General features: G+C 35.8%; 17 protein-coding genes, 6 long non-coding RNA genes, 2 other non-coding genes and 3 pseudogenes across 27 annotated transcripts; 15 read left to right on the plus strand and 13 right to left on the minus strand.

Moving 5' to 3' along the window:
• The first annotated feature begins 855 nt into the window (after window positions 1-855).
• LOC137576815 (uncharacterized) lies at window positions 856-1243 on the plus strand. The gene is made up of 2 exons (XR_011032321.1): window positions 856-981; window positions 1043-1243. It is a non-coding gene; the product is annotated as an uncharacterized lncRNA (long non-coding RNA).
• On the minus strand, window positions 1010-1696 carry LOC137576814 (DNA-directed RNA polymerases I, II, and III subunit RPABC4-like). The gene is made up of 3 exons (XM_068290121.1): window positions 1522-1696; window positions 1290-1382; window positions 1010-1210 (listed from the first exon to the last, which is right to left on the minus strand). Exons 1-3 carry the CDS (start codon window positions 1577-1579, stop codon window positions 1188-1190), a joined length of 174 nt encoding a protein of 57 aa, XP_068146222.1. The 5' UTR covers window positions 1580-1696; the 3' UTR covers window positions 1010-1187.
• A 140-nt stretch (window positions 1697-1836) lies between these two features.
• Window positions 1837-3609, plus strand: LOC137576812 (U6 small nuclear RNA (adenine-(43)-N(6))-methyltransferase-like). The gene is given in 5 exon segments (XM_068290120.1): window positions 1837-2054; window positions 2116-2179; window positions 2182-2349; window positions 2352-2739; window positions 2804-3609. Coding segments are annotated over 5 exon segments (885 nt in total). The 5' UTR covers window positions 1837-1943; the 3' UTR covers window positions 2958-3609.
• A 9220-nt stretch (window positions 3610-12829) lies between these two features.
• Window positions 12830-62028, plus strand: LOC137576813 (uncharacterized; annotated as a pseudogene).
• On the minus strand, window positions 30747-31134 carry LOC137578248 (uncharacterized). Its single transcript, XR_011032565.1, has 2 exons — window positions 30996-31134; window positions 30747-30905 (listed from the first exon to the last, which is right to left on the minus strand). It is a non-coding gene; the product is annotated as an uncharacterized lncRNA (long non-coding RNA).
• On the minus strand, window positions 50690-50761 carry TRNAR-CCU (transfer RNA arginine (anticodon CCU)). The gene has a single exon. It is a non-coding gene; the product is annotated as a tRNA-Arg (tRNA).
• Window positions 62029-72068: 10040 nt separating the features above from the next.
• LOC137578314 (uncharacterized) lies at window positions 72069-72399 on the plus strand. The gene is made up of 2 exons (XR_011032575.1): window positions 72069-72210; window positions 72265-72399. It is a non-coding gene; the product is annotated as an uncharacterized lncRNA (long non-coding RNA).
• Window positions 72400-76003: 3604 nt separating this feature from the next.
• Window positions 76004-77982, minus strand: LOC137576501 (Golgi pH regulator-like). Its single transcript, XM_068289651.1, has 7 exons — window positions 77842-77982; window positions 77512-77785; window positions 77227-77452; window positions 76988-77172; window positions 76753-76934; window positions 76513-76698; window positions 76004-76457 (listed from the first exon to the last, which is right to left on the minus strand). Exons 1-7 carry the CDS (start codon window positions 77881-77883, stop codon window positions 76182-76184), a joined length of 1371 nt encoding a protein of 456 aa, XP_068145752.1. The 5' UTR covers window positions 77884-77982; the 3' UTR covers window positions 76004-76181.
• On the plus strand, window positions 77973-80650 carry LOC137576500 (nischarin-like; annotated as a pseudogene).
• LOC137576197 (ankyrin repeat and LEM domain-containing protein 1-like) lies at window positions 78800-79531 on the plus strand (annotated as a pseudogene).
• A 3436-nt stretch (window positions 80651-84086) lies between the features above and the next one.
• LOC137577818 (PH domain-containing protein DDB_G0275795-like) lies at window positions 84087-84725 on the minus strand. Its single transcript, XM_068291373.1, has one exon. The coding sequence runs from the start codon at window positions 84723-84725 to the stop codon at window positions 84087-84089; it is 639 nt and encodes a 212-aa protein (XP_068147474.1).
• Window positions 84726-89344: 4619 nt separating this feature from the next.
• Window positions 89345-95392, minus strand: Start1 (Steroidogenic acute regulatory protein-like). Its single transcript, XM_068291779.1, is given in 19 exon segments — window positions 89345-89904; window positions 89968-90092; window positions 90161-90619; window positions 91198-91245; window positions 91309-91432; window positions 91501-91959; window positions 92343-92585; window positions 92649-92772; window positions 92840-93378; window positions 93457-93561; window positions 93625-93651; window positions 93653-93778; window positions 93996-94135; window positions 94209-94341; window positions 94403-94456; window positions 94510-94668; window positions 94740-94888; window positions 94963-95087; window positions 95376-95392. Coding segments are annotated over 12 exon segments (1755 nt in total). The 5' UTR covers window positions 95066-95087; window positions 95376-95392; the 3' UTR covers window positions 89345-89904; window positions 89968-90092; window positions 90161-90619; window positions 91198-91245; window positions 91309-91432; window positions 91501-91959; window positions 92343-92489.
• A 137-nt stretch (window positions 95393-95529) lies between these two features.
• Fcp1 (RNA polymerase II subunit A C-terminal domain phosphatase Fcp1) lies at window positions 95530-98962 on the plus strand. Its single transcript, XM_068291778.1, has 8 exons — window positions 95530-95666; window positions 95735-96157; window positions 96216-96309; window positions 96373-96809; window positions 96870-97051; window positions 97116-98177; window positions 98244-98462; window positions 98521-98962. The coding sequence occupies exons 2-8, from the start codon at window positions 95802-95804 to the stop codon at window positions 98652-98654; spliced, it is 2484 nt and encodes an 827-aa protein (XP_068147879.1). The 5' UTR covers window positions 95530-95666; window positions 95735-95801; the 3' UTR covers window positions 98655-98962.
• Window positions 98959-102540, minus strand: LOC137578129 (E3 ubiquitin-protein ligase ZNF598). The gene is given in 6 exon segments (XM_068291777.1): window positions 98959-99690; window positions 99748-99945; window positions 99998-100774; window positions 100776-101217; window positions 101277-101986; window positions 102045-102540. Coding segments are annotated over 6 exon segments (2610 nt in total). The 5' UTR covers window positions 102324-102540; the 3' UTR covers window positions 98959-99486.
• A 787-nt stretch (window positions 102541-103327) lies between these two features.
• On the plus strand, window positions 103328-105451 carry LOC137577155 (ryncolin-4). Its single transcript, XM_068290550.1, has 3 exons — window positions 103328-103344; window positions 104112-105210; window positions 105278-105451. Exons 2-3 carry the CDS (start codon window positions 104156-104158, stop codon window positions 105417-105419), a joined length of 1197 nt encoding a protein of 398 aa, XP_068146651.1. The 5' UTR covers window positions 103328-103344; window positions 104112-104155; the 3' UTR covers window positions 105420-105451.
• A 597-nt stretch (window positions 105452-106048) lies between these two features.
• rgr (regular) lies at window positions 106049-119915 on the minus strand. Its single transcript, XM_068290549.1, has 5 exons — window positions 118799-119915; window positions 108300-108479; window positions 107892-108236; window positions 107434-107826; window positions 106049-107368 (listed from the first exon to the last, which is right to left on the minus strand). The coding sequence occupies exons 1-5, from the start codon at window positions 119561-119563 to the stop codon at window positions 106370-106372; spliced, it is 2682 nt and encodes an 893-aa protein (XP_068146650.1). The 5' UTR covers window positions 119564-119915; the 3' UTR covers window positions 106049-106369.
• Window positions 119916-121049: 1134 nt separating this feature from the next.
• mRpL41 (mitochondrial ribosomal protein L41) lies at window positions 121050-121713 on the plus strand. Its single transcript, XM_068292081.1, has 2 exons — window positions 121050-121091; window positions 121158-121713. Exon 2 carries the CDS (start codon window positions 121165-121167, stop codon window positions 121660-121662), a length of 498 nt encoding a protein of 165 aa, XP_068148182.1. The 5' UTR covers window positions 121050-121091; window positions 121158-121164; the 3' UTR covers window positions 121663-121713.
• Window positions 121617-122535, minus strand: LOC137578332 (serine/threonine-protein kinase fray2). The gene is made up of 2 exons (XM_068292080.1): window positions 121874-122535; window positions 121617-121797 (listed from the first exon to the last, which is right to left on the minus strand). The coding sequence occupies exons 1-2, from the start codon at window positions 122441-122443 to the stop codon at window positions 121717-121719; spliced, it is 651 nt and encodes a 216-aa protein (XP_068148181.1). The 5' UTR covers window positions 122444-122535; the 3' UTR covers window positions 121617-121716.
• Window positions 122536-123580: 1045 nt separating this feature from the next.
• Window positions 123581-125021, plus strand: LOC137578331 (lipase 3). The gene is made up of 2 exons (XM_068292079.1): window positions 123581-123714; window positions 123779-125021. Exons 1-2 carry the CDS (start codon window positions 123616-123618, stop codon window positions 124880-124882), a joined length of 1203 nt encoding a protein of 400 aa, XP_068148180.1. The 5' UTR covers window positions 123581-123615; the 3' UTR covers window positions 124883-125021.
• A 306-nt stretch (window positions 125022-125327) lies between these two features.
• row (relative of woc) lies at window positions 125328-131077 on the plus strand. The gene is made up of 7 exons (XM_068292078.1): window positions 125328-126372; window positions 126431-126735; window positions 126800-127324; window positions 127390-127480; window positions 127935-128821; window positions 128880-129247; window positions 129936-131077. The coding sequence occupies exons 1-7, from the start codon at window positions 125454-125456 to the stop codon at window positions 130819-130821; spliced, it is 3981 nt and encodes a 1326-aa protein (XP_068148179.1). The 5' UTR covers window positions 125328-125453; the 3' UTR covers window positions 130822-131077.
• Window positions 131078-133920: 2843 nt separating this feature from the next.
• On the minus strand, window positions 133921-136846 carry LOC137577253 (nischarin). Its single transcript, XM_068290675.1, has 3 exons — window positions 136488-136846; window positions 136181-136414; window positions 133921-135272 (listed from the first exon to the last, which is right to left on the minus strand). Exons 1-3 carry the CDS (start codon window positions 136698-136700, stop codon window positions 134259-134261), a joined length of 1461 nt encoding a protein of 486 aa, XP_068146776.1. The 5' UTR covers window positions 136701-136846; the 3' UTR covers window positions 133921-134258.
• Window positions 135329-136173, minus strand: LOC137577690 (ankyrin repeat and LEM domain-containing protein 1). The gene has a single exon (XM_068291225.1). It carries the CDS (start codon window positions 136106-136108, stop codon window positions 135329-135331), a length of 780 nt encoding a protein of 259 aa, XP_068147326.1. The 5' UTR covers window positions 136109-136173.
• A 77-nt stretch (window positions 136847-136923) lies between the features above and the next one.
• GPHR (golgi pH regulator) lies at window positions 136924-138906 on the plus strand. The gene is made up of 7 exons (XM_068290676.1): window positions 136924-137064; window positions 137121-137391; window positions 137455-137680; window positions 137736-137920; window positions 137976-138157; window positions 138212-138397; window positions 138453-138906. The coding sequence occupies exons 1-7, from the start codon at window positions 137023-137025 to the stop codon at window positions 138726-138728; spliced, it is 1368 nt and encodes a 455-aa protein (XP_068146777.1). The 5' UTR covers window positions 136924-137022; the 3' UTR covers window positions 138729-138906.
• A 3613-nt stretch (window positions 138907-142519) lies between these two features.
• LOC137578234 (uncharacterized) lies at window positions 142520-142850 on the minus strand. Its single transcript, XR_011032559.1, has 2 exons — window positions 142709-142850; window positions 142520-142654 (listed from the first exon to the last, which is right to left on the minus strand). It is a non-coding gene; the product is annotated as an uncharacterized lncRNA (long non-coding RNA).
• Window positions 142851-152891: 10041 nt separating this feature from the next.
• On the minus strand, window positions 152892-201958 carry LOC137575774 (uncharacterized). 2 transcript variants are annotated; one of them, XM_068288467.1, is made up of 3 exons: window positions 201426-201958; window positions 165536-165730; window positions 152892-154481 (listed from the first exon to the last, which is right to left on the minus strand). In XM_068288467.1, the coding sequence occupies exons 1-3, from the start codon at window positions 201742-201744 to the stop codon at window positions 154255-154257; spliced, it is 741 nt and encodes a 246-aa protein (XP_068144568.1). In that variant the 5' UTR covers window positions 201745-201958; the 3' UTR covers window positions 152892-154254. The 2 variants fall into 2 exon arrangements, with proteins under 2 accessions (XP_068144568.1, XP_068144569.1); XM_068288468.1 differs by lacking the exon at window positions 201426-201958 and adding an exon at window positions 187949-188171.
• On the plus strand, window positions 157927-178167 carry LOC137575777 (uncharacterized). Of its 2 annotated transcripts, none has more exons than XR_011032228.1 (3): window positions 157927-158102; window positions 158157-158419; window positions 178052-178167. It is a non-coding gene; the product is annotated as an uncharacterized lncRNA (long non-coding RNA). The 2 variants fall into 2 exon arrangements; XR_011032229.1 differs by lacking the exon at window positions 178052-178167 and adding an exon at window positions 173429-173589 and having other exon boundaries at window positions 158157-158279.
• On the plus strand, window positions 164166-164237 carry TRNAR-CCU (transfer RNA arginine (anticodon CCU)). Its single transcript has one exon. It is a non-coding gene; the product is annotated as a tRNA-Arg (tRNA).
• Window positions 183778-184165, plus strand: LOC137578322 (uncharacterized). Its single transcript, XR_011032576.1, has 2 exons — window positions 183778-183916; window positions 184007-184165. It is a non-coding gene; the product is annotated as an uncharacterized lncRNA (long non-coding RNA).
• Window positions 201959-210961: the final 9003 nt, after the last annotated feature.

Genomic DNA, 210961 nt, shown 5'->3' on the forward strand with positions numbered 1-210961 from the left:
TCCGCTCATTTTCCACAAATAACAAGAATAAGCAACTAGTTCATCATAAGTATTTTTAATAGTTGTTTTTCTACAAACTATGAGTCCTCCGAAGACATTTTGACTTTATTTGCAATTTAACGTGCATCAAAGACCACAACTGCAAGAGAATAGTAAAAGTCACACAACAGTTTGAGAGTGATTGGAGCTCCTCTTTCAAACAATGATTACTTACGACGCTTTCGGTGCGCTTGTACATGATGCGGTAGCCACATTCACGGCAAACGTATGGGATCACGTGCTCTCATCTCATTCGTGATGGGTATCTCTAAATGTAATAGGTAATATTTGTAAAACGTGGGGTACCTAAACACAGATTGCAGTTTTTGTTTTTAAGTTGGTTCCAAAGCCATGTGCAGAACAACTATTCGCCTAAATCTGTGAGTTTTAATGAAGACCAAGCTTACCTCCGCAAATGTAAGTCATGGCGGTTTTCCCATTGTCTTTGGTGCTGGGCTCCGACATATTCAAATGTGTTTATTCACAAAACTGGTTTTGGTTTAAACGTTTTGTACGAAAAATGAGAAAATTTAATTACGTTTTTGTTGTTGAGACGCCAAAACCAGACAATATAAGATCCCACTATAAGGTAAAGAAATCCCAGTATAACGTATAGGAATCCCAGTATAACGTAAAGAAGTCTCGATATACGTATAAAAATCCTTGTATCAAAGGTTGAAGGTGATAACAGCTGTTGCACAAAGCCAACAGCTGTTCAAAAAGTGGCGGACGAGATCACGATTTTTTTATGAAGGAAATGGCTTAAATATATGTAACAAAACCATTTTTAAGGACTTTAAGATAAAACACACTCCCTGAACATCATCAGTAATGGATAGATCTAAGAAAAATCAAATGCACCACCGTAATGTGCTGCGCTCACCACCTGACTATACAAAATTGGCAATAAAATACAATGACTTTCGAAACGTTTGCGCATTGGTATGTGTTTCAAATAAAATACTATTAATTTACCTCCATACTTAATCAATGTTTCTTCAAGGAATTGACGGGAAAGGTAACAGTAAATTTTATGCAGGAACGCACATTACGTGAACTAGCAACTTGTTCATCATAAGTATATTTAATATTAGTTGTTTTTCTACAAACTATGTGTCCTCCGAAGCCATTTTGATTTTATTTGCAATTTAACGTGCATCAAAGACCACAACTGCAAGAGAATAGTAAAGTTTTTGACACAACAGTTTTAGAGTGATTGGAGCTCCCTCTTTCAAACAATGATTACTTACGACGCTTGGTGCGCTTCTTGTACATGATGCGGTAGCCACATTCACGGCAACGTATGGGATCACGTGCTCTCATCTCATTCTCGTGATGGCATTCTAAATGTAATAGGTAATATTTGTAAAACGTGGGGTACCTAAACACAGAGTGCAGTTGTTGTTTTTAAGTTGGTTCCAAAGCCATGTGCAGAACAACTACCCGCCTAAATCTGTGAGTTTTAATGAAGACCAAGCTTACCTCCGCAAATGTAAGTCATGGCGGTTTTCACATTGTCTTTGGTGCTGGGCTCCGACATATTCAAATGTGTTTATTCACAAAACTGGTTTGGTTTAAACGTTTTGTACGAAAAATGAGAAAATTTAATTACGTTTTTGTTGTTGAGACGCCAAAACCAGACAATATAAGATCCCACTATAAGGTAAAAGAAATCCCAGTATAACGTATAGGAATCCCAGTATAACGTAAAGAAGTCTCGATATACGTATAAAAATCCCTGTATCAAAGGTATACGTGATAACAGCTGTTGCACAAAGCCAACAGCTGTTCAAAAGTGGCGGACGAGATCACGATTTCTTTTATGAAGGAAATGTCTTAAATATATGTAACAAAACCATTTTTAAAGACTTTAAGATAAAACACACTCCTGAACATCATCAGTAATGGTTAGATCTAAGAAAAATCAAATGCACCCTCGTAATGTGCTGCGCTCACCACCTGACTATACAAAATTGGCCATAAAATACAAAGACTTTCGAAACGTTTGCGCATTGGTATGTGTTTCAAATAAAATACTATTAATTTACCTCCATACTTAATCAATGTTTCTTCAAGGAATTGACGGGAAAGGTTACAGTAAACTTTCGGCAGGAACGCACATTACGTGAACTAACCAAAGTCCTTTAAAAGAATATTTTCAATTGGATGTGGATTTTGCTCCTGGCAGTTTAGTGCCCACATTGGCTTTACGTTTAAATTATATTTTATGGTTGGAGGATTTGCTAGCGGCACAAAAAGGAAACTCTAAAGTGCGGGGCATTGATATAGGATGTGGTTCATCATGTATATATTCCTGCTGGCAGCCAAGAAGAATCAATGGGAAATGTTAGCCCTGGAATCAAAACCCCAGAATATTGAATATGCTAGAGAAAATGTTAAACGCAATCAATTGGATGACCTTATCGAAGTCTATGCCCAACCGGATAAGACAAATATATTTAAAACTTATTTCGAGACGGCCATGGATGAGCAAGTCTATTGTTTTTGTCTATGTAATCCTCCGTTTTTTGACTCGAACTCGGCTAATCCTATGGGTGGAGCTTCACGTAATCCTGAGAGACGTCCGGCTCCGAATAACGCAAGAACGGGCAGCGCTGAAGAACTAAGTTGTGCCGGTGGCGAAGTGCAGTTTGTGCAACGCATCATAGAAGAGAGTGAAATCTATAAAGAACGCATATCGTAAGCTTTATCATCTTTCTTAACCCTAAATTAAGTTTAATTCATTTAAAACTGTTCTTTGTAGGATATTCACCAGCATGTTGGGAGTCAAAGCCAATGTACCCAAAATATTGGTCATATTGAAAGAGCGAGGCATTGAGCATGTCGCCACAACAGAATTCCATCAAGGACACACCATGCGCTGGGCAATAGCATGGAGCTATCAACAGTTTGCTTAATTTCAGCGTTCACCTTTTATTTTTTTCTACCTTTAAATGAAAATTTGCATGTCCTTGCTCACTTTTTTCGGTTCAAAACGGAAATTATCGTATTCATTTTTTATCATCTGCACAACATAAACACGCACAGCTGGTGAACATGGGCAGGGGCTAGCAGCTTGAAGGCGTGGTCATCGCCGCCCTTTCTTCGTCACGTTGTACTCCCACACACCTTAGGGTTTACAAAATATGAGGACTTTCTTTTATTTTTAATTAGTACTTAGCCATTCGGCTAAGAGTGCATATTTTGTATACTCTTTTTAAAGCATTTTAGATGTTTTTGATTACTATGTAAACTAATCTTTTAAAATTAATATCGCAACTAGGTAATTAAACTGTATTACAGATTATTACAATTTAATTCTGAAATGAAATCGAACTTAGAGCTTATAAAAGGGTTTCACCTAGGAATATCTTAAATGTATCTTTGAATATTCCTATCAACAATACAGTTTTTATCAATATAAATAAGGCAATGTGTATTTTAATGATATGTATAGAGAGAAACGTCACATATTGTATATATGTATCAGTAGGCAATATTTTATGTTGGAATTTTAATTTTTAGTCCTACGATAATTAAAAAGGATTATACCTTTGAATGTACCTAAAAGTTGAAAGACATACTTAAAAATTCATTGATTAATGATTAATGATCTCCGCTTGATTGAATTGAATATGGAATACCAAATTTAGATATTTCGTATGTATAAAATTTTAAAAAAAAATTAAGAAAAAAAAATATAATATAAATAATTGAAATGTTTAAAAATAAGGATTTTCCCTTCTACATTATACATAAAAAGCAATTTCAGTTATTTTTAGAGAACTCATGTGTGTGCCCCTTGCAGATTTTATGCCTGTGGAATTTTGTTCCTCCTTCCTTTCCCTTATTTTATGATTTTTTAGTCGAGCCTTAAATTCCTTTACGCGACTGTAAGTGTATATGGAACTTCGCATTTTCCGCACTCGGTTCGTGTTTGGCTTCTTGTGTTGTCTTTTTATACCATACACCCATAGGGTGAAATGGTATATTAAAGTCGCCAAAATGTATGTAACAGGCAGAAGGAAGCTTCTCCGACCCTATAAAGTATATATATTCTTGATCAGGATCAACAGCCGAGTCGATCTAGCCATGTCCGTCTGTCTGTCCGTCCGTCCGTCCGTCCGTCTGTATGAACACGCAGATCTCGGAGACTATAAGAGCTAGAGCCACTAAATTTGGTATGTATACTCGTGTATTATGCACATGTACAGAGTTAATTGGAATTTCGGCCACGCCCCCTACGCCCCCAGGAATCACATAAAACTGTTTTTCTTAAAAAGTATGACAGCTAGAGACATCAAATTTCGTTTGTATACCCGATTAGTTAGCGCGCTGAAATTAATTGTTCAAACTTTTGCCACGCCCCCTTACGCCCCCGGAATCACACAAAACTGCGTTTCTTAAAAATTATAATAGCTAGAGACATCAAATTTGGTTTATATGCTCGTTTAGTTAACGCGCAGAAACTAATTGTTTAAACTTTTTGCCACGCCCCCTTCCGCCCCCGGAATTTACATAAAAGTGGTTTTCTTCAAAACTATGATAGCTACCGAAATTAAATTTGGTATGTAGACTAGCTTAATAGACGCGCAGATATCGGCTATTTAAACATATTGCCACGCCCACTTCCGCCCCCGCAAATTAAACAGAACTGATTTTATCAAAAACTAACAAAGCTAAAGTCACCAAATTTAGTATGTATACTGGCATAGTATGCGCGGAGAATTTATATATTTTCACATTTTGCCACGCCCACTTCCGCCTCCATAATTTAGAAAAAACCGATTTCCTCCTGTATTTTTTTGACTATCGCATTCAAATTCGGCAGACTAATTATTCTTATCTATTTCTATCAAACTACCAAATTTTATTGAAATCGGACTAGAAACATGCAAAATATGAGTATGAACGTATTTTACTAAGCGGTCCACAAGGCCAGAATTGGCCGTTGGCTAGTGGCGGCGCTAGAGTGCTCGTGTGTTCGTAAATGAGCGAGATAGCACATAGTATAAGACATGTAAAAACAATTTAATAGACAAACATTTGGTTTTCGAAATTTGAAATATTTGTTTCACCTGGTGTATGGTATACCCAAGTCGACGAGTCGACTTACTTGCTTCATTAGGTTTGCGTTTGCTTTTGTTTTTATGGCATTTCCACACGTTAAGGTGTAAAAACAACGTAATTTAAATGCAAGAATTGTGGCTTTAAAGTTCACAAAGCAAATGATTTGAAAAGGCTGTCGTCATATACTACTCTAAGGGAAATTCATTCAGCAGGTGTGGCCAGAAAAATGGTGGATTCATTTCAGGGAATCTCTGCTCTGCCTTACATTCTGATTTTTCAGGCTATTGCCTCAATTTGGCAGGCATGTACACATGCTGCTTTATCCTGTTTCTGTTTGTTTATTCGTTTAATTGTCTGCGCTTGGCTTGTATGTAAGTGCTAATTACTAAACACGGTCAGGATCACGTAGGGTACTTATTGTTTATACCGAACTACCATGAAAATGAGAATGAATAACGGTCAAATTGAATTGGTTCGCTTTCATCGTTGCCCTCGTGATCTTTGTAGGTGAGTTAATTTCAATTTTGATTTTACCATTACACTCGACTTGTCTATGGTTTGTTTGTTTGGTTGCCTTTTTTATGGTCAAATCGTAAAAAAAATTTAGAGCAGCGCAGAAAAATTATGTTTGTAATACATTTTTAATGGCATTCAACCAACTAGGCAGGGCAAGGCGAGGAAAATCGGTTCGTAGCCAGGTGTTTGCTCTAAGTAATTGGTTACGAATTGGGGCGTTGGTCTCGTGTCTTTTTTTTTTTTTTTTTTTTGGCTATTCATAATTAACTAAGCGAACAACAATAAAATAGACTGATGGAGGGCACTTGGAATAAAGGGATGAAGGATTTTAGTAAAGATTTTTAAAGTCACCTTAGGTTGATCCAATGCATCGAAAGGAAATCAATTTTCAATAATGAAAAACCAAAATAAACATTAATACCTTTAATTTTTGTAATATTCGTAATTAACTGTTCCAAAACGGAGAGAAAAAGTCATTGGGGCTGAAATTAAAAGTTCTAGAATGGGAAATTGGTTGTATATTTCGAAAGATTTCATTTCCTCATTGCCCACAGACATCAATCACATTTTTTTAGCCTAAGCAAAAATAATAATCATCATCATTCTAATTCGCATCATCATCATCAATCAGGATCATGGTTGAATGCTATTTTCTAAGAGGGTCAATGGCCTACGACAAACTCAAATGGCAATGCGTGGAGAGGGAACGGGAAAATGTCACCCTTGTCTATGACTAGGCATTAATGCTTATGCCTTTGCTTGTCACATGGCCAAATTGAAAAAATCCATTTTAATGCAAGAGTTAAAGTTGTGGCAGACAGAAAATTCACTCCGTCTTGTTTGTCGCTTGTCAATTCGTGCGCCTAACTCTTTATGTGGCTATAGGCATGCCACAGTCACATCACATCACATCAGAATCACGGTAGATACAACATACACGTAATGCAAAACGCAAAAACCAAATTGTTGGGTAGGAAATGCAAATAGTATCCTTCTCTCTAGGAATATTCAGCTTTTCCTGTGGCGTGTCTCCCTCTGTCCGTGTCATTCATGTAACCTTTCAATAAGCGCATGTGTTCGTGTTGTTCCTTTACATGTGTGTACGAGTGAGTGTGCGTGGGAGAGGAAGGCAGGCAGGCAGGCAGGAATGGCATTGTGTTCGTCGGGCTACTCTTGAATCCGATTTTAAAGTCATCATTGAGCAGTTTTGACATACGAACTGTCATTTTTTGGTTTCGACCAACTCTCCTTCTCCCTATTGGCTGGTTAATATTGATAGCTTGGCAGATAGCCAACCAGTCAGCCAGACAGACAGCTAGCTAACGAGCTAGGGAGGCAGCTCGGCAGGCGGATGAACAGGATATAAATGCAGACAGCCATGCAATATGCGCAACACTTGATCGCTTTAAAAAAAAATGTTCTTTGCTTTTTATTAAAGCCAAAGAGCATTTCAGGTTAAAAGGTTTAGTTTCATTAGAACGCAAAATTTAAGTGTTTCATCTCAAATTAATTCCATAAATATTAAAATGGCATAAGATATTGAATTTAATTTATAATTTTTGTAAACTATAATTGTTATGGTTAATGCAAGCGAGAAACCTTAACCATAACCTCGCGACAAATAAACCAAGGTATATACATAATAAATATGTATAAGAAGAATTTAAATTCAAGGAATGTTGACTTAAATTTGATCACTAAAAGAAAAACTTTTATTTGTTTTACTTGAAGCCAACTGGGCGTATGATTAATTGTATTAATTCAAAACACATTAGGAAAAAACCAGAGGGCCGGGGCTAACTTCGACCGCGTCAAAGTTTGTATACCCTTGCAACTTTTTTGGTAACTCTTTCCTTACCTATTAGCCATCAATGTGGAAGAACGTTTTATCTAAAAAGGCTTAAGCTTGAGAAAGAAAGGCCTACAATCATAGGAAATAACGAAGATCTTGATCAAAGTCAATGTTTTCCACCGATCGTTCCTATGGGAGCTATATGATATAGTCACCCGATCTTTATCAAATTCGGCACAGTCATTAACATATAACAGCTATATGATATAGTCATCTGATCTTGATCAAATTTGGCATAGTCGCTTATAGGCGTAGTAAACTCTCTAATATTAAGTTTCACGACAATAGCTCAGAAAATAACGAAGGTATTGAGAAAGTCACTGTTCGTGACTTGGCCGTTTGTATGGGAGCTATATTATATAGTCACCCGATCTTGATCAAATTTGGCATAGTCGCTTATAGGCGTAGTAAACTCTCTAATATTAAGTTACACGACAATAGCTCAGAAAATAACGAAGTTATTGAGAAAGTCACTGTTTGTGACTTGGCCGTTTGTATGGGAGCTATATGATATAGTCGGGCTATGGTATAGCCCGATCTTGATCAAATTTGGCATAGTCGCTTATAGGCGTAGTAAACTCTCTAATATTAAGTTTCACGATAATAGCATAGAAAATAACGAAGTTATTGAGAAAAGTCACTGTTCGTGACTTTGGGGTTTGTATGGGAGCTATATGATATAGTGGTCCGATCCGGCTGAATCCGAGATATACAACGCCTGCAGTATATACAAGCCTACGTGCAAAATTTCAGCTCTGTAGCTCTTACGGTCTAGGAGGAGTTTGCGTTGATCCAGACGGACGGACGGACGGACGGACGGACGGACGGACGGACGGACATGGCTAGTTGTACTCGTCTCGTCGTGCTGATCAAGAATATATATACTTTGTATGGTCGGAGATGCTTCGTTCTATGCGTTGCACACTTCTGACCAAAATTAATATACCCTTTTTGCAAGGGTATAAAAAGAAGACAAGGTATTTCTATATATACAAATATATCTTTTAGCTACCATATATTATGTCAGCGCTTATTCAATTAGTTTATCCGACTTTCGCTGTAGTCCATCCCCTAACAAAAAAAAAAAAAACAGAGACAGACAATAAATGAAGGTGCCACAAAAAGAAATTTGGCAAATTTTTGTCGACGATGATGTTGTTGCTGTTATTTCTTGTTATCGCGTAGCTAAAATGACATCAGATATGGCAGGCGTTACATTCTACAAAAATACATATACATATGTATCTGAACGATGAAGGAAAAATGGAGGAAAAATAAGTAAGTTTTGGCACAGTAAAAAGTGAATAAGATACAACTCAAAGAAAATCCTACGGGAATTGCCGTTGGTAAAAGCAAAAGGTTATACGAAAACTCAACACAAATTTGCCTTTAAAATTTATTATGTTTTATTGTCAATACTTTAAAAATTGTTGCGCTCTACTGGCTCTTAAAAGGACACCAAGCTGAAAAAAAGGACACGAAAACTTTCTTCAGTTCTGGCATTTGTCCCAGGGGTAAAAGTTAGTAGGCGGCAAATGACACAGGGCGAAAGAAGCAAAACGAGCAGCCAAGGGCAGGTCGAAAGTCAAAGAGGAAAGATTCAAGAGCAACGTGCCGTATACGTAATTTTGCGACGTTTTGTTTGCCACACAAAACGAATCGAAGACACAAAGGCTATTTATATTGTTTCCCTTTTTTGACGCTCATTTCCCTTTCTGTCTTGTACCCTATTTTTTCTCGCTCTTCTCTTCTTTGTGTTTGGGTTGATAAAAATAATGACTTTGCATTTGCGCGTTGGCAAATGATGCGAAATGATGGCCAAGTCAGCCTTGAGAGAAACTTGTCAGTCATTTTATCAACCTCAAAAACAAACCCAAACAAAAGCCCAAAATGAACGGGCTTTAACTTTAAGAATTGGTCCATAACGAGGAGGACAAACTTTTCAAATGCTCGCATACTCTTGCCTTCTGACGCTCAAGCATTTTTGGAATTTTACAGAAATTTCCAGTGAGTTTTCACACGCCGTGACAGCCAAAAGGAGGTCCTTGTTGTTGTAGCTGGTGCCACTCTGATGCTGCTGACGCTGACGCTGCTGCTGCTTCTGTTGTTGAATTTCTGGTTTGTACAAATTCGCGCATTACGTTCCCATTCACGCTTGAAAAATTGTCTGCCAGATCATGAACACATCTTCCGACGGGGGGGATTATGGGAGCATTTCCTTTTAAAATAAAGGTCTGATCTTTCTGAATACAATATGGAATAAAATATATCCGCCAACTGATTTTGATATTTAAGATTCAGGTTACAGGTACATATATTGTTAAACTGATTATATTGTATTTTTAGAGTATTTAATAACATTATACTCGGACTTCTATTTCATTCATTTCATATTATGTTTTACATATGCAATAATTGGTCAAATTACTAATTCACTTATTTATTTTCTTGAGGTAACGTATTAAACAAATTTAATTAATATCCGCATCCACTGGTCATGCCATATTTTTCAGTTAGCCTATCATCTGATGCTTGATCCTTTCATTTTATTTTAACCCTTTTTAAACTCTCATTGTTTTATACAAATTTTAAAATTCAGTCAGTAAGTCAGTTGCAGTGCTAACACATCGTTTTTAAAAGTTTATGTAATCTATTGAATCTGTTTTGTGGTGATAAAGTTGTAAGTCAATGAATAATAATGATTCCTTTGAAAAGTCAAATTTTATGTAATTTGCTGTGTCATTTCTTCACTTTTCTCAAGCACCGTTAAGACCTTCTGTAACTCTTCAATTTATATCTTGAGCGTAAATTGAGTCATGCAAATTTTCCATTCAAAATGAAGCGCTTCAGCGATGCTGGCCTTTGTTCGCCCCTCTTCAATGAAATGTGTTATGTCCATGTGTGTTGAAATAATGTGGTTGGCAGCTATGTAGTATAGTAGTTTTTGTGTACTGTGTGTTGGAAGGGTTCCAAAAAAAAAACCCAACAAAAGTGCAGAGAGAGAGCTCTACAGATTTTGGTTTATTTTTTCTCCCTTTAAAGTCAGTTCTAAATCCAATTTAAAGTTATTTTTGTGAAATTATTATTTTATTTCTTTCTGGTATTGCTTTCAAGTTAGCTAAAAGCAATTTTCCACACACAGGGATTAGTCATATTTAATAAACACGCAGGGAAAACCTGCATTTAGTCATGTGCACTTGAAATATACTTTTGAGTAGTAATTGCTAAATATTTGCACAATTTGTCCTATTATACAGGGTGTTGTATTTCATTTAATATTAATCAGGGAATTTGCATAATACGTATATATAATTTTGTTGATTAAAAATTACGCCTTAAAATATGCCACGTTTTTATTGAAGGACAATGATGATGATGGTGTGCCTGAATTAGTATAAACAGCGCACCCTGTGCAGAGCGGGAGAGAGTAAGAGTGAGGGGAGGAAAAGCAGGGACAGCAAGTAAATGAACAAATACAATAAAAGCGTACCAATTTATTTGAGTGTGTGTGTGTGTGTGTGTGTGTATGCTCTTTTATGTGAGTGTATGTAAATGAAATATATAAAAAATGCCAACCAACTCCAAAAAGGCCAACGCCGCAGACAAAGCCAAGAAAAAAAACAAAGAATAAAAATAAAAACACTAGAAAAAATATTAAACCTAAATTAATTTAAGCCGCCACGAAGTTTTAATACTCTTGGAAACCGTTATACTTTAGTTCTCTTCAGGACAAAGGCATTAAAAAAGATTATATCATTAATTTTCAAATATGGATATCGGGGGTTTCTTTAAAGGAGCTCGTTCAAAGGCTGTCAAAAATTAAAAAAAATGTTTTGTATTCATTTTACCAAACCAATAAAAAATGTTGATATTTCGAAGTTGATAAATTGGATATCGATGAGGTAAGGTAATTGGCAATCAGGATAAACAAAATTGCGACAAACAATCACTTATTAAACGCTAAGTTAATATCGAGGATTTACTCCATGCAACTAAAAGTTATAGCTGAAAAATTATGGTTTATCCTTTTCCAAAACCATGTTTACCTCTAAAACATGCAGGTAATAGAAAAAGTTATTATATAATAGTATTTTACTCAAAAGTGTTCAATTGTTAAGTACCCTATCACTAAAAAGAGCATCGAAATGTGAAAAAAACAGCCTGTGGGGCGGATGCGGCGGCTGCGACAAGCCTTTGCTGCTGCGTCAACATTGTGTAGCATACTTATAGGCAACTAGTTTCAAGTCCATAAGAATCGTAGTATCCTCGAAACATACTAAACAAAGATACAAATAAAAACAAAATTTTCATTGATATTTTTTTATGGACAATACTTCCTTTTCTTTCTTCTTTTTTTCTGTATGTGTGTGTGGCTTTTGGTTGTATTATTTTATTTTGTTTCAGCTGTTTACAGCTGGCTACACTTCAGGAGATATGTATGCGAGTGTGTGTATATGAGTGTGTGTATGATGATGATGCCATTGCCTTGGAAAAGTTGTGAGGCTGCTGCCTCTGCTGCTTTGCTGTTGCTCCTTCTGCCAACTGCGGCAGCTTACTCTCTCTCACTAATTGTTCTCTCTTTCTTTTTGCACATTGGTGCGTCAAGTAACAAAAAAGTATAAATTATTTTTCATGCAAAATATACACTATATACTGCCTGTTACAGTTTTATAAACTCTTCTCATTGCAGTTTAGCGCAAATGAATGGTAACATAATTTAAACGTGAGCTAATATTTAATAAACTATTTATGTAACTAATATACATACATACATATGTATACTAGATCTTGTCAGTTCACAATACCCTCCGGTGAAGCCGTAATCGAAAAATGGTAATTTTCATAAGACGCTTTTTTTGTTAACATTTTTGTACAACTTTTGCTCTAGTGTGGCCTCTTTTTTTGCAACCCACGCTTGCTTACTCTCTCTCTCTCTCTCTTCGTGTTAGTTGTGTTGTGTTAAATTCTCTCTCTTTTGCTGCCTTGGTGTGTCGTTGACTGCCGGCGAACGCTGACGCAGACGTTGACGCAGCGCTGCCTCTGACTGTTGTGCTGTGCTTGTGGGTCCTGCAGGATAACAAAGTCAAATCGAGTCAGAGTCAGAGTCACATTCAACTGTGTATTGTCCACTTCGGTTGGGAACCGTTCCGTTTAGTTTAGTTTTCGGTTCCGTTGCGTGTTCAGTGTTGACGCGACTCTGGCTCAAGTCAGTTGTGTGTGTAGTGTGTGAGTGCCTCAGAGAGACAGGGTTTTCTTTGCATTAGGGTAAAACATTAAAGAGTTTTTGTCGGGCTGCCTCCTCTATGAACTGTTTGGTTGTGCGCATCAAATATTTTTTATATATGAATGAAAACATTTTTCTATACTAAATTTAAAATAAACAATAAGAAAAAAAATATTTTTCGAATATTTTTAAGCAACAAATAGAAAAACAACAATAAATTAAAGGTTTCTCCCAAACAACAACAACAACAACCAAAAGGTTCAAAGTTCACGAACAACAAGTGAGAGCTTATACACACGTGTAAGTGATTGCCAGTGAATGCGATATACATATGTATGTATGTATCTGCAATTGTGTGTGTGAGTGATTGTGAGTATAGAATTGATTAAACAACAGTCAAAGCTTTAACTGGTTACCTAGGCCAACAGAAAAAGAAAAGTTCGAGAGAGATAGACACGAAATTAAATTGTACTAAAATGGGTTGCAATACAAGTCAAGAGCTCAAGACCAAGGATGGCTCTGCCTTGGATGCAGTCAGTAATGGCGGTGGAGCCGATGTGGAGCCCAGTGCCCCACAATTGGAGCAAAGCGAACTCAATGAATTGACAAATAAATCATCAGCTACGACAACTGCGAATCATCATCATGCCAAAACGAATTCCCTTATATCGAATGGAGAAGCAGCCAAAACAAAAGGTGTAGGAGTTGGATCAGTAGGAGGAGAAGGAGGTGGAGCAACAAATGGTCTTTGTGATAAGGCTGAGATAACAGAACTCAATGATGAAGAGGATGAAGGTAACTTGCATATAGCAGAACATGATGATTTAGCCTCATTCTCATGTTTTCGCACATTTTGTCAGTATAAGTGTGTGTGTGTGTGTGTGTGTGTTGAAGTGTGAAGGAAGCCTTTTTGTGTATGCCTTTTTCGCACTTTTTCTTCCGTTTTTTTGGATTGTTCAATGGTCTCGCAAATATAAATTGTTTCATCTTCTTTCGCCGCCCCACTGCATACATATATCTCTCTTTGTCTGTTTAGTTATAAGCACATTTTTATTATATGACCATAAGCAAACAGCAAAATTTGTGCAGATTCTTAACATTGTTAAGTAGCTGCCCTAAGGCAAATGGGATAAATGGCAACGGAAATGGCCTTTTCGACTTTAGTCACAAAAAAAAAAAATACTTTGCCTAATGGATATGTGTCCTGTTAAGCCCTACTGCTCGTTCATTCTTTTTTTATGTGATCTAATAAGGCCATGAATATTACTAATACAACACTGACTTTTCTTAGTAACCTGACGATATTCTTTAGCTAAATATGTTTGTCATTAGGGTGGACCATTACAAAAGAATATGACTTAATCTTAGCTCTGTGGTGGGCGTTTAATATTATTCATACGACATGTTTTCTGCAAATAAGGCCACTCAACACACCAACATAACAGGCTGTTTCATTATTCCAAGTTAAACGTATGCTTTAAGAATTCGATAACTTACAAAACATAGTCAATTTCTTTAGTATCAAATCTAGCCATAGATATTACAGAATATAGAATATTGAAGAATATAGAACAATCTTTATTAGATTGTTAGCCAACTAAAATTTGGAAATTCAACATGCTTTAACATTGAACCTACTAAGTAGATGACCCATTTGTCCTCCACTGCTCCAAAATATGACTGATTAACTTTTCCTTTCGTTCTCTTTATTGGACCATTGGATTACAATCTGTTTTAGTTAAATTTTTATAATATTAGTTACATTAACTGTTGTACAAATCACAGTTAAACGTTTTTATCGTGGACTTCTTTTTAAGTACTTACCGAAAAACTGTTTTTGTTAGTGACCAAAATTTGAAAACAAATCATCTCATTGATTGTAAATTATACATAGATATTTTGGTTGTAAAAACATTTATTTCTACCACATGCCGTACAAGTAATATGATCTTCAACTTCTATGAACCACGTGTCGTATGAGTAATAGATTTCTAAAAGTATGAGTTCCAATTTCCAATTTCGGGTAAGATCAAAATATACCCTTATAATGATGATTGATACATACATTTTTTACTCTGGAACCAATTGTTTTTACAATATAATGCAGCACTCTTAAAAATAAACATAATTTGCGTTTTTAGGTTCGAAAAGGTTGTTATAAATGGTTTTTGCTTGAGGTCAGAGTTAAACACGAAACCACGAAATATTTTTTTTTATAATTTCTCTTTGAGACAAACTTTTGCAGTTTGTTTGCCCAGGCAAATAATAGAATTCCAAAAGAAAGGGAAAAAAAGCGACCAAGAAAGAAAAAATGGCGTAGGCAAGGATGGTGAGGTGGCGGAGGAGTGAATGGAAAACTGTGAGCCACATCATGACTCATAAATTAACAAAACGTGTTCTCCCTAAAGGCAGGTGCAGCATTTTCTGTTCCACCAGCTTCCCACACCCTTGATTCATTCCAGGGACGGATCCAGGGTGTCCGAAATTTTTAACTTCAGGACACGGCGTTTTGCAAAACTTTAAAACATGGCCAATTTGGACTTTGTTTAGTACGTTTTCCTCGATAGGACGCTCCCCCCAGAAAGTTTTTCTAGATCCGTCCCTGCCCCATTCCCTTAGCAACTCTCCTCGCGTCAGATGTTCCAACCTAAAAGCGATTCCCCAAGGTATGTGAACTGCGCTGATAAATTGCACAGGCGACACTTTATCAGCAAAATAAAAACGGATGGGAAATAACGGAAGGGGGAGAAAGCGATGCGATGTGTGTGTGTGTGTGTGGGGGGGAGGGAGAGAATAAGTTAATGCCACAAATTATGATTATTGCTAAGCAATTTCTGTTTCATTTTAATGTTAACACATATATGTATAATCAGAATTTATGCAAGACCTCGCTTCGCTTTAGTTGGAAAAATGAAACGACGCAAGTGCCAAATTTTTGGTGGAAAAGTAAAAAAAAAATAAACAAGGGAAAGCGTGTGAGCGAAGGCCAATTAGCACTTGATGAATGCTTTCTTTTTCCGTTTAATTTTAATGATGTGCAGGTGGATAAAAGGAAACCTTTACCTAATTATACCAAACAAGCCAAAAAATATTTATTCTAACGACAAAGAACATTTTCAAACAAACTTTTTTGTGTTCTAAGCTGGTATTAAATTTACGACAACTTGAAAAAATGCTCTGCTCTATCGTGATCTTCAACAAAGTTTGGTACTTTAGAGAAAGTAATGATCTCTTGGCCAGCTGCTTTACAAATTTTTAATAACACCAAAACGATTTTTCTGTTGTAAAATTTTTCATTTTTGGGACTCCAAAGTGGTAGTTTAAGCCAGAGTTGTGCCGTTAAGCATTAGCATTACTTTTTGTAATGAAATCTGCTGTCATTGGCATTGAAAATGAAAAGTAATGAACATTTTTTGTTTGCATTGAATAATGCTAATGAAAACACAATTTCATTATAAAAACACAATTTTATTAATTTTAATTTTAATTTTTTTGAATTTTTTGAATTTTTTTCCAAATTTTTGTAAATTTTTTGGTAATTTGCGTAAATTTTTCGCAGTTTTTTAAATTTTTTTTTAAAATTATTTTTATTTTTGCATATTTTTATTTAATTTTTTTTATTTTTAAAAAACAAATTTTAATTTTTCTTGGTTTGAAAATTTTTAATTTTAATGCTAATGAAATGCATTATAAAAGAAATGCATTAGCTTATTTTTTTCCATAAAAAAAAAAAACATTCAATTACAGATTCAAAATTGTGAATAAAAATTAGACAATTATTTAAAATAATAATGCAATCACTTGATATGCTGTTGCGCAGATTTTTATAACAGTAAAAATTATAATTTACTCACCTGATGACTTTCGACCATTTGACCTCACTGTGCAATGCAGCTCCAACAACTGATGCGCACCCCCTCAATTGCAGATTCTTATATAGGCCTAGCGATTGCAAAGAGCCAGAAAAGTGCTCTCCCACAGAACTGCACTGTCACTCCCACACATAGTTGCTGATCGGGAGAACTGCTCTCGCTCACTTACATTTGCAGTCGCCCTCTCGCTGACGTTAGCTAAGTGTGTGTGCATATGAGCGGGCAAATGGAGAGCGGTGTGCGTGCATATGAGTGGGCATATGAGCGGTGCATATGAGAGGGCAAATGGAGAACGGTGCTACTGTATGTGTGTGTGTCGATCACTTGCTGAGCACCTCTTGTGTTCTGTCATTATCCACGCAATAGACACACACATATCCACTAGCACTGCTTTCCATTTGCCCGGTCTTTTGCATACACACATATGCACGCTCATATGCCCACTCATATGCACGCACACCGCTCTCCATTTGCCCGCTCATTTGCATACACACTCGCACTCCTCCCACGCAATACACAAACACACACACATACACTAGCACCGCTCTCCATTTGCACGCTCATACGCCCACTCATATGAACGCACACTTAGCTAACGTCAGCGAGAGGGCGATTGCATATGTAAGTGAACGAGAGCAGTTCTCCCGATCAGCAACTATGTGTGGGAGTGACAGTGCAGTTCAGTGGGAGAGCACTGTTCTCGCTCTTTCCTATCGCTAGGCCTATATAAGAATCTGCAATTGAGGGGGTGCGCCTCAGTTGATAGCTGCATTGCTCAGTGAGGTCATCAATTGAGTGAATTATAATTTTTAAAAAATTGGAAAAAATTAAGAAAACTTTAAAAAAATTCGAAAAATTAGGAAAAAATCAAAAAAATTTGAAAAAATTATGAATAATTAAAAAAAATTAACAAAAGTTAGGAAAGTTTTTAAAAATTAGGAAAATTTTTTTTTAAATTAGGAAAAATTTTAAAAAATAAGCAAAAAATTAACAAAAAGTTAGAAAAACTTTAAAAAATTAGGAAAAAATTAGAATAATTAAAAAAAAATAGCAAAAAATTAACAAAAATTAGCAAAAAATTAACAAAAATTAGAAAAAAAAAATTAGGAATGATTAAAAAATTTACAAAAATTATGAAAAAAATCAAGGAAAAATTTTAAGAAATTAGGAAAAATTAAGAATAATTTTAAAAAATTAACAAAAATTAGGAAAAATGCAAGCTCATATGCACACACACTTAGCTAACGTCAGCGAGAGGGCGACTGCATATGTAAGTGAGCGAGAGCAGTTCTCCCGATCAGCATTTATGTGTGGGAGTGACAGTGCAGTTCAGTGGGAGAGCACTGTTCTCGCTCTTTCCTATCGCTAGGCCTATATAAGAATCTGCAATTGAGGGGGTGCGCATCAGTTGTTGGAGCTGCATTGCACAGTGAGGTCAAATGGTCGAAAGTCATCAGGTGAGTAAATTATAATTTTTACTGTTATAAAAATCTGCGCAACAGCATATCAAGTGATTGCATTATTATTTTAAATAATAGTCTAATTTTCATTCACAATTTTGAATCTGTAATTGAATATTTTTTTTTTTTTTTATTGAAAAATATAAGCTATAAACTTGCAGGGTCTTTCCTAATGCATTGGTCCCACAATTTCATTAGCATGAAAATTAAAAATTTTCAAATCAAGAAAAATTTTAATTTGTTTTTTAAAAAAGAAAATATACAAAAATAAGAATAAATTAGGAAAAGTTCAAAAAATTACGAAAAATTAAAAAAAAAAAATGACAAAAAATAGGAAAAAATTCAAATAAAATAACAAATTGGGAAAAATTAAGGTTATCAAGTTTTAAGGTAATTTTTTGTTAGTTTTTTTTTTTTAAATTTTTCCTAATGTTTTGTTGGTTAGTTAGGAAAATACGTATCAAAGTTGGATATTTTTCATAGCAACATTTGAGTGTGACTTAAATTTATATGGCAAACACGTAGCCACACAGACGTTGGGTGTGTGTGTCACCCTCTGTCTGTGTGGGCCTTTGTGTCTCTCAAAATAAATTGAATATTCTGTGTCTTTTCGTCTGTCTCTTTCAGCTAATTAAGAAATGCTGATGACAACTCATCACATAAACCATAGCCCGAACACAAAGGACACACTCAAACAGAAATATATATGTATGTAAATGATGCATACATACATACATATGTCTTGCGACCACGCCTTGAAATTACCTTGCAAATTAGCCATAAAACTGTCAACTTTATCCGTAATAAATCTAAACAAAAATATGCAAAAAAATCCAAAATAAAGTCCTGAAATAATAAAAAAAAAACAGTCGTAGCTGAAGATGATAAGCAAATAAATAAAACAAGGGAGGTTTGAGGCAAATAAGAAATAGAGATAAGCAATTAAGACTTGAATTAGGGCAGGGAGGTTTTCTCCTGATGCAAATTTCTGCAGTCCGAGCTTGATATTAATTTCTAATTGAATTCATTTCTGTTTGGTTTTATATTTTGAATAAATTGTAATCAATAATTACTTGGATGGGGAAGAATTTACGTTTAGGTGAGGCTTGTTCTCTGTTGCATGTAATTTTATCTTGATTTTTTCGTTCTTGTTGGTCTCGTGTTTCTAGTTAATTGTCCATTGCTAATGTTGTCTTAATTGAGTGCAAATAAGGTGTTTTACTTTGACAGGCATTCGGTTTATTGAACTAATGATTTCCTCCAACTTCACTACCGTATTTTCTGTTATAGGGTTTACCTTGCTTAATTTGCTTTTAAGGTGTGGCAAATCCAGCTAGCCAATCGTCCATTTTGGCTTCTTGTGACTGGTAAAATCGACAAGTTGGTCATGTTTCGCTAGATTTTGTTTACAATGAGGTTAAGTTTGAAAAGGGAAAGGAAACTAAAACTTTCTTATCTCAATGTTCGTTAAATAATTGAGAAACTTAATAAAAAAAATTATATTTAATGTGTTTAATATCATTTAGTATCCACAGAAAGTGCATACAAAGTTATATTTTAACTTTTTAGTTGCTGTTTCCCCATATCGCATAACAAATTCGCATGACAAAATAATTTAAAACTTAAGACAAATTCACAATTTTTGCTGTTAATTTTTCCCCCTTGTTACACTTCCAATCGGATGAAATAACATGCCACCGAGGGGAAATTAATAACTTTAAAAAGAACATACATTTTTTACAAGGAACATTAAAATTCAAATTTGGGAGCACTAGCAAAAGTCGCAGCAGGTCTGCAAAACGTTCACAGCTCATTTGACCGCCGTCTCAATAACACGTATACGCCTTGGTGAACCCTCCCATTCATTTTAATTTTGCTGACTGATGGAACAACCAAATGAAATGAAATGGTCTGGCTTAAAAATACATTTTTGGCCTTGCCCAAAAAAAAAACAAAAAAGAAAAAGAAAAAAAATTATGAAAATAGGCTTGTGCTGGGAAATAGAGATTGAAGAGTTTGAGGTCGTAGGGAGTTGGATGGTTTTTTTTTGGGCTTGGTCAGTTTTTTTTTTTCATTTGGGACTGGACTATTGTGTTTGGCATATTTACACGAAAGAAATGCATAAAAGTTGTACTCATTTTTGTTGTTGTTGCTGTTGTAGCTGTCCGAAATGCGTGCGCAAATGTTATTTGATTATTTAACCAACAACAATTCCGGCCATCCGAAAAGAGAGACTAGCGGCGCCTAAGCGATATATTATGATAAAATTCCACATTTAAATGGCCCACACGAGCATTTTGTCGTTGTCGCACCAAAATGGAAATGATAAATTTTGACAGTTGTTCGCTGGGTTTGAGTCTTGGAGAGTTGGAGTTGGAGGGGAAGGTTCAGTTCAGAATACTCTTTTTAAAAGGTTATATTAACTTTGGTCTGAAGTGTGCATAGAAGGAAGTATGGATCGGACTTCTATGTCATAAATTAATATTTGTATTATTACGATATTTCCAAATTAATTAAAGCTTGGATTTCGAAGTAGGTCAGATTTTCTTCTAATAAGATGTCATTTAGTTTTTTTGCATTCTATTTTCTATTATTAATGCATTCATTTTGGGCAAACACTGCCTACTGATTCTGGAAAGATCTAAGAAAAATTTGTGCAGATGGAAAGATGGAGAAATTTCAAAATATATAAAAAAATTGATATTCCTTTCTATCTCTTCCGTTTCTTGTTTATCTCTCTGTATACACTTTTTCTGCTTCTCACGACGACTTCCTCTTTTCTTTTTTCTCTTGACTAAATTCTTTTCAATAACAAATTTCTTTCACAAATAGGCTTACTCCTCTCTTCTTAGGTTTTGCCTTACTTCTCGCTTTATGAATTTATTATACGATGGCAATTGATATGGGGTACGCCAAAATAATTTATGACGTCTATCAAGCAGAACAATACTAGTCAAACACATACAGACACCCACAAACTTCCTCACACTCACACACATACATACGCTCACTTGGACACATTTGCTGTGTTTTCTTTCGTTTCGCAGTTGTCACTGGTAAAAAATATGCACAATATATTCGCATGATATCTCGTTTTGGGTATTAATCTGAATGGATCCTTTCCTTTTTTTCACCAGATGTGAATAATTGACTGTGATTATTTATTACATTTATAGACATAAAATATTGAAAAGGATATTTACTGGCGTTGAATGAGAAATAGAATTGCTTTAATTTTTAATTTTGGGGCTTAACTGAAAGTCACACAGATTATTAAAAGAACGTGAGGCGGCGCCTTATCTGATTAGTTTTAGACTATGTACTGCACATGTACTTTCTCCCTGCAACCTCTATCTTGTTGTCTAACAAATATAAATAAAAAAATTATGCAAGTAAGTCGTCTTGGCGACTTCGTTATACCATGCACCAAGTAAAGCAAATGTTTTAAATTTATAATGCATTCAATTTAAATGTATGTATCTATCGCTAACTCTTCCAAGCACAGGAGCAGTTTAGGGTAGGTTATTCTATTGGCCCGGAGTATACTTTCTAGGTGACCATCTGCTCAACGTCTTATTTCAATGGGGTATACATAAAATACAAAATTGTGTCCTCGATAAGTCCAATTAAAGTTTCACTTATAACTTAATTATTTTTATACCATACACCCATAGGGTGAAATGGTATATTAAAGTCGCCAAAATGTATGTAACAGGCAGAAGGAAGCTTCTCCGACCCTATAAAGTATATATATTCTTGATCAGGATCAACAGCCGAGTCGATCTAGCCATGTCCGTCTGTCCGTCCGTCCGTCCGTCCGTCCGTCCGTCCGTCCGTCCGTCCGTCCGTCCGTCCGTCCGTCCGTCTGTATGAACACGCAGATCTCGGAGACTATAAGAGCTAGAGCCACCAAATTTGGTATGTATACTCGTGTAGTATGCACATGTTCAGCATTAATTGGAATTTCGGCCACGCCCCCTTACGCCCCCAGGAATCACATAAAACTGTTTTTCTTAAAAAGTATGACAGCTAGAGACATCAAATTTAGTTTGTATACCCGATTAGTTAGTGCGCAGAAATTAACTGTTCAAACTTTTGCCACGCCCCCTTACGCCCCCAGGAATCACACAAAACTGTTTTTCTTAAAAAGTATAATAGCTAGAGACATCAAATTTGGTTTATATGCTCAGTTAGTTAGCGCGCAGAAACTAATTGTTTAAACTTTTTGCCACGCCCCCTTCCGCCCCCGGAATTAACATAAAAGTGATTTCCTTAAAAACTATGATAGCTACCGACATCAAATTTAGTATGTAGACTAGCTTAATAGACGCGCAGATATTGGCTATTTAAACATTTTGCCACGCCCACTTCCGCCCCCGCAAATTAAACAAAACTGATTTTATCAAAAACTAACAAAGCTAAAGTCACCAAATTTAGTATGTATACTGGCATAGTATGCGCGGAGAATTTATATATTTTCACATTTCGCCACGCCCACTTCCGCCTCCATAATTTAAAAAAAACCGATTTCCTCCTGTAGTTTTTTGACTATCGCATTTAAATTTAGCAGACTAATTTATCTTATCTATTTCTACAAAACTACCAAATTTTATTGAAATCGGACTAGAAACATGCAAAATATGCGTATGAACGTATTTTACTAAGCGGTCCACAAGGCCAGAATTGGCCGTTGGCTAGTGGCGGCGCTAGAGTGCTCGTGTGTTTGTAGAGTGAGCGAGATAGCACATACTATGAAACATGTAAAAACAATTTAATAGACATACATTTGGTTTTCGAAATTTGAAATATTTGTTTCACCTGGTGTATGGTATACCCAAGTCGACGAGTCGACTTACTTGCTTCATTTTGTATTCCTGTTTTGTTTTTGGGTAAGTCAACAAACTTTTTGGTTCTACTTGACAAATCGGGTCGAGGCAAATCTATTTTTCCCAAAATAGAATTTCATTTTGACATTAATTTTGTGGCACGACAAAACAGGAAATTTTCTCGATATTCTTCTATCTAGACGTAGCCTACTTTAAGGCGGTTCTAGATATGGGCGGGGGCATCAGCTTTATGTTTCTTGCCCTACACACACAAACACATAATTAGACAAAAGCCGATTGTCCCTGGGGCAAATTGGTATGGAGCCATTGTGTGTCTTATCGCCTTAGAACAAGCTAATAATTATGATCATTTTCGAAAATTTAATTAAAAAATTTTGTGTACTTTGGTAATGTTTGGTTAAGGTCTGAGGAAGGTTGCAGGAATATTAAGTATACGCTATATTAGTAGCTGTTGCTTCCGTTTTATGCCAATAACGAAGAAAAAAATAAAGCATACACCGAAGGAAAACACTTTATGGTGGGGTATCCTCGCCCTCTGTTGGCATTCAACTTTTTCTTGACAACAAACAAAGCGGAAATTGATTGTATTATACCCAGTATTAAGAACAACAAACAGTAACAGCAACAGCGCAGCAGCAGAGCCAACATAAAATACAAAACACCATTCAAGAGCAAGAGAGTGAAACGGAATCAGGACAAAAAAAAAAATGAAGAAAATTGGTAGCATTATGTATTGCGACGCCATGACAATAAACTTGGCGCCACTTCTCGCCTTTATGCATATCCTCATATAAAGATATGGCAATGAATTGGCCATATATGTTTCGCCTAGAACGCAAATTGGTTTCTATACTTAACCATTATAATGGGTAATATTATAGTCTTCGATTGGTTGGTTTTTCACTCGCCTTGTTAGCGTGACGAATACGGAATGGATGTGAAGGCTTCTTTGCCGACACCCTTCTTTCGTTTTCTCCTCTTGCTATATGTGTTTCACTTTGTTTGAGCATAACATTCTTCATGCAATTAACTTGATTATGTTTTTCTGTGTGTGTATCTGTGAGTGTGTGTGTGTCAGGAAATTTGGCAATAATTGTTCCCACCCCAGCTAAACAAAACAAAAAAAAAAGAGAGAACAAAAAAGACGTAACTGATTAAAAAGTTTAGCAAGTCAAGCGAACTGCCGTTGAGGCAGGCAAACCAGCAGACAGGGCACAGTGGGCTAACGAAAACTGTAAGTCTCAGAGACGTCTAACTTTTAGCAGACTTTACTTGTGTGTGTGTGTGTGTTTTTTTCTGTAGTTCACTGCAGGCGCTTTATTGCCTGCCCAACCATAAGAAAGCCCAGAAAATGGAAATTATATATAGATATAACTATATAAGCAGTATAAATGTACGTGTATGTATGTATATATATGTATATATGTATGTATATATACATACATACATATATATGAATATTCCTTGGCTAATTTGGTAATGAAATTCTGAGCTAAAGCTAAGGCTCTTTGTATATGAAGCAACGTTTAGCGGGAGATCGACAGGGAAGAGAAAGGAAAATACACTAATCTTTGTTGAAAGCGCATAAAACTTTTGCACTTTAAGTGGTAAATGTGTTAGGAACTAAGGGCTTTGGTAGAATTTTCATTTCTTTTCTTTCTTTAAGGCATATAGTCAATTGGCTAACGAACAACTTCACCAACTCCCAACTAACTTTAGCAATTCCACTTCACTTTAGTGCTATATAATAAATACTTATAACATCAAGAGAAAACTCCGCACAGCCAGACAAAACAACAAAGGGAGAAACTTATTTTTCTCCAATTGCGAGAGGTGGATGAAAGCTTTTCTACTTGGGCAAAAAAAAAAACTTTGGCAATAGGTATTTTCCCATTAAAAACTTTTTCAAAGTATCAATTTAATATTGAGATCGAAAAATCTACCAATTTTTCACACAAAATCGAAATAAAACACAATTTAATGTAAGTTCATTGACATCTTATTGTAAGAAGAAAAAATGTTTGAGTTTCGTTATTAAGAAACTTAATTAATTCTAAAGCAAAATCTAAAATAAAAACAAAACACTAGAATCAATATTATTTCCATAGAAGTATATTTATTTCGTACATAACTTTCTCATTAAATTCACTTCTTGGAAAACTTTTTGACCGCTCCTCGTTAATGTATGGATTTGTATGATTAAAAAGTTTGCCTTTTGTTTTCGTTTGAAATGTGTGCGCAAATTAGCTGAAAATTTATGTGAGCAAAAAACTTTATATTCACACCACTCATGCACACACACACAGAAGAGTCGCAAGATTATAAGAGGGGAACAAAATGCGGAAAAAGTGTTTGCGTGTTGTGGATAAATTGAATTGTTCTTTTTTTTTGAGTGCTTAATTTTTTTTGGGTGTCCTCATTGCGTGTTTGGGTGAATGTGTATATGAATGTGAATGCCATAACTATCTCGTATATCATTGCTTTCATCACATATTTTTTTTATCCATATATATCGATAACAATAATTGTTGGCCACATATATCAATAGGGTTTTAACTCTTGAATCGAACAAAATTGTATTTATTATTGTGCTTTTTGTTGTTGTTTGTTTCTTTTCCTTTTTATCTTTTGGGTTCTCTCTTATTCTTTGAAAAAAATCTAAAGAGCCGGAAGTGGAGATCCACATACCACATCACCATCACCATCATGGCAGCAAGAAAATTCGACGAAATCCTTTGAAAAATTTGGATCTTGATTTTAAATTTGATGTTAATTCGTTTTAACCAAATCGAAATCAAAATTACAACAACAATTACAACAACTGGTGTGTGTACTCTATGGCCAAAATTTCAGTAATAGTTGATAAAAAACAAATGGCCTAGTTTTCATTTGTGCCTCTACGTGTGTGTACATTAAGTGTTGGTGTTGATGTTGGTGTTAATTTTGTTGTTATACCTTTATATTGCTGCTGCTGTTGTTATTGTTGTTGTTGTTCTACTAATAAACCTTCCTATAATCTAAATAAAATTAAAAGTAGCTTAAACTTTTTACTAGCACGTTCTTGTTTTTTCTCAAGTAGTACTTAACTCAATTGGCATGTTTCTTTCTAAAAACAATTTAAAAAATCTGTAAATAAATGAAATCTCTACCTTTTCTCTCTTACTTAATGGTTAGGAAAATCTCTGTTTCTTATTAACCTAACACAGCTTGCTATAAAAAAGAATATCCTTCTGTATAACTAACACAGCTTGCTATAAAAACGAATATCCTTCTGTATAACTAACACAAATTGCTATAAAAAAGGATAATTCCTCTGTTGAAAACTTTTTTATTGTGTTTCAATGTTTGTTTGAATAAATTTTTGTATCCACAAATTTGAAATTGAATTTTGTTCTTAATTTATTTACAGGTAAATACATTTCATCCATATGTAGATGACTTTTAAACTTTTAGACCTTTGCAAGGATCAAGTGATTTAACTAAACCAAAAGGAAGAACGAGGGTTTGCGTCTTTCATTCAAATTATTTGTAGAAAATCGTTGCTTATTTCTTTCATATCAAGTTCAAACAGAACATAAAATCGTTATACTGGTATTTCAAGCTTAACGTATAGTAATAGGGGGAAATTCCCCAAATTTATGGTTGAAAGCTTTGAAAATCTGAAGCTTATATTTGAGCCTTGCCTTGCCTGGTCTCGTTGTACTCAATGTGTACACTCAACTCATGTTCCGTTCCTCTGGAACAAGAAGACCTACTTTTAATTCACTTCAAATCCCATTACGTTCCAAAGTCAATGTGATAGTTAACAGTGGCCAAAACATCCGTTGGGAAGAGACGGTTTTTAACCTAAACACAACAGAATAAACGAGGCCAGTTTCACAAATCAAGCGAGGTGTATGGTTCGATAGGTTCTTCCTCCATAAGGAAACAAAGCAAAAAAGTATATAAAACGGAACACTAAAAAAAGAAAGTGCGCGTTTAAAGAAAAAATAAAAAAGTGTAGCCTACATTTGTGCTGAGAGTGGCAAAAGGCAACAACACAAAAAAAAACAGAACAAAAAAGACGCGCATCGTACGCCAAAAGGTAATTTCTCAAATATTTGTATTTATTTCCAAATTATTTTTCTAGAAACAGTAATAAATAAATTTATATTCGTTGTGTGGGTGTGTTATATTCCGCCCTTAGTTTTAAGCATAAAAATAACATAAAAATCTCGGCTCTTCTCTTCGATGTGTGGGTGTGAGTGTTTGTATGTAGTTTGATTTTGCTTTTCTGTTACTTTTTTATCACCGTCATTTGCATCTAATCAGCTTAAAAATTGGCATATTTGATTTTATTATTATGTTCTTTCCTACATATCTGTATATATATTGATATACAATGGCAATCAGGAGAACTTTTTTCTCTTCTTTTCTTGTGATGATTGAATTAAAAGGCTACTGAGAGCCCAATTTAATAAAGTGTCATTCGAATAGGCGCCACACTGATGATGAGCATAGGGATTAAAACGAATTATGAATGGGTCCACTCAAAACACGATAAACAATGTGAAGAAGGGTCGTGAGAAAAACAAATTAACGTTTTCAGTTGATAGAAAAATGTTTCGCCTTTTTTGAGTGCAGATTGGGCAGATTTTTTGAGAGAGTTAAAGGAACTTTTTTAAGAAAGCTTAACAAGTTTTAATCCGGGAACTGGAAGGAAAGAATACCCTTCCTTTATAGGTATCCAAGTATATATAAGAGTTAAATTTTGAAATGGAATTATTGAACTTTAATTATTAAACTATGAAGGGAATTGAATTAAATGTCAAGAATTCACTTAAAACATAACATTTCTTTTTCGCGAGTAGAGAAATCACACCTTCCAAATAACCAAAGATGATATTTAGTTTGTTTTTCTTTTTCTTGATGACTTAGGCTAAAAAAGTTGGTTAGTTGGTTTTCCGTTTAGTATTAACAAAGTGAGCAAAGTTGCGAAGCATGACATAAGAAAGCGGCATCATGTTGGGAAACTGATAAAAGATGCAAATTGGAAGGCTGTATAACTAAATATTATTATCATAAATACATAGTGCAAATCGAAAGAGTTTAAAAACTTCTTTAGTCATGAAATGAACATTCACTTCATCAATGACTTCTCTTTCGCATAAACAGACAAGTAACATATCAAATTGTCGACTCATGATGGCTTACCATTAGAATCTCTGAGACTTCTTTAGCACGTTTCCAAAACGAGCAAAAAAAAAATGTATAGAAAAATGTTGTACAGATTATTTGATGGAACAGTGGGATGATTTTGGTAATGTACTTTAATGGATAAACATGCTTGCGTAAACAAACATGGGATTTTAACAACTCACTTTGTTAAACACATCAACTTGAGGAGCAAGCGCACCACGCGTCGAACTATGTAGGTGACTATTAAATAAAGATGACCTTATCTACTTTCCCTCCTCTGTTTTTTCATTCACTCTTTTTTCTGGTTTTTATTTCAAAGAATTGCTGACTTAAGAAAACTATCCGCTTACAATTATCTAATTTCATTTTCCTTTTCCATCCACCCACCCAAACACGGAAAAGCGATTTAAAAGGAGCTTCTCGCTTTTCATGAGCAAATTTTTTCGATTGCGTGTTAAAAATACATTTTTTTGTTTGCCTCCTTCTTATTTATTTTGTGCAAATTATGCGCTAAACGTAGTTGGCAATGATTGATTGGGCAAAGGCAGATGCCTCTTCCCATTCCTGCCCCGCCCCCACAAACACGAGCCATCGTCTTTGGCCTTCTCCAACCTCGTTTGACATGTTTGCAGGGACTTGTAAAAGCAAGTCATAAAAATTTTTCACCAACGATGAAAGTGTGAGAGGAAAAGGAAACAAAATGCTGTAGGTCATGTGTCATTCGTTTCGCTTCGTCAACCATGTTGCATGTTACTTATTTTGTTTGCACTTTGTTTGTGCCAACGAAACAAAGCAAAAAAAAAAAAAAAAACAAAAACACGAAAGTTTAACAAAATTTCATAACAACAACCAAGAACGGGGAGAACAAAAAAAACACCGAAAATATTTTGTGTCGAGGCTTCTGAAATTGAATATCTTTTTTGACATTAATGAAATTCCTGATAAGTTTTTGGCAAGACTGAACAGGGAAAAATGTCGCATGGAGACGAAAATAGGGGGAGTGTCAAATGGACCTTTGGATACCCAGGAAGTAAATGGGTCTGCAATTTTAATCATTCGTTGGAGTAATTTTTCGATTCTTTTTCTTTCTTCCTTCATGTTTCTTTTATCTTAAGGTTGATTAGACACATGTCATTGGCAGATTTCAAAGTTTATGTTCAGTTTTGTCTTATGCTGACATAAAAAAAAAATTGGAACTACAATAAAAATAAAAATTATAATTCGAATAAAAAGAAATAATAGGAAAATTTGGAAAGCAGATATAATTGTAGTTATTATTGTAGTCCTGATTCAAAAGAAATCTGTATACCATATTTTTCTCAAGTCTTCGTCTCAAAGTTTAAATTGCGCAAAGCAAAGTTCAAATCGTTTTTACTGTTCATTTTAACTTTTTAACTCAGTGCCTCAGTTCTGTGACTAACCCTTAACTTGATAAACCCTTAATTGTTACAGGACATGCAAAAAGAGATGCCTTCGAGTTATGCAATGTGTTTAGAAAGTGTTTTGTGTGTGTTGTCGCACATAAAAGGTTTCAGTTTAATAATTAAAATGAAAGCGTTATTGTTTATTTTCACAATGAAAGTATAAAGTGTTCTTCTTATCTTATCTCTTGCCGCCTGACTGCTCAAAAGGCTCAATGACAAACCAAAAAACAAAATATTCCAAAAAAATAGGGAGAAACAGCCCACAGTCGCAAAGGAAGCAAGAATATTCCTTGTGAAATTTGTGAATTTGTTGTCACTGTGACTAGGAAGGCGGCTGACACATCTTTAATTTGTCATAAGTCTGAGGACTGAGCAAAAACAATTTAAACACATGACACTCTTTTACAAACAAACACACATACACACACAGCAGCCACACACAGAGAGTTATCAATTTCAGCAAAAAAAAAAAACAAATCGTTCGGGCGTATAACAAACAAAACCCAAGTACAGCACCAGGACAGGATAATATGAAGAGAGGATATATCCTTTGTTTCCTTCTCGTTTTTAATGTTTATACAAATGTCAAGCGGCAGACAAGAGCCCTTTCGCACACACACTAAGACAGGGAGAATAGTACCCTTCAGTACCGGTCCCCGGGGAATCCCCGGGGACATGTCGCTTGTCCCCTGGGACAAAGCGGCGACACTCCCATTTAAATTGCGGCGACATTTAACATTGCATGTCCTAGCTTTTAAGACTGGAACGACAACCCGGCGACAGTTGTCGCTCCAGTCGCCAAGACAAATGTCGAAATGTCTTGCCGAACGCCGGGACAAACAAGCATTGTGTCGCCGCTTTGTCGCTTTCGTCCCTCTAGTCGCGGTGACAAGAGGGACAATTGTCGCCCAATCGTCCCGTGCACAAGACCATTGAGCGACATTTGTCCCTCCAGTCGCCGCCGACCAGAGCGACTAGTAGACAGCCCGGCGACCAGAGGGACAAATGTCGCTCAATGGTCTTGTGCACGGGACGATTGAGCGACAATTGTCCCTCTAGTCGCCGGTACTGTGAAATTTTTCGCTCTGGTCGCCGGCGACTGGAGAGACAATGTCGCTAGGTTGTCTTAGGGACCACAGGGACAAAATAGATAGATTGTCGTAGGGACGATAGGGACAATATCGATAGTTCGTCCTAGGGACTAGAAGGACAATTTCCATAGTTTGTCCTAGGGACTAGAGGGACATAAATTACATTAAAAAAAAAAATTCAATTAATATTTTTTAATTTATTTTTTATTTAGATAATTTGGCAGTTGCTGCTTCAATTTTCTGCTTTTTGGGTTGTTGTCCTTATTTTTCACTCAGGCCATCGAATTCTAAAGCCGACTCTGGCTGCCCCGAGGAAGTGTTTTAAACTGCTTCTGGAATAGAAAAGTGCAGATATTATTAGAAATGAAATGAATTATAATATAAAAGCTAACGCTTTAGCTCTCAACAATTAATCTACTTACCGAGTAAAACCTTTAGATAGGTTCTAAGGCTCAACTTTTGGTTTTTCGTATCCGGGTTGTGGCTCTTCAGAAGAGAGGGTTATTCGTTATCCACAATCGTTTCCACTATATCCCCGACGGAACTACCTTTCAGTATTGCTTCATCGGGGAGAAAAACTCCACCTATGTCAGGGTTCGAACTCGAGCACAACAGAATTGTAGTTTTAGTAGGTCACCATTGAGCCACCGACTAGGCTATCAGAAGAGAGAGCCATTTGAGCCATTTGAGATGTCTGTAAATATAAAAAAAAGTATTAAAATTTTTTTTGATTTTCATATAACAGTTGAATACTTACATGGCTTTTTTGACTTTCCCGACGTAATGCTGTTCTTCAAGTCAATTATATCCCAATCAGTTGTTAATGGTTTTTTATTTAAAAAAAAAAAAAAATTAAATTATTACAAAATAAAAAAAAAAATATTCTTTTGGCACGGCCCGGGGTCGAACTCGCATTTAATTTTGTTGGCAAAATACTTTGTTTTCCTTTCACTCTATGTTCTCATATGTTTTACTCATTTTCTCGAGTGAGAGTTATTTACTTGCATTCAATTGCACTTTGCCAACAAAATTAATATTCACTATTTGGTATTTTAAACATCATATTAAATAGCACTTACCTTTAATTGTATCTAAAATTAATCAAAAAACACTAATATAATATATTATCACTGCGTGCTTCGAAAAACGCAAATTATAAAACGACTCGAACAGAAATATAAAACAACAACACAGCCTCGAATGAGAAATATTTCTTTTCGGCAGCCGATTGAGTTTCGAAAAACGAAATTATTCCGTTCGGGTGCCCTCGGCTAGCCTCAGTATAAAAACGCCGGCAGAATTTTTTCTGCCGACGTCGGTGGCTCGGACAATGCGTCGACATTGTCGGCGGCGACAATCTGGTACTGAAGGGTAGAGACAGAAGGGACGTATTGCACATACATATATTCTCATCTAACAAATTGGCTACGTGTTTTGATTCCGACTGTAACTTTTGTGTAGTTCTGATTCAATTTTAAAATATATTCCATGCTCTCTCAACTGTCAAAACAACTCAAAGAATTTTCTGGTAAAAATGCATATGTTAAAAAAGTGGCAACGACTTGGGGATACACTCAAGTGGGGGGGCGGAAAAACGCAAAATTTCCCCTATCGCCGCACCTACCAATTCAAATACTTTACACCTAAACTCGGCTATTATTTGATTTAGAAGTCTTATAGTCTTTTATATATGTATAATGAAGAAGGAATTTGTTCACGAACACGGGGCATGATATTAACTTCAAATCAATTCGATTGCTCTACGACCGGCCGGACGAATCACAATAATACATTTTTCTAACAAATGTCTAATAAATACCGAAATTTCAACTGTTAGACTCTTATATATAGACAACTCGAAATTGCTTAAAAAGACAAAATAACCTAATAATTTTTACATACTTTGTGACGAATTTGATGTGTCGCTTTTGTGGCTGTTCGTGCAGCGTACGGCAAATATTTTCCCCTTGATATTTGTGGGCGCATACACACACACACACACTCCCAATCACATACACGCACATAACTAGACAGCCATAATTAAACAGTTATTTTCCTGTTTGTCCGTTCATTTAGTCAATCAGGGTGTAAAATTGTTGCACAACCCTCCATCACTTCTACATCACTTCCTTCTTTACTAAGTTACTCATACGTCCTGTTGTGTCTGTGTATAAAAACTTTTGCCTCGGTGTTGACTTTGCATATCTAATGGTTTAGGGCTCTGGGCCCTCTTGGAAAATATTACTTTGAATAGCTTGTGACATGGCCGCCGCCACACATAGTTTTACAACACGACAGCTTTTGCCTTATGGTTGTGGCGCTATGCAGCAGAAGCAGATGTAGCAGCTAGTTGACTTTTGCTGGTTACACATTTATGTGGGCAACAAACTTTTAGTCATGAGTTGTTATCCCTTCCTCAAGAGAATCAACATCATCACCAAACAGTATATTTTGGTCACAGTAATATCTATAACAGATAACAGAATTCAGGAGACTGTAAAGTAAACTTGCTACCATACAATATATACAAATTTAGACCAAATTAGAGCGAACTTAACTTGAGACTTTAACTTTAATTGAGAACGTTTGAATATAATTTTATAAATTAATTACGGGCTTATTGCAGACCAGCTTTTTTGCACTTTTCGATAAATCATGGGAAACCTTTCCCTGTTTTCCCTTAATTTTTTTTTTTTTTTTTTTGATTTGGGCCACCGCAAACAACAGTATAAATTTCAAATTTAACATTATCTTTTTGCTTTTTGTGGATCTACACGTCGCACAAATTATCTTGCCATCCGTTTTGTTTCACTTTCAATTTCCTGGCTGAATGAATTAATGACGCCCAAAAAGAAAGGAATCTTCCTCTTCGCATCAAAAACTCTCACAAACAAATCCATTTAAGCTCGTCAAGTAATGACCGAAAATCCGTAAGTGAAATAAATCTGATTTTATTGACTGCGAACCAGAAACGGAATGGTTTTGCATTTGCCAGACAATGGATGGAACGGAAATGACTGAAGGGCAAGATGAGGGGAAATTACATTTTCTCGTTTGGCATTGTTAAGACCTTTTGTTATTAAATATTTAGGTAATTTGTAGATCTAAACAACACGATTTGGGCCCTAATGTAACTAGCCATATTTATGGGCCATCTTCTGCCCGCTTCTCTGGCCCTCCATTCCTTCATTAGGGTAACATCTACACCTCCAGTGACCATTGTTGTAATTTATTGGCATCGGGTTTCCATATTTAATTGAATACGGTGTAGCTCCTAGGAATTGACAAATGGCCGAAAATTTTAGTGGCCCACTTTTAACAGAAAAGAGAAAATGCACAGATAAAGAAATACAGGGAATCGTAAATTGAGAAAGTGTCTATATGGCCGAGATGATGGCGTTTCTGTTGTTTATTAATAGCCAGACAGTTTGATTAAGTGCTTTTAGGATAGGAGGGCGACAAAGAGAGTTGGGCAAAAATGACCACCAACCTTGAGAGAGAGTGAGAGCAAAAACTAAATATAGATTTGAACTTTAGCTTCGGTTCATTGAGTATGCTCCTGCTGGTGGCTTCTACTTTCAGGTGTCGTTTCTCTCTGCATTTGTCTTCCTCTGATGGCCAATGACTCGAGCATAAATCTTAGCATAAATTAATGAACAAAATGGTGTTCAAATGTGTCGACGGGGGGCAATAAAATATCGATAAGATGTATTAACATTTAAGTCTTTGCATTGCCATTTCTATAAACACTACAAATCTTTCACCATTTCTCATCAAGAACTAGAATACTAACCAACATCATCTGCTGGAAAGATGGTTGACTTATCTAAATGCTAAATCAATCGATCTAAGAAGATTGGCGGACTTAAGTTTTGGATTCGTGGGGCAAATTAAGCCTAGGAAATCAAAATTTTGGCGGTTCCATATTTTGCATCCGATAAAAAATTTGAATTTGACTGTTTGAGTCACAGGGTGCGCAGCATTTTCGATGTCTCTTTAATTCATCTTTCATTGAATAATCCATAGTTCTTTTTTAAATACTCATGGTAATCCATAATGATTTTTTCAAGTCATCTACCTTACTTTGCTTAATATTGCTTTCTCTGTCACGCACAATAACCGCATGTTGCTATTGGTTGCACAATCACTGTTGATTTATTGTTCGGCAAACGATCGGTTGTATAAAATAAAAAAATTAAAATGTTCTTTGTTTTTCATTCAAGATACGGATAAATATAGCACAAATCTTTTACGTTGTGCTTCTATTTGTAAACTTCTCTCCCATGTCCATTCGCCATAATATACTTGACCCTTAAAAGTCTATACATAAAGAAACTACTTTATACTTGTTTCTCCTCTTTTATAATTTATCAAAATCTGTCTGTCTACCAATCTTCCCTTCATCTCCCTTTCTCTTTCCTGCTTTATTTTATTGCCTATGCCAAAACCAAAGGCACAAGTCAACAGAGAGGACAACAAACAGTATCCTTCTTTTTTCTCATAGTGGCAGCCTTGTCAACGGGAAAAACTTTAATACTTATAATGTATTGGCAAAGTTCAAAGTATGCAAAAAGTCGTCAGAACAGGCAGAACGAAAAGAGAGAAAGTTAAGGGGAAACTGACAGGCAAGGCAGGGTAGGGACAGGGCCACCGCATGAAACTCAGCCACAACCCAACAACTGAGTATAAAGTGCCACCATAAGTATTTCTTAAGGCTTAAAAGGGAGATGGGCATGCACATCTCCTGGTAATGCTTGTATTTGATACACTTACTTTGCTTTTGCCCCTGTCCAAACAGCCTCGGTGGTTGGACCCTTAGTCAGTTTGTTAGTCACTCAGTCAGTGAGGCATTCTGTCAGCCAGTCGAGCATGTATTTCCTTCCTTTTCTGCGCTGCAGCGCAGAATTTCCGTTTCAATGCCCTCTGATTGAAAGACTTACGTGCTGAAGGACCTCCAACCTTGCAATGTTGGCCACCCACACCCACTTAACTGTGTCGCCTGTGCAATTTTAATGTGCAATGACGTCGATATGTGAACGCTGATAATGTACATAGAGCCGAATCAGCGAGGCAGCCTGGCGGCCCAATTTCTATCGATAGGACGGGCGAGAAACTCAATTCAAACAAGTTATAAAAGAAGAAATGTTCAATTTTCTTTCATTGCTCAAGACGAACTAAAGATGTTCTATATACGAAGCTATTAAATAATGTCTCATGGCCAGTGCCAGATATAAGTATAGATTTTTGGGGGATGAAATCGGTTATATTAGAAGAAAGATCGGGATTGGTAAAATATCGTTGTAGGGGGAAAGAATTGCCTTTTTTCCCGACCCAGTGGATGTGCCACTATTTCCAGACTTCTAATCTTATTTAAGTCTTAAAGCCACTGGTTTTTAGCTATTCTTGGTCTACTAAAACTATCTTGCTTCTCTTTCGATATTTCAAAATTTGTCCACTAACAAATGAAGACTACAACTAAAATTTACCTTGTGCTCAAAAATATTATCATCTTATACTTGGAACGTAAGGAAATCTTTCATCACTGTTCGTAAAGGCTTTCAGTTTTTAACAGTTATCCTCTTTGCTTGTATCCTTTACATCAAGAGTATCGCACACTCACACACGAAATATGTGTTATTATCCTTTGCCTGTGGTGTGCATATTACATGCTGCTGCTGCTGACAATGCAATTGTTCAATGGACTAAAGGTTGGTGGTTTGGTCGAACATCTTCGACAAAAAACTCTTCAGTTCATTGACAATGCGACAAAGGCGATTGATTTCCATCTTTGTTAACCGTTTACCCCCACCACTCACCAGCTCACCACTTATCGCTTTCTTAGGTATGTATTTACCCCAAGTATCCTTTTAAATTGGGCGTTCTACTTACTCAACTTAGATGATATCAAGGAAACGATCGAAGAAAACTCAAGGCCACAATTTGCTTTACCTTTAATTGGATTCGCAGAGTGGCGAGTCTTGGGCGTGTTCTATATTTATTTTGCACTTTTATTTTAACGGATTTTTGCTCGCTGGCTCGACACATTTATTTGCTTTACGGCTCTGAGGATAGGGCTTTGTTGGGGTCACGGTTGATGTCTCTCGGTCTCTTTCTCTCTCTGTCTCTCTCTCTCGCTCTCCCTCTGTGTGTTTGTACTCATAACTGTAAATCCGTTTTTATTATCCGCTTTTAAATTGCCACCAGCGCGAGCAAAAAAGAGACGCAGTCCTCAGTACAACTGTAAGTCCGAGTCCGTGTTTCCTGTTTTTTCTTTTTCTCTCTTTGCTCACTTCTTGCTGTGAGAAAATGAGGAGAATACCAAGAGCAAAAGCAAAAAGTATCCATAAGAATTTCAAATATTTTCTGTTTTCGTTGCGAATTGTATGAATTATGACCCTAATTGGCTGATATTTTATACGAATTAGTTTGCTTCCTTCCTTTTATGGTAGAATTTTGTGAAAATTCGGCTGCGGGTTATTTTAAGCTTAAGCATTCCAGGCTTTAAGTTTACGGCAGTTACCTTAAAAATATTTGGCACCTTTATTGTTTATCCGAATTTCAAGAAATGCCTGAACATAACAAGAAACTGCATGTAGGGATTGCAGTACTAAAACTCTAATTAGAATTTAAGTATGCACTTACGAATTCGTAGGACCTTTCTGCCTTATGAAAACCTCGTCCTCGTTTGTAGTATCTTATAAAGTAGTAATTAAAGTAGTTCGCATTCACGGTTCAAAGGCTAATTAGGACAGATATCTCATCGGCAAGGTTGCAGCATTTCGCCCAAATCATGAATTCATATGCTTTGGGGGCTAAACATCATTCGGATTTTTGGGGACATATTTTAATATATTCGTTCACCCTCCTCTAGGGCTATAACAAATGTAAATACATAACGAAAATTTCGATTCACTTATTAAGCTTACAGCTGCCTCAACTCTAATGCTTTACTCACATATTTGTTGTTTGCTTTTTGCATTTATAATTTAATCATTCGGCTCAGTCGTCGCTGCTGCAAGCTGCAATTTCTCATTACACAGAGCGAAATTCCCCACAGAAACAGAATAAAACACGCACAAAAACAAAACGCAACCCAGCCAAAAAGAATAAGACCCCAAAATAAACAGAATCCGTGTTGACTCAGTCAGGATGAGGACGAGGATGAGATGGATGGAGGAGCAGGATGTTAGGTTGGATTGCTGGTTGGTTGACTGGTTGTTTGGATGGATGTATTTGTTGGATGATGTTTCATTTTTGTCACAGGTTGAAAGTTTTTGCTGTATGTATTTTAAGCTCTAGGGCTTTAATTGATTTTAATATTTAATTTGACGACAACAACAACAAGAACATCATGGGGGAATGAGAAATGGGAATGAAAATGTAAATTGCAAAAGGTAAAGAGAGATTTTTGAGCATGAAATCAATTTGATAGAAAATGCAACCAAATGGAATGCACAAAGATTCAGGAAAAGTTTGTGTATGTGTTGTCTGGGGGTTGTCGAGGCGGGAAATTTGAAAATGGAATGAAACATACCACTGGCCAACTGAATACCAGAAAAGTATTACGGCTGTTTATTTCCATAAATAATTACGTATAATTCTTTTACAGTATCATTTTCAATCCTTTTTGTTATATTTTTTTGTTAATAGGATGATTTAAATAACTTTTTTATATTTTGTTCGAGATATCCTGTTTTTGGATTTTTGTCATTTACACTAGGTTTTTCTGTCCGACTAATGAAGTTTTCTGTGAAAAGATATTTTACTTAAAATAAGACCATGATACGCATGGGAGACACGATGTGCCTCCACACTATATGCGGCCAGCTTCAGATTCATACGGAACCCATTTCCGGATACGTCTTGAATAAGTTTTCAATGTTTCATTGTGTCTTTGCATTTATAAATTAAAGGTACAGGAGTATTCTAAATGGCATACTGAAAAGTTTGCAATATGAATGATTCTCCGAGTTACGTTGGGATTAGTAGTAAAATAAGTGATGTTGGAATTCTTGAGGTATTTTAGGGTTACTTATGGATAGAATTCTACCTATTTTGCAATCGAATTTCCATAAGTTAGATTGCAAAATCTAATATTAACTGACACGCACAACAATTTGCAGTGAGTGAAATGCTCAGTTCCTACTCTTGACTCCCACACTCAAATACAAATGTAAACACAACAACTGCGGAATGCTGTTGAGATTAATTCACATTTTGACACATCTGAGCAACTTTATGATCTACAATAAGAGTTTTATGAAACAAAAAATAACAGAAATGTAGTAAGAGATAATAGTTAATCCTATTTAGTCTCTCCATTTTAATGTTCTGCGTGTTTTCCCTTTGATCATTACGGTATCGTAGGACTTTATGCCCGTCTTGGTCTATTGATAAGGCTGACTGGTAGTTAGCCGCTTGTTATTGTTAATCTGTCATTCTCACTTGAGACTTGAAGTTGCCTTCGCCTCATTTGTTTGCATTTGCATGTTTGCTGTACACAACCCAACTAAAATGGTTAAGGAAGAGGGGGAGGCCCAAATGGGGCCACAAGGAAATGGCCATCAGGAACATGAGGAGGAGAAGCAGGACCATATTATGACTCTTTTGGGGCTACCGACCAGTTAATTTAATTCTGTGTTCAGTGTCTTAATTGAGTGAGTGTTGGCAGAGTGCTGTGGTCAAGCGTTTTGACTAAATGGAAAAGAAAAGTTGACCGACTTTTCCTTGTTTATTTTTTTTTTTTTATGGGTCTAATGATACTTATTTTTGGTCAGCATGATATTGGCTTTTTACACCCACATCTTCTAATGGTTATTATAATTTTACTACTATAGTTAAACCTTTCCAATTTGGATATTACTTTTTGTAGGTCATCTTAAAGAGATAACAGATTTGAAACCTTTGAATAATTTTGCAAACTCGAACGTTCAACTAAAGTTCTTACTTTTTATGCACTTTTACATTTGCTTTTAGAAATAAACTTTTATAAACCCTTAATTCTAATATATGCATTAATTTTCTTATTAATTTCTTGAAAATGGTTCCAAATTATACATATTTTTCCATTTTGATACCCTTGCAAAAGGTTTTCTTATTGGCAGTTTCAAGGCAAAGTTGTTCTTATTTTTCTTAAAATTGTCTTCATTAAAAGGACTTAAACAATTATTTATTCTATATTTAGATTGCAATTTATATTCTCACCCTTATTAACAAAAAATTTTCACTTTTAATCACCTGTTTTGTCAGTCATTCCGTACTTATGAGTTGGCTCATTTTACCCGTATCAACAATATACACTCAGCTCCCTACATAACAATAACCTATCTCAAACATTAAGCGCAAACAATAAACAAAGCACAACTATAAATAATAAGCAGAGCAACAAAAGGGGGAACAAAAAACAAACAGCGAAAAACAAAGATTTTTCGAGTAAGCATGACTCTCTTTTTGTTTAGGTTTCCTTGATTTTCATTTTTCTTTCTTTTGTACTCACAATAAGAAAATTAAATTTTCGCATGTCGCCGAGCAATTAATTTGGCGAGTTCATGCGAGACCGAAGGCAATAATGGAAAGAGTTTGCAACTTTCTGAGAATGAGTGAAAATGATTTTTTTTTTTTTGGTGTCAAAATCAATAGAATGAAGTAATCGATAGAAAGGAAAAAAGTGGAAAGTGGCTAAATGATGAATTGTCAGTTGCTCCAAGTAAGTTTCAGATAGTAAGACACGATATTAACTTTAAAAATAAACTCAACCGTTAATAGGGTTTATGAAAAAGTTGGTTTCTTGTATGAAAAAAAAAAACAGGAAATCAATGGACGGTTCAAGTCAGTTGCTACTTTGTTGTTACAAAAGTCGATATTAGCTCAATCTTATAAGATTAATAGAAAAGTTGAATTCTCTGCGGAAATCAGCCTGAAAATGAAATGATTAAGCCATTGGCTGCTCTCTGGTGGAAAAACTATGAAGAAAATATAGTTTTTTTTTTTTTTTTTTTTGGTATAAAAAGAAAAAGAATTCAGTTCATGGCGCCAGTTGCTGCCTGCAAATGAATTAGCCAATTTTCTTCTCCACACATACATTTTTAGAAAAATATGAGTAGGATGCACTCAGGTTATGAAATAATCAATAAAACCCAAAGAAATATAAATGGTCAAATTCTATATATATATAATGGCAACCAGTTTCAATAAACCTATCCACACTCTCCAACGATAAAAAGACAGAAAATTGTTTGACCTTCTGGTCAAAGGCAATGCGTGTGAGGCGGAGAGGTTAAATATTGCATTTCAACCTTCCAAGCTGCCACCTGAACTTTGGCCTTTAGATCCCCTTCCATCCTTTAACCCCGTTCTTCAACTAAACCAAAGTAATGTGAGGCACAAGGAGTCTGTGTTCCATATCTCGTGGATGTTTTATGCAATTGTCATGGTACTTTGCTTTCATGTTTTACTTGCCCCTCTAATATTACAGTCGTCGTTGTTAAATCATCATCATATCTTGTTATGAAATTTCAATTTCAATTGTCCTTAACTGTGTAAATGGGGCAAAGTAGACTCTCACAGTGAATTCTTTATTAATAACCAGTTGCCTTTGCCACATAACTCTCGTCGAGTTTGCCACATAGTTTTCTGCATGCCACACTAAAGTACAAACAGAGAACAAAAAAACATCTAAAAAAAGTTAAACAAAAAATACTATTTTCATTTTTGTTGAATAAACTTTTGTGCTGCGTTGGCTCCTGTTCTCCCCCTCACTTATCCTTCTGCTCCCCTCCACCCTACTATGCTGGTTGCTCGCGGGCTGTTTTAATTTTTTCGTGTTGCCAAAAAAAGGGAAAAAGTTGGAGGCAAGTTTTGAGTAGCATTTTAATAATAAATATAGCAAAAGCGAGCAACTTTCCTTATGGGTAAAATAGAAGCCTGGAAAGAGAGAGAGAGAGAAAGAATATGAGGAAGAGAAAGAGTCCGCCATAAATAGACCGGAAATATGGCAGAAGAAGCGTAACTAAGAGCAAAAGATAAAAACCCCTTAGGTTGTGCTTTAAATAATATTAAAATATTGAACTTTTTTAAGTTGCAAAAACTTTATGAATATTTGCAGAATTGTGGCCTCAGTTAAATAACTTTGAACCTTATCAATTTGCAAAAAAAAAAAAACACATTTTAGAATACACCCAAAAGGCTTGTATTTAAATTAGGTTAAGAAATTAATCGTGCTTGGAATTTTTAATAAAGCAAATATAATCAATAAAGACAAGATTTTCAAAAAATTTTTAGCCCTCTCTCCCTCAATCCGATTTTGTGTGAATACTGGATTGACCAGCGATTCGTAGGATCTTTGTATGTTCTTATCGCCTTTTCAACTTTCAAAACTTTTAAATATTAGGGCAGCTAATAAAAGCGATTTAAGTTTATCTGTCAACGCAGTTTTGTAAAAAATAAATATATATGTCTATCCTAACTCTTTTGATTCGGAATAAGTTTTTAATCTTGTGTTAAACAACTAAATTAAGCGCTGAAAGTTTCTTCTCTCTGCCAACACTACAGCTGCACTTAAGTGTCGCACTTTGCAAATGGTAAAAGATTTTCAAACACTTACTAATATTTAGAAAATGTCTTGCGCTGTTCTCGATACTCTTACTTCAAACCTTTTTGCAAACCTAGTTATTTAGAAACTATATTTGAGATTTTAGCGAATTTGATTGAAACATTTGTGGCATTTTAAAATATGTGAACTTCAACATTGGGCGTAAAAGAAATTTTGGCTGTCCTTAAGTCTTTTAGTCAAAACACGTAAACAAATTGTCAACAAATGGGATTTTTGGGATTTCTTTCTCCTGTTAGCAGTTTGCTACGTGACTAGCAAAAAGAAGGCTCTGAATCCTTGAGGGAATTCCCTTGGCTGCTGCAGTCACATTATTGCTGTAAAGCCTCCACTCATACAAAAACTCTCTACATCATCAACATATTTTCATCTTACATTTGCGGCAATTGAGTTTGAAATACTTATGCAGAGAATATAAACATAAATTCAAAATATATTTTTTGTATTTATTATAGTTTAGACTATTTCGAATGTCAATCAAATCAATCGATCGTGTTTCGACTGTCGAATTAAGTGCTCAATGTGCTAACTAATTGAAATTGATTGTGTGGGCATGTCAATGTATGTATGTGTGTGTCTGCAAAAAAAGCTTATATATTTACAAAATCATGTATGTTTGTTGGTATATCCGGCACTGAGTTGCTATATTTATGCAAATAGAACAAAATTTCCATTTATTGCTGTCAATCAAAGTGCAAACGGGCCTGGGGGAAGAGCAAAAACTTTGTTAAATTGAAAATTTTTTATTGCTGCCTGACAATTGATAAAATTGACAATGATTAAGGCTTAAAGCAGAAGGTCGGGGGCAACTTTAGGCCATGACGAAGTTTTCATGCTCTTGGGTTTTCTTCTACCATGCATCGAAAGAGTAGAAATAATTCTAAAACTTTTGACCATAAAATATACATAAAGAACTAGCCAAATAAAAAGTTTTTTTTTTACCAAAAACTTTATAATAAAACTAAATCTTTGAAGTAAAACCTCGAATGTTTCTAGTTTTGCTGATTTTAGGGCAAACATTTTCAAATCATTTTTTAAAATCTATTCAACCAACCTTCAGGATATTTATGATAAAACTTTGTGAATATCATAATTAATCATAATACTTACACGTCAGTGATTGGTTTTATTTTATTTATTTAGAATATTAGAATTTCATATTAAGTTCAATTATCGTCGTTGGTATTTGTTTATTAACATCCGACCATTACATAGCTTTATTGTGGCAGAGTAGGAGCAGGCAAATGAAGGCATGAAATGGCAGGGAATTAAACAAATTGTGGTTATGTCTGACTTTTATTATGCAAAGCTACATCATTAGGATCTGACCAACGACTGTATCCCTTTGATTGTGTGTGTAGGTTTGTGTAATTTTTGAATATGTTTGACTTTTGGACTGCATTTAATTTGAACGGGGCGTAACAATTAAGAAAAGTCTACTTAAATAAATTACCCAACATAAATTCCATACCATTCCATCCCATTTTCTGTTCTAGCTGGTTCAAGATACATTAATTGAACATCATATTCCTTTGCTACAGATTAATAGAACAAACGTGTAACAAAATTTCACCAAAACAATCATTAAGCCATTTCGTTAGTTGCAACCATTAGCCTATTTGTGTAGGCTAAATATAGTAGATACCTTTTTTTCTTTGGTAAACTTTGCTTTCGCGACTCGCAGCCAAAATGAAGCAAGTAAGTCGACTCGTCGACTTGGGTATACCATACACCTGGTGAAACAAATATTTCAAATTTCGAAGACCAAATGTACATATGTCTATTAAATTGTTTTTACATGTCTTATACTATGTGCTATCTCGCTCACTCTACAAACCCACGAGCACTCTAGCGCCGCTACTAGCCAACGTCCAATTCTGGCCTTGTGGACCGATTTCAATAAAATTTGATAGTTTGGTAGAAATAGATAAGATAAATTAGTCTGCCAAATTTAAATGCGATAGTCAAAAAACTAAAGGAGGAAATCGTTTTTTTCTAAATTATGGAGGCGGAAGTGGGCGTGGCAAAATTTGAAAATATCTAAATTCTCTGCGCATACTATGCCAGTATACATACTAAATTTGGTGACTTAAGCTTTGTTAGTTTATGATAAAATCAGTTTTGTTTAATTTACGGGGGCGGAAGTGGGCGTGGCAAAATGTTTAAATAGCCAATATCTGCGCGTCTATTAAGCTAGTCTACATACTAAATTTGATGTCGGTAGCTATCATAGTTTTTAAGGAAATCACTTTTATGTAAATTCCGGGGGCGGAAGGGGGCGTGGCAAAAAGTTTAAACAATTAGTTTCTGCGCGCTAACTAACCGAGCATATAAACCAAATTTGATGTCTCTAGCTATTATACCTCTTAAGAAAAACAGTTTTGTGTGATTCCTGGGGGCGTGGCAAAAAGTTTGAACAGTTAATTTCTGCGCACTAACTAATCGGGTATACAAACTAAATTTGATGTCTCTAGCTGTCATACTTTTTAAGAAAAACAGTTTTATGTGATTCCTGGGGGCGTAAGGGGGCGTGGCCGAAATTCCAATTAATGCTGAACATGTGCATACTACACGAGTATACATACCAAATTTGGTGGCTCTAGCTCTTATAGTCTCCGAGATCTGCGTGTTCATACAGACGGACGGACGGACGGACGGACGGACGGACAGACGGACATGGCTAGATCGACTCGGCTGTTGATCCTGATCAAGAATATATATACTTTATAGGGTCGGAGAAGCTTCCTTCTGCCTGTTACATACATTTTGCCGACTTTAATATACCATTTCACCCTATGGGTGTATGGTATAAAAACAACAAATCAATATGCAAAAAAAATAACATCCTGACAAACCAATTGATCAATGTTGTTGTTTTTGAATATGCGCACGTGCCAACATTTACACTTCATATTATTTTGTCATTCATTTTGGATAGTTGAATCAGACAACGCACAAACGCACTGTAAACTAGTATATAGCATACATAAACATTTGCGTTTTACAAACTTGATATCGATTGCATTTAGCTACATGCTGACAATGAAGGTCGTTTTGGCTATAAGTATACACATGCATGTATATGTACCTATGTATGTATGTATGTACATACAAACATTTAATACATAGTCATCTAACCTGACACGCATTACGGGCCAAAGTCAGAAACAGCCAAAACACAATCAACGCAACAACTAGGCGACTTTGGGAATACACTACATTATCAAATAGGCTTGGTTTGGTATATTTTTTAAGCAACTTTTCGAACAAGTTTCGTATGTACTGTAAGAAACTACTAACAAAGCAACGGACACAATTTTATTGTTGTCATGATTGTGGAAAAACAGAAGAATAAATAAAAAAAAAAAAAAAAAACCAACAACAAAACGTGTTACAAAATGAATTATTAATATGTCGTCGGCTCGCAAATTATCACAATCATAAATAAATCACTTTGCCAGAGAAATAGAGAGTGAGCAAAACAAGCCAACAACTAACTTGATGGACCCAAGTGGTTAGATAAGTGAAACAAAATGGCCAAAAATTTTTGCCTTTTTCAGTTAACGTGCATAATAATCATAATAACAAGAAAAACCTTATGATTATATGAGCATTAAACAGACCTTTGAGAGATGCAACAATATTCATGCATTCCAAAAATATTTCGTTTGACGAAAAAAGTATGCTATGATAAATGAACTATGGTTTTATAAAAGAAACTCCTTTAGATTAACTCGCCTCAAGGGCACTTTAACTTAAGGTGTAAAGTAAAATTATATAATTAACTACAATTGATTTCAAATAATACATCAATTGCACTCTAAACCGTTGTTGAGAAAACTTGGTTGAGAAACTTTCTCAAAGGCAACCGTTCTCAAGGGAAAAATAATATTATGTACAGCTGTCGGGCAATTGAGTATTGTGGTTTCAAGTAATTATATAGTGTAATGCTGCAATCGTTTGTATGTAATTTACACTATATTGTCCATCTGGCGAATTCAGCAACAGTACAGTACATACATAGATATAGGATCTTTTAAGATTTTGTAGTCAGGCGGACAGACAGACTGACAGAATTTACCTAAAATAAAAAGGAATATGAAGACTTATATTCGGAGATTAAAGATGAAAAAAAGTAATTCAGTCAAATTCATTTTTATTGAGAGTATTATTCTAGTCGTTATATGAATTGAATTTATATTGAATTTAATTTGACACTCTTAATTTCTTGATAAACCACAATAAAACAATTAAAACATAAAAGTAATGCTAACTACATTTTTTAATTTAATTAGGGGAAAAAACAGTAATCTCAAAGTAAATGCAAGTAATGTTTAAGCAATTTCAAACTTTTTTTTGCTGTTTTTTATTTGTGCTTCTTTTAAACTCTTGAAGAAAAACATAGAAATCCTAAGAAAGTATGTGTCCTGGGCATTTCTTACTTATTCAGGACAACGGGGCTACTTTCACTTTTTGCTTGTAGTAGGAACGGAGACTGAGGCGCAGCTGCAGTTTGTTTCTTGGGAAAATTCTCCCCTTGCCATCTTATATTGTTCCTGCTGCACAACGCATTCGTTATAATATTCCTCTGACATTATTGTTGTACATAGCTCTATAGTTGAGGCACCTAACGAACTCAAAAAAAATGAACTAGGCCAGCGCCTTTTGGGTATTAAGAAATTTACCAAACGTGTGAAATACAGTGGAGGAATTTCCGTTTTCATAATTTTTATTTTTTAAGATAAAGAAAATGCTGATCGCATTAGAAGCCAAGTAAATTAAAGGAAGATGTCTGTTTAAGTTCATCGTTCTCCAGCAGTTTGAAAGCTATACAGATCACCATAACATTAAATTGAAGAAACCCGTTCTTGGGAAAACTTTTCTGGTAGTTATACCATTAATAATTTTTGCAAGAGTATATAAACTTCTAAGGTTGAAACGGCTTTCAACTTTTCGGGCCAATTGTGCGGCCTGTTTAATTAACCTAAAAAATGTTTCCTCGGTTAAATGAAGTTTAGTGAAATGGCAAACCAAAAGAAAGCAAAAGTTAGCTTCAGAATTTTAATTAATTATATAGCTTAGCCTGGTCATGTAGACAGGGATAGGAAGAAAAGCGAGTTAAACGAGTTGAAGTCAGGTCCACTAAGAAGCAGCTAAAGGCAGCTAAACGAAGAAAACGAAGGCAAAAGATTGCTTGCCCTGGAAATGGTTTATTATATATATTTAATAAATATATAAAGATGCGTTTTGTTTGTTTTCTTTATTTTCATTCGCCTTGTGCGTTAAGATCCTGTGCTTCTTCCGGCGTTCTACCGCTATTATTTTTGTCTTCTTTTCCGTTGGTTGGTTGGTTGGTATCCTGGCACCGTAATATTCTGTGTGTAATTGAGTGCCAGGCTCCCTGTTCTCAAACTTGTGTTTGCATGTCAATGTGTGCGTGTGTCTTCTGTCTCCTCCTCTAGCTATCGCATTCTGCCTCTCTTTCGCTCCCCCTCGATCTGGCAGCTCCTTGTGGTTATGATTTTATTTGGCACTTGCCATTTTCCTTCAGCTGTCAAATTTAATGAGCCACATGCAAAATTTATTTAATAACTTTGCCACGTTTTTAGTATGCGAGCTGAGACAGGACAGATTCCTGTGAGGGGAACAGAAAATGTTGCTGGCTATCAAGTGCCATCCCATATAAATTTTAATTTGCACTTTAATTTTTTGTTATTTGTCCTGTTGTTGGTTTTGGTTTACAAATTATCAAGTAAGTAATAGCTTGCATAAATGAATATTCATTAATAATGCAGTATATATGAGAATTTAAGTTTTAGTATGTGTGGAGAACTGAAAAAGAAATGGCTCATGACCATGCCGGTTCACCCGCAGGCAATATAAAATTTAATTTACCATAAAATGGGCACACAAAAGGTTTTTTGTATTTTTTTTAAATATTTTTTTACACGAATAAACCAAAAGGAAAACATTTATGTTTATGTCGAGCGATAAAAATTCAGAAAAAAATGAAGAAAAACAAAAAATAAACAAAATGGCAAAAATTTTGCATACATACAACAAGTGTGAAATTTATACTGCAATTCATTATTTTCTGCATATTTCAATTCAATTGGCACAGATGTATGTATGTAAGTACTCTCTGAGTAATACATACCCGTAATGGTTAATAGATATAGTGTTTGTGAACCAAAAACCAGAATATATTTATATATTGACGAGGTATAAAAATTCTTGAAAAATGAGAAATCTTATCTTTAGTAATTAATGTAAAATGCTATAAGATTCATTGAATGCGATTAGTTTTACTTTGAATCCGCATAGCCCTATGTATATAATGATATAGAATTTCTATTAAATGATTAAATGCTGACCGCCAGACACTTGACAGTTGACAGGCCATAGTACGTATGTATATGTACTCTGAGAGTCAGAGTACACAGGCCAAGCCATCAACAAATTTGTGGCCAACCTTGCGACTACTGCCACTGGCGCTGGCACTGGCACACCTGCTACCACCTGAATACCTACCACAACCTTGTGGCAGAAGCCATTTTTCACAGCCACAAAAAGTAAAACTGTTTTTTCTCCCGCCACCCAACAGCGCACAATGCTTCGCTTTTCGGGGTCGCTTTTCTTTTGCGTTCTCCCATCTGTCCCTCTGCTCTTTATGCCTTTTCTGTTTTTTATTGATAGTGGGTCTTTTTTTTTGTTTTTTCCTTTTTTGGGATAGAGAGAAATAATAGCCTTACGTGCCAATTTATTATAACTTCTTTCAAGGCCAGGCGTCTACTCATATCAACCGATAGCAGCGTGAAAAATGCCATAAAATATTGGAAAAGACAAAAAAAGAAACTTTCTGAACTTGACGAGCCCATGTCAATTGATTGAATTCTTTCGCAAACCGAAAAAACCAACGCACTCAGACAGTTTTTAAGCTGATTAAATAAAAATCTCTGTAACTGTTTTCGTTAACTTTCTTACTTGCTTCTGGCTTTTCTACTTTTAATTACAGCAAAAGCCGCAACAAAAATTCAAGCCGTCTTTCGAGGCCACAAAGTGAGAGAGACCATGAAAAAATCGGAAATCAAAACTACAACAACCAATAATGGAAGCAATGGCGCTTCAGCTCCAGAAGCCGAGGCAGCCTCATCCTCTGCAGAGCCAACCAAAGCAGAGCTTGAGGCTGAATTCGATCCCAATGACAAAGGTAAGTATTTTTAGTTAAAAGGCAAAAAATTGTCGAATAAAGTTGGAGTCATGGAATTGAGCTTAATATTTAGATTCAAGGAATCAATTCACTTGTAACGTTTCTGTTACATCTAAAGCCACAACCTGACAAAAAAACGTTTTTTTTTTTTATTTTAAGTAACTACACAGAGAATGTATTCTCATCCTGAGTCTGTCCGCTTCGATTATATTCTCCTCTTTTTCTTTAAAGACCTCGAAATATCAGTATTTATATGCCAAACAATCGACTTTTCATGATGATTCTGAAATTAAGGACGGAAATACTTCCAAATAACTGGTACATACATTTTGGCGGTCCTCAAATATTTATATATTGCGTCATTTATTTGCAGTACAAGAAAACCTAAAAAATTTGCCAAACTGAAAGTTTTGCCTTGGCTTAAAATTGCCTGCTGCAAATGACAAGGGAGTGTCGCAGAGGGCTTTGTAAAACTTTGCAACCAGCAAGCACCAAAACAAGCAGCAGCGGAAATAGAAATGGGTGAACAATCCCCAAATACCCTTGGTTATAGGTGCTTACCATGGGGTATTTAATCGCTCACAATGCTCATAAATAGCTTGCCAGCCCTCACACCCCTCACACTCTTTACCACCTATCGCTTAACCATATTAAGATGTTACAACCACTGACAAATTTTAGCTACAACTTTTACGAAAAAAACGAAATAAGAAAAAGTCAAAAGGAAAAGCAGAGGCAGCAGCTACAGTGGTAGCCTGGCTCATTAAAAACTTAGTCGGGGCTGTCATCCAAAGCATCAGTGTCAACCTTCCACTACTTCTTGTTTCTGTTCTTGTTCTAGGCTTAATTATAGTGCACACGGTGTGCATAAACACACACATACTCAACCACATCTTGAAAGCGGTGTTTCTGTGACAATGTGGGTGGAACGGCTAATTAGACCCGCTTGAGGAGTCAAAGCAAGAACTAGGATAAGCGTACGCAAACTGTTGAGGCAACATACTCAATTAAGGCTTCACAAGTGTTCATGTACATATGTATATGCGAACATATAAATTTATAGAAATTTAGCTAATACAGAATGGGATTAACAAAATGAAACATATGTACAACATACCGTCAATTTACTAGGCTCCAAGAAAAAGGGACTTAACAAGCCTAAGAACACACTTTTTGGATAAAACAGTTAATAATGTACAGATTGATAGATAATAAACTAAAATTTCTTCTTTAAATTTCTTTTAATCTTATTAAAAAATTAAAAAAACGAATCTCTACATTCTAATGTAGTTTTGCTTTACTCCAGATGGGACTCGAACCCACAATCCCCGGCTTAGGAGGCCGGTGCGTTTCCATTACGCCACTGGAGCTTGTTGAATATTAAAACCAAAAGACATTCTTGGTCTAAAGAACACTCTCAATATAACGAAAGACCAAAAGGTAAATCAACCAAAAAATATGTGTGGACCAACATCTGTTTAAATAATAAACAAAACAAATAAAGTTCTGGTTAAAGAATATAAGAAACATTGAAATAATTGTTTATACAATTTATAAGTTGCTTAAGTCGTCTCGCCGACTTTGGTACACCATGCACCATGTGAAGAAATATTTTAAATTTTGAAGATCAAATTTACATCTATTTAATTATTTTCTCACGTCTCCATGTAAAAAAATCATTGAAAAGAACTTATTATTATAAGAATCATTACGAATTTACATCTATTTAATTATTTTCTCACGCCTCCATGTAAAAAATCATTGAAAAGAACTTATTATTATAAGACAAAAATGTTTATGTTAGTGTCATTACGAATGACTTCAAAACCTGCTTTCCTTTGTCTGCACAAATACCTTTTGGTCTCGCGGCTACCACGTGAAATTACGAATCGAGAGACTTCGTTTTCAACCCGTTAAGGATTATAATTCAGCAAACCTTTTACTCCTCCTCCACATTCGAGTTGCCCAATAGAACAAAAACGAAAAGTATAAAAGTTGAGTGGGGGCGTTATCAACGTTTTTGTGGAATAAATTCAAAGGCAGATGGCCTAGTTGAAAATTTTTGTGCGTGTGTGATTGTGTGTATGTGCCACACTTTTTCAACAACAACAAAAAGAATAACAAATTTTGTAACATTTGTAAAGTAACAACGAAAAACAACAAGAGAAAAAGAACGAAGAGGAGAGGAGAAGCCCGCATATGACCAAGCTGCAAAACCAAACAATAGGCCAGAAAAAAAGGTAAATTCCAGTCGCAGCAATTTAAGCCATTTTAAATGCAAATGGTAAAAATCGAAGCCAAAAAGCCATTAAAGGATATTTTCTTGTTGCAAACGTTTTGCGGCTTGGATTTGGCAGGTTTGCTGGTGGTTTATGTTTTTTCTTGTTGTCATTTTGGTATTTGCTTTGTGCATAAAGCACACTAATTTACCCAACACACACACAACCAACAAAGTTTGCACACACGTACATACATACAGAGAGAGGAAAACTGAGAGTCCCGCATTTGGCCTTTAACATCTTTTGGGTCGCCTAGTTGTCTGGCTCTGCCCATGGCAATCCCCTCCAAACATTTGGGCTCCTTGTCTGGCATAATCTTTGCTTACTAATTGTTCCTTATGGAAGACATATGTATACAGTATCATAGAGAAAGAGATAGATATACAAATAGAGATAGAGCAGAACTGTGTTTAAATTACCTTTACAATTATAAACCTAAATAGCAACTCAAATATGGAAACCTCAAGACCAAAAGCCATTAAATGTTCCAACAATTGTTGATGCAGATTTATTGAAATAATTATATTTGTATTTAATAGAGATAGAGAGGGGGAGAGGGAGTGTCAGCCTATTACTATTAAATGCAAATAAAATAACAAAATTTATTTTCAACTTGCAAATTCCAATTAAAAACAAACACAAAATTTGTTTGATGTGTTAATCGATTCGAGCAAAGTTATAACTTATTGAAATTATATAAGTTTACACTGCCAGACATTTGGGGTTAGCTGGAAATATGCCAGTTCTCGATATCTATCTCTGCATGAGACTTGGTTTTACATGAAGAAACAAAATTCTTAACAAACTCTAAAAAATGCGAAAGTTATAAAGTGTTATTTTCAAACGTTACAAAGCGAAAAATGGCAAACAAATTTGGAGAATTTTTTTCATGTAAATTGTTATGACGGTTTAAAGAAAAGGAGAGTTTTGCTTGTTATTAAGGTTATAGAAGGCTTTAAGTGGATTAAAAACTCCTTTATGTTGGTGCTCGGTGCGTGTTTTCCGCTTTTTTCTTTTATTATTTTGTTCTTTTTCGCTGTTGTCCCGCATGTTAACTGCAGAAATAACAAGAACAACAAGAGCAGTGAACAACTGCGATAATACAGGAGAGCCACGCGTTTTCCTAATTGGATTTTTGGTTTTAAGCAAGCTTGTAATTTCATTTACACCACCCCATACAGAGACAGGGAGGGTGCTATAGAGTAGGACGTAGGTTAAACAGAGAGAGAGTGAGAGCGAGCGACAGGGCCAAGCCATTTAAGTACCATGTTAAGTGTTGTTGTCCGCCACAACAAACAAGACGAAAACAAGAACAAAATTTTGCAGCAGGATGAGTAGGGTGAGAAGGAGGAGGAGGCAGAGGGGAAGAACGATGAAGGGGATGAATAGGCCGAGTGGGTGGGGAACAAATACACGCAATAAGCAGCACGAACTAAAAACATTGTATCCGTATTTGTATTGTTGAGGGCGCTGAATTGGCGTTTTTTTTCCTGTGTGACCCGAAGACATAAAAAAATATCAAAGAAGCCATCATTAGCCATGCCGAAGTTTATATACCCTTGCAATCCTTGGCCGTGATATTTTTACATGCTCCTAACCCATCTTCAAAGTATCACTCTGTCCCTCTTTATTTCTTGTGCTCTGCTGCTCTGTTGATTTCGAGCAATGATCTAGTAGGCTGATCGGGTTTTCTCTGTTTATTTATCTGATCTTATTGACATTTTGGGATATGATATTTTTATGCAAAACTATCTGATTAGTACGTTTGTTAAAGACATTCATGGGAAGGAGGGGCCTTCACCGATAGTTCATATGGCATTTAGTGATATAGTGGTCCGATCCGGATGATTTTCGTACTAAATCTCACCTAGGTTATTAATTGTTGAAATGCCAAGCTGACCAAGAACATATATACATATACAGCTTGCAAAAGATTGGTTTGCATCCAAAAAGATCGATGTTATGCCATGGCCACCTCGGTCCCCAGATCTTAATTTGATCGAGGACTTATAGGGAGATGTTCAGCGGGTTGTGGCAACATCAAATCCATCAAAAAAAGCTGAGCTTTGGCAAATAGTTTAGAAAGCAGGGTCGCAAATCCCCTTGAAGCGTTGACAGGACCTCATCGAGTCGATTTTGAATTAAATTAAACTGTTTTTTTTTACTCCTTTGTAGCCACTACTATTATTTTGAACAGGCACTTTTTGGTGTACTTCGCAAAAGACATTAAAATATTATAAAAACCAATGTAAAACAAACGGAATCTAGTCATATTCTCATCTTTATATCCTATTCTTTAAAAAATAAAAAAAAAAAATTTTAATTTTTAATGTTGCGCTACTATATTTTTGAACACAGCTGTATACTCCTTTGCGGTACAAACATCTGACCTATTTCATAACACCCTCTGCAAGGGTATACAAATTGGCCAACCCGAAAGTACATAAAACAGACGACAAAAATGTTGAGCACCTTCTTCGTCTGGCCTTTTTCAGATAGACCTTTAATTTATAATGCATTAGTGTATAAAGAGGAAGATGGAGAGGGGGAAGTGGGTCTTGACAAGAAGAAAGCCTTTAGAAAAGGTGCGCCTCCTGTTTATTTGTTCAGCTTACGGCTTAAACGTTCTTTCTACCCAAGTTTCGTCTTGTACTATTTAATTAGAATGTTAACAAAAGTATATAAGACTTTTGCTAAGTTAATTTAATGACGTTTTTTACCACACCATTTTACATTGAAGTTCTAATGTCGTAGTAAAATAGAATTTAGTACGTCTCTCAGTGGAAAAAAAATTGTCTGAAACAAGGAAAAAAGCAAATTAAAAATGCATTTCGATGCCACTTTCCACCACTCTTTTTCATTGGCGTTCTTTTTACACTAAAAGAGAAAAGAAATAAAAACAAAGTTCTTTTAGTCGGGTTGCTTTATGCTTTATTATACCCATGCAGAGGGTATAATAAAATTTGTCAGATGTTTGTGGCGCAAAGAAAGAGATGTTTCAGAGTCCATAAAATATATAAGTTCTTTATCAGCGTGAGAAGCTCAGTTCCCACTCTTTATCAAAATGTTTCTTAAATAGAGAATATTTAAATGAATTTTAATCAATGTAAAAACTTCCAAGACAAGTTAGCTTCATTTCAAGAATAGAGGATGCCACAAAGTCGTCTTTGTAAGTGTTAGCTTAAATATTTCAAAGCTTTAGCACCTTTTTTTGCCATGTTGGCAACATGTGGCCACGAAAATATATTTGCATAAATATTTAATTACAATTTGAATTCATAATTTTTGCTGTCCTCGAATGGCTTTAAATAAGATATTCGTGTGTCAAAGCAAAAAATTGAAAGCCAAATTCACGTGTAAAGCCTTTAACTATGAACTGTAGTTAATTATGCATAATGTATAGAAGGATTTGCTGAAAGCCTCACTGACTTTTAATAACGTAGCTTCAGTTCCGGGAAATGCCACCTAACAATTCCCCACCCAAGCTCCCAAATGCCATAATCTGGCTTTATATTAATGAAAGTTTTCTGTGTGTTTTGTCTGATTTGTAGTTTAATTACAGCCAACATCAATTTCGTTGCTTACTGGTAAAGAAAGAGGTTGAGGCTAAAAAAAAGTTACTATTATCAAAAGGTTCAGTTTGGTCCACTTGCCTCCACTTGAAGACAATTTAAATTGGCTAACCACAAGACTGAGCCAGAGTTCTTGCGTTCCGGAAATTGAAAAATGGCCTCTATGAATGGAGAGCAAAGATCCTTGGCAACCGCATTTTGGGCAAAAATACTTTTGGTTTTCTGAGTCTCTTTTTTTGTGGCCCCTGGCAAGAACTTGGCAAACACATGCCATTTTCTGCTTATTATCGGAGCACATTTTTTAAAACCTACAACCCCATAAAAAGAAAAGAAATGAAATGAAATAACGAGAAAGTGCAAATTAAGTGCCAGCTTGACGGCAATTTTTCGGGTAAATCAAAATAGAATATCTCTCCTACTCCTTCTTTTCTCTCATATAGTGTTGTTGTAAATGGTGTGCATTGTGTGTGGGTAGTTTTTTTTTTTTTTTTTTTTGTGAGTGGAAGAACAGAGAACTCAAGTAATTAAAATGTAGATTTATGGCAAAGACTTAACAACGCAATTATGACAGCCTGACAATGACAAAACGCCAAAATCCGACGGTGAAACACAACTGAAACACGTCACGACACGGCCTCGGCCATGGTGTGAAGGAAAGGAAAGTTGGGAGTGCGTTTGGGAGGCTAGGAGGGGCTTAATGAAAGATTGTGGCCATAAACAAATAATGAACCACCCCATACAGTGATGAAATTTGTCAGAGTTTTAAAACAAAGGTGCCATCAGCTGTCCCGACGGCTGTGTGCGAAATGTAAATTGTAGTGAGAGTTATAAAAGATAATGGAAAAGTCTACGTCCATGTAGTGATACCATTTTGAAAGAAGTTTATGTATTCTGTTTTGAAGCTATTTTCGGTAGATTTTCTTTAAAAAATTGTAGAATAACGATAAGGTAAGAACATATAAGAAAGAAGACATAATATTGCAGAGTAACTGATATGATTTATATTTAGCTACAATTCAAGTTGCTTAAAACCATTTTCAAGTTCCTTAGATTTTTCCTTTTCGATGCTTACAAACGAAAAGAATAACAATATTTTGGGCACTATTTGGACCACCTCAAATGCGAAAAAAGTGCGGGGAAACATTATGTCAATGTCTGATTAAACCCAAGCCCGTTTTAGACTCATTTTCTAAATCTCAAAGGGTATTCTTCTATACTACTTTATGATAATGAAATAATTTTCTTATATTTGTTCACACTCACCATCTCTTGCGCATTCTGCGCGCGTGCTGTGAAGCTTCATCATGTTTTTCTCTGGGTTGTAGTACCAACATTTATGACACAATTACTTAACACATATGTGTATCACAGATTGCACTGTTGCTAATGGCATTCAAACTCACCTACACAGCCCCACCTGAACAGGAGAGGAGGGAGGAGGAAGGAGGAAGTATATGTGTAAACCAAGTGCAGTCGCGTTTATCAGTCGCTCCGCAAAATAAAAGGACACAATTGACGTACAATACCTGGAATATAGAGGGGAAGGATTAGGAAGGGTCGCCAAGAGACTGGCCACTCACCTGGACTGCAATCGGCTGCCCAGCTGGCTGCATCTGTTGTGTTGGAGAAATTATTTATTTCCCATCAGTCTTAGGGGCGTCAGGAGGGGCGGCGGGGGTGTTAACCATATACCGCGCTTTCTCCTGTGGTGGGAAAAGTGCATTTTTTGCACTTTTTTTATCTTTCTTATCGTTTGACTTTTTAGCGCTTTTTACTTTGCCGATTGCAATTAATCAGCTGGTAACTAGTGTTGTGAACCGTCGATCGATAACATAGCCGATAAACCAGCTGACGGCTTAACATAAGCTCACAACATTAGCCTCCATAGTGCTGCGTGCTTTTGGGCGCTCGCTTAGGCGCGATTTTTTAAAAATCCCTTATAGACTGAGTAAGTCTTAAGTTACCGACTAGCAATCTTTTCAGGTTACAAGAAGAGGACCAACAAACCCACAGGGCCTTTGAGACACGAAGAGGAGGTGCACGGATTCTGGAGGCCCCAACAACCGTCATAACCACCACTACTGCACCGGTGGCAAACTTGGCCGATGCAGCGGACATAGCTACAAGCAGCAGCAGCAGCAGCAAAAAGCACGGACTGTGCACAAACGGTGCCAATCCTTTCGCGAAAGGAAGCAAGATCGCCAGGACACCGCCGCAGGCTTTTCACTCGGCCCCGCCAGCCATTCGAAGAGTATTCGTCTTAGCTGGATGCGAAGAAGAGACACCCAAACGGGCAAGGGAAGCAAGCCCTTGCAACACCGAAAGTGGAACCTCACCGAAGAAGTTAAAAGGACCGCCGCAGGCACCGAACATGTTGATGGCCGAACTGGGCAGGATCTTAGACGAGGTCATAGATGGCTCGGTTAATAAAAAGGCTCCCCCGACGCGCAACACAACCCAATGTATCTGACACAGTTACTGACGGGACATGGATGCTTTAAATCCTACTTGCATAGGTTTAAACATGAGACAGATCCCTTTTGCACACACTGTGCGGGTAATATAGAAGACGCAGAACACGTCCCTACGCTGAACGTCAGCGTAACCAAAACTTCAGTTCTAGGTAAACTCTAGACGAGGCATACGTGCCATCTCCCCCTCGTGAAGTAGTACTTCAGCGTTGGTTCCGCGAGAGGGATACGGAGCATAGGGTAGATTTTAGTGCGGTGCGGTGACCACTAACCAAGGTCGATACCAAGTCCCACACTTCGGCTTTCAATGCTTTCCCCCCTATTTATAACAAAAAAAAAAAAAAAACCCCACCTGAACACACACACCTACTTTACCCATTGTCTGCGAATTTTCATTTTAAAATATAAATTTGCATTGTTTGTTTAAGCGTTTTTTTTAGCTTTTTTGCCCGTGTCTGTAACTGTAGATCTGCGAGTGTGCGTGAAGAATGTGGGTCAAGAACATGGATGGTAACACATGCGCCACACCTATTCTCTTCTCTCCCGTTTCGCTCCATCTATCTCACTTGCTCAATACGGCCAATAATACCAAAAAAAGTGCTGAAGTAGGTGAACAACAATTTACTAAAAAAAAATTGGAAATATTTCTAAGGAAATCCAATGATTGATTGCATCTTGTGTGAAATGGAGTTATGGCAAAGGGAAAAATCTAATAAATAAATCAACATTAGCTATTATTGAAACCTGAGTTAAACGAATAAAAACTGTTGGCAGGACGATAACAAAAAAGATAACTATTTTGGCAAATTACCAGCAAAAAATGAGGCTTAGTCAGTGATTAGCTTGGGCGTTAGAACTATTCTCTTTCCTTCTACCTCTAACTTGCTGGCAAGTTTCACATGCAAATCACTTGACACACATCAACTAGGCGCCAATGTCCGTGTGCCTATCCAGCACAGCTGCCACTCCCAAATGTTGAGCCTTCTAACAACTCCAGGCTCCCAGCCTAGGTGCAAAAACTACTGCTGGTGAAGGAAACTCAATTTGTATGCCTGATAAAGGCCAAAAGCAAAGGCTAACATGTACGATGGTGGCAAGCTTGCCGAGCTTCTATCTTGTTTCTTTTTTCTGCTTTTTCGTATGGTCCTGTGACAGGACACGGCTGTGTACGTGAGCAGCTTGTGGCCATGTGTAGAGTGTTACATGACCGTCGAAAGCAAAGTTTTGTTAACTGAGAAGAGAGGGCCAAAAGGGCGGGAGTGTTTGCAGGGTGGGTGCATACATTTCAGTTTGTCAGTGAAATTCCAAATTGTTCCTTTTTTCTTCTTTTTGCCCTATAAATGTCATGGGCCAGGTTCTGGCTTAAGGCTCAGCTATTTGCACGTCTTGTAGTTATTTTAAATATTTTATAAATAAACATGAATGCATTGGTACGTGCTTGGAGCCTGGGTCACGTTGCGTATACTTGATAAAAATGTCCGACCAATTAGTTGTGTGTGTGTGTGTGTGTGTGTGGGCGGAGACATCAGCTTAACGAATTAACACTCAAAAAAATCTGCACCCAAATGCTATGTAAATTCAATCTTCAACAAACTCAACTCGCGCGGCCAATTTACTTTTATTTCAAGCACAAAAAAGTTTGCACTTTCCACTTTTCTTTCTACTTGCGTTCTCTAACCGAAATCCTCATACAAAGTCAATAAAAAAGTAATCACTACAGTGGAGAATTTATATGATAATTTCTTAGCCATTTACTCAAAGCATAATATAAAATAAACAAATCCTCAAGCAATTTTACGCCAGACTAAAACTCGTGTTTCAGCTAAAAAAAGTAAAAATTCATGAATTTCAGTTATTAAAATCAAAATGATCTCTTTCCATGTGTTTTAATGTTTTTATATTTTTGATTTTGTGATCAAACCTTTTCCACTACTTATTGATCATGATGTCGAATATAAAAAATTAGCACCATTATTATGCTGGGACACTAAAAGTATTTCAAATCAAGTATATATAAGTAACTAAACGCCTTTGGCCTTTGGATAAAAACAAACATTACCGATTTTAGAGAGTTGGCATGTGACATTTGATATAAGATATTTATCTGAAATTCATTGGCAGATGGGAAATGTGGGCATAAATTTGATCGTTAAAGTCGTAATCAAATCATTCCCTAACACTCTTCAAAACCCAGCTCAGCTGGCCGTAAGGCTCAAAGGACTTGAGCAGGCTAAGCATATTACGCATACGTAACATTGTGTATGGACCACCATCATTTCTTGCATATTAAATGTGTCACATGCCACTGCCAATTTAAAACAGCAAAAAGAAAAGGAATGGTTTAAGTGAGAGAGAGATAGAGAAAGAGAGAGAGAGAGAGAGAGAGAGAGAGAGAGAGATAGAGATAGAGAGTAAAGAGAAGTAGACAACAAAATTAAGCTTCATTTATAATGCCTCAGTCATGGCAGATGCATGTAGATGTGGTCAAGTCACGCGTCATTGAAACGTGCCTCAATGGCAACTTCATTCAATTGAGAGAGTCAAGAGTACTGTGGCCTTAGAAATGAGAGAGAGAGTTAGATGCGCTTGTGGCATGGCAAGTGCCTTAATGAGCTTTTTGAATTGACGCTCAAATCCAATTAGTTATTAATTGTGTAATCAAGATAAACTAATCGAATTGGTTTATGCAAAAATTAACTTTAAATATTTGTTCTCGTTTTTTAGAGCTTTGTCACGCGGCCTTAAAGATTCAGTCCACATTCCGTGGCCATTTGGCCCGTAAATTGGTCAATAAGGATGCGCCTGAGGATGAGGATATCAAGGGAGATAACCAAAAAAGTTGCCGAAGAACTGGATATTGATCTAACTGATCCAGAATTGAATAAAGCCGCAACTAAAATACAAGCCTCATTCCGTGGCCATAAGACCCGCAGAGAGACTCAACCCGAATAAGTTTTGGCCGAGTTAGACAAAGTTGGAATTATTGTTGGCAGCAGCAACAAAAATGCAATTAAACCAATTAAAAAATAAATTTGGTAAAATGTAAACGACAACACTCACACAATACACACCAAAACCAATTGTAAACTTTTTACTAAAAAAGGGCTAAATTCCCATAATAATTATAAATATTTATAAAAAATTTGGCATGAAACATTCGTTTTGTTTCTCTTTTTTTTTAGTTTTTGTCGAATTCTAATTGTTAATCAAGAGTCCAAGAAAAGCAAATGATATCTTGAACCTTTTCTACTAATTTCAGTTGATTTATTTCTAAACTTAAATGAATAAAGTTAAATTTTTGCAAAGTTATAATGAAACCAAATGGCACGATGTTCCAAATAAATAAAAAAGAATAACAAATTGATTTGTATTTGTAGGACAAAGAAAGGGTATTCTTCTAGAACATTGAGAGAACCAAAAAAAATGCTGAAACATTTTTTGGAAGACATTTTCACGGTTTGTCAAAAAGTTTTGCGAAGGTCAAGAAAAAACTTTATAAAATATATTTAAAAAAGAAAAACACACAGACACACAAAAAACTAAAATTATAAGAAAATTGTACCTACAAAATGGATGAATTGCATTAACTAAACTCAATGTTGTATGGATTTTAAGAAATAACAAAAAATTATATTAAGGGGGTTCACCAGCAGCAGCTACATTAAAAACAAAAACAGAAAAGAAAAAGGAATCGTCAACAAAAAACAAAAAAAAAAAAAAAAGATTTATGAGAAAATAGTTTTCAAAATAAAAACATGAACTAAAAAATAAATAATCTGGTGGCACAATTTTTCTGTTTTTCTACCAAACAAAACAAACCAAATACAAAAAAAAAAAAAAACAAAAATTAAATGAAATATATAAAATATTAACAAATATATTATACCTATACAAAAAAAATTAAAACGAAAAAATATTAAGAGTATTAGAAACAAGCTAAAATGCAAATTGTTACTAACAAAGAAACCTATAAAACTAATGATTAATGTTTAAACAATTCATTAAATTAAACTACCAAACTGGCTACATGAGAAACAAAAAGAAATTAAACTGAAAATTCTATTAGAGAGATTCAAGTAAATACAAAAAAAAAAAAAAAAAATTAAAAAAGGAAAAAAGAAAACAAATTCAACTAAAACGCATATAAAACCCAATTATATATAAACAAAACGAAAGCAAATCCAATTAAAAGCCAGAAAAAGAAAGAAAAGTAAAGTAAAGAAGAGTAAAATTAACAGCAGCAAAATGTCCCAACTAAATTTTAATTGAGTAAATACAAATAAATAAAATCTTCAGAAAAATGCTAAAGAAATAATTGTACTTTCTTTTCTTGGAGATTAGGTAGCTTAAATGGGATTGAGATTTGTATCCATTTGATGAGTGAAAATAAATATAATAAATAGATTTATGTTACGAATGCAGCGAGGCTATGGAAACAGGAGGAAGTCATTCTGCTGCCATCTGAGAAGTCCAATCCATTCCAATTACTAACCTACTGATTGAATGGTGTAGACCACGTCTGAGCACATGAGCTCTCTTTTCTTAAGTCTAAGCCGTTTAGTCAAAAAGAAGCACTTAGTCAGAATTTAATTGCAATACCCAAATAAACTTTCTAAGTCTAGTTCTAAAAAGGCTTGAAACTGAAAATAAAAACACTTCAGCTCCGAGTTGCAAGTTATATTCAAGATAGAAAGAAGTTTTCTTATTAGGTCTGCATTTTTATCGAACGAGTTTTAAAAGTAAATAACTTGTATTTTTGAATCAGTTTGTAAGGAAAAGAAAGTGCTTCCTATTCCAAAGGTATATTTACTTAGAAATCGTATAGAAGCAGCTTTTCTTAAAACCTTTTGTGAATTCAACCAACAAGTCGGATAGTTAAATAAGAGTTGGCGAATATTACTTATATTTGCATTTTTTAAGCATTCTTGACTATTTTCTTTTATTTTTTTGGTTGTGTGTTCCATTTGCTCTCGCTGCCTCAAGCTGATGATGCTACTGTCGCGGCTGACGCTGTCATGCAACTGCCATTGCTGTTTTCCTCAGTTCTCAAGGACTTTGCATTTGACATTTCAACACTTCTTAAAGTATACCTCGCCGAAGATTGTGGTTGAAAAGTCAAAAAGGATAACAAATCTGCTGGAACTCTAAAAACACATCCTGTTGATAACTTACAAAGTTCATTTAATAAGGTTATCAATAAAGTTATCCAAGTTAATTAAAGAAAATATACAAATCCTATATAAACCAGTTCTCTATAGAGCCAAAAAGCTTCCTGTCTATATATACATCCCAAACTTCAGGTAATCAAAATTTTAACAATTGGGAAAGTGCACAAAAACCTCTTTAACCTATATGTATGTACATTTGTTTATAAGTAACTCATCATTTCTCTCAATTTTATATATTTTTGACACATTTTAAGCATACATACATTTGTCTCCTACCATCTGGGAACTGTACGAAGGAGAAAGAACGAGACAGATAGAGAATGACATGAACTTCACTGACAGTTTTAGCACATGAAATTCTCATGACAATGACGGTGTGACTGAGTATGTGTATGATGAGACTGACAATGCTTGACCTACAAAAGCACAGAGCAAAAAAAGAAAAGAATAAAATAAAAATAAGGAAAAGAATAAGAGAAAAATTCTCCTGACTTCAGGTGTTCTGGCCTCGAACACTTGAGACATCAAAGCGAATAAGAATGCTTTCACGGCATTATCCTTTTTAAAGCGGAATGTTGAACCAACAAATATTGGCATTACCAGAGAAATACTCAAGAGGAAACTTGCGCACGAAAAACTTCGCGAATCCCAAACCCACAGTTGCATTGTGAAAATTTAAGAAAGGTGCAAAGGTGCAACTGACAAAATTGCACTCGCCGCAAAAAGAAGAAAAAAAAGAACAGAAAGAGAACTCGAATAAAATCTAGACTGCTAGTGCAATTTGCATACCAATGCCTAGTGGATGTCAATTTGGATTCCCCTATGCAGATGCTGCTTGCAGTCCAAATACATTCAAGGAACGTCTAAAGTGCTACCACGACCGACAGTTAACTTTCATCCATTTTTTTTTTTGTTTTGTTTTGTAGCTCACTTATATTTTTTTTAAAACTCACAAAGATTTCAAGCAGAAAATTTATGCGTTTCCACCTAAAAAGAAAAACATCATCGGTTGACATTTCTCCCTCTCTCTCTCTCTCTCTTTCTCTTTATCTCTCTCTCTCTCTCTCTCTTTGTGCAGAGGTTCGCAACAGGCGTATGCGCAATTTATGAGGCATTCCAAACAAAGCGCTTTTTGAGAAAACTGTATAATGGTAAGTAAAGTGAGCAATGTATAAGTTAAAGAGAGAGAGGATGCAGTGATAGACGCACCCGGAGCTGGAGGTGTTGATGTAGGCAACGAGCAGTGGTTTCAGATTAGAGTGGAGTGTAAAGTCGTGGGAAGAAAAGGTACATATAGGGGTTTGACGGGGCGTCAAGTGGGATAAAAATTTATACTAAAGTGATTGGAGATAAAAATTTGTTTTGTTTTAAAAGGCCATGAAAAGAAGTGGCACAAGTTCTAAAGTTCTATTTAAATGCAGCTTCTCTTTACAAACAGAGAAGCTCAGTTAATGCATGCTTAACGGAGACAATAACTTGCTGTTTTTTAGTGAGTATTTCAAGTATTCAATGTTGTAATCAAAAGCATTCTCGTACACATTTTCCCACATGTACCAAAATGCACATGATAAAATTGTGTACACGTTCATCTTTCCATGTTCTTAAGCATCTTTTCCCAAAGATTTTCTTCCTTTAGAATCTCAAATAATTTGATGTTTGGTATTTTTACACAATCTTGAAGCACACAGTAAAAATTTAAAACAATGATGACTATTTTGTTTTTTGTTTATTCTTTAGGAACCGAAATATCTTTAAAGGCTTTTCAAATAGAAACTGCGACTGTATAAGATTATCCTGCACACTCATTGTGGATTCTGCGAACCATGGAGATAAATTTCACAATGTTTTCCTCCCTTTTAACCCAACTAAGTGATTAACTACTGTAAGTTACAAAACTAACCAAGTCGAAAACAAGTTTAATGACTTATTTGATACGATTTGACGAAGTCATTTCCACTTCAATTCACATTTCATTTTTCCCAATTGGATCTTGGCAATTTCCCTCATTTGGTCGCTATTAACCTTTAGCTCTGGCACTTCAGGCTCATTAAACCACAACATGAATTGGACGTTCGAGTCCAGCTAACTAATTAAGTTCCACCTCCTGGCTTCAGGGCATCATCATCAACATCGACATCCACGTGCTCTGGACTCATTAGCGAAGGTTACACATAATTAGAGAAACTCGCAATGCAAAAAAAAAGAAAGAATCAAAAAAAAATTGTGTAAATGGAAAGCAATCAAAGTGTTTTTTGCAATTATTACATTGATTACTTTCCAGATGAAATCAAAACCATAAATGCCCCAAGGGAAATGAAGGCTTTAAAATATATCCATCTATTAATTTTTGCCAGTCTTTAAAGCAGAGATTGAAAATGAGGGAGAGAAAGAGAGACAGGGCGCATACACAACTTTTCAATGCCGGTTTCCAATCAAATTATTTGCTATATCAAATATTTAAAAGGCTGCTTTTGCTGCAGAATATCAGGGGAATCATTGGCTAGCTAGCTGGTCAATGCCTCAATACAGGGTAATAAAATGGTAGAATGACCACCAATCTAGATATGTATGTATGTATGTATGTACACATGCAACATGGTTACCCTGTATATATCAATATGTGTATGTGATGTGTAGGTGACTTCACCTTTTTTATACAATTCCAGATGGTGCGTCCGTTTCTCTGCAAACTTGGCTCTCTTTTGTTCAGATCAAACCACTTTGGTATAACGTAGAAACTCAACCTAATATATTGCAAATATTAATTTATATATCAAAAAAGAAAAATAAAGGGAATAAAGATAGTTCGAAATAGTCTCCTAAAGTATATATTTGAAAGAGTATAATGAGAACTTCTTCTAGTGGTTCTACTCACTAGAAATGTAAATTTTACATTTCTAAATGTAAATGTAAATTTTAAATGTAAATTTTAAAAGATAAAAACGGTACTTTTATTTACAGAGGATAGGCCACTGTTTTTACTTTTTAATACCCTTGCAAAAAGTCTACATACATATGTATATTAATTTTGGTTAGATAGAAGGAAGCATTCTTGACCATATAAAGTATATATGTATGTACTATGTATATGTAACGTTGATCAGCATGAAGAGACCAGTTCATTTAGCCATATCCATCCATCCTAGAGCTGCCAAATTATCGATGGTGGCTCCATGCGAAATTCTCGATATTTCTTGGAGACTATCGCTGAATTTTAGTTTTAATTTTTGGGAAAGAAATTCAAATACTTTAAGAGCCTACGGTTAATTACCTCAAGGCAAACAAAATATAGTTAAATAAAATAAATAAAAAAAATTATAATTGATTAACATTTTATTCATTCGATTGAACTACAGTGAAAGCTCTAGTCGGGGACACCGCTCGCAGGCGGACGAATTTTACACTTCTAGCATGATTTTAGCGTAAAGAAATCTTTTTTATTTTTATAATTCAGATCCATTAGATTTATATTTAAAGGGCCAATATAATGGACTAAAACTATATATTATGTGCGGTCAGATGTATATACATGCATCGGAGGTCAGGGTATACACACTTTGGCTTAGCTTAAGATAATGTTTTTGTTCAATTTTTTCATTGTGCTGGCCTTGGTATACATATATAAATTTATGTATAAACACTTTCCCAAAAGGCCTCAGCTGTGTCCAATCATTGTTGTTAATAATGTCAGTAGATGGGGATGGAGCATCAGAGGACAAGCCAGGTAAGGCCATAGAATGAGGCTGTAGAGTAAATTGCAAAAGGCATCAGGATCAATATGTAAACTCAATAATTTATCTGACATTTAAGGAGCAATTCAAAAACATGCATGGCCAGCCCAACAGCAACAACAACAAAAGGAAGCAACAAATGAAGGTCAGTCATAATATAGTTAGGCAGGCTTTTAGGCCCTGGTCCAACACAGAACCAACTCCCCATCCCCGTCTCTCTATACCCATCCCCATTCCCTTTAGGCCGACTGTGCCAAGAATATTGCACGATTTTGCGCTTCAATGATTTTTCTCCTCCTGCTGAGAGAGTCTCATAAAAGTGTCATAAATGTTGATAAGACAGATTCCCACCTAACGCCACTCCCCAAACCAGCAACCAGGTGAGTGACTATACACACCTGGCCAACAGGGAAACAAGATTGAGTAGAGCAAAAGAAATGGGCGAGAAAGCTAAATTAAGTTAAAAAGATAGGAGGAGACCGATGGGAAGTAGCTAAAGGCGTCTTAATATCACGCTCTTTGTCTTGGTGATAAATGCACTGGTTGATAATCCAAACAGATTGTTTTATTACCTTCAGACTCAGACACAATCACAATCAGGGCAATCTTAAATGTACAATGTTTGGCTTAAATTTACGATTTCCATAACAATTTGTAAGCATTTAAAACAAATACTGTACACAATCTTGTCTGTCTCTGTACTTCATCAAAATGAACATTGTGGATATTGCACATACATAAGTAAGAAAAATCTGTCTTAAGCCGATTTGTATATTTGCCTATCAAAATCTTACATATGGACTCAACAATTAGTTAGTTCAACTAGGCTTAACCACACCTCTTTTTAATATATTTCGATTTAGTTTGTTTTGTTTATCTTAACAGCGAGTTAATTAGTTTCAATCGGTGTGTTCTTTCAAAGTGATTTCATTGTTTGTAGTTGTTTATGAAGACTTAAAGAGGTTTTTTACATTTTTTAAGGCTTTTCCAGATAACGTAAATAAAATGTTTTATTATTTTTTTAAACAAAATGGCCATAAAGGGCTTAGATTGGGTAAATCAGATCGGCAAAGTTCACCTCATTTGACAGCCCACTCAATATATTTCAATTGCAGTCAGTTGTGATTGTAGGACAGTGAACATTACGATAACATGATTTCTTCGATTTTAAATGGATCGTTAAATGTGTCTCCATGATGAACATTATATATGTCAAGCAGTTGCTTATTAGGGATATACCCTAATTTATCAGATGTGAGCTTTCTAATAACAACTTCTCCTGACTAGAACTATTTCAAAAATTTTTTAATCCTGAAATGCCAATTTGTTGTTAATAATCCCAACAACTGGAATAACCACAATCATTTTCTATAACACACGGCTTTTTCAGTAGCGGAAGAAAAGTCAATTTCATTTGCATAATTTCCGTATTAATGACACTTGATGGCCTCACAAATGCGATGGGGTAAAACGAGGAGCCAGGAAGACCAAATGAAAGAATTGGAGGTTGAGGGTTGTAGGAAGAGAAGGAAGGCTTTACCATTTGCATGGCGCGCACTAACTGTCGGCGATGTCGCTGTTTATGACAGCTCTGATTGAGGCCATCATTGACAGTGTCAGCAGCAAAGGCAAAAGCCCAGAGACCTACAGTGACACTATGGATAGGGGAGGCTGTAACAAGGAGGTGGGGAAGAAGAGATTCATGACCATGGCTAGATACATATGTATACACAGGCCATGTCTGTATAAGCGGACAGTTTGTCCATACAATTGCTTGGCTGGTGGTGGCACCTTGTGATTTTCATTTTGAATGAATGAAGACAATGGCAGTTTGCTGTCTGTCTGGTTGAGGGAATGCTGTCTAATTGATGACTCTCTATCTTGGCCTGAGTTTACTGAGACTTTAAATGCACAAGGTTTTTAAAGTGGAATCATATCTAAAAAAGCTTTCAAAAAAAACTTGCAAGTGTTTTGAAACTGCCTGTTACATACCATTTGACTTCATATATAAATAAACCAAATAAGCTATCCACTGAAAAGCATCAATTAAGAGAATATGTGGTTTTCATCGATATCGTAACGAGGTGGTTGTCCGATCTGTACGATTCCGATCATTGTATTGCGTGCCTTGCAAAGAATTTTAAATACGAAGACAAAAACTTCAGATTCTTAGCTTTTACCCCTTATATTCAGGAACACTGGCTACAGCTTAGAAAGATAGTCTACGATCATTCAAATAAGACGACTGGATTTTATGAGCTAAAAGGACAGCATTGTTAAACTTGTCAAACTTTAACTCATATACTCAGTGATTATTGTTAGAAATACTTTGAGAAATTGTACGCCAAACTTATAGGAAAGGAATTTAATCAAATTATATTTGCTTTAGCCGTTTCAGGGAAAAGTTGCCAATTCCTTGAAAATCCTTTAGTTGATATTCCACTTTTTGGCTACGTAAAACCCTCCCCAATTTAATGGAAATGCCTGGCGAATATAAAAGTCATGTCATCACAGAGTTTTTCATGGTGCTGGTCAAATGCTTGTGGTCGTCTTTATATTTGTGGCTGCTGGTGCATGCAGCTTCAATGTGTCCCAAAATTGATGCGGTTTGGATATCGGAATTTTGGTCTGGCCATTTGAAATACTTGATTTCATACAAAACGCTGCTGGGCAAGGAATGGATCAACGAATTGGGTATTCTGGCCATAGTAATCTCATGTCTATACGGACTCTTTCGCTATTCACGCTGCTCGTTTCATAGTTCTTTTTTAAGAGTTCAATACGACAGCAAATTGAAGATCAATTGGATGACACTGATTTATTTTCTACCCTACTTGTTGACATTTATTTGCTGTTGGTTGAACAGCATGATAGTTATAATAACGGAAATTATAATAATGAACGATTCGGATGCAAATGCAGATCGTCAGAATATATACAGTCAGTTGGCTATATCTGTTTGCTTCAAAATTCTAGTGGCTTGCAATCTATTATCGGTATGTCTACGCATTTGGGCCATTTTGAAGATATTTTCAACTGAACCCGAAGGACATCTAATCAATCTACAGAATTTTGGAGATCATTTGAATATTTTTTTCCGTGTTTAATTGGCCGGAAAAATGCATATATATATGTATATATATATATTTTTTTGTTTTATTTTTCTTCAAAATCAATGAGAAATTGTATGTAATTAATTTTTCGGTGAAAATTTAAATTTTTTACCCGAAACATTGACTAATAAATGTTGTAAAGGTTTATGGGAAATAATAATTTTTTAACTAGTTTTATTTAAAATTCATATTTATCAACTATTAACTATATTTATTCTCATAAAGGTGATAACCAAATTAAATATCTACAAAATATCGGTTGAATACAAATTTGGTTTATAATAACTATTAAATCTAATAATGACTAATTTTTTTGTCGAATAACGTCCACAACAACCAACAAATTTTGTACAAAGCGAAATATCTTTAAAGGAGATGAAAAATTAAATGCCATTTTGTGGTTTTATGTTTCTATGGAGCGAACACACCAAACAAATTGACGAACCGAGATTCGTACACCCTTTCAAGTTAAGCCTAGTGATTGGTTTTTATGGAACCAAACGTACCTCCATTTAAGATATTCAAGTAAAAGCTTTAGAAATAAGTAGCACCCAATATGAACTATGCAGAAAGCATGAAAATAGTTATATAGATTTTTTGGGGAAAAGGGAAATGAAGGTCATTTACTTTTAATTCAGGAGTAGGTACTATGGTTTTTACAATATGTTAATATTATATACAATGTTATACAATATGTATGACACAATTTGTCTGTACCTGATCAAGAATATAAATACAGGTATAGTATTGGAGAGTGTGCGTTGCACACTATTAGTCAAAATTCATCAACCCTGTTTTGGTAAGAAACTAAGTAGGGTAAGCCACAACAAAAAAAGGTTTATTAAAGTTGAAAGTATCGTTCGATAGATTGGGGTGGGACAGACATATTGTAGGTCGGGTGGTATTTTGGGATTGGGGAGTAGCTAACCCAAGCCAAGTGATAAAAAATAAAGTGTTCAATCTGTCCTAAAAATACAAATGGCGTGTTCACTGTCTGGCCTATCTATAGATAAACCCACCTCAATCAGAAAGTTGGGTCACACAATTTGTTTGAGGAATTTTGATTACTGCCACCCATCCCCTGCTTTATTCTTCTGAACAGAACACTCGGATGAAATATTTCAAATTCTATATAAATAAGTGTATGAATTTGTATTTTTTTTTTTTTTTATTTTAGCCAATTGTTTATTGTTTGTCATGAATAATAAATTGAAAAACAACCGCAGGCTGTCAAAATATCTGCAAAATTTTGCAACGCAAAAAGTCGGTTTTTTGGTAGTTTTATTTAAATTATCTGTATAGTTCCGTTTTACGGTGTGCAAATTGAATAATGGAACGGGAAATGGCTTATAAGAGCCCTACCACTCTTCCTTTCACCCTTCATAGAGCGACCACTACCTTGTAGCCCTTCCTTTCCACATGTAAACCGAATAATTCCACCCCCACTCATGACCCCACATGGAAAACATTGCTGGAAGTTGGGAGTAAATGTAATTACAGACAGGTGGATGGAATCCCCTCATATATACATATGTAAGTAATAATAGGTCACCATATATGACAACACAGTGGACAAAGGTGCCTCCACATGATTATTAAATGAAATGACATTCATTTGTGCGGTGGTCGGAGTGGAAAATATATGTGGACAAAAACCTATTATTAGTTAGCGCATTTTGATGGGCTAACACAACAATGTTTGAAGGGCACTGCAAGGGAAAGGGAAATGCAAGGGAAATCTGGGGCACTTAGAGACAGCAACTTTACAAATTGAAGTTGATAAAAAAGGAATCTTTTCTGAAAATATACGATCAAGATCTTTGAATCACTTTAATGAATGGTCACTTAGGGTCCACGAGTTACATTAAAACCATGACTTCCTTTCCGACGTCGGTTTGATTTCAAAACTTAAAATTGCCTATTAGCTACACCAACAGAGAGTATGTAAATTTTCTTACGTACATATATGAAGCGTCAAGAGTAAAAGAGGATCTGGGAATATAAAAAGAGCTGCGTTTAGCCTCTAAAGTGTGCAATAAAAAGAAGACTCAAAGAAGTCGCTTTATGAAATCCAAAAGGATTTTTTTTTCAAATTCCGTACGTCAAATGTTAAAAAAAAAATTTTATTATTTTGAAATCAGTGAGTACTTTGGCAGACTATTGGGAATTTCTTGACCGAATGGCATTACAAACAAAGCAAAGCATATATTTTGTACCATAAAAATTTCAATTTAATTCATAATTATTATTTCCAGTTAGTTGATTTTCTATGGTTATATAATATATATTTTTAGTAGGATAAATTACTTTGGCATTGTTTTGTATTCGTTACAATATACAATGTATTATTACATAATACTATTTTTATTCTTGTTGCTTCTAGACCAAGGCCAGGGGAAAAAAAATCAATGTAGTGTTGGATTCATTTGGCATACAAAGGCTAAGAAGTGCGTTTTTCGAAGTTCACCAGAGAAAAACTGTGGAAGTTAGTTTAACAAAATTCAACAAAGTCGTTGCTCAAAATATTTTAATATTTCAGATTTTTATCAAGGGGATAATAAGCATAATATCAAAAGAAATTCTAACATTTGCCCTCAAAACTATCATTGGATCAAAAAGCATAAAATATGTGCAAAATCGACTACCAATAAAAACAATAAAACAATCACAGACACATCAGCACAATGAAAAGTAATATAATATGTGTATAATTCCTCTGGGATGAATTTTCAATAAATTGATGAATGCACAGATGATGGCACAATAAAGAAAAGACTAAGAAATACATATTCGAGAGTCTATGGGGAATGGGTCGGAAACACTTCTTTTTTTTAGATATAGAAAACTGGGAAAAATTTGAAAACTTGAAAAAATACGCAGGCGAAAGGATATATACAGAAAGTTCTCCAGTTCGTCACCCTGCTCAGTGTAACAGTATTCTCTTCGTGGAAAGATCCTACGTCTCCCTACTATTTACCCGGTGGTGTGAAGCTTTCATTTTTATTGTTGTATTTTTGAATATATTCAAGTCTTGTCTATTAAGATGCTTAGGACCATTACCAAAAATATTTACTGCAGAATTTTACTTGTGAAATAGATAATCAAAGAGAAACAGAGAGTAAAAGGGAAACAGATGTTACAGAAAACGTGTAGTGTATAAAAACCTGATGTATTTATAAAACAGAGCCTTAGGCAAAGTTGTGTCATAATAAAGATACAGAGAAAGAAAAAATAGAGAAAAAGCAATATAGCAAAGTTGTTTGCGACAAAATGTGGGTGGGCAGGGGCGGCATAACAGAGAAGGGCGGAGGCATTGGGTAGTTGGCATTCGGCCAGAAAATTTCAAACACATACACATTGGTCAGACGAAAGGGGACACGCTGTCCATTCAGTTGAAAGACAATTGCTGAACCAACCATCTTAATCCTTCTCTTTCAGGGTTCAAATTGCAATTGTCTATGGCGATTGATTAAAAGAGACACGGAAAAGACAGTAGAAAATAAAAAGGGGTAAAAAGAGAACTAAGAAAAAACCCATGCAATTTTCTATAAAAATGCAATGGAACACTTATTACCCTATTCTATATTCTATAAAAGATTTAACTGTATTCAATCGCATGAAGACATCCCATGTCAATTGAAGGTGGAAGGTCAATTGGTCTTTTAATATCAGAGCACTTGTTTATTGAAGCAATTTCTTTGATAAACTTGAAAACAAAGAAATATTATTACATATTATGACTTAGTTAACAAATTGATTATTATTTTAACCATCAGTATATGGAACATCTTCAACTTTTTCCCTTAGCTCATGGCCAAATAAATTATGTTCACTAAAAAGGATTGTCAATTCCATTTAATAAATGTGAAAGAAACAGTTTAACAATTTTTAAAGGTATTTTCGGTTAAACAAAGTTATAGAATATAGAAGAGTATTGATTTAAAAAAAAAAATACTAATTTATAATGTCAAAAATTATACCGCTGCGCTGAAAAGTAGGCAAAAAAATGAACTTGAATTTGTGAAGTAACAGTTTTTGTTTAACGAAGACAGTTAGTACCTATTTGATGTGTCTAAAAAGGGAATCGTAGAGAAGGTGCAAAAAAATGTGAGAAACCCCCGCAGAATCGTTGGCACATTTTGCGGTTGAAATGCATCCAGGCAACAAAACGCAAAAAAAAGGTGTGAGTCAACATGGTCAGAGTAGCACCAGTTTTACCTACTGTTTGATATGGCGACTCTTTAACTGTCGCCTTTTTGATGGTATAGCTTAGTTGGCACGGATTTCATTTGCCACACTCATACCCTACGCCAAACTCGATTCTCATTCCACAGAAGCGGTTTTTAGAAATTGAAAGTTATGTGTAGTGTAGGCGATGGCAGGCAGCCTGCAAATGTGCGATAAACGTGTGTGTGTGTGTGGAAATGACAGCGGTTTTCCAATTCTGACATTTTAACAGAGAAGGAGAGTGAAAATTGGCCACTTAAAGACAGCTGAAATGTTAATGAGAATGGAGAAAAATTTGAGCATATGTATTTACTTTTACCTAACTTTGAAAATATCTCTGTTTAGCTGTTCATTGGTAACCAGTGAAAGTGCTTTACACTTCCTGTTATTTTGGTCCTCTTTTAGTCTCATTTACTTTATCGATTTAATCGATTACTGGTTGATAATACATATGTTTGGCCTGGTTCTAGCCAGGTTTTTTACCCCAGTGGGTAACTTCATGGTCATTATGTAAATTGGCCAAGCCAATTGATTGGACTTTCTTTGTATGCTGTTTATGCCATACACACACAGACACACAAATAATTAAGGTCTGGTTCCAAGCCACATCACTGCGGGTTAATTAGCATAAATTCAATTAGTTTTACTTGTCGACAGTCTCCTACTACCTTTCTGCTCTTGCTCCGGCAAGCTAGATAAAGGCAAGTCACCTCATCTGATTGACAGAAATTTCAGGTCAAGTCATAGTAAAATTTTGAATGTGGTTGTGTGCCTTCTCACACACATACATATTTAGCATATTTTCCTGCTTTGACATTTAACCTTTTGTTATGCATTCATGGGCAGAACGTGAAGCTGTGCGTCAGATTCGCGCCAAGTCTTAAGGTGACACTTTCAGACATACCACATCATGCGATTTCTTTTTGTTTGTTTTTTTTTTTTACCGAAATCTTTTTTCTGGCCTTGAGGCTAAGACATAGGCATTAGCATAAGTAGAAGGACCCAGATCGCTTTCATTCAGCAAAAATTTGTACAACATGAATTTGAATTGACTTAAAGAGACAAGCAAGATGAGTTTTTCATTTAGAGAGAAAGTGAGTTTTTATTTTTTTTGTCCATGATTAATTTGTCAAGTTTTTTCCTGAAATGCATCATTCTACATTTGGCTAACCTTCAATAATTTTTTTCCTTTTGTTTCATGATTTATTCATCTAGACACTCAAATGCTTTTCCACCCAGTTGGATCTTTGCGGCAGCCGCAACATTTTAATGGCATTTTTGCCCGCACATGGAATAGGGCCATTAAGTTGTTTGGGATCCGTTCAGAATTGCGATTGGTATATATACATGTATAGCAAAAAATGAAAATTGCGAAAATAAAAATATACACATACATATAGCCCATTTTATATCATTTGATTCAATTGACAAATTTATTTTCAGCCCTTAACCTAACTTAAAATACTTAAAGAAGAGACTAAAAAAACACATTGAACAAAAAATATTTCTGTTTTATTACACAAAAATTTAAGTTCATTATATTTCCTAGACATCTTCTTGAGTTATTCAACAATCAGCCTCAAGTAGGGTAATGTTAAGACCAAAGAGTATAAACTTGAATTGCAATCAAACAGAAACTTAAGTAAATGACTCACTCAATTTTTGAGTCCTGTAAAATAAAAGCTACCAAAAAAGCTTCCATAAACTTAAGTAATACTGGGAACTTTATGAAAAAACATTGCAGTTTAAGCTCCCTGAAATTAAAATTGTCATGTCGGTTATAATTTTGAGGTAAAATGGTTAACGTAATATTAAACTAGTTTTTGATTGGGACGTACTTTAAACAAGACTATGGATTGCAATGGAGACCTTTATCCATGGTTGTTAACAATTCTATTGCAGTTTCATTCATCTATTTTACTCCGTTTTAAAGCCCGTAAAAAGGCTTTTTGTATCTCCTAATCAGCAATATCTTCTGTATCATCTATATGCACGTGACCACACCATTCTGATCTCATTTGGAGTTCTTATAACTCTCAAAAATGTTTAAATTTAATTTCAACTTATATGACTTTAATTCGTTTTTGTGCATTTGGTTAAACCCTACTCACATAATAAATACATACATAATACACACACTTTTGGCATATTCATGCATACATACATATATGTATATGTATATAATTAATTCTTAAGTATTTATCTTATAAAAAACATAATTCCTGTTGTTCAGTTCAAATCGGAATCATCTGTGCGTACAGCCTTACGGGATATATACAGGACAATAATTGTGGTCAAGGCACTGACCAGGAATATAACATCGAACCAACGATGATAGAAATTAAAATGTAAATTGCCAAGAACTTCGGTGATAATCACTCGATACTCGGCTGGCATATTCATGCGCATCAATAGCACCGACGAACAGAAATACATGCCCATTATTTGACCCAAAATAAGGACAATAATATTGCTTGATTTACTCGATGAGACGCGATAGAAAAACTGCAAATAAAAAGCATTATAGAGTTAAGCAAATGAATAAATTTAAAGAACAAACCTTGGTGAGTGTCAGCAGAAGACCCCTTATGGAAGTCACCACAATACAACCCACTAGCAGAAAGGAAACATGCTGATTCCAAAATGCCAGATCTATATCAAATCCGCACCAATGTACAGCTATTTCCAGGCCTCGTGTCACCGGATCTTTACGGCCTACACGATCAAATATGATATTAATGCAGCACTACAAAAATTAGTTTTTAATATTAAACAGCAAAGCAATTTGTTATATCTTTACCATAAATATTTTATATACACAATAGACACTAAAAAAATGTCCCAATACATTAAAATATTTGCCTTGCAGGGTTTGTGACCAACGTTGACGTTCTTCCATATTTTTCAAAGAATTTAACTCCAGAAAAACTGAACGTAAAAGCTCCTCTAGACCATAGACTTCCTGTTTTAGCTGATTAATGTCTGGGAAAAAAAATACATGTAATTAAATAGTTGAAACTAAGTATAAGCCTCACCATCCCCATTGTTTGTAGTGCGATGGACTGCAGAGGCCAACATTTCCCATATTCGTGGTTTGGTATGATGCTGCTTATTATAATTATAGGCAGCCATGGCTATACGTCGTTTTTTGGCCGTCAACATGTCCACAGTTAAGGCCAATCTCCTTTCCAAACAGACAACGTCACTACGCGAAACGGGTCTAAAATTTACATCAAATTTAAAAAACTATTTTCTTAAATTCTGTAGATATTACTTAATGAAATATGTCATGCTGGTGTAAGGATAATTAACAGCACCAAAGCCCGAGAGTATAGCCATTACGGTGACACCAATAACACTAATTCTAGAGACGCCCTGCTCTATGGTAAATATGCCATGAGAAGCGCTTAGCAAAGGGAATGGTTCACCTATGCGCCAAAGGCCATAGAGAAATACAAACCAACAGAAGGTGGTAAGTATTTTCACCCATCTATCGGAAACTAATTAGAAAGAAATGAATTAATTTATAATTTATATACGTTTGGAAGCCACAGTGGACTTACAAAAGAAATGCTATGTATCACAGAATAGCATATATAAAGTGGAATCACAGCCGTGACCATAAATAGTAATAATGTCAGACCCAAACGCCAGTGGAAATACCGTGAACTGGACTCCAATACGCCAATAATTTCAAATATAATCAATTCGAACATGGTCACAGATAAGGCAAATGTTGCTGAGAATATTAATTGAACGGATATGTGTCGTATCTCATAGTGTTTGAATAACTGCTTATTGAAGAATAACCAGCCGCCGGCAAAGAACAGCATCTGTTAAATAAATTATATGGTTAATTTAATAAAAATAAATTTATGTTTGCTTTAACCTGTGATAGAAACACAATGCAGCAATCGCCAAGGAATGCCATTCTGATGGACTTTGCTAACGAACAGACTATATTTTATGGTCTTAAACTATTTATAAAAAACTAAACGAAGTTCTCTTGGAATATTGTAAACAAAAAGTGCCATATGATTTGTTATCGATAATTGATTGGGAGTCACAGCGGATTCGATTATCCATTCGATAACAGGCCGTAGGCTCCATTATCGATACTTTCAACAGCTGTTGACCAGCAAATTAGAAATTTTTTTATTTATAGAACCAAGATTTGATAAATAGCGTTCAAATTATGCAAATCTAACTATCTAAATAATTTGTTAAATGCGTTATCAACAACAGCAACAACAATGGCTTGCTATTATCGCCAACACGAGGAATCCGCGGTGACAATACCCAAATATAATGAAACATCCAGCGGGGGCGTTATTTTCTATGCGATTCTTGTGCGTGTAGGAAAAGTGGAATGGATGGTGGAGAGACGCTATAGAGATTTCTCTCAATTTAATGATAAGCTAGTTGAAGAGACATCAATAAGTAAAAACTTTTACCCCCAAAGAAGGTATGAAAGTGATGCGAAAACTATCATTACCAAAACTTAAATTCTCAATTCCATTTTTTTATTTTTATTTTTAGCTAGTGGGCAACCGTCAGCCCGCCTTTCTGGAGCAGCGACGTGAGCAACTGGAGACATATTTGCAGGAGCTTCTTGTCTATTTTCGCAATGAACTACCACGTACCTTGGCCGAATTTTTGGATTTTAATAAATATGATATAATCTATTTGCTGCAGGATCTGGCTCAATTGTTTCACGGACATGGCGATGCCTTGTTGAGTGCCAAAAAAGAATACAATCTATCTGCTCTGGAGAGGTAAACTTCTAATTTTATTTTGTTATTTATTTTATAGTTCATTGCTCATTTAATATTTTGTTAATTTACACAATGTCCAAATCATTAGTCATTCTTCTAGTTCAATCTGAGTGGTTTTTAGTTTCAAAACACGAACTCATTTCCTTCCGCCGTTGCATAAGCCACACCCTGGGTGTACTCCACAAGCCCCGATCTTCCAAACAGTTTTCCCCTGAACTTTGGAGCAGACTTTCATATCCGAAAAGAATTATAACAATATTAAGAAATTTACCAAATATGAGATAAAGCATAGAAATTGGCATGCCGCAAATAATGATAAGAAGCAAACTCCACGAATTTATTTCAATTATTTGATGCTGGATTCACGCATAACCTATAACCTTAAGAAAAGAGCTCTAAGAATGCATCAAATTGATGTATGGTTGACATTCTTACGTTCCGTCTTTTTATGTGGGGAAAGGCAAAGCATTGCGACCTTATGTCCATTTGCAGCATGCCTAGAAATTACTCAAGAGCCGGATCAGCTTAAATTGGTCAAAGATCCCAAATTGGCATTAATTGTCAAAATATGGCACGATAAACGTGGAGTTTTGTTACTTCATGGATTTAGGGGCATCTCTTCGTATGATGCCCATTCCCGGGAGGCCGCCAGTGATAGATGCTCTCGGCTTGAATCATTTAACCAATCGACGAGTTGGTCTTTACTTTGGTGTGAACAAAAATCATTTTACAATAGGTCAGCGCAGATTATTGGGTATTGCTTTGCTTCATAAGTTATTAACTAAGTTTATGGCGGGGAAAGACAGAATTAGCTTCCACAATTATCACACATGGGCACATCCAGGCAGCTCGAATATAATCATATTCTTTTTACACATTTGTTGTTTTTTGTTTTCTTGCCATTTGAGGTCTTTGCCATCAGTGAGCGTCTAAGTTTACCTTGTCCACCCCCTACCGAGCCTGCCCCTTGGGGGCAAATCCATTCTCTCAGTCTCGCGTTTCCCGTTTCCACCACTCGTAGCCTTGGTGGTTACTCCCGTAAAGGATTCGAGCTGCTTTGCCCATGATTATAACACTGTAGATGTGCCCATTGGTCTTAGTAATATCTTCCCAATCGTTTAGTTTCAATTTGAATGCCTTCCGAAATCTCAAAGCGTTAAAATTCTCTGCTCTATCAACGGAGAATATTGTGGACATTGAATTGTTAAAACCAACTCTAAAGACAATTTGTGTCCACAATACGACAATCACTCACATTAATCAAGTGCTGTTGTGTGACAATTTGCATAAGGTTGTGAGTCCAGCATTTTGCCGGAAGCCTTAGCCTCTTCCTCCTTCAAATGGCTGTGGTATGGCGTCTCGCCCAAGACAGATGCCTGGCTGGAACTTCATGAACTTGATTTGACTGGTAATCTACTAACCCAAATCGATGGCAGTGTACGAACTGCTCCAAAATTACGGCACCTAGTACTCGAACAAAATCGCATACGTATGGTGCAGAACCTCGCCGAATTGCCCCATTTGCAATTGCTTTCGCTATCTGGTAATCTTATATCCGATTGCATAGACTGGCATCTGACCATGGGTAATCTGGTGACACTCAATTTAGCTCAGAATAAACTTAAAAATTTGAGTGGCCTACTCAAATTACTTTCGTTGGTTAATTTGGATTTAAGTTCGAACCAAATAGACAATCTAGACGAAGTGGATTATGTTGCCAATTTGCCATTACTTGAAACTCTGCGTCTCACTGGCAATCCACTGGCTAGCAGTGTCGACTACAGACCACGTGTTTTGGCCCGTTTTCATGAGCGCGCCGGGAAATGTTTCTGGACAATGAACGTGGGACTCAACGAGGAATTGGACACAGCTCTGGTTTTGTCTGCTTTGCTGCAATCCCAGCAACAGAAGCAACTGAAATGACATGCAATAAACTTTAAAGTATTCCAGAAAAGCTCACATTTCTAGGGTCAAGGCAGTTGCAGAAGTCTGTTCCCAAAGGTTGATGTTGTAATCGTACTTTAGTTTGTTAGTAATTCCTTCTGCTGAATTCCATCCAAAAGACTTGACCAGATCAAAGTACTCAAAAACTTTCAAATTTTTTATGTCCTGTAATTAAGTCAAATAATTGTAAATTTATTTAATAATTTGTTTGTGTCAGTCCTTATCTTTTGTCGATTGAAAGTGCAATATTTTTAATGCTCACAAAAAATTAAGAAAAAAAACAAATGTTTATATATTGTTTAATAAAGCGAAATCTCAAAATGCAGCTAAAAAGAATGTAGAATTTGTCGAGAAAATTCCAAAATATTCGGCAGGTTTTTCGAGAGGATAGTCATAAATTTGAGTCTTACCATGAAAGTTGCTAAATTAGTTTTCATAGCTTTTTCTTAAGTTGGTTGAAGAAAATATCGTAAAAATTGTATATTAATGCCTCCAAAGTAAACTATACTTATACATATATTGGTCAGATTTAACAGACGAGTCGGACAGAGTGCAGGCAGATCAAGTTCGTTTCGATTTTTTCCCACGCCCTCGTTATTATAGCTCGAGGCTTCAAAATCAACTTTCTTTTTTTTAATTGAATTAAAGATTTTTAAAATAAACTTAAATTTACCAAGCTCACTAAAAATGATACTTAATAATGTCCTCTAAATTTCCAAAGGTGATAAATAAAATTTTGTCACACTGTGTTAATATTTAGATATTAGTGACGTGATAAAAACAAAATTAAATCAATTAGATACCAAGTCCTTTATAAGAAACCTACCTAACTTAAATTTACCAAGCTCACTAAAAATGATACTTAATAATGTCCTCTAAATTTCCAAAGGTGATAAATAAAATTTTGTCACACTGTGTTAATATTTAGATATTAGTGACGTGATAAAAACAAAATTAAATCAATTAGATACCAAGTCCTTTATAAGAAACCTACCTGAGTTAAGGTTAACTTATTCTAGTCATGACTTCGTTCGGGTTTATTTGTCTATTACTATGTTTCTTCGCCACTTGTTTACCCGGTTCTCACTTCTCCACGCATAATATAAGTTTTTTACGAACAATTTTAACAGTCATTGCCGAAGAGACCAATGAGCCATGGACTAATACGCCCATATTTATGGGTCACTATGTCAATACTAAGGACTTATCGCTACTTATACAATGGCTACATCGTGATGTTAAAGTTTCTACATATATTTTCACCACCACTCAAGAGGTTGATGAACGAAATTTATTGGTGAATCAAATGAACAAGAACAATCTACTAACTCTGCTCTTCTGTGATAACTCCGAGGAATTCATTTGGCAACATTTGGATACAAGTTTATGGCATTTACGTCAAAGTCGGCTAATTGTTTCTCTGCCAGCGGAGAGAAGTAATGCCTATGGAGATTTAATGAGAATCTTTGAAAAACTTTGGTATCTACAATTTGTCAATGTTCTGGTGGTGCATAGAGAGAGAATCTATGCTTACTCACCATATCCAGTGATTAATTATTACGAGTTACATCTAAGGGATCATCTATTTCCACCAGTTAAGAGAGATCTTTGCGGTTATATAGTCTCTACACCCATGAAAAATGATTTACCAAGGACATTTTATGTAAAAGATGAGCAGACTGGTCGGCGACTAATTCGAGGATTTGCTTATCGTGTACTGATGGAGTTTCTGCGCCATCACAATGCCACTCTTCATGTGAGTAATGCGGAGGAAGAGATCGCTCTGACAAGTGGTGTGGATATGACGAGGATTATGAAGCTGATTCAACAACATAAAATGGAAATATCATTACATCCGTATCCGGAAATCGACTGGCATGTGGGCGATAGTAGTTATCCATTGCTGATCAATAAGGTTTGCCTAATGACACCGGTGCGAAATGAGATACCACGTTATATGTATCTACTAAGACCCTTTCAATGGAGCAGTTGGCTAGTCTTGCTCGGTGCAGTTATCTACATAACATTTATTCTGTATGGTGCCTGTCCCGTGAATCGGCATAAAAATCTAAGTTATTGTTTTCTGCTTAGTATTAGTCAACTGCTGTTCATCAGTTGTCCATCGAGACTCTATCAACCCTCGGTGCGTTATTTTTCCATTGCCCTGCAATTAGCCATTCTGGGTTTTTTGGTGACCAACTGGTATTGTAATGAATTGAGTAGTTTTTTAACTACTCTTCTGGTGGATAAACAAATGGACAGCATGGAACAATTGATTGAGCAGAGGCAAAAGTTACTTGTACGGACATATGAGTTTAATATGGTCTTAAGGCATGTGAAACCTCATTTAATAGATCAAGTCTCTCGTCTAATGGTTGGTGTGAATGATAGTGAACTTTTCTCAGCTGTTTTGGGTTTCAATCGAAGTTATGCCTATCCCTCGGCAGAAGATCGTTGGGGGTTTCTCTCGTTGCAGCAGCAATATGTTTTAAAGCCGATTTTCCGTTACTCTTCAGCTTGTTTGGGTTCCACTGGCATTGGTTATCCTATGCTAAGGAATTCCCATTTGTCAGGGCATTTAAAATTGTTCATTATGCGTATCCAGGCAGTGGGTTTACTCAAACATTGGCTCGTCTCGGATTTTAATGATGCTTTAAGAGCTGGTTATGTGCGACTCTTTGAAAATGATCTTCCGTTCAAGGCTCTTGATATGGATACCACTCGCTTAGCTTGGTTTATACTCATCTTTGGTTGGCTTCTATCTAGTATTGGTTTTATGGTGGAACTTTTTCTCAGGTAATTGAGGAAACAGCTTAGTCTAGTTTACACTAAATACTTATGTATGGATTTGTGTTTTATTGATTAAAAATGATTTTTAAAAATTACAATTCTGTTTTTTTTTTTGATTAGCATCTTAAAACCTATATATAGTTCGCTTTTTGTTTGTTAATTTTTAATAATATAAACAAAACACAACTAAAACATTTATTTGTGAGTATAGAATTAAAAAAGATTCAAGTAGACGAATCTTTAGTGAGATGGGGACCATATGCGTATCTGGCGAAGAAAAATGAAGGAACTCTGCAAAAGGCAGCAAATGATTTCAAATTTATAAACTTGTTGTATCCCATGCAACATAAAAACTGTCTTTACGGAGTATTGCATTTAAGGATTATACTTTATCGTAGGAAAATATCCTTTTATGTTTTAAAAAGCAAATTCTTAAACCGTTTAGTTCATGTTTTAGGAAATAATGTTACACACCCATTTCACAACCCTAGATCCGCCAATGTATGAGACTCGTACTTAATTAATTAAGTAAAAGCAAATTGCATGAGAAAGAAAGATAGAGAAGTTGGGTTTAATAATTTTGCCAGGGTAAACTGAAATCGCGTGGTTTCAGCTAAGGTCTATATCATTGGGGATGATGTTGCTGCTGTTGCTGGGCATGATAATGTTGCTGTTCGGCAGCGGCAACAGCATCAAACATGGGTGTATGCACTTCCCCCAAGAATTGCGGAGTTGGCGGTGGATTTGGATCGGCAAGTTCACCAATCAATGGCATATCAATGTCCGTTGAGATGCCACTCTGACCATAACCACCCAAGCCATACGTTGCCTGAGGCGGTGGCTGCTGCTGCTGCTGTTGTTGTTGTTGTTGTTGTTGTTGCTGTTGTTGTTGCTGCTGTTGCTGCACCGCCTGCTGTGCATAGTCTGAGGGTCCGCCTTGCACCAGCATAACAGGTGCTGCCTCCAATTCACCAAATTGTATGGGTCCAGTTTGTGGCTCTGGCAAGGCTTGTGGCGATAGATCTGGCACAGAATCACTTTCCATATAATCCTGTTGTAAATCGGTTGGATTTGGTGGCTCTACTAGACCCACTCCATCACCAACTGCGCCTCCAAGCGGTTGTCGTTCCTGGGCATGGGAATGCTCTTGATCTACTTGTTGATCCTCGCCTGATGGCGGCAGCATATCATTATTATCATCCATATCGGCTCCTTCTCCTGATGTTTCACCGTCCCGACGCACTAGACCCAACATATCAAGCATATTCCTCTTTACAGCATTCTCATTAGCCGCCTCCAGACTGGAATAGCGAGTGCTAAGGCCCCAAATAGCCAAATGTTGTGCCCCTTAGTTGTTTACATTTACTCAGTAGGTCGTTTACTCACTCACATTGCTCGATTGCTCGTTTTGTTGCTCAAATTGCTCACATTACTCACTTGCTCGCTCACATTTCTCAGATGTTTACTCGTTTGCTCATTTATATTGCTCAATTGCTCGTTTTCTTGCTCAAATTGCTCACATTACTCACGTGCTCGCTCAAATTTTCTCAGATGTTTACTCGTTTGCTCACTTACGTTGCTCAATTGCTCGTTTACTGACTCACATTTCTCAATAGTTCGTTTTCTCACTGACACTGCTCAATTGCTCACTTACTCGTTTGCTCACTTACGGTACTCAGTGGCTCACTTGCTCAATTACTGTACTAAGTTGCTTACTCGTTTTCTCATTTATATTACTCAGTGGCTCACTTGCTCGCTCAGTTTACTTAGATGCTTACTCGTTTGCTCACCTGCTTTACTCATTGGCTTACTCGCTTCCTCAAATTACTCAGTTGCTTACTCGTTTGCTCACTTGCATTACTCAGTGGCTCACTTGCTCGCTCAAATTGCTCAGATGCTTACTCGTTTGCTCATTTGCGTTACTCAGTGGCTCACTTGCTCGCTCAAATTACTCAATTGCTTACTCGTTTGCTCTTATGCATTGCTCAGTGGCTCACTTGCTTACTCGCATTACTCAGTGGCTCCCTTGCTCATTTGTTCGCTAACTTTGCTCAGTTGCACACGTGGTCATTTGCTCAAGTATATTACTCAGTTACGCGTTTACTCACTCACACTGCTCGATTGCTCGTTTTTTTGCTCAAATTGCTCACATTACTCAGTTGCTCGCTCAGTTTACTTAGATGCTTACTCGTTTGCTCACCTGCTTTACTCATTGGCTTACTCGCTTCCTCAAATTACTCAGTTGCTTACTCGTTTGCTCACTTGCATTACTCAGTGGCTCACTTGCTCGCTCAAATTGCTCAGATGCTTACTCGTTTGCTCATTTGCGTTACTCAGTGGCTCACTTGCTCGCTCAAATTACTCAATTGCTTACTCGTTTGCTCTTATGCATTGCTCAGTGGCTCACTTGCTTACTCGCATTACTCAGTGGCTCCCTTGCTCATTTGTTCGCTAACATTGCTCAGTTGCACACGTGGTCATTTGCTCAAGTATATTACTCAGTTACGCGTTTACTGACTCACATGCTTGTTTGCTCGCTAATGTTGCTCAGTTACACAAACGAATTTGACTTAAAGGGGCGAATTTAATTGTGGCAAATTTATATAACTGCGGCAAATATTACAAAATAGGCAAAGTGAGTCATCTTGCTTGGTTTGCTTACTAAGAATGCTCCTTTCTCACTTACTTATAAGTAACTCAACTACAAATAAGGTTAATTTGTACACGTGGTTGCGTCATTTCGGTAATAACTTTGGTGGCGACAACATGTATTCTCGCATTCACATTAATAAAAATAAGGAAGTAGTCAATCGGAGTGATGCGTGATACAAGGGACAATTTTTCCAATTGGTTTTGCGTAGTAAAATATAGCCTTTTTCCTATATTTCTCTTCGCGTTTAGATTTTTGTATGGGCAAGAAGCTGTCTTTATGAGTGACCACGTGGGTTTGGAGTCACAGGCGAATTTGACATAGAGAGCGAATTTGCTTGTGGCGAATTCCTATAAATCTGGCAAATTAGACAAAGTTGGCGAAATGAGTCAAATCGCCATTAACTCACTGAGTTGCTCATGCACATTACTCCGTTGCTCAATTACGCGTTTACTTACTCACGTGCTGGTTGCGTCATTTCGGTAATAACTTTGGTGGCGACAACATGTATTCTCGCATTCACATTAATAAAAATAAGGAAGTAATCAATCAGAGTGATGCGTGATACAAGGGACAATTTTTCCAATTGGTTTTGCGTAGTAAAATATAGCCTTTTACCTATATTTTTCTTCGCGTTTAGATTTTTGTATGGGCAAGAAGCTGTCTTTATGAATGACCACGTGGGTTTGGAGTCACAGGCGAATTTGACATAGAGAGCGAATTTGCTTGTGGCGAATTCTTATAAGTCTGGCAAATTAGACAAAGTAGGCGAAATGAGTCAAATCGCTATTAACTCACTGAGTTGCTCATTCACATTATTCCGTTGCTTAATTACGCGTTTACTTACTCACGTGCTCGTTGCTCGATCACATTGATCTATTACTCAGGCGAATTTCACAAAAAAGGAACGAATTTTGCATAAGGCGATTTTAAATAAGTGTGGCGAATTTAACAAATAAGGCGAAATAACTCAACTTGCTTTTTTTGCTTATTCAATTGCTCACTAACATTACTCGTTGCTCAATTGTTTACTCACATTACTCAATTGCTCACTCAATAACTCAGGCGAACTTGACATAGAGGGCGAATTTGCTTGTGCCGAAATAGACAAAGTAGGCGAAATGAGTCAAATAGCTCTTTTTTCTCATTTACTTACTGAATTGCTCACTTACATTACTCAGTTGCTCAGTTACGCGTTTACTCACTCACATGCTCGTTGTTTGCTCACATTGCTCAATTACTCGGGCGAATTTGACAGAAAAGGGGCGAATTTTGCATAAGGCGAGTTTGAATAGGTGTGGCGAATTTAACAAATAGGGCGAAATAACTCAATTTGTTCATTTTGCTCATTCAATTGCTCACTCAAATTACTCGTTGCTCAATTGTTTACTCACATTACTCAATTGCTCACTTAATAACTCAGGCGAATTTGACATACAGGGCGAATTTGCTTGTGGCGAATTCTTTTAAAAGTGGCAAATTAAATCAATTGGCTAAGTGAGTCGACTCGCTCATTTTGCTTACTTAGCCTGCTCAGTTGCTGGTTGCTCACTCATCTATGAGCAAACCAACTCAAAATGAGTTCAAGTTGTACACGTGGTAGCGTCATTTCGTTTTTAGTTTTGAAAGCGTCAACATTTTTTTCCGCAATAACATATATCAAAAAAAGAAAAGGATTAAACGGAGTGATGCGGCATAGACAACAAAATTTGATTCAATTGTTTTTGCGCAGCAACAAAGCCTTTTGCTTATTTCTCTCCAGGGTATGTGCTTTTGTATAGGCAACGGTGTGTCATTATCAATGACCATAATGAAAATAAAATTGCAATATGTATTGTTTGGACAAAGTGGACGCTGTGATGACGCACACACTATCGACCAATCACAAGCGTTTAGGTAACCAATAACAGCAGTTTACAAAGTACATTTTGAGTAGCAAATTTGAGCTACACTGGCGAATTTATGTTAAAGTGGCGAATTAACTTTTAGCTGCGAATTCATTTAAACGCGGCAAATTAAATATGTTTTTTTTTTATTTTTATAATAATATCATTTTATTGATAAAATATGTAATATCGAAGTTCGAAAAATTTGCAGATTATATTTGTTATCGATTATTACAATATTATCCGTTTATCGATAAATTAAGTACATTTACTTTTATCGATTATTGCAAAATATCCGTTTATCGATAAATTGGATATTATCGATATATGGATAATTTCAAATTAAATTTGTTATCGATTGTCGCAGTTTATCGGTTTATCGATACATTGGGTTAATCGATATTCGGATAATTTCAGTTTTTGTTATCGATTTTTTATTATCCAGTTATCGATAAGATTTAAAAAAATCGATAGTCGGATAATTTAGAACAACTGTTCAGTATTGACATTAGCTTTGCCTACTTTTAGGCTGGCATAATAATGTATTCAGTCAAAACTTTGCGACTATCGGTATTCGGAAAATTTACTGTCAGTTCAGCAAACTTATATGCTGTGCCTATTTTTAGGCTGTTGCAATAATTTACTATAAATATTATTGCAGTCAAATTAGATAATTGGATTTTTTATAAGAAATTTAGATGTATAGGAACAATTGCTTCAATTTATTAACTCAAGCTTAAACTGGTTTATTATTTCAAACTATAAAACTGATTGGTATGTGTATATGTTGTGATAGACTCAATTCATAGGAATAGAAATAAGCTTTGCTATGATTAATTTAATGACAATTTATTCGCCGATTTTTTTTTATGCAGCAAATTTTATTATAAACGACGAATTTTTATTGTGCAGCGAATTTAATTGTGTGCGGCAATTTTTTAATTGTACAGCAAAAATAATTTTCTGCCGCAAAACCTAAATGACGCAGCAAATTTAATTTTATGCGGCAAATAATCAATTGTTGGGCGAATTAAAAAAAATTGCAGCGAATCTTATGTTAAGCGGCGAATTTTAGCTACAGCAGCGACTTTATTTATTTTAGATCGGCGAATACTTTTTAATGCAGCAAATTTAATTGTGATGGGCGAATTCCGTGCGGAGCAGCAAAACTTGAATGCTTAATATCGATTAATTCAAAATGATATATATCGATAAAACAAAATACTGCAATTATGGATTGTTAACCAAATTTGCTCTTATCGATAATTAAAATTGTTTTTTAATAATGTTAGGCAGCTGTAAATTTATAATAAATAAAAGTAATATTCAGAATAGATAATTTGAAAATATTGTACGTTAACTTGATACGTAATGCAAACTTTATTGTAAAGTCAATTAGATGTTTGGCAAGTTTTACAAAAACGATAGAATCTATATTGACCCAATTTGTTCAAGTTGACACTAAATACCCATTTAATATTCATGTGTGAAACAAAATATAATATTGCAGCATACAAAAATTATGGCCAATCATAGTGATAGCTTTAGCAACAACCAGCAAACGTATTGAGTTGATATATATATTTTCTTTTTAAAAAAAGTTTATAGGTTGAGTACAATAATTGATTTATATAATTTGTATTCTGTGCAACGCAAATGTTTATGCAGTCCAATTTAAATATATACACATTAAATAAAAAAAAATATTCTGTATTGTAATTTTGATTAGCGAATATTTTATCAATATTTTAGAACACACGCTTGAAATACCATTTGATTTCAAAACTTTAATCGAGTTGCTTGATTGCTAGCTACTGCTTTGTAAGTCGACGTTTATGTTTTGTTTTCAATTCACTTACATGTTTTCGCTAGTCTGCAATATAATCAATCATTGAAGACGTTAATGCCTGTTCACAAAAAATAAGAAAATTAGTTAAGACTTCATTTTAGGCAGCAAAAATTTTACTCACGGCATCTAATATGTAGCGGGGGGGTATAGCCCTTCAGGTCTAGACAAAGCATCCATTCCAATATACAATTATTTGATTTTCCAATGATTTCTCAAAAAGCAAAGACGGAAACAATATTATCCTCTCTGTATGAAATTCCAATGTAATAATGCAATTAGCTGTATAATTTTGACAAATTGTTTAAAAATATTACCTTGTCTATTTTGATCTAGGCGGCTCTGAAGCATACTGAACACTTATTGCAGCGCTTACCCATACTTTGTCTTTCGATTTTCCAACGCCGACGGGAAAAGTAGTTTCCGAATTAATTTCTTCATCCTTAGCGTCTTCAAAGTGATGTAGCACATTTTATTTTATGCGGCGAAATATCAATTGCGGGGCGAATTTTAATGAAAGTGGCGAATTTAGAAAATTGCAGCGAATCTAATTTTTAGCGGCGAATTTTTGCTACAGCAGCGAATTTAACTTAGAGCGGCGAATACTTTTTAATGCAGCAAATTTAATTGTGATGGGCGAATTCAGTGCGGAGAAGCGAAACTTGAATGCTTAATATCGATTAATTGAAATTGATATATATCGATAAAATAAAATACTGCAATTATCGATTGTTAACCAACTTTGCGCTTATCGACAATTTAAATATTTTTTTAATCTATGTTGAGCAGGTGTAAGATTGAAATAAATAAAAGAGAGATTTAGATTAGATAATTTAAAAATGTGGCACGTCAATTTAAAACTTAATGCAAAGTTTACTGTAAAATCAATTAGCTGTTTTGGCAAAACTTTCACAAAAATTAAACAATATATATAGCACCAATGGTTCAAGTTGACACTAAATAACAATTAATATACATGTATGCAACAGGATATAATAATGCAGCATAAAAACATTATGGCTAATCATAGTGATAGCTATAGCAACCGATAACAAACGACTTAAGTTGATATATGTATTTTCTTTTTTAAAACAGTTTATAAATGCAGTACAATAATTCATTTATATTAATCGTATTTTGTGCAACGCAAATGTTTATGCAGTCCAATTTAAATATATACACATTAAATAAAAAAAAAATATTCTGTATTGTAATTTTGATTAGCGAATATTTTATCAATATTTTAGAACACACGCTTGAAATACCATTTGATTTCAAAACTTTAATCGAGTTGCTTGATTGCTAGCTACTGCTTTGTAAGTCGACGTTTATGTTTTGTTTTCAATTCACTTACATGTTTTCGCTAGTCTGCAATATAATCAATCATTGAAGACGTTAATGCCTGTTCACAAAAAATAAGAAAATTAGTTAAGACTTCATTTTAGGCAGCAAAAATTTTACTCACGGCATCTAATATGTAGCGGGGGGTATAGCCCTTCAGGTCTAGACAAAGCATCTATTCCAATATACAATTATTTGATTTTCCAATGATTTCTCAAAAAGCAAAGACGGAAACAATATTATCCTCTCTGTATGAAATTCCAATGTAATAATGCAATTAGCTGTATAATTTTGACAAATTGTTTAAAAATATTACCTTGTCTATTTTGATCTAGGCGGCTCTGAAGCATACTGAACACTTATTGCAGCGCTTACCCATACTTTGTCTTTCGATTTTCCAACGCCGACGGGAAAAGTAGTTTCCGAATTAATTTCTTCATCCTTAGCGTCTTCAAAGTGATGTAGCACATTTTATTTTATGCGGCGAAATATCAATTGCGGGGCGAATTTTAATGAAAGTGGCGAATTTAGAAAATTGCAGCGAATCTAATTTTTAGCGGCGAATTTTTGCTACAGCAGCGAATTTAACTTAGAGCGGCGAATACTTTATAATGCAGCAAATTTAATTGTGATGGGCGAATTCAGTGCGGAGAAGCGAAACTTGAATGCTTAATATCGATTAATTGAAATTGATATATATCGATAAAATAAAATACTGCAATTATCGATTGTTAACCAACTTTGCGCTTATCGACAATTTAAATATTTTTTTAATCTATGTTGAGCAGGTGTAAGATTGAAATAAATAAAAGAGAGATTTAGATTAGATAATTTAAAAATGTGGCACGTCAATTTAAAACTTAATGAAAAGTTTACTGTAAAATCAATTAGCTGTTTTGGCAAAACTTTCACAAAAATTAAACAATATATATAGCACCAATGGTTCAAGTTGACACTAAATAACGATTCAATATACATGTATGCAACAGGATATAATAATGCAGCATAAAAACATTATGGCTAATCATAGTGATAGCTATAGCAACCGATAACAAACGACTTAAGTTGATATATGTATTTTCTTTTTTAAAACAGTTTATAAATGCAGTACAATAATTCATTTATATTAATCGTATTTTGTGCAACGCAAATACTTACGCAGTTCATTTTAGATAAATATACATTAAATTACAAAAAATATTCTGTATTGTAATCTTGATTAGCAAATATTTTTACAATATTTTAGAGCACACGCTTGAGATACCATTTGGTTTCAAAACTTAAATCTAGTTGCTTGATTGGTAGCTACTGCTTTGTAGCTCGACGTTTATGTTTCGTTTTTAATTCACTTACATGCTTTCGCAAGTTTGCAATATAATCAATCATTGAAGACGTTAGTGCCTGTTCACAAATTATAAGAAAATTAGTTGAGACTTCATTTTAGGCAGCAAAAATTTGACTTACAGCATCTAATACATAGCGGGGGATATAACCCTTCAGGTCTAGACAAAGCACCCATTCCAATATACAATTATCTGATTTTCCTATTATTTCTCGAAAAGCAAAGCCGGAAACAATATTCTCCCCTCTGTATAAAATTCCAATGTAATATTGCAATTAGCTGTGTAATTTTCACAAATTGTTTAAAATATTACCTTGTGTATTTTGGTCTAGGCGGCTCTGAAGCATACTGAACACTTATTGCAGCGCTTACCCATACTTTGTCTTTCGTTTTTCCAACGCCTTCGGGCAGAGTAGTTTCCGGATTAATTTCTGCATCCTTAGCGTCTTCAAATTCATCAAATGGTGGCGGCTCGACGTCAAACGGTAATCCTGCTCCTAAACTCTTTGCTCCAAGGCTTTTGCTTAGTGTGTCGTATTGTGCAGCAGCATTTGACGAAGATTGACCGCTGGGAAATTTTGCTCGACAGCTGCCTACGCTGCCTTGAACAGGTGTATCTTGAGATTCACCATCAGATATGGTGCTAACACTGCCTTCACAGGAACGATTTAGAGAGCTATCTTGATCGAATTCATTATCATCGCCACTCAACCTAGAATTTTCGTCTTCGCAAATTTTACCATTGTAAAACACGCGCCACGCACGTAAATTAACAAAGTCTCTACTCTTGACCATGCCGCCGCCGCCTCCAATAGAGACTTGATAGGTAATGTCTGTGTACGAGTTTATTTTCTAATAAAAAATAAAAAATCAATAAACAAGATATAAAAGGGTCACAAATATAAAGCAGCAATTGGCATACAAACTTACGCGCACTATTCGACTCTCTAATAGAGCAGGATTCCATTTTGGGCAATCCTCAATCCGATAAAAGAGATCTTCCATTAGCTCCTTTGCAGGATATTTAATACGAGCCTTAAAAAGTAATTAAATACTGTCAAGTTAAATTAAAAATGACTGTTGTTACTAAGCACATACTGTTAATTTATAAACTTTGCCAATTTTTTTCACGTTGAGTGCTGTGTATAGTATCTCCTTTATGGGTGACCTTTTCTACCTTCCAATCGCCGGCTTCGATGAGCTCAAATGCCTTGCGTAGGCAATCTAAACCCATTTGCTGGTACTCGGCGTCCTGAAAAATATTTGATAAGAAACTTACACTTGTAAAATACGTCGACAATAGCTAACGCTTTTTAAAAATACCCGTGACATGAAAAAATTTATAATAATTCCTGATTGGTTCTTTGCATTGCCTTTTATAGGTATCACCAGACGACAATGGAAAAGTGTTTTATGCAAAACATTTCTTTGAATGCGCATATATGTATAAATCAAAATGCTAAACTAACCTGCTCTTCTTCGTCGTCATCTGATTGGTGAGCAGTATCCAAGGGTGAATAAAACATACTTGATGGTGGCTGATGCTCATTCACGCTCAAGATGGCAGGCTGTGTTAAAAAAGAACGATCGCTGGTGTTGGTGTCAAGTGCTGTTTAGAAAATACACGGCAATGATATAAAAGTAATGTTATGAGTAAGGTTTTTAATGCAGTAAATACTTACACCTAAAATAGTGACGGGCGTGGCGCTCTTGAGGTATGACCCTACAATCCAAAAACCAGGCTTCGCCCCATGCCAGAATAAATGAAGTTATAATGAGGATCACATCGAATACTTGTTGTTTTGAATCCACCCACTAAAACATAAATAAATATTTAGTAAATACATTGCAATTTCAATAGAACAATATTTCTTACATCAAACACAAACACTTTTGCAATAAGAAAGAGACACGATCCGCTTGTTGACAGCTGCGACAAAAGAAATTTTAGTAGGAATAATAATTTCAGGGTATATAACTTACTGCTATAATGGACCAATGATTTATATACAACATGGCGTAAAAAAATATTAATACAATAAATCGACAAAGAGCCGTAGCAACGACATCGAAAAGCGACGTGTAGATGGTATACTGCATGACCTGCTTTTGGAATGCCTGGAATATATTGTCGCCATCAATCTGTAAGATAACGATTAAAAAAACATTATTTGGTATCCACCTGAAATTGCATATGTTGTGCGAAACCTTACCACAATACAAATTAACCAAAGCAAAGATACAAATACCAGGTCAAATGTAACAAATAAACAAAAGAACCGTCGCACTACTGACATGCGTCCATCTTGCATATAACCAGCAAGAAAGTCTTCCGTAATTAAATTAATGGAATGAGGTCGCGCTGTAAATGAAATTAAATTTGTTTAAATTTCCTACATTTCAGCAAGCAAAATTTACTACTTATTTTATGCTTACACATATCATGAAACGCAGCGGTAGAACTGTTTCGTGCATTCGACCAGATTAGATGAGCAGCGCTGCGCACTTCATCCGAGTCATTGTGGGCTATGGCGCTCATATTTTGTGCATTTTTCTTTCATCTAGGACAGGACTTCTATTAATAATATTAATAAAACATTAATTTGAACATATTTTTCTTATTTATGTTTAAATTTTATTCCGCTAAGGTCCCCGCCATTGCTCTAGGTAAAATTGGAGTACTAGGTTTCTTTGTTTTGACTGGTACAAAGCATTTTGCTAGCGTGTTTGATAAGTAAAAGACACCCCGCGATTATGATGTGCCAATGGTCCACTTATTACTTTAAAACCCCATAAAGGCACACAGGGTATAGGTTCTTGTATTACGATCTTTAAGAAATTTTATTTACATTTTATTTTATTTGCAAATATGTTGTATAAAATGAATCAGCTGGACTTAGTGACGGTAACAACATTGAAGTTTAATAAATACGCCGATAATATATAGTTATCGATAAACACTGTGGTGAATTCATGTTTCGATTGTTTGTGGAATTTAATTATTTTGTGAAATTTAAAGCATATGTAACTTTATTATTCATGATATTGCCAAAATCTGTATATCTCAAATTCCAAAAAAAGCGAATCGTATAATCAAGAAGTCTTCATAGTAATGCTATTTACCTGTAGTTAATTTGGAGGTGAGTTTAGCAGTCGCCATAGTGTCATCAGCTGTCAATGCAAGGCTAAAAAAAAATATTTTATGCAGTGTCACATTCTCGCAAACGGAGTTAAAAAAAAAAAAAAAAATAAATACAATAATTTAAGTAAGGAAAATGCACAAACCAAGTCAGGAAGAGCATTCACAAACTGGCCAGAGCACTATCAGCTTAGACAGTGATAAAGTTGGTGGAGGGATCATTGCCGGCTCCGAAAGATGTGAGAGCGGCAAGAGCAATAGCGGCATTGTTATTGTTTTGGACACACGGTGTATAAGAATCAATAAGTGGCGCGTCCGTGAGGGTCAACATGTTTCGCCCGCGCAGATTCTATTTCTTTACCAAGAAGTTAACGACGGTGAAATCTGCGAAAAGAACCAAAAAAAGGCAGGTGATATACAAAAATACAAATCAAATCGCGCTGGAGTGGTCAGTAAGCGGCTACGTAAAGAAGGGGATCTTGTACTCAAGGGGTAAGAATACATCATTTATGTTTTGAACAAGGCCTACTAAGGTTTCAACGATTTACAGGGATACTCTACTTGAATTGACCGAATGTATACACACGACTGTTATCAAGGACATGTGCGCGGACTGTGGAGCTGATCTTAGACAAAATGAAAATGTAAGTGTACGGAGGAATATATACAATATTTTATATATATTTTTTTTTTGTAAATCGCTGCAGGGTCAGGCATCAGAAGCTTCGGTACCCATTGTTCACACTATGCCCGACTTAAAGGTTACTCAAAAGTTGGCACAAAAGCTTGGCCATGATGATACAAGACGTCTGCTTGCTGATCGCAAACTTGTTTTGCTTGTTGATCTTGACCAGACCGTCATACATACTACAAACGATTCCGTGCCGGATAATATTAAAGGAATCTATCATTTTCAACTTTATGGCCCACAATCACCGTGGTATCACACACGCCTGCGCCCAGGCACCGCAGAGTTTTTAGATCGCATGTCCCATTTGTATGAGCTACACATCTGTACTTTTGGCGCGCGGAACTATGCACATATGATTGCTCAACTTCTTGATCCAGAGGGAAAGTTTTTTTCCCATCGAATTCTGTCTCGAGATGAGTGCTTTAATGCCACAAGCAAAACAGATAACCTAAAGTAAATTAATTTAAGATGGCGGGTAAAATGATTAAATAACATAAAATTAATTTTTTGTAGGGCTCTTTTTCCAAATGGCGATTCAATGGTTTGCATTATTGATGATCGTGAAGACGTGTGGAATATGGCCTCAAATTTAATCCAAGTGAAGCCTTATCACTTTTTTCAGCATACAGGAGACATAAATGCTCCGCCTGGCTTGTCCAAACATGAACTCGATGGCGAGGGAGTCGACTTCAAAGGTTGGAACAATTAAAAAATATGCGATGGCGGTTGCTCGGTATTCTACAAAATTTTCATTTACAGAAATCGACAAGATCCCAGAAAAAAAGGAAGAGCAGGATACGAATAAAGAAAATGACGATAAACTTATTGATAGTACTGTTTCCAGCACAAGCAAAGACAATGAGGCAGAGAACGAAAACGAATCAGTGGATGTTTTTGAGTTGGATAAACAAAGTGATACAAAGAATTCCACAAAAATTTGTGAAAAATTAAACGGTCAACTTGAAAGCCCAAATGATGATCTTAACGAGGAAAAAACTAAGCAACCTTTAACTAGCGATATTGAAGACATTGTTGTCATTGATGATAAGGAGGAAATGGCTGCGATATCAATAAATGTTAAAAGACCAGTTGAATCTGAAACTGTGGATCCTTCCTGCAGCAGTTCCACTAACAACATCGATGGACAAAAACATCAAATTGAAATTGAGGATCCCGATGACTATTTACTTTATCTGGAGGTCATTTTGCGAAATATTCATAAGCGATTTTACGCAATCTATGATGAGACCAGAGAAATACCTGATTTGAAAATCATCGTGCCGAAAATTCGTTGCGAAGTGCTGCGCGGTCAAAATCTGGTCTTTTCCGGTTTGGTACCAACACAGATGCAACTGGAACAATCGCGGGCGTATTTCATAGCCAAAAGTCTAGGAGCAGAAGTACAATCTAATATTGGAAAGGATATAACACATTTAGTAGCTGTTAATGCTGGCACATACAAAGTAAATGCGGCCAAAAAAGATGAACACATTAAAGTTGTCAATGCCAACTGGTTATGGGCTTGTGCTGAACGCTGGGAGCATGTGGAAGAAAAACTCTTCCCCCTAGATCGCAAAGTACGCAATAAAGGCCGCCAACCTCCTGCCCATTGTCATAGTCCGGAGCATGTAGTTAACTATAGCGAAAGATCAGAGATTTCGCCATCCAGCAGCAAGCAGCAAGAAGAGCAAGGGGTCAATTTTCGTGAAACTCTCAATCCTTTGCTTGTATTCACCAATGCAGACATTGAGAGTATGAATAAGGATTATGAAACCTTTTTCGAGTCTGACTCTTCGAGTGACGAGGGACCTGTAAACTTTGGTAAGATTTAAATTTAACGCGGAACTTTTAATTAAAGCTTAAATCAATTGACATTTACCAAAACAGAAAATCCTCCAATGGACAAAAAGCTGCGTAAGCGAAAACGGGAAGACGACAACTCTAATCGAGCGCATGATTTTTTTACGCGCATCACCGATGATGTTATAATTGGAACAACAAGCAGTAACTTGACAACTGAGTTTGACAAGAGTTCTAACGACGACGACGATGACAATGCAAATGAAGATGATGACGATGACATGCCTAGCGCAAAGTTTCGTCGGGGTAAATTAATGCATCTTTTTGTTATTTATTTTTTTACAACTGTTTTTTTGTTAAGCAGGTGAGAAATTATCTTCTGACTTAGAAATGGGATCCGACTCAAACAGTGAAAACAATCAGGAAGACGAGGACGATGGCGAATGGAATATGATGGGCGCCGCTCTCGAACGTGAATTCCTTGGCTTAGAGGACTAGGATTATTATCTTTGACTGTGTCTTCTAAAATTCATAAAGGTTAACAAAATGAAGCCCTAAATGATGACCTATTTGAAGTTCCATCAAAAAGGAGGAACAGTGGTTGCGCAATCTACGTTCAAAATATCAAAGAGCAGGTATAACATAGAATGCCTAAGAACTACAATGTATGTACTAGTATTTAATTAGTAGTCTTAGTTTAATATTTAAGATCAACCGCACACATTTTTCCTTTTCAATTTATTTTCTACGGTGTAAATTTAATCAAAATGTACATGTCCTACAAGAATAAATTCCGTTAAAATTGTCTCCTTAGCATTTTTTATAGGTATATTTAAACTTTATCGTCGGCACAATAGTTTACTCGTTTATACAAATTAACAAAAACATTATATGTTTTTACCAAAAGACAGCAGGCTATACGCTTGCATTAACCTATATCGTTTTCCGTTTAATTTTCTTGCTCGCTCGTTTGGATTTGACCATTTCAGGTTTTTTTTTTTTAATTTTGTATTTATTTAAAAGAAATCGGGCTTTAAATTTTGAATGCTTTACACTTTTTCTAGTTTGGAAACCTGTATTATCATTGTGCACTCTAAGAATCATGGAGCTGTTTTAAAATCACATCAAAAAAGTTTTTGCTTACCTAACTATCTGAGCATACACAAGCCCAGATATATAACTAGGCAATCTTCACATCTGAGTTCGAATTATATAACACACGGAGCAGCAGGAGAAAAAATATTCACATACATTAAAAAATATAGATGGTTAAAGCTTTTTCATTTTGTTCATCACTGCAATTGCCATCAAATCGCTTGCCATTTCTGTTTTACTCGTGTTGTATATTGGAAAAGGATCCACCTGCGCTCAAGCTGGGAAAATTCTTGGAGAGCTCGTGCACTTCCTGATGGCTTTCTAAGTCCTTGGGTAAGACAATTTGCTTACAAACGCCACAGACTTCAAGGCACGTGAGGGATTTTCGTTGGGACACAGATAGAGAGTTTAATTGTTGCTTATGGACAAGATAAAGCTCCTGGAAGAGAAATTGTAAATTTAAGTTTTAGAAATTATTTGTATACAGTTGCCATACCTGTTGCTTGCTGATATCGGGAAGCATAACCAAAAGTTCCGGAAAAAGATTGGAAAAAGAATCTAATAAAGCACTTTGACAGTGCTCATAATAAGCCTGGCCTGTACAAGAGCCGTCACGGAATTTCAGTGACAGCAATCGAAAATTTTCTAAGTTCTCAGGTGTTTTAAGTATCTTCATAATTTGTGTTACTAATACCTGCGAAAAGTTTTTTTTTATTAGATGGAAAATAACCAAAGACGTTACATACCTGATTTCTGGAATCGGATTCAGGTGGATCGCTATATGTATAGGGACTCGGCACGATGCTATAACTTTCGCCCAAGGAACTGGTGAAGGTCAAATCGTTTTGCAACTTAGCCACTGAATTAACTGATACATTGGATAGAAAACCAGGCGGCGGCTTTACTGCTGAAGCTGTCGCTCCGAGACCAGGCGGAGTACGAATAGTCGAGTGTCCATTGGCTTTAATTAAATTTGGAGTTTCGTTTGACTGGTTTTGTTCGTTGTTGTTCTTTTCCTTTTGTTTTGGCTTGGTAACAATCTCTTCATTATTGTTTGTATTCTTTTTCTTCTCTTTGGTTTTCTTTTCCTTAGTGTTTTTGCCTGGCTGTTGGATTTGGTAGTTATTGTTGTTCATCTTACCGGTTGAAGTAGGCAGCACCGGAGCAGGCGCAACTTTGGCCTTCCGATTTTCTAACTCCCGTTGTCTCTTCTCATTTATGGGCTTGGCCCAATTGTTTTGTGATGATTTGGCAACGGAAACCAGAGGAACAGCTTTGCTTGAGCTGGTGGGACCAAGGGTAGGAAACTCGGCTGCCGTTAACTTGGGAGCGCTTTTTTTCATGGCCTCCTGTCGTGCCTTGGCTTCGGACTCCTCCTTTTGTACCATTTGTATTTTTTGGTACGTGCTGGGGTTGGCAACCGACACATAATCATCGACGAGAGTTCTATGTTTCGCCGAAACGTTTGTTGTAAAAGGTGACGAACCACTGGGCAACATATCCTCCTCCAGATTGCGAGCTGAGGTAACCCTTTTTTTTACTCTTACTTCCAGCTGGCAGCGCAGGAAAATCCATTTCTGTGGCAGCACCCGTTTTTTTGGCGGCTGGTCGATTTGAAACATGTAATAACATAGCATTCGCATTACCACCACCACCTTGTGCAGAACTGCTTGCATTGGACTTCTTAAATACAGCAGAAACAGGCTTTTGCTGAAATTGGTCTACCCTGACGGCGGAAACTATATTAGTTGCGCCACCAAGAGCCGGAAAATTCTCTTTGGTTCGGGCTAATCCCGAAGTGCCGCTTAGATTACGCATAGAAGGGGGCGGCGGCCTTACCAACGAAACGTTGGGTGCAGCTGTAACTCCACCCAAAGTTGGAAATTCCTCCTCGTTGCCTGCATCAATGTTCACTGGCCCGTGATGTGTACTTGTCGAGGGCAAATCGTCAAAGTGTTCATCGTTGCTAAAATTTGTAAGAATTTATATCAAGTATTTGTTGTATTATATATTCTTTTAACTCACCGCGATCTCATGTTGGCTATGCCTTGTTCCATGGGTCCACTACGACCTCGTCGACCCAATGTAATTTCTAGCTGCAAAGTACGCGTTTGTTTGGCTTGCATCTTGTTTAATGACTTGCCATGGATATTTGCCACATGCGCTTTGTACTCGATTTCATTGCGAAACGCTCCAACAAACTGTTCCGTGGCACATTTGCCCTCTTCGCAGAGAAAGTGCTCACTCCGGAAGTGATCAGCCAAGTCAGAATATTTGTTATAAAACTCGTTGCAGCCATCGGCATCACAAAAGTGGCAAAAATAGTGCTCCCGTCTAAGATGCCGGAACAACTCGTCTCTGTCTACATAGCGGCTTTTACAGTACTCGCACATTGGATGTCCACGATGTGACCGGTTATCTGCATCTCCTTTGGTGTTGTGTATATGTAGTTCGGTTTGGGTGTAGCAACGACGCTCGAAAGTAAATATTTTTAGCGTCTCAACGCATAAATCGCAATAGTACAAGTTGTGTTCATTGCGTACATGATTACGTAGCCCCGAGAAAGTTCTGTATGGTGGCACGGCGCACTTTTGACACGGGTGATCAAGTAGTTGAAAAAATTTCTGCTGGATATCGGCACTACAAAATCCGATGCGATACTTTTTGCTATAAAAATCGGATCGGTTTCCTGCTTCTAGTTCGCGATAAGGCAACTTTTCCAATGTAAATAAAACCTGTAGTAAAATAGTAATCGTTAACGTGGCTCACAGCAAAATTGATGATTTGACTAACCTTCGCCAAAACATGACGGCAAATTGGGCATTCGTTTTGCTGGCACAAAACCCGCATACGAGTTGAGCACTCGTAGCAAACCGGATGATCACAATCTCCTATGGAGTATATGTCTACAGTTTTGAAACAGACCACACAGGCATTATCATCAGGGCCTTCGGAACTTGCTGCAGTGGGAGTAGCGTTAGAGCCACCTGTCTCCCTGGAGGGTCTTGTTCCCGGCCGTTGTCGGTGAGGCTGTTGCTTGGCCGAGGCTGGGGCTTTTGTTTTTCCGTTCATTTTTGCAAACGAGAGAAGCGAGAAAAAGGAGCAAAATTGGTACTGTGGTTGCTGATGACTTGCTATTTTGATTGGCCTTTATTTTGTCAAGGTGTTTTCAATGCTGACTGAAATACAATTGCCTTGGAATATCTGTTATTTGGCTAATATGGGCCTAAAATATTTTATCTTTTTTTAACACGAGGCAAACTAGAGCTGGGAGTCCACTAAAAGTGGCTCGACTCGATAAAAGCGATATATTTGCAAGGAATCGATTCTTTTCTATACACAAAAAGTAATCGATTGTTTGCAAAACTATCGCATTTGTCGAGTGACGATATTCGATTCCTTCCAATATATCAAGAGCTATCGGTTGTTAACGAAACTATCGCATTTGTCGATTGGCGAGAATCGATTCCTTATCGGTTGTTGCCGAAACTATCGCATTTATCGAGTGGAGGCGATATAAGTGGACCGCCACCTCTATTGTTTTTATTTTCAAAGAGCGGGTGAGTTTCACGGTTGTCAAATTGTGAGTTACTCTCGATAAAAGCGATATATTTGCAAGTAATCGATTCTTTTCTATACACAAAAAATTATCGATTGTTTGCAAAACTATCACATTTATCGAGTGACGATATTCGATTCCTTCCGATATATCGAAAATCATCGGTTGTTAACAAAACTATCGCATTTATCGAGTGATGGTATTCGATTCCTTCCGATATATCGAAAGTCATCGGTTGTTAACAAAACTATCGCATTTATCGAGTGACGATATTCGATTCCTTCCGATATATCGAAAGTCATCGGTTGTTAACAAAACTATCGCATTTATCGAGTGACGATATTCGATTCCTTCCGATATATCGAAAGTCATCGGTTGTTAACGAAACTATCGCATTTGTCGATTGGCGAAAATCGATTCCTTATCGGTTGTTGCCGAAACTATCGCATTTATCGAGTGGAGGCGATATTAGTGGACTGCCACCTCTATTGTTTTTATATTCAAAGAGCGGGTGAGTTTCGCGGTTGTCAAATTGTGAGTTAACAACAAAAGTGATGGAAAGTTATGAAATTAACGGATAAAAGTTAGAACAGTGAAGTCTGACTATAAACTGTTTGGCCTTTTGTTGAATATAAGCGAAATCTTTTATCATAAAATGATATTGTGAGTTAACAATTTTACTGAATTTTCTCTATTTTGCCCTAATGTAAGCGGTTACAAAAAGAAAAAAAATCAAAATTCTATTTTAGTTCTATATTTTTATGGAGTTTTTGGCAAAAATATGTGAATCAATACTATAAATTATAAGTGATATGATAAAGGTACTGCACTTAGTTTAGGGAGTTTTTAAAATATTCTATTGATTTTGGAATTTAAAATTATAAATTGGTATAGATTAACGCGATTTGATGATTATTCTAGGTCTTGTCTAATTCAAGATTTTCCATATTGCTAATGTGTCAAAAATTGATACTTTTGAAATAAAAACTGAAGTTTTTTTTATAAGATATTTGAGAAATTTGCAAAGTCTTTTATAATTTTCATTATTATACGCTAAAACGTAAATTCTCTTGTTATAAAGATTCTAGAGAAATACACTTAATTGTGTTCTATGCTGAATGGATAAAACTACTTTTTATTGATATTCAAGTTCAAGCTTTATTTCTTATCACCAGACAACTTTGAAATGTAAGCAAGCAAGTTTCCTTTTCCTGAGATAGATTTCATTCGCGTTTTTATTGTGAAAGTGTTCTGATGGAATATGCCTAATTATTTAAATATATTCTTGATTCTATTAATAGTCCCATGGACACATGAGGCTCTAACGAAAGTGAAGCCCAGCAAGATGCCTTTGAAGGATGCTAAAATTAAAACTGACTTAAACTTGGGAAATTCTACCCAATTTGTAAATGGAACAACTACGCCGGTGCCACCTGATGAGAAGTTAACAGAGGTGCATATAGATCAACACAAGACTATACGTATAACCAAGGAGGACTTAAATGAACTCCTAGATGTCTATATGGGTAAAATAGTACAAAATGCAGTGACCATCAAAAATCAGGAGAATGAAATAAATCAACTTCAAAGCAAGGATCAAGGCGAAGACGAACTTTTAAAGAGATTTCAGAATTTAACGGAAGTATGCCGAAATCAAACTGTGATATTTGCAAAAAATTTAACCGATAAGAGTGCAAAAATCACTTCACTCGAATTGAAATTAAAAATCTATGAAGCGAGATTGCGTCGAAAACAACATGCACTCAGTGAACTAAGAAAACAAAATGAATCCCACACGCTATTAATAGAGCATTTACAATTAAAACTTATACACTTGGAACGAAAATTTCGTGAGAAAAAAGATGATTTATTGGCCGATTGGGAATCAACAACGACCACATGTATACCCTATGGAAAAACTTCGGGTATACATTTAATACAGCTCCCAAGTTATTTGCCCTTTCTGGTGCACTGTGAGGGCCTTACTCCGGCTGGTCCTGGCTGGACCGTTATACAAAGGCGTTACGATGGTTCGGTTGATTTCTATCGCAATTGGCAACAATATGCCAAAGGATTTGGTAAACTAAATCGAGAATTCTTTATGGGTCTGGAGAAATTGCATTGGTTAACCAACTCACAGCCACATGAATTATATATAATAATCAAAAGATTCAATGGCGACTGGAGCTATGCACATTATGATAATTTTCTAATTGGCAATGAGACAGAGGGATTTAAGCTACAATTACTGGGTCACTACGAAGGTAATGCCAGTGATGCCCTGAGAACGCATGATAAAATGAAATTCTCTACATTTGATCGAGATAATGATGAATTTATCCACATAAATTGCGCGGTTCATCACCATGGTGCTTGGTGGTACGATTTTTGCTCAAGAAGGTATGACAATAATTATCTAATTTGTAGATTCGCTAGATTTTATTTATAAAATGTTTTCTTTTTCCAGTAATCTGAATGGCAAATATTTTAAAGAGGAAGTGGATAATGCCCAAAGTATCTATTGGGAACCATGGTATAGTTTTAAGTCCCTAAAATCTGTACAAATGCAAATACGGCCCAAAAGTCTAAAGGAATTGGAGATTAAATAACATAAAAACTATAAACCAAAACAAGTAAAACAAGCAAAAAAAAAAAAAAAAAAACCATTCAAACATGTTACGCCTTTTGGTTTTTTTTTTTTAATATAATTGCTTTGTCGTAGTTCATTGCATTTTTTGTTTATATAATATATAGTAAGTTTATATGTATGAATGTATGTAGATCTGTTGCCTTAGACACAAATCATTAGTGCAATTAATTAAAAAAATGTTCAGTTGTTTATGAAAAGAAATTAATGAAATCTAGGGAGGAGTATAAAGAGAAAAGGAAGGAGGAGGGGAGGACAGTAGGCCAACTTGTCACTTGCACTTTCGTAGAGTAGCTGCAGACGGAGAGGGAGTGAGTCATAAGTGAAGGTGCCCGTCAAGTGGAGTCAATAAAACGTATGTACATATTGATAAATTAGCCGAATGACAACGGCGCCGACATAAAATATAAATAAATGGCCAGACAATTTGTAAGACCGGAATAATCTGAGTGATATATATTCGAAGTTTGATCAGGCCTGTTTGTATGTATGTGCGTTGAATCGGTTTGAACCGGTTAGACAAAACTGTTTCTCACAAATTAATTGACAATTATTTATAACATGTTGCTAGTTTTGATCATCTGGCTTAAGTTATTTTTAAATTTGAAAATATTTTAATCATGCTTTAATTAATATTATCAGGTTTTACAGGTAAATGGGTAGGTATTTGTATATGCATAGGTACTTTGTGTTTGGTTTCAATTTCATTGCTCTTTGTGCTAATCATCAGTTGATTAGCTTCTCTAGATTACATTTACAATACACTTAATATGAAAGGTAAAAGCTTAAAAAAAAATAAATAGATTACTTAAATGTTGTCTTAGTATGATATGATAAGAAGGTTCCAGCACTTTTGGGAGTAACATCTTAAAGCTGCCTGGTAAACATGCCATGGCAAACTCAAATGCAATCTTAAGTGGTCTTGTCCTCCTCTTCCTCTTCCTCCTCCTCATGGGCATGGGCACGTTTTTTATGCCACCGTAGACTGGCAAACTGAGCGAATCGTTTGCCACATTCATTGCACTTGTATTTCTTTACAGCCAAATGGAGTTCGGTGTGTTTCTTTAAATTGCCATATGTGGTAAAGGTTTTACCACAAACAGTGCACAAATGTTTCCGGATGGCCCAATGGGAATTCATGTGATCGGTAAAACGATTCTTCTCATAAAAACCCTTCGGACAGATGGGACAATGAAAGGTACTCTGATTGAGATGTCTGCGTCGATGAATATCAAAGAAAGACCAAGTTTTAAAAGATTTGCCACACAAATCACAAATGTAAGGACGCTCGCCCGTATGACTACGCATATGAATGGCCACCTCAGTGGATGTTGCAAATCTTTTATCACATCTTTCGCAGGCATATGGGAAATCCCGACGATGTCTGCGTATATGTACAGTCAGATTGCAAGGCATTTGAAAGCCTTTGCCACATAGTGTACAAATAAATGGCTGCGTATTATCATGACCCGAACGATGAACCTTGAATTGATCACAGGTCTTAATCAGCTCCGAACAAACATCACAACGAAATGGTCCCAGATTCTGTTCCAAAAACTGTGATAGCTTGGCATGTAATAAGGAAATACTACTACAAGCATTTGGTGGTTGCGTTAAGATTTTTCTCTTCTGTGCCGAAAACTGTTTACGCATTTCAAACAGAGTCTTTTCCAATTGCTCGGCAGTGAAGCAGTTTGGCCCATTCAGTGTTGTATTCAATTCATCCAACATTTGACCCAAAGCCTGACTGCGATAGGCATTTGATCGAAAATCTGGATGATCGACATCCCATAGGGCTGGGTAGTTTCTGTAAATATCTGCGAATTGTAGTTGATGTTCGGCTGTGGCAAATTCTATGGCATTGGCATTAATAAATTTTGTTTTTTGGTTTGTTTCAACTACTCCTACTTTCTGCAAAACAAAATTACATGACATTAGTTTTTTCTTGGAGTTCGTAGATATTCATTTTTAGTTACTTTGCTTATTTTATTGAAGATTTGCTCTTGCAGGATATGTTGTAGAAATTCCATTTCATCAAAACACCAAAGTTTTGGTAAATATAAACCTTTATGTTTTATAACCATACGTAATTCTTTGCGATAGCGTGTCCTTAGCTTTTGTATTTCCTTATAACATTCGTCACCGCTCATCTCATAGTTGAGATCCTCATGCAATTGTGAGGATATTTCATGATATAATTCCTGTTTACAGCAGCTAGCAAAATCATAATGTTGGGGATTCCACAAGCATTCTTGACGCTTAAAGGCATCGAGTATATAGCTTAATACCTCACGAAATGTAGTGGATTTTGTTGAGGATTCTGTATCAGTCTCGCAAGCATTTTCACTTTCGACAATTTCAATTGAGATCTGCAAAAAAAAAGAAACCATTCAGTTTCATTGCCTTCTTCCTGCTTTTATTTCAAATCTCTTACCTTAGCTTCCTTTTCGGCTCGTTTGTCCTCGATAACAGTTCTTAGGAAATTCATTTGACTAAAATACCATAATCTGGATTTATATTTGGTACCCAATGCGTTTAATTTACTTAATTCACGTCTATAGCGGCCACGCAGTTCTTTGAGCACGGCAAATATTTCTGCTCCGGTCAATTGCAGATTGAATGCATTCTCTAATGGTGCAGCCAATTCACTATATACACTACGTTTGGCATTATATTTATAGTCTGGATGCTTGGGATTCCATAATTTTTCTAATCGTTCATAGGCCACTAGAAGACAGCTAACAAATTCACGATTTCGTTCTAATTCACGCCGTGAGCTCTAAAAAAGGCACATTTATTCAATAAGAGTTATTTCTTTTGGGTTTTCAAAATGTTTTCTTACCGATTTTAAGTTACTGGTGGGTGTATTTGTTTGATTTCTTGTGGGTGGTGTAGCTGGCGGTGTTAGTTGCAATGCAATATCAACTGAATGCTGTGCATTCTGTTCCTCTTCGTGCTCCAATTGTTCTTGCTGTTGTTGTTGTTGTCGTTCCTCTTGTTGCTGTTGTTTTCGTTGCATGGCCTACAAATGAATAGAAATTTTACATTATTCTCTTAAGTCTTCTCTGTAAGCAAAAGGTCTTATGATCATTCTACTCCAGTCAAGTGTTTATCGCTTGCAGAAAAACAGACAAAAACAATACAGTACAATAGTTCGGGGTCAAAACTGGTTACACTTTGCAAAAAAAGCACTCTTTTTTTCAACCAATTTGTGCCATATTTTATTTAATTAATAAATTTCGTTGTAGCCGAAATTAGCTTCCAAACGATTATCTTATTAACTCGCTTTCTTTCTTAATTTTAAAGGTTTTTAATCAATCACCTCAAATTTTTTGTAATTTCATCACCGTTTACAAATATTGCAAACTTAATTTTTTTACTTGCACAAAACTGTTTAACTATAATGTTTATTATTTGCTAGTTTGCCACTTTCTTTGATCCAAACTTTCAGTCTTTTACACTAGCATAGTCTCTTATGAAATCTCAAGAATTATGAAAGCCACATTAGCTTATCTGACATCGGGACATTCATATATGTAATTGTTATAAATAGTTCTGAAATTTCTCAAATTATATTCGAGTTATTACTGAGCCGATAATAAATTATCTAATAATATCTAGGCTCATCGTAGATAACAAAATACATAGGTATGTATGTAAGTATGTATAAATATATTTTTTATAATTTTATAAAAATTCATTAATGTCAATATATTTTTACTCAAAGCGTTATTGGAATATAAATATATTTTTTTTTTGTAAAGTGTGTAAAAGTGCAAAATGAAAAAAAGGGAAAGTCCCCCCAGCACCCGCAGGCAGACGCGTCACTGTATACAGAGACCTGAATACGTATGGAAGCGGCTATTGGCCTTTTGTTTGTCATCACATTGTTCCTTATCGCAAACTTGCATATGGGGCGACTATATGGAGGGCCTGACATATGCCTGTATGTCAATTTATACATACAAACATGTATTCATCTGTATATATCTATTGGTTTTGATTGTTTTGGTTTGAATTACAGACGGTAGTGGGAAACCCTCTGATACTTATTCAGTACGGGTGTCGTATTTTTTTCTGTTTGAATAAAAAAAAAAAATGTATATGAATAATTCAAGGGCAATGGGATCAGCAAGTAATGTCGCAATGCCCTTTATCAGAGTTTGGCTGGAATGCAAAAGAAAACAAAAGATATTTGTCATGTAGAAGACAAAAGTCGAGATATCAAACAATATATAAATATAGGGGCATTTGCTTTTTAAAGTTATGCTAAAAGTCAGTGGGGTCTCCGGACCCAGAACTTTCTGTAATTCAAATATATTCTTCTAAGGCAGTATTAACCAGTTTCTACTCGTTTTTCTGTATATGAGGCTAAAGCAATATACATACATACATATCTTACTTTACTTTTCCCCTTATTGCTTTCATTTCGATTTGGTAATAATAACTAATTAAAGTTGTCGCCCGATTGTCTCAAATTAAGGCAAACAAATGCTACAACTGTTGTGGCTCATTCTGTTCTTCGATATTTATACTCTATAACCTAAGGCGTTGCAATTAGGGTATGGTGAAATAAAGTAATGTTTACTTAAAAATTAAAGTGAGAGGGGAAAGGTTTATTTAGGTAGACTCCAGAAAAAAGTATTGATATAAAATTAAGATTAGAAGAATATTTAAACCAGAACTACCCCTCATCCCAAGTTTGACAATTCTTAGAGTTTTACTGGTTTGTGCAAAGATCCAAAAACCCTATTAATTTTCCTTCCTTAGTGTAAAAATAAAACCTAACACTGGCACAAGCAATCTATGGCAATAGGATTGTATCTCTGTGCAAAAAACGACCCTTTGTTTTACTGGCACATCTCGTGAAAAGAACTGCTAACGGATAAGCTAATCAAGCCAATCAAAGATCATTAGTTTTAAGAAAAAGTCGTCTAGTTAAAAATATTTAAGAGACTATTCATTTGAATTCGTACTTCAGTTAACCAAGTCTGTTACTAAGAATGCTTTTAAAAGATCAATTTAAAAAGGGTAAACGAATTAATGATCGAAGGTTCTGGTGTTCCAGACAATATGAGCCTTAGAGAGTTGTTGAAAAACTGGCCTAAAAAGATGACGCAACTTGGAAAAGTGTTATGCCCAGTCAAAAACCTTCTAGAGTTTTATTACATTAAGTACGGTCCCCCGTACATAAATCTTTGTAGAAAGTAATTTATTTGACAGTCAGTGTCGAAATCACTTAAGATTCAATTAGTTTTTTTTTATCATGATATCCATCTATTTTTTCAAATTGTTAAAAATGCAAAATAAAATTTTTTTTTAATTTAACTTAAGAGAGCCAACAAAGGGAAGTGAGTTACAAGTTTGTACATACTTAATCCGAAATTAAAAAGGCTTTTGCAAAACCCTAAATATAATTTATTGGCCAACCGGTTAATGTGCTTCACATCGCAAAACCTTGACCTTACCCAAATTACAGAGAAAAGCGCATAAATTATTTACCTTTCGTTTTTTCTTTGTTTTACCCCTTTTTTCCTTTTTGGAAATTGCTAAGCTAATTGAATAACCGAAGCATGTCAAACCTTGGCCCCAATTAAAAGTGCAATTTAAAACGTCATTCGAAGTGCTACTAAAAATAATTTCACTTCAAACTACTACGAAGACTAGAGACCAGCCCAGGCCACAAATAAAAAAAAAAATAAATAAATAAACACACACACAAATTTGAAAAGTAAAACTAAACTAATAAAAAGTGGGAGGCAAACACGCCTTCAAAAACCCAGCAAAATAAACCTAACGGCTATTAGCATTGGGTGGGGTTTTCACCCCTTTACACACACTCCCTACCCCTCCCGGTCCCTTTCAGTTTTTGGGCTTGGACGTAGCCTGACTTGGCAACAGGAAATTGGCTAGAGTTCTAGCCAGAGAGCAAAAAATGACATATGTATGTCAGAATTTGGCTCGACTTATCCTATAATCACGGGGCTTAAAAACAAACTTAACTAGAAGCTTGACTTATGTTGCCTCTATAATCCCGAATAGGAGACTGGTGAGTCTTGTTGATAGCTTCTCAGAGATTCCATCAAAACGAATTTTTGGCAAACATTCGCAGTATCTACACGGTATATGAGCTGCACCACTTATAGGAAATAGTTTGACTAATCTTAGCATTATCTTGAATGCTGATCCCAAAAACTCCGTAATTATTAAAATCTTTGAAATTTTAGACTACAAATATATAGTCAGCATAAAAAGCTGAGTCGATATAGCCGTGTCCGTCGGTGCGTATGAGTTACCCAGCCAACTTTTTTAGCTTTTTATTAATCAAGTACGAAAATCGACCCGTTGTCGATGAATTGAGTTACAGAAGAAGAATTTTGAACATGTACAAATATTATTGCCAAGAGCATTTAAGCTTCGCCATAGCCCAAGTTTCCTTTTTTGATATTTTTCAATGTATTGGTCAATATAAAAGGCAATATTATGGGGTGGGACCCGACAACTACAAATGCAGAGCAATTCGTACTAGAGCCGCCAAAACAAAGGGAATTCGTAAGGCATGGGTGTGGTTATTCTACCATGGACAACGCAAGACGCTCCACCTCACCCTCATACATCTCCGTCTTCTTCTTGTTCCTCCCCCCTTGTCCTTTAATTCCACCGGCAGTGAACTTCTCTCTGCGTCATTTGGCCCAAGCACAACTGAAACTGGGAGGCAGGCGCAACTGTGTTTATCAAACACGCAATTGAAATAATTGATCTAGTTAACAAAATTGCATAAAAATTCAACAAACAAGAACAAAATCAACAGCAAATGAAATGTTTAGTTTACTTGGAGTATATTGAAACCCGATCGCAGACCCATCTCAATTATTGAATTAGTTTTGTTCTGCTTGTCTTTGTTTTTTTTGCTGTTCTATATTTATTTATGCATATATGTTCTTTTTTAATAAAAAGGGGTCGAAACTTGTTAGAACTTTTGGGGGAAGCTATTGACAAACAAGTAAATATGAAAAGAGGGGTGGCTAGCGGGGGAGATTAAATGCATGTTGGAATGCAAAGTCTTAAAAAAATTTAACAAAAATGGAACAGTTTGTATACCATTTTCAATGAAAAGCCTTGTTTCAGCTAATAATTTATAATGATATCCGTCTGTTTGTACACCTAGATCTTAGAGACCATAAGAGACAGACCCACGTAGACTCGTGTACTATGTAAACATATAGAGTTCAATTAAATTTTTGCCACGCCCCTGAAATTTAATAACATAATGTTTTAGCTGCAAACATTTTGGTGTTACCCAAAGCATCTATTAAGACTGAAAACGCAAAACCAATGAAAAGAAGCCTACTTCATTTTTGACTTGAGCTCAATAATTAATTCAATCCATAAGTAGAAATCAAACGAAAATACCAGATGCCCATGTAATTAAGTCAAACTATAAACCTGACCCCCACCACCTACTTTTAATACATTTTCGTTTATAGTGGTGTTTAGTGTGTATTATAGCATTTGCCAGGAAACTTAGTTTTCGCCTTTTGTTTTATGTGTTTATAGCCCACAGCTGAGCTTAGGGCTTAGTTTAAAATTGACTTAGTGTCGGCGCCTGAATGACTTTTTCTGTTAATTAATTTGTATGCCGCTATAGAATTGTATTGTATGGGGAGAAGTAATCATTCATATCGCATTCGTAATGACAAAAAGAATTTGATGGCATGGCCCGCATTTTTGTCTGGGTTGTCGCTTTTTAGTGACAAATGCAATAAACAATCATTCGTCGCCCGTTTTTATTGAGCTAAACGAGTGCAAACCGAACTGACATGAATTGCCCAATTGGATGTTAGCTCTTTGATATACTGCCGCTATGACGTCGCCTTTTCTATTTGGATTGATCACTAATTGACAATTAAAGGAAGATATAACAAGATGGTCCAGAATGTGTCATAAATTATAAGGTTTCAAAACTCGAAATAATTATCTAAAGGAAAGATTTTGAACTTCTCTGAGCTTGTGATTTAACTATATGTACCTACATATATAACACTCAATTATTTGGAAAATAAGCTTTAAGTTATAGAAACATGAATAACTCCAAAAAAAAACTCTTGTTAATAAAATTTAAAAGTTTCCAAATCTGTTTTAATTTTGCAAATCCTGAAAAATTATGATTTCTTAATTTTTGAATTTGTAACTTTGTAGACCATTAGAAATCTTTTAGAAACTCCAAAAAGCTTTGATTGCACAATTGGATTCTAGGCCAACAATAGGATAAAAGCAAACGGACTGAATCCATGTTATACATTTCCACATACACATGTGTGTTTATTATAATAATATGCAATCTTAATGGCGTACTAACTTCCTAATATTCCCAAAAAAATGTACAACACGCCAACCTGAGGTCGCTCGTAAAATGGCTTATACATAAACATTTGTATAGGTCTACCCGTTGATGATGATAATAAACGACATGCTAATCCAAGAACAACACACTCCCTTAAATATTGCGAAAAAAGAGAAACCCAATGTAGCGGACTAATAAATTATGAAAATATATTACAAGACAAAAAAAAAAAAAAAAGGGGAAAAAACACGTAAGCCAACAGAAGCCCCTGAACAATACTTAAACATGGAAACCTTATATAAAGGGTAGGGGCGAAAGCAAAATCCAGAAAGAAAAACAAAGCTCAAAATCAAAGATAGCACCAAAAGGAATCAAATGCAATCAATTCATCGCAACAAAAGCAGAAAAACTTTAAACAAATAATAATTGTTAATGCTAAAGTCAGTCAAGCCAGTCACAAGACGAACTCGAACAAATAAATAATAATTTAATTAGACTGCTTATAAAAAAAACCTCCTCAGCTGATTGATATGTTCTACGTGGGTGAAATCGGACCTTGCTAAACAAATGTTGAATTAAACTTGTTAATTAATTAACAACTGATAAAAATTGAGTCAAATTCAGTCAGCTTGAAAAGCTTGTGGTTTTCCTTAAGCAATCGAAAATCGAAGAAACAAATTATCACCTGTTGTTTAAACAATATAAAAACCGAGTAAGATTAGATTATTAGAAGCATATTTATATAGGCCATTCATATGTAAGACTATAAAACAGACGGGACTTGATTGCGGGGATGATATAAAGAGAGCAAAACTTTGATTTTCGTTTAATTGATGAGTTCGATTTTATGATAAGATTTTAACTTTCGGCTAAACCAGAGACCTTAGTCCAGAATTAGACCATTTCGATAAGATTTAGAAATGATGATTTATGTCTGTAGAGGTGAAAGTTCTGATTTAAGGATGTTGTAAATAGTTGTCAAGATTTCTAGTTATTAATAAGCTGAGATTGAGTTTACTTTTCATTCTACGAAAATAATGATTTGCAAATTTTGCGTCGAGTGAACTTACGAAAAGGCCCAAACTTAACGTACACTTCCAATCAGCACCTAATGTATATTTAATCAAGAATAGTATAACATTATAACGTGGTCTCAATTTATTATTTTATTTTGCGGAGTAAATGTTTTTTGTGTATGTACATATGTACAAATGTGTATATTTTCGGCATTAAGAACCATTCCTTCGGCAATTTATTACACTTTCTTTTTTTCCTTTACTTATCTTTAACAATTGAAAGTCTATTTGTTGCGCAAAAATACTTTTAAAAATGCTTTCATTTTGGAGTACCCACTTTTAAATTTCACCATGATTTTTCCTGTTATAGTGTTGTAAATATTTGTATACATTTATATATTACCTACTGACGTATGAATTTTACTAAAAATTGCATTCCCAACTGGCAGTTTCTTGTCAATTGATAATCCAATTACAGTAATTAGCTTTTTGCTAGTGATAGTGCTTCTCATCCCCGGTTTAAGTAGTCATCAATATGTCAAATAGCCGCATACTCGTAATGCCTCGATTCGGACAATGATTTATAATACATGGCAATTGATTTTATGGCAGGTGCTCTAAAAATTCCAATTTACTGGTGTTTAAATGTACATTATATTTACCTTAGTTAGTGCAATCGGTCTACATTAAGTAATCTCTCTCTCTATGTGCCTCTCTTTCTCCATGCCCCGACTTGCCACTTACTTGCCTTTTAAGCCATTTTCAGCGACTAAAATCTACAAATTATTTTATTACCCACCCAAGACTCTCCAAGTGCTAGCGGCTGATAAAGGAGCCCCCCCAACCGCCAGTAGGTGTTGGAGGTGGAGGGCGATTGACGGCTTTATTTGTGTCTGGGACAATGATAAACGTTCCGATTGATCGATCGTCTGGTGAAAACTGACTTGAAGTGGCGCGTCATTTGTTTAATTTTGGTGTAAATCTAAACCATCAAAATATCTTTTAAATATGCCCTCATGGCGAAGTTGGGGTCGGGGCTGGAGGACAAACTTTAGATATTGATTTTCAACTTTGTTTTCTTGTACAAAAATGTTCATGTCTTTCCTAGTCGCACTGTAATGACTCGTAGAGTCTGGCAAAAAAAAAGGTCTACCTAATCGAAGCTTAGATAATTTTTTCCTGTTTGTTTACACTTTTTTGTGTTCTAGATAATGGCCAGACTGCGTGTTGGTGGGACACAACACATAGAGACCAAAAACTACAAAGAAAAAACGATAATAAAAGTAGGAAACAGAAAAAAAATAAAATTTGACCGATAATTTTATATAGAAAGTTCTAAACATTCTTTACTTACCTTTTATTTTTGGCCATATATTGATAAAAATACAAACCCAAAATAAACCCCATCATTAATGGTATGTGCCTTACGATCTCATAGTATCTACTTGTACATATGTGTATACTATATTTGGTATTTATATTCCATCGTTTATATGTATACATATATGTAAATATGTGCAAATGTATGTTCATACATACATACATATGTACATATGCATTTTCAGGCATATTATTTATTGACATTTACATTGAACGTTTCTAGGAAATATTTTGGCATTCTATTTATAATTTTCTTCCCCTACCATGTTCAAAAACAATTTTAATAGAAAAAGTAATAATTGAGCAAATTCATTTCCTTTTGGGAAGTGTGTGAATTCTGATTTATTTCTAATAATATTATCACTTTTGACAATTTGCGAGACGTCAACGGCACACAAAAGTGAACAGCACAAAAAAGCTGATAAATTTTTTTTGCAAACATCAATGAAATACTAAGATTTTGCTAGTGACGTAGTTTTTGGGAACCTCACAAAACCATCAAGCATTGAAACTATGTCATTAAGTGGTGGAAATTTCGTACAAATTTGCAAGAGTATAAAATTCTCTGGAATTGCTTGAAACTGATAAGGAGTCATACATAAGTACGCCAAAATGTAACTGTGAATTTATGGACTAAACATTGCTTAAAAATTTGATGTCATTTGAAATAACATATAAATGGGAAAACTGGGTAATCGGGTTGTTAAGATTAAACAAAATTTTTGCAATCGTTAAAGTTTTAAAAGAAAAGGTAAATATAATTAAAAAGAAAAGATAATGGTTTTTTTAACACGATTAGCGGGCATTTCAAATTTACTATTCAAAATACAACTAAAATCTTTCTAAAATAAGCATTTCGCAGTATTTTCAAAGCAGTTGTAGTATTCTAAAAAAAGATATAGTATTTCCAAAGTAGTTAAAGTATTTTCAACAAAGTTGATGCATTTACAAAGTAGTTAAAAGCTATAACGTTTTTCCCAGAACATTTTTTTAAAAGACCCTAATTAAATATGTTAAGTATGATTTTATAAATTTATATATATTTTAAATATTTATGTTTTGGATTTTGGTGTCAAATTTTGGGATTTTACGGTACAATTTACAAAAATTTATTTTTGAAAACAAAAGACTAAATAACGAAAGTGAAAAGGCAATTGTCCGATCTGGAATGCTAACAATGTTCATATACAATAAACATATGTATAATTTATTTATATAGAATGATCTGTGCAAAATATTAAACGCTCTCCAAGATGTGAAAATTACTTGTACTATGTACACATATAGACAGACCTACAGAAGGTCATAATACTGACTGCATTTACATATACATACATATAGAAAGTTTGATTTTTATGGTGATCATTAAATGCATATATGTACAGTCGTACATACATATGTACATATCTATAAGATACGTAAATATTTTTTATCCCACAGGCCAAGCTTTATCAGAAAATTCAAAAACTTATTTTTTGGCCACAAATGTGTTTCAAAAACACTTAAAATTTGTTGTGTCCCAAATTTTGTTGCTGTTCTTGTTAGCACATTTAATTGCCCCAAGATGAAATGCACAACGATGACAACAAGACTACTTATTGTTTTTTTTTTCCATTTCCACCACAAAAACGAACCAGGAGAAAAACAAAATTATAAAAATAAATAAATGTACATATTGGAAAAAAAAATCCAAACAAAAAAGTGGAAAAACTGCGTCGCATGGGCTGACAAAAATCATAAAAAAAACGAAACGCGAAAGAAAAATAAAACAAAAATAGCCGAAGCTTTGCTGTACGATATACGGGTGGAAGTCCCTGACAAACTGATGGACTGTCTCGCTCATACGCCCCTAACCAAAACAACAATAACAACAAAGCAAAATAGCAACAAGAAAAAGTGGACTACAACGGGATTAAAAGGGAAACGCACCCACACAGCAAACAACTAACTAAAACAAAAACAAAACAGCGAAGCGACACACTTTTATTTTATGTGTGTATTTATACATGTGTACGTGTATTTATGTATGTTCCGTTATTTTGAAGGTCAAGTGACCAGCTGAAAGCAAGTGAAGCCCTTTTCCGGAACTACCTTATGACTCGGAAGACCAACTTTTTACATTTTTTTTTGCATTAAAAAAGCCAAAAGCAACAAGAACAACAATAACTAAGGCAAAAGCGGGGCAAACCAATTATACAGTAACTACAAATAGAAGAAGAACGTGATGAATAATAAAGAAGACAACAATTGGAAATAACAGAAATTATTGTTTTAAGTTATTTTGAATATTGACTTTTTGATAGACAAACAATATTTCTAAAATTTTGTAACTTTTGTATTGACCTTGTTATCCAAAAAATGTACATATATTTAGCTAACCTATGAATAAAAATAAATATTTCTTACATTCTCGTTCCAAAAACTAATCGTGAAAAAAAAATTGGCTTTAATTACACCAACTAGGCCATTAAAAATTAATTAATTTATAAAACTTTATGAAAAATATGAATATTATAATGTGTTTTTCAAAATTGCAGAACAGTGTGTCGCAGATAGGCGATGTAGACTTTAACAAAAGTGTATCAGCAGCGATTAACTTACCACGCGTCGTGTCTCATATCGTGGCAAAGGAGTTGGCGTCATATCCTCAGCCAAATCATGACTAAGTGTGGGCGTACCACCCATGCCCGCCTGTAATACTTTAAATGGAGCCAAAGGCGGCAACGAACAACTCGGACTTGGACTTGGACTTTGCTGTTGCCGTTGCTGTCCGTCACTGGAAAGAGGCGGTGAGGGTGGCAATGGCAATGGTACTGGATTTGACATGACATAAACCAAATCTATTCCTGCAGCCAATGACGTACCCTGCTGCTGCACTGGTGGGTGGTTCGTTGGGGTCGTTTGGGATATGTTAACCAACTGAAGACCCACACCCAAAGATTGCGTGTCAAACACCTTGGCGGTACTTGTATATTTATTTGCTGGTGTTGTTGTTATTGTAGTCTGATGGTCTAGGTCCGTATAGATATCGGGGCAAGGGTAGGTGCCGTTGGCGCTGATGACGCCGCCGCCGTCCATTTCCATTATCATTAAATCCGTTTGAGTTGTTTGTTCGATTTTCTCATCAGCTCCCCCCTCTTCGTAGCGTTGTTGCACCTCCTGCAGGTGTTCACGTATATGATCCATAAAGACAGTAAATTGCAGACAAATGGCTGGGCAGAAGGCGCAATTAAAGCCAAAGCATTGTACATCCGGTGATGTTGTGATTTCGCCACATTTACGAAAATAAGCATAGTCCTCCAGTTGCCAATTGAATGTTGGAGGATGCACTTGCTCTGGCTGTTGCTGCTGTTGAAGTGGCATCATGGTGGTGGTTTATATTTATTATTTCCTTTTTTTGACAAAATTCGTAGAGCTTCGCTTGTGGTGGGGTGATGTGGGTGAGAGGAATAAACACAGAAAAAAAGCACCCAGAAGTGCAAAACGTTACGGGAAATTTTTAAAACGCGCTATAAACAACCGGCACATGCAGCAACAAGAAACAAAAGTTTTTGTGCCACAAAACAATCAAAATCTCCCGTCGTTTAAGGTAAAAGAAAAAACCTGTCAATTTAAAGAAAAGTTTAGAAAACTTCTTATTTATTTCTTTGAAATCTCCGAGTTTTCAAATTTTCGACAACCCGGCGAAACACACAACAACCGCCCGCGTTAAAAACAAAAACAATACTGCACAACAAAAATAAATTATCACAGCAAGCATTTCGAATGAATGCTAGAGGACATATCGCATATCGATAATAGAATACCCAATAAGCACTTTTTATTTTGAAACTTCTCTAAATTTATTCAAATTATTGATTTAAGCCTAAATCCTTTTATAATATAATAAAAAGAGAGCAACCATATTTGGCGTATCAGTATTTCTTTAGAAATATAGGAGCCCTTTAAGCCTCTGTATATATTCTATTGATAACATCTGAAGAACGACATATAATTGATAGACACAAACTTAAACAGAATAAAAATGCTTTATAACTAACTTGTTTATTCAATTTATCTATTTTTCGTTTAAAAAATATGCCACTCCCTGCTAGGATTTTAAAGGAACGAGCTGAACGTCAAGCTCTTCTGTGGCATTCATACATTTCTCTTCTGTTTTTGTTATTTGACTGTTTTTGGACCGAAGAAAAGCGAGCATTTCAGTCTTATTCAAGCACTCTTGTGGTTGTCGTGCTAATAGACGGTAACTGCGATCACGAGCATCCTGTTTGCGCTTCTTTTCCTTGACATTTTCCTCTTCTTGCTTTTGTCGAAAAGATTCAAACTCCTTTTGCTTTTGATTTTGGATTCGACGCTTTTGTTCAGCTATCCTGGTTCGTTCATTCTGCTTCTGCTCATACTTTTCATTAGCATTCGCGTCTAACCACTCAGCATATTCAGGACCTTTTCGTGCAATTGCGCGGGCTCTTGTATTTCTTTGGCGTTCTCGGACTCTAAATTGTTTATTTTTTCGCCGCTTTGCTTTGGACAGTGCATCTCGTTGACGTTCATGTTCCCTTGCCTCCTGATCGTTTTTGCGTTTATACGCCAAGTTTGTTCTGTTAATTTCTCTAAGCTCGGTTTTATTTCTTTCATAATACTCTGCAGATTTTTTTGCTCTTTCTCGCCGAATTTGATCAGCAGATTTTCTCTTTAACCGAGGCATTTGAAAATTTTTGTAAATGTTTTGTTTGCGTACACCTGATGTATTTAGTGTTGAATAGCTGATGGATTCGAAACCCAGTGTTGGTAATATATTGGTGTTGCCAGAATAACGATAAGCTATTATTCGATAATATTGGCCTTGCCAGAATAACGATAACTTATTATTCGATAAAATTTCCCAACTATCGAGGTGAACAGCTGTTTGCAATTGTTATTTAACAAAAAGTTGAATTTGATTTTTGTATATTTTTCACAGAAAAATCATGCAAAACTGGCTTAAATTAGTGCCCGTGGCTCTAAAATGTCAGCGTGGCATCAGCACTTCACTCCCCTTGAGCGGCAAGCGTAATTTCCGTAAATTCAATGTGTACGGCAAACGAGGTACCCGCGTTGTCAAGGAGGCCCAAAGGACTCAACTAAATCCGCCGGTACCGATACATAAGCGTGGTGTTCGTGACACTGGCATGATAGTCAATGGACAATTTGTCGAAATACCGGAAAAGATACCTGAGATTATTGTGCCGGATCTAACAGGATGCAAACTGAAGCCCTATGTCTCCTACAAGGCGCCCGATGTCGTTCAATCTGAGTTCACCAGCCTGGATTTGTTTAATGCGGTATATTCACGAAAAATTATCGATGATTTCAAAGCGGACAAACTTCAGAGCGATGGCCAGGCACTGGAGCCTTCCGAAAATGAGAGACTGCAGCCAGATGAAGCTTTAATAAATGCCAGAAAAACGGGCAGTGATATATTCTAGATCTACGATTTTGTTTTTATTGTTTAAAATATATTACGAGAAATTGGAAAACGTCTACTCTTCCATATACTTTTGCCGGTAGTTGTAGAGCTTTCGTAGCCATTTCTCTGCCTTGAGATCAGGATTGCTCAGAAACTGCAAAGATTTTTAAGGTACATTTTAATAACATGCAAGGATAAAATTTGTTGGGGTGACCAAATAACCAACTCACATTAGGATGAAATATTACATCTTCATCGCTAGCAGGACCGCCTCCACTGGCCAGCTTGGTAACTAAAACTGTCTCGCTGTTCAGATCTATGAGGACCTTTTCCTTCTCTACAGTCTCTCGGTCTCGAGAACTTAAGAAAGCAGTCGGTTTAAACGCATCTTCTTCGATTGTTTCCAGTGCTTTTTGCACCTTAGCATCAAAGAGATCAATGGCCTTCACATTTCCTGTCGTCGTAGATGTGGATATGGAGGCGCCTGAACGGGAATTGCTCTCAGAACTGGGAGGCCTTGTTGTCCTTTGGGACTTTTGGCTGTAGTCGCGACTTCTGCTTCTTGATCGGCTACGTGAACTGCTACTTCTTGATGAATGGCTACTGCTGCGGCTTCGTTTGTAGTATTTTTTAGATTTCTTTGATTTCTTCTTCCTTGATTTGGAGCTCCTCGAAATTGATTGGGAAGGAGACTTGGAGCGATGATGTCGTCGATCTCGTTCTCTATCGCGGTCTCTATCTCTATCCCGATGTCTATCCCTATCACGTTCTCTGTCGCGTTCTCTTTCTTTATCTCGCATTATGAACAAATGTTTTATTTATTTTAATGTTTTTTTTACCGACCAACTGAAATGGTTCTTTAAGTGAACCAGTTCTGTATTAGAGATGTGAGTTGGCTGTATTTGAAATACGTTTTAGATATCGCTAAAACTAAATAAGATATTTTTTGACATTAGACTTATACTTTTCCCTTTTCCGATTTGCATTCGTCAGAGAAGTTCAAGGAGTAGGGGGAATTCCTTAGCGATGCTGTTCTACTCGATGACATGCAAAATTATATATAGAGGTGGGTCACTGGAATTATAAAATGTATAAAAAAATCTAAGACGAAGTACTTATGTATGTACATGTATATTATATACATACATACATATATGTACATATTTTTAATATTTCAAATACATGTGTAGTAGAGAAAACTGATACAGATACTGATATTTAACTGTAGACCTTAAGCCGGGTAATTCGATCATTTTTATTTTTGGCAAAGTGAAATTAGTATTTTAATAGTTAGCTAGGATGCTGTACATATGTATGTACATACAAATACAAATCTGAACCTAACTTATTGTTAGATATTTTTATAAGGTTTAGTATTGAAGAGAAATGTAATTTTGTTTTTCTTATAGACAAATCACACAGGTACTTAAAATATTAAACCAAGATACTTCCGGACATGTATATTTTTCTGTTATAAAGACAACTTGCAATCTTATCGTCCAATCTTATCAAGGTTCAAGTATCTATAATCGATACATAGTCGACCAAAGTTTGGTCAACACGGATTGGATTTTAATTCTTACAAAATCATTTTTGAATTGCTTGTCTTACAAACCAATTTATTATTTTGGCAATCAGAAAGAAAATATTGTGTTGGACCCCTCATTCATAACCAATTAAAAAAAAATCGGCTTTATCATCATTGTTCGACGATGTTAGGGTAAACCTGCAGTGCAAAGCAGCAGACTGTTATCATTCTAAATCAATTCGTATTAAATTTTCAAAAGTTATAGGTGGCTACTGATTGTGTGTTGTGCAAAAAATAAACCATAATAAATTTTGTCTTGACGGAAAATCTAAACCCTAGTGCTTATCAGTCATAAATATTAGATGATTAAATTTCAACCGCGGGGGGTATAAAAAGCAATGGAATGGCCAAAACGATTGTCAAATTACCTTCAGTTTGCGCAATATGTGGAAGGTAGCCCAGGTTTTTTTCGGACTTTTATGTCTTGGCTATATGGTGCAGTCCCTGCCAGCCGATGCGGGTCGTTCTAGTTCAGTGACCACGGTAATTACTTTGAAAAATGGCAAAACCCACGAAAGAAATTTCTAAATCAACTTTTTTCCAACAGGTATCGATTGTGAAAGGACATGGCTTTGACATCGAGGAGCATGAAGTGCAAACTTCCGATGGTTATATTTTGACTATGCATCGCATACCAAATCACAAAGATCATGAGAAACAACTCAATCGACCGGTGGCCTTTTTAATGCACGGGCTCTTGTGCTCGTCTTCGGATTGGGTCTTGGGTGGTCCAGAAAATGGTCTGGCTTTTCTACTCTCCGCCCAGGGTTATGACGTATGGATGGGCAATGCACGTGGCAATACATACTCCAAGAGGCATGCAACTAAGTCGGTTTATTTGCAACCTTTCTGGAACTTTGAGTGGCATGAGATTGGCATCTATGACTTGCCAGCCATGATGGACTATGTGTTGTATGTTACGGGACAGGAAACTCTTTCTTATGTCGGTCATTCTCAGGGTACTACTTCGTTCTTTGTCCTGAGCACTATGATTCCACGATTCAAGAGTCGCATCCGTTCTGCGCATCTTTTGGCTCCAGTTGTTTGGATGGATCACATGGAGAGTCCTTTGGCCACAGTTGGAGGTCCCCTATTGGGTCAACCTAATGCGTTTGTGGAACTTTTTGGCAGTGCCGAATTTTTGCCAAGCAGCAGGGCCATGGAATTGATGGGTCTTGTTATGTGCCAGGATGCAGCTTTCTCTCAAATCATTTGCACAAATTTCCTATTTCTTTTGGGTGGTTGGGATTCCCCATATTTGAATGAGACAATGATTCCAGACATTATGTCCACCACACCAGCGGGTTGTTCCATCAATCAAATATTCCATTACCTTCAAGAATATAATTCGGGCTATTATCGCCAATTTGATTATGGAAAGACGCGCAATAAGAAAGAGTACGGCAGCAAGACCCCCACAGAATATGACATTGAAAGCGTTGATGTGCCAATCTATCTCTACTATAGTGACAATGATTATTTCGCAAGTATTATTGATGTGGATCGTCTCAGATATACTCTCAATCCAAACACTTTGAAAAAGGCTTACCGTTTGCCGGAAACAAAGTGGAATCATTTGGATTTCCTATGGGGTATAAATATTAGGGAAATACTTTACGATCAGGTCATCGATGATATTAAAAATGCGTAATACACTGACTAATAAAACAACAACAAAAATTAAATACAAATGTACAAATAAGATTGTGATAGGTAAGATTTCGTTTATAGGGAAAACGGTCTACTCAAAAAATACAAAGAAAAACAATAAAAAAAAATACATAATTCCATTTTATTGATCTTTGCGCGTGGGGTTTATATTTTGGTAGCTAATCAGTGAGGTTGTAAATTTAACGTTTTGCATTTGAAATGACATTGAAATTTGCAAAGAGTCGAATTAAGGAAACTTTGGCGGTCAATTTCGTCATGATGATAATCATGTGCTGGACACGTGATAAAAAAGTTTGAAAAAAAGTAATAACTATTTTCATTATAGTGTATTTAAATTTAAAGCTGCAGTTCAATTTTTTTTAGGTGTATCCACTTGAATTATTTATCGACTAGCCGATTACTCGATTTTAATAACGCCCCCCTGGCGATAATCGGTGGAAATGCTATATACAAGTACAGTACAACCGCATTGATTTTGAGTGAAAAATTGGGATACATTTAATTTTAAGACTTTTACTTTGTCCGGTGTGAAAGGAATCGCAGTGTGCGGGATGACTCGCGTTACGAGAAGTGATATATCCCTTGATATGGAGTTCTGGGTGGAAGAACTCTCGCCGGCCCAGTTGGCTTACTATGAGAAAATCACCAGTGAGCACAATGCAGTGAAAAATGCTCTCAAGTCGGCCGTAAATGCAAACGATGGCAAGGAGCTCTTCAATGGTCAGGTGTTTCAGGCATATTCATTTAAGGGCAAAGTGCTGCAAGAGTTGAAAGAGGCTACGCTGCCCAAAAAACCTCCCAAACCGGCAGAGCCACCATCCGCTAATAGTGGAGGCGGCGGCAGTGGGACGCCATCGTCGGGTCCGGGACGTCCCCGTGGTCGACCGCGAGTCGCATCAAATATTGCATACTTGGAGTCGTCCGATGAGGGTGACGATGATGTACCGCTGGCGAAACGTTTGGCTCTGTCAGCGGGCAAAAAGGCGGTAGCAGCTGCGGCAACATCATCACCCTCGCTCGCACCTAAGGCTGGCAAGAAGGGCAGTGCCTCTGGCGGTTCCACAGGCAAGTCATCGCCCCAACTCAAGGGTGGCAAACATGGCTCAAAACTGAAAGATTTCGGCAAAGATACTATTGATCCACCACCCAAAAACTATCGCCCTGCCGAGGTGAATTCTGTTGGTGGTCTTGTTGTGGGCAGCAACGATGATGCTAAAGATGGCAAGGACAGCAATAGCAAGGACGGCAAGGATACCAAAATGCAGGGCAAAACATATCCATCGCTGGTGGTATTGGCCAAACCATTCCTTAAGATTAAGGATATGGCCGCAACACGCAGTAAATTAGACTCTAAAGTTAAATTGGTTTTAATGTTGACCCCTAATAAGTTTTGCGAGTGGCTTCTTCAAGAGGGTCTACTTAGGGCCCAGCAGCACTGCATTAATCATCGCTCCAATGAATTAAAATTGGGTAAGTTCTTACAAAACATTTGAAATTTATTCCATACTAAGGTTTCGTTTCTTTTTAGGTGTCTATTCGGATGTTACCAAATTCCCATATACTGGAGGCTACGTATGGATCAGTGAATGTTGTCCATATCGTTTTGTTTCCGTATTCAATAATTCCATATTTGAAGGTGCCCAACATCCGCCTACATTTCTGCTGAAACTCATTTATCATTGGGCCTGTCAGACCAGTATACAGAATGTGGTGCAATGGGTTAAAGTGGACAGTGTATATATCAAAGGAATTTACACTTGGCTAAGAGCCATCTGCACTTTAGCTGTGCATCAGAAATGCAAGAAACTTGGCGGTCCTGGTAAATTTGTAGAGGTTAGTTGTAAAATTTGACATTGATCTCGACTAGAACTCAACTATTGTTTTTCTTTATGTTTAGGTGGGGGTAATCTCTTTGGGCACTACCTCCCAGGATGGAGCACAAAGACAAGTTAAAGTGGAGGTACTCGGCGTTTATGATTATTCAGATAAATCCATAAGATTGCGAGCCGTTGAACCAATCACAGATGGTGATCGTAACTATAAGAAACGATTCCAGGCCATTCTCGAGCCGCTCTCGCGTTGGGTTCACAAAGACAGCACCATTTGCATTGATCTGACAGTTGATAAGATTACCCTTTTTAGCATGGGCTTTAAGAATATTGTGCAGGCAGCGGCTACAGATAACACCGCCAAGCATAATAACTCCGCTGTTATGGAATATTTAAGAAGAATTGTACCACGAATGTTCCAAAATACGTTATCCTTGCTGTCGCGTCAGATGATTCAACAGTTTCTCGATGAACTGGTGTGGCGAGAATCTTTTGGCACATACGCATTACAGGCATTTAATAACATTATAATACATATAGCCGAGCAGACCAGAGTGACCACCAATGAGACCATTACCCAAAGGCTCTATCAGGTCAGTGACGAGACTTATTTTGTTTTAATTTCGATTTATTAATCTACGTATGCATATTTTTCTAGGTGGCCACCAATCCCTTCAAGGACTGGAGTATTTTACCGTCCACCTACAAGGAGACACCGGCAAATGCTGCACCCAAACGGCTTAAGAAACGTTAGTAATTAGTCAGCCGAGAATCCTTTAACCTCTTAACCCTATATATAATTTTAAGTTTGTGATGAAAATGGCTTATTTTTTTTACCAGCTAATTTGCCTGCGTTTTGTTACTCCAAAAAAAAAAAAAAAAAACAAACGTTTCTGAAATTTCTTTTTCTGAATTTTGATTAGTTTCGTGTAAATATAAAATATCAGCTTGAAATTATCTGTCCTCATTAGTTATCTAATTTTGTTAGTTAACTTGTTTTAAATAGCAACAACAAAAAGAAAACCAAACTAAAAATGATTTACAAAATAAGAAAGATTTAGAAAAATATACATATATTTACGTTATCAAAGAAAAGTTTTGATTTTTTATTTTTTCCCTTTTTTGGAGTGATCAAACGCACAAGGCATGATATTACATATACATAGATGTACAATTATATATTTTTTCTCTTTGTTTTGCTAGCCATTAACGATGCAGATTATACAAATCCTAGCAAAGATACGGCTACCAAGGTCCCCAAAAAGGAAAAAGATCGTGAACGTGAAAAAGATATATTGCCAGCGGGAACAAAACGACGTGGTGTCAATACTCCACCACCAGCAGCACCGGCAGGTCCAGTGCACAAAGGACCCGGTAGACCACCAGGAAGTGTGAATAAAAATTCCAATAAGGCACAAAATCAAGCAAAGGCTTACCCATCAACTGCTGCAGCAGCAGCTACAGCCGCTGCCATACCCACAGTTTCGACAGCTGCTCGTGGACCTGTAAAAAAAATAAAGGAAAAGGAAGAGAAAGTGCCAGTGGTCATTAAAAAGGAGGAAGATGAACTGCGTGGCCTGGAAGAATTGTATTATGGCATTAGTGATGGCACCGAAGAGAATTATGAACACTTTCCATATACCTCACCACGTGCCAATCCGGCTGATATCACAAGATCTGTCGAATGTCCCATCTGTTTGGGCAATGAATCGTCTTTCGATTCAAATGAGAAATTACAAACTCATCTTGTATCACATATATCACCCGAGGGCAAACAACATCAGTTCCAATGTTTGTTTTGCCTGGAGAAACACCCCACAGAATCGGTGCTGGCCAAGCACAATCAAATAATGCATCCCACTGAAACTAAAACAGACGGTTCACCCTCATACTATTGCCTCATCTGTCAACAACGTTATAATTCATTGAACTTGCTCACATCTCATATGCAAAAGGTTCACAGTACATTGGAATTGCCGTATTGGTGTCATACCTGCGGGTATCGTTCGTCTTCCCATCGAGATTTGGTTCGACATTTTTATGATGATCATAAAAATCAAAATTTCCTTCAATGCCCCTATTGTCTGGATGTAAGTAAATTAAATTGTTTCCTAATCCTTAAATAATCAAGTTTATTCAATTTGTTAGATCTTTTATTTTTCGCATCGTGGAAATATCAATCAATTGCGCATTGAGCATTATTTCCTTCATCTGGATGAGCATGTCAATAAACGTGATCCATCGCTACGTTGCTCGAAATGTTCGCTTAGTTTTATTGAGAAGGGCGATTTGAAGCAACATATTGTCCAACATCATGTCAGCATGACCAAGACAAATAAGCCAGTGCGTCTGTTGCTAAATAATTCTTTACTTATTCCACGACCTAAGGTGCGCACTCATCACAGGGAGCAACCGCCATTTTCGACATATAAAAGGCCGGCGTTCTTTGCCTTTCTGGAGGGCAGAACATGCGCCGAATGCAATGCAGATTTTTCCAGCGAGGAAACGCATTATACGTAAGTGCATATCAAGGAAAGACATAAATAAGTATTATTAAAAATTTGTTCAGAAAAGTTTTTGTCTTCGAACTCTGTTCCATTTTCGAATTATTTTACTATTCGAAGCCAAGTTCGAAATATCTATGTTTCAAAAGCTCCTCTTTTTCATGCATACGACATCCCCTACACAAAATTCATTCAGGAATATCATACAAGTGCCTTGAAGTTTTCCTGGGGGTTTTGGATAAGGTTAAATTTTTTTTATTGAAGAATAATTCTTATACAAATATGTATTTGAAAGGTGTAAACTAAGTGTATTATATAAAAAGCTGGCAATTATATATCATTCAACTGACTACTACACAAACGAATTGAGTCCCAGTAAATGGGCTTGGAAACAAAAGCACGATACCGGGTTTCCAATTTGGTTCCAGGTAGACCTAATTTACCCGAACATTTTGATAACAAATGAACAAAAAGTTTTAGGGGAAAGTAATTTTCATCGTTCGTTACGTATAGCTCGAAAATCAAGTTGAAAATCAATCAAAAGCTCACTGTAAACCAGACCAGAGAGTGTTTTATCTTATCTTATTGATACAATTAAATCTAATTGGTTGGTTGTTTAGGTCCTATTAGGATAATCAAAAGGCAAAGGTGATTGTTACAAAATTTGAACACATTTTGTTGTTTTTTTTATTCTTTCTAGTGGCTGGCTGCATTGCGTCAAATGCAATTATCAGACCTGTTGTGAACGTGCGCAGTTTCGTCATGGAGTTCATTGTAATGGCAACTTTGTGGATGCCATGGAAGTGAATATGCCGCAGGAGATGCACTGCATTTGTGGTTTTGCCACCAGTAATGGCAATAAAATGGCACAACATTTGGCTGGTTGTGGTCTTAGCACTTGCTATTCCAGTCTGGAGGCGGCTAATGAGAATGCTGTAAAGAGGAATATGCTTGATATGTTGGGTCTAGTGCGTCGGGACGGTGAAACATCAGGAGAAGGAGCCGATATGGATGATAATAATGATATGCTGCCGCCATCAGGCGAGGATCAACAAGTAGATCAAGAGCATTCCCATGCCCAGGAACGACAACCGCTTGGAGGCGCAGTTGGTGATGGAGTGGGTCTAGTAGAGCCACCAAATCCAACCGATTTACAACAGGATTATATGGAAAGTGATTCTGTGCCAGATCTATCGCCACAAGCCTTGCCAGAGCCACAAACTGGACCCATACAATTTGGTGAATTGGAGGCAGCACCTGTTATGCTGGTGCAAGGCGGACCCTCAGACTATGCACAGCAGGCGGTGCAGCAACAGCAGCAACAACAACAGCAACAACAACAACAACAACAACAACAGCAGCAGCAGCAGCCACCGCCTCAGGCAACGTATGGCTTGGGTGGTTATGGTCAGAGTGGCATCTCAACGGACATTGATATGCCATTGATTGGTGAACTTGCCGATCCAAATCCACCGCCAACTCCGCAATTCTTGGGGGAAGTGCATACACCCATGTTTGATGCTGTTGCCGCTGCCGAACAGCAACATTATCATGCCCAGCAACAGCAGCAACATCATCCCCAATGATATAGACCTTAGCTGAAACCACGCGATTTCAGTTTACCCTGGCAAAATTATTAAACCCAACTTCTCTATCTTTCTTTCTCATGCAATTTGCTTTTACTTAATTAATTAAGTACGAGTCTCATACATTGGCGGATCTAGGGTTGTGAAATGGGTGTGTAACATTATTTCCTAAAACATGAACTAAACGGTTTAAGAATTTGCTTTTTAAAACATAAAAGGATATTTTCCTACGATAAAGTATAATCCTTAAATGCAATACTCCGTAAAGACAGTTTTTATGTTGCATGGGATACAACAAGTTTATAAATTTGAAATCATTTGCTGCCTTTTGCAGAGTTCCTTCATTTTTCTTCGCCAGATACGCATATGGTCCCCATCTCACTAAAGATTCGTCTACTTGAATCTTTTTTAATTCTATACTCACAAATAAATGTTTTAGTTGTGTTTTGTTTATATTATTAAAAATTAACAAACAAAAAGCGAACTATATATAGGTTTTAAGATGCTAATCAAAAAAAAAACAGAATTGTAATTTTTAAAAATCATTTTTAATCAATAAAACACAAATCCATACATAAGTATTTAGTGTAAACTAGACTAAGCTGTTTCCTCAATTACCTGAGAAAAAGTTCCACCATAAAACCAATACTAGATAGAAGCCAACCAAAGATGAGTATAAACCAAGCTAAGCGAGTGGTATCCATATCAAGAGCCTTGAACGGAAGATCATTTTCAAAGAGTCGCACATAACCAGCTCTTAAAGCATCATTAAAATCCGAGACGAGCCAATGTTTGAGTAAACCCACTGCCTGGATACGCATAATGAACAATTTTAAATGCCCTGACAAATGGGAATTCCTTAGCATAGGATAACCAATGCCAGTGGAACCCAAACAAGCTGAAGAGTAACGGAAAATCGGCTTTAAAACATATTGCTGCTGCAACGAGAGAAACCCCCAACGATCTTCTGCCGAGGGATAGGCATAACTTCGATTGAAACCCAAAACAGCTGAGAAAAGTTCACTATCATTCACACCAACCATTAGACGAGAGACTTGATCTATTAAATGAGGTTTCACATGCCTTAAGACCATATTAAACTCATATGTCCGTACAAGTAACTTTTGCCTCTGCTCAATCAATTGTTCCATGCTGTCCATTTGTTTATCCACCAGAAGAGTAGTTAAAAAACTACTCAATTCATTACAATACCAGTTGGTCACCAAAAAACCCAGAATGGCTAATTGCAGGGCAATGGAAAAATAACGCACCGAGGGTTGATAGAGTCTCGATGGACAACTGATGAACAGCAGTTGACTAATACTAAGCAGAAAACAATAACTTAGATTTTTATGCCGATTCACGGGACAGGCACCATACAGAATAAATGTTATGTAGATAACTGCACCGAGCAAGACTAGCCAACTGCTCCATTGAAAGGGTCTTAGTAGATACATATAACGTGGTATCTCATTTCGCACCGGTGTCATTAGGCAAACCTTATTGATCAGCAATGGATAACTACTATCGCCCACATGCCAGTCGATTTCCGGATACGGATGTAATGATATTTCCATTTTATGTTGTTGAATCAGCTTCATAATCCTCGTCATATCCACACCACTTGTCAGAGCGATCTCTTCCTCCGCATTACTCACATGAAGAGTGGCATTGTGATGGCGCAGAAACTCCATCAGTACACGATAAGCAAATCCTCGAATTAGTCGCCGACCAGTCTGCTCATCTTTTACATAAAATGTCCTTGGTAAATCATTTTTCATGGGTGTAGAGACTATATAACCGCAAAGATCTCTCTTAACTGGTGGAAATAGATGATCCCTTAGATGTAACTCGTAATAATTAATCACTGGATATGGTGAGTAAGCATAGATTCTCTCTCTATGCACCACCAGAACATTGACAAATTGTAGATACCAAAGTTTTTCAAAGATTCTCATTAAATCTCCATAGGCATTACTTCTCTCCGCTGGCAGAGAAACAATTAGCCGACTTTGACGTAAATGCCATAAACTTGTATCCAAATGTTGCCAAATGAATTCCTCGGAGTTATCACAGAAGAGCAGAGTTAGTAGATTGTTCTTGTTCATTTGATTCACCAATAAATTTCGTTCATCAACCTCTTGAGTGGTGGTGAAAATATATGTAGAAACTTTAACATCACGATGTAGCCATTGTATAAGTAGCGATAAGTCCTTAGTATTGACATAGTGACCCATAAATATGGGCGTATTAGTCCATGGCTCATTGGTCTCTTCGGCAATGACTGTTAAAATTGTTCGTAAAAAACTTATATTATGCGTGGAGAAGTGAGAACCGGGTAAACAAGTGGCGAAGAAACATAGTAATAGACAAATAAACCCGAACGAAGTCATGACTAGAATAAGTTAACCTTAACTCAGGTAGGTTTCTTATAAAGGACTTGGTATCTAATTGATTTAATTTTGTTTTTATCACGTCACTAATATCTAAATATTAACACAGTGTGACAAAATTTTATTTATCACCTTTGGAAATTTAGAGGACATTATTAAGTATCATTTTTAGTGAGCTTGGTAAATTTAAGTTAGGTAGGTTTCTTATAAAGGACTTGGTATCTAATTGATTTAATTTTGTTTTTATCACGTCACTAATATCTAAATATTAACACAGTGTGACAAAATTTTATTTATCACCTTTGGAAATTTAGAGGACATTATTAAGTATCATTTTTAGTGAGCTTGGTAAATTTAAGTTTATTTTAAAAATCTTTAATTCAATTAAAAAAAAAGAAAGTTGATTTTGAAGCCTCGAGCTATAATAACGAGGGCGTGGGAAAAAATCGAAACGAACTTGATCTGCCTGCACTCTGTCCGACTCGTCTGTTAAATCTGACCAATATATGTATAAGTATAGTTTACTTTGGAGGCATTAATATACAATTTTTACGATATTTTCTTCAACCAACTTAAGAAAAAGCTATGAAAACTAATTTAGCAACTTTCATGGTAAGACTCAAATTTATGACTATCCTCTCGAAAAACCTGCCGAATATTTTGGAATTTTCTGACAAATTCTACATCTGTTTTAGCTGCATTTTGAGATTTCGCTTTATTAAACAATATATAAACATTTGTTTTTTTTCTTAATTTTTTGTGAGCATTAAAAATATTGCACTTTCAATCGACAAAAGATAAGGACTGACACAAACAAATTATTAAATAAATTTACAATTATTTGACTTAATTACAGGACATAAAAAATTTGAAAGTTTTTGAGTACTTTGATCTGGTCAAGTCTTTTGGATGGAATTCAGCAGAAGGAATTACTAACAAACTAAAAGTACGATTACAACATCAACTTTTAGAAACAATCTTCTGCAACTGCCTTGACCCTAGAAATGTGAGCTTTTTCTGGAATACTTTAAAGTTTATTGCATGTCATTTCAGTTGCTTCTGTTGCTGGGATTGCAGCAAAGCAGACAAAACCAGAGCTGTGTCCAATTCCTGTTGAGTCCCACGTTCATTGTCCAGAAACATTTCCCCGGCGCGCTCATGAAAACGGGCCAAAACACGTGGTCTGTAGTCGACACTGCTAGCCAGTGGATTGCCAGTGAGACGCAGAGTTTCAAGTAATGGCAAATTGGCAACATAATCCACTTCGTCTAGATTGTCTATTTGGTTCGAACTTAAATCCAAATTAACCAACGAAAGTAATTTGCGCAGGCCACTCAAATTTTTAAGTTTATTCTGAGCTAAATTGAGTGTCACCAGATTACCCATGGTCAGATGCCAGTCTATGCAATCGGATATAAGATTACCAGATAGCGAAAGCAATTGCAAATGGGGCAATTCGGCGAGGTTCTGCACCATACGTATGCGATTTTGTTCGAGTACTAGGTGCCGTAATTTTGGAGCAGTTCGTACACTGCCATCGATTTGGGTTAGTAGATTACCAGTCAAATCAAGTTCATGAAGTTCCAGCCAGGCATCTGTCTTAAGCAGATTACAATTGCCATTTGAAGAGGAAGAGGCTAAGGCTTCTGGCAAAATGCTGGGGACTTCACAATCCTTATGCAAATTGTCACACAACAGCACTTGATTAATGTGAGTGATTGTCGTATTGTGGACACAAATTGTCTTTAGAGTTGGTTTTAACAATTCAATGTCCACAATATTCTCCGTTGATAGAGCAGAGAATTTTAATGCTTTGAGATTTCGGAAGGCATTCAAATTGAAACTTAAACGATTGGGAATGATATTACTAAGACCAATGGGCACATCTACAGTGTTATAATCATGGGCAAAGCAGCTCGAATCCTTTACGGGAGTAACCACCAAGGCTACGAGTTGTGAACAGAAATCCAAGACATGAGAGAAATCGAATTTGCCCCCAAGTACCAGGCTGGTAGGGGGTGGACAAGGTAAACTTAGACGCTCACTGATGGCAAAGACCTGCAATGGCAAGAAAACATAAAAACAACAAATTTGTAAAAAGAATATGATTATATTTAAGCCGCCTGGATGTGCCCATGTGTCGATAATTGTGGAAGTAATTCATGTTCTTTCCCCGCCATAAACTTAGTTAATAACTTATGAAGCAAAGCAATACCCAATAATCTGCGCTGACCTATTGTAAAATGATTTTTGTTCACACCAAAGTAAAGACCAACTCGTCGATTGGTTAAATGATTCAAGCCGAGAGCATCTATCATGGCGGCCTCCCGGGAATGGGCATCATACGAAGAGATGCCCCTAAATCCATGAAGTAACAAAACTCCACGTTTATCTTGCCATATTTTGACAATTAATGCCAATTTGGGATCTTTGGCCAATTTAAGCTGATCCGGCTCTTGGAGTAATTTCTGGGCATGCTGCAAATGGACATAAGGTCGCAATGCTTTGCCTTTCCCCACATAAAAGACGGAACGTAAGAATGTCAACCATACATCAATTTGATGCATTCTTAGAGCTCTTTTCTTAAGGTTATTGGTTATGCGTGAATCCAGCATCAAATAATTGAAATAAATTCGTGGAGTTTGCTTCTTATCATTATTTGCGGCATGCCAATTTCTATGCTTTATCTCATATTTGGTAAATTTCTTAATATTGTTATAATTCTTTTCGGATATGAAAGTCTGCTCCAGTTCAGGGGAAAACTGTTTGGAAGATCGGGGCTTGTGGAGTACACCCAGGGTGTGGCTTATGCAACGGCGGAAGGAAATGAGTTCGTGTTTTGAAACTAAAAACCACTCAGATTGAACTAGAAGAATGACTAATGATTTGGACATTGTGTAAATTAACAAAATATTAAATGAGCAATGAACTATAAAATAAATAACAAAATAAAATTAGAAGTTTACCTCTAGAGCAGATAGATTGTATTCTTTTTTGGCACTCAACAAGGCATCGCCATGTTCGTGAAACAATTGAGCCAGATCCTGCAGCAAATAGATTATATCATATTTATTAAAATCCAAAAATTCGGCCAAGGTACGTGGTAGTTCATTGCGAAAATAGACAAGAAGCTCCTGCAAATATGTCTCCAGTTGCTCACGTCGCTGCTCCAGAAAGGCGGGCTGACGGTTGCCCACTAGCTAAAAATAAAAATAAAAAAATGGAATTGAAATTTAAGTTTTGGTAATGATAGTTTTCGCATCACTTTCATACCTTCTTTGGGGGTAAAAGTTTTTTACTTATTGATGTCTCTTCAACTAGCTTATCATTAAATTGAGAGAAATCTCTATAGCGTCTCTCCACCATCCATTCCACTTTTCCTACACGCACAAGAATCGCATAGAAAATAACGCCCCCGCTGGATGTTTCATTATATTTGGGTATTGTCACCGCGGATTCCTCGTGTTGGCGATAATAGCAAGCCATTGTTGTTGCTGTTGTTGATAACGCATTTAACAAATTATTTAGATAGTTAGATTTGCATAATTTGAACGCTATTTATCAAATCTTGGTTCTATAAATAAAAAAATTTCTAATTTGCTGGTCAACAGCTGTTGAAAGTATCGATAATGGAGCCTACGGCCTGTTATCGAATGGATAATCGAATCCGCTGTGACTCCCAATCAATTATCGATAACAAATCATATGGCACTTTTTGTTTACAATATTCCAAGAGAACTTCGTTTAGTTTTTTATAAATAGTTTAAGACCATAAAATATAGTCTGTTCGTTAGCAAAGTCCATCAGAATGGCATTCCTTGGCGATTGCTGCATTGTGTTTCTATCACAGGTTAAAGCAAACATAAATTTATTTTTATTAAATTAACCATATAATTTATTTAACAGATGCTGTTCTTTGCCGGCGGCTGGTTATTCTTCAATAAGCAGTTATTCAAACACTATGAGATACGACACATATCCGTTCAATTAATATTCTCAGCAACATTTGCCTTATCTGTGACCATGTTCGAATTGATTATATTTGAAATTATTGGCGTATTGGAGTCCAGTTCACGGTATTTCCACTGGCGTTTGGGTCTGACATTATTACTATTTATGGTCACGGCTGTGATTCCACTTTATATATGCTATTCTGTGATACATAGCATTTCTTTTTGTAAGTCCACTGTGGCTTCCAAACGTATATAAATTATAAATTAATTCATTTCTTTCTAATTAGTTTCCGATAGATGGGTGAAAATACTTACCACCTTCTGTTGGTTTGTATTTCTCTATGGCCTTTGGCGCATAGGTGAACCATTCCCTTTGCTAAGCGCTTCTCATGGCATATTTACCATAGAGCAGGGCGTCTCTAGAATTAGTGTTATTGGTGTCACCGTAATGGCTATACTCTCGGGCTTTGGTGCTGTTAATTATCCTTACACCAGCATGACATATTTCATTAAGTAATATCTACAGAATTTAAGAAAATAGTTTTTTAAATTTGATGTAAATTTTTAGACCCGTTTCGCGTAGTGACGTTGTCTGTTTGGAAAGGAGATTGGCCTTAACTGTGGACATGTTGACGGCCAAAAAACGACGTATAGCCATGGCTGCCTATAATTATAATAAGCAGCATCATACCAAACCACGAATATGGGAAATGTTGGCCTCTGCAGTCCATCGCACTACAAACAATGGGGATGGTGAGGCTTATACTTAGTTTCAACTATTTAATTACATGTATTTTTTTTTTCCCAGACATTAATCAGCTAAAACAGGAAGTCTATGGTCTAGAGGAGCTTTTACGTTCAGTTTTTCTGGAGTTAAATTCTTTGAAAAATATGGAAGAACGTCAACGTTGGTCACAAACCCTGCAAGGCAAATATTTTAATGTATTGGGACATTTTTTTAGTGTCTATTGTGTATATAAAATATTTATGGTAAAGATATAACAAATTGCTTTGCTGTTTAATATTAAAAACTAATTTTTGTAGTGCTGCATTAATATCATATTTGATCGTGTAGGCCGTAAAGATCCGGTGACACGAGGCCTGGAAATAGCTGTACATTGGTGCGGATTTGATATAGATCTGGCATTTTGGAATCAGCATGTTTCCTTTCTGCTAGTGGGTTGTATTGTGGTGACTTCCATAAGGGGTCTTCTGCTGACACTCACCAAGGTTTGTTCTTTAAATTTATTCATTTGCTTAACTCTATAATGCTTTTTATTTGCAGTTTTTCTATCGCGTCTCATCGAGTAAATCAAGCAATATTATTGTCCTTATTTTGGGTCAAATAATGGGCATGTATTTCTGTTCGTCGGTGCTATTGATGCGCATGAATATGCCAGCCGAGTATCGAGTGATTATCACCGAAGTTCTTGGCAATTTACATTTTAATTTCTATCATCGTTGGTTCGATGTTATATTCCTGGTCAGTGCCTTGACCACAATTATTGTCCTGTATATATCCCGTAAGGCTGTACGCACAGATGATTCCGATTTGAACTGAACAACAGGAATTATGTTTTTTATAAGATAAATACTTAAGAATTAATTATATACATATACATATATGTATGTATGCATGAATATGCCAAAAGTGTGTGTATTATGTATGTATTTATTATGTGAGTAGGGTTTAACCAAATGCACAAAAACGAATTAAAGTCATATAAGTTGAAATTAAATTTAAACATTTTTGAGAGTTATAAGAACTCCAAATGAGATCAGAATGGTGTGGTCACGTGCATATAGATGATACAGAAGATATTGCTGATTAGGAGATACAAAAAGCCTTTTTACGGGCTTTAAAACGGAGTAAAATAGATGAATGAAACTGCAATAGAATTGTTAACAACCATGGATAAAGGTCTCCATTGCAATCCATAGTCTTGTTTAAAGTACGTCCCAATCAAAAACTAGTTTAATATTACGTTAACCATTTTACCTCAAAATTATAACCGACATGACAATTTTAATTTCAGGGAGCTTAAACTGCAATGTTTTTTCATAAAGTTCCCAGTATTACTTAAGTTTATGGAAGCTTTTTTGGTAGCTTTTATTTTACAGGACTCAAAAATTGAGTGAGTCATTTACTTAAGTTTCTGTTTGATTGCAATTCAAGTTTATACTCTTTGGTCTTAACATTACCCTACTTGAGGCTGATTGTTGAATAACTCAAGAAGATGTCTAGGAAATATAATGAACTTAAATTTTTTGTGTAATAAAACAGAAATATTTTTTGTTCAATGTGTTTTTTTAGTCTCTTCTTTAAGTATTTTAAGTTAGGTTAAGGGCTGAAAATAAATTTGTCAATTGAATCAAATGATATAAAATGGGCTATATGTATGTGTATATTTTTATTTTCGCAATTTTCATTTTTTGCTATACATGTATATATACCAATCGCAATTCTGAACGGATCCCAAACAACTTAATGGCCCTATTCCATGTGCGGGCAAAAATGCCATTAAAATGTTGCGGCTGCCGCAAAGATCCAACTGGGTGGAAAAGCATTTGAGTGTCTAGATGAATAAATCATGAAACAAAAGGAAAAAAAAATTATTGAAGGTTAGCCAAATGTAGAATGATGCATTTCAGGAAAAAACTTGACAAATTAATCATGGACAAAAAAAAATAAAAACTCACTTTCTCTCTAAATGAAAAACTCATCTTGCTTGTCTCTTTAAGTCAATTCAAATTCATGTTGTACAAATTTTTGCTGAATGAAAGCGATCTGGGTCCTTCTACTTATGCTAATGCCTATGTCTTAGCCTCAAGGCCAGAAAAAAGATTTCGGTAAAAAAAAAAACAAACAAAAAAGAAATCGCATGATGTGGTATGTCTGAAAGTGTCACCTTAAGACTTGGCGCGAATCTGACGCACAGCTTCACGTTCTGCCCATGAATGCATAACAAAAGGTTAAATGTCAAAGCAGGAAAATATGCTAAATATGTATGTGTGTGAGAAGGCACACAACCACATTCAAAATTTTACTATGACTTGACCTGAAATTTCTGTCAATCAGATGAGGTGACTTGCCTTTATCTAGCTTGCCGGAGCAAGAGCAGAAAGGTAGTAGGAGACTGTCGACAAGTAAAACTAATTGAATTTATGCTAATTAACCCGCAGTGATGTGGCTTGGAACCAGACCTTAATTATTTGTGTGTCTGTGTGTGTATGGCATAAACAGCATACAAAGAAAGTCCAATCAATTGGCTTGGCCAATTTACATAATGACCATGAAGTTACCCACTGGGGTAAAAAACCTGGCTAGAACCAGGCCAAACATATGTATTATCAACCAGTAATCGATTAAATCGATAAAGTAAATGAGACTAAAAGAGGACCAAAATAACAGGAAGTGTAAAGCACTTTCACTGGTTACCAATGAACAGCTAAACAGAGATATTTTCAAAGTTAGGTAAAAGTAAATACATATGCTCAAATTTTTTCTCCATTCTCATTAACATTTCAGCTGTCTTTAAGTGGCCAATTTTCACTCTCCTTCTCTGTTAAAATGTCAGAATTGGAAAACCGCTGTCATTTCCACACACACACACACGTTTATCGCACATTTGCAGGCTGCCTGCCATCGCCTACACTACACATAACTTTCAATTTCTAAAAACCGCTTCTGTGGAATGAGAATCGAGTTTGGCGTAGGGTATGAGTGTGGCAAATGAAATCCGTGCCAACTAAGCTATACCATCAAAAAGGCGACAGTTAAAGAGTCGCCATATCAAACAGTAGGTAAAACTGGTGCTACTCTGACCATGTTGACTCACACCTTTTTTTTTGCGTTTTGTTGCCTGGATGCATTTCAACCGCAAAATGTGCCAACGATTCTGCGGGGGTTTCTCACATTTTTTTGCACCTTCTCTACGATTCCCTTTTTAGACACATCAAATAGGTACTAACTGTCTTCGTTAAACAAAAACTGTTACTTCACAAATTCAAGTTCATTTTTTTGCCTACTTTTCAGCGCAGCGGTATAATTTTTGACATTATAAATTAGTATTTTTTTTTTTAAATCAATACTCTTCTATATTCTATAACTTTGTTTAACCGAAAATACCTTTAAAAATTGTTAAACTGTTTCTTTCACATTTATTAAATGGAATTGACAATCCTTTTTAGTGAACATAATTTATTTGGCCATGAGCTAAGGGAAAAAGTTGAAGATGTTCCATATACTGATGGTTAAAATAATAATCAATTTGTTAACTAAGTCATAATATGTAATAATATTTCTTTGTTTTCAAGTTTATCAAAGAAATTGCTTCAATAAACAAGTGCTCTGATATTAAAAGACCAATTGACCTTCCACCTTCAATTGACATGGGATGTCTTCATGCGATTGAATACAGTTAAATCTTTTATAGAATATAGAATAGGGTAATAAGTGTTCCATTGCATTTTTATAGAAAATTGCATGGGTTTTTTCTTAGTTCTCTTTTTACCCCTTTTTATTTTCTACTGTCTTTTCCGTGTCTCTTTTAATCAATCGCCATAGACAATTGCAATTTGAACCCTGAAAGAGAAGGATTAAGATGGTTGGTTCAGCAATTGTCTTTCAACTGAATGGACAGCGTGTCCCCTTTCGTCTGACCAATGTGTATGTGTTTGAAATTTTCTGGCCGAATGCCAACTACCCAATGCCTCCGCCCTTCTCTGTTATGCCGCCCCTGCCCACCCACATTTTGTCGCAAACAACTTTGCTATATTGCTTTTTCTCTATTTTTTCTTTCTCTGTATCTTTATTATGACACAACTTTGCCTAAGGCTCTGTTTTATAAATACATCAGGTTTTTTATACACTACACGTTTTCTGTAACATCTGTTTCCCTTTTACTCTCTGTTTCTCTTTGATTATCTATTTCACAAGTAAAATTCTGCAGTAAATATTTTTGGTAATGGTCCTAAGCATCTTAATAGACAAGACTTGAATATATTCAAAAATACAACAATAAAAATGAAAGCTTCACACCACCGGGTAAATAGTAGGGAGACGTAGGATCTTTCCACGAAGAGAATACTGTTACACTGAGCAGGGTGACGAACTGGAGAACTTTCTGTATATATCCTTTCGCCTGCGTATTTTTTTTCAAGTTTTCAAATTTTTCCCAGTTTTCTATATCTAAAAAAAAGAAGTGTTTCCGACCCATTCCCCATAGACTCTCGAATATGTATTTCTTAGTCTTTTCTTTATTGTGCCATCATCTGTGCATTCATCAATTTATTGAAAATTCATCCCAGAGGAATTATACACATATTATATTACTTTTCATTGTGCTGATGTGTCTGTGATTGTTTTATTGTTTTTATTGGTAGTCGATTTTGCACATATTTTATGCTTTTTGATCCAATGATAGTTTTGAGGGCAAATGTTAGAATTTCTTTTGATATTATGCTTATTATCCCCTTGATAAAAATCTGAAATATTAAAATATTTTGAGCAACGACTTTGTTGAATTTTGTTAAACTAACTTCCACAGTTTTTCTCTGGTGAACTTCGAAAAACGCACTTCTTAGCCTTTGTATGCCAAATGAATCCAACACTACATTGATTTTTTTTCCCCTGGCCTTGGTCTAGAAGCAACAAGAATAAAAATAGTATTATGTAATAATACATTGTATATTGTAACGAATACAAAACAATGCCAAAGTAATTTATCCTACTAAAAATATATATTATATAACCATAGAAAATCAACTAACTGGAAATAATAATTATGAATTAAATTGAAATTTTTATGGTACAAAATATATGCTTTGCTTTGTTTGTAATGCCATTCGGTCAAGAAATTCCCAATAGTCTGCCAAAGTACTCACTGATTTCAAAATAATAAAATTTTTTTTTTTTAACATTTGACGTACGGAATTTGAAAAAAAAAAATCCTTTTGGATTTCATAAAGCGACTTCTTTGAGTCTTCTTTTTATTGCACACTTTAGAGGCTAAACGCAGCTCTTTTTATATTCCCAGATCCTCTTTTACTCTTGACGCTTCATATATGTACGTAAGAAAATTTACATACTCTCTGTTGGTGTAGCTAATAGGCAATTTTAAGTTTTGAAATCAAACCGACGTCGGAAAGGAAGTCATGGTTTTAATGTAACTCGTGGACCCTAAGTGACCATTCATTAAAGTGATTCAAAGATCTTGATCGTATATTTTCAGAAAAGATTCCTTTTTTATCAACTTCAATTTGTAAAGTTGCTGTCTCTAAGTGCCCCAGATTTCCCTTGCATTTCCCTTTCCCTTGCAGTGCCCTTCAAACATTGTTGTGTTAGCCCATCAAAATGCGCTAACTAATAATAGGTTTTTGTCCACATATATTTTCCACTCCGACCACCGCACAAATGAATGTCATTTCATTTAATAATCATGTGGAGGCACCTTTGTCCACTGTGTTGTCATATATGGTGACCTATTATTACTTACATATGTATATATGAGGGGATTCCATCCACCTGTCTGTAATTACATTTACTCCCAACTTCCAGCAATGTTTTCCATGTGGGGTCATGAGTGGGGGTGGAATTATTCGGTTTACATGTGGAAAGGAAGGGCTACAAGGTAGTGGTCGCTCTATGAAGGGTGAAAGGAAGAGTGGTAGGGCTCTTATAAGCCATTTCCCGTTCCATTATTCAATTTGCACACCGTAAAACGGAACTATACAGATAATTTAAATAAAACTACCAAAAAACCGACTTTTTGCGTTGCAAAATTTTGCAGATATTTTGACAGCCTGCGGTTGTTTTTCAATTTATTATTCATGACAAACAATAAACAATTGGCTAAAAAAAAAAAAAAAAATACAAATTCATACACTTATTTATATAGAATTTGAAATATTTCATCCGAGTGTTCTGTTCAGAAGAATAAAGCAGGGGATGGGTGGCAGTAATCAAAATTCCTCAAACAAATTGTGTGACCCAACTTTCTGATTGAGGTGGGTTTATCTATAGATAGGCCAGACAGTGAACACGCCATTTGTATTTTTAGGACAGATTGAACACTTTATTTTTTTATCACTTGGCTTGGGTTAGCTACTCCCCAATCCCAAAATACCACCCGACCTACAATATGTCTGTCCCACCCCAATCTATCGAACGATACTTTCAACTTTAATAAACCTTTTTTTTTGTGCTTACCCTACTTAGTTTCTTACCAAAACAGGGTTGATGAATTTTGACTAATAGTGTGCAACGCACACTCTCCAATACTATACCTGTATTTATATTCTTGATCAGGTACAGACAAATTGTGTCATACATATTGTATAACATTGTATATAATATTAACATATTGTAAAAACCATAGTACCTACTCCTGAATTAAAAGTAAATGACCTTCATTTCCTTTTCCCCAAAAATCTATATAACTATTTTCATGCTTTCTGCATAGTTCATATTGGGTGCTACTTATTTCTAAAGCTTTTACTTGAATATCTTAAATGGAGGTACGTTTGGTTCCATAAAAACCAATCACTAGGCTTAACTTGAAAGGGTGTACGAATCTCGGTTCGTCAATTTGTTTGGTGTGTTCGCTCCATAGAAACATAAAACCACAAAATGGCATTTAATTTTTCATCTCCTTTAAAGATATTTCGCTTTGTACAAAATTTGTTGGTTGTTGTGGACGTTATTCGACAAAAAAATTAGTCATTATTAGATTTAATAGTTATTATAAACCAAATTTGTATTCAACCGATATTTTGTAGATATTTAATTTGGTTATCACCTTTATGAGAATAAATATAGTTAATAGTTGATAAATATGAATTTTAAATAAAACTAGTTAAAAAATTATTATTTCCCATAAACCTTTACAACATTTATTAGTCAATGTTTCGGGTAAAAAAATTTAAATTTTCACCGAAAAATTAATTACATACAATTTCTCATTGATTTTGAAGAAAAATAAAACAAAAAATATATATATATACATATATATATGCATTTTTCCGGCCAATTAAACACGGAAAAAAATATTCAAATGATCTCCAAAATTCTGTAGATTGATTAGATGTCCTTCGGGTTCAGTTGAAAATATCTTCAAAATGGCCCAAATGCGTAGACATACCGATAATAGATTGCAAGCCACTAGAATTTTGAAGCAAACAGATATAGCCAACTGACTGTATATATTCTGACGATCTGCATTTGCATCCGAATCGTTCATTATTATAATTTCCGTTATTATAACTATCATGCTGTTCAACCAACAGCAAATAAATGTCAACAAGTAGGGTAGAAAATAAATCAGTGTCATCCAATTGATCTTCAATTTGCTGTCGTATTGAACTCTTAAAAAAGAACTATGAAACGAGCAGCGTGAATAGCGAAAGAGTCCGTATAGACATGAGATTACTATGGCCAGAATACCCAATTCGTTGATCCATTCCTTGCCCAGCAGCGTTTTGTATGAAATCAAGTATTTCAAATGGCCAGACCAAAATTCCGATATCCAAACCGCATCAATTTTGGGACACATTGAAGCTGCATGCACCAGCAGCCACAAATATAAAGACGACCACAAGCATTTGACCAGCACCATGAAAAACTCTGTGATGACATGACTTTTATATTCGCCAGGCATTTCCATTAAATTGGGGAGGGTTTTACGTAGCCAAAAAGTGGAATATCAACTAAAGGATTTTCAAGGAATTGGCAACTTTTCCCTGAAACGGCTAAAGCAAATATAATTTGATTAAATTCCTTTCCTATAAGTTTGGCGTACAATTTCTCAAAGTATTTCTAACAATAATCACTGAGTATATGAGTTAAAGTTTGACAAGTTTAACAATGCTGTCCTTTTAGCTCATAAAATCCAGTCGTCTTATTTGAATGATCGTAGACTATCTTTCTAAGCTGTAGCCAGTGTTCCTGAATATAAGGGGTAAAAGCTAAGAATCTGAAGTTTTTGTCTTCGTATTTAAAATTCTTTGCAAGGCACGCAATACAATGATCGGAATCGTACAGATCGGACAACCACCTCGTTACGATATCGATGAAAACCACATATTCTCTTAATTGATGCTTTTCAGTGGATAGCTTATTTGGTTTATTTATATATGAAGTCAAATGGTATGTAACAGGCAGTTTCAAAACACTTGCAAGTTTTTTTGGAAAGCTTTTTTAGATATGATTCCACTTTAAAAACCTTGTGCATTTAAAGTCTCAGTAAACTCAGGCCAAGATAGAGAGTCATCAATTAGACAGCATTCCCTCAACCAGACAGACAGCAAACTGCCATTGTCTTCATTCATTCAAAATGAAAATCACAAGGTGCCACCACCAGCCAAGCAATTGTATGGACAAACTGTCCGCTTATACAGACATGGCCTGTGTATACATATGTATCTAGCCATGGTCATGAATCTCTTCTTCCCCACCTCCTTGTTACAGCCTCCCCTATCCATAGTGTCACTGTAGGTCTCTGGGCTTTTGCCTTTGCTGCTGACACTGTCAATGATGGCCTCAATCAGAGCTGTCATAAACAGCGACATCGCCGACAGTTAGTGCGCGCCATGCAAATGGTAAAGCCTTCCTTCTCTTCCTACAACCCTCAACCTCCAATTCTTTCATTTGGTCTTCCTGGCTCCTCGTTTTACCCCATCGCATTTGTGAGGCCATCAAGTGTCATTAATACGGAAATTATGCAAATGAAATTGACTTTTTCTTCCGCTACTGAAAAAGCCGTGTGTTATAGAAAATGATTGTGGTTATTCCAGTTGTTGGGATTATTAACAACAAATTGGCATTTCAGGATTAAAAAATTTTTGAAATAGTTCTAGTCAGGAGAAGTTGTTATTAGAAAGCTCACATCTGATAAATTAGGGTATATCCCTAATAAGCAACTGCTTGACATATATAATGTTCATCATGGAGACACATTTAACGATCCATTTAAAATCGAAGAAATCATGTTATCGTAATGTTCACTGTCCTACAATCACAACTGACTGCAATTGAAATATATTGAGTGGGCTGTCAAATGAGGTGAACTTTGCCGATCTGATTTACCCAATCTAAGCCCTTTATGGCCATTTTGTTTAAAAAAATAATAAAACATTTTATTTACGTTATCTGGAAAAGCCTTAAAAAATGTAAAAAACCTCTTTAAGTCTTCATAAACAACTACAAACAATGAAATCACTTTGAAAGAACACACCGATTGAAACTAATTAACTCGCTGTTAAGATAAACAAAACAAACTAAATCGAAATATATTAAAAAGAGGTGTGGTTAAGCCTAGTTGAACTAACTAATTGTTGAGTCCATATGTAAGATTTTGATAGGCAAATATACAAATCGGCTTAAGACAGATTTTTCTTACTTATGTATGTGCAATATCCACAATGTTCATTTTGATGAAGTACAGAGACAGACAAGATTGTGTACAGTATTTGTTTTAAATGCTTACAAATTGTTATGGAAATCGTAAATTTAAGCCAAACATTGTACATTTAAGATTGCCCTGATTGTGATTGTGTCTGAGTCTGAAGGTAATAAAACAATCTGTTTGGATTATCAACCAGTGCATTTATCACCAAGACAAAGAGCGTGATATTAAGACGCCTTTAGCTACTTCCCATCGGTCTCCTCCTATCTTTTTAACTTAATTTAGCTTTCTCGCCCATTTCTTTTGCTCTACTCAATCTTGTTTCCCTGTTGGCCAGGTGTGTATAGTCACTCACCTGGTTGCTGGTTTGGGGAGTGGCGTTAGGTGGGAATCTGTCTTATCAACATTTATGACACTTTTATGAGACTCTCTCAGCAGGAGGAGAAAAATCATTGAAGCGCAAAATCGTGCAATATTCTTGGCACAGTCGGCCTAAAGGGAATGGGGATGGGTATAGAGAGACGGGGATGGGGAGTTGGTTCTGTGTTGGACCAGGGCCTAAAAGCCTGCCTAACTATATTATGACTGACCTTCATTTGTTGCTTCCTTTTGTTGTTGTTGCTGTTGGGCTGGCCATGCATGTTTTTGAATTGCTCCTTAAATGTCAGATAAATTATTGAGTTTACATATTGATCCTGATGCCTTTTGCAATTTACTCTACAGCCTCATTCTATGGCCTTACCTGGCTTGTCCTCTGATGCTCCATCCCCATCTACTGACATTATTAACAACAATGATTGGACACAGCTGAGGCCTTTTGGGAAAGTGTTTATACATAAATTTATATATGTATACCAAGGCCAGCACAATGAAAAAATTGAACAAAAACATTATCTTAAGCTAAGCCAAAGTGTGTATACCCTGACCTCCGATGCATGTATATACATCTGACCGCACATAATATATAGTTTTAGTCCATTATATTGGCCCTTTAAATATAAATCTAATGGATCTGAATTATAAAAATAAAAAAGATTTCTTTACGCTAAAATCATGCTAGAAGTGTAAAATTCGTCCGCCTGCGAGCGGTGTCCCCGACTAGAGCTTTCACTGTAGTTCAATCGAATGAATAAAATGTTAATCAATTATAATTTTTTTATTTATTTTATTTAACTATATTTTGTTTGCCTTGAGGTAATTAACCGTAGGCTCTTAAAGTATTTGAATTTCTTTCCCAAAAATTAAAACTAAAATTCAGCGATAGTCTCCAAGAAATATCGAGAATTTCGCATGGAGCCACCATCGATAATTTGGCAGCTCTAGGATGGATGGATATGGCTAAATGAACTGGTCTCTTCATGCTGATCAACGTTACATATACATAGTACATACATATATACTTTATATGGTCAAGAATGCTTCCTTCTATCTAACCAAAATTAATATACATATGTATGTAGACTTTTTGCAAGGGTATTAAAAAGTAAAAACAGTGGCCTATCCTCTGTAAATAAAAGTACCGTTTTTATCTTTTAAAATTTACATTTAAAATTTACATTTACATTTAGAAATGTAAAATTTACATTTCTAGTGAGTAGAACCACTAGAAGAAGTTCTCATTATACTCTTTCAAATATATACTTTAGGAGACTATTTCGAACTATCTTTATTCCCTTTATTTTTCTTTTTGATATATAAATTAATATTTGCAATATATTAGGTTGAGTTTCTACGTTATACCAAAGTGGTTTGATCTGAACAAAAGAGAGCCAAGTTTGCAGAGAAACGGACGCACCATCTGGAATTGTATAAAAAAGGTGAAGTCACCTACACATCACATACACATATTGATATATACAGGGTAACCATGTTGCATGTGTACATACATACATACATACATATCTAGATTGGTGGTCATTCTACCATTTTATTACCCTGTATTGAGGCATTGACCAGCTAGCTAGCCAATGATTCCCCTGATATTCTGCAGCAAAAGCAGCCTTTTAAATATTTGATATAGCAAATAATTTGATTGGAAACCGGCATTGAAAAGTTGTGTATGCGCCCTGTCTCTCTTTCTCTCCCTCATTTTCAATCTCTGCTTTAAAGACTGGCAAAAATTAATAGATGGATATATTTTAAAGCCTTCATTTCCCTTGGGGCATTTATGGTTTTGATTTCATCTGGAAAGTAATCAATGTAATAATTGCAAAAAACACTTTGATTGCTTTCCATTTACACAATTTTTTTTTGATTCTTTCTTTTTTTGCATTGCGAGTTTCTCTAATTATGTGTAACCTTCGCTAATGAGTCCAGAGCACGTGGATGTCGATGTTGATGATGATGCCCTGAAGCCAGGAGGTGGAACTTAATTAGTTAGCTGGACTCGAACGTCCAATTCATGTTGTGGTTTAATGAGCCTGAAGTGCCAGAGCTAAAGGTTAATAGCGACCAAATGAGGGAAATTGCCAAGATCCAATTGGGAAAAATGAAATGTGAATTGAAGTGGAAATGACTTCGTCAAATCGTATCAAATAAGTCATTAAACTTGTTTTCGACTTGGTTAGTTTTGTAACTTACAGTAGTTAATCACTTAGTTGGGTTAAAAGGGAGGAAAACATTGTGAAATTTATCTCCATGGTTCGCAGAATCCACAATGAGTGTGCAGGATAATCTTATACAGTCGCAGTTTCTATTTGAAAAGCCTTTAAAGATATTTCGGTTCCTAAAGAATAAACAAAAAACAAAATAGTCATCATTGTTTTAAATTTTTACTGTGTGCTTCAAGATTGTGTAAAAATACCAAACATCAAATTATTTGAGATTCTAAAGGAAGAAAATCTTTGGGAAAAGATGCTTAAGAACATGGAAAGATGAACGTGTACACAATTTTATCATGTGCATTTTGGTACATGTGGGAAAATGTGTACGAGAATGCTTTTTGATTACAACATTGAATACTTGAAATACTCACTAAAAAACAGCAAGTTATTGTCTCCGTTAAGCATGCATTAACTGAGCTTCTCTGTTTGTAAAGAGAAGCTGCATTTAAATAGAACTTTAGAACTTGTGCCACTTCTTTTCATGGCCTTTTAAAACAAAACAAATTTTTATCTCCAATCACTTTAGTATAAATTTTTATCCCACTTGACGCCCCGTCAAACCCCTATATGTACCTTTTCTTCCCACGACTTTACACTCCACTCTAATCTGAAACCACTGCTCGTTGCCTACATCAACACCTCCAGCTCCGGGTGCGTCTATCACTGCATCCTCTCTCTCTTTAACTTATACATTGCTCACTTTACTTACCATTATACAGTTTTCTCAAAAAGCGCTTTGTTTGGAATGCCTCATAAATTGCGCATACGCCTGTTGCGAACCTCTGCACAAAAGAGAGAGAGAGAGAGAGAGATAAAGAGAAAGAGAGAGAGAGAGAGAGAGGGAGAAATGTCAACCGATGATGTTTTTCTTTTTTTAGGTGGAAACGCATAAATTTTCTGCTTGAAATCTTTGTGAGTTTTAAAAAAAATATAAGTGAGCTACAAAACAAAACAAAAAAAAAATGGATGAAAGTTAACTGTCGGTCGTGGTAGCACTTTAGACGTTCCTTGAATGTATTTGGACTGCAAGCAGCATCTGCATAGGGGAATCCAAATTGACATCCACTAGGCATTGGTATGCAAATTGCACTAGCAGTCTAGATTTTATTCGAGTTCTCTTTCTGTTCTTTTTTTTTTTTTTTGCGGCGAGTGCAATTTTGTCAGTTGCACCTTTGCACCTTTCTTAAATTTTCACAATGCAACTGTGGGTTTGGGATTCGCGAAGTTTTTCGTGCGCAAGTTTCCTCTTGAGTATTTCTCTGGTAATGCCAATATTTGTTGGTTCAACATTCCGCTTTAAAAAGGATAATGCCGTGAAAGCATTCTTATTCGCTTTGATGTCTCAAGTGTTCGAGGCCAGAACACCTGAAGTCAGGAGAATTTTTCTCTTATTCTTTTCCTTATTTTTATTTTATTCTTTTCTTTTTTTGCTCTGTGCTTTTGTAGGTCAAGCATTGTCAGTCTCATCATACACATACTCAGTCACACCGTCATTGTCATGAGAATTTCATGTGCTAAAACTGTCAGTGAAGTTCATGTCATTCTCTATCTGTCTCGTTCTTTCTCCTTCGTACAGTTCCCAGATGGTAGGAGACAAATGTATGTATGCTTAAAATGTGTCAAAAATATATAAAATTGAGAGAAATGATGAGTTACTTATAAACAAATGTACATACATATAGGTTAAAGAGGTTTTTTGTGCACTTTCCCAATTGTTAAAATTTTGATTACCTGAAGTTTGGGATGTATATATAGACAGGAAGCTTTTTGGCTCTATAGAGAACTGGTTTATATAGGATTTGTATATTTTCTTTAATTAACTTGGATAACTTTATTGATAACCTTATTAAATGAACTTTGTAAGTTATCAACAGGATGTGTTTTTAGAGTTCCAGCAGATTTGTTATCCTTTTTGACTTTTCAACCACAATCTTCGGCGAGGTATACTTTAAGAAGTGTTGAAATGTCAAATGCAAAGTCCTTGAGAACTGAGGAAAACAGCAATGGCAGTTGCATGACAGCGTCAGCCGCGACAGTAGCATCATCAGCTTGAGGCAGCGAGAGCAAATGGAACACACAACCAAAAAAATAAAAGAAAATAGTCAAGAATGCTTAAAAAAATGCAAATATAAGTAATATTCGCCAACTCTTATTTAACTATCCGACTTGTTGGTTGAATTCACAAAAGGTTTTAAGAAAAGCTGCTTCTATACGATTTCTAAGTAAATATACCTTTGGAATAGGAAGCACTTTCTTTTCCTTACAAACTGATTCAAAAATACAAGTTATTTACTTTTAAAACTCGTTCGATAAAAATGCAGACCTAATAAGAAAACTTCTTTCTATCTTGAATATAACTTGCAACTCGGAGCTGAAGTGTTTTTATTTTCAGTTTCAAGCCTTTTTTAGAACTAGACTTAGAAAGTTTATTTGGGTATTGCAATTAAATTCTGACTAAGTGCTTCTTTTTGACTAAACGGCTTAGACTTAAGAAAAGAGAGCTCATGTGCTCAGACGTGGTCTACACCATTCAATCAGTAGGTTAGTAATTGGAATGGATTGGACTTCTCAGATGGCAGCAGAATGACTTCCTCCTGTTTCCATAGCCTCGCTGCATTCGTAACATAAATCTATTTATTATATTTATTTTCACTCATCAAATGGATACAAATCTCAATCCCATTTAAGCTACCTAATCTCCAAGAAAAGAAAGTACAATTATTTCTTTAGCATTTTTCTGAAGATTTTATTTATTTGTATTTACTCAATTAAAATTTAGTTGGGACATTTTGCTGCTGTTAATTTTACTCTTCTTTACTTTACTTTTCTTTCTTTTTCTGGCTTTTAATTGGATTTGCTTTCGTTTTGTTTATATATAATTGGGTTTTATATGCGTTTTAGTTGAATTTGTTTTTTTTTTTCCTTTTTTTTTTTATTTTTTTTTTTTTTTGTATTTACTTGAATCTCTCTAATAGAATTTTCAGTTTAATTTCTTTTTTGTTTCTCATGTAGCCAGTTTGGTAGTTTAATTTAATGAATTGTTTAAACATTAATCATTAGTTTTATAGGTTTCTTTGTTAGTAACAATTTGCATTTTAGCTTGTTTCTAATACTCTTAATATTTTTTCGTTTTAATTTTTTTGTATAGGTATAATATATTTGTTAATATTTTATATATTTCATTTAATTTTTTTTTTTTTTTTTTTTTTGTATTTGGTTTGTTTTGTTTGGTAGAAAAACAGAAAAATTGTGCCACCAGATTATTTATTTTTTAGTTCATGTTTTTATTTTGAAAACTATTTTCTCATAAATCTTTTTTTTTTTTTTTGTTTTTTGTTGACGATTCCTTTTTCTTTTCTGTTTTTGTTTTTAATGTAGCTGCTGCTGGTGAACCCCCTTAATATAATTTTTTGTTATTTCTTAAAATCCATACAACATTGAGTTTAGTTAATGCAATTCATCCATTTTGTAGGTACAATTTTCTTATAATTTTAGTTTTTTGTGTGTCTGTGTGTTTTTCTTTTTAAATATATTTTATAAAGTTTTTTCTTGACCTTCGCAAAACTTTTTGACAAACCGTGAAAAATGTCTTCCAAAAAATGTTTCAGCATTTTTTTTGGTTCTCTCAATGTTCTAGAAGAATACCCTTTCTTTGTCCTACAAATACAAATCAATTTGTTATTCTTTTTTATTTATTTGGAACATCGTGCCATTTGGTTTCATTATAACTTTGCAAAAATTTAACTTTATTCATTTAAGTTTAGAAATAAATCAACTGAAATTAGTAGAAAAGGTTCAAGATATCATTTGCTTTTCTTGGACTCTTGATTAACAATTAGAATTCGACAAAAACTAAAAAAAAGAGAAACAAAACGAATGTTTCATGCCAAATTTTTTATAAATATTTATAATTATTATGGGAATTTAGCCCTTTTTTAGTAAAAAGTTTACAATTGGTTTTGGTGTGTATTGTGTGAGTGTTGTCGTTTACATTTTACCAAATTTATTTTTTAATTGGTTTAATTGCATTTTTGTTGCTGCTGCCAACAATAATTCCAACTTTGTCTAACTCGGCCAAAACTTATTCGGGTTGAGTCTCTCTGCGGGTCTTATGGCCACGGAATGAGGCTTGTATTTTAGTTGCGGCTTTATTCAATTCTGGATCAGTTAGATCAATATCCAGTTCTTCGGCAACTTTTTTGGTTATCTCCTTGATATCCTCATCCTCAGGCGCATCCTTATTGACCAATTTACGGGCCAAATGGCCACGGAATGTGGACTGAATCTTTAAGGCCGCGTGACAAAGCTCTAAAAACGAGAACAAATATTTAAAGTTAATTTTTGCATAAACCAATTCGATTAGTTTATCTTGATTACACAATTAATAACTAATTGGATTTGAGCGTCAATTCAAAAAGCTCATTAAGGCACTTGCCATGCCACAAGCGCATCTAACTCTCTCTCTCTCATTTCTAAGGCCACAGTACTCTTGACTCTCTCAATTGAATGAAGTTGCCATTGAGGCACGTTTCAATGACGCGTGACTTGACCACATCTACATGCATCTGCCATGACTGAGGCATTATAAATGAAGCTTAATTTTGTTGTCTACTTCTCTTTACTCTCTATCTCTATCTCTCTCTCTCTCTCTCTCTCTCTCTTTCTCTCTCTTTCTCTATCTCTCTCTCACTTAAACCATTCCTTTTCTTTTTGCTGTTTTAAATTGGCAGTGGCATGTGACACATTTAATATGCAAGAAATGATGGTGGTCCATACACAATGTTACGTATGCGTAATATGCTTAGCCTGCTCAAGTCCTTTGAGCCTTACGGCCAGCTGAGCTGGGTTTTGAAGAGTGTTAGGGGAATGATTTGATTACGACTTTAACGATCAAATTTATGCCCACATTTCCCATCTGCCAATGAATTTCAGATAAATATCTTATATCAAATGTCACATGCCAACTCTCTAAAATCGGTAATGTTTGTTTTTATCCAAAGGCCAAAGGCGTTTAGTTACTTATATATACTTGATTTGAAATACTTTTAGTGTCCCAGCATAATAATGGTGCTAATTTTTTATATTCGACATCATGATCAATAAGTAGTGGAAAAGGTTTGATCACAAAATCAAAAATATAAAAACATTAAAACACATGGAAAGAGATCATTTTGATTTTAATAACTGAAATTCATGAATTTTTACTTTTTTTAGCTGAAACACGAGTTTTAGTCTGGCGTAAAATTGCTTGAGGATTTGTTTATTTTATATTATGCTTTGAGTAAATGGCTAAGAAATTATCATATAAATTCTCCACTGTAGTGATTACTTTTTTATTGACTTTGTATGAGGATTTCGGTTAGAGAACGCAAGTAGAAAGAAAAGTGGAAAGTGCAAACTTTTTGTGCTTGAAATAAAAGTAAATTGGCCGCGCGAGTTGAGTTTGTTGAAGATTGAATTTACATAGCATTTGGGTGCAGATTTTTTTGAGTGTTAATTCGTTAAGCTGATGTCTCCGCCCACACACACACACACACACACACACAACTAATTGGTCGGACATTTTTATCAAGTATACGCAACGTGACCCAGGCTCCAAGCACGTACCAATGCATTCATGTTTATTTATAAAATATTTAAAATAACTACAAGACGTGCAAATAGCTGAGCCTTAAGCCAGAACCTGGCCCATGACATTTATAGGGCAAAAAGAAGAAAAAAGGAACAATTTGGAATTTCACTGACAAACTGAAATGTATGCACCCACCCTGCAAACACTCCCGCCCTTTTGGCCCTCTCTTCTCAGTTAACAAAACTTTGCTTTCGACGGTCATGTAACACTCTACACATGGCCACAAGCTGCTCACGTACACAGCCGTGTCCTGTCACAGGACCATACGAAAAAGCAGAAAAAAGAAACAAGATAGAAGCTCGGCAAGCTTGCCACCATCGTACATGTTAGCCTTTGCTTTTGGCCTTTATCAGGCATACAAATTGAGTTTCCTTCACCAGCAGTAGTTTTTGCACCTAGGCTGGGAGCCTGGAGTTGTTAGAAGGCTCAACATTTGGGAGTGGCAGCTGTGCTGGATAGGCACACGGACATTGGCGCCTAGTTGATGTGTGTCAAGTGATTTGCATGTGAAACTTGCCAGCAAGTTAGAGGTAGAAGGAAAGAGAATAGTTCTAACGCCCAAGCTAATCACTGACTAAGCCTCATTTTTTGCTGGTAATTTGCCAAAATAGTTATCTTTTTTGTTATCGTCCTGCCAACAGTTTTTATTCGTTTAACTCAGGTTTCAATAATAGCTAATGTTGATTTATTTATTAGATTTTTCCCTTTGCCATAACTCCATTTCACACAAGATGCAATCAATCATTGGATTTCCTTAGAAATATTTCCAATTTTTTTTTAGTAAATTGTTGTTCACCTACTTCAGCACTTTTTTTGGTATTATTGGCCGTATTGAGCAAGTGAGATAGATGGAGCGAAACGGGAGAGAAGAGAATAGGTGTGGCGCATGTGTTACCATCCATGTTCTTGACCCACATTCTTCACGCACACTCGCAGATCTACAGTTACAGACACGGGCAAAAAAGCTAAAAAAAACGCTTAAACAAACAATGCAAATTTATATTTTAAAATGAAAATTCGCAGACAATGGGTAAAGTAGGTGTGTGTGTTCAGGTGGGGTTTTTTTTTTTTTTTTTGTTATAAATAGGGGGGAAAGCATTGAAAGCCGAAGTGTGGGACTTGGTATCGACCTTGGTTAGTGGTCACCGCACCGCACTAAAATCTACCCTATGCTCCGTATCCCTCTCGCGGAACCAACGCTGAAGTACTACTTCACGAGGGGGAGATGGCACGTATGCCTCGTCTAGAGTTTACCTAGAACTGAAGTTTTGGTTACGCTGACGTTCAGCGTAGGGACGTGTTCTGCGTCTTCTATATTACCCGCACAGTGTGTGCAAAAGGGATCTGTCTCATGTTTAAACCTATGCAAGTAGGATTTAAAGCATCCATGTCCCGTCAGTAACTGTGTCAGATACATTGGGTTGTGTTGCGCGTCGGGGGAGCCTTTTTATTAACCGAGCCATCTATGACCTCGTCTAAGATCCTGCCCAGTTCGGCCATCAACATGTTCGGTGCCTGCGGCGGTCCTTTTAACTTCTTCGGTGAGGTTCCACTTTCGGTGTTGCAAGGGCTTGCTTCCCTTGCCCGTTTGGGTGTCTCTTCTTCGCATCCAGCTAAGACGAATACTCTTCGAATGGCTGGCGGGGCCGAGTGAAAAGCCTGCGGCGGTGTCCTGGCGATCTTGCTTCCTTTCGCGAAAGGATTGGCACCGTTTGTGCACAGTCCGTGCTTTTTGCTGCTGCTGCTGCTGCTTGTAGCTATGTCCGCTGCATCGGCCAAGTTTGCCACCGGTGCAGTAGTGGTGGTTATGACGGTTGTTGGGGCCTCCAGAATCCGTGCACCTCCTCTTCGTGTCTCAAAGGCCCTGTGGGTTTGTTGGTCCTCTTCTTGTAACCTGAAAAGATTGCTAGTCGGTAACTTAAGACTTACTCAGTCTATAAGGGATTTTTTAAAAATCGCGCCTAAGCGAGCGCCCAAAAGCACGCAGCACTATGGAGGCTAATGTTGTGAGCTTATGTTAAGCCGTCAGCTGGTTTATCGGCTATGTTATCGATCGACGGTTCACAACACTAGTTACCAGCTGATTAATTGCAATCGGCAAAGTAAAAAGCGCTAAAAAGTCAAACGATAAGAAAGATAAAAAAAGTGCAAAAAATGCACTTTTCCCACCACAGGAGAAAGCGCGGTATATGGTTAACACCCCCGCCGCCCCTCCTGACGCCCCTAAGACTGATGGGAAATAAATAATTTCTCCAACACAACAGATGCAGCCAGCTGGGCAGCCGATTGCAGTCCAGGTGAGTGGCCAGTCTCTTGGCGACCCTTCCTAATCCTTCCCCTCTATATTCCAGGTATTGTACGTCAATTGTGTCCTTTTATTTTGCGGAGCGACTGATAAACGCGACTGCACTTGGTTTACACATATACTTCCTCCTTCCTCCTCCCTCCTCTCCTGTTCAGGTGGGGCTGTGTAGGTGAGTTTGAATGCCATTAGCAACAGTGCAATCTGTGATACACATATGTGTTAAGTAATTGTGTCATAAATGTTGGTACTACAACCCAGAGAAAAACATGATGAAGCTTCACAGCACGCGCGCAGAATGCGCAAGAGATGGTGAGTGTGAACAAATATAAGAAAATTATTTCATTATCATAAAGTAGTATAGAAGAATACCCTTTGAGATTTAGAAAATGAGTCTAAAACGGGCTTGGGTTTAATCAGACATTGACATAATGTTTCCCCGCACTTTTTTCGCATTTGAGGTGGTCCAAATAGTGCCCAAAATATTGTTATTCTTTTCGTTTGTAAGCATCGAAAAGGAAAAATCTAAGGAACTTGAAAATGGTTTTAAGCAACTTGAATTGTAGCTAAATATAAATCATATCAGTTACTCTGCAATATTATGTCTTCTTTCTTATATGTTCTTACCTTATCGTTATTCTACAATTTTTTAAAGAAAATCTACCGAAAATAGCTTCAAAACAGAATACATAAACTTCTTTCAAAATGGTATCACTACATGGACGTAGACTTTTCCATTATCTTTTATAACTCTCACTACAATTTACATTTCGCACACAGCCGTCGGGACAGCTGATGGCACCTTTGTTTTAAAACTCTGACAAATTTCATCACTGTATGGGGTGGTTCATTATTTGTTTATGGCCACAATCTTTCATTAAGCCCCTCCTAGCCTCCCAAACGCACTCCCAACTTTCCTTTCCTTCACACCATGGCCGAGGCCGTGTCGTGACGTGTTTCAGTTGTGTTTCACCGTCGGATTTTGGCGTTTTGTCATTGTCAGGCTGTCATAATTGCGTTGTTAAGTCTTTGCCATAAATCTACATTTTAATTACTTGAGTTCTCTGTTCTTCCACTCACAAAAAAAAACAAAAAAAAACTACCCACACACAATGCACACCATTTACAACAACACTATATGAGAGAAAAGAAGGAGTAGGAGAGATATTCTATTTTGATTTACCCGAAAAATTGCCGTCAAGCTGGCACTTAATTTGCACTTTCTCGTTATTTCATTTCATTTCTTTTCTTTTTATGGGGTTGTAGGTTTTAAAAAAATGTGCTCCGATAATAAGCAGAAAATGGCATGTGTTTGCCAAGTTCTTGCCAGGGGCCACAAAAAAGAGACTCAGAAAACCAAAAGTATTTTTGCCCAAAATGCGGTTGCCAAGGATCTTTGCTCTCCATTCATAGAGGCCATTTTTCAATTTCCGGAACGCAAGAACTCTGGCTCAGTCTTGTGGTTAGCCAATTTAAATTGTCTTCAAGTGGAGGCAAGTGGACCAAACTGAACCTTTTGATAATAGTAACTTTTTTTTAGCCTCAACCTCTTTCTTTACCAGTAAGCAACGAAATTGATGTTGGCTGTAATTAAACTACAAATCAGACAAAACACACAGAAAACTTTCATTAATATAAAGCCAGATTATGGCATTTGGGAGCTTGGGTGGGGAATTGTTAGGTGGCATTTCCCGGAACTGAAGCTACGTTATTAAAAGTCAGTGAGGCTTTCAGCAAATCCTTCTATACATTATGCATAATTAACTACAGTTCATAGTTAAAGGCTTTACACGTGAATTTGGCTTTCAATTTTTTGCTTTGACACACGAATATCTTATTTAAAGCCATTCGAGGACAGCAAAAATTATGAATTCAAATTGTAATTAAATATTTATGCAAATATATTTTCGTGGCCACATGTTGCCAACATGGCAAAAAAGGTGCTAAAGCTTTGAAATATTTAAGCTAACACTTACAAAGACGACTTTGTGGCATCCTCTATTCTTGAAATGAAGCTAACTTGTCTTGGAAGTTTTTACATTGATTAAAATTCATTTAAATATTCTCTATTTAAGAAACATTTTGATAAAGAGTGGGAACTGAGCTTCTCACGCTGATAAAGAACTTATATATTTTATGGACTCTGAAACATCTCTTTCTTTGCGCCACAAACATCTGACAAATTTTATTATACCCTCTGCATGGGTATAATAAAGCATAAAGCAACCCGACTAAAAGAACTTTGTTTTTATTTCTTTTCTCTTTTTAGTGTAAAAGAACGCCAATGAAAAAGAGTGGTGGAAAGTGGCATCGAAATGCATTTTTTAATTTGCTTTTTTTCCTTGTTTCAGACAATTTTTTTCCACTGAGAGACGTACTAAATTCTATTTTACTACGACATTAGAACTTCAATGTAAAATGGTGTGGTAAAAAACGTCATTAAATTAACTTAGCAAAAGTCTTATATACTTTTGTTAACATTCTAATTAAATAGTACAAGACGAAACTTGGGTAGAAAGAACGTTTAAGCCGTAAGCTGAACAAATAAACAGGAGGCGCACCTTTTCTAAAGGCTTTCTTCTTGTCAAGACCCACTTCCCCCCTCTCCATCTTCCTCTTTATACACTAATGCATTATAAATTAAAGGTCTATCTGAAAAAAGGCCAGACGAAGAAGGTGCTCAACATTTTTGTCGTCTGTTTTATGTACTTTCGGGTTGGCCAATTTGTATACCCTTGCAGAGGGTGTTATGAAATAGGTCAGATGTTTGTACCGCAAAGGAGTATACAGCTGTGTTCAAAAATATAGTAGCGCAACATTAAAAATTAAAATTTTTTTTTTTTATTTTTTAAAGAATAGGATATAAAGATGAGAATATGACTAGATTCCGTTTGTTTTACATTGGTTTTTATAATATTTTAATGTCTTTTGCGAAGTACACCAAAAAGTGCCTGTTCAAAATAATAGTAGTGGCTACAAAGGAGTAAAAAAAAAACAGTTTAATTTAATTCAAAATCGACTCGATGAGGTCCTGTCAACGCTTCAAGGGGATTTGCGACCCTGCTTTCTAAACTATTTGCCAAAGCTCAGCTTTTTTTGATGGATTTGATGTTGCCACAACCCGCTGAACATCTCCCTATAAGTCCTCGATCAAATTAAGATCTGGGGACCGAGGTGGCCATGGCATAACATCGATCTTTTTGGATGCAAACCAATCTTTTGCAAGCTGTATATGTATATATGTTCTTGGTCAGCTTGGCATTTCAACAATTAATAACCTAGGTGAGATTTAGTACGAAAATCATCCGGATCGGACCACTATATCACTAAATGCCATATGAACTATCGGTGAAGGCCCCTCCTTCCCATGAATGTCTTTAACAAACGTACTAATCAGATAGTTTTGCATAAAAATATCATATCCCAAAATGTCAATAAGATCAGATAAATAAACAGAGAAAACCCGATCAGCCTACTAGATCATTGCTCGAAATCAACAGAGCAGCAGAGCACAAGAAATAAAGAGGGACAGAGTGATACTTTGAAGATGGGTTAGGAGCATGTAAAAATATCACGGCCAAGGATTGCAAGGGTATATAAACTTCGGCATGGCTAATGATGGCTTCTTTGATATTTTTTTATGTCTTCGGGTCACACAGGAAAAAAAACGCCAATTCAGCGCCCTCAACAATACAAATACGGATACAATGTTTTTAGTTCGTGCTGCTTATTGCGTGTATTTGTTCCCCACCCACTCGGCCTATTCATCCCCTTCATCGTTCTTCCCCTCTGCCTCCTCCTCCTTCTCACCCTACTCATCCTGCTGCAAAATTTTGTTCTTGTTTTCGTCTTGTTTGTTGTGGCGGACAACAACACTTAACATGGTACTTAAATGGCTTGGCCCTGTCGCTCGCTCTCACTCTCTCTCTGTTTAACCTACGTCCTACTCTATAGCACCCTCCCTGTCTCTGTATGGGGTGGTGTAAATGAAATTACAAGCTTGCTTAAAACCAAAAATCCAATTAGGAAAACGCGTGGCTCTCCTGTATTATCGCAGTTGTTCACTGCTCTTGTTGTTCTTGTTATTTCTGCAGTTAACATGCGGGACAACAGCGAAAAAGAACAAAATAATAAAAGAAAAAAGCGGAAAACACGCACCGAGCACCAACATAAAGGAGTTTTTAATCCACTTAAAGCCTTCTATAACCTTAATAACAAGCAAAACTCTCCTTTTCTTTAAACCGTCATAACAATTTACATGAAAAAAATTCTCCAAATTTGTTTGCCATTTTTCGCTTTGTAACGTTTGAAAATAACACTTTATAACTTTCGCATTTTTTAGAGTTTGTTAAGAATTTTGTTTCTTCATGTAAAACCAAGTCTCATGCAGAGATAGATATCGAGAACTGGCATATTTCCAGCTAACCCCAAATGTCTGGCAGTGTAAACTTATATAATTTCAATAAGTTATAACTTTGCTCGAATCGATTAACACATCAAACAAATTTTGTGTTTGTTTTTAATTGGAATTTGCAAGTTGAAAATAAATTTTGTTATTTTATTTGCATTTAATAGTAATAGGCTGACACTCCCTCTCCCCCTCTCTATCTCTATTAAATACAAATATAATTATTTCAATAAATCTGCATCAACAATTGTTGGAACATTTAATGGCTTTTGGTCTTGAGGTTTCCATATTTGAGTTGCTATTTAGGTTTATAATTGTAAAGGTAATTTAAACACAGTTCTGCTCTATCTCTATTTGTATATCTATCTCTTTCTCTATGATACTGTATACATATGTCTTCCATAAGGAACAATTAGTAAGCAAAGATTATGCCAGACAAGGAGCCCAAATGTTTGGAGGGGATTGCCATGGGCAGAGCCAGACAACTAGGCGACCCAAAAGATGTTAAAGGCCAAATGCGGGACTCTCAGTTTTCCTCTCTCTGTATGTATGTACGTGTGTGCAAACTTTGTTGGTTGTGTGTGTGTTGGGTAAATTAGTGTGCTTTATGCACAAAGCAAATACCAAAATGACAACAAGAAAAAACATAAACCACCAGCAAACCTGCCAAATCCAAGCCGCAAAACGTTTGCAACAAGAAAATATCCTTTAATGGCTTTTTGGCTTCGATTTTTACCATTTGCATTTAAAATGGCTTAAATTGCTGCGACTGGAATTTACCTTTTTTTCTGGCCTATTGTTTGGTTTTGCAGCTTGGTCATATGCGGGCTTCTCCTCTCCTCTTCGTTCTTTTCTCTTGTTGTTTTTCGTTGTTACTTTACAAATGTTACAAAATTTGTTATTCTTTTTGTTGTTGTTGAAAAAGTGTGGCACATACACACAATCACACACGCACAAAAATTTTCAACTAGGCCATCTGCCTTTGAATTTATTCCACAAAAACGTTGATAACGCCCCCCACTCAACTTTTATACTTTTCGTTTTTGTTCTATTGGGCAACTCGAATGTGGAGGAGGAGTAAAAGGTTTGCTGAATTATAATCCTTAACGGGTTGAAAACGAAGTCTCTCGATTCGTAATTTCACGTGGTAGCCGCGAGACCAAAAGGTATTTGTGCAGACAAAGGAAAGCAGGTTTTGAAGTCATTCGTAATGACACTAACATAAACATTTTTGTCTTATAATAATAAGTTCTTTTCAATGATTTTTTACATGGAGGCGTGAGAAAATAATTAAATAGATGTAAATTCGTAATGATTCTTATAATAATAAGTTCTTTTCAATGATTTTTTTACATGGAGACGTGAGAAAATAATTAAATAGATGTAAATTTGATCTTCAAAATTTAAAATATTTCTTCACATGGTGCATGGTGTACCAAAGTCGGCGAGACGACTTAAGCAACTTATAAATTGTATAAACAATTATTTCAATGTTTCTTATATTCTTTAACCAGAACTTTATTTGTTTTGTTTATTATTTAAACAGATGTTGGTCCACACATATTTTTTGGTTGATTTACCTTTTGGTCTTTCGTTATATTGAGAGTGTTCTTTAGACCAAGAATGTCTTTTGGTTTTAATATTCAACAAGCTCCAGTGGCGTAATGGAAACGCACCGGCCTCCTAAGCCGGGGATTGTGGGTTCGAGTCCCATCTGGAGTAAAGCAAAACTACATTAGAATGTAGAGATTCGTTTTTTTAATTTTTTAATAAGATTAAAAGAAATTTAAAGAAGAAATTTTAGTTTATTATCTATCAATCTGTACATTATTAACTGTTTTATCCAAAAAGTGTGTTCTTAGGCTTGTTAAGTCCCTTTTTCTTGGAGCCTAGTAAATTGACGGTATGTTGTACATATGTTTCATTTTGTTAATCCCATTCTGTATTAGCTAAATTTCTATAAATTTATATGTTCGCATATACATATGTACATGAACACTTGTGAAGCCTTAATTGAGTATGTTGCCTCAACAGTTTGCGTACGCTTATCCTAGTTCTTGCTTTGACTCCTCAAGCGGGTCTAATTAGCCGTTCCACCCACATTGTCACAGAAACACCGCTTTCAAGATGTGGTTGAGTATGTGTGTGTTTATGCACACCGTGTGCACTATAATTAAGCCTAGAACAAGAACAGAAACAAGAAGTAGTGGAAGGTTGACACTGATGCTTTGGATGACAGCCCCGACTAAGTTTTTAATGAGCCAGGCTACCACTGTAGCTGCTGCCTCTGCTTTTCCTTTTGACTTTTTCTTATTTCGTTTTTTTCGTAAAAGTTGTAGCTAAAATTTGTCAGTGGTTGTAACATCTTAATATGGTTAAGCGATAGGTGGTAAAGAGTGTGAGGGGTGTGAGGGCTGGCAAGCTATTTATGAGCATTGTGAGCGATTAAATACCCCATGGTAAGCACCTATAACCAAGGGTATTTGGGGATTGTTCACCCATTTCTATTTCCGCTGCTGCTTGTTTTGGTGCTTGCTGGTTGCAAAGTTTTACAAAGCCCTCTGCGACACTCCCTTGTCATTTGCAGCAGGCAATTTTAAGCCAAGGCAAAACTTTCAGTTTGGCAAATTTTTTAGGTTTTCTTGTACTGCAAATAAATGACGCAATATATAAATATTTGAGGACCGCCAAAATGTATGTACCAGTTATTTGGAAGTATTTCCGTCCTTAATTTCAGAATCATCATGAAAAGTCGATTGTTTGGCATATAAATACTGATATTTCGAGGTCTTTAAAGAAAAAGAGGAGAATATAATCGAAGCGGACAGACTCAGGATGAGAATACATTCTCTGTGTAGTTACTTAAAAAAAAAAAAAAAAACGTTTTTTTGTCAGGTTGTGGCTTTAGATGTAACAGAAACGTTACAAGTGAATTGATTCCTTGAATCTAAATATTAAGCTCAATTCCATGACTCCAACTTTATTCGACAATTTTTTGCCTTTTAACTAAAAATACTTACCTTTGTCATTGGGATCGAATTCAGCCTCAAGCTCTGCTTTGGTTGGCTCTGCAGAGGATGAGGCTGCCTCGGCTTCTGGAGCTGAAGCGCCATTGCTTCCATTATTGGTTGTTGTAGTTTTGATTTCCGATTTTTTCATGGTCTCTCTCACTTTGTGGCCTCGAAAGACGGCTTGAATTTTTGTTGCGGCTTTTGCTGTAATTAAAAGTAGAAAAGCCAGAAGCAAGTAAGAAAGTTAACGAAAACAGTTACAGAGATTTTTATTTAATCAGCTTAAAAACTGTCTGAGTGCGTTGGTTTTTTCGGTTTGCGAAAGAATTCAATCAATTGACATGGGCTCGTCAAGTTCAGAAAGTTTCTTTTTTGTCTTTTCCAATATTTTATGGCATTTTTCACGCTGCTATCGGTTGATATGAGTAGACGCCTGGCCTTGAAAGAAGTTATAATAAATTGGCACGTAAGGCTATTATTTCTCTCTATCCCAAAAAAGGAAAAAACAAAAAAAAAAGACCCACTATCAATAAAAAACAGAAAAGGCATAAAGAGCAGAGGGACAGATGGGAGAACGCAAAAGAAAAGCGACCCCGAAAAGCGAAGCATTGTGCGCTGTTGGGTGGCGGGAGAAAAAACAGTTTTACTTTTTGTGGCTGTGAAAAATGGCTTCTGCCACAAGGTTGTGGTAGGTATTCAGGTGGTAGCAGGTGTGCCAGTGCCAGCGCCAGTGGCAGTAGTCGCAAGGTTGGCCACAAATTTGTTGATGGCTTGGCCTGTGTACTCTGACTCTCAGAGTACATATACATACGTACTATGGCCTGTCAACTGTCAAGTGTCTGGCGGTCAGCATTTAATCATTTAATAGAAATTCTATATCATTATATACATAGGGCTATGCGGATTCAAAGTAAAACTAATCGCATTCAATGAATCTTATAGCATTTTACATTAATTACTAAAGATAAGATTTCTCATTTTTCAAGAATTTTTATACCTCGTCAATATATAAATATATTCTGGTTTTTGGTTCACAAACACTATATCTATTAACCATTACGGGTATGTATTACTCAGAGAGTACTTACATACATACATCTGTGCCAATTGAATTGAAATATGCAGAAAATAATGAATTGCAGTATAAATTTCACACTTGTTGTATGTATGCAAAATTTTTGCCATTTTGTTTATTTTTTGTTTTTCTTCATTTTTTTCTGAATTTTTATCGCTCGACATAAACATAAATGTTTTCCTTTTGGTTTATTCGTGTAAAAAAATATTTAAAAAAATACAAAAAACCTTTTGTGTGCCCATTTTATGGTAAATTAAATTTTATATTGCCTGCGGGTGAACCGGCATGGTCATGAGCCATTTCTTTTTCAGTTCTCCACACATACTAAAACTTAAATTCTCATATATACTGCATTATTAATGAATATTCATTTATGCAAGCTATTACTTACTTGATAATTTGTAAACCAAAACCAACAACAGGACAAATAACAAAAAATTAAAGTGCAAATTAAAATTTATATGGGATGGCACTTGATAGCCAGCAACATTTTCTGTTCCCCTCACAGGAATCTGTCCTGTCTCAGCTCGCATACTAAAAACGTGGCAAAGTTATTAAATAAATTTTGCATGTGGCTCATTAAATTTGACAGCTGAAGGAAAATGGCAAGTGCCAAATAAAATCATAACCACAAGGAGCTGCCAGATCGAGGGGGAGCGAAAGAGAGGCAGAATGCGATAGCTAGAGGAGGAGACAGAAGACACACGCACACATTGACATGCAAACACAAGTTTGAGAACAGGGAGCCTGGCACTCAATTACACACAGAATATTACGGTGCCAGGATACCAACCAACCAACCAACGGAAAAGAAGACAAAAATAATAGCGGTAGAACGCCGGAAGAAGCACAGGATCTTAACGCACAAGGCGAATGAAAATAAAGAAAACAAACAAAACGCATCTTTATATATTTATTAAATATATATAATAAACCATTTCCAGGGCAAGCAATCTTTTGCCTTCGTTTTCTTCGTTTAGCTGCCTTTAGCTGCTTCTTAGTGGACCTGACTTCAACTCGTTTAACTCGCTTTTCTTCCTATCCCTGTCTACATGACCAGGCTAAGCTATATAATTAATTAAAATTCTGAAGCTAACTTTTGCTTTCTTTTGGTTTGCCATTTCACTAAACTTCATTTAACCGAGGAAACATTTTTTAGGTTAATTAAACAGGCCGCACAATTGGCCCGAAAAGTTGAAAGCCGTTTCAACCTTAGAAGTTTATATACTCTTGCAAAAATTATTAATGGTATAACTACCAGAAAAGTTTTCCCAAGAACGGGTTTCTTCAATTTAATGTTATGGTGATCTGTATAGCTTTCAAACTGCTGGAGAACGATGAACTTAAACAGACATCTTCCTTTAATTTACTTGGCTTCTAATGCGATCAGCATTTTCTTTATCTTAAAAAATAAAAATTATGAAAACGGAAATTCCTCCACTGTATTTCACACGTTTGGTAAATTTCTTAATACCCAAAAGGCGCTGGCCTAGTTCATTTTTTTTGGAGTTCGTTAGGTGCCTCAACTATAGAGCTATGTACAACAATAATGTCAGAGGAATATTATAACGAATGCGTTGTGCAGCAGGAACAATATAAGATGGCAAGGGGAGAATTTTCCCAAGAAACAAACTGCAGCTGCGCCTCAGTCTCCGTTCCTACTACAAGCAAAAAGTGAAAGTAGCCCCGTTGTCCTGAATAAGTAAGAAATGCCCAGGACACATACTTTCTTAGGATTTCTATGTTTTTCTTCAAGAGTTTAAAAGAAGCACAAATAAAAAACAGCAAAAAAAGTTTGAAATTGCTTAAACATTACTTGCATTTACTTTGAGATTACTGTTTTTTCCCCTAATTAAATTAAAAAATGTAGTTAGCATTACTTTTATGTTTTAATTGTTTTATTGTGGTTTATCAAGAAATTAAGAGTGTCAAATTAAATTCAATATAAATTCAATTCATATAACGACTAGAATAATACTCTCAATAAAAATGAATTTGACTGAATTACTTTTTTCATCTTTAATCTCCGAATATAAGTCTTCATATTCCTTTTTATTTTAGGTAAATTCTGTCAGTCTGTCTGTCCGCCTGACTACAAAATCTTAAAAGATCCTATATCTATGTATGTACTGTACTGTTGCTGAATTCGCCAGATGGACAATATAGTGTAAATTACATACAAACGATTGCAGCATTACACTATATAATTACTTGAAACCACAATACTCAATTGCCCGACAGCTGTACATAATATTATTTTTCCCTTGAGAACGGTTGCCTTTGAGAAAGTTTCTCAACCAAGTTTTCTCAACAACGGTTTAGAGTGCAATTGATGTATTATTTGAAATCAATTGTAGTTAATTATATAATTTTACTTTACACCTTAAGTTAAAGTGCCCTTGAGGCGAGTTAATCTAAAGGAGTTTCTTTTATAAAACCATAGTTCATTTATCATAGCATACTTTTTTCGTCAAACGAAATATTTTTGGAATGCATGAATATTGTTGCATCTCTCAAAGGTCTGTTTAATGCTCATATAATCATAAGGTTTTTCTTGTTATTATGATTATTATGCACGTTAACTGAAAAAGGCAAAAATTTTTGGCCATTTTGTTTCACTTATCTAACCACTTGGGTCCATCAAGTTAGTTGTTGGCTTGTTTTGCTCACTCTCTATTTCTCTGGCAAAGTGATTTATTTATGATTGTGATAATTTGCGAGCCGACGACATATTAATAATTCATTTTGTAACACGTTTTGTTGTTGGTTTTTTCTTTTTTTTTTTATTTATTCTTCTGTTTTTCCACAATCATGACAACAATAAAATTGTGTCCGTTGCTTTGTTAGTAGTTTCTTACAGTACATACGAAACTTGTTCGAAAAGTTGCTTAAAAAATATACCAAACCAAGCCTATTTGATAATGTAGTGTATTCCCAAAGTCGCCTAGTTGTTGCGTTGATTGTGTTTTGGCTGTTTCTGACTTTGGCCCGTAATGCGTGTCAGGTTAGATGACTATGTATTAAATGTTTGTATGTACATACATACATACATAGGTACATATACATGCATGTGTATACTTATAGCCAAAACGACCTTCATTGTCAGCATGTAGCTAAATGCAATCGATATCAAGTTTGTAAAACGCAAATGTTTATGTATGCTATATACTAGTTTACAGTGCGTTTGTGCGTTGTCTGATTCAACTATCCAAAATGAATGACAAAATAATATGAAGTGTAAATGTTGGCACGTGCGCATATTCAAAAACAACAACATTGATCAATTGGTTTGTCAGGATGTTATTTTTTTTGCATATTGATTTGTTGTTTTTATACCATACACCCATAGGGTGAAATGGTATATTAAAGTCGGCAAAATGTATGTAACAGGCAGAAGGAAGCTTCTCCGACCCTATAAAGTATATATATTCTTGATCAGGATCAACAGCCGAGTCGATCTAGCCATGTCCGTCTGTCCGTCCGTCCGTCCGTCCGTCCGTCCGTCTGTATGAACACGCAGATCTCGGAGACTATAAGAGCTAGAGCCACCAAATTTGGTATGTATACTCGTGTAGTATGCACATGTTCAGCATTAATTGGAATTTCGGCCACGCCCCCTTACGCCCCCAGGAATCACATAAAACTGTTTTTCTTAAAAAGTATGACAGCTAGAGACATCAAATTTAGTTTGTATACCCGATTAGTTAGTGCGCAGAAATTAACTGTTCAAACTTTTTGCCACGCCCCCAGGAATCACACAAAACTGTTTTTCTTAAGAGGTATAATAGCTAGAGACATCAAATTTGGTTTATATGCTCGGTTAGTTAGCGCGCAGAAACTAATTGTTTAAACTTTTTGCCACGCCCCCCTTCCGCCCCCGGAATTTACATAAAAGTGATTTCCTTAAAAACTATGATAGCTACCGACATCAAATTTAGTATGTAGACTAGCTTAATAGACGCGCAGATATTGGCTATTTAAACATTTTGCCACGCCCACTTCCGCCCCCGTAAATTAAACAAAACTGATTTTATCATAAACTAACAAAGCTTAAGTCACCAAATTTAGTATGTATACTGGCATAGTATGCGCAGAGAATTTAGATATTTTCAAATTTTGCCACGCCCACTTCCGCCTCCATAATTTAGAAAAAAACGATTTCCTCCTTTAGTTTTTTGACTATCGCATTTAAATTTGGCAGACTAATTTATCTTATCTATTTCTACCAAACTATCAAATTTTATTGAAATCGGTCCACAAGGCCAGAATTGGACGTTGGCTAGTAGCGGCGCTAGAGTGCTCGTGGGTTTGTAGAGTGAGCGAGATAGCACATAGTATAAGACATGTAAAAACAATTTAATAGACATATGTACATTTGGTCTTCGAAATTTGAAATATTTGTTTCACCAGGTGTATGGTATACCCAAGTCGACGAGTCGACTTACTTGCTTCATTTTGGCTGCGAGTCGCGAAAGCAAAGTTTACCAAAGAAAAAAAGGTATCTACTATATTTAGCCTACACAAATAGGCTAATGGTTGCAACTAACGAAATGGCTTAATGATTGTTTTGGTGAAATTTTGTTACACGTTTGTTCTATTAATCTGTAGCAAAGGAATATGATGTTCAATTAATGTATCTTGAACCAGCTAGAACAGAAAATGGGATGGAATGGTATGGAATTTATGTTGGGTAATTTATTTAAGTAGACTTTTCTTAATTGTTACGCCCCGTTCAAATTAAATGCAGTCCAAAAGTCAAACATATTCAAAAATTACACAAACCTACACACACAATCAAAGGGATACAGTCGTTGGTCAGATCCTAATGATGTAGCTTTGCATAATAAAAGTCAGACATAACCACAATTTGTTTAATTCCCTGCCATTTCATGCCTTCATTTGCCTGCTCCTACTCTGCCACAATAAAGCTATGTAATGGTCGGATGTTAATAAACAAATACCAACGACGATAATTGAACTTAATATGAAATTCTAATATTCTAAATAAATAAAATAAAACCAATCACTGACGTGTAAGTATTATGATTAATTATGATATTCACAAAGTTTTATCATAAATATCCTGAAGGTTGGTTGAATAGATTTTAAAAAATGATTTGAAAATGTTTGCCCTAAAATCAGCAAAACTAGAAACATTCGAGGTTTTACTTCAAAGATTTAGTTTTATTATAAAGTTTTTGGTAAAAAAAAAAACTTTTTATTTGGCTAGTTCTTTATGTATATTTTATGGTCAAAAGTTTTAGAATTATTTCTACTCTTTCGATGCATGGTAGAAGAAAACCCAAGAGCATGAAAACTTCGTCATGGCCTAAAGTTGCCCCCGACCTTCTGCTTTAAGCCTTAATCATTGTCAATTTTATCAATTGTCAGGCAGCAATAAAAAATTTTCAATTTAACAAAGTTTTTGCTCTTCCCCCAGGCCCGTTTGCACTTTGATTGACAGCAATAAATGGAAATTTTGTTCTATTTGCATAAATATAGCAACTCAGTGCCGGATATACCAACAAACATACATGATTTTGTAAATATATAAGCTTTTTGCAGACACACACATACATACATTGACATGCCCACACAATCAATTTCAATTAGTTAGCACATTGAGCACTTAATTCGACAGTCGAAACACGATCGATTGATTTGATTGACATTCGAAATAGTCTAAACTATAATAAATACAAAAAATATATTTTGAATTTATGTTTATATTCTCTGCATAAGTATTTCAAACTCAATTGCCGCAAATGTAAGATGAAAATATGTTGATGATGTAGAGAGTTTTTGTATGAGTGGAGGCTTTACAGCAATAATGTGACTGCAGCAGCCAAGGGAATTCCCTCAAGGATTCAGAGCCTTCTTTTTGCTAGTCACGTAGCAAACTGCTAACAGGAGAAAGAAATCCCAAAAATCCCATTTGTTGACAATTTGTTTACGTGTTTTGACTAAAAGACTTAAGGACAGCCAAAATTTCTTTTACGCCCAATGTTGAAGTTCACATATTTTAAAATGCCACAAATGTTTCAATCAAATTCGCTAAAATCTCAAATATAGTTTCTAAATAACTAGGTTTGCAAAAAGGTTTGAAGTAAGAGTATCGAGAACAGCGCAAGACATTTTCTAAATATTAGTAAGTGTTTGAAAATCTTTTACCATTTGCAAAGTGCGACACTTAAGTGCAGCTGTAGTGTTGGCAGAGAGAAGAAACTTTCAGCGCTTAATTTAGTTGTTTAACACAAGATTAAAAACTTATTCCGAATCAAAAGAGTTAGGATAGACATATATATTTATTTTTTACAAAACTGCGTTGACAGATAAACTTAAATCGCTTTTATTAGCTGCCCTAATATTTAAAAGTTTTGAAAGTTGAAAAGGCGATAAGAACATACAAAGATCCTACGAATCGCTGGTCAATCCAGTATTCACACAAAATCGGATTGAGGGAGAGAGGGCTAAAAATTTTTTGAAAATCTTGTCTTTATTGATTATATTTGCTTTATTAAAAATTCCAAGCACGATTAATTTCTTAACCTAATTTAAATACAAGCCTTTTGGGTGTATTCTAAAATGTGTTTTTTTTTTTTTGCAAATTGATAAGGTTCAAAGTTATTTAACTGAGGCCACAATTCTGCAAATATTCATAAAGTTTTTGCAACTTAAAAAAGTTCAATATTTTAATATTATTTAAAGCACAACCTAAGGGGTTTTTATCTTTTGCTCTTAGTTACGCTTCTTCTGCCATATTTCCGGTCTATTTATGGCGGACTCTTTCTCTTCCTCATATTCTTTCTCTCTCTCTCTCTTTCCAGGCTTCTATTTTACCCATAAGGAAAGTTGCTCGCTTTTGCTATATTTATTATTAAAATGCTACTCAAAACTTGCCTCCAACTTTTTTCCCTTTTTTTGGCAACACGAAAAAATTAAAACAGCCCGCGAGCAACCAGCATAGTAGGGTGGAGGGGAGCAGAAGGATAAGTGAGGGGGAGAACAGGAGCCAACGCAGCACAAAAGTTTATTCAACAAAAATGAAAATAGTATTTTTTGTTTAACTTTTTTTTAGATGTTTTTTTGTTCTCTGTTTGTACTTTAGTGTGGCATGCAGAAAACTATGTGGCAAACTCGACGAGAGTTATGTGGCAAAGGCAACTGGTTATTAATAAAGAATTCACTGTGAGAGTCTACTTTGCCCCATTTACACAGTTAAGGACAATTGAAATTGAAATTTCATAACAAGATATGATGATGATTTAACAACGACGACTGTAATATTAGAGGGGCAAGTAAAACATGAAAGCAAAGTACCATGACAATTGCATAAAACATCCACGAGATATGGAACACAGACTCCTTGTGCCTCACATTACTTTGGTTTAGTTGAAGAACGGGGTTAAAGGATGGAAGGGGATCTAAAGGCCAAAGTTCAGGTGGCAGCTTGGAAGGTTGAAATGCAATATTTAACCTCTCCGCCTCACACGCATTGCCTTTGACCAGAAGGTCAAACAATTTTCTGTCTTTTTATCGTTGGAGAGTGTGGATAGGTTTATTGAAACTGGTTGCCATTATATATATATAGAATTTGACCATTTATATTTCTTTGGGTTTTATTGATTATTTCATAACCTGAGTGCATCCTACTCATATTTTTCTAAAAATGTATGTGTGGAGAAGAAAATTGGCTAATTCATTTGCAGGCAGCAACTGGCGCCATGAACTGAATTCTTTTTCTTTTTATACCAAAAAAAAAAAAAAAAAAACTATATTTTCTTCATAGTTTTTCCACCAGAGAGCAGCCAATGGCTTAATCATTTCATTTTCAGGCTGATTTCCGCAGAGAATTCAACTTTTCTATTAATCTTATAAGATTGAGCTAATATCGACTTTTGTAACAACAAAGTAGCAACTGACTTGAACCGTCCATTGATTTCCTGTTTTTTTTTTCATACAAGAAACCAACTTTTTCATAAACCCTATTAACGGTTGAGTTTATTTTTAAAGTTAATATCGTGTCTTACTATCTGAAACTTACTTGGAGCAACTGACAATTCATCATTTAGCCACTTTCCACTTTTTTCCTTTCTATCGATTACTTCATTCTATTGATTTTGACACCAAAAAAAAAAAATCATTTTCACTCATTCTCAGAAAGTTGCAAACTCTTTCCATTATTGCCTTCGGTCTCGCATGAACTCGCCAAATTAATTGCTCGGCGACATGCGAAAATTTAATTTTCTTATTGTGAGTACAAAAGAAAGAAAAATGAAAATCAAGGAAACCTAAACAAAAAGAGAGTCATGCTTACTCGAAAAATCTTTGTTTTTCGCTGTTTGTTTTTTGTTCCCCCTTTTGTTGCTCTGCTTATTATTTATAGTTGTGCTTTGTTTATTGTTTGCGCTTAATGTTTGAGATAGGTTATTGTTATGTAGGGAGCTGAGTGTATATTGTTGATACGGGTAAAATGAGCCAACTCATAAGTACGGAATGACTGACAAAACAGGTGATTAAAAGTGAAAATTTTTGTTAATAAGGGTGAGAATATAAATTGCAATCTAAATATAGAATAAATAATTGTTTAAGTCCTTTTAATGAAGACAATTTTAAGAAAAATAAGAACAACTTTGCCTTGAAACTGCCAATAAGAAAACCTTTTGCAAGGGTATCAAAATGGAAAAATATGTATAATTTGGAACCATTTTCAAGAAATTAATAAGAAAATTAATGCATATATTAGAATTAAGGGTTTATAAAAGTTTATTTCTAAAAGCAAATGTAAAAGTGCATAAAAAGTAAGAACTTTAGTTGAACGTTCGAGTTTGCAAAATTATTCAAAGGTTTCAAATCTGTTATCTCTTTAAGATGACCTACAAAAAGTAATATCCAAATTGGAAAGGTTTAACTATAGTAGTAAAATTATAATAACCATTAGAAGATGTGGGTGTAAAAAGCCAATATCATGCTGACCAAAAATAAGTATCATTAGACCCATAAAAAAAAAAAATAAACAAGGAAAAGTCGGTCAACTTTTCTTTTCCATTTAGTCAAAACGCTTGACCACAGCACTCTGCCAACACTCACTCAATTAAGACACTGAACACAGAATTAAATTAACTGGTCGGTAGCCCCAAAAGAGTCATAATATGGTCCTGCTTCTCCTCCTCATGTTCCTGATGGCCATTTCCTTGTGGCCCCATTTGGGCCTCCCCCTCTTCCTTAACCATTTTAGTTGGGTTGTGTACAGCAAACATGCAAATGCAAACAAATGAGGCGAAGGCAACTTCAAGTCTCAAGTGAGAATGACAGATTAACAATAACAAGCGGCTAACTACCAGTCAGCCTTATCAATAGACCAAGACGGGCATAAAGTCCTACGATACCGTAATGATCAAAGGGAAAACACGCAGAACATTAAAATGGAGAGACTAAATAGGATTAACTATTATCTCTTACTACATTTCTGTTATTTTTTGTTTCATAAAACTCTTATTGTAGATCATAAAGTTGCTCAGATGTGTCAAAATGTGAATTAATCTCAACAGCATTCCGCAGTTGTTGTGTTTACATTTGTATTTGAGTGTGGGAGTCAAGAGTAGGAACTGAGCATTTCACTCACTGCAAATTGTTGTGCGTGTCAGTTAATATTAGATTTTGCAATCTAACTTATGGAAATTCGATTGCAAAATAGGTAGAATTCTATCCATAAGTAACCCTAAAATACCTCAAGAATTCCAACATCACTTATTTTACTACTAATCCCAACGTAACTCGGAGAATCATTCATATTGCAAACTTTTCAGTATGCCATTTAGAATACTCCTGTACCTTTAATTTATAAATGCAAAGACACAATGAAACATTGAAAACTTATTCAAGACGTATCCGGAAATGGGTTCCGTATGAATCTGAAGCTGGCCGCATATAGTGTGGAGGCACATCGTGTCTCCCATGCGTATCATGGTCTTATTTTAAGTAAAATATCTTTTCACAGAAAACTTCATTAGTCGGACAGAAAAACCTAGTGTAAATGACAAAAATCCAAAAACAGGATATCTCGAACAAAATATAAAAAAGTTATTTAAATCATCCTATTAACAAAAAAATATAACAAAAGGATTGAAAATGATACTGTAAAAGAATTATACGTAATTATTTATGGAAATAAACAGCCGTAATACTTTTCTGGTATTCAGTTGGCCAGTGGTATGTTTCATTCCATTTTCAAATTTCCCGCCTCGACAACCCCCAGACAACACATACACAAACTTTTCCTGAATCTTTGTGCATTCCATTTGGTTGCATTTTCTATCAAATTGATTTCATGCTCAAAAATCTCTCTTTACCTTTTGCAATTTACATTTTCATTCCCATTTCTCATTCCCCCATGATGTTCTTGTTGTTGTTGTCGTCAAATTAAATATTAAAATCAATTAAAGCCCTAGAGCTTAAAATACATACAGCAAAAACTTTCAACCTGTGACAAAAATGAAACATCATCCAACAAATACATCCATCCAAACAACCAGTCAACCAACCAGCAATCCAACCTAACATCCTGCTCCTCCATCCATCTCATCCTCGTCCTCATCCTGACTGAGTCAACACGGATTCTGTTTATTTTGGGGTCTTATTCTTTTTGGCTGGGTTGCGTTTTGTTTTTGTGCGTGTTTTATTCTGTTTCTGTGGGGAATTTCGCTCTGTGTAATGAGAAATTGCAGCTTGCAGCAGCGACGACTGAGCCGAATGATTAAATTATAAATGCAAAAAGCAAACAACAAATATGTGAGTAAAGCATTAGAGTTGAGGCAGCTGTAAGCTTAATAAGTGAATCGAAATTTTCGTTATGTATTTACATTTGTTATAGCCCTAGAGGAGGGTGAACGAATATATTAAAATATGTCCCCAAAAATCCGAATGATGTTTAGCCCCCAAAGCATATGAATTCATGATTTGGGCGAAATGCTGCAACCTTGCCGATGAGATATCTGTCCTAATTAGCCTTTGAACCGTGAATGCGAACTACTTTAATTACTACTTTATAAGATACTACAAACGAGGACGAGGTTTTCATAAGGCAGAAAGGTCCTACGAATTCGTAAGTGCATACTTAAATTCTAATTAGAGTTTTAGTACTGCAATCCCTACATGCAGTTTCTTGTTATGTTCAGGCATTTCTTGAAATTCGGATAAACAATAAAGGTGCCAAATATTTTTAAGGTAACTGCCGTAAACTTAAAGCCTGGAATGCTTAAGCTTAAAATAACCCGCAGCCGAATTTTCACAAAATTCTACCATAAAAGGAAGGAAGCAAACTAATTCGTATAAAATATCAGCCAATTAGGGTCATAATTCATACAATTCGCAACGAAAACAGAAAATATTTGAAATTCTTATGGATACTTTTTGCTTTTGCTCTTGGTATTCTCCTCATTTTCTCACAGCAAGAAGTGAGCAAAGAGAGAAAAAGAAAAAACAGGAAACACGGACTCGGACTTACAGTTGTACTGAGGACTGCGTCTCTTTTTTTGCTCGCGCTGGTGGCAATTTAAAAGCGGATAATAAAAACGGATTTACAGTTATGAGTACAAACACACAGAGGGAGAGCGAGAGAGAGAGACAGAGAGAGAAAGAGACCGAGAGACATCAACCGTGACCCCAACAAAGCCCTATCCTCAGAGCCGTAAAGCAAATAAATGTGTCGAGCCAGCGAGCAAAAATCCGTTAAAATAAAAGTGCAAAATAAATATAGAACACGCCCAAGACTCGCCACTCTGCGAATCCAATTAAAGGTAAAGCAAATTGTGGCCTTGAGTTTTCTTCGATCGTTTCCTTGATATCATCTAAGTTGAGTAAGTAGAACGCCCAATTTAAAAGGATACTTGGGGTAAATACATACCTAAGAAAGCGATAAGTGGTGAGCTGGTGAGTGGTGGGGGTAAACGGTTAACAAAGATGGAAATCAATCGCCTTTGTCGCATTGTCAATGAACTGAAGAGTTTTTTGTCGAAGATGTTCGACCAAACCACCAACCTTTAGTCCATTGAACAATTGCATTGTCAGCAGCAGCAGCATGTAATATGCACACCACAGGCAAAGGATAATAACACATATTTCGTGTGTGAGTGTGCGATACTCTTGATGTAAAGGATACAAGCAAAGAGGATAACTGTTAAAAACTGAAAGCCTTTACGAACAGTGATGAAAGATTTCCTTACGTTCCAAGTATAAGATGATAATATTTTTGAGCACAAGGTAAATTTTAGTTGTAGTCTTCATTTGTTAGTGGACAAATTTTGAAATATCGAAAGAGAAGCAAGATAGTTTTAGTAGACCAAGAATAGCTAAAAACCAGTGGCTTTAAGACTTAAATAAGATTAGAAGTCTGGAAATAGTGGCACATCCACTGGGTCGGGAAAAAAGGCAATTCTTTCCCCCTACAACGATATTTTACCAATCCCGATCTTTCTTCTAATATAACCGATTTCATCCCCCAAAAATCTATACTTATATCTGGCACTGGCCATGAGACATTATTTAATAGCTTCGTATATAGAACATCTTTAGTTCGTCTTGAGCAATGAAAGAAAATTGAACATTTCTTCTTTTATAACTTGTTTGAATTGAGTTTCTCGCCCGTCCTATCGATAGAAATTGGGCCGCCAGGCTGCCTCGCTGATTCGGCTCTATGTACATTATCAGCGTTCACATATCGACGTCATTGCACATTAAAATTGCACAGGCGACACAGTTAAGTGGGTGTGGGTGGCCAACATTGCAAGGTTGGAGGTCCTTCAGCACGTAAGTCTTTCAATCAGAGGGCATTGAAACGGAAATTCTGCGCTGCAGCGCAGAAAAGGAAGGAAATACATGCTCGACTGGCTGACAGAATGCCTCACTGACTGAGTGACTAACAAACTGACTAAGGGTCCAACCACCGAGGCTGTTTGGACAGGGGCAAAAGCAAAGTAAGTGTATCAAATACAAGCATTACCAGGAGATGTGCATGCCCATCTCCCTTTTAAGCCTTAAGAAATACTTATGGTGGCACTTTATACTCAGTTGTTGGGTTGTGGCTGAGTTTCATGCGGTGGCCCTGTCCCTACCCTGCCTTGCCTGTCAGTTTCCCCTTAACTTTCTCTCTTTTCGTTCTGCCTGTTCTGACGACTTTTTGCATACTTTGAACTTTGCCAATACATTATAAGTATTAAAGTTTTTCCCGTTGACAAGGCTGCCACTATGAGAAAAAGAAGGATACTGTTTGTTGTCCTCTCTGTTGACTTGTGCCTTTGGTTTTGGCATAGGCAATAAAATAAAGCAGGAAAGAGAAAGGGAGATGAAGGGAAGATTGGTAGACAGACAGATTTTGATAAATTATAAAAGAGGAGAAACAAGTATAAAGTAGTTTCTTTATGTATAGACTTTTAAGGGTCAAGTATATTATGGCGAATGGACATGGGAGAGAAGTTTACAAATAGAAGCACAACGTAAAAGATTTGTGCTATATTTATCCGTATCTTGAATGAAAAACAAAGAACATTTTAATTTTTTTATTTTATACAACCGATCGTTTGCCGAACAATAAATCAACAGTGATTGTGCAACCAATAGCAACATGCGGTTATTGTGCGTGACAGAGAAAGCAATATTAAGCAAAGTAAGGTAGATGACTTGAAAAAATCATTATGGATTACCATGAGTATTTAAAAAAGAACTATGGATTATTCAATGAAAGATGAATTAAAGAGACATCGAAAATGCTGCGCACCCTGTGACTCAAACAGTCAAATTCAAATTTTTTATCGGATGCAAAATATGGAACCGCCAAAATTTTGATTTCCTAGGCTTAATTTGCCCCACGAATCCAAAACTTAAGTCCGCCAATCTTCTTAGATCGATTGATTTAGCATTTAGATAAGTCAACCATCTTTCCAGCAGATGATGTTGGTTAGTATTCTAGTTCTTGATGAGAAATGGTGAAAGATTTGTAGTGTTTATAGAAATGGCAATGCAAAGACTTAAATGTTAATACATCTTATCGATATTTTATTGCCCCCGTCGACACATTTGAACACCATTTTGTTCATTAATTTATGCTAAGATTTATGCTCGAGTCATTGGCCATCAGAGGAAGACAAATGCAGAGAGAAACGACACCTGAAAGTAGAAGCCACCAGCAGGAGCATACTCAATGAACCGAAGCTAAAGTTCAAATCTATATTTAGTTTTTGCTCTCACTCTCTCTCAAGGTTGGTGGTCATTTTTGCCCAACTCTCTTTGTCGCCCTCCTATCCTAAAAGCACTTAATCAAACTGTCTGGCTATTAATAAACAACAGAAACGCCATCATCTCGGCCATATAGACACTTTCTCAATTTACGATTCCCTGTATTTCTTTATCTGTGCATTTTCTCTTTTCTGTTAAAAGTGGGCCACTAAAATTTTCGGCCATTTGTCAATTCCTAGGAGCTACACCGTATTCAATTAAATATGGAAACCCGATGCCAATAAATTACAACAATGGTCACTGGAGGTGTAGATGTTACCCTAATGAAGGAATGGAGGGCCAGAGAAGCGGGCAGAAGATGGCCCATAAATATGGCTAGTTACATTAGGGCCCAAATCGTGTTGTTTAGATCTACAAATTACCTAAATATTTAATAACAAAAGGTCTTAACAATGCCAAACGAGAAAATGTAATTTCCCCTCATCTTGCCCTTCAGTCATTTCCGTTCCATCCATTGTCTGGCAAATGCAAAACCATTCCGTTTCTGGTTCGCAGTCAATAAAATCAGATTTATTTCACTTACGGATTTTCGGTCATTACTTGACGAGCTTAAATGGATTTGTTTGTGAGAGTTTTTGATGCGAAGAGGAAGATTCCTTTCTTTTTGGGCGTCATTAATTCATTCAGCCAGGAAATTGAAAGTGAAACAAAACGGATGGCAAGATAATTTGTGCGACGTGTAGATCCACAAAAAGCAAAAAAGATAATGTTAAATTTGAAATTTATACTGTTGTTTGCGGTGGCCCAAATCAAAAAAAAAAAAATATAAGGGAAAACAGGGAAAGGTTTCCCATGATTTATCGAAAAGTGCAAAAAAGCTGGTCTGCAATAAGCCCGTAATTAATTTATAAAATTATATTCAAACGTTCTCAATTAAAGTTAAAGTCTCAAGTTAAGTTCGCTCTAATTTGGTCTAAATTTGTATATATTGTATGGTAGCAAGTTTACTTTACAGTCTCCTGAATTCTGTTATCTGTTATAGATATTACTGTGACCAAAATATACTGTTTGGTGATGATGTTGATTCTCTTGAGGAAGGGATAACAACTCATGACTAAAAGTTTGTTGCCCACATAAATGTGTAACCAGCAAAAGTCAACTAGCTGCTACATCTGCTTCTGCTGCATAGCGCCACAACCATAAGGCAAAAGCTGTCGTGTTGTAAAACTATGTGTGGCGGCGGCCATGTCACAAGCTATTCAAAGTAATATTTTCCAAGAGGGCCCAGAGCCCTAAACCATTAGATATGCAAAGTCAACACCGAGGCAAAAGTTTTTATACACAGACACAACAGGACGTATGAGTAACTTAGTAAAGAAGGAAGTGATGTAGAAGTGATGGAGGGTTGTGCAACAATTTTACACCCTGATTGACTAAATGAACGGACAAACAGGAAAATAACTGTTTAATTATGGCTGTCTAGTTATGTGCGTGTATGTGATTGGGAGTGTGTGTGTGTGTGTATGCGCCCACAAATATCAAGGGGAAAATATTTGCCGTACGCTGCACGAACAGCCACAAAAGCGACACATCAAATTCGTCACAAAGTATGTAAAAATTATTAGGTTATTTTGTCTTTTTAAGCAATTTCGAGTTGTCTATATATAAGAGTCTAACAGTTGAAATTTCGGTATTTATTAGACATTTGTTAGAAAAATGTATTATTGTGATTCGTCCGGCCGGTCGTAGAGCAATCGAATTGATTTGAAGTTAATATCATGCCCCGTGTTCGTGAACAAATTCCTTCTTCATTATACATATATAAAAGACTATAAGACTTCTAAATCAAATAATAGCCGAGTTTAGGTGTAAAGTATTTGAATTGGTAGGTGCGGCGATAGGGGAAATTTTGCGTTTTTCCGCCCCCCACTTGAGTGTATCCCCAAGTCGTTGCCACTTTTTTAACATATGCATTTTTACCAGAAAATTCTTTGAGTTGTTTTGACAGTTGAGAGAGCATGGAATATATTTTAAAATTGAATCAGAACTACACAAAAGTTACAGTCGGAATCAAAACACGTAGCCAATTTGTTAGATGAGAATATATGTATGTGCAATACGTCCCTTCTGTCTCTACCCTTCAGTACCAGATTGTCGCCGCCGACAATGTCGACGCATTGTCCGAGCCACCGACGTCGGCAGAAAAATTCTGCCGGCGTTTTTATACTGAGGCTAGCCGAGGGCACCCGAACGGAATAATTTCGTTTTTCGAAACTCAATCGGCTGCCGAAAAGAAATATTTCTCATTCGAGGCTGTGTTGTTGTTTTATATTTCTGTTCGAGTCGTTTTATAATTTGCGTTTTTCGAAGCACGCAGTGATAATATATTATATTAGTGTTTTTTGATTAATTTTAGATACAATTAAAGGTAAGTGCTATTTAATATGATGTTTAAAATACCAAATAGTGAATATTAATTTTGTTGGCAAAGTGCAATTGAATGCAAGTAAATAACTCTCACTCGAGAAAATGAGTAAAACATATGAGAACATAGAGTGAAAGGAAAACAAAGTATTTTGCCAACAAAATTAAATGCGAGTTCGACCCCGGGCCGTGCCAAAAGAATATTTTTTTTTTTATTTTGTAATAATTTATTTTTTTTTTTTTTTAAATAAAAAACCATTAACAACTGATTGGGATATAATTGACTTGAAGAACAGCATTACGTCGGGAAAGTCAAAAAAAGCCATGTAAGTATTCAACTGTTATATGAAAATCAAAAAAAATTTTAATACTTTTTTATATTTACAGACATCTCAAATGGCTCAAATGGCTCTCTCTTCTGATAGCCTAGTCGGTGGCTCAATGGTGACCTACTAAAACTACAATTCTGTTGTGCTCGAGTTCGAACCCTGACATAGGTGGAGTTTTTCTCCCCGATGAAGCAATACTGAAAGGTAGTTCCGTCGGGGATATAGTGGAAACGATTGTGGATAACGAATAACCCTCTCTTCTGAAGAGCCACAACCCGGATACGAAAAACCAAAAGTTGAGCCTTAGAACCTATCTAAAGGTTTTACTCGGTAAGTAGATTAATTGTTGAGAGCTAAAGCGTTAGCTTTTATATTATAATTCATTTCATTTCTAATAATATCTGCACTTTTCTATTCCAGAAGCAGTTTAAAACACTTCCTCGGGGCAGCCAGAGTCGGCTTTAGAATTCGATGGCCTGAGTGAAAAATAAGGACAACAACCCAAAAAGCAGAAAATTGAAGCAGCAACTGCCAAATTATCTAAATAAAAAATAAATTAAAAAATATTAATTGAATTTTTTTTTTTTAATGTAATTTATGTCCCTCTAGTCCCTAGGACAAACTATGGAAATTGTCCTTCTAGTCCCTAGGACGAACTATCGATATTGTCCCTATCGTCCCTACGACAATCTATCTATTTTGTCCCTGTGGTCCCTAAGACAACCTAGCGACATTGTCTCTCCAGTCGCCGGCGACCAGAGCGAAAAATTTCACAGTACCGGCGACTAGAGGGACAATTGTCGCTCAATCGTCCCGTGCACAAGACCATTGAGCGACATTTGTCCCTCTGGTCGCCGGGCTGTCTACTAGTCGCTCTGGTCGGCGGCGACTGGAGGGACAAATGTCGCTCAATGGTCTTGTGCACGGGACGATTGGGCGACAATTGTCCCTCTTGTCACCGCGACTAGAGGGACGAAAGCGACAAAGCGGCGACACAATGCTTGTTTGTCCCGGCGTTCGGCAAGACATTTCGACATTTGTCTTGGCGACTGGAGCGACAACTGTCGCCGGGTTGTCGTTCCAGTCTTAAAAGCTAGGACATGCAATGTTAAATGTCGCCGCAATTTAAATGGGAGTGTCGCCGCTTTGTCCCAGGGGACAAGCGACATGTCCCCGGGGATTCCCCGGGGACCGGTACTGAAGGGTACTATTCTCCCTGTCTTAGTGTGTGTGCGAAAGGGCTCTTGTCTGCCGCTTGACATTTGTATAAACATTAAAAACGAGAAGGAAACAAAGGATATATCCTCTCTTCATATTATCCTGTCCTGGTGCTGTACTTGGGTTTTGTTTGTTATACGCCCGAACGATTTGTTTTTTTTTTTGCTGAAATTGATAACTCTCTGTGTGTGGCTGCTGTGTGTGTATGTGTGTTTGTTTGTAAAAGAGTGTCATGTGTTTAAATTGTTTTTGCTCAGTCCTCAGACTTATGACAAATTAAAGATGTGTCAGCCGCCTTCCTAGTCACAGTGACAACAAATTCACAAATTTCACAAGGAATATTCTTGCTTCCTTTGCGACTGTGGGCTGTTTCTCCCTATTTTTTTGGAATATTTTGTTTTTTGGTTTGTCATTGAGCCTTTTGAGCAGTCAGGCGGCAAGAGATAAGATAAGAAGAACACTTTATACTTTCATTGTGAAAATAAACAATAACGCTTTCATTTTAATTATTAAACTGAAACCTTTTATGTGCGACAACACACACAAAACACTTTCTAAACACATTGCATAACTCGAAGGCATCTCTTTTTGCATGTCCTGTAACAATTAAGGGTTTATCAAGTTAAGGGTTAGTCACAGAACTGAGGCACTGAGTTAAAAAGTTAAAATGAACAGTAAAAACGATTTGAACTTTGCTTTGCGCAATTTAAACTTTGAGACGAAGACTTGAGAAAAATATGGTATACAGATTTCTTTTGAATCAGGACTACAATAATAACTACAATTATATCTGCTTTCCAAATTTTCCTATTATTTCTTTTTATTCGAATTATAATTTTTATTTTTATTGTAGTTCCAATTTTTTTTTTATGTCAGCATAAGACAAAACTGAACATAAACTTTGAAATCTGCCAATGACATGTGTCTAATCAACCTTAAGATAAAAGAAACATGAAGGAAGAAAGAAAAAGAATCGAAAAATTACTCCAACGAATGATTAAAATTGCAGACCCATTTACTTCCTGGGTATCCAAAGGTCCATTTGACACTCCCCCTATTTTCGTCTCCATGCGACATTTTTCCCTGTTCAGTCTTGCCAAAAACTTATCAGGAATTTCATTAATGTCAAAAAAGATATTCAATTTCAGAAGCCTCGACACAAAATATTTTCGGTGTTTTTTTTGTTCTCCCCGTTCTTGGTTGTTGTTATGAAATTTTGTTAAACTTTCGTGTTTTTGTTTTTTTTTTTTTTTTTGCTTTGTTTCGTTGGCACAAACAAAGTGCAAACAAAATAAGTAACATGCAACATGGTTGACGAAGCGAAACGAATGACACATGACCTACAGCATTTTGTTTCCTTTTCCTCTCACACTTTCATCGTTGGTGAAAAATTTTTATGACTTGCTTTTACAAGTCCCTGCAAACATGTCAAACGAGGTTGGAGAAGGCCAAAGACGATGGCTCGTGTTTGTGGGGGCGGGGCAGGAATGGGAAGAGGCATCTGCCTTTGCCCAATCAATCATTGCCAACTACGTTTAGCGCATAATTTGCACAAAATAAATAAGAAGGAGGCAAACAAAAAAATGTATTTTTAACACGCAATCGAAAAAATTTGCTCATGAAAAGCGAGAAGCTCCTTTTAAATCGCTTTTCCGTGTTTGGGTGGGTGGATGGAAAAGGAAAATGAAATTAGATAATTGTAAGCGGATAGTTTTCTTAAGTCAGCAATTCTTTGAAATAAAAACCAGAAAAAAGAGTGAATGAAAAAACAGAGGAGGGAAAGTAGATAAGGTCATCTTTATTTAATAGTCACCTACATAGTTCGACGCGTGGTGCGCTTGCTCCTCAAGTTGATGTGTTTAACAAAGTGAGTTGTTAAAATCCCATGTTTGTTTACGCAAGCATGTTTATCCATTAAAGTACATTACCAAAATCATCCCACTGTTCCATCAAATAATCTGTACAACATTTTTCTATACATTTTTTTTTGTGCTCGTTTTGGAAACGTGCTAAAGAAGTCTCAGAGATTCTAATGGTAAGCCATCATGAGTCGACAATTTGATATGTTACTTGTCTGTTTATGCGAAAGAGAAGTCATTGATGAAGTGAATGTTCATTTCATGACTAAAGAAGTTTTTAAACTCTTTCGATTTGCACTATGTATTTATGATAATAATATTTAGTTATACAGCCTTCCAATTTGCATCTTTTATCAGTTTCCCAACATGATGCCGCTTTCTTATGTCATGCTTCGCAACTTTGCTCACTTTGTTAATACTAAACGGAAAACCAACTAACCAACTTTTTTAGCCTAAGTCATCAAGAAAAAGAAAAACAAACTAAATATCATCTTTGGTTATTTGGAAGGTGTGATTTCTCTACTCGCGAAAAAGAAATGTTATGTTTTAAGTGAATTCTTGACATTTAATTCAATTCCCTTCATAGTTTAATAATTAAAGTTCAATAATTCCATTTCAAAATTTAACTCTTATATATACTTGGATACCTATAAAGGAAGGGTATTCTTTCCTTCCAGTTCCCGGATTAAAACTTGTTAAGCTTTCTTAAAAAAGTTCCTTTAACTCTCTCAAAAAATCTGCCCAATCTGCACTCAAAAAAGGCGAAACATTTTTCTATCAACTGAAAACGTTAATTTGTTTTTCTCACGACCCTTCTTCACATTGTTTATCGTGTTTTGAGTGGACCCATTCATAATTCGTTTTAATCCCTATGCTCATCATCAGTGTGGCGCCTATTCGAATGACACTTTATTAAATTGGGCTCTCAGTAGCCTTTTAATTCAATCATCACAAGAAAAGAAGAGAAAAAAGTTCTCCTGATTGCCATTGTATATCAATATATATACAGATATGTAGGAAAGAACATAATAATAAAATCAAATATGCCAATTTTTAAGCTGATTAGATGCAAATGACGGTGATAAAAAAGTAACAGAAAAGCAAAATCAAACTACATACAAACACTCACACCCACACATCGAAGAGAAGAGCCGAGATTTTTATGTTATTTTTATGCTTAAAACTAAGGGCGGAATATAACACACCCACACAACGAATATAAATTTATTTATTACTGTTTCTAGAAAAATAATTTGGAAATAAATACAAATATTTGAGAAATTACCTTTTGGCGTACGATGCGCGTCTTTTTGTTCTGTTTTTTTTGTGTTGTTGCCTTTTGCCACTCTCAGCACAAATGTAGGCTACACTTTTTTATTTTTTCTTTAAACGCGCACTTTCTTTTTTTTAGTGTTCCGTTTTATATACTTTTTTGCTTTGTTTCCTTATGGAGGAAGAACCTATCGAACCATACACCTCGCTTGATTTGTGAAACTGGCCTCGTTTATTCTGTTGTGTTTAGGTTAAAAACCGTCTCTTCCCAACGGATGTTTTGGCCACTGTTAACTATCACATTGACTTTGGAACGTAATGGGATTTGAAGTGAATTAAAAGTAGGTCTTCTTGTTCCAGAGGAACGGAACATGAGTTGAGTGTACACATTGAGTACAACGAGACCAGGCAAGGCAAGGCTCAAATATAAGCTTCAGATTTTCAAAGCTTTCAACCATAAATTTGGGGAATTTCCCCCTATTACTATACGTTAAGCTTGAAATACCAGTATAACGATTTTATGTTCTGTTTGAACTTGATATGAAAGAAATAAGCAACGATTTTCTACAAATAATTTGAATGAAAGACGCAAACCCTCGTTCTTCCTTTTGGTTTAGTTAAATCACTTGATCCTTGCAAAGGTCTAAAAGTTTAAAAGTCATCTACATATGGATGAAATGTATTTACCTGTAAATAAATTAAGAACAAAATTCAATTTCAAATTTGTGGATACAAAAATTTATTCAAACAAACATTGAAACACAATAAAAAAGTTTTCAACAGAGGAATTATCCTTTTTTATAGCAATTTGTGTTAGTTATACAGAAGGATATTCGTTTTTATAGCAAGCTGTGTTAGTTATACAGAAGGATATTCTTTTTATAGCAAGCTGTGTTAGGTTAATAAGAAACAGAGATTTTCCTAACCATTAAGTAAGAGAGAAAAGGTAGAGATTTCATTTATTTACAGATTTTTTAAATTGTTTTTAGAAAGAAACATGCCAATTGAGTTAAGTACTACTTGAGAAAAAACAAGAACGTGCTAGTAAAAAGTTTAAGCTACTTTTAATTTTATTTAGATTATAGGAAGGTTTATTAGTAGAACAACAACAACAATAACAACAGCAGCAGCAATATAAAGGTATAACAACAAAATTAACACCAACATCAACACCAACACTTAATGTACACACACGTAGAGGCACAAATGAAAACTAGGCCATTTGTTTTTTATCAACTATTACTGAAATTTTGGCCATAGAGTACACACACCAGTTGTTGTAATTGTTGTTGTAATTTTGATTTCGATTTGGTTAAAACGAATTAACATCAAATTTAAAATCAAGATCCAAATTTTTCAAAGGATTTCGTCGAATTTTCTTGCTGCCATGATGGTGATGGTGATGTGGTATGTGGATCTCCACTTCCGGCTCTTTAGATTTTTTTCAAAGAATAAGAGAGAACCCAAAAGATAAAAAGGAAAAGAAACAAACAACAACAAAAAGCACAATAATAAATACAATTTTGTTCGATTCAAGAGTTAAAACCCTATTGATATATGTGGCCAACAATTATTGTTATCGATATATATGGATAAAAAAAATATGTGATGAAAGCAATGATATACGAGATAGTTATGGCATTCACATTCATATACACATTCACCCAAACACGCAATGAGGACACCCAAAAAAAATTAAGCACTCAAAAAAAAAAGAACAATTCAATTTATCCACAACACGCAAACACTTTTTCCGCATTTTGTTCCCCTCTTATAATCTTGCGACTCTTCTGTGTGTGTGTGCATGAGTGGTGTGAATATAAAGTTTTTTGCTCACATAAATTTTCAGCTAATTTGCGCACACATTTCAAACGAAAACAAAAGGCAAACTTTTTAATCATACAAATCCATACATTAACGAGGAGCGGTCAAAAAGTTTTCCAAGAAGTGAATTTAATGAGAAAGTTATGTACGAAATAAATATACTTCTATGGAAATAATATTGATTCTAGTGTTTTGTTTTTATTTTAGATTTTGCTTTAGAATTAATTAAGTTTCTTAATAACGAAACTCAAACATTTTTCTTCTTACAATAAGATGTCAATGAACTTACATTAAATTGTGTTTTATTTCGATTTTGTGTGAAAAATTGGTAGATTTTTCGATCTCAATATTAAATTGATACTTTGAAAAAGTTTTTAATGGGAAAATACCTATTGCCAAAGTTTTTTTTTTTTGCCCAAGTAGAAAAGCTTTCATCCACCTCTCGCAATTGGAGAAAAATAAGTTTCTCCCTTTGTTGTTTTGTCTGGCTGTGCGGAGTTTTCTCTTGATGTTATAAGTATTTATTATATAGCACTAAAGTGAAGTGGAATTGCTAAAGTTAGTTGGGAGTTGGTGAAGTTGTTCGTTAGCCAATTGACTATATGCCTTAAAGAAAGAAAAGAAATGAAAATTCTACCAAAGCCCTTAGTTCCTAACACATTTACCACTTAAAGTGCAAAAGTTTTATGCGCTTTCAACAAAGATTAGTGTATTTTCCTTTCTCTTCCCTGTCGATCTCCCGCTAAACGTTGCTTCATATACAAAGAGCCTTAGCTTTAGCTCAGAATTTCATTACCAAATTAGCCAAGGAATATTCATATATATGTATGTATGTATATATACATACATATATACATATATATACATACATACACGTACATTTATACTGCTTATATAGTTATATCTATATATAATTTCCATTTTCTGGGCTTTCTTATGGTTGGGCAGGCAATAAAGCGCCTGCAGTGAACTACAGAAAAAAACACACACACACACACAAGTAAAGTCTGCTAAAAGTTAGACGTCTCTGAGACTTACAGTTTTCGTTAGCCCACTGTGCCCTGTCTGCTGGTTTGCCTGCCTCAACGGCAGTTCGCTTGACTTGCTAAACTTTTAATCAGTTACGTCTTTTTTGTTCTCTCTTTTTTTTTGTTTTGTTTAGCTGGGGTGGGAACAATTATTGCCAAATTTCCTGACACACACACACTCACAGATACACACACAGAAAAACATAATCAAGTTAATTGCATGAAGAATGTTATGCTCAAACAAAGTGAAACACATATAGCAAGAGGAGAAAACGAAAGAAGGGTGTCGGCAAAGAAGCCTTCACATCCATTCCGTATTCGTCACGCTAACAAGGCGAGTGAAAAACCAACCAATCGAAGACTATAATATTACCCATTATAATGGTTAAGTATAGAAACCAATTTGCGTTCTAGGCGAAACATATATGGCCAATTCATTGCCATATCTTTATATGAGGATATGCATAAAGGCGAGAAGTGGCGCCAAGTTTATTGTCATGGCGTCGCAATACATAATGCTACCAATTTTCTTCATTTTTTTTTTTTGTCCTGATTCCGTTTCACTCTCTTGCTCTTGAATGGTGTTTTGTATTTTATGTTGGCTCTGCTGCTGCGCTGTTGCTGTTACTGTTTGTTGTTCTTAATACTGGGTATAATACAATCAATTTCCGCTTTGTTTGTTGTCAAGAAAAAGTTGAATGCCAACAGAGGGCGAGGATACCCCACCATAAAGTGTTTTCCTTCGGTGTATGCTTTATTTTTTTCTTCGTTATTGGCATAAAACGGAAGCAACAGCTACTAATATAGCGTATACTTAATATTCCTGCAACCTTCCTCAGACCTTAACCAAACATTACCAAAGTACACAAAATTTTTTAATTAAATTTTCGAAAATGATCATAATTATTAGCTTGTTCTAAGGCGATAAGACACACAATGGCTCCATACCAATTTGCCCCAGGGACAATCGGCTTTTGTCTAATTATGTGTTTGTGTGTGTAGGGCAAGAAACATAAAGCTGATGCCCCCGCCCATATCTAGAACCGCCTTAAAGTAGGCTACGTCTAGATAGAAGAATATCGAGAAAATTTCCTGTTTTGTCGTGCCACAAAATTAATGTCAAAATGAAATTCTATTTTGGGAAAAATAGATTTGCCTCGACCCGATTTGTCAAGTAGAACCAAAAAGTTTGTTGACTTACCCAAAAACAAAACAGGAATACAAAATGAAGCAAGTAAGTCGACTCGTCGACTTGGGTATACCATACACCAGGTGAAACAAATATTTCAAATTTCGAAAACCAAATGTATGTCTATTAAATTGTTTTTACATGTTTCATAGTATGTGCTATCTCGCTCACTCTACAAACACACGAGCACTCTAGCGCCGCCACTAGCCAACGGCCAATTCTGGCCTTGTGGACCGCTTAGTAAAATACGTTCATACGCATATTTTGCATGTTTCTAGTCCGATTTCAATAAAATTTGGTAGTTTTGTAGAAATAGATAAGATAAATTAGTCTGCTAAATTTAAATGCGATAGTCAAAAAACTACAGGAGGAAATCGGTTTTTTTTAAATTATGGAGGCGGAAGTGGGCGTGGCGAAATGTGAAAATATATAAATTCTCCGCGCATACTATGCCAGTATACATACTAAATTTGGTGACTTTAGCTTTGTTAGTTTTTGATAAAATCAGTTTTGTTTAATTTGCGGGGGCGGAAGTGGGCGTGGCAAAATGTTTAAATAGCCAATATCTGCGCGTCTATTAAGCTAGTCTACATACTAAATTTGATGTCGGTAGCTATCATAGTTTTTAAGGAAATCACTTTTATGTTAATTCCGGGGGCGGAAGGGGGCGTGGCAAAAAGTTTAAACAATTAGTTTCTGCGCGCTAACTAACTGAGCATATAAACCAAATTTGATGTCTCTAGCTATTATACTTTTTAAGAAAAACAGTTTTGTGTGATTCCTGGGGGCGTAAGGGGGCGTGGCAAAAAGTTTGAACAGTTAATTTCTGCGCACTAACTAATCGGGTATACAAACTAAATTTGATGTCTCTAGCTGTCATACTTTTTAAGAAAAACAGTTTTATGTGATTCCTGGGGGCGTAAGGGGGCGTGGCCGAAATTCCAATTAATGCTGAACATGTGCATACTACACGAGTATACATACCAAATTTGGTGGCTCTAGCTCTTATAGTCTCCGAGATCTGCGTGTTCATACAGACGGACGGACGGACGGACGGACGGACGGACGGACGGACGGACGGACGGACGGACGGACGGACGGACGGACAGACGGACATGGCTAGATCGACTCGGCTGTTGATCCTGATCAAGAATATATATACTTTATAGGGTCGGAGAAGCTTCCTTCTGCCTGTTACATACATTTTGGCGACTTTAATATACCATTTCACCCTATGGGTGTATGGTATAAAAATAATTAAGTTATAAGTGAAACTTTAATTGGACTTATCGAGGACACAATTTTGTATTTTATGTATACCCCATTGAAATAAGACGTTGAGCAGATGGTCACCTAGAAAGTATACTCCGGGCCAATAGAATAACCTACCCTAAACTGCTCCTGTGCTTGGAAGAGTTAGCGATAGATACATACATTTAAATTGAATGCATTATAAATTTAAAACATTTGCTTTACTTGGTGCATGGTATAACGAAGTCGCCAAGACGACTTACTTGCATAATTTTTTTATTTATATTTGTTAGACAACAAGATAGAGGTTGCAGGGAGAAAGTACATGTGCAGTACATAGTCTAAAACTAATCAGATAAGGCGCCGCCTCACGTTCTTTTAATAATCTGTGTGACTTTCAGTTAAGCCCCAAAATTAAAAATTAAAGCAATTCTATTTCTCATTCAACGCCAGTAAATATCCTTTTCAATATTTTATGTCTATAAATGTAATAAATAATCACAGTCAATTATTCACATCTGGTGAAAAAAAGGGAAAGGATCCATTCAGATTAATACCCAAAACGAGATATCATGCGAATATATTGTGCATATTTTTTACCAGTGACAACTGCGAAACGAAAGAAAACACAGCAAATGTGTCCAAGTGAGCGTATGTATGTGTGTGAGTGTGAGGAAGTTTGTGGGTGTCTGTATGTGTTTGACTAGTATTGTTCTGCTTGATAGACGTCATAAATTATTTTGGCGTACCCCATATCAATTGCCATCGTATAATAAATTCATAAAGCGAGAAGTAAGGCAAAACCTAAGAAGAGAGGAGTAAGCCTATTTGTGAAAGAAATTTGTTATTGAAAAGAATTTAGTCAAGAGAAAAAAGAAAAGAGGAAGTCGTCGTGAGAAGCAGAAAAAGTGTATACAGAGAGATAAACAAGAAACGGAAGAGATAGAAAGGAATATCAATTTTTTTATATATTTTGAAATTTCTCCATCTTTCCATCTGCACAAATTTTTCTTAGATCTTTCCAGAATCAGTAGGCAGTGTTTGCCCAAAATGAATGCATTAATAATAGAAAATAGAATGCAAAAAAACTAAATGACATCTTATTAGAAGAAAATCTGACCTACTTCGAAATCCAAGCTTTAATTAATTTGGAAATATCGTAATAATACAAATATTAATTTATGACATAGAAGTCCGATCCATACTTCCTTCTATGCACACTTCAGACCAAAGTTAATATAACCTTTTTAAAAGAGTATTCTGAACTGAACCTTCCCCTCCAACTCCAACTCTCCAAGACTCAAACCCAGCGAACAACTGTCAAAATTTATCATTTCCATTTTGGTGCGACAACGACAAAATGCTCGTGTGTGGGCCATTTAAATGTGGAATTTTATCATAATATATCGCTTAGGCGCCGCTAGTCTCTCTTTTCGGATGGCCGGAATTGTTGTTGGTTAAATAATCAAATAACATTTGCGCACGCATTTCGGACAGCTACAACAGCAACAACAACAAAAATGAGTACAACTTTTATGCATTTCTTTCGTGTAAATATGCCAAACACAATAGTCCAGTCCCAAATGAAAAAAAAAAAACTGACCAAGCCCAAAAAAAAACCATCCAACTCCCTACGACCTCAAACTCTTCAATCTCTATTTCCCAGCACAAGCCTATTTTCATAATTTTTTTTCCTTTTTTTTTTTTTTTTTTTTTTGGGCAAGGCCAAAAATGTATTTTTAAGCCAGACCATTTCATTTCATTTGGTTGTTCCATCAGTCAGCAAAATTAAAATGAATGGGAGGGTTCACCAAGGCGTATACGTGTTATTGAGACGGCGGTCAAATGAGCTGTGAACGTTTTGCAGACCTGCTGCGACTTTTGCTAGTGCTCCCAAATTTGAATTTTAATGTTCCTTGTAAAAAATGTATGTTCTTTTTTAAAGTTATTAATTTCCCCTCGGTGGCATGTTATTTCATCCGATTGGAAGTGTAACAAGGGGGAAAAATTAACAGCAAAAATTGTGAATTTGTCTTAAGTTTTAAATTATTTTGTCATGCGAATTTGTTATGCGATATGGGGAAACAGCAACTAAAAAGTTAAAATATAACTTTGTATGCACTTTCTGTGGATACTAAATGATATTAAACACATTAAATATAATTTTTTTTTATTAAGTTTCTCAATTATTTAACGAACATTGAGATAAGAAAGTTTTAGTTTCCTTTCCCTTTTCAAACTTAACCTCATTGTAAACAAAATCTAGCGAAACATGACCAACTTGTCGATTTTACCAGTCACAAGAAGCCAAAATGGACGATTGGCTAGCTGGATTTGCCACACCTTAAAAGCAAATTAAGCAAGGTAAACCCTATAACAGAAAATACGGTAGTGAAGTTGGAGGAAATCATTAGTTCAATAAACCGAATGCCTGTCAAAGTAAAACACCTTATTTGCACTCAATTAAGACAACATTAGCAATGGACAATTAACTAGAAACACGAGACCAACAAGAACGAAAAAATCAAGATAAAATTACATGCAACAGAGAACAAGCCTCACCTAAACGTAAATTCTTCCCCATCCAAGTAATTATTGATTACAATTTATTCAAAATATAAAACCAAACAGAAATGAATTCAATTAGAAATTAATATCAAGCTCGGACTGCAGAAATTTGCATCAGGAGAAAACCTCCCTGCCCTAATTCAAGTCTTAATTGCTTATCTCTATTTCTTATTTGCCTCAAACCTCCCTTGTTTTATTTATTTGCTTATCATCTTCAGCTACGACTGTTTTTTTTTTATTATTTCAGGACTTTATTTTGGATTTTTTGCATATTTTTGTTTAGATTTATTACGGATAAAGTTGACAGTTTTATGGCTAATTTGCAAGGTAATTTCAAGGCGTGGTCGCAAGACATATGTATGTATGTATGCATCATTTACATACATATATATTTCTGTTTGAGTGTGTCCTTTGTGTTCGGGCTATGGTTTATGTGATGAGTTGTCATCAGCATTTCTTAATTAGCTGAAAGAGACAGACGAAAAGACACAGAATATTCAATTTATTTTGAGAGACACAAAGGCCCACACAGACAGAGGGTGACACACACACCCAACGTCTGTGTGGCTACGTGTTTGCCATATAAATTTAAGTCACACTCAAATGTTGCTATGAAAAATATCCAACTTTGATACGTATTTTCCTAACTAACCAACAAAACATTAGGAAAAATTTAAAAAAAAAAAAACTAACAAAAAATTACCTTAAAACTTGATAACCTTAATTTTTCCCAATTTGTTATTTTATTTGAATTTTTTCCTATTTTTTGTCATTTTTTTTTTTTAATTTTTCGTAATTTTTTGAACTTTTCCTAATTTATTCTTATTTTTGTATATTTTCTTTTTTAAAAAACAAATTAAAATTTTTCTTGATTTGAAAATTTTTAATTTTCATGCTAATGAAATTGTGGGACCAATGCATTAGGAAAGACCCTGCAAGTTTATAGCTTATATTTTTCAATAAAAAAAAAAAAAAATATTCAATTACAGATTCAAAATTGTGAATGAAAATTAGACTATTATTTAAAATAATAATGCAATCACTTGATATGCTGTTGCGCAGATTTTTATAACAGTAAAAATTATAATTTACTCACCTGATGACTTTCGACCATTTGACCTCACTGTGCAATGCAGCTCCAACAACTGATGCGCACCCCCTCAATTGCAGATTCTTATATAGGCCTAGCGATAGGAAAGAGCGAGAACAGTGCTCTCCCACTGAACTGCACTGTCACTCCCACACATAAATGCTGATCGGGAGAACTGCTCTCGCTCACTTACATATGCAGTCGCCCTCTCGCTGACGTTAGCTAAGTGTGTGTGCATATGAGCTTGCATTTTTCCTAATTTTTGTTAATTTTTTAAAATTATTCTTAATTTTTCCTAATTTCTTAAAATTTTTCCTTGATTTTTTCATAATTTTTGTAAATTTTTTAATCATTCCTAATTTTTTTTTTCTAATTTTTGTTAATTTTTTGCTAATTTTTGTTAATTTTTTGCTATTTTTTTTTAATTATTCTAATTTTTTCCTAATTTTTTTAAAGTTTTTCTAACTTTTTGTTAATTTTTTGCTTATTTTTTAAAATTTTTCCTAATTTAAAAAAAAATTTTCCTAATTTTTAAAAACTTTCCTAACTTTTGTTAATTTTTTTTAATTATTCATAATTTTTTCAAATTTTTTGATTTTTTCCTAATTTTTCGAATTTTTTTAAAGTTTTCTTAATTTTTTCCAATTTTTTAAAAATTATAATTCACTCAATTGATGACCTCACTGAGCAATGCAGCTATCAACTGAGGCGCACCCCCTCAATTGCAGATTCTTATATAGGCCTAGCGATAGGAAAGAGCGAGAACAGTGCTCTCCCACTGAACTGCACTGTCACTCCCACACATAGTTGCTGATCGGGAGAACTGCTCTCGTTCACTTACATATGCAATCGCCCTCTCGCTGACGTTAGCTAAGTGTGCGTTCATATGAGTGGGCGTATGAGCGTGCAAATGGAGAGCGGTGCTAGTGTATGTGTGTGTGTTTGTGTATTGCGTGGGAGGAGTGCGAGTGTGTATGCAAATGAGCGGGCAAATGGAGAGCGGTGTGCGTGCATATGAGTGGGCATATGAGCGTGCATATGTGTGTATGCAAAAGACCGGGCAAATGGAAAGCAGTGCTAGTGGATATGTGTGTGTCTATTGCGTGGATAATGACAGAACACAAGAGGTGCTCAGCAAGTGATCGACACACACACATACAGTAGCACCGTTCTCCATTTGCCCTCTCATATGCACCGCTCATATGCCCACTCATATGCACGCACACCGCTCTCCATTTGCCCGCTCATATGCACACACACTTAGCTAACGTCAGCGAGAGGGCGACTGCAAATGTAAGTGAGCGAGAGCAGTTCTCCCGATCAGCAACTATGTGTGGGAGTGACAGTGCAGTTCTGTGGGAGAGCACTTTTCTGGCTCTTTGCAATCGCTAGGCCTATATAAGAATCTGCAATTGAGGGGGTGCGCATCAGTTGTTGGAGCTGCATTGCACAGTGAGGTCAAATGGTCGAAAGTCATCAGGTGAGTAAATTATAATTTTTACTGTTATAAAAATCTGCGCAACAGCATATCAAGTGATTGCATTATTATTTTAAATAATTGTCTAATTTTTATTCACAATTTTGAATCTGTAATTGAATGTTTTTTTTTTTTATGGAAAAAAATAAGCTAATGCATTTCTTTTATAATGCATTTCATTAGCATTAAAATTAAAAATTTTCAAACCAAGAAAAATTAAAATTTGTTTTTTAAAAATAAAAAAAATTAAATAAAAATATGCAAAAATAAAAATAATTTTAAAAAAAATTTAAAAAACTGCGAAAAATTTACGCAAATTACCAAAAAATTTACAAAAATTTGGAAAAAAAATTCAAAAAATTCAAAAAAATTAAAATTAAAATTAATAAAATTGTGTTTTTATAATGAAATTGTGTTTTCATTAGCATTATTCAATGCAAACAAAAAATGTTCATTACTTTTCATTTTCAATGCCAATGACAGCAGATTTCATTACAAAAAGTAATGCTAATGCTTAACGGCACAACTCTGGCTTAAACTACCACTTTGGAGTCCCAAAAATGAAAAATTTTACAACAGAAAAATCGTTTTGGTGTTATTAAAAATTTGTAAAGCAGCTGGCCAAGAGATCATTACTTTCTCTAAAGTACCAAACTTTGTTGAAGATCACGATAGAGCAGAGCATTTTTCAAGTTGTCGTAAATTTAATACCAGCTTAGAACACAAAAAAGTTTGTTTGAAAATGTTCTTTGTCGTTAGAATAAATATTTTTTGGCTTGTTTGGTATAATTAGGTAAAGGTTTCCTTTTATCCACCTGCACATCATTAAAATTAAACGGAAAAAGAAAGCATTCATCAAGTGCTAATTGGCCTTCGCTCACACGCTTTCCCTTGTTTTTTATATTTTTTTTTACTTTTCCACCAAAAATTTGGCACTTGCGTCGTTTCATTTTTCCAACTAAAGCGAAGCGAGGTCTTGCATAAATTCTGATTATACATATATGTGTTAACATTAAAATGAAACAGAAATTGCTTAGCAATAATCATAATTTGTGGCATTAACTTATTCTCTCCCTCCCCCCACACACACACACACACACATCGCATCGCTTTCTCCCCCTTCCGTTATTTCCCATCCGTTTTTATTTTGCTGATAAAGTGTCGCCTGTGCAATTTATCAGCGCAGTTCACATACCTTGGGGAATCGCTTTTAGGTTGGAACATCTGACGCGAGGAGAGTTGCTAAGGGAATGGGGCAGGGACGGATCTAGAAAAACTTTCTGGGGGGAGCGTCCTATCGAGGAAAACGTACTAAACAAAGTCCAAATTGGCCATGTTTTAAAGTTTTGCAAAACGCCGTGTCCTGAAGTTAAAAATTTCGGACACCCTGGATCCGTCCCTGGAATGAATCAAGGGTGTGGGAAGCTGGTGGAACAGAAAATGCTGCACCTGCCTTTAGGGAGAACACGTTTTGTTAATTTATGAGTCATGATGTGGCTCACAGTTTTCCATTCACTCCTCCGCCACCTCACCATCCTTGCCTACGCCATTTTTTCTTTCTTGGTCGCTTTTTTCCCTTTCTTTTGGAATTCTATTATTTGCCTGGGCAAACAAACTGCAAAAGTTTGTCTCAAAGAGAAATTATAAAAAAAAATATTTCGTGGTTTCGTGTTTAACTCTGACCTCAAGCAAAAACCATTTATAACAACCTTTTCGAACCTAAAAACGCAAATTATGTTTATTTTTAAGAGTGCTGCATTATATTGTAAAAACAATTGGTTCCAGAGTAAAAAATGTATGTATCAATCATCATTATAAGGGTATATTTTGATCTTACCCGAAATTGGAAATTGGAACTCATACTTTTAGAAATCTATTACTCATACGACACGTGGTTCATAGAAGTTGAAGATCATATTACTTGTACGGCATGTGGTAGAAATAAATGTTTTTACAACCAAAATATCTATGTATAATTTACAATCAATGAGATGATTTGTTTTCAAATTTTGGTCACTAACAAAAACAGTTTTTCGGTAAGTACTTAAAAAGAAGTCCACGATAAAAACGTTTAACTGTGATTTGTACAACAGTTAATGTAACTAATATTATAAAAATTTAACTAAAACAGATTGTAATCCAATGGTCCAATAAAGAGAACGAAAGGAAAAGTTAATCAGTCATATTTTGGAGCAGTGGAGGACAAATGGGTCATCTACTTAGTAGGTTCAATGTTAAAGCATGTTGAATTTCCAAATTTTAGTTGGCTAACAATCTAATAAAGATTGTTCTATATTCTTCAATATTCTATATTCTGTAATATCTATGGCTAGATTTGATACTAAAGAAATTGACTATGTTTTGTAAGTTATCGAATTCTTAAAGCATACGTTTAACTTGGAATAATGAAACAGCCTGTTATGTTGGTGTGTTGAGTGGCCTTATTTGCAGAAAACATGTCGTATGAATAATATTAAACGCCCACCACAGAGCTAAGATTAAGTCATATTCTTTTGTAATGGTCCACCCTAATGACAAACATATTTAGCTAAAGAATATCGTCAGGTTACTAAGAAAAGTCAGTGTTGTATTAGTAATATTCATGGCCTTATTAGATCACATAAAAAAGAATGAACGAGCAGTAGGGCTTAACAGGACACATATCCATTAGGCAAAGTATTTTTTTTTTTGTGACTAAAGTCGAAAAGGCCATTTCCGTTGCCATTTATCCCATTTGCCTTAGGGCAGCTACTTAACAATGTTAAGAATCTGCACAAATTTTGCTGTTTGCTTATGGTCATATAATAAAAATGTGCTTATAACTAAACAGACAAAGAGAGATATATGTATGCAGTGGGGCGGCGAAAGAAGATGAAACAATTTATATTTGCGAGACCATTGAACAATCCAAAAAAACGGAAGAAAAAGTGCGAAAAAGGCATACACAAAAAGGCTTCCTTCACACTTCAACACACACACACACACACACACACTTATACTGACAAAATGTGCGAAAACATGAGAATGAGGCTAAATCATCATGTTCTGCTATATGCAAGTTACCTTCATCCTCTTCATCATTGAGTTCTGTTATCTCAGCCTTATCACAAAGACCATTTGTTGCTCCACCTCCTTCTCCTCCTACTGATCCAACTCCTACACCTTTTGTTTTGGCTGCTTCTCCATTCGATATAAGGGAATTCGTTTTGGCATGATGATGATTCGCAGTTGTCGTAGCTGATGATTTATTTGTCAATTCATTGAGTTCGCTTTGCTCCAATTGTGGGGCACTGGGCTCCACATCGGCTCCACCGCCATTACTGACTGCATCCAAGGCAGAGCCATCCTTGGTCTTGAGCTCTTGACTTGTATTGCAACCCATTTTAGTACAATTTAATTTCGTGTCTATCTCTCTCGAACTTTTCTTTTTCTGTTGGCCTAGGTAACCAGTTAAAGCTTTGACTGTTGTTTAATCAATTCTATACTCACAATCACTCACACACACAATTGCAGATACATACATACATATGTATATCGCATTCACTGGCAATCACTTACACGTGTGTATAAGCTCTCACTTGTTGTTCGTGAACTTTGAACCTTTTGGTTGTTGTTGTTGTTGTTTGGGAGAAACCTTTAATTTATTGTTGTTTTTCTATTTGTTGCTTAAAAATATTCGAAAAATATTTTTTTTCTTATTGTTTATTTTAAATTTAGTATAGAAAAATGTTTTCATTCATATATAAAAAATATTTGATGCGCACAACCAAACAGTTCATAGAGGAGGCAGCCCGACAAAAACTCTTTAATGTTTTACCCTAATGCAAAGAAAACCCTGTCTCTCTGAGGCACTCACACACTACACACACAACTGACTTGAGCCAGAGTCGCGTCAACACTGAACACGCAACGGAACCGAAAACTAAACTAAACGGAACGGTTCCCAACCGAAGTGGACAATACACAGTTGAATGTGACTCTGACTCTGACTCGATTTGACTTTGTTATCCTGCAGGACCCACAAGCACAGCACAACAGTCAGAGGCAGCGCTGCGTCAACGTCTGCGTCAGCGTTCGCCGGCAGTCAACGACACACCAAGGCAGCAAAAGAGAGAGAATTTAACACAACACAACTAACACGAAGAGAGAGAGAGAGAGTAAGCAAGCGTGGGTTGCAAAAAAGAGGCCACACTAGAGCAAAAGTTGTACAAAAATGTTAACAAAAAAAGCGTCTTATGAAAATTACCATTTTTCGATTACGGCTTCACCGGAGGGTATTGTGAACTGACAAGATCTAGTATACATATGTATGTATGTATATTAGTTACATAAATAGTTTATTAAATATTAGCTCACGTTTAAATTATGTTACCATTCATTTGCGCTAAACTGCAATGAGAAGAGTTTATAAAACTGTAACAGGCAGTATATAGTGTATATTTTGCATGAAAAATAATTTATACTTTTTTGTTACTTGACGCACCAATGTGCAAAAAGAAAGAGAGAACAATTAGTGAGAGAGAGTAAGCTGCCGCAGTTGGCAGAAGGAGCAACAGCAAAGCAGCAGAGGCAGCAGCCTCACAACTTTTCCAAGGCAATGGCATCATCATCATACACACACTCATATACACACACTCGCATACATATCTCCTGAAGTGTAGCCAGCTGTAAACAGCTGAAACAAAATAAAATAATACAACCAAAAGCCACACACACATACAGAAAAAAAGAAGAAAGAAAAGGAAGTATTGTCCATAAAAAATATCAATGAAAATTTTGTTTTTATTTGTATCTTTGTTTAGTATGTTTCGAGGATACTACGATTCTTATGGACTTGAAACTAGTTGCCTATAAGTATGCTACACAATGTTGACGCAGCAGCAAAGGCTTGTCGCAGCCGCCGCATCCGCCCCACAGGCTGTTTTTTTCACATTTCGATGCTCTTTTTAGTGATAGGGTACTTAACAATTGAACACTTTTGAGTAAAATACTATTATATAATAACTTTTTCTATTACCTGCATGTTTTAGAGGTAAACATGGTTTTGGAAAAGGATAAACCATAATTTTTCAGCTATAACTTTTAGTTGCATGGAGTAAATCCTCGATATTAACTTAGCGTTTAATAAGTGATTGTTTGTCGCAATTTTGTTTATCCTGATTGCCAATTACCTTACCTCATCGATATCCAATTTATCAACTTCGAAATATCAACATTTTTTATTGGTTTGGTAAAATGAATACAAAACATTTTTTTAATTTTTGACAGCCTTTGAACGAGCTCCTTTAAAGAAACCCCGATATCCATATTTGAAAATTAATGATATAATCTTTTTTAATGCCTTTGTCCTGAAGAGAACTAAAGTATAACGGTTTCCAAGAGTATTAAAACTTCGTGGCGGCTTAAATTAATTTAGGTTTAATATTTTTCTAGTGTTTTTATTTTTATTCTTTGTTTTTTTTCTTGGCTTTGTCTGCGGCGTTGGCCTTTTTGGAGTTGGTTGGCATTTTTTATATATTTCATTTACATACACTCACATAAAAGAGCATACACACACACACACACACACACACTCAAATAAATTGGTACGCTTTTATTGTATTTGTTCATTTACTTGCTGTCCCTGCTTTTCCTCCCCTCACTCTTACTCTCTCCCGCTCTGCACAGGGTGCGCTGTTTATACTAATTCAGGCACACCATCATCATCATTGTCCTTCAATAAAAACGTGGCATATTTTAAGGCGTAATTTTTAATCAACAAAATTATATATACGTATTATGCAAATTCCCTGATTAATATTAAATGAAATACAACACCCTGTATAATAGGACAAATTGTGCAAATATTTAGCAATTACTACTCAAAAGTATATTTCAAGTGCACATGACTAAATGCAGGTTTTCCCTGCGTGTTTATTAAATATGACTAATCCCTGTGTGTGGAAAATTGCTTTTAGCTAACTTGAAAGCAATACCAGAAAGAAATAAAATAATAATTTCACAAAAATAACTTTAAATTGGATTTAGAACTGACTTTAAAGGGAGAAAAAATAAACCAAAATCTGTAGAGCTCTCTCTCTGCACTTTTGTTGGGTTTTTTTTTTTTGGAACCCTTCCAACACACAGTACACAAAAACTACTATACTACATAGCTGCCAACCACATTATTTCAACACACATGGACATAACACATTTCATTGAAGAGGGGCGAACAAAGGCCAGCATCGCTGAAGCGCTTCATTTTGAATGGAAAATTTGCATGACTCAATTTACGCTCAAGATATAAATTGAAGAGTTACAGAAGGTCTTAACGGTGCTTGAGAAAAGTGAAGAAATGACACAGCAAATTACATAAAATTTGACTTTTCAAAGGAATCATTATTATTCATTGACTTACAACTTTATCACCACAAAACAGATTCAATAGATTACATAAACTTTTAAAAACGATGTGTTAGCACTGCAACTGACTTACTGACTGAATTTTAAAATTTGTATAAAACAATGAGAGTTTAAAAAGGGTTAAAATAAAATGAAAGGATCAAGCATCAGATGATAGGCTAACTGAAAAATATGGCATGACCAGTGGATGCGGATATTAATTAAATTTGTTTAATACGTTACCTCAAGAAAATAAATAAGTGAATTAGTAATTTGACCAATTATTGCATATGTAAAACATAATATGAAATGAATGAAATAGAAGTCCGAGTATAATGTTATTAAATACTCTAAAAATACAATATAATCAGTTTAACAATATATGTACCTGTAACCTGAATCTTAAATATCAAAATCAGTTGGCGGATATATTTTATTCCATATTGTATTCAGAAAGATCAGACCTTTATTTTAAAAGGAAATGCTCCCATAATCCCCCCCGTCGGAAGATGTGTTCATGATCTGGCAGACAATTTTTCAAGCGTGAATGGGAACGTAATGCGCGAATTTGTACAAACCAGAAATTCAACAACAGAAGCAGCAGCAGCGTCAGCGTCAGCAGCATCAGAGTGGCACCAGCTACAACAACAAGGACCTCCTTTTGGCTGTCACGGCGTGTGAAAACTCACTGGAAATTTCTGTAAAATTCCAAAAATGCTTGAGCGTCAGAAGGCAAGAGTATGCGAGCATTTGAAAAGTTTGTCCTCCTCGTTATGGACCAATTCTTAAAGTTAAAGCCCGTTCATTTTGGGCTTTTGTTTGGGTTTGTTTTTGAGGTTGATAAAATGACTGACAAGTTTCTCTCAAGGCTGACTTGGCCATCATTTCGCATCATTTGCCAACGCGCAAATGCAAAGTCATTATTTTTATCAACCCAAACACAAAGAAGAGAAGAGCGAGAAAAAATAGGGTACAAGACAGAAAGGGAAATGAGCGTCAAAAAAGGGAAACAATATAAATAGCCTTTGTGTCTTCGATTCGTTTTGTGTGGCAAACAAAACGTCGCAAAATTACGTATACGGCACGTTGCTCTTGAATCTTTCCTCTTTGACTTTCGACCTGCCCTTGGCTGCTCGTTTTGCTTCTTTCGCCCTGTGTCATTTGCCGCCTACTAACTTTTACCCCTGGGACAAATGCCAGAACTGAAGAAAGTTTTCGTGTCCTTTTTTTCAGCTTGGTGTCCTTTTAAGAGCCAGTAGAGCGCAACAATTTTTAAAGTATTGACAATAAAACATAATAAATTTTAAAGGCAAATTTGTGTTGAGTTTTCGTATAACCTTTTGCTTTTACCAACGGCAATTCCCGTAGGATTTTCTTTGAGTTGTATCTTATTCACTTTTTACTGTGCCAAAACTTACTTATTTTTCCTCCATTTTTCCTTCATCGTTCAGATACATATGTATATGTATTTTTGTAGAATGTAACGCCTGCCATATCTGATGTCATTTTAGCTACGCGATAACAAGAAATAACAGCAACAACATCATCGTCGACAAAAATTTGCCAAATTTCTTTTTGTGGCACCTTCATTTATTGTCTGTCTCTGTTTTTTTTTTTTTTGTTAGGGGATGGACTACAGCGAAAGTCGGATAAACTAATTGAATAAGCGCTGACATAATATATGGTAGCTAAAAGATATATTTGTATATATAGAAATACCTTGTCTTCTTTTTATACCCTTGCAAAAAGGGTATATTAATTTTGGTCAGAAGTGTGCAACGCATAGAACGAAGCATCTCCGACCATACAAAGTATATATATTCTTGATCAGCACGACGAGACGAGTACAACTAGCCATGTCCGTCCGTCCGTCCGTCCGTCCGTCCGTCCGTCCGTCCGTCTGGATCAACGCAAACTCCTCCTAGACCGTAAGAGCTACAGAGCTGAAATTTTGCACGTAGGCTTGTATATACTGCAGGCGTTGTATATCTCGGATTCAGCCGGATCGGACCACTATATCATATAGCTCCCATACAAACCCCAAAGTCACGAACAGTGACTTTTCTCAATAACTTCGTTATTTTCTATGCTATTATCGTGAAACTTAATATTAGAGAGTTTACTACGCCTATAAGCGACTATGCCAAATTTGATCAAGATCGGGCTATACCATAGCCCGACTATATCATATAGCTCCCATACAAACGGCCAAGTCACAAACAGTGACTTTCTCAATAACTTCGTTATTTTCTGAGCTATTGTCGTGTAACTTAATATTAGAGAGTTTACTACGCCTATAAGCGACTATGCCAAATTTGATCAAGATCGGGTGACTATATAATATAGCTCCCATACAAACGGCCAAGTCACGAACAGTGACTTTCTCAATACCTTCGTTATTTTCTGAGCTATTGTCGTGAAACTTAATATTAGAGAGTTTACTACGCCTATAAGCGACTATGCCAAATTTGATCAAGATCAGATGACTATATCATATAGCTGTTATATGTTAATGACTGTGCCGAATTTGATAAAGATCGGGTGACTATATCATATAGCTCCCATAGGAACGATCGGTGGAAAACATTGACTTTGATCAAGATCTTCGTTATTTCCTATGATTGTAGGCCTTTCTTTCTCAAGCTTAAGCCTTTTTAGATAAAACGTTCTTCCACATTGATGGCTAATAGGTAAGGAAAGAGTTACCAAAAAAGTTGCAAGGGTATACAAACTTTGACGCGGTCGAAGTTAGCCCCGGCCCTCTGGTTTTTTCCTAATGTGTTTTGAATTAATACAATTAATCATACGCCCAGTTGGCTTCAAGTAAAACAAATAAAAGTTTTTCTTTTAGTGATCAAATTTAAGTCAACATTCCTTGAATTTAAATTCTTCTTATACATATTTATTATGTATATACCTTGGTTTATTTGTCGCGAGGTTATGGTTAAGGTTTCTCGCTTGCATTAACCATAACAATTATAGTTTACAAAAATTATAAATTAAATTCAATATCTTATGCCATTTTAATATTTATGGAATTAATTTGAGATGAAACACTTAAATTTTGCGTTCTAATGAAACTAAACCTTTTAACCTGAAATGCTCTTTGGCTTTAATAAAAAGCAAAGAACATTTTTTTTTAAAGCGATCAAGTGTTGCGCATATTGCATGGCTGTCTGCATTTATATCCTGTTCATCCGCCTGCCGAGCTGCCTCCCTAGCTCGTTAGCTAGCTGTCTGTCTGGCTGACTGGTTGGCTATCTGCCAAGCTATCAATATTAACCAGCCAATAGGGAGAAGGAGAGTTGGTCGAAACCAAAAAATGACAGTTCGTATGTCAAAACTGCTCAATGATGACTTTAAAATCGGATTCAAGAGTAGCCCGACGAACACAATGCCATTCCTGCCTGCCTGCCTGCCTTCCTCTCCCACGCACACTCACTCGTACACACATGTAAAGGAACAACACGAACACATGCGCTTATTGAAAGGTTACATGAATGACACGGACAGAGGGAGACACGCCACAGGAAAAGCTGAATATTCCTAGAGAGAAGGATACTATTTGCATTTCCTACCCAACAATTTGGTTTTTGCGTTTTGCATTACGTGTATGTTGTATCTACCGTGATTCTGATGTGATGTGATGTGACTGTGGCATGCCTATAGCCACATAAAGAGTTAGGCGCACGAATTGACAAGCGACAAACAAGACGGAGTGAATTTTCTGTCTGCCACAACTTTAACTCTTGCATTAAAATGGATTTTTCAATTTGGCCATGTGACAAGCAAAGGCATAAGCATTAATGCCTAGTCATAGACAAGGGTGACATTTTCCCGTTCCCTCTCCACGCATTGCCATTTGAGTTTGTCGTAGGCCATTGACCCTCTTAGAAAATAGCATTCAACCATGATCCTGATTGATGATGATGATGCGAATTAGAATGATGATGATTATTATTTTTGCTTAGGCTAAAAAAATGTGATTGATGTCTGTGGGCAATGAGGAAATGAAATCTTTCGAAATATACAACCAATTTCCCATTCTAGAACTTTTAATTTCAGCCCCAATGACTTTTTCTCTCCGTTTTGGAACAGTTAATTACGAATATTACAAAAATTAAAGGTATTAATGTTTATTTTGGTTTTTCATTATTGAAAATTGATTTCCTTTCGATGCATTGGATCAACCTAAGGTGACTTTAAAAATCTTTACTAAAATCCTTCATCCCTTTATTCCAAGTGCCCTCCATCAGTCTATTTTATTGTTGTTCGCTTAGTTAATTATGAATAGCCAAAAAAAAAAAAAAAAAAAGACACGAGACCAACGCCCCAATTCGTAACCAATTACTTAGAGCAAACACCTGGCTACGAACCGATTTTCCTCGCCTTGCCCTGCCTAGTTGGTTGAATGCCATTAAAAATGTATTACAAACATAATTTTTCTGCGCTGCTCTAAATTTTTTTTACGATTTGACCATAAAAAAAGGCAACCAAACAAACAAACCATAGACAAGTCGAGTGTAATGGTAAAATCAAAATTGAAATTAACTCACCTACAAAGATCACGAGGGCAACGATGAAAGCGAACCAATTCAATTTGACCGTTATTCATTCTCATTTTCATGGTAGTTCGGTATAAACAATAAGTACCCTACGTGATCCTGACCGTGTTTAGTAATTAGCACTTACATACAAGCCAAGCGCAGACAATTAAACGAATAAACAAACAGAAACAGGATAAAGCAGCATGTGTACATGCCTGCCAAATTGAGGCAATAGCCTGAAAAATCAGAATGTAAGGCAGAGCAGAGATTCCCTGAAATGAATCCACCATTTTTCTGGCCACACCTGCTGAATGAATTTCCCTTAGAGTAGTATATGACGACAGCCTTTTCAAATCATTTGCTTTGTGAACTTTAAAGCCACAATTCTTGCATTTAAATTACGTTGTTTTTACACCTTAACGTGTGGAAATGCCATAAAAACAAAAGCAAACGCAAACCTAATGAAGCAAGTAAGTCGACTCGTCGACTTGGGTATACCATACACCAGGTGAAACAAATATTTCAAATTTCGAAAACCAAATGTTTGTCTATTAAATTGTTTTTACATGTCTTATACTATGTGCTATCTCGCTCATTTACGAACACACGAGCACTCTAGCGCCGCCACTAGCCAACGGCCAATTCTGGCCTTGTGGACCGCTTAGTAAAATACGTTCATACTCATATTTTGCATGTTTCTAGTCCGATTTCAATAAAATTTGGTAGTTTGATAGAAATAGATAAGAATAATTAGTCTGCCGAATTTGAATGCGATAGTCAAAAAAATACAGGAGGAAATCGGTTTTTTCTAAATTATGGAGGCGGAAGTGGGCGTGGCAAAATGTGAAAATATATAAATTCTCCGCGCATACTATGCCAGTATACATACTAAATTTGGTGACTTTAGCTTTGTTAGTTTTTGATAAAATCAGTTCTGTTTAATTTGCGGGGGCGGAAGTGGGCGTGGCAATATGTTTAAATAGCCGATATCTGCGCGTCTATTAAGCTAGTCTACATACCAAATTTAATTTCGGTAGCTATCATAGTTTTGAAGAAAACCACTTTTATGTAAATTCCGGGGGCGGAAGGGGGCGTGGCAAAAAGTTTAAACAATTAGTTTCTGCGCGTTAACTAAACGAGCATATAAACCAAATTTGATGTCTCTAGCTATTATAATTTTTAAGAAACGCAGTTTTGTGTGATTCCGGGGGGCGTAAGGGGGCGTGGCAAAAAGTTTGAACAATTAATTTCAGCGCGCTAACTAATCGGGTATACAAACGAAATTTGATGTCTCTAGCTGTCATACTTTTTAAGAAAAACAGTTTTATGTGATTCCTGGGGGCGTAGGGGGGCGTGGCCGAAATTCCAATTAACTCTGTACATGTGCATAATACACGAGTATACATACCAAATTTAGTGGCTCTAGCTCTTATAGTCTCCGAGATCTGCGTGTTCATACAGACGGACGGACGGACGGACGGACAGACAGACGGACATGGCTAGATCGACTCGGCTGTTGATCCTGATCAAGAATATATATACTTTATAGGGTCGGAGAAGCTTCCTTCTGCCTGTTACATACATTTTGGCGACTTTAATATACCATTTCACCCTATGGGTGTATGGTATAAAAAGACAACACAAGAAGCCAAACACGAACCGAGTGCGGAA

The sequence above is a fragment of the Drosophila tropicalis genome, unplaced genomic scaffold, assembly GCF_018151085.1.
Source record: "Drosophila tropicalis isolate 14030-0801.00 unplaced genomic scaffold, ASM1815108v1 contig_593, whole genome shotgun sequence".
Classification (NCBI taxonomy): domain Eukaryota; kingdom Metazoa; phylum Arthropoda; class Insecta; order Diptera; family Drosophilidae; genus Drosophila; species Drosophila tropicalis.

Coding starts and splice junctions, on each gene's coding strand:
- LOC137576814 (XM_068290121.1), bottom strand. CDS start 1,579: ATGTCGGAGCCCAGCACCAAAGACAATGTGAAAACCGCCATGACTTAC. Junction 1,383..1,521: donor CATGACTTACATTTGCGGAG/GTAAGCTTGGTC, acceptor TATTACATTTAG/AATGCCATCACGAGAATGAG. Junction 1,211..1,289: donor CAAGAAGCGCACCAAGCGTC/GTAAGTAATCAT, acceptor ATTCTCTTGCAG/TTGTGGTCTTTGATGCACGT.
- LOC137576501 (XM_068289651.1), bottom strand. CDS start 77,883: ATGGCATTCCTTGGCGATTGCTGCATTGTGTTTCTATCACAG. Junction 77,453..77,511: donor ACATAGCATTTCTTTTGTAA/GTCCACTGTGGC, acceptor CTTTCTAATTAG/TTTCCGATAGATGGGTGAAA. Junction 76,458..76,512: donor TTCTGCTGACACTCACCAAG/GTTTGTTCTTTA, acceptor TTTTATTTGCAG/TTTTTCTATCGCGTCTCATC.
- LOC137577818 (XM_068291373.1), bottom strand. CDS start 84,725: ATGCTTGATATGTTGGGTCTAGTGCGTCGGGACGGTGAAACATCAGGA.
- Fcp1 (XM_068291778.1), top strand. CDS start 95,802: ATGCACAAACCAAGTCAGGAAGAGCATTCACAAACTGGCCAGAGCACT. Junction 96,158..96,215: donor GGGGATCTTGTACTCAAGGG/GTAAGAATACAT, acceptor AACGATTTACAG/GGATACTCTACTTGAATTGA. Junction 98,178..98,243: donor CGAGGGACCTGTAAACTTTG/GTAAGATTTAAA, acceptor TTACCAAAACAG/AAAATCCTCCAATGGACAAA.
- LOC137577155 (XM_068290550.1), top strand. CDS start 104,156: ATGCCTTTGAAGGATGCTAAAATTAAAACTGACTTAAACTTGGGAAAT. Junction 105,211..105,277: donor TACGATTTTTGCTCAAGAAG/GTATGACAATAA, acceptor TTCTTTTTCCAG/TAATCTGAATGGCAAATATT.
- rgr (XM_068290549.1), bottom strand. CDS start 119,563: ATGATGCCACTTCAACAGCAGCAACAGCCAGAGCAAGTGCATCCTCCA. Junction 108,480..118,798: donor GATATGAGACACGACGCGTG/GTAAGTTAATCG, acceptor ATTCATTTGTAG/GCCATGCAACGAAAACAACA. Junction 107,369..107,433: donor TCTTCAATAAAATAAGCAAA/GTAACTAAAAAT, acceptor TTTGTTTTGCAG/AAAGTAGGAGTAGTTGAAAC.
- mRpL41 (XM_068292081.1), top strand. CDS start 121,165: ATGCAAAACTGGCTTAAATTAGTGCCCGTGGCTCTAAAATGTCAGCGT.
- LOC137578332 (XM_068292080.1), bottom strand. CDS start 122,443: ATGCGAGATAAAGAAAGAGAACGCGACAGAGAACGTGATAGGGATAGA. Junction 121,798..121,873: donor ATGTAATATTTCATCCTAAT/GTGAGTTGGTTA, acceptor AAATCTTTGCAG/TTTCTGAGCAATCCTGATCT.
- LOC137578331 (XM_068292079.1), top strand. CDS start 123,616: ATGTGGAAGGTAGCCCAGGTTTTTTTCGGACTTTTATGTCTTGGCTAT. Junction 123,715..123,778: donor GTTCTAGTTCAGTGACCACG/GTAATTACTTTG, acceptor TTTTTCCAACAG/GTATCGATTGTGAAAGGACA.
- row (XM_068292078.1), top strand. CDS start 125,454: ATGACTCGCGTTACGAGAAGTGATATATCCCTTGATATGGAGTTCTGG. Junction 126,736..126,799: donor GTCCTGGTAAATTTGTAGAG/GTTAGTTGTAAA, acceptor CTTTATGTTTAG/GTGGGGGTAATCTCTTTGGG. Junction 128,822..128,879: donor AATGCCCCTATTGTCTGGAT/GTAAGTAAATTA, acceptor TCAATTTGTTAG/ATCTTTTATTTTTCGCATCG.
- LOC137577690 (XM_068291225.1), bottom strand. CDS start 136,108: ATGTCCAAATCATTAGTCATTCTTCTAGTTCAATCTGAGTGGTTTTTA.
- LOC137577253 (XM_068290675.1), bottom strand. CDS start 136,700: ATGGCTTGCTATTATCGCCAACACGAGGAATCCGCGGTGACAATACCC. Junction 136,415..136,487: donor AACTTTTACCCCCAAAGAAG/GTATGAAAGTGA, acceptor TTTTATTTTTAG/CTAGTGGGCAACCGTCAGCC. Junction 135,273..136,180: donor ACAATCTATCTGCTCTAGAG/GTAAACTTCTAA, acceptor TTGCCATTGCAG/GTCTTTGCCATCAGTGAGCG.
- GPHR (XM_068290676.1), top strand. CDS start 137,023: ATGGCATTCCTTGGCGATTGCTGCATTGTGTTTCTATCACAG. Junction 137,681..137,735: donor AGCATGACATATTTCATTAA/GTAATATCTACA, acceptor GTAAATTTTTAG/ACCCGTTTCGCGTAGTGACG. Junction 138,398..138,452: donor TTCTGCTGACACTCACCAAG/GTTTGTTCTTTA, acceptor TTTTATTTGCAG/TTTTTCTATCGCGTCTCATC.
- LOC137575774 (XM_068288467.1), bottom strand. CDS start 201,744: ATGGGTTGCAATACAAGTCAAGAGCTCAAGACCAAGGATGGCTCTGCC. Junction 165,731..201,425: donor CAATGATGAAGAGGATGAAG/GTAACTTGCATA, acceptor TTTTAATTACAG/CAAAAGCCGCAACAAAAATT. Junction 154,482..165,535: donor ATTCGATCCCAATGACAAAG/GTAAGTATTTTT, acceptor TCTCGTTTTTAG/AGCTTTGTCACGCGGCCTTA.